The following is a 288,358-nucleotide window of genomic DNA, read 5'->3' as shown; positions in this document are numbered from 1 at the left end:
CACACCTTTTAACATACAGTGGTTTACAATTACATATTTGACATACATTTCATATGTTTACTCAGTGGTGGAAAAAGTACCCAATTGTCATACTTGAGTAAAAGTATAGATACCTTAATAGAAAGTTACTCAAGTATAAGTGAAAGTCAGCCAGTAAAATACTACTTGAGTAAAAGTCTAAAAGTATTTGGTTTTAAATATACTTAAGTATCAAAAGTAAATGTAATTGATAAAATGTACTTAAGTATCAAAAGTAAAAGTAAAAGTATAAATAATTTATAATTCCTATTATTTAGCAAAGCAGACGGCACAATTGTCTTGTTTTTGAAATTTTCGGATAGCCAGGGGCACACTCCAACACTGAGACATTATTTACAAAAGATGAATTTGTGTTTAGTGAGTCCGCCAGACCAGAGGCAGTAAGGATGACCATGTGTTCTCTTGATAAGTGTGTGAATTTGACCATTTTCCTGTCCTGCTAAGCATTCAAGAGTACTTCAGGGAAAATGTATGGAGTAAAAAGTACAATATTTTCTTTAGGAATGTAGTGAAGTAAAAGTAAAAGTTCTCAAAATATAAATAGTAAAGTAAAGTACAGATACCACAAAAAACTACTTAAATAGTACTTTCAAGTATTTTTACTTAAGTACCTCAGACCACTGTGTTTACTCATACAATAATTATTATTTCACACGTCTTCACCTGGGATTTGAACTCACAACTTCTTGGTTCACAGCGTTCCAATCTTCCTGCTATGCCACTATGTCTGTATGAATAACTGATTTGGCTAGAAGGGCACTCTAGAATGGACATTTAAACCAGATAACGGGACAGTTGTGAAAAGATATTGGGACAGTTGGAAAAGATATCGGGACACCTTGCAATCATGACTTAATAAGCGCTTACACATGCAGACTGTACTTGCTACAAAGTTACAGAAAGGTAAACCAACAACCACACAAACCGTAATTGGATACATTGTAAACACAGGTCCAACAAGGAAAAACTTAGCTAGTTGGCTAGCTAGCATTTATTTGTTTTTACACAGACATGTTTTTTTTGAGCATCTGATGACCTAGCGTGGTGAGTGATGAACATGAATTTCTCTGGTCCCTACTGTGGCAGTCATGATGCAAGTGGCACTATGCTGTCAAATCCTCCCACATTTCTAGTTTGACCAGCTGTTTTCAGCAACTGTTATTTTTGAATTCAGTTGTCATATTGGCAGGTTTGCGAGCAACAAACTATTTAGCTAGCTTCTAGGCTAGTGATTGATATGCAATGCAATCTCCTCGTAATGAACAGTGTTGAGTGTCCTGATGAGAAGGCAAACTTTTCTAGCTATTCCAGGCAAAATCTGGCATTATCAGCTCATTGTTATGGATGTATTCAAATAAATGTCAATAGAAAACAGCTACTTTGCTGTTATTCTTGATGCAGAGGTCATAACTGTGTTAGCCATAGCTAGCTAGCTAGCTAGCTAGCAAGGAAGGGAGAAGGACGTTGCCAGTGAGTATGTCAACGGAACTAATCAAACAACCAAAAGATGAGAAAGTATTAATTTGCTTATATGAATGACAATATTAACACTTTTTTTTATATATACCGGTAAATGTGTGCCTTAGTATTGTTATCTTTGACAACTGTGGTATAAGCAGGATAAATGTCTCCATTCTGTACATTACCTTGGAAAAATGAACTCTGGACATTTATCCCTTACATAATATGACCATGCAGTTCCTTTAAGTGATCATGTGAAATGTAATCATATTGTCATTGATTAAATATTTTTACAGTATTTTAGCTGAACCATGTAGTAGAACTAATTTAGGCAGCTATTTGAGATTTAGTTTTAGTCTTAGGTTTAGTCTTAAAATACCTTTTAGCCTCAGTCACATTTTAATCATTTCATCCTTTTAGTTATTATCAGTCGACTAAAACTCTGGACAATGTTTGTTTAGTTTTGGTCACAGACACTTCAGGGCATTTTTTTCTATTAAATATTAGGCTACCTCTAACTTCCATCACGTGCACATTTACAGTGCATTCGGAAAGTATTCAGACACCTTGACGTTTTCCACATTTTGTTACGTTGCAGCCTTACTCTAAAATTGATTAAATAGTTGTTTTCCCTCATCAATCTACACACAACACCCCATAATAACAAAGCAAAATACGTTTTTTAGACATTTTTGCAAATGTATTACAAATAAAAACCTGAAATATCACATTTACATAAGTATTCAGACCCTTTACTCAGTACTTTGTTGAAGCACCTTTGGCAGCGATTACAGCCTAGAGTCTTCTTGGGTATGACGCTACAAGCTTGGCACACCGCTCTGGAGCAGGTTTTTATCAAGGATCTCTCCGTACTTTGCTCCGTTCATCTTTCCCTCGATCCTGACTAGTTTCCCAGTCCCTGCCGCTGATAAACATCCCCACAGCATCATGCTGTCACCACCATGCTTCACCGTAGGGATGGTGCCATGTTTCCTCCAGACGTGACGCTTGGCATTCAGGCCATAGAGTTCAATCTTGGTTTCATCAGACCAGAGAATCTTGTTTCTCATGATCTAAGAGGTCCTTTAGGTGCCTTTTGGAAAACTCCAAGCCAGCTGTCATGTGCCTTTTACTGAGGAGTGGCTTCCATCTGGCCACTCTACCATAAAGGCCTTATTGGTGGAGTGCTGCAGAGATAGTTGTCCTTCTGGAAGATTCTCCCATCTCCACAGAGGAATGCTGGAGGTCTGTCAGAGTGACCATCGGGTTCTTGGTCACCTCCCTCACCAAGGCCCTTCTCCCCCGATTGCTCAGTTTGGTCGGGCGGCCAGCTCTAGGAAGAGTCTTGGTGGTTCTAAACTTCTTCCATTTAAGAATGATGGAAGCCACTGTGTTCTTGGGGACCTTCAATGCTGCAGAAATGTTTTGGTACCCTTCCCCAGATCTGTGCCTCGACACAGTCCTGTCTCAGAGCTCTACGGGATATTCCTTTCACCTCATGGCTTGGTTTTTGCTCTGACATGCACTGGCAACTGTGGGACCTTATATAGACAGATGTGTGCCTTTTAAAATCATGTCCAATCAATTGAATTTATACCAGTTGGACTTCAATAAAGTTGTATAATCATCTCAAGGATGATCAATGGAAACAGGATGCACCTCTCTTTTTTATTTTTAATACATTTGCAAACATTTCTAAAAACCTGTTTTCGCTTTGTCATTAAGGGGGATTGTGTGTAGATTGATTTAATCCATTGTAGAATAAGGCTGTAACGTAACAAAATTTGGAAAAAGTCATGGGGTCTGAATACTTTCCGAATGCACTGTAGATACCCTTGTCCAACTAGGCCTACTATGGCCTCAATGTACATTGATATGTGGCAGATTGTAACCAATGCCAGTCATAATTAACCATATAGGCTATATAAAGTCTTAGCTACAGGTTGAACAATTTACAGCTGTGATTTGATCCCCATAATTAACCATCAAGGGCTTGTCGTTGTGAGAGGTATTGACATGTTGAAATCACAGAGCTGTCTGTTTAAGCGACTAGCGCACAGCTCAGATACCCATACATACCCCACAAGACATGCCACCAGGGGTCTCCTCACAGTCCCAAAGTCCACCACAGACTACGGGAAATGCACAGTACTACATAGAGCCATGACTCCATTGAACTCTATTCCACATCATGTAACTCAGTCAAGCAGTAAAATCTGATTTAAAAACAGATAATAGAGGCCTCCCGAGTGGCGCAGCGGTCTAAGGCACTGTATCACAGTGCTAGAGGCGTCACTACAGACCCGGGTTCGATCCTGTGCTGTATCACAACCGGCTGTGATCAGGCTGTGCACGATTGACCCAGCGTCGTCTGGGTTAGGGGAGGGTTTTGCAGGGGGGGGGGGCTTTACTTGGCTCATTGTGCTCTAGCGACTCCTTGTGGCGGGCCGGGCACATGCAGGCTGACCTCAGTTATCAGGTGAATGGTGTTTCCTCCAACACATTGGTGCGGGTGTTAAGAAGCGTGGTTTGGCGGGTCATGTTTCGGAGCATGCATGACTTGACCTTCGCCTCCCGAGGGAGTTGCAGGGATGAGACAAGATTGAAAAAGGGGGTAAAATTAAACAAACAATACACCTTATGGAACAGCGCGGACTGTGAAGTGGCACACGCCCTCTAAACATACATTCTAATATTGTTAATTTGCTGTATTATTGATTTTGTATTGTAGATCTGTTATGGTAGAGTAGTGTGTGTAATAATGTATTGTGTTATGTATTGTTTTATTGTATGTAATTGTGATTGGACCTTGGCAGCAGCTAATGGAGATCCGGAATAAAATACAGAATACAAAAAAAGGGTGCAGTGCTTTCTTTGAAAATGGGAAAATGTGAGCTTTCCAAAAACATTACTGTACTCCTAATTTTCAACAAATAGCATTCGTTTTTCACATAGGGAAAAGCAGCCGCAACTCGTCTTTGCAGACCGTGGCGCGAGAGAGGCAAAACAGATTAAGGAATTACAGAGCACATGGGAAAATAGAGCTTCTGATATGATCAAAGCAAACATAACCTACATGACAGCAAGAGAGAGAGTAAACATTATTGTTTCTAGTTGAAGTACGTTACAAGTGAAGTGTCCTGGCTTCGCATCAGTTCAAAAGATTGACGAGTGACTGGAGCAAACGCCTGGGAGCTATGTGGGAGAGCCGAGCAGATCAGCTCAATCAGACCAGCAACTGAAAGATGTCAATTCTGCCAATGAGAGGATTGCATGAAAAATATTCTGCATGCATCCATTCTTGTGATTGGACAAAACAGATGAAAAGGATCTTCATGTCAAATTAAATGTCCATTAGTCTCATGTGGAATTCTCGTCTCGTCACATTTTCTTAGACTAAAATGAAAATATATTTGTAATAGTTATAGTTTTTTTTAAAGGGCGTCCTGTCATAATTTTAGTCAGGAAAAATAGGTTGCTAACAAATATTTTTCGTCATAGTTATTGTTGACGAAATTATCACTTCAGCGTACCACTAACCTTAAAACCCCCACACCATATCATTACTTTATTTAGAATGGTTTGGGCCACCTGGGACCATCATGTGACAAATACCTTCAAGAACTTCCAGGGGAGCTTTAGGGGACCGTGACACAACGCAGACAGAGGTCACCCAGAGAACGTTCCCTTGGGACCATCACGCAACGTTCTTAGAACGTTCTCAGAACATCAGAGGGATAATGTCGCGACGAAATCCTTAAGGGTTCCTACTGGGAACATTGCCGAATGTCCTTAGGACATTCACTGTTTGCTGGGTTACTGCTGTTAAATGTTCATCTCAATGAATGCATGTATGTATGTGTGTGTATTGTGTATTTTGCTGTTTATAGTGTGTGGAGTCGTAAATTCTTTGTCAATATATTCTGTCTCTATATTATCTTTATCGTCTATATTCACAATTTCACCGAATCAAATTCTGTGTATATGTAAATGTCCTTTGTGAATATAGGTGATTCTGATTCTGAATGTTACATGCTGTAGCTACCTCAATTGTTATTTCAAATAATTTCGGTGACTTCACAGCAATTGCTAGCTAGCTGGAATGTAGCTAGCTAGATCCAAATCCCCCTAGATACAGCCATGTCTCATAGTCATGAAATTTGTAAATGAAAGAGGAATATAATAATATGAATTGAATGGGCCCCGTGTAGCTCAGTTGGTAGAGCGTGGCGCATGCAACGCAAGGGTTGTGGGTTTGATTCCCACAGGGGCCAGTATGAATAAATAAAAAAATATTATGCACTAACTGTAAGTCGCTCTGGATAAGAGTGTCTGCTAAATGACTTTAAAAATATATATATTATCCAGATGGTGTGACAAAGGCATTTCCTAACAGACCTGCTAACTTTCTTTGTTGTTACTTTAAGGTTGGAACCAACATGCAGTACCTCCAGCAGGAAGACAGGCAATAACCATTATTCCGCCAGCTCAGGGAGAAGCTACACTAATCACAGCCCTGTGTAATGTTCAATGTAATGTATTTCTATTGTTTACATTTATTTTTTACAAATAAAAGGAAATGTATGGTTTAAACATGTCTTTAATGTTTTGTTTAGCTGTTAGTGATAATTCCCTAAGTGTTAATAAATTTGTGTTTACATCATTAAGCCTTTATGTATGTTATGAATGACCAAAGGTGTCTGACCTTATAGTAAATACAGCGTCATATGATACAAAGCATTTATGTATGTGATATAAATGACCAAATTGGCCCAGCATCATGCGGTATGGCTCGTTTTTGTTGTGTGCATGTTTGTGTACTGAGGAACATGTAACTTGGTTCCAGAAGAAATACACTTTCAATTTCTTTAGGTTGGGGGCTTTCATCAAGGTAAGTGTTTCTTGGTGTAACGTCGTCCCCAGGCTATTGCACACATAGCACATATAAGCCTGGGATATCAACCATTCAAGTTGGCCTTAGTGGGAGTGACCATAGAATTCTATAGGAGTGACTTTACTGAGTAAAGTATTTGCCATCTTCACTACTTAACAGTAAAAAAGTCATAATTATTGCTAAACCCTGCCCATTTCCACAATTTACCCTCTTAAAATGTTATTTTAAAACTAATCCTAACCCTTTAACCTAACTCCTAAACTTAACCCTAACCTTAACCCTAACCCCTAATGGTGATGGACATCCACAAAATAATACATACCATACGAAACGTAACATATCATACTAAATGAAATGTCTCGGATTTAATTACAGATAATACGAATTGCTCTGATACCAGGTTGTTGCACCACAAAGCCAATCAGTCTGTCTGTCAAGTTCTACTGTAGCCTTATAGTTTCCAATCTGAGAGGATTCTATACAGAACAAAGCATTCCACTAATATTATATCTGTTCTATCTGCCAGTCTAAGACAAAGCATTCCTCTCCCTTCTATCAGTTCTAGATCTAAGATTCTAAGACGTTTTGACATTCTGACGGCTCTGCAGTTGGTGCCATGAGTCACTGCGTACGTGCATGCACACGCACACACACACACACGCAATACAGACACACAGAGCTCTGAGGGAGGATTGACCCCTGTGGTCAGCCCCTCGTTAGAGGCAGCAGAAGGAGTCTTTGAGCTGGTGGTGGGTCACTGAGACACAGCCAATGGGGGAAAGACAGACGCTCCGGCCAAAGGAGCTAAGCATGCTTAAGCATTATGGAGCTAAGCATGCTGGGAACATCCAGGGAGGGCTAACCTTGCCAAGTTTAAAATGAGAGGAACCCCAGTACATCATCAGCAACATGAGAAGAAAGTGAATGCGCACAGCGGTCACAGTGTCCAGGCCTCAGCCTGGTCGTTGTTGAGGTGGTGGTGATACAGCCTTGCTGGCGTTCACATAGCAGGACCGTGCTGCTGCAACACAGAGATAAAAAACAAGAGAGCTCCTCAAGGCTCCTCAAGCCTGAGTAGCCTATTCACGCTGTAACAACTCTATAGCTAACATCTCAACTGGCGGATCACCAGGGCTCGCTCTTCTCACCACAATGCAACACTGTCACAGGCTCACAATGCCTAGATTATGGTTCTTCTGAGTGATAGAGAGAGGCCCATCTCTACTACCTCTATCCTTACCTCTCGGCCTTCCCAGTAAGTAGGCTACTATCACATCATCCTAACGTAGCAGGCGTAGAGAAGAAATGCCTGAGACTAGACCCCTCCACATTCTGGTCTTGATTTTATATTTTTTTTAACAGTTGGGGAGGTTATTTTCTGCACTTTTCAACCAATCCAGTAAATGTGAAGGAGGAGTTAAAATGGAGTGCCGCCTTGTTAACGTCCGAAAGTTGAAGTCAGGCTCTTTCTTCAATTTCCCTTGAAAACATGAACTTCCGGTTGTTGTTGGCAACTCCGCTAAGGTTACTATCACACCAACGCAAGCGTGGATGCTTCACTGTTTCTGCATTGAACAATCAACAATGCTACAGTGTTGCTTTGCCAAATAGAACAGAGCATAAAAAAAGCATAAACATGTACCTTCACCCTCCACTCACAACTTGCGTGTTTCTATTAAATAATTTTGAGTACTATGAATTTTATTAAAACTTACTTTAGAAGTGTTCTGTTGATGGTATGGAGACGCACTGACTTCTTATGCACTGACTGTGCTGTCGCTCCAGATAAAGAGAAAACCAAAAAGGCTATTATGTGAAAAGATTCATATTAACATACAACATGAACTGTCTGGAGTGTTGCTCTACCATCTGGGGGAAAGGCAGCGAGATACTGTATGTTCTGAATTCTGTATGTCCTTCAACATTATATTAGTCATTTGATATGTACAGTATTAATACATTGCATGTGCCCTTTCCCTTCAGCACTATCAGCCTACTGTCTTTCTCTCAATTCAATTCAATTTCAATTCAATTCAATTCAATTTAAGGGCTTAATTGGCATGGGAAACGTATGTTAACATTGCCAAAGCAAGTGAAGTAGATAGTAAACAAAAGTAAAATTAACTATAAAAATTAACAGTAAACATTACACTCAGAAGTTCCAAAAGAATAAAGACATTACAAATGTCATATTATGCATATATACAGTGTTGTAACAATGTGCAAATTGTTAAAGTACAAATGGGAAAATAAATCAACATAAATATGGGTTGTATTTACGATGGTGTTTGTTCTTCACTGGTTGCCCTTTTCTTGTGGCAACAGGTCACAAATCTTGCTGCTGTGATTGCACACTGTGGTATTTCAACCCGTAGATATGGGAGTTTATCAGAATTGGGTTTGTTTTCGAATTATTTGTGGATCTGTGTAATCTGAGGGAAATATGTGTCTCTAATATGGTCATACATTTGGCAGGAGGTTAGGAAGTGCAGCTCAGTTTCCACCTCATTTTGTGGGCAGTGTGCACATAGCCTGTCTTCTCTTGAGAGCCAGGTCTGCCTACGGCGGCCTTTCTCAATAGCAAGGCTATGCTCACTGAGTCTGTACATAGTCAAAGATTTCCTTAAGTTTGGGTCAGTCACAGTGGTCAGGTATTATGCCACTGTGTACTCTCTGTTTAGGGCCAAATAGCATTCTAGTTTGCTCTGTTTTTTTTGTTAATTCTTTCCAATGTGTCAAGTAATTCTCTTTTTGTTTTCTTATGATTTGGTTGGGTCTAAGTGTGTTGTTGTCCTGGGGCTCTGTGGGGTCTGTTTGTGTTTGTGAACAGAGCCCCAGGACCAGCTTGCTTATGGGACTCTTCTCCAAGTTCATCTCTCTGTAGGTGATGGCTTTGTTATGGAAGGTTTGGGAATCGCTTCCTTTTAAGTGGTTATAGAATTTAACAGCTCTCTTCTGGATTTTGATAATTAGCGGGTATCAACCTAATCTCTCTCTCGCTCTTTCTCTCGCTCTCTCTCTTAGCAGACCTTTAAAGGTACACATCACTGTCAAAAGGCAACGTATGCTTGATTGCGTTCATATGAACTGTGGACTGTATTCTTCTCATCATTTCCTCAGTCTACTCTAAATGACACGGCGGCGGGGTGTGTCTTATGTGTGTGTGCGCGCGCGTGCGCGACGGTGTGCGCCCGCGCGATGCACCTGCCCACGAGCCGTTCTCCTCAGCAGCGCATGATGAAGGTAAGCTGTGGGTATCCTATATGCCCCGGGAGCAGCCGCGGGGTTTCTCCACCTAGAGGTTGAACTAAGCTGAGCTTCCCGTCACTTTAGTGAGATGGGGGGGGTAACTCTAGACCTATAATCATGCTAAATGGCATATAAGTGCGTATCTCTATCCCATACACAGTTATTGCATCTAATGAGATAAAAACGGAAAACCAAACCTCAACAACCGCTGAAGTGACATCGTGCATTTTGAAGCCCATTCAACGACAGGTAAACACAACGTTTAATCGGCCAAATGTTAAGGTCAGAAAACAAACACATCTTATCTGATAGTGCGACAGATAAATATAAATGCGCATTTACCTACCTCAATTAATGGAGGAGAGCGAGTGTTTTTATTTATTTCTCTCTGCAGGCGGAGAGATGCTGAGATGCGTGTTCACTCCCGGCAGAAGGATGTGTAGACTGCTGATCATGCGCAAGACACACTGATGCAGCCCGCTCAGAACGCCCTGTAATAAAGGAGACCACACGGGATATTCAGATAATAGAAGCGTCTCTAGCCTCATCTGACAGATCTTTGTTGTCCCTCCCTCTCTCTCTCTCTCTCCCTCTCTCTCTCTCTCCCTCTCTCCGTTTGTCGTCGCTCACTCGCTGTTTCCTGTCTCCCCCCTTCTGCGCTACGCAATTTAGTCAAGCTGCAGCCCCTGTCGCATTAGGATGTCCTCTCTCTCTCTCTCTCTCTCTCTCTCTCTCTCTCTCTCTCGCGCGCGCGTTCTCATCCGCGAAAAGCCGCTTCTTTTTCTTTCGCTGCTGTACCCCCTTCCCACCTTTCTCCTCCCTTCTCTCACCTTCTGTTATCTTCTCCTCCTTTAAAATGAAACGAAAAAAAATGAAACGCGCCTGCCTCGCTTTTGTTGCCTGCCTCTCCTACGCAGCAGCTACTCATTTTAGAATAGGAGCATCGGTGATTCCCCTCCCTCCCCTCTTTCCCTTTCTCTCCCCCTCGCTGTTTCTCTGAACGTGTGACCTGCACACCCGCACCCCATCCCCCATCCCTCCCTTCACACCTCACTAATGAACATCTCATGCCCCAATATGCACACAATGTCATCACGGAGTGGGACCGGGCTGTCGCACTGTGTGCTCAAGTGCTCTCCTTAAAATGATTTCCTCCGACTTTATTACACCGGGGTCTCAACTAGGCCTACACACACCTGAGCCCCCGCTCCCAGCCTATAGGCCACATTAGGCCGCTGACACTCACAGCACTAATGACAAAAGAACAGGCACAATATGAATTAGAGCCATATATAGCCTAGGCTACATATGACTTCACAAGGAATACTAAGTACATGCAAAAATACAGTAATTAGACATGCAAGTTTGATTTGAGCACTTTGACAAAGCACATCCACACAGGCCTACTGTAGAGATTAGCCATGTGTTAGACAATTAGCACATGCAATACACTATTAGACATGCAAGACTAGACAAGAGAACTGCAACATAACACATACTGTATATCATCAAGGTTAGGTTACTCATAAAACACCCATGTAGATCAGTGGTAGGCAAATTACTTACATGAGTGACACTGTATATGGGACAATTCCTTCATAGGCAAGTAATGGGCCTATTACTATGATAACATTAAAATCACCATTGTTGCAGAAAGTCAACATCAAATAATGTGCCAAAGTGTGTGTAGTTGACATACAAATGTCAAAATACTTACTTTCACCTCATTAACTCTAATAAAAAGAGGTCACGCATTAAATGTAGTCTGAAATTAGAAATAAATTAATTCAACCCAATGTCTTTTGCAGAATAGAAAAGTGTTGTAGGCGGCAGTGGTAGCAAACATAGTGAGTGAAATGGAGTCAAACTAATTCAGTATGCAGACTCACAGAGTGTATCTACAGTATCAAACAGTGCAGGCCTTAGTCCACGACTGTCATCTTGGCTGCAATTGAATCTCAGGGAGTGTTCAGAGTGGTTGCTGCATTATTATGATACACTGGAGCTAAAAGAGAGAGACAGAGAGAGACAGACAGAGAGAGAGAGAGAGAGAGCGAGAGAGAGAGAGAGAAAACACTAGTGTGCTGGAGCTTCTTAAAAAAATATATTGAGTTTTTCAGTCTTTATACACATTAAACTACACAATGTGTGAACAATCCTCATTTCAATTGGATGCTGAGAAGATTACATAACAGACAATGTAGACACCTGGGCCAGGCTGTAAAACTCTGCATTATTTTTCAAACAAATTATTTATTAGTTATATGTTTTTACTGCATGGGGAAATTACTCAATAAATAAAAACAACTTGTACATATCCAAATTGTTTTAGTTGTAATATTTGGTCCACTCAAGGGGCCTTACGCATGAGTACTGTGCAACTATACAAGCCAATTCCTAACAACCCATTGGGATATAATCCATATGAATTAAATCAACACTCAACACAAAAACAGCAGACAATCATATTCATAACGTTGTAACTTTATTCAACTGAAAAAATAAAGAAGCATCGACCACATTTAAATCTACCCAAAATGTGTTTAGGTCATCTTACTTGCAGCGTATACACTACTGTATATATAAAAAAGTATGTGGACATGCCTTCAAATTAGTGGATTCCGCTTTTTCAGCCACACCCGTTGCTGACAGGTGTATAAAATCAGGCACACAGCCATCCAATCTCCATAGACATATATTGGCAGCGGAATGGCCTTACTGAAGAGCTCAGTGACTTTCAACATGGCACCGTCATAGGATGCCACCTTTCCAACAAGTCAGCTCGTCAAATTTCTGTCCTGCTAGATCTGCCCCGGTCAATTGTAAGTGCTGTTATTGTGAAATGGAAACGTCTAGGAGCAACAACGGCTCAGCCGCGAAGTGGTAGGCCACACAAGCTCACAGAACGGGACCTCAGAGTAAAGGAGCAAGTAGCGTGTAAAAATCGTCTGTCCTCGGTTGCAACACTCACTACCAAGTTCCAAACTGCCTCTGGAAGCAACGTCAGCACATTAACTGTTCGTCGGGAGCTTCATAAAATGGGTTTCCATGGCCGAGCAGCCGCACACAAGCCTAAGATCACCATGCGCAATGCCAAGAGTCGGCTGATGTGGTGTTAAACTCTCCGCCATTGGACTCTGGAGCAGTGGAAATGCATTCTCTGGAGTGATGAAACACGCTTCACCATCTCGCAGTCCGATGGAAGAATATGGGTTTGGCAGATGCCAGGAGAACACTACCTGCCCGAATGCATAGTGCTAACTGTAAAGTTTGGTGGAGGAGGAATAATGGTCTGGGGCTGTTTTTCATGGTTCGGGCTAGGTGCCTTAGTTCCAGTGAAGGGAAACCTTAATGCTACAGCATTCAATGACATTCTAGACGATTCTGTGCTTCCAACTTTGTGGCAATAGTTTGGGGGAGGCCCTTTCCTGTTTCAGCATGACAATGCCCCTGTGCACAAAGTGAGGTCCATACAGATATGGGTTGTCGAGATTGGTGTAGAAGAACTTGACTGGCTTGCACAGAGCCCTGACCTCAACCCCATCGAAAACCTTTGGGATGAATTGGAACGCCAACTGCGAGCCAGGCCTAATCGCCCAACATCAGTGCACGACCTCACTAATACTCTTGTGACTGAATGGATGCAAGAGCCTGCAGCAATGTTCCAACATCTAGTGGAAAGCCTTCCCAGAAGAGTGGAGGCTGTTACAGCAGCAAAAGGGGGACCTCCATATGAATTCCTGTGATTTTGGAATGAGATGTTCGACGAGCAGATGTCCACATACTTATGGTCATGTAGTGCGAATAATTTTGTATTCATCTGCTTTTTCTATTAAGCCATGGCTTGCTAAATGAAATGAGCAGTGCAACCATGTCAAATGACATGTGTGTTTCTGGTAAAAGGGTTTCAAATTCTTTATTTGGCCCTGTTCTGGGAAGTACATTTTTTCCCCCATCGTTCCCGTCTCTCTTTACATGGCTGATGGATGTGCTCATTTTTCAGACCTAATACCCCTGAGCCTCCCTTGTCACCCATCCCTCACCCGCTCCTCACCCCCTCTCTTTTCCCTCAGTGCTGAGCCTTCAAAGCTTCTCATCCCAAAACCTCTACCTCGTCCTGTCTCCCTTCACCCCCCCAAACACAACTTCACCCCCTCTCCTAAATCAATTTTGAGAGCTTAGCCCAAAAAACCTAACCCCCTCTCCCCTCCTTCTCCTCCCCACCCATCCCTCGATGTCCAAGCATTGAACCTTCAAAGATTTGCACAAAACCTCTCGTCGCGTCCTCTCTCCTTTCACACCCCCTTCACCCCCTCAAACCCAACCTCACCCCCTTTGCTCAGTCTTGATAGCTTGGACCAAAACCCCTCAGTCTGCTGCCTCACCCCTCCTGTTGAGAGTTCCCCCTATCCCCCCTATCCCACCTCCCCCCACCCCCTGCCTGTCTCCCTGCTGTCGTATTAATTTTCATTCTGACTGCTTGGGCCACGTGACCCTCCACAAATCACCTCCGGCCTGTCAGATGTCAGACGCTACCATGGTGTGTGTGTGTGCGTGCGTGTGTGTGAGTGCATGCGTGCGTGCGTGTGTGTGTGGGTGTGGGGGGGCTGTCTGGGCTAGGATGGGTTAGACTTGATGACGTGATACAGTAGCCTACATCGTATTTCAGTCATTTACCAAATGGAGCATACTGGGCTGGGATGAATGAGACAAGGTGACATGATGTAGGACATTCATGAGATTCACTACATTCATTTAGCAGATGCTCTTACTTAGAGTGATTTACATTAAGTGCAAATTAATTATAGGCTCTATCTTGCAGGGGTTCCAAAACGTTTTCACTCAGGCCCCCCTTCCAGCATTGGGGATCATCCGGCGCCCCCTCTTGCAATTCTATACATTTTTCCATGTCTAATGTGTATTCATTAATGTGATATTTGAGTGACTCTAACATTACTACAAAATCTATGGGCTAAAAAACTTGTTGATCTGGACATTTCTGACAAGTTATAAATAGCTCTCTAAGGTAGGCAATGACTGACATGACAAGAGGAAAACTGATGATGCACTACCCAATTTCGAAATTGCACCTTGTGCATTGTACTATTACAACTTTCAAGAGTAAGTTGAAAGCCGGAATGAGTTCCTTAAATAAAAATAAATAAAAAATAATTGGGAGAACAATGGATGTTAATTAGAAAAAACTGCCTTACTGTACTGAACAAAAATATAAATGCAACATGCAACAATTTCTAAGATTTAACTGAGTTACAGTTCATATAAGCAAATCAGTCAATTGAAATGAATTCATTAGGCCCTAATCTATGGATTTCACATGACTGGGAATACAGATATGCAACTGTTAGTCACAGATACACTACATGACCAAAAGTATGTGGACATCTGCTTGTCAAACATCTAATTCCAAAATCATGGGCATTAATATGGAGTTGGTCCCCCCTTTGCTGCTATAACAGCCTCCACTCTTCTGCGAAGGCTTTCCACTAGATGTTGGAACATTGCTGCGGGGACTTGTTTCCATTCAGCCACAAGAGCATTAGTGAGGTCGGCACTGATGTTGAGCGATTAGGCCTCACTCGCAGTCTGCGTTCCAAGTCATCTCAAAGGTGTTGGATGGGATTGAGGTCAGGGCTCTGTGCAGGCCAGTCAAGTTCTTCCACACCGATCTCGACAAACCATTTCTGTTGGACCTCCCTTTGTGCACGGGGACATTGTCATGCTGAAACGGGAAAGGGCCTTCCCCAAACTGTTGCCACAAAGTTGGAAGCACAGAATCGTCTAGAATGTCATTGTATGCTGTAGCGTTAAGATTTCCCATCACTGGAACTAAGGGGCCTAGCCCTAAAACAGCCCCAGACCATTATTCCTCCTCCACCAAACTTTACAGTTGGTACTATGCATTTAGGCAGGGAGCGTTCTCCTGGCATCTGCCAAACCCAGATTCGTCTGTCGGACTGCGAGATGGTAAAGCATGATTCATCACTCCAGAGAACACGTGTCCAGTGCTCCAGAGTCCAATGGCGGTGCGCTTTACACCACTTCAGTCAACGCTTGGCATTGCGCATGGTGATCTTAGGCTTGTGTGCGGCTGCTCGGCCATGGAAACTAATTTTATGAAACTCCCGACAAACAATTATTGTTCTGATGTTGCTTCCAGAGGCAGTTTGGAACTTGGTAGTGAGTTTTGCAACCGAGGACAGACGATTTTTACGCGGTACGTGCTTCAGCACTCTGCGGTCCTGTTCTGTAAGCTTGTGTTGCCTACCACTTCGCGGCTGAGTCGTTGTTGCTCCTAGACGTTTCCATTTCACAATAACAGCACTTACAGTTAACCGGGGCAGCTATAGCAGGGCTGAAATTTGATGAACTGACTTGTTGGAAAGGTGGCATCCTATGATGTTTCCATGTTGAAAGTCACTGAGCTCTTCATTAAGGCCATTCTACTGCCAATGTTTGTCTATGGAGATTGCATGGCTGTGTGCTCGATTTTATACTCCTGTCAGCAACAGTGTGTGGCTGAAATAGCTGAATCTACTAATATGAAGGGGTGACCACATACTTTTTTATATATAGTGTACCTTAAAAAAAAGTAGGGGTGTGGATCAGAAAAACAGTCAGTATCTGGTGTGACCACCATTTGCCTCAAGCAGATCTCCTTCGCATAGAGTTGATCAGGCCGATGATTGTGGCCTGTGGAATGTTGTCCCACTCCTCTTCAATGGCTGTGAGAAGTTGCTGGATATTGGCGGGAACATGTCATACATGTTGACCAGAGCATCCCAAACATGCTCAATGGGTGACATGTCTGGTGAGTATGCAGGCCATGGAAGAACTGGGACATTTTCAGCTTCCAGGAACTTTGTACAGATCCTTGCGACATGGGGCCGTACATTATCATGCTGAAACATGAGGTAATGGCAGCGGATGAATGGCACGACAATGGGCCTCAGGATCTCATCATGGTATCTCTGTGTATTCAAATTGCCATTGATAAAATGCAATTGTGTTCATTGTCTGTACCTTATGCCTACCCATACCATAACCCCACCGCCACCATGGGGCACTATGTTCACAAGGTTAACATCAGCAAACCGCTTGCACACACGATGCCATACACATGGTCTGCGGTTGTGAGGCCAGTTGGATGTACTGCCATATTCTCTAAAATGATGCTGGAGGCGACTTATGGTAGAGACATGAACATTCAATTCTCTGGCAACAGCTCTGGAGAACATTCCCGCAGTCAGCATGCCAATTGCACGTTCCCTCAAAACTTGAGACATCTGTGGCATTGTGTTGTGTGACAAAACTGCACATTAGAGTGGCCTTTTATTGCCCCCAGCACAAGGTGCACCTGTGTAATGGTCATGGTGTTTAATCAGCTTCTTGACATGCCACACCTGTCAGGTGGATGGATTATCTTGGCAAATGAGAAATGCTCACTAACAGGGATGTAAACAAATTTGTGCAAAAACTGTTAGCGAAATATGCTTTTTGTGTGTATGGAAATTTTCTGGGATCTTTTATTTCAGCCCATGAAACATGGGACCAACACTTTAGATGTTGCATTTATATTCTTGTTCAGTGTATTTGATTAGAAAAATATTGATTTATCATTTGACCAGAAAAATACATTTTTCATTGTAAAAGGTTTAATAATTGTCCTCATTGTGTGCCCATGCATGTGTCCTTGTTTTCGAAAGAAAAGCATTTTTTTTGTCCATTAAAAAAACATAAAATTGATCAGAAATACAGTGTAGACATTGTTAATGTTGTAAATGGCTATTGTAGCTGGAAACGGCTGATTTTTTATGGAATATCTACATAGGCATACAGAGGCCCATTATCAGCAACCATCAGTCCTGTGTTCCAATGGCACGTTATGTTTGCTAATCCAAGTTCATCATTTTAAAAGGCTAATTGATCATTAGAAAACCCTTTTTCAAATATGTTTGCACAGCTGAAAACTGTTGTGCTGATTAAAGAAGCAATAAAACTGGCCTTCTTGAGACTAGTTGAGTATCTGGAGCATCAGCAATTGTGGGTTCGATTACAGGCTCAAAATGGCCAGAAACAAATAACTTTCTTCTGAAACTCGTCAGTCTATTCTTGTTCTGAGAAATGAAGGCTATTCTATGCGAGAAATTGCCAAGAAACTGAAGATCTCGTACAACGCTGTGTACTACTCCCTTCACAGAACAGCGCAAACTGGCTCTAACCAGAATAGAAAGAGGAGTGGGAGGCCCCGGTGCACAACGTCAACAGTGAAGAGGCGACTCCGGGATGCTGACCTTCTAGGCAGAGTTGCAAAGAAAAAGCCATATCTGAGATATCAGTATCCCGGAGTTGCCTCTTCACTGTTGACGTTGAGACTGGGGTTTTGCAGGTACTTTTTAATGAAGCTGCCAGTTGAGGACCTGTGAGGCATCTGTTTCTCAAACTAGACACTCTAATGTATTTGTCCTCTTACTCAGTTGTGCACCGGGGCCTCCAACTCAACACAACATTAACAATGTCTACACTGTATTTCTGATCAATTTTATGTTATTTTAATGGACAAAAAAATTGCTTTTCTTTCGAAAACAAGGACATTTCTAAGTGACCCCAAACTTTTGAACGGTAGTGTACATATAGAATCACTAATTTATAGGATCTCTATGGCCTACACTTTGTCTATAGATGTCCTTTTAGTTGCTATTTCTGAAGATAGATTATTATTAATTTGGGTTTGGATCTCTTTAATCCTCATATCTCCTAATACGGTAGGGCCTAATTTGAGTGTGCCGTGTCCCTCTTCAGAATCCCTCTCCCCCTCCTTGGAGTATTGATCTTCTCAGTGAGTGTCATCATCATTCATTGCCTCCAGTATAGAAAGTCTATGAGTCAGCCTGTTGATAGACAGACAGACACACCCTCACTCTGGGCCCCAGTCACTCAGCTCTCCCCTAAGGCTGCTTGGGGCTATCTGTTGCTGTAGGGGATCAATAGTTTTGATTTCTAATGATGTCTAAAAGCCCAGTAGAAACCTGAGAGGTCTCTGATCCCATGGCCCAGGGCTACGCTGTCCTGTCATACACAAGGCTATCATTCAGTTTGATGACCACTGAACTGACCACCGCTGAGAGGGTCAGCCCAGCCGGATCAACCTTCAAACTGCTGTGGACCTAGTGGATAACCCTATGGCCCAACACGAACTTTGGCAGTGCGCAGTAGATCACCTACTGGTGATGCAATATGTAGAATTGTCTGGAAATCACAGCCGATTGTCACGTCTCCTCCCAGTGCTCCCTTCCGGCGCTCTGATTCGCCAGTCTACTGAGCCACCGGTCTGAGCACACCATCTCGGCAACACCGGAATGGAAACCCAACGCACCTAATCACCTCCAGCGCACCTGCACCTCATCATCTCATCACCACCCCTACATAGCCCTGGACTGTTCAGTGTTGTGTTGTGTGTGATTGTTAGTGTCTTGTCGTGTACTCGCTCTTTGTTGTTCTCTTGCTCAGTGTTAAGTAAACCTTTACATTGTTGATTCCTGCGTCTGCGTCCTGCCTCTTCATATCCTCAGTACTCATCACACCGATGTTCTGTGGTCAGAGGCAATAGGAGGGTCACCCAATGCGCACGGATGATGTTCGTGTTGGTCCGACCTACCCTTTAGGCTTTATTTGATCTGCTCCTCTGAGCTGATCACTGTCCTCGCTCAAGCCTGTCAATGTCCCAACCCGCCACTGTCTCACCCAACCTGCTGTAAACCAAACCTTGCTCTGCTCTGGTCATAACACTCATACCCTCCCTATCTATCACTGTTTCAACATACTATTGTATAAGTGAACATGTTTTCTTGCCGTTGTAGACCCAGTGGTGGAAAAGTACTAAATTGTCATACTTTAGTAAAAGTAAAGATACCTTCATAGAAAATTACTTAAGTGAAAGTGAAAGTATCCCAGTAAAATTCTTAATGTATCTGATTTTAAATGTACTTAAAGGAAAATTCCACCCAAAAACGGTAGTCCCAAAATGTTTTGCATGTCAGCAATCAAGTTTTCAAGATATATAACTTTAGAAATATAGAAATACAGCTGGTATGATGCATTTAGCATCATATGATGCAAAACGCAGCATCATATGATGCTAAGTGCATCATACTGGATTTATTTCTGTATTTTGAAATAAAAACATTTTGGGACTGTATCAACAATGGACTAATGAAACAATATTCATACCGTTGTCACGCCCTGGCCTTGAGAGCCCGGTTGTCTTTAGTTGGTTTGGTCAGGGTGTGAATTTCTATGTGTATATCTAGTTTTGTATATCTATGTTGGCCAGGTGTGGTTCCCAATCAGAGGCAGCTGTCGATCGTTGTCTCTGATTGGGGATCATACTTAGGCAGCCTGGTTGCCTACCTTAGTTGTGGGATCTTGTTTGTGTTCCTGTTAGACTTGTTGTGTGTATAGCCCATAGGACTTCACGTTTTCGTTGTGTTGTTATTTTGTCAAGTGTTTATTTGTCTTAATATATATGTACGCATATCACGCTGCACCTTGGTCTGACCCGTCTCTCAACGATCGTGACAGAAGATCCCACTAAACAAGGACCAAGCAGCGTGCCCAGGAGGAGCAGAAATCATGGACTTGGGAGGAGATATTAAATGGTAAGCGATCATGGAAATGGGAAGAGATCCAGACTGGGATGGATCGCCTTCCTTGGGAGCAGACAGAGGCAGCAAGGGAGGAGAAACGGCGACTTAAAAGGACTCGGTCACGAAGAAAGCCAGAGAAGCAGCCCCAAGAAAATGTTTTGGGGGGGGCACACAGTGTGGACGACGAGGCAGCAGGAGGCCATGAAAGGGCTGACTGTAGAGGAGGAGGCCGCTATTTTAGAGGTCCTCCAAGACCTGCGGATCTGCAGTTTAAGAGAGGAGGCCACCACATTACGGGGGCTGATAGCGAGAATAGAGCAGGAGAGCTCTCTTCAAGAGGAGGCGCTGCAGGAGGCCCGTAGGGAGAAGGAAGTTGTGGATGCACGGAGAGAGGAGCTGGTCAGGCAACAAAAGGAGCGTGTGTTCATTGGGGAACCAAGGTATGTGGAGATATGCACTGTCAGTGCGCATTCACAGCCCAGTGCGTCCTGTGCCAGCGCCCCGCACGTGTCGTGCGAAAGTGGGCATCTAGCCAGGACGGGTTGTGCCGGCTCAACGCTCCTGGTCTCCAGTACGCCTCCTCGGTCCAGCATATCCTGCGCCGGTTCTACGTACTGTGTCTCCAGTGCGCGTTCACAGCCCAGTGCGTCCTGTGCTAACGCCACGCACGTACCGTGCGGAAGTGGGCATCCAGCCAGGACGGGTTGTGCCAGCTCTACGCTCCAGACCTCCAGTGCGCCTCCACAGCCCGGTACGGCCTGTGCCAGCTCCTCGCACCAAACCAGTGGTGCCTGTTGCCAGCCCGGTACGCCCCGTACCTGCTCCCCGTACCAAACCAGTGGTGCGTGTATCCAGTCCAGTACGGCCCATACCTGCTCCTCGCACCAAACCAGTGGTGCGTGTCTCCAGTCCGGCACGACCCGTGCCTGCTCCTCGCACCAGACCAGTGGTGCGTGTTCCCAGTCCAGCTCCGGTCAGCGGCTCCACTCCGGAGCCAGAGCAGTCCGCTCCACCGGTGTCTAGTCCAGCTCCGGTCAGCGGCTCCACTCCGGAGCCAGAGCAGCCCGCTCCACCGGTGTCTAGTCCAGCTCCGGTCAGCGGCTCCACTCCGGAGCCAGAGTAGTCCACTCCACCTGTGCCCAGTCCAGCTCCGGTCAGCGGCTCCACTCCAGAGCCTGAGCAGTCCGCTCCACCAGTGCCCAGTCCAGCTCCGGTCAGCGGCTCCACTCCGGAGCCAGACTAGTCTGCTTCACCGGGGTCCAGTTCAGCTCCGGTCAGCGGCTCCCCTCCGGAGCCAGGGCAGTCCGCTCCACCAGGGTCCAGTTCAGCTCTGGTCAGCGGCTCCACTCCGGAGCCAGAGCAGTCCGCTCCACCGGTGCCCAGTCCAGCTTCGGTCAGCGGCTCTACTCCGGAGCCAGAGCAGTCCGCTCCACCGGTGCCAAGTCCAGCTCCGGTCAGCGACTCCACTCCAGAGCCAGAGTAGTCCGCTCCACCGGGGTCCAGTTCAGCTCCGGTCAGCGGCTCCACTCCAGGTCCAGACGTCAGCCCCTCTCCAGGGTCGGGGCCTCCCACACCAGGGTCCAGACAGGGCTTGGTGCATCGCGGGAGGATTGCCGATCCAGGCCCAGACGTCAGCCCCTCTCCAGGTTCGGGGTCTCCCACACCAGGGTCCAGACAGGGCTTGGTGCATCGTGGGAGTAAGGAGAGGGAAAGCATCGCACCGAGGTCCAGACCAGACCAGGGGCGCAATGGGGAGGCAGAGAGGGAGAGGTCGTCACGCCCGGAGCCGGAGCCGCCTCTGAGGCTGAATCCCCACCCGGACCCTCCCCTAATGAGTCAGGTTGGTGCGGCCAGAGTACACACCTTTGTGGGGGGGGTACTGTCACACCCTGGCCTTGAGAGCCCGATTGTCTTTAGTTGGTTTGGTCATGGTGTGAATTTCTATGTGTATATCTAGTTTTGTATATCTATGTTGGCCGGGTGTGGTTCCCAATCAGAGGCAGCTGTCGATCGTTGTCTCTGATTGGGGATCAAACTTAGGCAGCCTGGTTGCCTACCTTAGTTGTGGGATCTTGTTTGTGTTCCTGTTAGGCTTGTTGTGTGTATAACCCATAGGACGTCACGTTTTCGTTGTTATTTTGTCATGTGTTTATTCGTCTTAATAAATATGTACGCATATCACGCTGCACCTTGGTCTGACCCGTCTCTCAACGATCGTGACAACAGTGCTGAAGTTATCATACATGTACTACCTGGGAGTCCATACCATGCTGCTCACAGCAGCACTCAGTATTCTAAGCCAACCGTCGATACAAACCTCTAGTCTACAGCACTAGCATTGATCCAGTCTAGGCTACACTCTTAGAAAAATGGTTCCAAAAAGGTTATTTGGCTGTCCCCATAGGATAACCATTTTTTGTTCCCTTTTTTGTTCCAGGTAGAACCATGTTGGGTTCCATGTAGAACCCTTCCCACAGAGAGTTTTACATGGAACCCTAAACAGTTCTACTTGGAACCAAAAGGGTTCAACCTGGAACCAACAATGGTTCTTCAAAGGGTTTTCCTATGGGGACAGCTGAATAACCTTTTAGGTTCTAGATAGCACCTTTTTATCTAAGAGTGTACCCATCCCTCTGAACTAACCATCTCATTACTGAACTGATGAACACACAAACACACTCAGACAGACTGGCGCCAGACACATCAGAGATTTTCTCACACATTCACTATCCTCATCTGTTTGTTTTACATGACTTGAAAACTGCACGTTATGTTCAATGTCTTCCAATTCAAGGACTGAATTACCACTCACTTCCCGCCTGACTGTGTGAAGATTGAACTGACCCCAACCTCTGTCTCTCTACTCGCTTCCCTACTTCACAACAACAACAACAACAACAACAACAACAACAACAACAACAACAACAACCTAATCACCCAAAAAAGCCTATTTGACCCGCCACCCTCACACCACCAACACTACAGACTGACCAGCCCACTCAAGCCTTTCCAGGCCAGGAGATATGGACTCACTCTGGGCTTATCGAGAGACCAATTTGTCCCTGTTTGTTCTACAAACTGTTGTTGTTGTAGCGCTACAGTAGATTGCTCCTACGGCCTCCACCTGAGAGAGAGACAGAGAGACAGAGAGAGAGAGAGAGAGAGAGAGAGAGAGAGAGAGAGAGAGAGAGAGAGAGAGAGAGAGAGAGAGAGAGAGAGAGAGAGAGAGAGAAGAGAGAGAGAGAGAGAGAGAGAGAGAGAGAGAGAGAGAGAGAGAGAGAGAGAGAGAGAGAGAGAGAGAGAGAGAGAGAGAGAGAGAGAGAGAGAGAGAGAGAGAGAGAGAGAGAGAGAGAGAGAGAGAGAGAGAGAGAGAGAGAGAGAGAGAGAGAGAGAGAGAGAGAGAGAAGGCTATTCCATCAATGAGCCCTAGTAAAGCTGCTTCGCCTGGCTGCCAGATTGGAAAAAGAAAACATGTCATCTTCGCTGCAGGACAAAGACAGAGGCTGGGGAATTGTGTTGAGACTTGGAAAGGAGAGTAAGATCTGCGAGAAATTACCATAGTGTGGAGTACAAATGTAATATGATTATGGTGGAGGTGTGGGAGAAATAGATTTTGTTTGGTCACTTTCAAAGGATGTAATACTTGTAGCCAACACATGCTCACATGCACAAGCATGCACACAGGCACGCACACACACGTCACACCAACATGTTAGAAAATGCCTGAGGAAGAGAGTGTTCCTGGTACCTGAAACTTGAGCCATCCCTGGCCCTGTCACCCAGGGCGGTGTGTGTGTGTGTGTGTGTGTGTGTGTGTGTGTGTGTGTGTGTGTGTGTGGTGGGTTAGAGGTCTCCAGAGCTCCAGATGTTACCTTTCTAGCGAGGTCTCATCATCTCTCTCCTCCCCCATAGGGTTCTGTCTGCAATTGGATGTGAGACACAACACTGATTACAACCTGCCTGCCAGCGTCTCAAGTCTCATACCCACGTTCCCCGGGCATCACACCCTCATACCGTTTCAGCTGAGTAACCACTGTATCTTTTCTCCTCTCAAAACGAAAGCACTGTTCTTCATTTAACAATGGTGAGAAAGTTTCACATATACAGTGAGGGAAAAAAGTATTTGATCCCCTGCTGATTTTGTACGTTTGCCCACTGACAAAGAAATGATCAGTCTATAATTTTAATGGTAGGTTTATTTGAACAGTGAGAAACAGAATAACAACAAAAAAATCCAGGAAAACGCATGTCAAAATTTTTATAAATTGATTTGCATTTTAATGAGGGAAATAAGTATTTGATCCCCTCTCAATCAGAAAGATTTCTGGCTCCCAGGTGTCTTTTATACAGGTAACGAGCTGAGATTAGGAGCACACTCTTAAAGGGAGTGCTCCTAATCTCAGTTTGTTACCTGTATAAAAGACACCTGTCCACAGAAGCAATCAATCAATCAGATTCCAAACTCTCCACCATGGCCAAGACCAAAGAGCTCTCCAAGGATGTCAGGGACAAGATTGTAGACCTACACAAGGCTGGAATGGGCTACAAGACCATCGCCAAGCAGCTTGGTGAGAAAGTGACAAAAGTTGGTGCGATTATTCGCAAACGGAAGAAACACAAAATAGCTGTCAATCTCCCTCGGCCTGGGGCTCCATGCAAGATCTCACCTCGTGGAGTTGCAATGATCATGAGAACGGTGAGGAATCAGCCCAGAACTACACGGGAGGATCTTGTCAATGATCTCAAGGCAGCTGGGACCATAGTCACCAAGAAAACAATTGGTAACACACTACGCCGTGAAGGACTGAAATCCTGCAGCGCCCGCAAGGTCCCCCTGCTCAAGAAAGCACATATACAGGGCCGTCTGAAGTTTACCAATGAACATCGGAATGATTCAGAGGAGAACTGGGTGAAAGTGTTATGGTCAGATGAGACCAAAATCGAGCTCTTTGGCATCAACTCAACTCGCCATGTTTGGAGGAGGAGGAATGCTGCCTATGACCCCAAGAACACATTTTACATTACATTTTAGTCATTTAGCAGACGCTCTTATCCAGAGCGACTTACATTTAGTGAATACATTTTTTTTTTATACTGGCCCCCAGTGGGAATCGAACCCACAACCCTGGCGTTGCAAACGCCATGCTCTATCAACTGAGCTACATCCCTGCCGGCCATTCCCTCCCCTACCCTGGACGACGCTGGGCCAATTGTGCGCCGCCCATGAGTCTCCCGGTCACGGCCGGCTGCGACAGAGCCTGGATTCGAACCAGGATCTCTAGTGGCACAGTTAGCACTGCGATGCAGTGCCTTAGACCACTGCGCCACTCAGGAGTACTAAACACCATCCCCACCGTCAAACATGGAGGTGGAAACATTATGCTTTGGGGGTGTTTTACTGCTAAGGGGACAGGACAACTTCACCGCATCAAAGGGATGATGGACGGGGCCATGTACCGTCAAATCTTGGGTGAGAACCGTCTTCCCTCAGCCAGGGCATTAAAAATGGGTCGTGGATGGGTATTCCAGCATGACAATGACCCAAAACACACGGCCAAGGCAACAAAGGAGTGGCTCAAGAAAAAGGCACATTAAGGTCCTGGAGTGGCCTAGCCAGTCTCCAGACCTTAATCCCATAGAACATCTGTGGAGGGAGCTGATGGTTCGAGTTGCCAAACGTCAGCCTCGAAAACTTAATGACTTGGAGAAGGTCTGCAAAGAGGAGTGGAACCAAATCCCTCCTGAGATGTGTGCAAACCTGGTGGCCAACTACAAGAAACGTCTGACCTCTGTGATTGCCAACAAGGGTTTTGCCACCAAGTTTTGCAGAGGGGTCAAATACTTATTTCCCTCATTAAAATGCAAATCAATTGATAACATTTTTGACATGCGTTTTTCTGGATTTTTGTTGTTGTTATTCTGTGTCTCACTGTTCAAATAAACCTACCATTAAAATTATAGACTGATCATGTCTTTGTCAGTGGGCAAACGTACAAAATCAGCAGGGGATCAAATACTTTTTTCCCTCACTGTAGTGAAAGCACACATTGTGTTTAAGGTAAGAACGGCTCAGCATAGGTGTCAGACACACCACACACTATATGTCATAACAACACTTAAAGCAGTCTTCGTAACAAGGCCTATGGCAGAGAATCTTTTTCATTGTGTGTGCAGTTGAAACCTTCCTATAACTCTTGTTAACCAGACAGGAGGGCCAGTGGGGGTGGAACTAGAGTCCCAAGTCACACTCTCAGCATCCTTATCTTTAGAAACTGTCCAAGCAGTCAACCACAGCGGGATTCCTGAACCACCACGTTGGCACTGCCAACTTGCCATCTGCCTATGAGGCATATGGTGCCCGCGCACCGGGGAGTCTGTATGTGTGTGAGAGAGAGAGAGAGAGAGAGAGAGAGAGAGAGAGAGAGAGAGAGAGAGAGAGAGAGAGAGTGTGTGTGTGTGTGTGTGTGTGTGTGTGTGAGTGCATCAGGGGCGCATGATTGGTGTTATCGAGTCAGCACACACCTGTGCCAAGCCAGGCAGAACAACAACAATACCAACACCTCAGCTTCCCACTGTGATGACTGTCTAACTCACTTACAGATTCACACACATTTCACCCCCACCCACACATGGAGGCACACACACACACACACACACACACACACATGTAAAGGACGTCACGCTGCTTGCGTAGCAAGTACCACTTTCTCCTGATTCGACACACTGAAGCTCGAACCCAGGACCTCTGCCTTGCTAGCACACGTGACCGCCCTCCTGAAGCGTCTAACCAGTCGGCGACACGCGAAAAGCTAGCAATTCGGTGGCGCAAGTAGTGACATTTCAGGCTGAAGAGAAAGTTTCACACATCCCCATGTGCTACATACACCCCTCAATTGTTTTTTTAAAACCTTTATTTCGACAGGGAGTCATGCTGAGACCAAGGTCTCTTTCACAGATGAGCTCTAGATACACAACAATACACATCAATATACACGACACACATCACAATACACATCAATATACACTACACACATCACAATACACATCAATATACACTACACACATCACAATACACGTCAATATGCACATCAATATTCACATCAATGAAAAGCTAAACACAATCAGCCTTGGAGACCATTCCTCAAGCAAGGCGCAAAAAAACTAAAGGCAGATTTATCTAACTCAGTGGAGATTGAAGGGCTCTCTAGAGTGAGCCATCCCTGAAACCGGGTCTGGTATCTCGTACGTCTGTAAGTTAACAATGAGGTAAGGTACGGCGGAAGTTTATGCAGGAGGGCTTTATAAACAAAAAGGGTCCCACTTTAAATGAAGTACAACTTATAAAGGCTTCATAAGCCATAAATAAATGCTTCAGTAATCATCTTTAAGCAAATGTCATACTCGATAAATGCTGTGTAAAGGGTGACATAACAATTCCCACTGTAGGGTGAATTGCCACATGTGACATAACACACTGTATGTTTATACACCATTTATAGAGTATGGATGATTTGTGAAGCATTCATGTAGTGTGTATGAAGCCTTTATGTATACTATATAAAGCCGCTATAAATTGTACTTTGTTTAAAGTGGGACCACAAAAAGAGTGCATTGCATCAATCTTAAGAGAGGGCCAGCCTACTTTCTGATACAGAATGCAGTGATGTGTACTGAATAGGGTTGAATATTTTCCTGGTATTTTACAAATGTTCCATTCCTAGAATAAATCACTTTCTCCCGGGTAACCCGATATTTCCCGCCAAAACCGGAAGTGTAATTCAAAAGCATTATAAAGCATATAAATAGGCGTATGTCTGGATTTGATTAGAGCTTTGATCGAAGATTCAAGCCTGATGCTACCTGAGCCTGATGAACCATACATTCAATACAGTTTATGAGCCCTACATTAAATACATTTTATGAGCCCTACATTAAATACATTTTATGAGCCCTACATTAAAGACATTTAATGAGCCCAAGCCCAAAAAAGCCCAAATGATTGTGCCTTTATCCAATACACATATCATATAGACTGCATATTACGCACGACAGAAAAACTAAAACCCATAGATGTAGCTAGCTTACAGTGGGGGGAAAAAGTATTTAGTCAGCCACCAATTGTGCAAGTTCTCCCACTTAAAAAGATGAGAGAGGCCTGTAATTTTCATCATAGGTACACGTCAACTATGACAGACAAAAGGATGAAAAAAAATCCAGAAAATCACATTTTTAATGAATTTATTTGCAAATTATGGTGGAAAATAAGAATTTGGTCAATAACAAAAGTTTCTCAATACTTTGTTATATACCCTTTGTTGGCAATGACACAGGTCAAACGTTTTCTGTAAGTCTTCACAAGGTTTTCACACACTGTTGCTGGTATTTTGGCCCATTCCTCCATGCATATCTCCTCTAGAGCAGTGATGTTTTGGGGCTGTCGCTGGGCAACACGGACTTTCAAATCCCTCCAAACTTTTTCTATGGGGTTGAGATCTGGAGACTGGCTAGGCCACTCCAGGACCTTGAAATGCTTCTTACGAAGCCACTCCTTTGTTGCCCTGGCGGTGTGTTTGGGATCATTGTCATGCTGAAAGACCCAGCCACGTTTCATCTTCAATGCCCTTGCTGATGGAAGGAGGTTTTCACTCAAAATCTCACGATACATGGCCCCATTCATTCTTTCCTTTACGGATCAGTCGTCCTGGTCCCTTTGCAGAAAAACAGCCCCAAAGCATGATGTTTCACCCCCATGCTTCACAGTAGGTATGGTGTTCTTTGGATGCAACTCAGCATTCTTTGTCCTCCAAACACGACGAGTTGAGTTTTTACCAAAAAGTTATATTTTGGTTTCATCTGACCATATGACATTCTCCCAATCCTCTTCTGGATCATCCAAATGCACTCTAGCAAACTTCAGACGGGCCTGGACATGTACTGGCTTAAGCAGGGGGACACGTCTGGCACTGCAGGATTTGAGTCCCTGGCGGCGTAGTGTGTTACTGATGGTAGGCTTTGTTACTTTGGTCCCAGCTCTCTGCAGGTCATTCACTAGGTCCCCCCGTGTGGTTCTGGGATTTTTGCTCACCGTTCTTGTGATCATTTTGACCCCACGGGTGAGATCTTGCGTGGAGCCCCAGATCGAGGGAGATTATCAGTGGTCTTGTATGTCTTCCATTTCCTAATAATTGCTCCCACAGTTGATTTCTTCAAACCAAGCTGCTTACCTATTGCAGATTCAGTCTTCCCAGCCTGGTGCAGGTCTACAATTTTGTTTCTGGTGTCCTTTGACAGCTCTTTGGTCTTGGCCATAGTGGAGTTTGGAGTGTGACTGTTTGAGGTTGTGGACAGGTGTATTTTATACTGATAACAAGTTCAAACAGGTGCCATTAATACAGGTAACGAGTGGAGGACAGAGGAGCCTCTTAAAGAAGAAGTTACAGGTCTGTGAGAGCCAGAAATCTTGCTTGTTTGTAGGTGACCAAATACTTATTTTCCACCATAATTTGCAAATAAATTCATTAAAAATCCTACAATGTGATTTTCTGGGAAAAAAAATTCTGAATTTGTCTGTCATAGTTGACGTGTACCTACAGTGGGGAAAAAAAGTATTTAGTCAGTCACCAATTGTGCAAGTTCTCCCACTTAAAAAGATGAGAGAGGCCTGTAATTTGCATCATAGGTACACGTCAACTATGACAGACAAATTCAGAAAAGAAAATCCAGAAAATCACATTGTAGGATTTTTTATGAATTTATTTGCAAATTATGGTGGAAAATAAGTATTTGGTCACCTACAAACAAGCAAGATTTCTGGCTCTCACAGACCTGTAACTTCTTATTTAAGAGGCTCCTCTGTCCTCCACTCGTTACCTGTATTAATGGCACCTGCTTGAACTTGTTATCAGTATAAAAGACACCTGTCCACAACCTCAAACAGTCACACTCCAAACTCCACTATGGCCAAGACCAAAGAGCTGTCAAAGGACACCAGAAACAAAATTGTAGACCTGCACCAGGCTGGGAAGACTGAATCTGCAATAGGTAAGCAGCTTGGTTTGAAGAAATCAACTGTGGGAGTAATTATTAGGAAATGGAAGACATACAAGACCACTGATAATCTCCCTCGATCTGGGGCTCCACGCAAGATCTCACCCCGTGGGGTCAAAATGATCACAAGAACGGTGAGCAAAAATTCCAGAACCACACGGGGGAACCTAGTGAATGACCTGCAGAGAGCAGGGACCAAAGTAACAAAGCCTACCATCAGTAACACACTACGCCGCCAGGGACTCAAATCCTGCACTGCCAGACGTGTCCCCCTGCTTAAGCCAGTACATGTCCAGGCCCATCTGAAGTTTGCTAGAGTGCATTTGGATGATCCAGAAGAGGATTGGGAGAATGTCATATGGTCAGATGAAACCAAAATATAACTTTTTGGTAAAAACTCAACTCGTCGTGTTTGGAGGACAAAGAATACTGAGTTGCATCCAAAGAACACCATACCTACTGTGAAGCATGGGGTGGAAACATCATGCTTTGGGGCTGTTTTTTCTGCAAAGGGACCAGGACGACTGATCCGTGTAAAGGAAAGAATGAATGGGGCCATGTATCGTGGAGATTTTGAGTAAAAACCTCCTTCCATCAGCAAGGGCATTGAAGATGAAAGCGTGGCTGGGTCTTTCAGCATGACAATGATCCCAAACACACCGCCCGGCAACGAAGGAGTGGCTTCGAAGAAGCATTTCAAGGTCCTGGAGTGGCCTAGCCAGTCTCCAGATCTCAACCCCATAGAAAATCTTTGGAGGGAGTTGAAAGTCTGTGTTGCCCAGCGACAGCCCCAAAACATCATTGCTCTAGAGGAGATCTGCATGGAGGAATGGGCCAAAATACCAGCAACAGTGTGTGAAAACCTTGTGAAGACTTACAGAAAACGTTTGACCTGTGTCATTGTCAACAAAGGCTATATAACAAAGTATTGAGAAACTTTTGTTATTGACCAAATACTTATTATCCACCATAATTTGCAAATAAATTCATTACAAATCCTACAATGTGATTTTCTGGATTTTATTTTCTCATTTTGTCTGTCATAGTTGACGTGTACCTATGATGAAAATTACAGGCCTCTCTCATCTTTTTAAGTGGGAGAACTTGCACAATTGGTGGTTGACTAAATACTTTTTTTCCCCACTGTATGATGAAAATTACAGGCCTCTCTCATCTTTTTAAGTGGGAGAACTTGCACAATTTGTGGCTGACTAAATACTTTTTTCCCCCACTGTATATGTTCTGTGAAATGAAACTAGATCCAGTAGTCTAATCTTTTTGAGTGTTAACTGTATTACTGTACTGTATTGTATTATACTGTATTATATGGACTGGAATTATGCACATTGTTCAAACTATGAATAGTCTATTGGTATAAGAAATGCTAAAATAAAAAATGTCCAACAAGCTATTCTAGTCTAGCTTTTCCTGCATGGGACTTTTTTAAGGAGAGAGGCCTGCGGAGCACAGGTGCGTGCGTATTGCGTAAGTGTCACGGAATCAGCCGAGGCTGCCCCTCCTCCTTGCTCGGGCAGGCTTCTGCGTTCGTCGTCCCCGGAGTACTAGCTGCCACCGATCTATGTTTCGGTGTTTGTCTAGTTTGTCCTGATTGTTTGCACCTGTTTCCCATTATGTTATATTGTATTCCCTTTATAAACCCCTGTCTCTCATTGGTTATTGTGTGTGAACGTGTTCCGTTAGGTCGGCAGTGCTGGTTGTATGCGTTATTTGTTCCTCCCTGTTTGGAGGTTTGTTTTGTACTTTCTTTACTGTGTTAAGTAAAGTACGTTCTGCCAGTAGTTCGGTGTCCTGCGCTTGACTTCGTTTCCCGCATACACGTCACCTTGACAGTAAGAGACAGAGGATATAAGTTAGAAGCTTATTATGCATGGCCCATCATTAATTATCTAAATATAAGGCTAATAGTGCATTTAATATATTACCTGAAAGAGGTAGGCTAGGGCATACGTATATTCAGTGTATTCAGAAAGTATTCAGACCCCTTCCCTTTTTCCACATTTTGTTACGTTACAGCTTTATCCTAAAATGGATTAAACTGTTTTTTCCCCTCATCAATCTACACACAATAACCCATAATGACAAAGCAAAAAAAGGTTTTTATATATTTTTTGCAAATGTCTTAAAAACAAAAAACTGAAATACCTTATTTACATAAGTATTCAGACCCTTTGCTGTGAGACTCGAAATTGATCTCAGGTGCATCCTGTTTCCATTGATCATCCTTGAGATGTTACTACAACTTGATTGGAGTCCACCTGTGGTAAATTCAATTGATTGGACATGATTTGAAAAGGCACACACCTGTCCATATAAGAACACAGTGGCCTCCATCATTCTTACATGGAAGAAGTTTGTAACCACCAAGACTCTTCCTAGAGCTGGCCACCCGGCCAAACTGAGCAATCGGGGGAGAAGTGCCTTGGTCAGGGAGGTGACCAAGAACCTGATGGTCACTCTGACAGAGCTCCAGAATTCCTCTGTGGAGATGAGAGAAACTTCCAGAAGGACAACCATCGCTGCAGCACTCCACCAATCAGGCCTTTATGGTAGAGTGGCCAGACGGAAGCCACTCCTCAGTAAAAGGCAAATGACAGCCCACTTGGAGTTTGCCAAAAGGCACCTAAAGACTCTCAGACCATGAGAAACAAGCGTCACGTCTGGAGGAAACCTGGCACCATCTCTACGGTGAAGCATGGTTGTGGCACCATCATGCTGTGGAGATGTTTTTCAGCGGCAGGGACTGGAAGACTAGTTAGGATCGAGGGAAAGATGAATGGAGCAAAGTACAGAGAGATCCTTGATGAAACCTGCTCCAGAGCGCTCAGGACCTCAGACTGGGGCGAAGGTTTACCTTCCAACTGGACAACGACCATAAGCACACAGCCAAGACAACGTAGGAGTAGCTTTGGGACAAGTCTCTGAATGTCCTTGAGTGACCCAGCCAGAGCCCGGACTTGAACCGAATCAAACATCTCTGGAGAGACCTGAAAATAGCTGTGCAGCGATTCTCCCCATCTAACCTGACAGAGTTTGACAGGATCTTCAGAAAATAATGGGAGAAACTCCCCAAATACAGGTGTGCCAAGATTGTAGTATCATACCCAAGAAGACTCAACAAAGTACAGAGTAAAGGGTCTGAATACTTACGAAAATTAGATATTTCCGTGTTTTTTTTAAATACATTTGAAAAAGATGGAGATGGGTAAATGAAATGTGCTTTCACTCTATGCTGCAGCAAATGTAAGCCTACCTGTCACAAGAAAAAAAGTAACCATGATCAGATGATAACTCTACATTTTTTGTGAACTGCGCTCCATACTGAGATGGGCTGTCTGTTCCCACCCTGAGTGTTGATTCATCATGCGGAGGCCGTAGCGAAGCCATATTTAGAGATTGCATATAATATAACAGTTTCATTTCACGCCATGCTGTTCATATAAATAATGTATTATAATTTACCAGTTTCTCGCAGTTATTTATCCCAGGAAAAGGGAGTGGTTTTGGGCAGTAAATCCCAGTAAATCTCAGTAACCGGGTTCCCACCATTCAACCCTAGCACTGAACCTATCGCCCGTAATAAAGCATAGTGCGCTATGATAAACTGTGTCCAATGGCTTCAATAAAGTGTCAGCTGCATTCATTTAGATAATGTTGTCATAGTCTATAACCGGTATGAATGTCAACTGAATTATTTGTTATCTGCTATTTAATGAAAGGCATGACCTATTCCTATAAAAAAATTTTTATTGCTAATTTCTTCACTCATCAACATGCTTTTTGAAAGATAGCTTTTTATCAATCCAGATACCCAGATATAGCAACCCCAACGTTGAGTTGAGCGTAACTGTAGATCCGGGTCACAGCACTATTGTAAAAGACTTCACGCTGCTTGCTTAGCGAGGACCACTTCCTCATGATTTGGCTCCCACTGAGGCTCGAACCAAGAACCTCTGCCTTGCTAGCACACATCACTGCCCTCCTGAAACGTCTTATCAGTAGGCGCCACGCGAAAAGCTAATAATTGGGCAGCGCAAGTGGCAACACTTCAGGCTGAGGAGTGAGTTTCACACCTCCCAATGCGCTATACACGCACACACACACACACACCCACGAGCACTTAAGATAAACAGATATTTCACAAAACTTAGGAAAACATAGAGTTACTTGATTAGCAACTCAGAAAACCCACTCTACTCTCCATCACCCACTCAACTCTCCAGGAATTGCCTTACAATAGAGTTATTAATAAGGCCATGCATTTCCCAAGTTCTTCGATGTTAAAAATGAACTCTTGACTAACAATGAGACATCTCATTGTTAGTCAATGTAAAGATGTGGTGAGTCAAGTCTATTGAGACAGAGAGGAAAGGCAGACAGAAGTGTTACATCGAGTCAGACAGATCCCACTGGGCACATACTGGTTGAATCAACATTGTTTCCACGTCATTTCAATGAAATTACATTGAATCAATGTGGAATAGACGTTGAATTGACGTCTGTGCCAAGTGGGATATCTTCAGCGTGTGTCTGCATCCTTATTGCTTCTGTTCTTACCCTTGAACACCTTTGTTACGATATCAAACTATTATACATTCTGAAAGTACTTTTCCATCCTTCTCAAAAGCAACTCTTAGATCCAGCAGTGAGATTATTAGAAGTGAAGTGTTCATGTACATTGTCCTTATAGAAGAGATGGTCTTATAGAAGATATTGTCTTATAGAAGAGATGGTCTTATAGAAGAGATGGTCTTTCTCTTTCCATTGATCATGACTCCTATTGATCCACTGCACAGAGCGACTGAGACCTGGTTTGTTTTCTGTGATGCGCAGATGGTCGCACCCGTAACCCTACACTGATTAATACTTCAATACGGCCATGTCAATCAAACATGGTGATTCAATTATGATAGAGGAACAGGGGAGAGCTGTCTTAAGGAACACACAACAGATGAGGCCCCCTACAGTACCTCTCCATCTCAACTCCCCAAATCCCCCCTGTCTTATCTCCGAGTGGATGTGTCCCGTGGGACTGGACCCATTAAACTCCATTATCTGGACAGAGAGAATATGAGGGAACAGTACCATTGATTCAGTAAAGTAGGGGGGTGTGGAGGGCGGATAGGCATCCTCTTTTGTCAGATGAAGACAATGGCTCATGTCTCTGAAGGTCGGTCTAAGGGGTGGAGGAATTGAGGGGGTGAGTGGGTGAGAGGATGCTTTTGAGGATGCCATTGCTTTGTGTTTGGTTAGTTCAAGCCAACGGCTGTACAGTATATTGACTTCCAGTATGAAATAACCAACAAGTAAACAAGCGAATAAGTGCTTGTTTGTCCTCCACACACCCACAGCTTCCAAGGTGCCCCTTCCTTGATCTCAATAGACTGAGCCGCATCTTGCTTCTGGAAATTAGAAAAATAAACATCCCATCCTTTCCGTGTGGTTCGACTCGAATGAGCTCTGAGGAATGAAAGTGATGTGCCGACGAGGCAGGCCCTATGAGGAGAGATGAGGAGAGAAAAGAAGAAGAGGAGTCGGTGTCACTAAAGTCAAGTCTGATGGGAGGTCTGATACGGAGGGCAGTAATGGTAACTGGGGTTGATGGGGCGAGCTGTAGGCTGATCAGTGTCTCTTTAAAGAGAAGGAGGTTTCCCTTCCTTTGACAGACTGGCATATCACGTACATCAGTGGTTCCCAAACTGTGGTTAGTCAAATGCACAAGGTGCAATTTCCCCAATGCTGGAAGTGGGGGCCTGAATGAAAAAGTTTGGGAACCCCTGCCATAGATGAGAGAGACAGTAATGAATGGAGAGGTTGTATGAGGATACATGAGGGAGGGAATCAGGAATCACTAACACTGATTCAGTCTGTCATCTATGTGCTGAGAGAGAGAGAGATAGAGAGAGAGAGAGAGAGAGAGAGAGAGAGAGAGAGAGAGAGAGAGAGAGAGAGAGAGAGAGAGAGAGAGAGAGAGAGGAACATACAATTCAACATACCAATTAGGATCTGGCAAAAAATACTTGAATTATATAGAACCCATTGCCCTTTATGGTTGTGAGGTCTGGGGTCTGCTCACCAACCAAGAATTCACAAAATGGGACATATCCTCTGTGTACAACATAGAACACCAAATAATGCTTTTAGAGCAGAATTAGGCCGATACCTGCTAATTATAAAAATCCAGAAAAGAGCCGTTAACCACCTACAACCACCTAAATGGAAGTGTTTCGCAAACCTTCCATAACAAAGCCATCACCTACAGAGAAATTAACCTTGAGAAGAGCCCCCTAAGCAAGCTGGTCCTGGGGCTCTGTTCACAAACACAAACAGACCCCACAGAGCTCTAGGACAGCAATACACTTAGACCCAACCAAATCGTAAGAAGACAAAAAGAGAATTACTTGACACATTGGAAAGAATTAACAAAAAAACAGAGCAAACTAGAATGCTATTTGGCCCTAAACAGAGGGTACACAGTGGCAGAATACCTGACCACTGTGACTGACCCAAACTTAAGAACATCTTTGACTATGTACAGACTCAGTGAGCATAGCCTTGCTATTGAGAAAGGCCGCCGTAGGCAGACCCGGCTCTCAAGAGAAGACAGGCTTTGTGCACACTGCCCACAAAATGAGGTAGAAACCGAGGTGCACTTCCTAACCTCCTGCCAAATGTATGACCATATTAGAGAAACATATTTCTCTCAGATTACACAGACCCACAAAGAATTCGAAAAAACAAATCCAATTTTGATAAATTCCCATATCTATTGAGTGAAATACCACAGTGTGCAATCACAGCAGCAAGATTTGTGACCTGTTGCCACAAGAAAAGGGCAACCAGTGAAGAACAAACACCATTGTAAATACAACCTATGTTTATGTTTATTTATTTTCCCTTTTAAACTTTAACTATTTGCACATCATTACAACACTGTATATAGACATAATATGACAATTGAAATGTCTTTATTCTTTTGGAACTTACAGTGAGGGAAAAAATTATTTGATCCCCTGCTGATTTTGTACGTTTGACCACTGACAAAGAAATGATCAGTCTATAATTTTAATGGTAGGTTTATTTGAACAGTGAGAGACAGAATAACAACAAAAAAATTCAGAAAAACGCATGTCAAAAATGTTATAAATTGATTTGCATTTTAATGAGGGAAATAAGTATTTGACCCCCTCTCAATCAGAAAGATTTCTGGCTCCCAGGTGTCTTTTATACAGGTAACGAGCTGAGATTAGGAGCACACTCTTAAAGGGAGTGCTCCTAATCTCAGCTTGTTTCCTGTATAAAAGACAACTGTCCACAGAAGCAATCAATCAATCAGATTCCAAACTCTCCACCATGACCAAGACCAAAGAGCTCTCCAAGGATGTCAGGAACAAGATTGTAGACCTACACAAGGCTGGAATGGGCTACAAGACCATCGCCAAGCAGCTTGGTGAGAAGGTGACAACAGTTGGTGAGATTATTCGCAAATGGAAGAAACACAAAATAACTGTCAATCTCCCTCAGCCTGGGGCTCCATGCAAGATCTCACCTCGTGGAGTTGCAATGATCATGAGAACGGTGAGGAATCAGCCTAGAACTACACGGGAGGATCTTGTCAGTGATCTCAAGGCAGCTGGGACCATAGTCACCAAGAAAACAATTGGTAACACACTACACCGTGAAGGACTGAAATCCTGCAGCGCCCGCAAGGTCCCCCTGCTCAAGAGAGCACATATGCAGGCCCGTCTGAAGTTTGCCAATGAACATCTGGATGATTCAGAGGAGAACTGGGTGAAAGTGTTGTGGTCAGATGAGACCAAAATCGAGGTCTTTGGCATCAACTCAAATCGCCGTGTTTGGAGGAGGAGGAATGCTGCCTATGACCCCAAGAACACCATCCCCACCGTCAAACATGGAGGTGGAAACATTATGCTTTGGGGGTGTTTATCTGCTAAGGGGACAGTACAACTTCACCGCATCAAAGGGACGATGGACGGGGCCATGTACCGTCAAATCTTGGGTGAGAACCTCCTTCCCTCAACCAGGGCATTGAAAATGGGTCGTGTATGGGTATTCCAGCATGACAATGACCCAAAACACACGGCCAAGGCAACAAAGGAGTGGCCCAAGAAGAAGCACATTAAGGTCCTGGAGTGGCCTAGCCAGTCTCCAGACCTTAATCCCATAGAAAATCTGTGGAGGGAGCTGAAGGTTCGTTGCCAAACGTCAGCCTCGAAACCTTAATGACTTGGAGAAGATCTGCAAAGAGGAGTGGGACAAAATCCCTCCTGAGATGTGTGCAAACCTGGTGGCCAACTACAAGAAACTTCTGAACTCTGTGATTGCCAACAAGGGTTTTGCCACCAAGTACTAAGTCATGTTTTGCAGAGGGGTCAAATACTTATTTCCCTCATTAAAATGCAAATCAATTTATAACATTTTTTACATGTGTTTTTCTGGATTTGTTTGTTGTTATTCTGTCTCTCACCGTTCAAATAAACCTACCATTAAAATTATAGACTGATCATGTCTTTGTCAGTGGGCAAACGTACAAAATCAGCAGGGGATCAAATACTTTTTTCCCTCACTGTATGTGAGTGTAATGTTCACTGTTAATTTTTTATTGTTTATTTCACTTTTGTTTATTATCTATTTCACTTGCTTTGGCAATGTAAACATATGTTTCCCATGCCAATAAAGCCCCTTAAATTGAAATTGAATTGAGAGAGACAGAGAGCGAGCGAGAGCGAGAGCGAGAGCGAGAGAGAGAGAGAGAGAGAGAGAGAGAGAGAGAGAGAGAGAGAGAGACAGAGACAGAGACCAACATTCCATTGTTTAAAGAACCGGAACAATGACTCAGCTGGCAACAACCAGAACAGTAGTAGAAGAGTGATTGACGTCTACCAGTACAGAATTACCCCTCTCAAACCAAACAGGCCAGTCAATGAAAATAACTCTCTATTGGAATTAAAGAGGGGAACCAATACCAATCGCCACGATCAATCACCTGTTTAGCTTCCAATACGTCTAACATGTCAGAGTCCATCCACTCATTATCAGACTGACTGACCCTAACAACATGATAATCCTGTTAGTGTGTTGACCTTCCCTGGTCTGAGAAGCATGGCCTGTGCCTAGGGAGTCTAGCATCACACAGCTCTCATGGTCCTCCATAACTAGACTCATAACTCAACAAGGGGGGGGATTATAGGTTTCATTGTTTAATTCTTTACTCTTGCTGTTTTATTCTATTCTATTCTATACTGAAACTCTTTCTATTCTAGCACTGGGTTATGATTGAAGAAAGTTTTATTTGTGAGGCTCATACTATCTATCTCTGCAGTTATTCTAAGTTGCTCTGGACAACAGTATTTGCAAATTGGCCAACAAGTAAAATAAATCCCTCCCGCCACACGCCAAACTTTACAAGTGTTCAGTCTTAACTTATGTTAACTAATGACCTTGCAGATCCAGCAGCCATACAAATCATTTTGTTAATACAGTTTAATCAGTCTAAGTGAAGCTGGCATTTGTCTGAACTCCATTCTGCAACCACTGTGGCATGATACAGCCTGGTACGGCACCGTCCACAACCACAGGGCTCTTCAGAGGGTGGTGTGGTCAGCCCAACGCATCACCGGGGGCACACTGGCTGCCCTCCAGGACATCTACAGCACCCGGTGTCACAGGAAGGCCAAGAAAATCATCAAGGACTTCAGCTACCTGAGCCACGGCCTGTTCACCCGGCTGCTGTCTGGAAGGCGAAGACAGTACAGGTGCATCAAAGCTGGGACAGAGAGACTGAGAAACAGCTTCTATCTCCAGGCCATCAGAATGTTAAACAGTCACCACTAGCCGGCCTCTGCCCAGTACTCTGCCCTGAACTTTAGTAACTGTTACAAGCCAGCTACTCAACCCTGCACCTTAGAGACTGCTGCCCTATGTAAACTCAGCAAAAAAAGAAACGTCCTCCCACTGTCAACTGCGTTTATTTTCAGCAAACTTAACATGTGTAAATATTTGTATGAACATAACAAGATTCAACAACTGAGACATAAACTGAACAAGTTCCACAGACATGTGACTAACAGAAATGGAAAAATGTGTCTCTGAACAAAGGGGGGGTCAAAATCAAAAGTAACAGTCAGTATCTGGTGTGGCCACCATCTGCATTAAGTACTACAGTGCATCTCCTCCTCATGGACTGCACCAGATTTGCCAGTTCTTGCTGTGAGATGTTACCCCACTCTTCCACCAAGGCACCTGCAAGTTCCCGGACAGTTCTGGGGAAATGGCCCTAGCCCTCACCCTCCGATCCAACAGGTCCCAGATGTGCTCAATGGGATTGAGATCCGGGCTCCTCGCTGGCCATGGCAGAACACTGACATTCCTGTCATGCAGGAAATCACGCACAGAACGAGCAGTATGGCTGGTGGCATTGTCATGCTGGAGGGTCATGTCAGGATGAGCCTGCAGGAAGGGTACCACATGAGGGAGGAGGATGTCTTCCCTGTAACTCACAGCGTTGAGATTGCCTGCAATGACAACAAGCTTAGTCCGATGATGCTGTGACACACCGCCCCAGACCATGACGGACCCTCCACCTCCAAATCGATCCCGCTCCAGAGTACAGGCCTCATTCCTTCGACGATAAACGCGAATCTGACCATCATCCCTGGTGAGACAAAACCGCGACTCGTCAGGGAAGAGCACTTTTTGCCAGTTCTGTCTGGTTCAGTGACGGTGGGTTTGTGCCCATAGGCGACGTTGTTGCCGGTGATGTCTGGTGAGGACCTGCCTTACAACAGGCCTACAAGCCCTCAGTCCAGCCTCTCTCAGCCTATCGCGGACAGTCTGAGCACTGATGGAGGGATTGTGCATTCCTGGTGTAACTCGGGCAGTCGTTGTTGCCATCCTGTACCTGTCCCGCAGGTGTGATGTTCGGATGTACCGATCCTGTGCAGGTGTTGTTACATGTGGTCTGCCACTGCGAGGATGATCAGCTGTCCGTCCTGTCTCCCTGTAGCACTGTCTTAGGCGTCTCACAGTACGGACATTGCAATTTATTGCCCTGGCCACATCTGCAGTCTTCTTGCCTCCTTGCAGCATGCCTAAGGCACGTTCACGCAGATGAGCAGGGACCCTGGTCATCTTTCTTTTGGTGTTTTTCAGAGTCAGTAGAAAGGCCTCTTTAGTGTCCTAAGTTCTCATAACTGTGACCTTAATTGCCTACCGTCTGTAAGCTGTTAGTGACTTAACGACCGTTCCACAGGTGCATGTTCATTAATTGTTTATGGTTCATTGAACAAGCATGGGAAATAGTGTTTAAACCCTTTACAATGAAGATCTGTGAAGTTATTTGGATTTTTACGAAAGACAGGGTCCTGAAAAATTGACGTTTCTTTTTTTGCTGAGTTTACATAGTTATTGAACACTGGTCACTTTAATAATGTTTACATATTGTTTGATCCACTTCATATATATATACTGTATTCTAGTCAAGGCCTATCCTATATAGCTACTGCTGTACACACCTTTTCTATTCATATACTGTCCATACTGTCTGGACGGACCATTCACATACATATATATATTCCAGACTCTGACATTGCTCTTTCTAAAATATCTATATTTCTTAAGTTGCGTGTATTGTTTTGTTATGTCAGGTATTACTGCACTGTTGGAGCTCGGAACATAAGCATTTCGCTACACCCGCGATAACATCTGCTAAATATGTGTACACGACCAATACCTTTTTATTTTATTTGGCATGCAGACACTGGCAGATTGACAGCCAACACAAATATGTATTCAGCTGTGAGTGAAATATGAAGGCTCTTCACATCTAAAACACACTCACAATGCTGTCATTGACTTCAAATCTTCAAACCAGATTGAACTAATAACAGTAATTATAACTTTATAAAGCACATTTAATACATTTCGCTCAAAGTGCTAACATGTGTCAACAGTACTTGCAACAATCAGATATTAATCAAATGTATCAATATTGCAAGCTCCAATATGTTTTCAGCAGCGTTTAACTCTAGAGTTAACTACAGTATATAAGCCGACATGAACATGATATAAACCAAACTAAACTGTTAACAGTCTGACTGCATTTAATCCACTGGTTCAGATGAATCAGAGTGACAGTACATGTAATTAAATTATTATATGAATGATTAATAAAGATCACTTTAAGGGTTCACCTAATTAATAAAAGATGTGCTTCTTTAAACCCCCCCGCCCTCCCCCTCACCCCCTCTCACCCGTCTCCGTCCCGTCCCGTCAGGCTGACAGAAAGGGTCTGGTATTCCCAGTGGGAATGCTGTCTGTTGGCTATAGTGTCTGTCTCGGGCTAGCAACGCTAACCATGCGGCACCATGTTGGGGCTGGGGGAAGGAGAGTGGGGAGGGAGGGAAAAGAGGAGGGGGTGGGGGAGAATGGGGGGAAGACAGAGGCAAGGAAGGAGGGGGACCCAGTCTGTCATATGATCTAATGACTATCCGCTGGCATCTGCCCAGTGGGTTCACAAGCAGCTCATTACAAAGCCACTCTAATGTCACCCACAGGACCTGGAGAGAGAGGGAGGGATGGAGGGACTCAAGAAGGGAGAGGTGTAGGGAAGAAAAGACAGAGTGAAAAGATAGAGATAAAAGAGTAGGATGTTAATATAATTTTTGTTTTGCTTAATAATTCTTCATCTAATTATTTTTGATTATCATTGATAATGATATTGATGTTGTTATTGTTGTGATAATTTGCTTTTGCAATGTACGTTCATTCACTTTTCATGCCAAAATGTATTGAATTTAACTGGAGAGAGATGTGGTTAGAAAATAGAAAGGGATGGAGAGCGGGAGGGGCAGAGAGGAAGAGAAGGATAAAGGGAGTGAAGGATGGACAGAGCAAACAGATGAAGAATAGAAAGTAGGAACAAATGGCTAGAGAGGTGGAGAATATAGGATCATATATTTCCTGAGAAGCATGAAAATATGGAGAAAGGGAGAAAGTAGGTAGAGAGAAGGGATGAGAGGAGAGAGGCATAAAAAGGCAGGTGTGGAGAGAGATGGATTGGAATAAAATAAATCCGTCCAACGCTGTTCCTGGAGAGCTACCATCCTGTAGGTTCTCACTCCAACCCTAATCTAGCACACCTGATTCTAATAATTAGCTGGTTGATAAACTGAACCAGGTTAGTTACTGGGGTTGGAGCGAAAACTTACAGGAGGTTAGCTCTCCAGGAACAGGGTTGGAAACCCCTGGAATAAAACAACGAGGAAGAGGTGATGTAAGGATGACTGATGATGATGGAGGAAGAGAGTGTTTTCAAACGGCTGAAAATGACCCATTGTTTTTCTATGAGAGCCTTTCTCCACGTGCGTTGCTGGAACGCATATGTCAACACAAGTCAAGACAAGCTTCAAACTGTACTGTCCATCATAAAAGTTGGAGAAAATTAAACTTTTGACGTGATCAATCTCTTTCTCTGGTCCAGTCTCCCCCTCTCGGTCTCCCTCCCTCTGCTCCCAGTCTCCCCTCCTCCCTCTGGTCCAGTCTCCCCCTCTCTGTCTCCCTCCCTCTGCTCCCTGTCTCCCCTCTCCTCTCTCTAGTCCAGTCTCCCCCTCTCTATCTCCCTCCCTCTGCTCCCAGTCTCCTCCCTCCTCTCTCTGGTCCCTGTCTCTCCTCCTCTCTCTGGTCCAGTCTCCCCCTCTCTGTCTCCCTCCCTCTGCTCCCTGTCTCCCCTCCTCTCTCTGGTCCTGTTTCCCTCTCCTCTCTAGTCACATCTCTCTCCCTCTCTCTAAGGTCCTGTATTTCTCCCTCTCTGGTCCTCTCCCCTCTCTAAGATCCTGTCTCTCTCCCTCTTTAAGATCCTGTCTTTCTCTAGCCGCTACTCATTTATCTTTCCCTCTCTCTGGTCCTGTCTTTCTCCCTCTCTAAGGCCCTGTATCTCTCCCTCTCTGGTCCTGTCTCCTCTCCCCTCTTTAATATCCTGTCTCTCTCCCGCTTTAAGATCTTGTCTCTCTCCCTCTCTAAGATCCTGTCTTTCTCCCGCTCTAGTCCTGTCTTTCTCTGTATATAAGATCCTGTCTTGCTCACTCGCTAAGGTCCTGTCTTTCTCCTCTCTGGCCCTGTTCCGACTCTCCTATACCTTCTCCTTGGTCCTGTCTAGCTCTCCTAACCCTTCTTTCTGATCCTGTCCCCTCTCTCCTCTCTAAGATCCTGTGTTTCTCCCTCTCTAACATCCTGTCTCCTTCTATGGTCAGACGCTTTAAGTTACATTAATTATTCAGGCCTGACTGATAGAGGCTGTGGCTTAGTGGCTTTTAAGCTCTTGGAGGGAGCGGTGCAACGCTAAAACAGCTCTCCATGACAAATGAACAATAATGGCATTACACACCACATCACACCCAGTCTGACGCTTTATTATTCCCCCTCCTCTCAGACTAATGAACAACGGCCAACAAATAACCCAGATTAATTGGTAAAAGGTGGAAGGATGCATTTATAACAATGAGGGATGTGTACAATGTTCGGCATGGATAATCCTATTTTAAAACACAGGATGGACTGTCCTAATGAAGAAGGTTCATTTGGGTGGACAGAGATGGACTAGAGGGAACTATGAGGGAGCTTTAACTGTCTACTGACTGACAGGAAGAGAGATAGGCAGACATATGGCTGAGCTGAGCTGGACTGGCCTGTTTACACATCCTCAAGTACAGTGGGGGAAAAAAGTATTTTGTCAGCCACCAATTGTGCAAGTTCTCCCACTTAAAAAGATGAGAGAGGCCTGTAATTTTCATCATAGGTACACGTCAACTATGACAGACAAATTCAGAAATGTTTTTCTCCAGAAAATCACACTGTAGGATTTTTAATGAATTTATTTGCAAATTATGGTGGAAAATAAGTATTTGGTCACCTACAAACAAGCAAGATTTCTGGCTCTCACAGACCTGTAACTTCTTCTTTAAGAGGCTCCTCTGTCCTCCACTCGTTACCTGTATTAATGGCACCTGTTTGAACTTGTTATCAGTATAAAAGACATCTGTCCACAACCTCAAACAGTCACACTCCAAACTCCACTATGGCCAAGACCAAAGAGCTGTCAAAGGACACCAGAAACAAAATTGTAGACCTGCACCAGGCTGGGAAGACTGAATCTGCAATAGGTAAGCAGCTTGGTTTGAAGAAATCAACTGTGGGAGCAATTATTAGGAAATGGAAGACATACAAGACCACTGATAATCTCCCTCGATCTGGGGCTCCATGCAAGATCTCACCCCGTGGGGTCAAAATGATCACAAGAACGGTGAGCAAAAATCCCAGAACCACACGGGGGGACCTAGTGAATGACCTGCAGAGAGCTGGGACCAAACTAACAAAGCCTACCATCAGTAACACACTACGCCGCCAGGGACTCAAATCATGCAGTGCCAGACGTGTCCCCCTGCTTAAGCCAGTACATGTCCAGGCCCATCTGAAGTTTGCTAGAGTGCATTTGGATGATCCAGAAGAGGATTGGGAGAATGTCCTATGGTCAGATGAAACCAAAATAGAACCTTTTGGAAAAAACTCAACTCGTCGTGTTTGGAGGACAAAGAATGCTGAGTTGCATCCAAAGAACACCATACCTACTGTGAAGCATGGGGGTGGGAAAATCATGCTTTGGGGCTGTTTTTCTGCAAAGGGACCAGGACGACTGATCCGTGTAAAGGAAAGAATGAATGGGGCCATGTATCGTGAGATTTTGAGTGAAAACCTCCTTCCATCAGCAAGGGCATTGAAGATGAAACGTGGCTGGGTCTTTCAGCATGACAATGATCCCAAACACACCGCCAGGGCAACAAAGGAGTGGCTTCGTAAGAAGCATTTCAAGGTCCTGGAGTGGCCTAGCCAGTCTCCAGATCTCAACCCCATAGAAAATCTTTGGAGGGAGTTGAAAGTCCGTGTTGCCCAGCGACAGACCCAAAACATCATTGCTCTAGAGGAGATCTGCATGGAGGAATGGGCCAAAATACCAGCAACAGTGTGTGAAAACCTTGTGAAGACTTACAGAAAACGTTTGACCTGTGTCATTGCCAACAAAGGGTATATAACAAAGTATTGAGAAACTTTTGTTATTGACCAAATACTTATTTTCCACCATAATTTGCAAATAGATTCATTACAAATCCTACAATGTGATTTTCTGGATTTTTTTTCCTCATTTTGTCTGTCATAGTTGACGTGTACCTATGATGAAAATTACAGGCCTCTCTCATCTTTTTAAGTGGGAGAACTTGCACAATTGGTGGCTGACTAAATACTTTTTTCCCCCACTGTACGTGTCTCCTTCATTTATTTGCACAGTGCTGATGAAAGCATAAGGCTTAGCACCTTGCACTTTCACTCTTTGTATTCTTTCGAGCGTGGAATAAATTAAGTATATTATTTTAGCATCTCGGCTTCCTTGGGTTATTCCTTTTCATGGTTGTGAGTGTGAGTGCCTTTTGAACTCTACTGGTTACACATCCACCATAGTTGAACCTTGCCGGAAAGCATTATGTGGAAAGATAATATCAGAGGCAGCACAGCACGGTTCAGGTTAGCACAATATTGTGAAATGGGTAATACAGACAAACAGACAGAGCGATGGACAAGGCTATGGTCCAGGGGAAGGGCAGAAATATTAAAGATTAAGGACGTCTGCAGCCCTGGTAAGCTCCCGTGATAATTAATTCATATTGTCGCAAAAACAAACAGACAGTGTGTTTGTTTGTCAATGTAAATAAATCATTGTGCAAACCCAGTGTTGTAGAACTGATTTATTTTATCATCACGTTGATCTCTGTCTGGCCGGCAAGTGGGATGTGTGTTCGTGTTCATTCATTGATCTAATGTAAAACAGTAGGCCTAGCCATGAAACAAATGGAGAGGGAGTATACAGTACTAAGCACCAGTGGAGGCTGCTGAGGGGAGGACGGCTCATAATAATGTCTGGAACAGAGCAAATGGAATGGCATCAAACACATGGAAACCATGTGTTTGATGTATTTGATACCATTCCACTGATTCCGCTCCAGCCAGTACCACGAGCTCATCCTCCCCAATTAAGGTGCCACCAAACTCCTGTGCAAAGCACATTATTCCTGCCTATGATGCAGGCATGATGGATATACCTCAAGTTAGTATTCGGCCCACAATCTTGACAGTATACTCTTCTCTATATAATCTCCAATACAGCTCATCATAAAAATCCATAGTGTATACTAGCCTACCAGTTTAAGAGGCTCTGCTATGTGAGGAGGACTGTGCCGGGCTAAGACAGATCCTCCCCTGGATCAGCTGGCCGCTGAAGCTCTGAAGCTAGAGCGAACTAGTGAGTCATAATGGCCTGCTGTTCTGTTACCCATCACTGAGAAGAGCGAGAGCGAGAGCGAGAGCGAGAGCGAGAGCGAGAGCGAGAGCGAGAGGCGAGAGCGAGGCGAGAGCGAGAGCGAGAGAGCGAGAGCGAGCGAGAGCGAGAGAGAGCGAGAGAGAGCGAGAGAGAGCGAGAGAGAGCGAGAGAGAGAAAGAAAGTGAGAGAGAAATACAGAAAGAGAGAGAAAGAGAAGACACATCATTACCGTAACTCAACACAACCCCAGAACCAGCCTGGGCTCTGACAGACTCCAATCACAATGCTAAAACAAGCTGGGTGCTAGATTGACTTTATACTGCATGGTGATTTTTTTCTAGGTCTCAAAGAGGTTTACATTGTCAGCATGGTAACACATTAATATGGCCTGCCTCACCACACTCCTCTGAACTCAGCATGTACCGTATGCACTGAAGAGAGATAGAGAGAGAGAGAAAGAGAAAGAGAGAAAGATATTGAGAGACCACAAAAGCTTTCAATGCTTAACTGATATAATATGTCGTTTTCAAGGCTATGCAATACCTGCACCTAGCTTACGCAATAGTTGATACACTGTTTCAAGGTTATTCCAACCACGCTACCACTCCTGACTTCCAGCCTATCATACAAGTAGAGAACACATAATTCTCTACATGCATGAACATCTAGCCATTGTTATCCAAGATGGCGAAGTAGTGCAGTTCTGTTTTTGTCGTGTGTCTGTAAATAGCCTGTAAATACCCTGTTTTTTTGTATTTTCCGTACATATTTCCCTATCAGACTTTTCATCCTTCTACAAAATATACTTTCCTGCAACCCGCCTCACTCAATGTGGAACGGATTCTATTATTGACTTACCTTTTATATAGAATCTCAAGTTGAAACTAGCTAGCCAGCTAACTAGCTACTTGCTATTAGCCACAGTTAGCGGTATTTCACCCAGAACATTGGATTTTTTTTCTGCGGGATTAATTTAATCACCGGATATTAATCACCGGATATTCGGCCAGTCTGCACAGCGCGTTATCGACCCAGAACATATCAGTTTTTCTGCCGTAATCACTGAATCACTGGACCTTTAACTCCGGATTCATCGCTACCAGCTAGCTTCAACTAATTGGACGCTGTGGTCTGGCTAATCATCCTGAGCTAGGCCCATCTCCCGGCTATCTACCTCTCTGTCAACCGGACGGGACCACCTAGTGTTGACACGGAGCCCCGCCGATCCTACACGACTGGTCTGCCGACGAAATCGTCTGATGTGGTTACGACGACGTCGACCACGAAGATTCCATCTGCTAGCCCCGGCCCGCTAGCACACGCTAGCCGTGGCCTCTTACCTGCTAGTGCTTTAGCAGCCTCCGAACTATCCTATTGCTGTTCACCGGACCTTATGATAACTCAGCTATACAGCTGATGTCTGCTGGACTGTTCCTTTTTACGGTACTACATCCTGTTTATGTTTAGCCTCAGCCCAAACATGGTTAGCTTGTTGTTGTTTCGGTTATTTCTAATTGTACTATTTCACTGTAGATCCCCCAACCCAGCTAAACCTGCCTTAGATAGCTCCTTTGTCCCACCCCCCATACACGCAGAGACCGACTCAATTGATGCCTCTAGTGATACTATCTCTTTCATTGTTACCCAACGCTTAGGTTTACCCCCACTTTACTCATATCCTTCCATATCCTTGTCTGTACATAATGCCCTGAATCTTTTCTACAACACCCGGAAATCTGCCCCCTTTATTCTATGTACCCAACGCACTAGAAGACCAGTTCTTAAAGCCTTTAGCCGTATCCTATTCTAGTCCTCCTCTGTTCCTCTGGTGATGTAGAGGCTAACCCAGGCCCTGCAGCCCTCAGTATCACTCCTACTCCCCAGGCGCTATCATTTGCTGACTTCTGTAATCGCAAAAGTCTTGGTTTCTTGCACGTAAACATCAGAAGTCTACTTCCTAAGTTTGAGTTATTCACTGCGTTAGCACACCCTGATGTTCTAGCAGTGTCTGAATCCTGTCTCAGGAAGGCCACCAAAAATTCTGAAATTTCCATCCCCAACTATAACATTTTCCGTCTAGATAGAACTGCCAAAGGGGGTGGAGTTGCAATCTACTGTAGAGATAGCCTGCAGAGCTCTATCATACTATCCAGGTCTGTGCCCAAACAGTTTGAGCTTCTACTTCTAAAAATCCACCTTTCCAGAAATAAGTCTCTCACTGTTGCCGCTTGCTACAGACCCCCTCAGCCCCCCAGATGTGCCCTGGACACCATATGTGAATTGATTGCCCCCATTTATCCTCAGAGTTCGTACTGCTTGGTGACCTAAATTGGGATATGCTTAATACCCCGGCCATCCTACAATCCAAACTAGATGCCCTCAACCTCACGCAAATTATCAACGAACCTACCAGGTACAACCCTAAATCCGTAAACATGGGTACCCTCATAGATATCATCCTGACTAACATACCCTCTAAATACACCTCAGCTGTCTTCAACCAGGATCTCAGCGATCACTGCCTTATTGCCTGCGTCCGTAACCGGGTCCGCGGTCAAACGACCACCCCTCATCACTGTCAAACGCTCCCTAAAACACTTTAGCGAGCAGGCCTTCCTAATTGACCTGGCCCAGGTATCCTGGATGGATATAGATCTCATTCCGTCAGTAGAGGATGCCTGGTTGTTCCTTAAAAGTAATTTCCTCTCAATCTTAAATAAACATGCCCCATTCAAAAAATACAGAACTAAGAACCGATATAGCCCCTGGTTCTCCTCAGACTTGACTGCCCTTGACCAGCACAAAAACATCCTGTGGCGTACTGCATTAGCATCAAATAGCCCCCGCGATATGCAACTTTTCAGGGAAGTTAGGAACCAATATACACAAGCAGTCAGGAAAGCAAAGGCAAACTTTTTCAAACAGAAATTTGCATCCTGTAGCACTAACTCCAAAAAGTTTTGGGACACTGCAAAGTCCATGGAGAATAAGAGCACTTCCTCCCAGTTGCCCACTGCACTGAGGCTAGGAAACACTATCACCACCGATAAATCTACAATAATCGAGAATTTCAACAAGCATTTTGCTACAGCTGGCCATGCTTTCCATCTGGCTACCACTACCCCTAATGATCGGGAGATTGATCTGGTTGGGAGAGGTTGTGTTTTCTCTAGCAGGAGGTAAGCTTGGCTTCTTATATGGTGTTGAGTAAAGCTTAAACCATGTATTTAGATCGTAGGTAGGTAGTTGTAGTTAGGTATTGTAGGTAGTTTATTTAGGTAGTTATTTAGGTAGTTATTGTAGGTTTCCGTAGGTAATTATTGTAGGTAAGTATTGTTTACGGGGGAGCCCGTGAAGCACGAGGCTAGCTAGCTAGCGGGTAGCTACTGGTAACGTTTAGCAACGGTGAGAGTTGTTTCCAATGTTATTTCACGCTTAAGAGTACCTGTAATTATTAATTTTTGCTGCGTTATGAAAGGAACTAGACACGGACACGAATTATCTGTTTAGTGTGTTAACACACTATTGGTAGTTTGTTGTAACCAAGTATTGGTGCTAAACTGTGTGTTATTGGATGCTAGCATGCTAGTTAGCTATGGCGTCATAGTTAGGCATCGTGGGCTGTTGTGGGTAGTTATTGTAGGTTAGCATTGTTTTCGGCGGTGCCGGGTGTAGCACGAGCTAGCTAGCTAGCCGTTTTTTCAAACAAAGTCAACACAGTAGCCATTGCTAGCTAGCCAACACGACCAGCTAACTGTACTGTAGTAGCTAAATACAATATATTTGTGCTAGCTAGCCAACGTTTAATTATTGCTGCGTTATGAAAGGAACTAGACACGGACACGAATTATCTGTTTAGTGTGTTAACACACTATTGGTAGTTTGTTGTAACCAAGTATTGGTGCTAAACTGTGTGTTATTGGATGCTAGCATGCTAGTTAGCTATGGTGTCATAGTTAGGCATCGTGGGCTGTTGTGGGTAGTTATTGTAGGTTAGCATTGTTTTCGGCGGTGCCGGGTGTAGCACGAAGCTAGCTAGCTAGCCGTTTTTCAAACAAAGTCAACACAGTAGCCATTGCTAGCTAGCCAACACGACCAGCTAACTGTACTGTAGTAGCTAAATACAATATATTTGTGCTAGCTAGCCAACGTTTAATTATTGCTGCGTTATGAAAGGAACTAGACACGGACACGAATTATCTGTTTAGTGTGTTAACACACTATTGGTAGTTTGTTGTAACCAAGTATTGGTGCTAAACTGTGTGTTATTGGATGCTAGCATGCTAGTTAGCTATGGTGTCATAGTTAGGCATCGTGGGCTGTTGTGGGTAGTTATTGTAGGTTAGCATTGTTTTCGGCGGTGCCGGGTGTAGCACGAAGCTAGCTAGCTAGCCGTTTTTCGAACAGAGTCAACACAGTAGCCATTGTGTGCTGTACTGTGGCAGCTAAATACAATATATTTGTGCTAGCTAGCCAAATATTGTTCGGGTGGTTCAGTGAAACAATTATAGTTTCTGAGGTGGAAGTTTTTGTGAGGGAGGCCCTGCTCTCTCCTCTCCCAGATGTTTAGTTCATTTCATTCCGATCTCCTCTGCATTATTATAGCCATTTGCTACAGCCTGTGAACTATGCCTCTGCCTATCCCTGTTCTCTCCTCTCTGCACAGGCTACACAAACGCCTCACACCGCGTGGCTGCTGCCTCTCTAACCTGGTGGTCCCTGCACGCACCCCACACCTGGAGTTCCAGGTCTCAGGCAGCCTCTGGAACTGCCGTTTCTGCTGCCAACAAAGCTGACTTCATCCCAGCCTATGCTAACCTCCAGTCCCTCGACTTCCCTGGCGCTGACGGAAACATGGATTACCACTGAAAACACTGCTACTCCTACTGCTCTCTCCTCGTCTGACCATGTGTTCTCGCATACCCCGAGAGCATCTGGTCAGAGGGGTGGTGGCACAGGAATCCTCATCTCTCCCAAGTGGACATTCTCAATTTTTCCCCTAACCCATCTGTCTATCTCCTCATTTGAATTCCATGCTGTCACAGTCACTAGCCCATTTAAGCTTAATATCCTTGTCATCTATCGCCCTCCAGGTTCCCTTGGAGAGTTCATCAATGAGCTTGACGCCTTGATAAGTTCCTTTCCTGAGGATGGCTCACCCCTCACAGTTTTGGGGGATTTCAACCTCCCTACGTCCACATTTGACTCATTTCTCTCTGCCTCCTTCTTTCCACTCCTCTCCTCTTTTGACCTCACCCTCTCACCGTCCCCCCCTACTCACAAGGCAGGCAATACGCTTGACCTCATCTTTACTAGATGCTGCTCTTCTACTAATCTCACTGCAACTCCCCTCCATGTCTCCGACCACTTCTTTGTTTCCTTTTCTCTCTCGCTCTCCTCCAACACTACTCACTCTGCCCCTACACAGATGGTAATGCGCCGCCGCAACCTTCGCTCTCTCTCTCCCACTACTCTCTCCTCTTCCATCCTATCATCTCTTCCCTCTGCTCAATCCTTCTCCCTCCAATCTCCTGATTCTGCCTCCTCAACCCTCCTCTCCTCCCTTTCTGCATCCTTTGACTCTCTGTGTCCCCTATCCTCCCGGCCGGCTCGGTCCTCCCCTCCAGCTCCGTGGCTTGATGACTCATTGCGAGCTCACAGAACAGAGCTCCGGGCAGCGGAGCGGAAATGGAAGAAAACTAAACTCCCTGCAGACCTGGCATCTTTTCACTCCCTCCTCTCTACATTTTCTTCATCTGTTTCTGCTGCTAAGGCCACTTTCTACCACTCTAAATTCCAAGCATCTGCCTCTAACCCTAGGAAGCTCTTTGCCGCATTTTCCTCCCTGCTGAATCCCCCCCTCCTCTCTCTCTGTGGATGACTTCGTCAACCACTTTGAAAAGAAGGTTGACGACATCCGATCCTCGTTTGTTAAGTCTAATGACACTGCTGGTCTTACTCACACTGCCCTACCCTATGCTTTGACTTCTTTCTCCCCTCTCTCTCCAGATAAAATCCTGCGACTTGTGACTGCAGGCCGCCCAACAACCTGCCCACTTGACCCCATCCCCTCCTCTCTTCTCCAGACCATCTCCGGTGACCTTCTCCCCTACCTCACCTCGCTGATCAACTCATCCTTGACTGCTGGCCATGTCCCTTCCGTCTTCAAGAGAGCGAGAGTTGCACCCCTTCTCAAAAAAACCAACACTCGATCCCACTGATGTCAACAACTACAGACCAGTATCCCTTCTTTCTTTTCTTTCCAAAACTATTGAGCGTGCCGTCTTTAGCCAACTCTCTTGCTATCTCTCTCAGAATGACCTTCTTGATCCAAACCAGTCAGGTTTCAGGACTGGTCATTCAACTGAGACTGCTCTTCTCTGTGTCACGGAGGCTCTCCGCACTGCTAAAGCTAACTCTCTCTCCTCTGCTCTTGTCCTTCTAGACCTGTCTGCTGCCTTTGATACTGTGAACCATCAGATCCTCCTCTCCACCCTCTCCTTGCTGTGCATCTCCGGCGCGGCTCACTCCTGGATTGCGTCCTACCTGACCGGTCGCTCCTACCAATTGGCGTGGCGAGAAGCTGTCTCCGCACCACGTGCTCTCACCACTGGTGTCCCCCAGGGCTCAGTTCTAGGCCCTCTCCTATTCTCCCTATACACCAAGTCACTTGGCTCTGTCATATCCTCACATGGCCTCTCCTATCATTGCTACGCTGACGATACACAACTAATCTTCTCCTTTCCCCCTTCTGATAACCAGGTGGCGAATCGCATCTCTGCATGTCTGGCAGACATATCAGTATGGATGACGGATCACCACCTCAAGCTGAACCCTGGCAAGACGGAGCTGCTCTTCCTCCCCCGGGGAAGGACTGCCCGTTCCATGATCTCGCCATCACGGTTGACAACTCCGTTGTGTCCTCCTCCCAGAGTGCGAAGAGCCTTGGCGTGACCCTGGACAACACCCTGTCGTTCTCCGCTAACATCAAGGCGGTGACCCGATCCTGCAGGTTCATGCTCTACAACATTCGGAGAGTACGACCCTGCCTTACACAGGAAGCGGCACAGGTCCTAATCCAGGCACTTGTCATCTCCCGTCTGGATTACTGCAACTCGCTGTTGGCTGGCCTCCCTGCCTGTGCCATTAAACCCCTACAACTCATCCAGAATGCCGCAGCCCGTCTGGTGTTCAACCTTCCCAAGTTCTCTCACGTCACCCCCTCCTCCGCACACTCCACTGGCTTCCAGTTGAAGCTCGCATCCGTTACAAGACCATGGTGCTTGCCTATGGAGCAGTGAGGGGAACGGCACCTCCGTACCTTCGGGCTCTGATCAGTCCCTACACCCAAACGAGGGCATTGCGTTCATCCACCTCTGGCCTGCTGGCTCCCCTTCCTCTGCGGAAGCATAGTTCCCGCTCAGCCCAGTCAAAACTGTTCGCTGCTCTGGCACCCCAATGGTGGAACAAGCTCCCTCACGACGCCAGGACAGCGGAGTCACTCACCACCTTCCGGAGACATTTGAAACCCCACCTCTTTAAGGAATACCTGGGATAGGATAAAGTAATCCTTCTATCCCCCCCCCAAAAAAAAAAAAAAAAAAAAAAAAAAAGTGTAAAGTGGTTATCCCACTGGCTATAGGGTGAATGCACCAATTTGTAAGTCGCTCTGGATAAGAGCGTCTGCTAAATGACGTAAATGTGCCCTTGAGCAAGGCGCCGGAAGAAGATGGCTGCCGTTTTACAGCCCTCTAACCAATTGTACTATTATGTGTGTTTTTCCGCGTTATTTGTAATTTATTTTGTACATAATGTTTCTGCCATCGTCTCTTATAACCAAAGAGAGCTTCTGGATATCAGGACAGCGATTACTCACCTGGTATTGGACGAAGACTTTTTCTTCAACGAGGCGTTCGCGAAGGATATTCTACAGACTCCCGACAAGGCCCAGATCCCCGTCATTCGCGTGAGGAAGAGACGGAGATATCGTGGACGCAGATCCGGGTGCCTTGTAAGGATCCGACGGCGAACGAGTAAACTGCCTCTCCCATCAATCCTATTAGCCAACGTTCAAGCTTTTGAGAATAAAATGGACGATTTAAGATTACGGTTATCCTACCAACGGGACATTAAAAACTGTAATATCTTATGTTTCACGGAGTCGTGGCTGAACGACAACAATGACAACATTCAGCTAGCAGGCTATACGCTACATCGGCAGGACAGAACGGCAGACTCCGGTAAGACGAGGGGCGGCGGTCTGTGTATATTTGTAAACAACAGCTGGTGCACAAAATCAAATACTAAGGAAGTCTCAAGGTTTTGCTCGCCTGAGGTAGAGTATCTTATGATAAGCTGTAGACCACACTATTTACCAAGAGAGTTTTCATCTATATTTTTCATAGCTGTCTATTTACCACCACAAACCAATGCTGGCATTAAGATTGCACTGAATGAGTTGTACAAGGCCATTAATCAACAGGAAAACGCTCATCCAGATGCAGCGCTCCTAGTAGCTGGGGACTTTAATGCAGGGAAACTTAAATCCGTTCTACCTCATTTCTACCAGCATGTTAAATGTGCAACCAGAGGGGAAAAAACTCTAGACCACCTTTACTCCACACACAGAGACGCATACAAAGCTCTCCCTCGCCCTCCATTTGGCAAATCTGACCATAACTCTATCCTCCTGATTCCTGCTTATAAGCAAAAACTGAAGCAGGAAGCACCAGTGATTCGGCTAATAAAAAAGTGGTCAGATGACGCAGATGCTAAGCTACAGGACTGTTTTGCTAGCACAGACTGGAACATGTTCCGGGATTCTTCAGACAGCATTGAGGAGTACACCACATCAGTCACTGGCTTCATCAATAAGTGCATCGATGATGTCGTCCCCCACAGTGACCGTACGTACATACCCCAACCAGAAGCCATGGATTACAGGAAACATCCGCACTGAGCTAAAGGGTAGAGCTGCCGCTTTCAAGGAACGGGACTCTAACCCGGACGCTTATAAGAAATCCCGCTATGACCTCCGACGAACCATCAAACAGGCAAAGAGTCAATACAGGTCTAAGATTGAATCATACTACACTGGCTCTGACGCTCGTCGGATGTGGCAGGGCTTGAAAACTATTACAGACTACAAAGGGAAGCACAGCCGCGAGCTGCCCAGTGACACAAGCCTACCAGACGAGCTAAACCACTTCTATGCTCGCTTCGAGGCAAGCAACACTGAAGCATGCATGAGAGCACCAGCTGTTCCGGACGACTATGTGATCACGCTCTCCGTAGCCGATGTGAGTAAGACTTTTAAGCAGGTCAACATTCACAAGGCCGCAGGGCCAGACGGATTACCAGGACGTGTACTCCGAGCATGTGCTGACCAACTGGCAAGTGTCTTCACTGACATTTTCAACATGTCCCTGACTGAGTCTGTAATACCAACATGTTTCAAGCAGACCACCATAGTCCCCGTGCCCAAGAACTCTAAGATAACCTGCCTAAATGACTACCGACCCGTAGCACTGACGTCTGTAGCCATGAAGTGCTTTGAAAGACTGGTCATGGCTCACATCAACAGCATAATCCCAGAAACCCTAGACCCACTCCAATTTGCATACCGCCCCAACAGATCCACAGATGATGCAATCTCTATCGCACTCCACACTGCCCTTTCCCACCTGGACAAGAGGAACACCTACGTGAGAATGCTATTCATTGACTACAGCTCAGCATTCAACACCATAGTGCCCTCAAAGCTCATCACTAAGCTAAGGATCCTGGGACTAAACACCTCCCTCTGCAACTGGATCCTGGACTTCCTGACGGGCCGCCCCCAGGTGGTAAGGGTAGGTAACAACACATCTGCCACACTGATCCTCAACACGGGGGCCCCCTCAGGGGTGCGTGCTCAGTCCCCTCCTGTACTCTCTGTTCACCCATGACTGCATGGCCAGGCACGACTCCAACACCATCATTAAGTTTGCCGACGACACAACAGTGGTAGGCCTGATCACCGACAACGATGAGACAGCCTATAGGGAGGAGATCAGAGATCTGGCCGTGTGGTGCCAGGACAACAACCTCTCCCTCAACGTGACCAAGACAAAGGAGATGATTGTGGACTACAGGAAAAAAAGAGGACTGAGCACGCCCCCATTCTCATCGACGGGGCTGTAGTGGAACAGGTTGAGAGCTTCAAGTTCCTTGGTGTCCACATCACCAACGAACTATCATGGTCCAAACACACCAAGACAGTCGTGAAGAGGGCACGACAAAGCCTATTCCCCCTCAGGAGACTAAAAAGATTTGGCATGGGTCCTCAGATCCTCAAAAAATTCTACAGCTGCACCATCGAGAGCATCCTGACTGGTTGCATCACCGCCTGGTATGGCAACTGCTTGGCCTCTGACCGCAAGGCACTACAGAGGGTAGTGCGTACGGCCCAGTACATCACTGGGGCAAAGCTCCCTGCCATCCAGGACCTCTATACCAGGCGGTGTCAGAGGAAGGCCCTCAAAATTGTCAAAGACTCCAGTCACCCTAGTCATAGACTGTTCTCTCTGCTACCGCACGGCAAGCGGTACCGGAGTGCCAAGTCTAGGTCCAAAAGACTTCTCAACAGCTTCTACCCCCAAGCCATAAGACTCCTGAACAGCTAATCATGGCTACCCGGACTATTTGCACTGCCCCCCCCACCCCATCCTTTTTACGCTGCTGCTACTCTGTTAAGTATTTATGCATAGTCACTTTAACTCTACCCACATGTACATATTACCTCAACTACCTCAACTAGCCGGTGCCCCCGCACATTGACTATGCAACGGTACCCCCCTGTATATATAGCCTCCCTACTGTCACTTTATTTTATTGTATATATAGCCTCCCTACTGTCACTTTATTTTACTTCTGCTCTTTTTTTCTCAACACTTTTTTGTTGTTGTTTTATTCTTACTTTTTTTGTTTAAAATAAATGCACTGTTGGTTAAGGGCTGTAAGTAAGCATTTCACTGTAATGTCTGCACCTGTTGTATTCGGCGCATGTGACCAATAAAATTTGATTTGATTTGATTTGATTTGATTTAATTGCTCCTGTAAGTCGCTCTGGATAAGAGCGTCTGCTAAATGACTAAAATGTAAATGTCAATGTACCCCGGCCACCAACTCTGCACCCTCCGCTGAAACTTGCCCATGCCCCCCCCCCGCTTCTCCTTCACACAAATTCAGACAGCTGACGTTTTGAAAGAGCTGCAAAATCTGGACCCCTACAAATCAGCTGGGCTAGACAATCTGGACCCTTTCTTTCTAAAACTAGCCGCCAAATTGTCGGCAACCCCTATTACTAGTCTGTTCAACCTCTCTTTCATAACATCTGAGATCCCCAGAGATTGGAAAGCTGCCGCGGTCATCCCCCTCTTCAAAGGGGGTGACACTCTAGATCCAAACTGCTACAGACCTATATCCATCCTGCCCTGCCTTTCAAAGTATTTGAAAGCCAAGTTAACAAACAGATCACCGACCATTTCGAATACCACCGTACCTTCTCCGCTTTGCAATCCGGTTTCCGAGCTGGTCATGGGTGCACTTCAGCCACGCTCAAGGTCCTAAACGATATTATAACCGCGATTGATAATAGACAGTACTGTGCAGCCGTCTTCATCGACCTGGCCAAGGCTTTCGACTCTGTCAACCACCGCATTCTTATTGGCAGACTAAATAGCCTTGGTTTCTCAAATGACTGCCTCGTCTGGTTCACCAACTACTTCTCAGATAGAGTTCAGTGTGTCAAATCGGAGGGCCTGTTGTCTGGACCTATGGCAGTCTCTATGGGGGTGCCACAGGGTTCAATTCTTGGGCCGACACTTTTCTCCGTGTATATCAATGATGTCGCTCTTGCTGCTGGTGACTCTCAGATCCACCTCTACGCAGACGACACCATTTTGTATACATCTGGCCCTTCATTGGACACTGTGTTAACAAACCTCCAAACGAGCTTCAATGCCATACAACACTCCTTCAGTAGCCTCCAACTGCTCTTAAATACTAGTAAAACTAAATGCATGCTTTTCAATCGAACGCTGCTGGCACCCGCCCACCCGACTAGAATCACCACTCTTGACGGGTCTGACCTAGAGTATGTGGACAACTACAAATACCTAGGTGTCTGGTTAGACTGTAAACTCTCCTTCCAGACTCACATAAAGAATCTCCAATCCAAAGTTAAATCTAGAATCGGCTTCCTATTTCGCAACAAAGCCTCCTTCACTCATGCTGCCAAACATGCCCTCGTAAAACTGACTATCCTACCGATCCTTGACTTCGGCGATGTCATTTACAAAATAGCCTCCAACACTCTACTCAGCAAATTGGATGTAGTCTATCACAGTGCCATCCGTTTTGTCTCCAAAGCCCCATACGCTACCCACCACTGTGACCTGTACGCTCTTGTTGGCTGGTCCTCACTACATGTTCGTCGTCAAACCCACTGGCTCCAGGCCATCTATAAATCACTGCTAGGCAAATCCCCGCCTTATCTTAGCTCATTGGTCACCATAGCAGCACCCACCCGTAGTCTGCGCTCCAGCAGGTATATCTCACTGGTCATTCCCAAAGCCAACACCTCCTTTGGCCGCCATTCATTCCAGTTCTCTACTGCCAATGACTGGAACGAATTGCAAAAATCTCTGAAGCTGGAGACTCTTATCTCCCTCACTAACTTTAAGCATCAGTTGTCAGAGCACCTTACCGATCACTGCACCTGTACACAGCCCATCTGTAATTAGCCCACCCAACTACCTCATCCCTATATTGTTATTTATTTTGCTCTTTTGCACCCCAGTATCTCTATTTGCACATAATCTCTTGCACATCTAGCATTCCAGTGTTAATACTATTGTAATTATTTTGCACTATAGCCTATTTATTGCCTTACCTCCATAACTTGCTACATTTGCACACACTGTATATATATTTTCTGTTGTATTTTTGACTTTATGTTTTTTACCCCATATGTAACTCTGTGTTGTTTTTATCGCACTGCTTTGCTTTATCTTGGCCAGGTCGCAGTTGTAAATGAGAACTTGTTCTCAACTGGCTTACCTGGTTAAATAAAGGTGAAATAAAAATAAATAAAATTGTTCTATCCAGTATCCTCTGCCTACTATGTCTGAGTCTACAGCTCAGCTCCTAACCCCCACCAGGACCTTCTGTTCTCTTCATCTACACAGCTCCACATATTTAACACCACATAACACTGTTTTCTCTAAGCTCCTCTGCTTCTTTATGCATTCATTTTATGGCCCACATAAACCAGGGAACCTAGCTTGGCTGTTTGGGGTTGCTGAGTATGTACGATGAACCGGATGTGTGTTTTGATAAGTGTTGTGATAATCAATGGAATCGACCACAGACTCTACCCTCTTCTGCCTTTCAAATCTACTCCAGAAGGCACTAAAGAAGAGGATGGATGCATCCCAAATGGCACCCTATTCGTTATATAGTGCACTACCTTTGACAAAAGTAGTGCAAAAGTAATGCATTATAAAGGGAATGGGGTGCCATTTGGATGCTGAAGATGAATTCACTGTAGACAGTGACTACAGTCAAAGTCCACTTTGTATGGACAGCCCCTGGGTAGATGCATCATACAAGCCATGCGTATGGCGCACAGATAAATCAGGTTGTCAAAAATGCTTTGTGCTTTTTCATCATGTCATCTATCTTTTAATAGACTACTTGTCTGGCACTAGTGCAATGGCTGCGGAAAAGAAACTGTGATTTTAACCCCCTTGGAAAGGAATTCATTCAAGGCAACGGCAGCCATGTGTTCCAATTACTCTTAATTTGCTCCTCGGTGTGTGTGATACAAATGCCTACCAGTCGAGAAGAGTGCATTTGCAAAATGAACAGGTCAAGCTGACTTAACATAAATAATCATTCCAGTGGAGCGGTGGGTGGGGGTGTTTTTGGCAGTGATGTCATACCATGTGGATGGGCTCTCATTATTGATCGCTAAAGAATAATTTTGATTGTGTCAACCAAAACCTAAGACACAGCATAGTAGCCTACATGATGACAATATCAATCAATGACGATCTGTCACAATATGACCAAAATAAATACTCTGCCTAAATAACTTAGTTTAGTTTAAAGGAGATTAATGTCTCTATAGCTCAATCCACAGAGAGGGGCAATACAGTGAGGGAAAACAGTATTTGATCCCCTGCTGATTTTGTACGTTTGCCCACTGACAAAGAAATGATCAGTCTATAATTTTAATGGTAGTTTTATTTGAACAGTGAGAGACAGAATAACAATAAAAAAATCCAGAAAAACGCATGTCAAAAATTTTATAAATTGATTTGCATTTTAATGAGGGAAATAAGTATTTGACCCCCTCTCAATCAGAAAGATTTCTGGCTCCCAGGTGTCTTTTATACAGGTAATGAGCTGAGATTAGGAGCACACTCTTAAAGGGAGTGCTCCTAATCTCAGCTTGTTACCTGTATAAAAGACACCTGTCCACAGAAGCAATCAATCAATCAGATTCCAAACTCTCCACCATGGCCAAGACCAAAGAGCTCTCCAAGGATGTCAGGGACAAGATTGTAGACCTACACAAGGCTGGAATGGGCTACAAGACCATCGCCAAGCAGCTTGGTGAGAAGGTGACAACAGTTGGTGTGATTATATTAAATGGAAGAAACACAAAATAACTGTCAATCTCCCTCGGCCTGGGGCTCCATGCAAGATCTCACCTCGTGGAGTTGCAATGATCATGAGAACGGTGAGGAATCAGCCTAGAACTACACGGGAGGATCTTGTCAATGATCTCAAGGCAGCTGGGACCATAGTCACCAAGAAAACAATTGGTAACACACTACGCCGTGAAGGACTGAAATCCTGCAGCGCCCGCAAGGTCCCCCTGCTCAAGAAAACACATATACAGGGCCGTCTGAAGTTTGCCAATGAACATCTGAATGATTCAGAAGAGAACTGGGTGAAAGTGTTGTGGTCAGATGAGACCAAAATCGAGCTCTTTGGCATCAACTCAACTCGCCGTGTTTGGAGGAGGAGGAATGCTGCCTATGACCCCAAGAACACCATCCCCACCGTCAAACATGGAGGTGGAAACATTATGCTTTGTGGGTGTTTTTCTGCTAAGGGGACAGGACAACTTCACCGCATCAAAGGGACGATGGACGGGGCCATGTACCGTCAAATCTTGGGTGAGAACCTCCTTCCCTCAGCCAGGGCATTGAAAATTGGTCGTGGATGGGTATTCCAGCATGACAATGACCCAAAACACACGGCCAAGGCAACAAAGGAGTGGCTCAAGAAGAAGCACATTAAGGTCCTGGAGTGGCCTAGCCAGTCTCCAGACCTTAATCCCATAGAAAATCTGTGGAGGGAGCTGAAGGTTCGAGTTGCCAAACATCAGCCTCGAAACCTTAATGACTTGGAGAAGATCTGCAAAGAGGAGTGGGACAAAATCCCTCCTGAGATGTGTGCAAACCAGGTGGCCAACTACAAGAAACGTCTGACCTCCGTGATTGCCAACAAGGGTTTTGCCAGCAAGTACTAGGTCATGTTTTGCAGGGGTCAAATACTTATTCTCTCATTAAAATGCAACAATTGATAACATTTTTGACATGCGTCTTTCTGGATTTTTTTGTTGTTATTCTGTGTCTCACTGTTCAAATAAACCTACCATTAAAATTATAGACTGATCATGTCTTTGTCAGTGGGCAAACGTACATAATCAGCAGGGGATCAAATAAATGTTTCCCTACATCAGCACTATAGCACTCCAGCCTGGTCTCATAGACTAGCCGTAACATAGTAAATGTAAATCTGGGACACTCAAATTTGTATTTGTATTTGTATTTGTATTTTGAATGTATTATGGATCCCCATTAGCTGCTGCCAAGGCAGCAGCTACTCTTCCTGGGGTCCAGCAAAATTAAGGCAGTTCATACAATTTTTAAAACATTACAATACATTCACAGATATCAACACAATGTCTGCCCTCAGGCCCCTACTCCAACACTACCACATATCAACAGTACAAAATCCATGTGTATAGTGCGTATGTTATCGTTTGTGTTGCTTCACAGTCCCCGCTGTTACATAAGGTGTTTTTTTAGTCTGTTTTTTAAATCTAATTTTACTACTTGCATCAATTACTTGATGTGGAATAGAGTTCCATGTAGGCATGGCTCTATGTAGTACTGAGCATCTCTCATAGTCTGTTCTGGACTTGGGGACTGTGAAGAGACCTCTGGTGGCATGTCTTGTGGGGTATGCATGCGCCTCCCATAGTCTGTTCTGGACTTGGGGACTGTGAAGAGACCTCTGGTGGCATGTCTTGTGGTGTATGATAGGTTACGTTTGGTATGGTTACATAAGACAGATGGTTTAAAGCAAAAGTAGGTTGGATGGATGGGTGGGCATATATCGCGAACATCTAGCAACCCAAAGGTTGCGAGTTTGAATCTCATCACAGACAACTTTAGTATTTTAGCTAATTCGCAACTTTTCAACTACTTACCACTTTTTAGCTACTTTGCAACTACTTAACATGTTAGCTAACCCTTCCCCTAACCCTAACCTTAACCCTAACCTTAACCCTTTTAGCTAACCCTTCCCCTAACCTTAACTCTTTAATCTAACCCCTAAACTTAACCCTAACCTTAACCCTAACCCTAACCCCCTAGCCTAGCTAACGTTAGCCAGCTAGCTAACATTAGCCACCTGGGTAGAATTCGTAACATATCATACATTTAGCAAATTTCATTAACATATTAACATATTGTACATTTAGAAAATTCATAACATATAATACAAATTGGAATTCGTAACATATCATACGACATGGGTGATGGACATCCACAAATTAATACATACCATACAAAACGTAACATTTCATACTAATGGAGTGTTCTGGATTTACGTACAGAATAATATGAAATGCTCTGAGACCAGGTTGAGCACTCTGGTAGATGAAATCAGACATGGTGTGTGTTGAGTTGTCCCTGGACAGGTACAGTAGTAATGTGATGTGCTACCTGGTGTTGTGAACATCTGCCTCTGTTTTCCCCTGTGGAGCTCACAGAGCATCTGTTCTGAGGAGGTGGGAAATGTTGGCTGGTTAGGGTTGTCTTTAGGGTTGTCACATTGTGTAATGACTTCTATGTTAGACTGTGTGCCTGTGTGGAGACTTCTATGTTAGACTGTGTCCCTGTGTGGGGACTTCTGTGTTAGACTGTGTCCCTGTGTGGAAACGTGCGTATGTTAGACTGTATGCATGTATGGAGATGTATATGTTAGACTGTGGGAATGAGCTGGTGTACTAAAATTTGATTTAATTTAGGGTAGTTTCTTTCAGCACCAGCCATGGATACGTTCACTAATAGCTTTTATGGGTGACGTATGTGACAGTCGGGATGGAGAGAGGAAGAGATATGTCGCTCTCTTTAGGAAGCCGGCATGTCGGCGTGGTTAGGACTATAATATTTAGTAGCCTTGCGGGGGTCAAGGCAGGCATAATGTATTCAGCCCTATTTAATATAGCATGCCATCGGCCCACTCCAGCTGTCCCTCTCTCTTTCAGCCTGCCAGCTGATTTATTGTTGTGCTGCTTGTATTCATCTCGCCAGTGTTTTTGTGTTTGTCGTCAGTGTGGAGGGATAACAGTAGCCCTGCTAGTTTAATAGGAATGGTGAATAAAAGGGTGAACTGTATGAGTGATGAGGCATCCAGTAAGTGATATAAGGCAGGGACTGTATGAGTGACGAGGCACCCAGTAAGTGATATAAGGCAGGAACTGTATGATTGACGAGGCACCCAGTAAGTGATATAAGGCAGGAACTGTATGAGTGACGAGGCACCCAGTAAGTGATATAAGGCAGGAACTGTATGAGTGACGAGGCACCCAGTAAGTGATATAAGGCAGGAACTGTATGATTGACGAGGCACCCAGTAAGTGATATAAGGCAGGAACTGTATGAGTGACGAGGCACCCAGTAAGTGATATAAGGCAGGAACTGTATGAGTGACGAGGCACCCAGTAAGTGACATAAGGTAGGGACTGTATGAGTGACGAGGCACCCAATAAGTGATATAAGGCAGTAACTGTATGATTGACGAGGCACCCAGTAAGTGATATAAGGCAGGAACTGTATGATTGACGAGGCACCCAGTAAGTGATATAAGGCAGGAACTGTATGAGTGACTAGTCACCCAGTAAGTGATATAAGGCAGGAACTGTATGAGTGACGAGGCACCCAGTAAGTGATATAAGGCAGGAACTGTATGATTCACGAGGCACCCAGTAAGTGATATAATGCAGGAACTGTATGAGTGACGAGGCACCCAGTAAGTGATATAAGGCAGGAACTGTATGATTGACAAGGCACCCAGTAAGTGATATAAGGCAGGAACTGTATGAGTGACGAGGCACCCAGTAAGTGATATAAGGCAGGAACTGTATGAGTGACTAGTCACCCAGTAAGTGATATAATGCAGGAACTGTATGAGTGACGAGGCACCCAGTAAGTGATATAAGGCAGGGACTTTTCCACAAATTGTGTAAATCCACTGTAGGCCTACATCAGGACATAAGTCAGTAAATTAGACTTATGGTAGGGCTGTTTGGAGGGCTATAACTAAACTGGGCCAGGGTCCAATAGTGGTAAACCTTTGATGCTAAACCTGGACTGATCATAAAAATATATCAAGTTCCAAGTATTTACACATACCTGTATAGTATTAAAAACAATCTATACTGAACAAAAATATAAACGCAACATGCAACAATATCAATGATTTTACTGAGTTACAGTTCATATAAGGAAATCTGTCAATTGTAATAAATTAATTAGGCCCTAATCTATGGATTTCACATGACTGGGCAGAGGCGTGGCCATGGGTGGGCCTGGGAGGGCATAGGCCCACCCACTTGGGAGCCAGGCCCAGCCAATCAGAATGAGTTTTTCCCCACAAAAGGGCTTTATTACAGACAGAAATACTCCTCAGTTTCATCAGCTGTCTGGGTGGGTGGTCTCAGCCGATCCCGCAGGTGAAGAAGCCGGATGTGGAGGTCCTGGGCTGCCGTGGTTACACGTGGTCTGCGGTCGTGAGGCCGGTTGGACATATTCTCTAAAATGACGTTAGAGGCGGCTTATGGTAGAGAAATTAACATTAAATTATCTGGCAACAGCTCTGGTGGACATTCCTGCAGTAGGCATGCCAATTGCACGCTCCCTCAAAACTTGAGACATCTGTGGCATTGTGTTGTGTGACAAAACTGCACATTTTAGAGTGGCCTTTTATTGTTCCCAGCACAAGGTACACCTGTGTAATGTTAATGCTGTTTAATCATCTTCTTGATATGCCACACCTGTCAGGTGGATGGATTATCTTGGCAAAGGAGAAATGCTCACTAATAGGGATGTAAACACATTTGTGCCCAAAACTGGAGAGAAATAAGCTTTTTGTGCGTATGGAAAATTTCTGGGATCCTTTATTTCAGCTCATGAAACATGGGACCAACACTTTACAGGATGCGTTCATAGTTTTGTTCAGTATATTTGCACTCATTCTTTTTGGAGGTTGCGTTGAGTATTTGTAATAAAATGTAGGCTATTGACCGATGTACAAATATACTCAGTAAACATTGAGGGAATGTCAGTCAATACGTTTTTTTACAAATACTCAATGCAACCTCCAAAAGGAATTTGTACAAAAATAGTTTTTAATATGTTTAAAATGTACACTCAGGAAATATATTGCTATTTCTTTTCTGGATTTCTAAGTGTTCCATACTCCGGGAAGTGATTGAATAGTACCAGTAGTATTGACACAGCCAGAACAGTAGCCTAATATAATAAAAAAAGAGAAAGACAGAAGCCAGGAGTTAGAGAAAAAGAGATAGCTTTACTATAAAGAAGGCGTCTCTAGCAGAAGTTGCAACATCTCATCATACACGCATACATGGTGAATATATTAATATGCCATTTTCCTGTTAAGTAGATGTACCTTACAAAAAGCTGTTATTTCGTGTGTAGAAGCAAGACTGGCAAGCTGCTTTGATACACTTGTAATTGTAAAAGTAAACAGAGAAATACAAATTCACTAAAATAATTCCACATAACAAAAATATGAACAATTATAATAATCCAAGCTCCAATTTTATAATTGTTATGTGCGTCTCATCGTATGGATAAAATCCCAGTTTTGCAGAATCTCAAATCAACTGAACTCAAAGCTGTGAAAATGCACATAGATACTGTTACATGTTTGTAAACCCTTGTTAGTTGATTTGTTATTGTAGGAGTGGCGTATAGACGATGCAAACATTACAAACGGAATGAGAAGACACACTACTCCACACAGATGTAGAAACTTAATTTGAGCCAGTTTGCTATAACAGGAAAATAATCCTGCAGCAACAGGAAATATGAATTATTATGTGGATTACAATTAATGGACATTTTTGTAGGGGTTGATACATTTTTCATAATGGGAAAATCAAGTCTGACATTTCTAAGTGGAAATTACAAATTTCAGAAGCCTTTTTAAACCTCAAATACACTACAAGTTTAAAATGTGCTGCATTGCAGTAAGGTTCTCCTGCAACAAGGTGATCAAATTAAGATCATACATCTGTATGCACCTCCAATCATCGTGCACAAACAAACAATAAGACATAAGAAAGCACTGTGTATCAGCAAATATGCATAATTCTCTGTTTATTGTTTTCTAGCCAGTTCACTAATTCCCCCTTTAGGATCCACACAGGGAAAGGACAAAGGCTGTCAAGGGAAAGAGCTTGTACAGTATCGTGACCCGAACTCAAACAACGGTGAGATCAAGGCTAAAGTTCTGTCATCGAACATTCCGTGATTCAGCAGTCTTTAAGGTTTGTTGTCAAAACGGCCACCTGTCACTGGGCTGTCACCAGGAGGGGTGCAGCAGCAGGCATTTTAGGTGAAAGGCATGATGAGAGAATGAGTCTGTGCAGCCTTAAGAAAGTCTGGGTTTGCCTTAATATAAAAACAAACAAAGTAGGGGGGAATTGGCTATCGGTTACCTCAGCAAATGCCTTTTTTCCATATGCTCTGAACATGTGTGCAGAGAATGCTACAATGATACATTTCATGAGCACTTTTATTTACACCATAAAGAGGCTGACTAGGTCTACTGTATACCTGTTCCACAACATAGTGTTTATTCTCAACTGTTTCTTTTGAATTAGTGATGATCAGAAAAGTTACCGACAGAGAGACACAGGCCATATATTAACATTTCAAAGCAAGTTCTTCAGGACAATATCGGTTAAGTCATTTTGAGTCCCAATCATAAGATACACATGTCATCATTCTTGGGATGCACCAGGTACATTTGCTTGGTGGATACAGATTTGTAATTCTTTCTTTTACTCATAAAGCTGTTTTTCTGATAGATATTTACAAATAAATAAAAATTCAGGACCTACTTATAGCTACAGTATGTCAAATGCAATGTTACATTTCTGTATTATGTGAAAGTTATATTAAATAAATGATAATACGAACATGGAATACTAACATTAATATAACATGAATACTCAACATGAAGAGCAGCACCATGAATAGATCAACACAACCTCTTTAATGGTGACAGTCAATGTTGTTAGTTTACAGCAGAAATACCCTTCGCCACAAAAGATGTCATACAGTGAATTTTCTTCTTCCTGGTTCTGATGTGAGACCATCAAGTCAGTTGGTCAAAAAAGTGTATTCAATAATTAATAAGTGAATTACTAATATATTAATTAATTCTATAAACATAATGTAATAAACTAAAATATGAAATAAACACCTGAAATACAATGTGATGTCTGTTAGCTAATTGCCATTGATTAGCTAAGATCTATTTGATTTAACATGAAATACTTTAGTAGTGCCGTTGTAATACGTTGTACATGTGGGTACTGAGCTTTCTACCACTTTGAGAGGTGAAACATCAAGGTAGACTCATGAGTGAGTTCTACTATTGAAAAGATCAAATGGTAAAATGGCGGTCCACCACTGTATCAGTGGTAAAATGGTGGTCCACCACTGTATTGGTGCACCCCAACTTCTTCACACTTCCTTGACATAATGGCTACATGTCAATGATGACTAGGGCCAGGCAGAATCTGCAGGGATGTTCAATACCTTCACAGAGTTGTCTGTATCCTATATTCAAAGACATAAAATATGTTTTGTAGCAGTCTTTAGTTTTATTTTGAGTTGTTCAACAGTCAATTATGATTCCAAATAAGTTCTGAAGGGTTGAGAAGGAAGTCCTGCCTCTGCAGATTCAGCCTACCTCTAATGATAGTTATAAAAGAAGCAGACAAAAGGGGTGCAGATCAAGCCTAGCCTAAGGATCACAGCCATGCTAACCATGAAGTAAACAGGAAGTGAGTCACCTCCTCGGCGTGCCAGTCGCCATAGAGATATACAAACAGGTAGACAGAGAGTTTGTCAGTTGTTTAACAAGCAGAGCAAACATCCTCTCCAAGCTACTTGTCCTTGGTCTCTTGCACTAAAGTACTATCATGCTTGAAAATATATTTTTAATGTCATTTATAACTGACATAGTAGTGGCTTGTACTATAAAAAAGCTTGAGGCAGGAATGGCATTGCTATAGCTGTGGCCATTTTGAATATCTCCACACGACTTGAGTTTGGAGGTGAAACATAGGTACATTTACCACAGCGGGAAGGCAAGGGAACGATAGCATTTCATTAAGCAAGTTATTCTTCTTTAAACCTGTGAAAAAAACAACAACAATTGAATTAATAACCAGACTTTACCCAAAAACATGAGGTGGTGGTAGTGCATAGTTTTGCAGCACACTAGAAGGTGAGCTAGCACTGTTTACAGCATTCATATATTAAAATGACTAATCTGCTGTATCAGTTATGAACAAATAACTCTCTCTCTCTCTCTGGAAATATCAATGTGATAAACATATCTGCCGACATCCTGCTATGTTGGTGGTCCGTAGCTGATATGTTCACAGGACGAGTGTCTGTGTCTCCTTCCCTAGGGACGCTCGGTAAAGACACAGGTGGGCGTGAGGATGTGTGTGGAGAGAAAAAGAGAGGTTTGGGGGGAAAGCTGAGTATGTTGAAAACAAAAGAAAGCTCTAGAGCCACACAAAATGGTTGAAAACCTCAGCGTTTCCTCTAGTCCTCTATAACTGAGGCCAGCCCTTTAGGCACACTAAAGTCTGTGTGAGGGGCAGGAGGAGGAGCATAGAGAAACTGGTACTGTTCAAGAATCCCAAACTTCGCCTCGGCAAGCCATTTCTAGAGCCGAACGTCAAGGCTTGGCTCACTGTAACTTCAACTCCCTTCCATTCACCCCCCCTTAATTCTCAGAGGAATGGTTTCTCCCTCCGTTTTAAGAGGCCAAGCAGTCTCCAGGTAGGCGCTGTGTGTGTTTACATGTGTATACGTGTTTTTATATATTCATATATTCATAAGTGTGTGTGTTTGTGTATGTGTGTGTGGTAGTAGTAGTAGTGGTAATATCACCCTCCAACCGCTAGGATGAGTTCCTCAGATCCCCAGGCCGGGCTGGGGAGCTATGCCAGCGAGTAGATGGCGTTGACGGGTGAGGTTGCCTCGGAACTCTCGTTGCCTTCCGTCTCGTCCTTGTCCTTTTTGACGGTGTACTGGCCAATGAAGGAGCCGTCCTCGTTGAACTGGCCATCCCCTCCCTCGCCATAGTCCACCAGGCTGTCGTCACTCTCCTTCACACCGCCGTCCAGAGAGTTCTGGCTGCCCTGCAGAGGCTTGTTGTCCTCGTCGCTGCTGCAAAAGGTCAAGAGGTCAAAGGTTAGACTCCGCCTGTGATGTCATCGACACGGTCATCAACGCAGGTGAGTCCTTACCGTCCCAAAGGTTAGGGGAGAGAGAGAAGAGGGGTTAGGGGTAAGAAGAAAACTGGGGAAGGGAACAACTGTAAACAAGAAAAGTGTTGATTCTGTAGTTTTCCACTGTCGTCTCTCTTACAGTACAGACTGTAGCTGAGGTCATTCAATGCAGACTGGAGCACAAGCACTTTCACAAACTCATTTTGGAACGACATCGATTCTTGCCTTTAGCTATGATATATAAACACTGGCAATGGTCAACCTGAGTGCAATAATATAAGCTTGCTAAAATATAAAAAGCCCTGCAGTAAATATTGTAGTCTAGAAGAACTGCTACAGAGCCCCTGGGTCTTTGGGGAAGCTGTATGCTGGCCTTAAATGCTCAAACCAACACATTCTCATACACATGCTGCTCAGTCTGGGCTATGTTCTGATCTGAGATCTGTGCATAAACCTCAAACTCAGAACGTTGCAGGTGTTAGTGTATTTGTGTGAAAGCCCATGTTACAGTAGGTGTGCGTATCTCAGTTAAGAACATGTCCCTATGTCTTCTACCTCTGCAGTAGGGAGAGAGAAGTGTCATGCAGAAGGGATCAGGGGCTATCAACCAGCATTAGCTCTCTAGACTCTTACAACAGGCAGATAGCAAACAGCAGAAAGGCATTACCAGAGCAGAGGGAACAGAAAATAATGTTTAGCTCTTCAACAGTTTTTCCATCATATTTGGAGGTGTTGTCTATTTCTCTCCATTGTTGAGATGATCAATCTACACACCAGACCGTGTTGACATATTTTATTCGATGAAGTACTGGTGTGGTACTGTATGGCTGGCCAGTTAGTAGACAAACTACATGGCAATATAATCTGAATATAATCTGACAGAGATTACCTGAAGGCATGGCTCTGTGCATGCTCCATGCCGAGTCACCAAGCCAACTGGGCACACAAGGTCATCAACCGAGAATTACCAAGGCAACCATACCGAAGTATCAACAAGTCAACCCACAATCAAACCCCTCTGAACTCAAACAGACAAGTTACTCTATCAGGTGTTACGAGAGAGAGGGAGAGGGAGAGAGAGAGAGAGAGAGAGAGAGAGAGAGAGAGAGAACTCAAATCAAGAGAGGAATAGAGGAATCAGGTGCCTGACAAAAGTATGAGAGAGAGTTTAGAGAAGATACGTAGACCAAAGAAAAGAGAGAGTGAAATAGATGAGAAGAAACTGGATAACTGCGCAGGAGGTTTAAAAAAAATGTTTTAATCGATTAATATACTGAAAGAGGGATTGATCAGGAGTGTGAGAACATTGAGTTCACTGTCATACATTCATACAATAACGTATGTAGACTTTAGCCTTATACAGGCATGGAAAATGACAACCTTGATCTTTAGTAGACCTGAGTGTAATGTAGAAATGGGTTTATTAGATGTTCACAACCCTCAAATTCACTAGAATGTATCGAATTATAAGGTGATTAGCATAGCAGCTGGTAAATGCGAAACTATTGTCCATAGTAACTAAATCCACTCAAGTGGGAAGTATTACAGATAAATGATGAGCCTCAGAAGCAGTGAAATGTTTGTAGATTATTTCTCTATATGTAATTGAATAAATCTACTAGAGTGGCAAAGACGTTTTAAAAGCTTGGTTTTAGTCACGGGTTTTCCAGCTTTTGTTTGTTGACCTTATCGCTCGAGCAATTTTAGTGAGCAGAGGGTTTAGAGAGGGTATAAAAGCTTTCTTCGACTTTAAAACATCTTTAGAATGAGAGTGTAGAATGATTCAATTATCTGATTAGATGAACTTTTGAGAGAGGAGCAAAAGGTGGAAAAAGTAACTGGGAAGACTTTATTCTACTGAAATAACTGCAGCCTGAAACTACTTTCAAAACAAACTGCTCTTGATCTTTGATATTTGAGCATTGTTCTATAAAGACAAATCTTATGCAGCCTAATTAACATAACAATTGGTCTAGAGAAATCAATTGTGTAAATGTCAACATCAGTTGTTTGTTACTTTCCACCTCTGCTTACTTCGACATGACTGGAAGCATCAATATCATGGAAATGAAAGGAGGATTTTAGTTGGTTAAGCCTTCGTGAGAATATGTTGGAGGAAAGACGTTGATTCAATTGAAAACAGTATGGTCAATGTTTAGTCACTTCAGCGGGTTGACAAATCTGATTATGTGTGTGATTAGATATGAATCGATTAAAACCCAATGCAAGAATTCTGAGCGATCTCAAAAAGTAAATAATGCATATTATTTCGGGGTTATTCTGGTTGCAGTGTGCACTGTGCAGGATAGACTCCTGTCATACCTTTTGAGGGAACAACTTGATTCGGACCAATGGGAACAGAAACCAGAACAGAAAGACAAAGGAAAAAGACGTAAGGGGAGGAAGAACAAAAAACAGAGATGGCTAAAAACACACTGAACAGACACACACTGAACAGACACACACTGAACAGACACACACACTGTTCAAACACACACTGAACAGACACAGACTGAAATGAGATATTATAATATGTGTGTCTATGTGTGGGGATTGCTAATATACCTGAGTGATAAAATCATATTTACTAGTGGGTCAAAAACAGTTGGGTGCCCACACATAATTGCACCATACCACTACTATGATTTCAAACAAACAAAAACACATAAAAAACAACAATAATCATAGGGTACCAAACAATAAGCCCTAGAATCAGGCTTTACATGAAAGACCCGGAACAGCTCATAGGAGCAAGAGCCTATCTCCTGTTTCTGTAGCATGAGGCAGCTTGATGTACAAGTACACCCCCTGGACAGGACACTAGTCTATCACAGGTCTAACTCTGGTCCATGGTGTTACATGCGGATTGAATCCTCTTTGGAGAAATGAATGAAAAGATGTAGGGTGTTGAAGGAGGCTCAAGCCGCACGTAACGTCCGGGACCAGAGCTAAATCAAAGCATGCATCTGTGGGTTTGGCAATTGGCATAGAAAGGACCTCTAACAGGTGAGTTAATAACACCACAGAGAGTCAAACTGGAAACTCTATAGACCAGGGTGGCCATATCTAGTCCTGAAGAGCTGCAGTATGTACAAATCAAATCAAATGTTATTTGCCACATGCGCCAAATACAACAGGTGTAGACATTACAGTGAAATGCTTACTTACAAGCCCATAACCATCAATGCAGTTTAAGAAAAAAATAAAAATAGCAAATAATTAAAAAGCAGCAGTAAAATAAAATAACAGAAGGGAGGTTATATACAGGGGGTACCGGTACAGAGTCAATGTGCGGGGTCAACGGTTAGCCGAGGTAATTGAGGTAATATGTACATGTGGGTAGAGTTAAAGTGACTATGCATAAATAATAAACAGGTAGGGTGGGTTGGGGGGGGCAGTGCAAATAGTCCGGGTAGCCATGATTAGCTGTTCAGGAGTCTTATGGCTTGGGGGTTGAAGCTGTTAAGAAGCCTTTTGGACCTAGGCTTTTGCTCCAGCCCAGCTTGAAACAATCAACTAATCATGGTCTTTAATCTAGAACCATAGAATGTTAAATCAAGTGTGTTTAAGCTTGGCTGGAACGAAAGCTTGCACTCACTGCAGTGTTCCTGGATCAGGATTGGCCACCCCTGCCATAGAGTCACATGCATGCAGAGAATGAACTGTAAAATCATTGAACCTATGATACAGGGACCAAACATCATCAATTATGAAAATTACTCCAGAACATACGTTTACCCCTGCATGTTTATTTTATCGACATCTTTTGAAGGCTGAGGTCGATTTGACAGAAAAATTGACAGAAAATACATGCAGAGATGGACATGATCATTGATGACTAAGTTATGTAGGAAGGAAAAAGGAAAGAACATAGTGGTGTTGATATTTCATCTCCATACAAAGGCTTTATCGTCACATGATGCAAAGGTTCTCTGTTGCTTATTCCCCAAATCGGTTCCTCAAGGGTGTCAAACTCGAACGAAGACTTTCCAACCTTCCTCCCTAAACCCTCACTCCATCTACTCTGAAACCCTCACTCCAACCTCCCTCCCTCCCTCTCATATCAGCCAAATTGATTTCCGTCCTCAGCCTTCACCTTTGCACCTGGTGGTTGCTGCCTGTTAAATGTCAGCCGTCTGAAGAAAAACAAAGCAATTAACCTTAAGGGGGGAAAAACACAATCAAGCCCTCGACAGAGACAAACGGGTTCAGGACCTCTCAGAGTGTTCACGATCAGTTTCACGATCACTAAATCACCTACCTGATCCCTGAAACACTGGACGTCTCTCTGGGGAGAGATAAGAACTTCCTGCCTCCTCACTCTCTCTCTCTCAATTCAATTTCAATTTAAGGGCTTTATTGGCATGGGAAACGTGTGTTAACATTGCCAAAGCAAGTGAAGTAGATAGTAAACAAAAGTGAAATAAACAATAAATATTAACAGTAAAACATTACACTCAGAAGTTTCAAAAGAATAAAGACATTTCAAATGTCATATTATGTATATATACAGTGTTGTAACAATGTGCAAATAGTTAAAGTACAAATGGGAAAATAAATAAACATAAATATGGGTTGTATTTACAATGGTGTTTGTCTCTCTCTCTCTCTCTCTCTCTCTCTCTCTCTCTCTCGCTCTCTCTCTATCGATCTCTCTCCCCTAATCTGCAAATCACCTTGATTTATTTACCTGACAGTTTATTACCTGATTAAATTGACACTTCAGAAAAGCTGGTTTTCTAACTCTGTGATATTCTGCAGACTGGTAATGAGAATAGGTTTTCACAGTGCGGAGCCTTGGCTCACAGTCTGAACACCAGCTGAGCCTTCAACACTAATATGTTTTTCTCACTTGAATATCATGAGCCTGAGGCGATGCTTAAACCACAGCTGTGATTAGCCTCTCTTTCCCCATATTGAACACCCACTGCTCTTAACCCTGAACCACCCATGGATAGGATAGGTCCCTGCCAAGACAACTCTCCACCAGAGGCCTGTATTGAACAGGTCCAGAACAGTTCTGGGCTTAAGATATTCTGCCTATTGTAATGGCTGTTGTTCTGCTTGTGAGGTAGCAGGTGTGGAACATAGGTAGCAGATGTGGAACACAGGTAGCAGGTGTGGAACACAGCCATGGCCAGGCCAAAGATAGCCAGGTCAATTGATGACCTTTGCCTCAAGGCTAGACCAAGGTTAATGCATAGCTTTAGGCTAGGTTTAGCTCTAGTGTTTATGGATTGTAGCCTGGTGAAGCATACAGATGTTGGATCTTAATTAGAGCAGGTTTGCTACAGCAGGAAAATAATCCTGCAGTAACAACAATGTGAATTATTATGTGGATTATATTTAATGGACATTTTTGTAGGTGTTAATACAATTTTCGTAAGCGAAAATCAAGTCTGACATTTCAAAGTGGAAATTACAAATTTAAGAAACCTAAATACACTACAAGTTTAACATTTCCTGCATTGCAGGAAAGTTATCCTGCAACAGGGTGATCAAATTAAAATCCTACATCTGTAACATGGTTTAGTCCTAAAGTAGGATTGTCCTATTCACTAATCTGCATTGAAGTGATAGTTGACCCAGATTTACCCAATTTTATGGAAGTACACTATAGACCAAAAGAGTAAGCGACATATTATTTACGTTTTTGCTATTAACTCCCGTCAAGTGAGTTCTAGCTGTGTGTAGAAACAACACTCTTCTCAGTTCTCTCTGTGGGTTTACACTACCCAGAGAGTCTCAGCTGTGCCCTGATCACATGTTTAACACCCCCGGGAACCGAGATCTCTGATTGGCTGGTGTACCATGCCCACCTCGACCCTCCCCACCCCCCATCTCCCACCTTCCCCTTCCACCACAGAAACAGCAGTGCAAAGGGAGGAGGGTGAAGTAGTTCATAAACCATGATCTAGCATCACAGTCACTGCCTCGCTTCCTCATCCCCCAATCTCACCCCCAAACCCGCATGAGTCTGAAGGGGAGTTCAGTATCTGCCCCTGACATGCGCAGGCCGGGAGGTGGATGCCGAAACCAAAGTACCTGTTCTCGTTTTCCTTCTCATTTTCATTCCTGTCAGGGAGAGACGACCATTTCAGCATGGAGAAGAGGGAGGAGATAGGATAGGAGAGAGGGTAAAGAGAGGGAGGGAAGGAAGGAAGGAAGGAAGGAAGGAGAGACATCCTCCAGGTGACACACAAGCATATGAGAGCCAGAGAATACACACACACACGTACACACACACACACATGCACATACACGCGTGTATGCACTGACACACGAACACACACACAATCACACACTCACGCACACACTTACACAAACAGAAATGCCCAGACACGCACGCACACACACACACACACACAATCATAACGTGTGAGTTGGGTAGACAGAGGGATTAGTCCCAGTGCTATTGAGTGTGCCAGAGTGTGAGCTTAGCAATGACCTTCACTGTAGGAAAGAGGGTAATATTAATAAACATTGATTAGAGACGAGAGCAGACTTGCTTAGCTTTTCCATTGTGGACATGCCTCACACAGTTGTAAATATTTATGCAGAGCACTGCTCACACACGTGATAATTGTTGATAACACCTTTGAACATTACACTGCACGCAAGTACTTTAAAACACTAAACACTTTAAAACCACAGCACTGTGCTGTCAAGCAGAATAAACACCTAAAACAACACTGTTCAAAATATTTCCTCCATTTTTCATGGTCGGAATGCTTTTGACAGCCAAACGCAAAACTAATAGAATCTCTTCAAATTACTCTAAATATACAGTGCATTCGGAAAGTACTCAGACCCCTTGACCTTTTCCACATTTTGTTACATTACAGCCTTTTTCTAAAATGGATTAAATTGTTTTTTTTCCCTCATCAATCTACACACAATACTCCATAATGTCAAAGTGAAAACAGGTTTTCAGAAATGTTTGCAAATGTATAACAAATAAAAAACAAAAATACCTTATTTACATAAGTATTCAGACCCTTTGCTATGAGACTCGAAATTGAGCTCAGGTGCATCCTGTTTCCATTGATCATCCTGAGCTCAATTTCAAGTCTCATAGCAAAGGTTCTGAATACTTACAGTACCAGTCAAAAGTTTGGACACACCTACTCATTCAAGGGTTTTTCTTTATTTTTACTATTTTCAACATTGTAGAATAATATTGAAGTCATCAAAACTATGAAAGAACACATATGGATTCATGTAGTAACCAAAAAAGTGTTACACAAATCAAAAAATATTTTATATTTGATATTCTTCAAATAGCCACCCTTTGCCTTGATGACAGCTTTGCACACTGTTGGCATTCTCTCAACCAGCTTCACCTGGAATTATTTTTCCAAAAGTCTTGAAGGAGTTCCCACATATGCTTAGCACTTGTTGGATGCGCTGAGATGTGTCTGTGACTTGAACTCTGTGAAGCATTTTTTCACCACCACCTTTGAGCCAACACAACTGATTGGCTCAAACGCATTAAGAAGGAAATGTTTTTGCTTTGTCATTATGGGGTATTGTGTGTAGATTGATGAGGAAATTGTTTTATTTAATCTATTTTAGAATAAGGTTGTAACGTAACAAAATGTGGAAAAAGTAAAGGGGTCTGAATACTTTCCGAATGCGCTGTACATTCCTAATCCATTGTAACTGGTCTGGGTAGAACCTGCTCAGTTTGGGTAAATTAAGGTGCCATGTTTCATTTGTGGTTTATAAGAACAGTTAGGGGTTTGGGTTACTGGTTGTGTGGTGTTACAGGGGGTAGAGTACAGGGGCACTTCATCTTGCTGTATCACATTAGTGGAAAGCAAGACTGTTTTCATGGCAAGTCTGCCAGTTTTGACTAGCATTAGTGACTTTTCATAGCAGGTCAGGAGAACTTACTCAGCAGGTTAGGAGAATTAACGTGTCAGGTTAGGATAATTCGGTTAAGGTTAGGAAAAGGGTAAGGGTTAGGGCATCCCCGACGTGACTCGAACATATCTAGTTACAACCAGGCCTGCCCTGAGAACAGTCTTGGTTTCCACTAATGCGATGCTGCCTTCCTCTTCTTCTGAAGTTCTAAAGTTCTGAAGACTCCCTGCAGAGTGTAATACAATAATCACCATGGCAAACAGTTGCTACACTTTTAAGTGTGTACATACACTGTGTCTGCCTATGTAACTACTGTACCATGTAAGGACATTGGTTTTTAGCACCATTTCAATATAAAGTAGGACCACAATGATTAGAGTGAGTAATCGGTTGGAGTGTGTTACTGCTGACTTGACGGTTAAGTTAGAGGGATAATTAAACAGTAAAGGTGGACAGATGGAGAGATTCTCATTCCCCACAGAAGAATGAGTGGAGACAGATCAGTGGGACCTGGAATGAGCAAAAGACAATCACTAGCCAACAAATACATACTGAAAACATGCATTACCAGACCTAAGACATACTAACTCCTACAGTGAGGGAAAAAGGTATTTGATCCCCTACTGATTTTGTAAGTTTGCCCACTGACAAAGAAATGATAATTCTATAATTTTAATGGTAGGTTTATTTGAACAGTGAGAGACAGAATAACAACAAAAAAATCCAGAAAATGTTATAAATTAATTTGCACTTTAATGAGGGAAATACAGTGGGGAAAAAAAGTATTTAGTCAGCCACCAATTGTGCAAGTTCTCCCACTTAAAAAGATGAGAGAGGCCTGTAATTTTCATCATAGGTACATGTCAACTATGACAGACAAAATGAGAAAAAAAAATCCAGAAAATCACATTGTAGGATTTTTAATGAATTTATTTGCAAATTATGGTGGAAAATAAGTATTTGGTCAATAACAAAAGTTTCTCAATACTTTGTTATATACCCTTTGTTGGCAATGACACAGGTCAAACGTTTTCTTGTCAGTCTTCACAAGGTTTTCACACACTGTTGCTGGTATTTTGGCCCATTCCTCCATGCAGATCTCCTCTAGAGCAGTGATGTTTTGGGGCTGTCGCTGGGCAACACGGACTTTCAACTCCCTCCAAAGATTTTCTATGGGGTTGAGATCTGGAGACTGGCTAGGCCACTCCAGGACCTTGAAATGCTTCTTACGAAGCCACGCCTTCGTTGCCCGGGCGGTGTGTTTGGGATCATTGTCATGCTGAAAGACCCAGCCACGTTTCATCTTCAATGCCCTTGCTGATGGAAGGAGGTTTTCACTAAAAATCTCACGATACATGGCCCCATTCATTCTTTCCTTTACACGGATCAGTCGTCCTGGTCCCTTTGCAGAAAAACAGCCCCAAAGCATGATGTTTCCACCCCCATGCTTCACAGTAGGTATGGTGTTCTTTGGATGCAACTCAGCATTCTTTGTCCTCCAAACACGACGAGTTGAGTTTTTACCAAAAAGTTCTATTTTGGTTTCATCTGACCATATGACATTCTCCCAATCCTCTTCTGGATCATCCAAATGCACTCTAGCAAACTTCAGACGGGCCTGGACATGTACTGGCTTAAGCAGGGGGACACGTCTGGCACTGCAGGATTTGAGTCCCTGGCAGCGTAGTGTGTTACTGATGGTAGGCTTTGTTACTTTGGTCCCAGCTCTCTGCAGGTCATTCACTAGGTCCCCCATGTGGTTCTGGGATTTTTGCTCACTGTTCTTGTGATCATTTTGACCCCACAGGGTGAGATCTTGCGTGGAGCCCCAGATTGAGGGAGATTATCAGTGGTCTTGTATGTCTTCCATTTCCTAATAATTGCTCCCACAGTTGATTTCTTCAAACCAAGCTGCTTACCTATTGCAGATCCAGTCTTCCCAGCCTGGTGCAGGTCTACAATTTTGTTTCTGGTGTCCTTTGACAGCTCTTTGGTCTTGGCCATAGCGGAGTTTGGAGTGTGACTGTTTGAGGTTGTGGACAGGTGTCTTTTATACTGATAACAAGTTCGAACAGGTGCCATTAATACAGGTAACGAGTGGAGGACAAAGGAGCCTCTTAAAGAAGAAGTTACAGGTCTGTGAGAGCCAGAAATCTTGCTTGTTTGTAGATGACCAAATACTTATTTTCCACCATAATTTGCAAATAAATTCATAAAAAATCCTACAATGTGATTTTCTGGATTTTTTCCCCCAATTTGTCTGTCATAGTTGACGTGTACCTATGATGAAAATTACAGGCCTCTCTCATCTTTTTAAGTGGGAGAACTTGCACAATTGGTGGCTGACTAAATACTTTTTTCCCCCACTGTAAGTATTTGACCCCCTCTCAATCAGAAAGATTTCTGGCTCCCAGGTGTCTTTTATACAGGTAACGAGCTGAGATTAGGAGCACACTCTTAAAGGGAGTGCTCCTAAAAAGACACCTGTCCAGAGAAGCAATCAATCAATCAGATTCCAAACTCTCCACCATGGCCAAGACCAAAGAGCTCTCCAAGGATGTCAGGGACAAGATTGTAGACCTACACAAGGCTGGAATGGGCTACAAGACCATCGCCAAGCAGCTAGAAGGATTACTTTATCCTATCCCAGGTATTCCTTAAAGAGGTGGGGTTTCAAATGTCTCCGGAAGGTGGTGAGTGACTCCGCTGTCCTGGCGTCGTGAGTGAGCTTGTTCCACCATTGGGGTGCCAGAGCAGCGAACAGTTTTGACTGGGCTGAGCGGGAACTATGCTTCCGCAGAGGTAGGGGAGCCAGCAGGCCAGAGGTGGATGAACGCAGTGCCCTCGTTTGGGTGTAGGGACTGATCAGAGCCTGAGGGTACGGAGGTGCCGTTCCCCTCACAGCTCCGTAGGCAAGCACCATGGTCTTGTAGCAGATGCGAGCTTCAACTGGAAGCCAGTGGAGTGTGCGGAGGAGCGGGGTGACGTGAGAGAACTTGGGAAGGTTGAACACCAGACGGGCTGCGGCATTCTGGATGAGTTGTAGGGGTTTAATGGCACAGGCAGGGAGCCCAGCCAACAGCGAGTTGCAGTAATCCAGACGGGAGATGACAAGTGCCTGGATTAGGACCTGTGCCGCTTCCTGTGTAAGGCAGGGTCGTACTCTCCGAATGTTGTAGAGCATGAACCTACAGGATCGGGTCACCGCCTTGATGTTAGCGGAGAACGACAGGGTGTTGTCCAGGGTCACGCCAAGGCTCTTCGCACTCTGGGAGGAGGACACAACGGAGTTGTCAACTGTGATGGCGAGATCATGGAACGGGCAGTCCTTCCCCGAGAGGAAGAGCAGCTCTGTCTTGCCGAGGTTCAGCTTGAGGTGGTGATCCGTCATCCATACTGATATGTCTGCCAGACATGCAGAGATGCGATTCGCCACCTGGTTATCAGAAGGGGGAAAGGAGAAGATTAGTTGTGTGTCACCAGCGTAGCAATGATAGGAGAGGCCATGTGAGGATATGACAGAGCCAAGTGACTTGGTGTATAGCGAGAATAGGAGAGGGCCTAGAACTGAGCCCTGGGGGACACCAGTGGTGAGAGCACGTGGTGCGGAGACAGCTTCTCGCCACGCCACTTGGTAGGAGCGACCGGTCAGGTAGGACGCAATCCAAGAGTGAGCTGCGCCGGAGATGCCCAGCTCGGAGAGGGTGGAGAGGAGGATCTGATGGTTCACAGTATCAAAGGCAGCAGACAGGTCTAGAAGGACAAGAGCAGAGGAGAGAGAGTTAGCTTTAGCAGTGCGGAGAGCCTCTGTGACACAGGGAAGAGCAGTCTCAGTTGAATGACCAGTCTTGAAACCTGACTGGTTTGGATCAAGAAGGTCATTCTGAGAGAGATAGCAAGAGAGTTGGCTAAAGACGGCACGCTCAATAGTTTTGGAGAGAAAAGAAAGAAGGGATACTGGTCTGTAGTTGTTGACTTCGGAGGGATCGAGTGTTGGTTTTTTGAGAAGGGGTGCAACTCTCGCTATCTTGAAGACGGAAGGGACATAGCCAGCGGTCAAGGATGAGTTGATCAGCGAGGTGAGGTAAGGGAGAAGGTCACCGGAGATGGTCTGGAGAAGAGAGGAGGGGATAGGGTCAAGCGGGCAGGTTGTTGGGCGGCCTGCCGTCACAAGTCGCAAGATTTTATCTGGAGAGAGAGGGGAGAAAGAAGTCAAAGCATAGGGTAGGGCAGTGTGAGCAGGACCAGCAGTGTCATTTGACTTAACAAACGAGGATCGGATGTCGTCAACCTTCTTTTCAAAATGGTTGAAGAAGTCATCCACAGAGAGGGAGGAGGGGGGGGGGGGATTCAGCAGGGAGGAGAATGTGGCAAAGAGCTTCCTAGGGTTAGAGGCGGATGTTTGGAATTTAGAGTGGTAGAAAGTGGCCTTAGCAGCAGAAACAGATGAAGAAAATGTAGAGAGGAGGGAGTGAAAAGATGCCAGGTCTGCAGGGAGTCTAGTTTTCTTCTATTTCCGCTCAGCTGCCCGGAGCTCTGTTCTGTGAGCTCGCAATGAGTCATCAAGCCACGGAGCTGGAGGGGAGGACCGAGCCGGCCGGGAGGATAGGGGACATAGAGAGTCAAAGGATGCAGAAAGGGAGGAGAGGAGGGTTGAGGAGGCAGAATCAGGAGATTGGAGGGAGAAGGATTGAGTAGAGGGATTAGATGATAGGATGGAAGAGGAGAGTAGCGGGAGAGAGAGAGCGAAGGTTGCATTACCATCTGTGTAGGGGCAGAGTGAGTAGTGTTGGAGGAGAGGGAGAGAGAAAAGGATACAAAGTAGTGGTCGGAGACTTGGAGGGGAGTTGCAGTGAGATTAGTAGAAGAACAGCATCTAGTAAAGATGAGGTCAAGCGTATTGCCTGCCTTGTGAGTAGGGGGGGACGGTGAGAGGGTGAGGTGAAAAGAGGAGAGGAGTGGAAAGAAGTAGGCAGAGAGAAATGAGTCAAATGTAGACGTAGGGAGGTTGAAATCCCCCATAACTGTGAGGGGTGAGCCATCCTCAGGAAAGGAACTTATCAAGGCGTCAAGCTCATTGATGAACTCTCCAAGGGAAACTGGAGGGCGATAGATTACAAGGATATTAAGCTTAAATGGGCTAGTGACTGTGACAGCATGGAATTCAAATGAGGAGATAGACAGATGGGTCAGGGGAAAAATGGAGAATGTCCACTTGGGAGAGATGAGGATTCCTGTGCCACCACCCCGCTGACCAGATGCTCTCGGGGTATGCGAGAACACATGGTCAGACGAGGAGAGAGCAGCAGGAGTAGCAGTGTTTTCAGTGGTAATCCATGTTTCCGTCAGCGCCAAGAAGTCGAGGGACTGGAGGGTAGCATAGGCTGGGATGAAGTCTGCCTTGTTGGTAGCAGAACGGCAGTTCCAGAGGCTGCCTGAGACCTGGAACTCCACGTGGGTCGTGCGTGCAGGGACTACCAGGTTAGAGAGGCAGCAGCCACGCGGTGTGAGGCGTTTGTGTAGCCTGTGCGGAGAGGAGAGAACAGGGATAGGCAGAGGCATAGTTGACAGGCTGCAGCAGATGGCTACAATAATGCAGAGGAGATCGGAATAAAATGAACTAAACATCTGGGAAAGGAGAGAGCGGGGCCTCCCTCACCACAACTCCCAAATATAACTCTCCCAACTTCCACCTCAGAAACTATAATTGTTGTAAACTACAGCGGTTCAATGTTTTCTAGGAATAGACTAACCTAGTTTATTCAGCTAGCTAACTAGGTGCAGTATTATTCTGTGAAAAACGTCCGGGCACCTCGTCATAAGACGCCACAGCCAGCTAGCATGCCGGTCTCCAGCAGCAGGGTTTAGCGCCAATACTCAGCCACAACAACCACCAGTGTATCAACACACAAGCAGATCGTTCGTGTCCGTGTCTAACATTGTGGGTTAGTCCCGACAGCTTGAGCGAGTCCGTCGTCAACTTATTCAGCCAGTTAGTTAGCTAGAATAGTTAGCAAACTAGCTAGCCATTGCTTTCAGACAAAGAAGAACCCCTCCTTTCACGGCACGAACACACAGAGAGAGCCAAACTAACGTTAACTAGTCACCCATGTCCCGAATTCCTTGAGCGACTCGGGCTATCAATATGTAAAAAAACAAAACACAAGTGTAGGTTATGACTTACCCCTAGCAGCTACTGTTAGCTAGCCAAGTGCAAAGCTAGCCACTGAATTGACTCAGCCAGTTCGCGTCTGTTCGCTCGGTCGTTCCAGCTATTGTTTACAAGTAGATATCCAGGTTGCAACAAGCTTGCTAATTTTCAAGCACAGTAGCCACTTGCTACCTAACGTTAACGGTTCAGACAATGAGGTTAGAAAACAGCTGAATGGTAGGCAGTTATTGTATGTAATCATTGTAGGCAGCCAGCTGGCGTAATTACAGGCACTCGCAGGCGTGAAACAACTATACCGTTGCTAATAGCTACTCGCCAGCTAGTCCAGGTGGTGAGTTAGCTAGCTACCTAGCTTCGTGCTACACCCGGCACCGCCGAATAAAATACTAACCTACAATAATTACATACAACAACTACCTACAACAACCCACGATACCTACCTACAATACCTAACTACAATCTAAATACATAGTTTAAGCCTTACTCGACAAAGCCCAAGCTATGTATAAAGCCAAACTTACCCGACGCCAAGCTTACCCGACGACCTCCTCCCAGCTCAGCTCAGCTAGTGCAATGATAATAATAATAATAATAATATGCCATTTAGCAGACGCTTTTATCCAAAGCGACTTACAGTCATGCGTGCATACATTTTTGTGTATGGGTGGTCCCGGGGATCGAACCCACTACCTTGGCGTTACAAGCGCCATGCTCTACCATGAGAATGGTGAGGAATCAGCCCAGAACTACACGGGAGGATCTTGTCAATGATCTCAATGCAGCTGGGACCATAGTCACCAAGAAAACAATTGGTAACACACTACGCCGTGAAGGACTGAAATCCTGCAGCGCCCGCAAGGTCCCCCAGCTCAAGAAAGGACATATACAGGCCCGTCTGAAGTTTGCCAATGAACATCTGAATGATTCAGAGGAGAACTGGGTGAAAGTGTTGTGGTCAGATGAGACCAAAATCGAGCTCTTTGGCATCAACTCAACTCGCCGTGTTTGGAGGAGGAGGAATGCTGCCTATGACCCCAAGAACACCATCCCCACCGTCAAACATGGAGGTGGAAACATTATGCTTTGGGGGGGGTTTTCTGCTAAGGGGACAGGACAGCTTCACCGCATCAAAGGGACGATGGACGGGGCCATGCACCGTCAAATCTTGGGTGAGAACCTTCTTCCCTCAGCCAGGGCATTGAAAATGGGTCGTGGATGGGTATTCCAGCATGACAATGACCCAGAACACACGGCCAAGGCGACAAAGGAGTGGCTCAAGAAGAAGCACATTAAGGTCCTGGGGTGGCCTAGCCAGTCTCCAGACCTTAATCCCATAGAAAATCTGTGGAGGGAGCTGATGGTTTGAGTTGCCAAATGTCAGCCTTGAAACCTTAATGACTTGGAGAAGATCTGCAAAGAGGAGTGGGACATAATACCTCTTGAGATGTGTGCAAACCTGGTGGCCAACTACAAGAAACGTCTGACCTCTGTGATTGCCAACAAGGGTTTTGCCACCAAGTACAAAGTCATGTTATGCAGAGGGGTCAAATACTTATTTTCCTCATTAAAATGCAAATCTATTTATAACATTTTTGACATGCGTTTTTCTGGATTTTGTTGTTGTTATTCTGTCTCTCACTGTTCAAATAAACCTACCATTAAAATTATAGACTGATCATTTCTTTGTCAGTGGGCAAACGTACAAAATCAGCAGGGGATCAAATACTGTTTTCCCTCACTGTATATACTGTAACTCCTGTCTTGAACATCTTAATAACATTCACAAACATTTCAAGGCCAACGTAATAGTCCCTGTCCCTTATTCCTGATGCCTAAATAGATGCAAATAAACACTACTATGCATAATCCTAAACCTGAATACCATACATATTCATATTCACAATTACATCACTAATATACACTTCCATAAGAAAACAAACCAGACATAGGCCTACTAAATCCTCCTCTGTATAATCCTGGATGATACACAGTCAGATCTAGTCATAATTACTACAGTGTTGCAATAGATCATTCACTGACTGGCAGTGGCAACACACAAAATAGTTCCAGAGATGTGTAGGCCAGAGATATGTAATATTTAAGAGAAATACTTACTGGTAGTCAAATGATCCGTCCTCTCCCTTCTGATCCACTCCCTCCAGAGGGAGATCTTTTTTGTCTCGTACTAAAAAGAGATCAAACAGATAGATACATGATTATACTGAACATGCCACCATCTTGTGACTTAACTGGACACATGCCCTCCTACTAACCCCTACCAGGGTATTTCAACCCACCCTCGTGTTAACCCTTAACCTAATACTTAACCCTCTCTAGTAACCCTTACCTGGTTACTGGTTACTAGATTTGATTTGATTTTAACCCCCTGTGTTAACCCTTACTTGGATACTGGACCACCCTGTGTTAAATTTGTGCTGTTGTCTGTGCACAATAATGTTTGTACCATGTTTTGTGCTGCTACCATGTTGTGCTGCTGCCATGTTGTGTTGCTACCATGTTGTTGTCATGTGGTGTTGCTACCATGCTGTGTTGTCATGTGTTGCTGCCATGCTATGTTGTTCTCTTAGGTCTCTCTTTATGTAGTGTTGTAGTGTCTCTCTTGTCGTGATGTGTGTTTTATCCTATATTTTTATTTTTTATCCCAGCCCCCGTCCCAGCAGGAGGCCTTTTGCCTTTTGGTAGGCCGTCATTGTAAATAAGAATCTGTTCTTAACTGACTTGCCTAGTTAAATAAAGGTTGAATTAAAAATACATTTTTTTTAAAAATCCAATGCAGCTGTTTTTATCTCAATATCAAATAATTTCTGGCTAACAATTAAGTACCTTTGTATGATTGTTTTCAATTAAAATGGTCAAAAATAAACAAAAATAGCTTCTTAGCAAAGATCAATTTCTCAAGCAAGAATTTTGCTAGGACTGTCTGGGAGTGGTCTGAGTGGGGAGGGGAAAACTGAAAACTAACTGTTATTGGCAGAGAGGTTTGGAACTGTCTTTCTTATAGATGGTTTAGCTAATAACTTCACAAAAACGATGCACACGCTTCAATGGGGTTCAAGAGTTGTTGTGATTCTAGATGGCCAGATAGCTACCAACAATGACAAGAAACTGCCATGTGGGGAATCATAGGTGACTCGTTTCAGCTAGTTTCATCTTCTTCTTGATACCCTGTCTTGTTTTGAGGTGTTTTGACTGATTTTAAGTCAATGCTAATATGGCTAAACTCGCTAGCTAGCTAGCCAACAACTGTGACAATGTATTTAAAATCAAATCAAATGTTATTTGTCACATACACGTGGTTAGCAGATGTTATTGCGAGTGTAGCGAAATGCTTGTGCTTCTAGCTCCGACAGTGCAGTAATATCTAACAAGTAATATCTAACAATTTCACAACATATACCCAACACACACAAATCTAGTAAGGCATGGAGTTTAAGAATACATATATGGACAAGCAATGACAGAGCGGCATGGACTAAGATACAGTAGAATATTATAGAAAATAATACAGTATATACATATGAGATGAGTAGTGCAAGATATGTAAACATAATTAAAGTGACTAGTGTTCCATTTCTTAAAGTGGCCAGTGATTTCAATAGGCAACAGCAGCCTCTAATGTGCTAGTGATGGCTATTTAACAGTCTGATGGCCTTGAGATAGAAGCTGTTTTTCATTCTCTCGGTCCCAGCTTTGATGCACCTGTACTGACATCGCCTTCTGGATTTAGCAGGTAGCTTAGTGGTTAAGAGCGTTGTGCCAGTAACCGAAAGGTTGCTGGTTCTAATCCCCGAGCCGACTAGGTGAAAAATCTGTCGATATGCCCTTGAGCAAGGCACTTAACCCTAATTGCTCCTGTAAGTCGCTCTGGAGAAGAGCGTCTGCTAAATGACTAAAATGTAAATGGATGATGGCAGGGTGAACAGGCAGTGGCTCGTGTGGTTGATGTCCTTGATGATCTTTTTGGCCTTCCTGTGACATCGGGTGCTGTAGGTGTCTTGGAGGGCGGGTAGTTTGCCCCTGGTAATGCGTTCAGCAGACCACACCACCCACTGGAGAGCCTTGTGGTTGCGGGCGGTGCAGTTGCCGTACCAGGCGGTGATACAGCCCGACAGGATGCTCTCAATTGTGCATCTGTAAAAGATTGTGAGGATTTTAGGTGCCAAGCCATATTTCTTCAGCCTCCGGAGGTTGAAGAGGCTCTGTTGCGCCTTCTTCACCACACTGTCTGCGTGGGTGGACCATTTCAGTTTGTCAGTGATGTGTACGCCAAGGAACTTGAAGCTTTCCACCTTCTCCACTGTGGTCCCGTCAATGTGGATAGGGGGGTTTCCTGAAGTCCACAATCATCTCTTTTGTTTTGTTGACGCTGAGTGAGAGGTTATTTTCCTGGCACCACACTCCCAGGGCCCTCACCTCCTCCCTGTAGGCAGTCTCGTCATTGTTGGTAATCAAGCCATTTATGTTTTATATAAATATTGGAGAATAAATATTTTATTTTACCTTTATTTAACCAGGTAAGCCAGTTGAGAACAAGTTCTCATTTACAACTGCGACCTGGCCAAGATAAAGCAAAGCAGTGCGATAAAAACAACAACACAGAGTTACATATGGGATAAACAAAACATACAGTCAATAACACAATAGGAAATCTATATACAGTGTGTGCAAATGTAGTAGTTATGGATGTAAGGCAATAAATAGGCCATAGTGCAAAATAATTACAATTTAGTATTAACACTGGAGTGAACGATGTGCAGAAGATGATGTGTAAATAGACATACTGGGGTGCAAATGAGCAAAATAAATAACAATATGGGGATGAGGTAGTTGGGTGGGCTAATTACAGATGGGCTGTGTACAGGTGCAGTGATCGGTAAGCTGCTCTGACAACTGATGCTTAAAGTTAGTGAGGGAGATAAGAGTCTCCAGCTTCAGAGATTTTTTGCAGTTCGTTCCAGTCATTGGCAGCAGAGAACTGGAAGGAATGGCGGCCAAAGGAGGTGTTGGCTTTGGGGATGACCAGTGAGATATACCTGCTGGAGCGCAGACTACGGGTGGGTGTTGCTACGGTGACCAATGAGCTAAGATAAGGCGGGGATTTGCCTAGCAGTGATTTATAGATGACCTGGAGCCAGTGGGTTTGGTGACGAATATGTAGTGAGGGCCAGCCAACGAGAGCGTACAGGTCACAATGGTGGGTAGTATATGGGGCTTTGGTGACAAAACGGATGGCACTGTGATAGACTACATCCAATTTGCTGAGTAGAGTGTTGGAGGCTATTTTGTAAATGACATCGCCGAAGTCAAGGATCGGTAGGATAGTCAGTTTTACGAGGGCATGTTTGGCTGCATGAGCATGAGTTTACATTTAGTCAACAATCTAAGTCAACCCCGTCTGTTTTGCCCCATAGTTGCGCACGCATCGGTTGTGTGGCTAAAAAACCAACCCGTGTATTGGTCTATTAATTAATTTACTGCCTGAAATTTCAGCCGTTCTTTTCAAACAGCTCTTACAGTATAAGAGCATTATCATAATTTTCACAATTTCACAGTATTATTCCAACCTCATAGTGTAGAAATATATATACACTATAAACGCAACATGCAACAATTTCAAAGATTTTACTGAGTTACAGTTCATATAAGGAAATCAGTCAATTGAAATGAATTCATTAGACCCTAATCTATGGATTTCACATGACTGGGAATACAGATATGCATCTGTTGATCACAGATACCTTTAAAAAAAGGTAGGGGCATGGATCAGTTTCTGGTGTGACCACCATTTGCCTCATGCTGCACGACACATCTCCTTCGCATAGAGTTGATCAGGCTGTTGATTGTGGCCTGTGGAATGTTGTCACACTCCTCTTCAATGGCTGTGCGAAGTTGCTGGATATTGACGGTAACGTGAACACGCTATCATACACGTCGATCCAGTACATCCCTAACTTGCTCAGTGGGTGACATGTCTGGTGAGTATGCAGGCCATGGAAGAACTGACACATTTTCAGCTGCCAGGAATTGTGTACAGATCCTTGCGACATGGTTCTGTGCATTATCATGCTGAAGCATGTGGCGGCGGATGAATGGAACGACAATTGGCCTCAGGATCTCGTCACGGTATCTTTGTGCATTCAAATGTCTATCGATAAAATGCAATTGTGTTCGTTGTCTGTAGCTTATGCCTGCCCATACCATAACCCCACAGCCACCATGGGGCACTCTGATGGCAGCTTGTCTGGGCTGGCGTGGTTACACGTGGTCTGCGGTTGTGAGGCCGGTTGGACGTACTGGCAAATTCCCTGAATCGACGTTGGAGATGGCTTATGGTAGAGAAATGAACATTCAATTATCTGGCAACAGCTCTGGTGGACATTCCTGCAGTCAGCAAAACTTGAGACATCTGTGGCATTGTGTTGTGTGACCAAACCGCACATTTTAGAGTGGCCTTTTATTGTCCCCAGCACAAGGTGCACCTGTTTTGATGATCATGCTGTTTAATCAGCTTCTTGACATGCCACACCTGTCAGGTGGATGGATTATTTTAGCAAAGGAGAAATGCTCACTAACAGGGATGTAAACACATTTGCGCACAACATTTGAGAGAAATAAGCTTTTTGTGCATATGGAACATTTCTGGGATCTTTTATTTCAGCTTATTAAACATGGGACCAACACTTTACTTGTTGCGTTTATATTTTTGTTCAGTGTATAAAACACAGGAAAATCATGTTTTTGACTGCCTTGTGTTAACCCTTACCTGGATATTCAACTCCCTTGTGTTAACCCTTACCTGGATATTTGCCTCCGCGACTCCTCTTGATGAAGCAGACAATGAGAAGGATGAGGATGATGAGAGCGATGGCACACATCAGCCCGATGAACCAGCCTTGGGTAGCAATGTCCACCTGGTCTTTAATGTAGGCTGTCAGCAGGCAAACACATTGACACACACACACACACACACACACACACACACACACACACACACACACAGGTGGGAGAGATGAGACACACAGAGAGAGGGAGAAAAATAATAAGAGACTGTTTTGCCCCAAATGAGTCACTGGCAATACATCCGACAATCTGACCTCATCCAAGGCAGTTCAAAACATCCGACAATCTGACCTCATCCAAGGCTGTTCAAATCAAGATACAGCAACCACAGAATGTATGACAACCCAAACCATCATCACAGCATTCTAGTATTCCCTCAACACAGAGCTACAACTCTAGATGGTATCCCAGTAAATCTATCAGAATAATACATTATTTATCTTCATTTCCCCACACCTTGACAATGACATTAGTAGAGAAAAAGTGGATTTTTCATTTCAAAATAAAGCAGAATATGCAACTCTACAATATGCGTTGGGTCAATTTGTCAATTGGAACACAAAACCTAGGTATTTTAACAGAAGGAACATAATATCATGCACAGCAAATTTTCAAAGCAACCAACCACAAAAAAAGTATTGTTATTTGACACCAGTCTTCTATCTAACTCTAAAATAAACCAACCACATAAAGGTACTTCATTACAGGTTGGAAAACACTTCTGTAACACAATGCAGGCCTAAATATATGTTTTAAAAATGACATTAATAGCTTATAATTACTAACCAATTAACCAAGTGTGAAATTGGCAAAGTGAATTTGCTCAGAACAAAGCAAAGATAGAAAGATAAAGTATAGGTATATATAAGATCCATTGTATATGACTTGTTTACACATGAACCTATCATACATTACATTTCATTGGATTATTCTTACCACATGGAATACACTCCTACGGAAAATCAAGACATCACAAAGAGCTAAATTGATATTCCCCGAAATTCAGAACTACCCATTCTAAAGAACAGAGACAAAACAGTCCCTCTACACTACAGTTGAATAATTGGTTGATGGACGGGGGAAGTCATGCCAACACTTCAATACCAACTCCTTGGAGCTATATCAACTTCTAGCCTTCTTTCACCCGGCAGGAGCACCACAGTGATCTAATCTGACCCAACAGACCTCATTGTTAGGGAACTGGGGTATCCATGGGGTCTCTGTAGCCTGGGTGCTGTCATGTCTCTGCATTTGCCTGCTATAGTCTCCTAGACTGGGCTGATGCAGACAGACTGGCCCCCAGGCTATCTGACATGACCTGATCTGGCCATGTACCATCCCTCCTCACCTGGCAGGTGGAGTCTCACCTGCGCTGGTCTCAAAGGTGACAACATTGCTGGAGATGCTGTGGTATTCATTGGAGTACACCCTCAGGCGGTACTTGGCCCCTTCGATCAGCCCCGCCAGCTTAATGGGCGGCTGGTTCACCGGTACGCTTGACACACTGCCGTTGCCTTGGAACACAAGAGAAGCGCCAATCATACTCCGTCGTGGGGCGGGGCCAGGCTACCATGGTAATGAGGTAAATAGGAAGGGTAAGACGCAGTAATGCGACATGGGTGGGACTGTTTCTCCCGCTATGAGATGGTGGGCTACTGGAGTAAATTGAGACTGACCCAATGCAGCACACACACCCTCCCTCCAACATCCACCACTCATTAACAACCTCGTTGAAATTAATAGCTACATTTCTAAGCCAATGTCACGTATACAGCTATGTTAATAGAATTAATAGAGATTGAAAGTGAATAGAAGAGCTGCAGCTCTTTAAGAAAGCTTTTAAAAGATGGCTTTTAGAGGATTATTTTTTGTTCATTTTCTTCTCAGTGGAAGTGAAACCACATTTTTCTCCTGGGGGATAATTCTCCTGAGAAATCTAATCTAAAAAGGGGACATTTTGTGGAGCAGGAGAAAAGAGGTAGAGCTAGAGAGCAGGTGTTCCTTCAGGCTACTATAATACTGTGGACATCAAAGTTTTACGAAACTAAACTCCCGCTGAATTGGCAGCAGTAAGTTAGTTGTATTACCCGGACTGGTGGAATTTAAATTGACCATTATGGAACACTCAGTATTCTGGAATAGCAAAGGGCGGGAGGGTAGAGAAGCTCTATGTCTCAATTACCCATAGTCCTCCACTCATCTCAATAAAAAAAACACACCAATGGTGAAAACAAAACGGAGCATCTTTCCAATGGAAAGACGTGCCCCTTCTGACATCACCAAGCTGTGGGCATGGGACGGTGATGGCTGGAGGAGCACGCAAACTGGTGACATCATGCACCATGCTATGACCTTTGACCCCCTGAAAGGGTGACATCATCATATAGCAATCATCATACAGCAATCACCCAAAATCATTCCAAAGCTTGGTACATCCACTGCAGCCTCTGAAGCAACTAAACCAAATAATATGAAAAAAATGCAACCTTGACTAGGCAACAAACAGACCTGAAGCGCTGCGAAAATCAATAACTGGGAAGAATATCTGACTAATATAAAAACACATTCCTTACAACCATTAAAAGATTAAGCTAAAGCGGAATATCTAAAACATATCTATGCTATTTGACTCAGTGTACAGCCTTGAATCCAAAACATGTGTGTGTGTGAAAAGTATGAACATTTATGCACTCACTACTGTAAGCTGCTCTGGATAAGAGCGTCTGCTAAATGACTAAAATGTCAATGTAAAATGTGTATGTCTGTCTGTGTGTGTGAATAAAGACATCATCCTCCCTCCCCCTGACTCTTACTCTAAACAGTCAATAGAAAAACAAGCCACACAACCAATCATACAGCCTGACAGCGAGCCAGATAGCCAGACATGCAGACAGCCAGGTGATGCAGCAGCGTGATACTGGGTAGTAGCCATGAAGGATGCACACAGCATAGTATAGGGAGTTAGGACATCATAATACACTATGGACATGAACAATACAAAGACACATTTCCAAATAGAGAGATAGACAAAGAGCAGTAGAGAGGGACAGAGTTAGGTATCTTGTGTGTTATAACTATGTAATTGATATAGAGCAAATACAGAGCAATGTGTGCACATGCTCGGCCCATGTGAACATCACCCTAACAGCTTCTCTTTTGCAATCAGGATGATTGAACACACACATATACTGACATCACTGTACCATCACTTTACTGTAGTAGGTAGCATAGTTTTAAGGAATGTTTTTCATTAAACAGTGTATTTCCCCCTAGTAAAATAAAACATAATTCTAGAGGGTCTCTCTCTCTCTCTACTGACTAAGATCTTTCTTCATTTCTCCCTCAGCCTCACAAAACACTTTCTGAAAGGAACATCTGTTACAACCAGAGAGAGAAAATGAACATGGGCACAATGAAAGACAAATTCAACAAAGCCTTTGGTAGGGAAAGAAACAAAATCTCCAATCAAAGTGCAATAGAAACTGGGGGTGCTATAAAATAACACATTCATTATTCAAATAGAAATGCCACAGAATATATTATATGTTTCACCCTATCTACAGCTATACAGATCATAATCTGACTTATATAGGTAACTGAACTCAGCTCTGCTGACGCAAAATGAAATGAGAGTTGAGTTTCTCCTCAGAAATTACCTTTCTGCCCGACAGGGAGTTTTATGAATAGAAATGAGAATGTTGCATGACTCGCCTCCGAATAAAAGCCTAATTTCTCTACTAGAGTGAAGGGCTGTCATGAATTGAACTGGATTTCTTTAATAAAGCCAGGTTGGTGTATGTCCCTGTCCCAGGAATGCCTCACAGTTCCTTTCAGAAATCCCAGTATCTCTACAGAGATAGACCGTCTGAAGACTGACTTCACTATTGACATTTCTGCCTAGGATGGATTTTGAACTGTAGGTTTGATACGATCAGACTTGGGTTAAATACGTATGTCAAATCCTTTCAAATACTTGAGCTGGGCTTCATTCAGTTTGCCTGTTGCAAACTCTGGGTCTTTTCTTATTGTCCAGAAGCTCTGGCACAAACTCTGGGTCTTTTCTTATTGTCCAGAAGCTCTGGCACAAACTCTGGGTCTTTTCTTATTGTCCAGAAGCTCTGGCACAAACTCTGGGTCTTTTCTTATCGTCCAGAAGCTCTGACACAAACTCTGGGTCTTTTCTTATTGTCCAGCCTAAGATCTGACACAAACTCTGGGTGTGGATCTTACTGTCCAGTGTGAACTCTAGCTGGAACTCGCTGCTGCTGGCCGGGAAGTTGTGGTTCCAGCTGACGTTAGCGTAGTTACTGTTAGGCTCCACCGTCAGGTTCCAGATCACCCTCCCAGGAGCCATGCCTACTAGAGGGCAGGGCGGGGTCAGGGGTCAGGGCAGGGTCAGGGGCAAGGTGGAGCAGAGAGGGGCGTGTTACAACAGCCACACACGCAAGGTTGCAATCACACAATGGTTCTAGTGTTAGGTTTAGATTTAGGGTTGCCCTATAAACAGTGTTATATTTGAACACTTTTAAGGAGTGTCAACATTGATGTCTTAACACTTCTGGTGGTGTCCACTCCACAGTTAATGTCTTAACAATTATAGGGGTGTCTTGATTTGTAATGGAGGTGCCCAGTAGCCCATGTATCCCCTTAATAGGAACACTGTATTGAACAGAGTTATAATGGCCCACAAACACCCTCTAACTGTTATTATTTATACGTTGGATTCTCACAGCCCGACCGAACAGTGTTGAGTTAATGGTTACGTTCCAATACTTTAAAGTGACTTAATTTCCTGTATCCTATCTCCAAGGAGATATGACAAGGTAATGAAGTGGTATATTGGAATGCAGCCAGTTCCTCCAAATGCTTCCTTCCTGGTCAGGAGAGAGTAGCCAATCAAAATGCTTCAAATTAAAGCTTATTAATTTATCACTTGAATCTTGGGGAAGATATACAAATAACACAACACAGCTTTAAAATGCCTCTTTAAAAGTGTCATCCATTGTCAATCTATTTCATCTATACTGCCATGGAAGAGAATGACTGAACTAAAGGTACCCTAAAGTTAACAGTAGGCCTACTGTATGTACCCAACACATTCTTATCTGCTTGCTTGGTGACGGTAACCAACACAGGAGTGGTAGTAGTAGTCGCAGCAGTAGCAGCTGTGGTAGTAGTAGTAGTAGTGCTAGGAGTTGTAATAGTAGTAGTAGTAATAGTAGTAGTAGTAGTAGTAGTACTACTGGTTGTAGTAGCAGCGGTAGTAGTGGGAGGAGGAGGAGGAGGAGGAGGGACAGTTGTAGACACGGAGACGTCTGTAGGCTCGACTACAGGGCAGGGGGAAGAGAGCACAGGGTTAAAGACAAAAGCAGGAAATCACAGGTAATCACACACACTAATAGAGACACAGAGAGAAAGTCAATGAACCAATGAGCAGAAAGGTGATATGGAATTTCCCAGAACCAGCACTGTTGACTGGTGCAGAAATAAGGAAAAGGCAACTGTCCAATTAGCCAAAAGAGGTCAACAGAAATATACTTTTTTATAGATAATTTACTCATCACACAACCCACGATGAGGGCCTTAAAGTGGAATATCAGTGCCCCCAAGTGGCCAACTGCTGCTATGACACTCCTCAACCCCCATCCTGGCCCATATCAACAAACAGAGCAGCTCTATCTTGTGTGGAGTTTATTTAGAATAAACAGGAAGTTATGGGAAATCCATATTTAGATACCCTACTGTTATTACAAAGGAGCCTTGTTTTCGTCGGACGCCATTTTGAGCATCATCATCACAGTATCTACAGTGAACATACAGGGGCATATGTACAGTGAGGGAAAAAAGTATTTGATCCCCTGCTGATTTTGTACGTTTGCCCACTGACAAAGGCATGTGGTAGGTTTATTTGAACAGTGAGAGACAGAATAACAACAACAAAATCCAGAAAAACGCATGTCAAAAATGTTATAAATTGATTTGCATTTTAATGAGGGAAATAAGTATTTGACCCCCTCTCAATCAGAAAGATTTCTGGCTCCCAGGTGTCTTTTATACAGGTAACGAGCTGAGATTAGGAGCACATTCTTAAAGGGAGTGCTCCTAATCTCAGCTTGTTACCTGTATAAAAGACACCTGTCCACAGAAGCAATCAAAATCAGATTCCAAACTCTCCACCATGGCCAAGACCAAAGAGCTCTCCAAGGATGTCAGGGACAAGATTGTAGACCTACCCAAGGCTGGAATGGGCTACAAGACCATCGCCAAGCAGCTTGGTGAGAAGGTGACAACAGTTGGTGTGATTATTCGCAAATGGAAGAAACACAAAATAACTGTCAATCTCCCTCGGCCTGGGGCTCCATGCAAGATCTCACCTCGTGGAGTTGCAATGATCATGAGAACGGTGAGGAATCAGCCCAGAACTACACGGGAGGATCTTGTCAATGATCTCAAGGCAGCTTTGACCATAGTCACCAAGAAAACAATTGGTAACACACTATGCCGTGAAGGACTGAAATCCTGCAGCGCCCGCAAGGTCCCCCTGCTCAAGAAACCACATATACAGGCCCGTCTGAAGTTTGCCAATGAACATCTGAATGATTCAGAGGAGAACTGGGTGAAAGTGTTGTGGTCAGATGAGACCAAAATCGAGCTCTTTGGCATCAACTCAACTCGCCGTGTTTGGAGGAGGAGGAATGCTGCCTATGACCCCAAGAACACCATCCCCACCGTCAAACATGGAGGTGGAAACATTACGCTTTGGGGGTGTTTTTCTGCTAAGGGGACAGGACAACTTCACCACATCAAAGGGACGATGGACAGGGCCATGTACCGTCAAATCTTGGGTGAGAACCTCCTTCCCTAAGCCAGGGCATTGAAAATGGGTCGTGGATGGGTATTCTAGCATGACAATGACCCAAAACACACGGCCAAGGCAACAAAGGAGTGGCTCAAGAGGTCCAGGAGTGGCCTAGCCAGTCTCCCATAGAAAATCTGTGGAGGGAGCTGAAGGTTTGAGTTGCCAAACGTCAGCCTCGAAACCTTAATGACTTGGAGAAGATCTGCAAAGAGGAGTGGGACAAAATCCCTCCTGAGATGTGTGCAAACCTGGTGGCCAACTACAAGAAACGTCTGACCTCTGTGATTGCCAACAAGGGGTTTGCCACCAAGTACTAAGTCATGTTTTGCAGAGGGGTCAAATACTTATTTCCCTCATTAAAATGCAAATCAATTTATAAAATTTTTGAGATGCGTTTTTCTGGATTTTTTTGTTGTTATTCTGTCTCTCACTGTTCAAACAAACCTACCATTAAAATTATAGACTGATCATGTCTTTGTCATTGGGCAAACGTACAAAATCAGCAGGGGATCAAATACTTTTTTCCCTCACTCTATGACCTTCTTTGTAGGACCTATGTAGGATCTTCGTGTTACGCTTCTTTTTACCTTGAAGTTGATGAACATCTCCATTTGGAGGATCCCACTAGAGAGCAGATTAACTCATGCTTGTTGAACTGCATCCCTCCCTCCTCCCTCCCCCATGCATACTTCCCAAACTCCCTCAGATCAGCCATGACACGCAGCATGCTAGAGAGAGCCAACCATGAGAGAAGAAGAGGAAGAGGAGGAAAAGCAGGCATAAGTACAGGCAGGTGCTTAAGAACCCTTGTTGCCCAGGTAACGCTAAACAGCCAGCCAAAGATCACATTGGCCGCAAGCCATGTCAATCTAAAATCTGCACCAATCCCAGGCTGTATCAGTCAAAAGGCAGAGACCAGAAGCATTGCCTTTCAGAAGGGTTGAACCCCAAGCTCAGGGACATCTTACCTGTGACCCCCCACCCGACAGCTGAAGTGCAAGCAGCGGTGAGCGAGAATGCGAATTAATGAGAAGCAGAGAACGTTTGATGATGGAGATTCATTCCAGGAAGAGCAGTATAAACTTAATTCACCCCCTCACCCCACCCCCGGAAATGTACTCACATCTCCACTTAAAAATGAAAGCAAGTCTCTCCCACACCCCACAGTGCATCCATGTCAATATGGGACGACTTCTTTGTTGGCTCAGTCAGTACACAAGATCCAAGGCTTGTGACAGACCGGAAATTATGTCTTGATTCGAGTTGAAAATGTGCCATCAGGGATTGGGTTCAAAGTTCAAACCTCAGAAAGATCAGGAAGTTGACACTGACTATGCTACAGGTGATCCTGACCTAGACTTTTATTAATTTCTTATTTTTATTTTAGATCAGCTATAATATTGCATCAACGTAATTGTCTGCATCACCTCCAATCCCCCATATATTTATTTGCAAATATATATATATATATATATATATATATATATATATATATATATATACACACACACACACACATATGTACATACATACACACACATACATACAGTTGAAGTCGGAAGTTTACATACACTCAGGATGGAGTCATTAAAACTAGTTTTTCAACCACTCCACAAATTTCTTGTTAACAAACTATAGTTTTGGCAAGTCGGCATGACAAGTAATTTTTCCAACAATTGTTTACAGACAGATTATTTCACTTATAATTCACTGTATTACAATTCCAGTGGGTAAGAAGTTTACATACACTAAGTTGACTGTGCCTTTAAACAGCTTGGAAAATTCCAGAAAATGATGTCATGGCTTTAGAAGCTTCTGATAGGCTAATTGACATAATTTGAGTCAATTGGAGGAGTACCTGTGGATGTATTTCAAGGCCTACCTTCAAACTCAGTGCCTCTTTGCTTGACATCATGGGAAAATCAAAAGAAATCAGCCATGACCTCAGAAAATAAATTGTAGACCTCCACAAGTCTGGTTCATCCTTGGGAGCAATTTCCAAACGCCTGAAGGTACCACGTTCATCCTTACAAACAATAGTACGCAAGTATAAACACCATGGGACCACGCAGCCGTCATACCGCTCAGGAAGGAGACGCGTTCTGTCTCCTAGAGATGCACGTACTTTGGTGCGAAAAGTGTAAACCAATCCCAGAACAACAGCAAAGGACCTTGTGAAGATGCTGGAGGAAACAGGTACAAAAGTATCTATATCCACAGTAAAACGAGTCCTATTTCGACATAACCTGAAAGGCCGCTCAGCAAGGAAGAAGCCACTGCTCCAAAACCGCCATAAAAAAGCCAGACTACGGTTTGCAACTGCATATGGGGACAAAGATCGTACTTTTTGGAGAAATGTCCTCTGGTCTGATGAAACAAAAATAGAACTGTTTGGCCATAATGACCATCGTTATGTTTGGAGGAAAAAGGGGGATGTTTGCAAGCCGAAGAACACCATCCCAACCGTGAAGCACGGGGGTGGCAGCATCATGCTGTGGGGGTGCTTTGCTGCATGAGTGACTGGTGCACTTCACGAAATAGATGGCATCATGAGGAAGGAAAATTATGTGGATATATTGAAGCAACATCTCAAGACATCAGTCAGGAAGTTAAAGCTTGGTCGCAAATGGGTCTTCCAACTGGACAATGACCCCATGCATACTTCCAAAGTTGTGGCAAAATGGCTTAAGGACAACAAAGTCAAGGTATTGGAGTGGCCATCACAAAGCCCTGACCTCAATCCTATAGAACATTTGTGGGCAGAACTGAAAAAACGTGTGCAAGCAAGGAGGCATACAAACCTGACATCAGCTCTGTCAGGAGGAATGGGCCAAAATTCACCCAACTTTTTGTGGGAAGCTTGTGGAAGGCTACCTGAAACATTTGACCCAAGTTAAACAATTTAAAGGCAATACTACCAAATACTAATTGAGTATGTAAACTATTGACCCACTGGGTTTGTGATGAAATAAATAAAAGCTTAAATAAATCATTTACTCTAATATTATTCTGACATTTCACATTCTTAAAATAAAGTGGTGATCCTAACTGACAGGGACTTTTTACTAGGATTAAATGTCAGGAATTGTGAAAAACTGAGTTTAAATGTATTTGGCTAAGGTGTATGTAAACTTCCGACTTCAAGTTGGAAGTTTACATAAACCTTAGCCAAATACATTTAAACTCAGTTGAAGTCCTTAACAGTTGAAGTCCTTGACTCAGTTTTTTACCTTGACTTTGTAGTCCTTAAGCCATTTTGCCACAACTTTGGAAGTATGCTTCCATTTGGAAGACCCATTTGTGACCAAGCTTTAACTTCCTGACTAATGTCTTGAGATGATGCTTCAATATATCCACATAATTTTCCTTCCTCATGGTGCCATCTATTCTGTGAAGTGCACCAGTCCCTCCTGCAGCAAAGTACCCCCACAGCATGATGCTGCCACCCCCGTGCTTCACGGTTGGGATGGTGTTCTTCGGCTTGCAAGCCTTCCCCCTTTTCCTTCAAATATAACGATGGTCATTATTGCCAAACAGTTCTATTTTTGTTTCATCAGACCAGAGGATATTTCTCCAAAAAGTACGATCTTTGTCCCCATGTGCAGTTGCAAACCGTAGTTTGGCTTTTTTTATGGCGGTATTGGAGCAGTGGCTTCTTCCTTGCTGAGTGGCCTTTCAGGTTATGACGATATAGGACTCGTTTTACTGTGGATATAGATACTTTTGTACCTGTTTCCTCACCAAACGCACCAAAGTACGTTCATCTCTAGGAGACAGAACGCGTCTCCTTCCTGAGCGGTATGACGGCTGCGTGGTCCCATGGTATTTATACTTGCGTAATATTGCTTGTACAGATGAACGTGGTACCTTCAGGCGTTTGGAAATTGCTCCCAAGGATGAACCAGATGTGTGTTCTACAAAATAAATTCTGTGGTCTTGGCTGATTTCTTTTGATTTTCCCATGATGTCAAGGAAAGAGGCACTGAGTTTGAAGGTAGGCCTTGAAATACATCCACAGGTACACCTCCAATTGACTCAAATGATGTCAATTATCCTATCAGAAGCTTCTAAAGCCATGACATCATTTTCTGGAATTTTCCAAGCTGTTTAAAGGTACCGTCAACTTAGTGTATGTGAACTTCTGACCCACTGGAATTGTGATACAGTGAATTATAAGTGAAATAATCTGTCTGTAAACAATTGTTGGAAAAATGACTTGTGTCATACACAAAGTAGATGTCCTAACCGACTTGCCAAAACTATAGTTTGTTAACAAGAAATTTGTGGAGTGGTTGAAAAACGAGTTTTAATGAATCCAACCTAAGTGTATGTAAACTTCCGACTTCAACTGTACATACATACACACATATAAATACATATATAAACACATACATATGCACATACATACATACATACAAACATATACATACATATATATACAGTGGGGGAAAAAAGTATTTAGTCAGCCACCAATTGTGCAAGTTCTCCCACTTAAAAAGATGAGAGAGGCCTGTAATCTTCATCATAGGTACACGTCAACTATGACAGACAAATTTTGATTTTCTTTTCCAGAAAATCACATTGTAGGATTTTTAATGAATTTATTTGCAAATTATGGTGGAAAATAAGTATTTGGTCACCTACAAACAAGCAAGATTTCTGGCTCTCACAGATCTGTAACTTCTTCTTTAAGAGGCTCCTCTGTCCTCCACTTGTTACCTGTATTAATGGCACCTGTTTGAACTTGTTATCAGTATAAAAGACACCTGTCCACAACCTCAAACAGTCACACTCCAAACTCCACTATGGCCAAGACCAAACAGCTGTCAAAGGACACCAGAAACAAAATTGTAGACCTGCACCAGGCTGGGAAGACTGAATCTGCAATAGGTAAGCAGCTTGGTTTGAAGAAATCAACTGTGGGAGCAATTATTAGGAAATGAAAGACATACAAGACCACTGATAATCTCCCTCGATCTGGGGCTCCACGCAAGATCTCACCCCGTGGGGTCAAAATGATCACAAGAACGGTGAGCAAAAATCCCAGAACCACACGGAGGGACCTAGTGAATGACCTGCAGAGAGCTGGGACCAAAGTAACAAAGCCTACCATCAGTAACACACTACGCCGCCAGGGACTCAAATCCTGCAGTGCCAGATGTGTCCCCCTGCTTAAGCCAGTACATGTCCAGGCCCATCTGAAGTTTGCTAGAGTGCATTTGGATGATCCAGAAGAGGATTGGGAGAATGTCATATGGTCAGATGAAACCAAAATAGAACTTTTTGGTAAAAACTCAACTCGTCGTGTTTGGAGGACAAAGAATGCTGAGTTGCATCCAAAGAACACCATACCTACTGTGAAGCATGGGGGTGGAAACATCATGCTTTGGGGCTGTTTTTCTGCAAAGGGACCAGGGACGACTGATCCGTGTAAAGGAAAGAATGAATGGGGCCATGTATCGTGAGATTTTGAGTGAAAACCTCCTTCCATCAGCAAGGGCATTGAAGATGAACGTGGCTGGGTCTTTCAGCATGACAATGATCCCAAACACACCGCCCGGGCAACGAAGGAGTGGCTTCGTAAGAAGCATTTCAAGGTCCTGGAGTGGCCTAGCCAGTCTCCAGATCTCAACCCCATAGAAAATCTTTGGAGGGAGTTTAAAGTCTGTGTTGCCCAGCGACAGCCCCAAAACATCACTGCTCTAGAGGAGATCTGCATGGAGGAATGGGCCAAAATACCAGCAACAGTGTGTGAAAACCTTGTGAAGACTTACAGAAAACGTTTGACCTGTGTCATTGCCTACAAAGGGTATATAACAAAGTATTGAGAAACTTTTGTTATTGACCAAATACTTATTTTCCACCATAATTTGCAAATAAATTCATAAAAAATCCTACAATGTGATTTTCTGGAGAAAAAAATTCTCATTTTGTCTGTCATAGTTGACGTGTACCTATGATGAAAATTACAGGCCTCTCTCATCTTTTTAAGTGGGAGAACTTGCACAATTGGTGGCTGACTAAATACTTTTTTCCCCCACTGTACATATCCTTTAAAAAATAAATATTTTCCTTTATTACTTTCTAACCCTACCACCCCTCCCTTAATTGGAGTAAACTAGTGAACAACAATGCTTAGGCCTCTACTTCCAGCGTATACATACTATTTACATTTTATGGACACAGTCTATTTTACAATAGTTCTATTTGGTTTGTTTTTACTCCTGTCCTTCCTCTACCCTCAACCTCTCCCATCTATTTCTGATGTCCATATCTTTCAAACTGTGCTCTTTCACAACAGTTCTAAATGTATAACCTATATACGTTTTATGGACACAGTATGTTTTACATTAGTTATCTTGTTGTTATTGGTTGTTATTAATCCCAACCTTCAGCTCCATTCAACCCCTTCCATCTATCTCTTAACACCACCCATATCGGATTTCTATTTGCCATATATTTTTCAACTGTGCTGTGATGCTTTGCAAAACTTCTGAACCTTTCTATTCTCATTGTTTCTACAGATTGTAAATTGTAAATAAACATTATTGCTAAAAGTATTATTATATTATTGATCGATTGACTATGACTTTTCAGGTCACCCAGTAGTGCTATCTGCAGGGTTAGCTCCAGGTAAATATTGCAATTCTTCAGCCATTCCTGGACCTGTGACCAAAAACTAGCTACATATGGACAGTACCAAAACAAATGATCTAACGATTCTGTCTCTTCGCAGCAAAATCTGCAGAGCTGGGAAGGTTGTATCCCCCATATAAATAACATTCTATTGGATACAATAATTTTTTATAATAATTTCAATTGAAAAATTATACGTTTTGAATCCGGCGTCGTTTTGCGTATCAGTTCATAAACCATGTGCCATGGAATCGGTACGTCAAAAATCTCTTCCCAACAATTTTGTAATCTATATGGCACGGCTATCAATTTTTTTGGTCCTTAAATGAAACTGGTATACTTTTTTATTTATCACACTTTTCTTTAACCAATTATGGTCTTTAATGCAGGGCCGACAGACAAGTTCCTTACTTTTTCTCTTCCACTTTCCTCTTCCATTTTTGCGGTAATGCTGCAATTAGTTGGTTGTAATTTTGGGGAGAGCAGACATTTCCATATGTTTTTGTTAGCTGCATGTGCAACATAACTCCACTAGTCCTACCTATGATATAATTTCCGAAGATTATACCTTTTTTTTTTTTCTAAACATGTTTTTTTTGTATCAATTAGTATATTTGAGATTAACCACAATATTTGTTGTATTATTTGTTCTGTCGTTTCTGGTGGATGAAATTGAAATTGCAACCAACTTTCTATGGCTTGTTTTAGAAATAGTGATATTTGGGAGATTATTTCCTTTTCAAATAACTGAAAGAGAGAGGTTGAAATTTGAATAATGGGAAAAAGGCCATTCTTGAACATAGGGTGAGACATTCTTACTAATCTGCTAGAGAACCAGTTCGGATTTAAATATAACTTTTGTATGACTGTGTCACGGTTTCGGCCGAGGCTGCTCCTCCTCCTGGTTCGGGCAGGCTTCGGCGGTCGTCGTCCCCGGAGTACTAGCTGCCACCGATCTATGTTTCATGTTCGTTTGGTTTTGTCTTGATGTTGTACACCTGTGTCTTGTTAGTCCTCGTTAGTGTCCTATTTAGTTCTCGTTGGTTGTGTTTGTCTTTGTGTGTGTTTGCTCTTCTGTTTCGTGTTGGAGCTACTTATTTCCCTCCAGTGTTTTGGAGAGGTTCTTTTTGCACATGTTAGTGCGCCGTTTATTTGACGCCTGTGTGCGCCGTGTATTCGCCTTCGGGCTTATTGTGCTTATTTATTTTCGTGAATATTGCACTAAAGTCTTTTGGACTGAGCCTCTGCGTCCTGCGCCTGATTCATACACCACACCCACCTTCAGCACCCATTGACAGACGGAAGCCTTTAGTGAGAGGTCTAATGCTTTAATATTTAATAATTTCTGCCCTCCGAATTCATATTCATTATATAAATAGGCCCGTTTAATTTTGTCTGGCTTGCTGTTACAAATAAAATGGAATATTTTTTTCTCATATATTTTACTAATCTGTTCGCTAGGTGTAGGCAAGACCATAAGCAAATAGGTAAAATGGGATATTACTAAAGAGTTAATCAGGGAGATTTTTCCACAAATAGATAGGTATTTAACTTGCCATGGTAGCAAGATCTTATTTATTTTTGCTAACTTTCTATTAAAATGTATTGGAGTGAGATCATTTCTTTCATTTGGGATATGTATACCGAGTATATCCACATCACCATCAGACCATTTTATTGGTAAGCTACACAGTAATGTAAAAGTTGTATTTTTTAGTGATCCAATACGTAATATATTACACTTATTATAATTTGGTTGTAATCCAGAGAGGTTAGAAAAGTTATCTAGATCCTCTATGAGGCTGTGGAGGGATCCAAGTTGTGGATTTATGAGAATACATTAATCATCAGCGTACAATGACACCTTTGTTTTTAAGCCCTGGATTTCTAATCCCTTGATATTATTGTTGGATCTGATTTTAATAGCTAACATTTCGATGGCCATAATAAATAGATATGCCGATAGTGGACAACCTTGTTTTACTCCTCTTAACAGTTAAAAACCTAAAGAGAAATAGCCATTATGTACTATTTTACACCTAGGGTTACTATACATGATTTTTACCCATTTTATAAGAGATTCTCCAAAATTGAAATGTTCCAGGCATTTATATATAAACTCCAGTCGTACTTTATCAAAAGCCTTTTCAAAGTCTGCTATGAATACAAGGCCTGGTTTCCCAGATTTTTCATAGTGTTCTATTGTTTCCAGTACTTGCTTTATATTATCTCCAATGTATCGTCCATGTAAAAAACCTGTCTGATTAGGATGAATAATGTCCGACAATACCTTTTTAATTCTATGCGCTATACAGTTTGCTAGAATTTTTGCATCACAAGGGGCCTACAATTTTTTTAATGGACTGGATCTTTATATGTCCCACTTGTATCCTGTTTCAGTAATAATGAAATCAGACCTTGTCAAGTGTCTGATAATCTACCATTTACATAGGAGTGGTTAAAACATGCTAATAACGGTCCTCTGAGTATATCAAAAAAGGTTTGGTATACCTCAACTGGTATGCCACCAGCCCTGGAGTTTTCCCGGACTTAAAGGGTTTAATTACATCAAGAAGTTCCTCCTCTGTCATTTCGCCTTCATATGAGTCTTTCTGTACGGCTGTTCATTTTACATTATCAATACAAAAATAAAATCCATACAATTAGCTTCGGTTAGAGGAGATGAATGAGATTGAAACGAAAACATATGCTTAAAGTACTTTGCTTCCTCCTTCAAAAAATAATTTGGTGAATCATGGGTGACTCCGTCATTTGTAACCAATTTCAGTAAATTATTTTTGGTAGCATTTCAATGTTGAAGATTAAACAAGGAATTTGGTGCATTTTTCGCCATATTCCATCCAGTTTTCTTTATTTTTTATAATATATTACACTTCATCTTTCTTGAATAAGTTCCTCCATTTCTTTTTGTTTTTCCTCTAACTTATTCTGAGCCTCTATGGTAAATTTTTTTTTATTGCTATCTATCTGTTCTGTTAGACCTTCTATTTCCTTTGTTAGTATGGACTCTTTTAACCTAAATTGTTTTTGTTTTCGTGATGAGTACTGAATTGCATGGCCTCTAAAGGCACATTTAAATGTGTCCCATACAATAAGGGGATTTGCTGTACCTATGTTATGTCGGAAAAATTAAGTTATAAATTCCTCTGTCCTAGTTAAAAACAAGTTATCATCCAATAGGCTTTGATTCAATATCCAATATCCTCGCCCACGTGGAAATTCAGTAAGAGTAATTTATATGCCTATTATCTGATGGTCTGACCGCATTCTGTCCCTTATCAACACTTTTTAAACTTTTGGTGCTAACGAGAATGACATAAGAAAGAAGTCAAGATGACTAGCTTGATTGAGCCTCCGCCATGTATATCTCACTAGGTCAGGATATGTAAGCCTCCATATCCATGACATTCACGATTTCCGTAAGTGCATGAGGGTGATACAGTACATCAGGACCACACACAACTAGGATAGAAATACAATTCCATTCATGTTCAACTTTGCTATATACAAGTGACTGAAAATAAAACTGAAGGTTGAGGCAGAGACATTAGTTCTTTCTAAACTCATTCCTTTACCTTTACAGTGCATTCGGAAAGTATTCAGACCCCTTCCCTTTTTACACTTTGTTACTTTACAGCCTTATTCTAAAATGGATTTTAAAATAATAATCCTCATCAATCTACACACAATACCCCATAATGACAAAGCGAAAACTTTTTGTACATTTATAAAAAAACAACAACAGAAAAAGTATTCAGACCCTTTGCTATGAGACTCGAAATTGAGCTCAGGTGCATCCTGTTTCCACTGATCATCTTTGAGATGTTTCTACAACTTGATTGGAGTCCACTTATGGTAAATTCAATTGATTGGACATGATTTGGACACATCTGTCTATATAAGGTCCCACAGTTGACAGTGCATTTCAGAGCAAAAACCAAGCCATGAGTCGAAGGAATTGTGCGTAGAGCTCCGAGACAGGATTGTGTCGAGGTACAGATCTGGGGAAGGGTACCAAAACATTTCTGCAGCATTGAAGATCCCCAAGAACACAGTGGCCACCATCATTCTTAAATGGAAGAAGTTTGGAACCACCAAGACTCATCCTAGAGCTGGCCGCCCGGCCAAACTGAGCAATTGGGGGAGAAGGGCCTTGGTCACGGAGGTGACCAAGAACCCAATGGTCACTCTGACAGAGCTCCAGAGTTCCTCTGTGGAGATGGGAGAACCTTCCAGAAGGACAATCATCTCTGCAGCACTCTACCAATCAGGCCTTTATGGTAGAGTGGCCAGACGGAAGCCACTCCTCAGTAAAAGGCACATGACAGTCTGCTTGGAGTTGCCAAAAGGCACCTGAAGGACTCTCAGACCATGAGAAACAAGATGCTCTGCTCTGATGAATCCAAGATTGAACTATTTGGCCTGAATGCCAAGTGTCACGTCTGGAGGAAACCTGGCACCATCCCTATGGCTAAAAATGGTGGTGGCGGCATCATGCTGAGGGGATGTTTTTCAGCGGCAGGGACTGGGAGACTAGTCAGAATCGAGGGAAAGATGAACGGAGCAAAGTACAGAGAGATCCTTGATGAAAACCTGCTCCAGAGCGCTCAGGACCTCAGACTGGGGCGACGGTTCACCTTCCAACAGGACAACGACCGTAAGCACACAGCCAAAACAACGCAGGAGTGGCTTCGAGACAAGTCTCTGAATGTCCTTGAGAGGCCCAGCCAGAGCCCTGACTTGAACCCGATCTAACATCTTTGGAGAGACCTGAAAAAAGCTGTGCAGTGACGCTCCCCATCCAACTTGACAGAGCTTGAGAGGATCTGCAGAGAAGAATGGGAGAAACTCCCCAAATACAGATGTGCCAAGAAAACTCAAAGCTTTAATCGCTGCCAAAGGTGCTTCAACAAATTACTGAGTAAAGGGTCTGAATACTTATGTAAATGTGATATTTCCGTTTTTTATTTTGAATAGATTTACAAAAAATGTTGCTTTGTCATTATGGGGTATTGTGTGTAGATTGATTTAATCCATTTTAGAATAAGGCTGTAACGTAACAAAATGTTGAAAAAGTGAAGGGGTCTGAATACTTTCTGAATGCACTGTAAGAGCGTTTTAACTGACCACATACTGTAGGTTCTATGATCAAGGTCAAATAGGACCCTGTGAGTTCTATGGGTTTGTTCAATCCCTGAAAGCACACAGCGACTCACCTATAGACCGAAAGATATAGTGACAGATAGAGAGACATCATAGACAGACAGACAGCTGGAGGACAGAGGGGAAGCCAGTGTTTGTTAGAGTGCAGTTCAGTCCAGTACAGAGAACTTTGTCTGATCACAGTACAAGGCTCTCTGTCAAGATGAATTGCTAATTTATTTAGATGACAATGTCAACCCTTATGGCTGTTTACTAATTGTTCTATTAAATAAATCTACTGATTGACATTTTGAATAGCTTAGTTAGTAATGAATGTAATTGTTCGATGATAACTCATACATATTCAAAAGTTGTTTCGCTCAGGGTTTTACCCTTGACAGACCTCAAAGTTACCCCCTAATTTGTTTTGTTTGTTTCCACACCTTTTTGAGAATAGAAAGTGCCTGGGTCTGTACTTCTGTCATCAGAAGGGGGGTAGAAACATATGATATGATCACCAGGCAAAGTAGTATGGAAATGCAAAGATGACATGGTCACTAATTTGAGCTGGTCACCATTGCTCAAAAATTGAGTGAGACAGAGTCGGAGAGGAGTAAGACAGATAGACAGACAGACGGGCTGTGCAATTCCCGTTACCTACACCTGAGTGGTCAGTACCTGAGCTGAAAAAGTATTCTGTTAACACCCAGGGAGAGACAGACAGAGAGGAGGGAGAGGGAGAGGGAGAGGGAGAGGGAGAGGGAGAGGGAGAGGGAGAGGGAGAGGGAGAGGGAGAGGGAGAGGGAGAGGGAGAGGGAGAGGGAGTCAGGTGAGAGAGAGGGGGAGACAGGGGAGGGGGGAGACAGATGAGAGAGAGGGGGAGGGGGAGGAGGGGGACACAGGTGAGAGAGGGGGGAGACAGGTGAGAGAGAGGGGAAGACAGGTGAGAGAGAGGGAGCGACAGGTGAGAGAGTAGGGGAGACAGGTGAGAGAGAGGGGGAGACAGGGGAGGGGGAGGGGGAGACAGACAGAGAAGAGGGGAAGAAAAGTGAGAGACAGCAAGTGGAGGAGGGAAAACAAGAGCGGAAATCGGAGAGGCTGAGAGAGAAAGACACAGCGTTAAAAGACACTACAGAGGGTCAGCCAGTGGAGAGGAAGAGAGACAAAGAGAGAGAAAATAACATTCTGACAAAAGAGCACAACGACAGACAGACAGACAGACAGGAGACATGCCAAGAAGGAGAACACTGGGTGATTCTGCACTCAGGGAGACTGACTGACCTATTGATCGCTACTAACACCAGTGTGTGTGTGTGTGTGTGTGTGTGTGATGTGCGTTCATGCACATCACAAACATCTAACCCAGTCCCCAGAAAGAGCTAAGACTAACTCAGAAATCCCACCTTCTTTTTTTTAAATCACACTTTTTTTGTGTCTACATAGTATAGATGGTTTCATTTTTGGATTCAGTCTTTGTGAAGTTTGTCACTCTAAACTCACAGTGAATTAACGATCATCTGTATAGATACATTCTGGTTATCTGTTTGATTGCTCCTCTACAATGACCCCCAAATCTTTCATTACCCAGCATACTACATCACTGAAGAAGAAAAACAAACACATATGTGCCCCATGACCATGCAAGCTGGTGACTTACTGCATATCAGCCTTAAACAACTTACCTGTAAAATCACAGTAAACGTCCCCCACGAATGATGCAGCGCCCCCCTTGGGCCAAGTGAGATATCGCGTGTGACTAACACATTTCAGTTCATTACTATAGCTCCCGCCTTGGGCCAATCAGTGTCATTTTGTAAATGCCGAATCTCTATGGCAAGACACATCCTTGAGGCCCAGTGCTGTCTGAGATATCGCGTGTGACTAAGGTACAAACGCACATACTGACAGACGGAGACAGATCCACAGTCCCCTCCCCGATTTCATCGTTGGGGACAACAATGTGTCTACATATGTGAGTGTGTGTAATAGCAAAAAGGTCTGAGTTGAGTGTGTCTGTATGTGTGTGTGTGTGTGTGTGTATGAGCCAGAGTGTGTGTATGTGCATGCAGTGGCGAGGCGACTTACCTTCGTTGGTGAAGTGAGGAGACTCCTCAGCGTAGACCTCCCCTGCTCCCACCTGTGTGAGGGCTGCCAGGTAGAACTTGTAGCGGATAGCTCGGTCTGGCAAGCGGAGTCTGTAGGCTGTCACGTTAGGGAGGAAACTCTCCATCTGCATACGGCCCACACGTGACCCGTTCACTACAGGGACACACACACAACACAACATACACAGACAGCTAGTCAGCTAATGCAGTGTGTCATCTATCGACATAACCTTATGTTAAAAAGAGATGATGGAATCTCTGTTATGAGCTTAGATTTGTATCATTATTAGAAAGACCTTTCTGACCTGCTAACAAAACGTATTGTTCAGTGTATACCACTGTGTCCAGAACTGATCACCTGTCATCTATCCAATCAGAAGTGCTCACCTCACTGTCATTTGACTGTGTAACCAATCAGAAGTCCTCACTTGTCTGGTACTTTACTGTTTATCCAATCAGAAGGGCTCACCTGCTTGATAGTTGAGTGTGTATCCAATCAGAATGCCGTTAGGCTCCAGGGGTTTGTCCCACTCCAGGTGGATAGAGTCTGGACTCCTCTGGACGATTTTAAAGAACTGAGGAAGGTCTGGCACTACACACACAGGAGAGAGAGAGAGAGAGAGAGAGAGAGAGAGAGAGAGAGAGAGAGAGAGAGAGAGAGAGAGAGAGAGAGAGGGAGAGAGAGCGAGACAGAGAGAGAGAGACGAGAGAGAGAGGAGAGAGAGAGAGAGAGAGAGAGAGAGAGAGAGAGAGAGAGAGGGGGGGGGAGAGAGCAAGACAGAGAGAGAGAGAGCGAGAGAGCGAGAGAGAGAGGGGGGAGAGAGAGAGAGAGAGAGAGAGAGGAAGTGATGGAGGGTGTGAGAGAGACAAAGAGGGAGAGAGTTGAAGGGTGTAGGAGCGAGTCTGCTACAATGTAAAAACACAATTCATTTGTCTGATGCCCTCTATGATAGTTGGAGTTGTCCTTCCCTCTCCAAGTCTCACCTCCTTCCTTGGTATGGAACTCCACATGGTTGCTATGCGGCCCCTCATAACGACTGTTGGCGACCACCATAAACATGCGGTAGTGACTGTATGGCTGTAGGTCTGACAGTACGCCTGTAGGCTGGGCCACGGTACTGTAGAACCCTTTAGTCTTCTTCTCTTTATTCACATGCAGATCCTTCACCATGCTGCCCTCACGCCAGTAGTACAGCTGGGAGAGAGGGCCACACACACTGTCATCACAGGGTGTGTGTGTGTGTGTGTGTCTGTGTGTGTGCATGTCTGTAGTCAGGAGGTCCTGTTCTCACCCTGTACTCCTTGAACTCTCCCAGTACAGTGCTGGGGTCTACCGGGGTCCAGTGGACGTTGACCTTGGTGCTGTCAATCTTAGACACACGCAGGTCCGTGGGAGGGGCTGTAGGCTCTGGGGGAAAACACACAGGTAGGAGACCATCAGCATGATGAGAGAACATGATGAGTGAGTGAGTGAGTGAGTGAGTGAGTGAGTGAGTGAGTGAGTGAGTGAGTGAGTGAGTGAGTGAGTGAGTGGAGAAGTGAGTGAGTGAGAGAGAGAGAGAGAGAGAGAGAGAGAGAGAGAGAGAGAGAGAGAGAGAGAGAGAGAGAGAGATAGATAGATAGATAGATAGATAGATAGATAGATAGATAGATAGATAGATAGATAGATAGATAGATAGATAGATAGATAGATAGATAGATAGATAGATAGATAGATAGATAGATAGATAGATAGATAGATAGATAGATAGATAGATAGATAGATAGATAGAGAATGAGCGAGAGAGAAAGAGAGAGAAGAGAGCAAACATTTGGGAAAAAACATTATGAATAGAAAATAAACATTGCTTCACTTGTATATAGGTTTGTGAGTGTACGTACTGTCCTCCCCAGAATATCCTATGATGATGTTAGACTCAGGTCCTGGTCCAAAGTCATTCCTGGCCTGCAGTTTGATCTCATAGGGAACGTAGGTCTCTGTGTCATGGACAATGTGCTTCGCCCCCACCGTAGTCACATTACTCCATTCCTCCCCCGTATCCTTCCGCCTCCACCCTACCAAGTAGTGCAGGTTAGGGCCGTTTCGCTCTGTGTCCAACAAGGGCTGGAGAGCACAAAAAGACAAACACAAAGTAGTGTAATAATTATTTGGACTAGCTGAAACAACATTGTCTTTGAGGGTATCATGACTGTTTATGAAGGGTAAAGGCTGAAACAACCAGCTCGCTCTCTCTCTCTCTCTCTGGTCGCCGTAGGAGAGAAGGTAGGATATGAGAATGTTGCTTATGTGTCACGGATGAATAAAGCGGTGGTGGTATTTCTTAAAGAAGAGCGCCTTGTTGATCGTATGGTTGAGCATGGCGTACTTCTTAAAGGAATGTTTATTCAAGTTACGCCGCTTTTTTCTCCGTCAACAAGGGTAACGATTTCAAATGTACCGCCGTTCATTCCAAATGAGCTATTGGAGCGCGAGTTATTGCACTTTGGGAAGTTTGCAAGTTCAATTAAGGTTGTCCCATTGGGTTGCAAACACCCGGCGTTGAAACAGGTAATGTCGTTTCGGCGACAGGTGTTTATGTTTTTGGACTCACCGGAGCAGACTTTGGAGTTATCGTTTAAAGTCAAGTATGACAATAGACTGTATATGGCTTATGCTAGTACGGGTAGTCAACAGTGTTTTGAGTGTGGGGATGTTGGTCATAAGCGACATGCTTGCCCGAAAAGGGAGAAGGCAGAGGGAGGGGCGCAGGTGGTCCTCGTAACGCCTGGGCCCACTGATGTAGGAAGAGGTGGGCTGAGAGTGGTAGAGCAGCCACACGCATCTGTTGCTGAGGAACAAGTTGTCCATGTTGAGGGCACAGAGGTGCAACTTGTACCAGAGGGAAATGTTATGCAGCAGAAAAAAATTGTTGTAGAAGGTAAGGATGGATCTGAAGGGCCATTTCCTCAGACTGGTGAGGAGGTGCCCAGTACGAGTGCTGTGGTACAGGAGGGGGTACATGTGGAGCTAATCTCCCAGGTAGTGGAGGAGATGCCCACTACAAGTAATGGGTTACAGGAGAGGGTTCATGTGGAGCTAATCTCCCAGGTAGTGGAGGAGATGCCCACTATGAGTGCTGGGGGTACAGGGGGGGGTTCATGTGGAGCTAGGTTCCCAGGTAGTGGAGGAGATGCCCACTACGAGTAATGGGGTTCAGGTGGGGCTAGTCTCCCAGGTAGTGGAGGAGATGCCTGGTACGAGTGATGGGGTGCAAGTGGGGAGTGTTGAAAGGGATGTGGTAGAGGGGAGTCAGTGGTCTGTGGCCTCAGTTGAGGAGGATCAGGAGAAGGATATGGATATCTCTCTTTTTTATTTATTTTATTTTTTATTTCACCTTTATTTAACCAGGTAAACCAGTTGAGAACAAGTTCTCATTTACAACTGCGACCTGGCCAAGATAAAGCAAAGCAGTGCGATAAAAACAACAACACAGTTACATATGGGGTAAAACAAAACAAAGTCAAAAATACAACAGAAATACAATTAATATACAGTGTGCAAATTTAGCAAGTTATGGAGGTAAGGCAATAAAATAGGCTATAGTGCAAAATAATTACAATTTAGTATTAACACTGGAATGATGTGCAAGAGATGATGTGCAAATAGAGATACTGGGTACAAATGAGCAAAATAAATAACAATATAGGGATGAGGTAGTTGGGCGGGCTAATTTCAGATGGGCTGTGTACAGGTGCAGTGATCGGTAAGGTGCTCTGACAACTGATGCTTAAAGTTAGTGAGGGAGATAAGTGTCTCCAGCTTCAGAGATTTTTGCAATTTGTTCCAGTCATTGGCAGCAGAGAACTGGAAGGAATTGCGGCCAAAGGAGGTGTTGGCTTTGGGGATGACCAGTGAGATATACCTGCTGGAGCGCAGACTACGGGTGGGTGTTGCTATGGTGACCAATGAGCTAAGATAAGGCGGGGATTTGCCTAGCAGTGATTTATAGATGGCCTGGAGCCAGTGGGTTTGGCGACGAATATGTAGTGAGGACCAGCCAACAAGAGCGTACAGGTCACAGTGGTGGGTATTATATGGGGCTTTGGAGACAAAACGGATGGCACTGTGATAGACAACATCCAATTTGCTGAGTAGAGTGTTGGAGGCTATTTTGTAAATGACATCGCCGAAGTCAAGGATCGGTAGGATAGTCAGTTTTACGAGGGCATGTTTGGCAGCATGAGTGAAGGAGGCTTTGTTGCGAAATAGGAAACCGATTCTAGATTTAACTTTGGATTGGAGATTCTTAATGTGAGTCTGGAAGGAGAGTTTACAGTCTAACCAGACACCTAGATATTTGTAGTTGTCCACATACTCTAGGTCAGAACCGTCTAGAGTAGTGATTCTAGTCGGGTGGGCGGGTGCAAGCAGCGTTCGGTTGAAGAGCATGCATTTAGTTTTACTAGTGTTTAAGAGCAGTTGGAGGCTACTGAAGGAGTGTTGTATGGAATTGAAGCTTGTTTGGAGGTTTGTTAACACAGTATCCAATGAAGGGCCAGATGTATACAAAATGGTGTCGTCTGCGTAGAGGTGGATCTGAGAGTCACCAGCAGCAAGAGCGACGTCATTGATATACACAGAGAAAAGAGTTGGCCCAAGAATTGAACCCTGTGGCACCCCCATAGAGACTGCCATAGGTCCAGACAACAGGCCCTCCGATTTGACACATTGAACTCTATCTGAGAAGTAGTTGGTGAACCAGGCGAGGCAGTCATTTGAGAAACCAAGGCTATTTAGTCTGCCAATAAGAATGCGGTGGTTGACAGAGTCGAAAGCCTTGGCCAGGTCAATGAAAACGGCTGCACAGTACTGTCTATTATCGATCGCGGTTATAATATCATTTAGGACCTTGAGCGTGGCTGAAGTGCACCCATGGTCCAGCTCGGAAACCGGATTGCATAGCGGAGAAGGTACGGTGGGATTCGTAATGGTCGGTGATCTGTTTGTTGACTTGGCTTTCAAAAACTTTTGAAAGGCAGGGCAGGATGGATATGGGTCTGTAACAGTTTGGATCTAGAGTGTCACCCCCTTTGAAGAGGGGGATGACCGCGGCAGCTTTCCAATCTCTGGGGATCTCAGACGTTACGAAAGAGAGGTTGAACAGGCTAGTAATAGGGGTTGCGACAATTTCGGCGGCTAGTTTTAGAAAGAAAGGGTCCAGATTGTCTAGCCCAGATGATTTGTAGGGGTCCAGATTTTGCAACTCTTTTAGAACATCAGCTGTCTGGATTTGTGTGAAGGAGAAGCGGGGGGGCATGGGCAAGTTGCAGCGGAGGGTGCAGAGCTGGTGGCCGGGGTAGTGGTAGCCAGGTGGAAAGCATGGCCAGCCGTAGCAAAATGCTTGTTGAAATTCTCGATTATTGTAGATTTATCGGTGGTGATAGTGTTTCCTAGCCTCAGTGCAGTGGGCAGCTGGGAGGAAGTGCTCTTATTTTCCATGGATTTTACAGTGTCCCAAAACTTTTTGGAGTTAGTGCTACAGGATGCAAATTTCTGTTTGAAAAAGTTAGCCTTTGCTTTCCTAACTGCTTGTGTATATTGGTTCCTAACTTCCCTGAAAAGTTGCATATCACGGGGGCTATTTGATGCTAATGCAGTACGCCACAGGATGTTTTTGTGCTGGTCAAGGGCAGTCAAGTCTGAGGAGAACCAGGGGCTATATCTGTTCTTAGTTCTGTATTTTTGAATGGGGCATGTCTATTTAAGATTGAGAGGAAATTACTTTTAAAGAACAACCAGGCATCCTCTACTGACGGAATGAGATCTATATCCATCCAGGATACCTGGGCCAGGTCAATTAGGAAGGCCTGCTCGCTGAAGTGTTTTTGGGAGCGTTTGACAGTGATGAGGGGTGGTCGTTTGACCGCGGACCCGTTACGGACGCAGGCAATAAGGCAGTGATCGCTGAGATCCTGGTTGAAGACAGCGGAGGTGTATTTAGAGGGTAAGTTAGTCAGGATGATATCTGTGAGGGTACCCATGTTTACGGATTTAGGGTTGTACCTGGTAGGTTCGTTGATAATTTGTGTGAGATTGAGGGCATCTAGTTTAGATTGTAGGATGGCCGGGGTGTTAAGCATATCCCAATTTAGGTCACCAAGCAGTACGAACTCTGAGAATAGATGGGGGGCAATCAATTCACATATGGTGTCCAGGGCACAGCTGGGGGCTGAGGGGGGTCTGTAGCAAGCGGCAACAGTGAGAGATTTATTTCTGGAAACGATATCAGCTGGTGAGGACTCAATTTACGATCTAGAGGAGGTAAATGGGTTTCTGGATCAGACTTTTGGGAAATCTGTCAAATTGGCAGATTATTTTGATGTTGATAAGTTTGTGAGGTCAGCTGTGATGTTACAGAAGACGGTGGGGTTAGACCAGTTGAGTGAGAAGAAGCGGTTTCGCTTGAGGAAATTTGTTACTGCTGTTGCAGCAGCAAAAGGTGGTGGGAAACATGGTCAGGTTAAGAGAACATTTAAATAATGATGATGATTATGCCTCATAGGGTGTTCTATTCTCTTTGTCTGGTTTCTCTGTGGTATCTTCTGCTTTTCCTTTTTCTTTTCTATATGGAGGTACTAAGGGTAGGTTCTCTCAATAGTAATGGAGGAAGGGACAGGAATAAGAGGGCTTGGGTATTAGAAGTAATAAAACAGAAAAGGCTTAATGTAGTTTTCCTACAGGAGACACATAGTGATGAGGAAAATGAGGTTGACTGGGGTATGTGGTGGGAGGGGCAGCATGTACTCAGTCATGGTACTAATTTCAGTGCTGGGGTGGCAATCTTGTTTTCTTCAGGCTTAGGGGTGACTGTGGTATCTACAACAGAGATTGTCAAGGGTCGGGTTTTGTTGGTCAAGGTGGATGTTATGTTTTTTTTTGTTTTTTTTGAATGTTTATGCTCCTAATGAGGGTACAGAGCGTATTGTTGGTTTTGATAAAATAAAGGAAACCTTAAGACAGTGTGACCAAGAGGGGTGTATGGTTTTAGGGGGGGGACTGGAACTGTACAGTGGATTTTACTGTTGATCGCACCGCTGAAGAACCTCACCTGCGGTCAGCAATTTGTCTGTCTGGTCTATTAACTGAGTTTGAGCTTTCTGATGTGTGGAGAGTAAGGAATGCAAAAGTTAGGCAGTACACATGGCTAAAAGTTAAGGAAGGTCATGTCAGTGCAGCAAGGTTAGACAGGTTGTATGTATCTGAGCAATACTGTAGTAGGGTTGGAAGGTGTGACATTACTCCTGTGGGTTTCTCTGATCACCATATTGTCACTGTTGATATTCACTTGTCCTGTCCACGAAGGTCATCATCTTATTGGTATTTTAATGTTAAATTGTTACATGATGTCATGTTTTGTGAAAGGTTTTTGTTGTTTTGGGAAAAATTGAGGGTTACAAAAGGGAATTTTGAGTCCTTGAGACAATGGTGGGAGGTTGGGAAGGCCCAAATACGATTATTTTGTCAACAGTATACTGCTCTGTCTCGAATTGAAGTTAAAGAGACTACCAGGGCCCTTGAACAGGACATTAAATCTATTGAATTGAAGTTGCTCACTCAGAATGACCCCGGACTAGTCATGAACTTACAGGACAAGAAACATGAATTGAGGTCGTTTCTGCATGAAAGAGTGAAGGGTGCCTTGATTAGGTCTCGTTTCGCTTCCCTCAAGGATATGGATGCTCCTAGTGCTTTTTTAAAAAAACCTAGGACAGTCGACATTGCAACGTAAACAGATGGTCTGCCTTCGTCTCCCTGATGGGAAGGTGACCACGGATGACAGTGAAATGGGTCAACATGCCGTGGATTTCTATTCTGCCCTCTATAAGGCGGAGGATTGTGACTCTCTGTGTACTGAACAGTTGTTACACAGTCTTCCTCAATTGGGACCTGAGCAAAGAGTCGCATTGGAGAGCAAGAGCTGTCCACAGCAGTTATGCAGCTCTCAACAGGCCGAGCCCCTGGCATTGATGGTTTACCATCTCAGTTTTATAAGCACTTTTGGGGGTCTATTGGGGAGGATTTTTATGAAGTGGTGTGTGAATCTTTTCATGAGGGCTCTCTTCCTGTATCTTGTCAACGTGCGGTACTTTCACTGTTGCCAAAAAAGGGGGATTTGGCTCTCATAAAAAATTGGAGACCTGTTGCTTTGCTGTGTGCAGAATATAAAATTGTTTCTAAATGTCTCTCAAACAGGTTGAAAGAGTATCTGGGATTGTTGGTCCACAAGGACCAGTCCTACTGTGTACCTGATCGCTCTATTGTTGACCACTTGTTTCTAATAAGAGATGTTTTAGACATTTGTAAACTGTCTGATGTAAATGTGGGTTTACTTTCTTTGGATCAGGAGAAGGCTTTTGATCGTGTGGACCACCAGTACTTGTTTAAAACAATGAAAGCCTTTGGGTTTGGGGATGTTTTTTTGTCATGGATGAATTTACTGTATGCTGGGGCCTCGTGTATGGTGAAGGTGGGGGGTGGTTTGAGTTGTCCCATCCCTGTCCAAAGGGGCATCAGGCAGGGATGCCCAATTTCAGGGCAGTTATACAGTCTGGCGATTGAACCAATGCTTTGTTTTTTAAGAGCGAAGCTTACTGGTTTCTCTGTGCCAGGTGTAATGAAGGGTCCCACGATAGCACTGTCTGCGTATGCAGATGACGTGACAGTTTTTATTACAGGGGGTGAGGATGTTAAGGTTCTCTCAGACGCTTTAAAGGTGTATGAGGGGGCCTCCTCAGCTAGAGTCAATTGGGGAAAGAGTCAAGCGCTGTGGGCAGGCCAGCTTCAGATGGGGTCCGCTCCACGGTTACCAGGGGGGCTTCAGTGGGGCAGAGATGGGATGAAGACTTTGGGGGGTTTTCTAGGCTCCGATGTCTTTCAGAAAAAGAACTGGGAGGGTGTAGTGGAGAAAGTGTGTGCCAGATTGTCTAGGTGGAAATGGGTGCTGCCCCAGCTGTCTTATAGGGGAAGGGTACTGGTAGCTAATAATCTTGCTGCCTCTACTCTGTGGCACAGACTAATGATTTTACAGCCACCAAAGGGTCTGATACAAGAGCTTCAGAGGACCCTTGTCAATTTCTTCTGGTCTGGACAACATTGGATTAAAGCTTCAGCCCTGTACCTGCCACTGCACGAGGGTGGGTAAGGCCTGGTGGACATTTCTTCCAGGATCATGGCTTTCCGGCTTCAAGCAGCCCAGAGACTGTTGTACAGTGACGGTTCTAGCTGGGTTGACACAGCCTACACATTGATGAGGAGAGCGGGCTGTTTGGGCTTAGACATGCACCTTTTCCTCTTAAAGCTGGAGGGGGGTGAGTTGCCTGGCCTGACTCCATTTTATGAGTCTGTTATGCAGGCTTGGAGAGTTCTGGTCAAGTCCCGTAAGGCCTGCACGCCATCAGGGATGTGGCTTTTTGAAGAGCCTCTTTTTCACAACACTGCCATCCAGTCCCGTGTTCTGGGTTCAGCTAGCCTACGTTCATGCCTGTTAGGCGTGGGGTGTACTAAGCTGGGTCATCTGATGTGGAACAGGAATAGGTCGTTGGAGGAGCTGGGAGAAAGAGCGGGGATCCGATCGTCTCGCCTACTGAGGAAGGTCGTCGCTGAGGTCTGTGACTCCTTGCCAGTACTTCATCTGCAGTATGTGACTGACACTTCCAATTCTGATCGGTGGAAGGAGGGTCTGGATTATGTGTTCCCTGCACTGATTGTTAGTGCTGCGGCGGGGGCATTCGAGGAGGACGTGGGGATGCTGCTTTCCTTCGATACCCCGGAGCTGGGGGAGTTCAAGGAGGTGGGAAAGAAGGCCATGTACAGAATATGTGTAAAGGTGTCCCATGCCTCTTCCCTGGAAGGGGTAAAATCGACGAGGTGGGCGGGTGTGCTTGGTCCAGGTGCCTCCCCAAAAGGCTGTTGGCGATCATTATACAAACTGCCTATTGATAAGAGGACAGCTGACCTCCAATGGAGGATAATACATGGAGCCATTGCCACCAACATGTATCTGGTACACCTGGATCCTACTGTTGGGGAGGGGTGTCCATTCTGTGCTGAGTCTGAAACTCTGGCACATCTGTTTTTACAGTGTCCCAGGTTGGTCGGGATGATTGACCTGATCACTAATTGGTTCTCAATGTTGGGAGAGGTTTTCTCTTCCCAACTGTATATATTTGGGCCAAAGTACAGGTTTAGTCAGAAAGATGTAGTTGTGTTGCTTAATTTTGTGTTAGGGGCAGCAAAATTGGCGATATGGAAGACCCGAAAGAACAGTATTCGGGGACAGGGGTCTGTGGATGTGGTGGGAATGCTGGAGGGAATGTTGGCAGCGAGACTAAGGGTTGAGTTTGCCTATTATAAACTTGTCAACAATATTGATCTGTTTATGAGTATATGGGGTATTCAGAGGCTGTTGTATTCAGTTACTGTGGAGGAGGAATTGGAGTTGTGTTTTTAATTGGTTTTGTATGAGTATTTATTGTGTGGTGGGCTCCCAGACCCAATAAAGATTATTTAAAACTCTCTCTCTCTCTCTCTCTCTCTCTCTCTCTCTCTCTCTCTCTCTCTCTCTCTCTCTCTCTCTCTCTCTCTCTCTCTCTCTCTCTCTCTCTCTCTCTCTCTCTCTCTCTCTCTCTCTCTCTCTCTCTCTCTCTCTCTCTCTCTCTCTCTCTCTCTCTCTCTCTCTCTCTCACCTCCCAGCTGATCTCCATGTTTGTGTTCTTGGTGCCCCAGCCTTTCAGGCCACTAGGGATAGCATCAGGAGCTGAAACACACAGTGACATAGAGGAGAATGTGATCTCTCTGGCTATAACATCAGGGAGAGGGACGGCTGGAGAAAGGTCTGACCCAACATCCTCCTAACACCTCCATACCCCCATCCCTACCCCCATCCTCTCTCTCCCTCCCTCCCGGTGAGTGACTCACAGGCTCCGCTGGTCTGGTATCTTTGCGAGGGGCTGCTGGGGCGGCTCTTGCCCACAGAGTTGACAGCGATGACTCTGAACTGGTAGTTGACGAAGGGAGAGAGCTGCAGGATGACAGAGTTGAGATCTCCGGGGTAACTAGACAGGTTCTGCCACTGGCCAGGCTCCCAGCGGTCCTCCTCAAACTGAACCAGGAACTCTGCAGAGAGAGGGGGGGGGAGGGATAGAGAAAGAGAAAGAGAGAAAAAGAGAGAGAGAGATGTGACACAGGCCCTGGAACGGTTGAACGTATGTATTGTGTAGTTTCGTGTGTGTGTATTTACGTGTGACGGGGCTGTTGTGGTCATCTCCAGGTATCCAGGTCAGTCGTACGCTGCGCGCTGCAGGGTCAGACACCTCCAGGTCAATGGGAGAGTCAGGACGGTCTACACAAAGGAGGGCCATGGAGTTAGGTGGTACACACACACACACACACACACTGACACACACACAAACATGAGTGCGTGCACACACACTTACACGCACACACAAGCACGTGCATGCACACACACACACACTGATAAGCACACACACGGATATGAACACGCGCACGCACACACGCTCAAATATCCCTCCCATAGACACATTTACACTAATATCTCACACACTGCATTCATTCCTTTGGAATGTTGAAGCATTAGTCGAAACTAACCATTATTATTAATAATATTATATTCTTATTCTTATTAGAGTGAAAAGAGAGAAAGACAAAAATATAGAAAGACAGAAACAGAGAACAGCAGAGAGAGAGAGAGAGAGAGAGAGAGAGAGAGAGAGAGAGAGAGAGAGAGAGAGAGAGAGAGAGAGAGGTAGAAAAGGCCACGGATGTTACCTGCAGGCAAGGCACTAGACTGTGAGGGATACAGGGAGGCATCCTCTGTGAGGGGGGCAGGGGGGTGAAGGACAGAGGTTAAAGGTTAGAGGTTAGTCAGAGCATTAGTACAGTGGAGCAACCCCCATCCACTACAGTACTACAACTGGTGCAGGGTGACGTTGCCCCTAGACACTGATCTTGGGTCAGTTTAGCATTTTCCACACTAATGGTTAAGGTTAGGATTGGGAGAGGGGAAGCTGATCCTAGATCTGTACCTAGGGGAACCTTAACTCTGGAGCACTACAACTAAACAACCAGGAAACTATGCAGTACGCTCCACCACGGTCTACATACACAACTATTAGTAACAGAAGTCTGATAGTAGTCAATAGTGATAGTAAATACAGTGACAGTCAGACATGCAACAATTTCAAGGCACATTCATTCAATCTTTAAAAACATCAAGAATAGTTATCTATGAGGGCTCACAACAATGTTAAGAAGATGAGGGTTGGTGAGAAGATGATTTGTACAATGAAAGTAGAATATTTTCACATCCATGTTGAAGACTTTGACAGTTTGTGTAGCTGGGTTCAAAGGTCAAATAGGGGGTGCTTATATTTGTCCTGTTTCACTGAATGTACAAATGGGTAACCTGTACGAGTGTGAGGTGTGAAATTGAAATGTTTCTTTGCATATCCCAACTCCCCCTGAGACACCCTCAAAGAGTGGGGTCATGGCCAGGGATCAGCCATTATTGACAGCGAACCTGGAGCAATTAGGGTTAAGTGCTAAGAGAGTCTGCTAAATTACAAAAATGTTGTACATAATGACTACTAGGGCGGCAGGTAGCCTAGCGGTAAGAGCGTTACCGAAAGGTCACTGGTTTGAAACCCAGAGCCGACTAGGTGAAGAATCTGTTGATGTGCCCTTGAGCAAGGCACTTAACCCTAATTGTTCCTGTAAGTCTCTCTGGATAAGAGTGTCTGCTAAATGACAAAAATGTAAATGCCTTGCTCAAGGGCAGACCGACAGATTTTCTTGGGATTCAAACTAGGAACCTTTTGGTTGCCCAACGCTCTAACCGCTAGGCTACCTGCCACCTACATATCCTACCTGCTGGGTTTGTGTAGTGTGTGTGTGTGTGTAGTGTTTGTGTGTGTGTGTGTGTGCTTTCGTGCGTGCGTGCGTGCGTGTGTGTGTGTGCGTGTACGTGTGTACCTAACACAGTAAGGCGTGCTGAGGCAGTGTCTTGGTCGATCTCTGTTTTAACAGTACAGGTGTATGTTCCCTCATCCTGCTCGTGGACATTAGGGATGGACAGGGAATCCTCATCCTTCTTCAACCTACAGACCAGCCATGGGAGGAAACATGGTATCACTATAACGTGACACTACAGAACATCACTATTACATGTTATTACACTTTAACTATCGCTATGCCCTTTCAACACCATTGTTTTTGTGTGTTTTTGTTGCATGGATTGCTTGTGCATTTCATCCCATGGACACAGGAATCAATCAAGTTACAGTTCGAGCCTTTAAAGGCTGATGGTAGAGAAAACTGTTGTTGAGTTGTTTGTGTTTTGAGTCTTTCACCTCCATCCCAGAGAGAGGGGCTTGTCATCCTTCAGCCAGGTAACAGTGATGGGCAGGGTGAGGTCTGATTTGACCCGGCAGTCAAAACGAGCCATGGTGCCTCTGATTGCCGACTGGTGCTCTGGAGCCCTGACGATACGGGTTGGCTCTGAAACGAACCGTGAACATCACACACACAGGATACACACAGGACACACACACACACAGGACAGACACACAGGACACACACGCATGCATATCCGGAAAGTTTAGGGAGAGAGATAGGGAAGCCAAATGCCTTACATGGAATTCCTGAACAGCTGGAGCTCAACCAATTAGATTAAGAGTAGTTTTTCTCATGATATGGGATGACATTAAGGCCACTTTCTTTTGAAATGGGATGAATGAGAATAATAAACAGACTACAGAATATGAATGTCTAATGTGAATCTCTAAGTAATGTCGTCTGCTCTGAGAAAGGAGAGGTGTTAGCTGTGATAAAAGTGTTCAGAAAGGATGGATGATCCAATCCAAAACACCATAGGTTGATAAGGCACTAGGAACTGTTCGGCATCAACACAGGGGCTATTTGGCACTGAGAAGGAAACAGAAAAACAGAAGGATGAAGTGGTGCTGTGATGTGATTGGTTGCGCTCTAACCTTTGACCTCGAGGCGGACCTGGTTCTCCTCCTTGCCCAGGATGTTGCTGGCCACACAGGTGTATGTCCCCTGGTCCTCAGCCCGCGCACGCTTGATCTCTAGGCTCCCATTGATGTAGACCCGGTATTGACCACCGTCCAGACCACTGCCCTGACCATTCTTAAACCTACACACACACACACACACAGAGGGGAAAATACTCAGGGTAAGACACACACACACACAAATGCACATCCCCACACGTAGCCACTGTGAAGGAACATTTTATGTTTGTGCTTTTCTAATAACCAATTCGACTGGGTTCATGCAAGTGACTGATTAATCGTGCCTGGGAGGAATCCTCACTATCAGTATAAGCAATTTCACATTATGTCCAGAACATTGCTTTTAGAACCGAAAGGGATATATCTCAGTTTCAAGGTCTCAGCTTGGAGAGAAGAAGCCTCGTGAGGTATTGGTCAGTCACATGCAGGAACCAAACATTAATTGTCAGCTTCCTGCCTCCTGTTTGTCTCCGGGCCTCTAGAGGTCATCTGTGTTCCCCTCTGCCTTAGTTCTTCCTCGTGTGTCCTTATTAGCTTTATCCAGGTCACCTGTGCCTTGTTTCCCCTAGAGTATTTTAGCTGTGTTTTTTCCCCTTGTTCCTCACTTGGTTTTTGAGTCCTGGCTATGTGTCTCCTGCTGTGTCCCACAGAGTCTTTCCGAGTAAGCTTTTCTAAGTTATCTTTATTTTGTTTTTCTCCCCTCGTGGAGTTATTTTGTTTTGTCCTCCTGTTTTGTTTACTGTACCTCTGTTAGTATACCTCTTTCTGAGAAGAACTTTTGTTGGATTATTTTTGAAGTGCAAAGAAATACCTTTTTTTTATATTAAACCTACTTTGCCTGGAGTATTGCCTTGGGTGTTTCGTTTGGGTCCTACTATACCTCCTCTGTGGCTAAGGGGTAGAACACCCAACTCTCCACATCTGGGACCTGAGTTCAAGCCTAGCTTGTGACAGAAAAACCAAGTCAATCATGGACCCAGAAACACTCAGTTCCAAGGACCTGTTGGCGGTGATCGCTCGACATGAGGCATCTTTCCAGCGCCATGAAGCCGTTCTCAGCCGACAGGAAGAGCTGATGGCTAGTCATTCTCAACTCCTGGCCGATATGATGAGTTCCCTCCGCCAGCTCTTTGAACGCCTCCCTGGTCCTTCCCCTTACTCCAGGTCACCCCCAGTGACGACAGGCCTTCTCCATCGGCGGAGCCCCGACTACCACCTCCCAAGCCCTTTTCTGGGGATCCAAGCTCTTGCCAGGGTTTCCTCACCCAATGCTCCCCTCACCTTCGAGCTCCAACCCTCAAGTTTTCCCACCGACCGTTCCAAGATTGCCTACATCGTTACCCTTCTTTCAGACAAGGCGCTCTCCTGGGCCTCTGCGGTGTGGCAGTCCCAGGAGGCCTGTTGTGACTCCTACGCTGCATTTGTAGAAGAGTTCAAGCGGGTGTTCGATCATCCTGTCAGTGGGCGGGAAGCTTCCAAGCGCCTACTGTCTCTCCGTCAGGGTCCCCAGAGCACGGCAGATTTTGCCATTGAATTCCGGACCATAGCAGCAAGGAGCGGATGGAATGATGAAGCGCTGAGGGTCTGTTTTCAGGGAGGGTTGTCTGAGCCCCTTCAAGATGAGTTAGCCACCCGAGAACCAGCTGGGGATCTCGAGTCCCTCATAGCCTTGGCCATCCGCCTGGACAATCGCCTAAGAGAGCGGAGAACGGCTCGCCGCCAGGGGTCTCAGTCCCAAGTTCCTCTGAGCAGCTCTGTTTCTCCTGTTTGGGCTCCGTCATTCAGAGCTTCCCGGCTCCTGAACTGCTCCAGGATTCCCGGAGAACATGCAGTTAGGCCGTTCAGGCTTTCTCCCAACGAAAGGGAACGTCGCATGAGGGAGCGTCGGTGCCTCTACTGCGGGGTTGCCGGCCACTTCCGCTCCACTTGCCCCGAGCTTTCGGGAAACGCCTGTCCCCGCCTAGCTACAGGAGGGCTGTGATGGGGAAAAATTAGAGCTCCTCCTACTAACGCTGTCTTAGCTATCCCAGCCACTCTGTCCTGGAAGGGCCACCAGCATCGGGTCCAGGCTATGATTGATTCCGGTGCCGCAGGTGATTTCCTGGATTTAACCTTGGCTAAGGAACTTGAGATCCCTACCCAACTACTTCCTCAACCCCAGGCAGTTACAGCCTTAGATGGCAGACCTCTGGAACCAGGAAAGGTTACAGAGGCGACTCAGTCCCTGCGACTTACCATCTTTCAACACCAGCAGGAGGAGACCTTCTATCTCATTGACTCCCCGAGTATCCTATTATCCTGGGTCACCCTTGGCTATGCAGACATAATCCCCAGATCGACTGGCCTACTGGCACCATTCTAAGCTGGGGTCCCACTTGCCAACTCACCTGCATGCTTCAGAGTCCCTCAGCCCCTAGTACCCAGTTTCAAGAGTCTGTTGGCGTCTCCCGAGTCCCCAGTGTTTACCATCGGTTCAAGGCAGTGTTCAGCAAGTCCCGGGCTACTTCCTTACCGCCTCACCGCACGTATGACTGTGCCATTGATCTACTCCTGGTTGCTGCCCTCCTAGAGGTCGGATCTTTTCCTTATCCTCCCCCGAGCACTCAGCTATGGACACCTACATTAAGGAGTCCTTGGCAGCCGGCCTCATCTGTGCCTCTACTTCGGCTGGGGCGGGCTTCTTTTTTGTTGAAAAGAAAGACGGGGGTCTTAGGCCTTGTATTGATTACCGGGACTCAACAAGATCACGGTTCGGAATCGATACCCCCCTTCCTCTCATGGCCACTGCTTTTGAGCGGCTTCAAGGGGGCTTCCATTTTTACTAAACTGGATCTCCGCAATGCTTACCATCTCGTGCGGATCCGGCCAGGAGACGAATGGAAGACGGCCTTCAACACGCCCACGGGGCACTATGAATATCGGGTGATGCCGTTCGGGCTCACCAATGCCCCCGCAGTATTCCAAGCCCTGATTAATGATGTTCTCCGGGATATGCTTAATCTGTTCGTCTTCGTGTACCTGGACGATATCCTCATCTTCTCGAGGTCACTGAAGGAGCATGAGGGGCATGTTAGCAGGGGTTCTCCAGAGGCTCCTTGACAATCACCTCTACGTTAAACCTGAGAAGTGTGAGTTTCATGTTTCCCAGACTCAGTTTCTCGGGTTTATTGTCACTCCCGGCCACCTAGAGATGGATCCCAAGAAGGTCAAAGCGGTCCACAGCTGGCCCACACCTGCCACGGTCAAGGAGGTTCAACGGTTCATTGGCTTTTCTAACTTCTATCGGAAGTTCATTAAGAATTTCAGCTCTGTGGTAGCCCCCTTGACGACGCTTACCAAGGGAGGAGGGACCAAGATTCACTGGGGTCCGGAAGCAGCAGGGGGCCTTCGAGGATCTCAAGCGCCGCTTCACTTCTGCTCCGATTCTGGTGATCCCTGACCCAGAAAGACCTTTCGTGGTGGAGGTGGACGCCTCAGAGGTGGGGGTGGGAGCCGTCCTGTCACAGAGGGGTGAGGATGGGAGATTACACCCTTGTGCCTTCATGTCTCGCCGCCTGTCTGAGGCCGAGCGCAACTACCACGTGGGGGGATCGAGAGTTGCTTGCGGTAAAACTGGCCTTGGAAGAGTGGCGCCATTGGCTTGAGGGCTCAGCATCCTTTCCAGGTTCTCACAGACCACAAGAACCTGGAATATCTCCAACAGGCAAGCGGATGAACCCTCGGCAAGCACGATGGTCCCTTTTTTTTAATCGATTCCAGTTTCTCCTGTCTTACAGACCTGGCACCAAGAACGTCAAGCCGGATGCCCTGTCTCGAGCCTATTCTCCCGAGATACAAGAGAAGCCCTTGGCATCGATTATTCCGAGGTCTAGGATCGTCGCACCTCTTCAGTGGGAACTAGAAAGAGGGGTACGAGAGGCCCTTGTCCATGAGCCCGATCCAGGCGGTGGTCCTGCCGGACGCCTGTACGTTCCCTCTCTCTGTTCGGGCCCGCGTCTTGCAGTGGGGGTCATGAGTCGCCCTTGACATGCCATCCGGGTAGTGCTCGCACACTGGAATTCCTCCAGCGGCGGTTTTGGTGGCCGTCCATCAAGAAGGACGTGCAGGTCTATGTTGGGGCCTGCCCTGTGTGCAACCAGGGAAAGTCGACACGTCAGCGACCCCAGGGACTGCTCCATCCCTTACCTGTTCCTCGCAGGCCATGGTCACACCTTTCTCTGGATTTTGTTACGGGACTTCCTCCATCCCAGGGCAACACAGTCATCCTAGTGGTTGTTGACCGGTTCTCTAAGGCTGCCCGGTTTATTCCCCTGCCCAAGCTGCCCTCGGCCAAGGAGACTGCTGAGCTCCTCATGAACCATGTCTTCCGGATATTTGGTATTCCCCTGGACGTTGTCTCCGACCGAGGTCCCCAATTCGTCCCGGTTTTGGGGGCCTTCTGCAGGCTTATTGGGGCCACAGCCAGCCTATCGTCTGGGTTCCATCCAGAGTCTAATGGCCAAACGGAACGGATTAATCAGGATCTGGAGACCACCCTGCGGTGTATGGCGGCCAGTAATCCCACGTCTTGGGCCACCTATATCATTTGGGCTGAATATGCCCACAACACCCTCCAGTCCTCAGCCACCGGACTGTCCCCCTTCGAATGCCAGTTCGGATACACCCCTCCATTATTTCCAGAGGAAGAGGCGCAGGTTGGTGTTCCCTCGGCCCAGCGCTTTGTCCAACGCTGTAGGCGGACCTGGAAGAAGGCCAGGCGTACCCTCCTTCGGACCTCCCAGAGATACCAAAGTCAGGCTAATCGCCGCCGCCGGACGGCCCCTAGTTTCCGAGCTGGTCAGAGAGTTTGGTTGGCCACCAAGAACCTGCCCCTCCGGGTCGAATCCAAGAAGCTTTCCCAGAAGTACATCGGCCCTTTCCGCATAGCAAGAAAAGTTAACCCTGTTTCTTATCGTTTGGTTCTCCCTCGCTCCCTTAGAAGCTTAACCCCACTTTCCATGTTTCACTACTAAAACCTGTCTTGTCTTCTCCCTTTGCCCCCCCACGCAGGCCCCCGCCACCTCCCAGGATCATTGACGGCCAGCCAGCCTACACAGTGCGCCGGATACTGGACTCCCGGAGGGTCCAGAACTCTCTGCAGTATCTGGTGGACTGGGAGGGCTACGGGCCAGAGGGAAAGCGCTCCTGGGTTCCAGCCAAGGACATCCTGGACCCAGGTTTGATCCGAGAGTTTCGCACCCTGAGGCCAGGGTGTTCTGGAAGGAACGTCAGGAGTCGTTCCTAGAGGAGGGGGTCCTGTCAGCTTCCTGCCTCCTGTTTGTCTCCGGGCCTCTAGAGGTCATCTGTGTTCCCCTCTGCCTTAGTTCTTCCTCGTGTGTCCTTATTAGCTTTATCCAGGTCACCTGTGTCTTGTTTCCCCTAGAGTATTTTAGCTGTGTTTTTTCCCCTTGTTCCTCACTTGGTTTTTGAGTCCTGGCTATGTGTCTCCTGCTGTGTCCCACAGAGTCTTTCCGAGTAAGCTTTTCTAAGTTATCTTTATTTTGTTTTCTCCCCTCGTGGAGTTATTTTGTTTTGTCCTCCTGTTTTGTTTACTGTACCTCTGTTAGTATACCTCTTTCTGAGAAGAACTTTTGTTGGATTATTTTTGAAGTGCAAAGAAATACCTTTTTTTATATTAAACCTACTTTGCCTGGAGTATTGCCTTGGGTGTTTCGTTTGGGTCCTACTATACCTCCTCTGTGGCTAAGGGGTAGAACACCCAACTCTCCACATCTGGGACCTGAGTTCAAGCCTAGCTTGTGACATTAATAATGAATTAATAATGAATAATGAATAATGTAAATCATGCAAATATAACTTGTCTGTGTAAGCAGTATATAAGATAACTAATGGGATTGTCCCGGCGGAGCTCCCGACCGACGTGTACAGTCGTGGTCAAAAGTTTTGAGAATGACACACGTATTGGTCTTCACAAAGTTCGCTGCTTCAGTGTTATGAGATATTTTTGTCAGATGTTACAATGGTATACTAAAGTATAATTACAAGCATTCCATAAGTGTCAAAGGCTTTTATTGACAATTACATTAAGTTTATGCAAAGAGTCAATATTTGCAGTGTTGACCCTTCTTTTTCAAGACCTCTGCAATCCGCTCTGGCATGCTGTTAATCAACTTCTTGGCCACATCCTGACTGATGGCAGCCCATTCTTGCATAATCAATGCTTGGAGTTTGTCAGAATTTGTGGGTTTTTGTTTGTCCACCCGCCTCTTGAGGATCGACCACAAGTTCTCAATGGGATTAAGGTCTGGGGAGTTTCCTGGCCATGGACCCAAAATGTTGATGTTTTGTTCCCCAAGCCACTTAGTTATCACTTTTGCCTTATGGCAAGGTGCTCCATCATGCATTGGTCATCACCAAACTGTTCTTGGATGGTTGGGAGAAGTTGCTCTCGGAGGATGTGTTAGTACCATACTTAATTCATGGCTGTGTTCTTAGGCAAAATTGTGAGTGAGCCCACTCCCTTGGCTGAGAAGCAACCCCACACATGAATGGTCTCAGGATGCTTTACTGTTGGCATGACACAGGACTGATGGTAACGCTCACCTTGTCTTCTAAGGACAAGATGTTTTCCGGATGCCCCAAACAATCGGAAAGGGGATTCATCAGAGAAAATGACTTTACCCCAGTCCTCAGCAGTCCAATCCCTGTACCTTTTGCAGAATATCAGTCTGCCCCTGATGTTTTTCCTGGAGAGAAGTGGCTTCTTTGCTGCCCTTCTTGACACCAGGCCATCCTCCAAAAGTCTTCATCTCACTGTGCGTGCAGATGCACTCACACCTGCCTGCTGCCATTCCTGAGCAAGCTCTGCACTGGTGGTGCCCCGATCCCGCAGCTGAATCAACTTCAGGAGACGGTCCTGGCGCTTGCTGGACTTTCTTGGGCGCCCTGACACCTTCTTCACAACAATTGAACCTCTCTCCTTGATCCGATAAATGGTTGATTTAGGTGCAATCTTACTAGCAGCAATATCCTTGCCTGTGAAGCCCTTTTTGTGCAAAGCAATGATGACGGCACGTGTTTCCTTTCAGGTAACCATGGTTAACAGAGGAAGAACAATGATTTCAAGCATCACTCTCCTTTTAAAGCTTCCAGTCTGTTATTCTAACTCAATCAGCATGACAGAGTGATCTCCAGCCTTGTCCTCGTCAACACTCTCACCTGTGTTAATGAGATAATCACTGTCATGATGGCAGCTTGTCCTTTTGTGGCAGGGCTGAAATGTAGTGGAAATGTTTTTTTGGGGGATTTAGTTCAATTTCATGGCAAAGAGGGACTTTGCAATTAATTGCAATTCATCTGATCACTCTTCATGACATTCTGGAGTATATGCAAATTGTCATCATCAAAACTGAGGCAGCAGACTTTGTGAAAATTAGTATTTGAGTCATTCTCAACACTTTTGACCACGACTGTACTATGGTGCATTAAGTTTGTTGGAACCTCTCCAGTTAACTGACGATAAAGAATGAGTCATTTAAGTTTGACTTTGAGTCCCTGGTGGTAATTTCCACGACACCACACAACTTTGACAGTTTTTGCACGGTTAAATCGTATCTCCTCAGAAGGTAATGTCTATCCTCTATCTGGGTCTATCTTTCCATACTCACTAGCATATGTAGTTTGGGTTTTGTGTGGACCACAGGAAGAGTAGCTGTTGCACGACAGCTAATGGGGATCCTAATAAAGTAAACTCACCAACGTAGCTCAGGAAATGGCGAGCCAAAGAAGGGACAGTCCAGGAAGGTTCTGTTGTTCTCTATCACCTTTATCAGCTGGTTCTTAGGACCAAGCATCCTGGGAGCCATGTCTATAGAGAGAGAGAGAGAGAGAGAGAGAGAGAGAGAGAGAGAGAGAGAGAGAGAGAGAGAGAGAGAGAGAGAGAGAGAGAGAGAGAGAGAGAGAGAGAGAGAGAGAGAGAGAGAGAGAGAGAAGAGAGAGAGAGAGGGAGAGCGAGAGGAGGGCAGAGAGAATGAGAGAGAATGAATTTATATATTTAGTCCTATTTAATTATAGCTTAATCACTCAACATCATCATCTTCATCACCACCAACACCACTCCCTCTCTTTACCCAGTATGCTGACGAATGCGTTGGCCAGCAGGTAACCATGGTGATTGGAGGCGTTACATTGGTACACAGCGCTGCTGCCTATCTGAACCGAGCGGAAGATGATGGTGTCACCTACCACCGATCTGCTGGGGTTGGGCAGGGAGCCTGGGAGAGGGGGAGAGAGGTAGAGGGCAGAGGGAGAGAAAGGGGGGAGAGAAGAGAGAAGATAGAAGAGAAAGAGATGAGGGAGATAAATGTAAATAGTGAAAACTGGTTGGCAATAGACATGCTGATTTGAGTTGGTTTATAATGATGGTACTCTATGTCCATTAGAACACAGCAGGGTGATGATGAATGACTCACTATCGCTCTCCATAGGCTCTCCGTTGACCAGCCACTGGATGAGTGGTTTGGGGTTCCCATTGGCCCGACACACCAGACGACCGTTCTCATCCGGCGCTAACACCAGATTGGACGGCTTGTCCAGCCAATAGGGAGCCGCTGTTGGGTACAAGAGATGCCATTGGTCGAGATGGTCAACCCCAAATATCAACACACACACACGCGCGCACGCGCGCGCACACACACACACACGCGCACACACAAAACACCCCGTCCGTGTATACCTTTAACCTGGACGTAGATGGAGTGTCGGATGCTTCCTATCTGATTGTTGGCCATGCACATGTACTCCCCTGCATCCTCCTCTGACACACTGTCAATACGCAGAGTCTTATTGTAGTTGTCTAGCTTCACCTTCTGGTTCAGGTCTCCTCCCTTCTTAAACCACTTTATAATGGGGGTGGGACTGAGAGGGGGATAGGGATAGAGTGGGTGAGGGGGAAAAGGTAAAGGGGGGAGTGAGATTGGGTGTTATTTTTCCTGAGAAAAGATACAGTATGTGTGCGTGTATGTGTGTGTGTGTGTGTGTATGTGTGTGTGTGTGCGTCTGCGTGCGTGGGCGTGTGTATTTCAGCCACTCACACTCCGGCAGCGATACACTCCAGCTGTAGCTTTTGTCCTCTCAGCACCATCATCCTTGAGCTGTCAGTCCCCGTGGGGGAGAGGAAGGTAGGGGTGGTCTCTGCTACCTTACGACCTTGGGACAGGAGAGGAAGGGGTTAATACACACACAACCATGATCACACCCACACTAAATATTCAACACATTCACCTTCATCCAAATTCTAATCAAACATAATCATTGGAGTTTATGTTTAATCCAAAACTCACTTCCGACACCATAAGTGTACAAGCTCCTTATAAGGATAAGAGACAGAGGAAAACTAATCGGTAGATTCTTTTCATGCTTCTATGTCAGCGTCTCTGCCAAGCAAATGGAATAAATGGTTAATCTACATCCATAGAATGTCCTCATCCTTCTCTTCATGTCGCCCCATGTAGCTTTGGCTTGTTTTCCTGTTTGTTCCGCAGCCAGATCAACCTGTTAGCTGTTCCTTTGTCTGTCAACCCCCCTGGCGTGCCATTTAAACCAGAGAACAAAGAAAAACAACTACGTTGATCTCCAACTTTCAGTCCGCCAGAGAAAAGAGACCAGAAACTGTTAATAAAACAGAGTGACAAGCCTGATGAAACAGAAAACATACTGTTTTTTCTTTTCTTTTCTTTCTTCTTCTAAGGAAATCATTTGATCTAATTTAAAGAGCATATTTTCGGGTCGCTGAGTTCAGATATTTCAGTGACATGCTTCATGTAACAACACCACTGCAGGGTGATGTTAAATCACTAATGTTTCCCCCTGCCAACGTTTGGATCCTTTCCAGAACCTTATGCGCTCTGTCGGGTTCAGGGTTCGGCATTAAAGGATTTATCCTCTTAAAGATAATGTATCAGAAATGTTGTGTTGCGTCATGAAGGAAGTTTAGACATAGATCAGTGGCAACACTCGTGGCTGTGAGCTGCTTATTTGTTTGTTGCATTTTAAGGACAGAAAAGTGTGTGCTATTGACGGGATAATTCACCAAAATCAACATAATTTCAACTAATGATACATTTCATAACACAGTACTTACCCTTTACCTCAAAATTCTAAATAATACACATATAAATGAATACAGCATTTCATCAGACAGTAAGACATATATGGCAAAAGTGAGTGTTACCAAACTTTAAAGACATTAGGTCGAGTTAGAAGGTTAACCCACATTAAACGGAACTAGCCTCAAAAGTAATGGCGCTATAATAAACCAGCCACAATTAGCGTTAGCTTCTTCTGTGATGCAGATCTGATCTGTAGGCCTATGGGATTAAATAATGTGTTAACGGTTAGCATCTCCAGTGCCCTGCAAACAGAGAGCGTGGCAGTGTTGTTAGTGTCACTTGGAGAGAGAGGATCTCAGGGATTAGTACAGACAACTGGCACAGGACATAACTGCCAGAATAATGGAAACACATGAGGAAATGAGGGATACAAAGTATATTGAAAGCAGGTGCTTCCACACAGGTGTGGTTCCTGAGTTAATTAAACAATCAACATCCCATCATGCTTAAGGTCATGTATAAAAATGCCAGACAGGCCATTAGTTTGGCCATTATTTTGGCTACCATGGTTATGCACCCATAGGATGACAATGCCCCCATTCACATGGCACGAGTGGTCACTGAATGGTTTGATGAGCATGAAAATGATGTAAACCATATGCCATGGCTGTCTCAGTCACAGGACAACCTTACTACCACTCTGTGTGTGTGTGTGTGTGTGTGTGTGTGTGTGTGTGTGTGTGTGTGTGTGTGTGTGTGTGTGTGTGTGTGTGTGTGTGTGTGTGTGTGTGTGTGTGTGTGTGTGTGTGTGTGTGTGTGTGTGTGTGTGTGTGTGTGTGTGTGTAAGAGATACTCATTATGACAGGTGGTGCAGCTCTATCCCTCTCCTATGCTCTCTCTCCGTGTGTGAACACGCATGTGACTACATGCTTATAACAATGAATGAACATATCATCAATACAAATGCTTTTATTTGTATGCATGATTGTATGCATGATTTAGGATCATCCCTGTTTACTCAGCCTATCTTTTATACCTCCGCCACACAACCTTCACATAGGGGTTAGTTGGGGGCAGTCCCCATTCTGTTCCTATGACAGTCCCCTCACAAAGGTACACATACCATCACTCCCAGGCCTACTCCCCAAGGCCAGGGTAGTAATAACATTGACCACTGGTTCCCCCTCTGGCTATGGGCTGACTGTGAAATGGGCTTGGGTTAAGGGCTTTATGATAAGCAGTAGGAGAGGAGAAGCTTTACTCTGTCCATTCCTCTAAGTGATGGGCAATTAATTAGATACAGGGGTGGAGTGTGTGTGTGTGTGTGTGTGTGTGTGTGTGTGTGTGTGTGTGTGTGTGTGTGTGTGTGTGTGTGTGTGTGTGTGTTGTGGGGGAGGGCGAGGGGGGGAGAGACCAAGGAGAGATGTATTTTAGGAAGAGGAGACCTTTCTAACCCCCTCTTGGACTGCTACAGTACCCAGGGAGATTCCACAAAGCTCTACTGTCACATCTAACTTAGTTTGGAGAGGCTCTAAGGGCATGCTTGACATTGGTTGAGTTAAGGGACAACCTCAATTGGCCTATTGTCAGCTGCTGAGTTACTGCATATGCAATGAGTCAGCTTGTGAGAGAGAAGGATATGCAAGGATAAAGGACCTTATGGGCAATCAACCCAGTGTTATATTTTGCCTGTGAGAGGGGTGAGTCTCATTGAAAACAGAAGGGTGTGTAAATAAAACACGCAACACTTGAATTAAATTCAGTTTAGTAAGGCTGAGCTGGCTGGTTAGCAGGCCATGGTTAAGGTTAAGGTGCTTGCTATTGCAGGACAATATCAGTCTGGAAATAATGTTAACAGTATTGAAAGAAAATCCATTGAGTGGACAGATTAGCAGGCTAGACTATGATGCTAGCTGTGTTAGCTAGCTGTGTTGTTAACAGATCCATTGCACTGACTGGTTAGTATTAGCAGGCTAGGCTACATGGCTAGCTGTATTAGGATGATGACCGGGTACTGCTATGGGTGAAGAGTAGGGGGTAACAGGAAGAGTGTGTGTCTGGACTGGACTCACCGCCATATGGGTCAGTGGAGTTGACAGAGGAAGTGTCGTTATACGGCTCCTCTGAAAAAACACACACCACACACACACACAGGGCTGACAGCATGCAGAACACACACGCACAGAGACACTCCTGTACATACACACTCACATGCACAAAATGTAAATTAATGTATCAACAAAAAAAATGACATTAGGGGCTGATTTCCAGTTCCAAGAGAGCTGTAAGAATGGATGAGCACTGAGCAGCTTTCTCCCCTGCGTCAGAAAAAGAGAAATGTCAACTTCTTACAGACAGATGGGCACTGTGGAGAAATCCTCTGTCAGGAACAATTGTGGCAGAGCCGTAGGAGAGAACACAGGCACAACACACACTGAGGAACAAAGGAGAATGTCCTTGTAAAATAACATACTGTACATGTCATGGCCTCAGGCCACCTCTAGAGGGAGACATCTCATATTTCATATTTCATGTGAGGCACACTGGTTGACCATACAATAGATGATGCTATTCACACACAACAATAGAACACGGCTACATTCAAATACTTTTGGTTGGTGTAGGGATACGTGTGTGTGTGTGTGTAGCCTACTTACTGGTCTGCACTTTGAGTGTGAAGGGGTTCTTCTGCTGGATGGTATGTGTGAAGAGGAAGCGGGCGTTGCAGCTGTAGTCTGTGTGTGAGTCTTTAGCCAGAACGTTAGAGAAATACAGATCTCCATTCAGACCCATGGACACACGCCTGTCCTGGGTTATAGACATCATGGCTGTGGAGGGAGAGAAGGAGGGAGAGAGAAGGAGGAAGGGAGAAGGAGGGAGGGAGGGAAGGAAGGAAAGGAGAGAGAAAGAGATGGGAGACGGTGGAGAGAGAGGAAGGAGGGAGGGAGAGAGAGAAAGAGAAGGAAGGCAGTTGAGAGAGAGGAAGGAGGGAGGGAGAGAGAGAAAGAGAAGGGAGGCAGTAGAGAGAGGAAGGAGGGAGGGAGAGAGAGAGAAAGAGAAGGGAGGCGGTAGAGAGAGAGGAAGGAGGGAGGGAGAGATGTAGCGAGGGAGAGGTAAGGATGGGGGGAGGAGGGAGAGGGAGAGAGAGAGGTAAGTATGGGGGAAAAAGAAGGGAGAGAGAGTGAGTGAGTGAGAAAGATACTAAATCATTTAGACTGTATGCTTCATAATGAACCATAACATGATCTAATTTCAGAGGCATTCACGAAACTGGCCAAGCTGAGTAGCCTACATCTCAAAAACAGAGTCAGTCCCAACCAGATAGATAAAGATCAAATAGACGTTACCCTTTAAACACTGTAATTTGGTCTCATTGGTTTAACCTCCTAACTAGACTGGCCCTGGGCTGAGTGTATGTAACGTGTAATAGAGTACCATGTCTGTTCTCTCTAGCAGTGTTTGGACATACAGTGGTAGCCAGTGGGGCCAGCCATAGACAATATATCCTATCTAGGATTCTATATCTATGGTGCCAGCTAGTTCAGCTCTAGTGGTCATCCTCTGTGATGATGTGGCACTGGGACTTGTCGCTCTGGGGCTCTGTGTTAACGTTAACTCCTAACACACACAGACGCTCCCGACAGATGATCACACACTCTGTAACCAAGACGAGCGACAGGGCCAATCTGGTTGTCTTGACGGTGCCCGAGGTCACCCAGCCGGTGGTCTAATGTAGTGGTGGTGTGTAATTGGGCAATGTGCCATAATGCTATGATCACTGTATGTTCTAATCTACTGTATGTATTATGTTCATAGCGGCCCCAGGGCTATTATTAGCATGGCTAATAAAGATGTAGTGAAGTGAGAGTAGTGGAGTACAGTCCAGAGAGTATAGCGACACCATTAGCTGTGAAGGACTACTTCAGTCTGGGCTCTATAAATGGCTTCTGCCTGCTCTTGGGTTCTGCTTTCTCAGCTCTTTACCCAGCAGAGTCAGAGAATCACACACTCACACACAGACACACACACACACACAGATTTACAGTGGGTCAGCAATAACACACACCACTAGAGAAGAGGACAGAGCGATAGTAAGGAGGGAGAGAGAGTGAACGAATGAGAAAGTGAGAGAGAGCAAGAGAGAGAGAGTGAGAGAGAGAGAGAGAGAGAGAGAGAGAGAGAGAGAGAGAGAGAGAGAGAGAGAGAGAGAGAGAGAAAGAGAGATAGAGAGAGAGGGGGAGAGAGAGAGAGGAGAGAGGGGGAGAGAGAGAGAGAGAGAGAGAGAGAGAGAGAGAGAGAGAGAGAGAGAGAGAGAGAGAGAGAGAGAGAGAGAGAGAGAGAGAGAGAGAGAGAGAACGCGATAGCGATAGCATAAAAGAGAAAGTGACAGAAGAGCTGAGAGGTCACCTATGAGGACAAACGACTGGGATAAAGAGGGACAGAAGGACACAGAGGGAGAGGGGGACAGACAAACATACAAACATACAGAGAGAGAGCTAGACTCACCGCTGTTCATCCAGAAGGTGTGTGGAGGGGGCAGGCCTGGAGGAGGGTTACAGGCCAAGACTAGGGAAGAACCCTCACCCACTACCACTGGCTCCAACACCTCCTTAGGCCACAGAGGGGACTCTGACAGAGGGAGCAACAGATGGAGAGAGATATTTAGATGACATGAGATCACAGGAGACTGCTGAGGGGAGAACGGCTCATAATAATGGCCAGAACGGAGCAAATGGAATGGCATCAAACACCTGGGAACCATGTGTTCGATATATTTGATACCATTCCACTGATTCCACTTCAGTCATTACCACAAGCCCTGTCCTCCCCAATTAAGGTGCCACCAACCTCCTGTGCATTAGATACTTATTACAAGTCATATTCACAGTCTACAGATTTCTAGTGTCAGAGGGTGTGTGTGTGTGTGTGTGTGTGTGTGTGAGTGTGTGCTTGTGTGTGTGCGTGTGTGCGTGGATGTGTATTAACAGACTCCTCACTCGACACTCGCAGTAGGATCTTGCTGGTCAGCGCCGTTCCAAAGTCGTTAGAAGCGAAACACTGGTATTCTCCCTCATAGTCCTCTGGCCTCCCTCCGCTCCGGAAGCCAATCTCCAGAGTTCCCGAGCGCTTCCGCATCGTCACCCGTGGATCCTTCCCCACGTTGAAGAACTTCCCGTTCCGTCGCCATGAGAACCTGAGTTGCCATGGAAACAACAGAACACAACAGAACAGGGTCAGAACCATCTACAGGATTAGTCAGTGATGTCAGAAATCTCAACATCCTTCTTCAACAATTCTTCCTAGTCTGGTTGATGACATCACTGACTAATACTTCTTCATCTCAACCACCAAGGGGTTTTGAGCGACTTCAATAGGACCCAGATTAAGCCTAAATCTGAGAAGATTCTCCATTTAGAAATGCTTTTACGGCCAGGAGAAAAGGCTTAATCTGTATCTGTGCAACCACACAAAATGTTTTTGGTGTTTTTCAGAAGCTCTTCTGATTGGTTAACCAATGAATACAGCATGTGGTTGCATAACTGCTAGGGCTGCTATTTTGGAAGGGGATTATAGAGTGTGTTTACTGTCATATTTACATAACATACTGTACAGTAGAGGAAAGGTGCGGAGAGGAGGGGAGAGAAGAGGTGAAGAGTGGAGAGAAGAGGAGGGGAGGGGGAGGACAGGATAGGATAGGATAGGATAGGAGAGGAGAGGAGAGGAGAGGAGAGGAGAGGAGAGGAGAGGAGAGGAGAGGAGAGGAGAGGAGAGGAGAGGAGAGGAGAGGAGAGGAGAGGAGAGGAGAGGAGAGGAGAGGAGCCCCATAGCTCTGTCTGTGGCAGACTGTAGAACCAAGGCCGTAGGCCCAGAGCTACAGCAGGACAATGGCTCTCTCTCTATGAGGCTGTATGGAAGCCAACAGGACTGTTTGGGACTGAATGAGTGATTGATCCCTCTTTGAGTGATCCATGAGCATGAATAGTCAACTGGGCACATTATTCTAGTACAATTACTTTCCTGGGAAGTGTGTTCATGTGTAACAGTGTGTGTATGTGTATGTGTAACAGTGTGTGTGTAACAGTGTGTGTGTTGTGAGTGTGTGTAATGTAAACCTTCACTGTGCCTCAAAACAAACAAAAAGCACCCCTGAATGAGATCACTGTGCTCAGCTGGTCAGAGCCACGTTACACATCCACAGGAGAACTAAGGGTTTGTGTGTGTCTATGTGTGTGTATGTGTGTGTATGTGTGTGTGTATCTGTGTGTTTCTGTCTGTGTAACCCTAATTGCTCCTGTAAGTCGCTCTGGATAACAGCGTCTGCTAAATGACTAAAATGTACATTTAAATGTGTGTGTGTGTGCATGCCTTGTCGTGTATTATGCCATCTACTGGCATGATGGGAGAGGAGGGGGATTGAGTAGAGGGGAGATGAGGGGGTGGATGGATGGGAGAGGATGGAGAGTGAGGGGAGAGGAGGGGAGTGAGGGGAGAGGAGGGGGAGTGAGGGGAGAGGAGGGAGAGTGAGGGAGAGAGGGAGAGTGAGGGGAGAGGAGGGGGTGGATGGGAGAGGAGGGGGAGGGAGGGGAGAGGAGGGGGAGTGAGGGGAGATGAGGGGGTGGATGGGAGAGGAGGGGAGTGAGGGAGAGGAGGGGGAGTGAGGGGAGAGGAGGAAGAGTGAGGGGAGAGGAGGGGGGAGTGAGGGGAGAGGAGGGAGAGTGAGGGAGAGGAGGGAGAGTGAGGGGAGAGGAGGGGGTGGATGGGAGAGGAGGGAGTGAGGGGGAGAGGAGGGGGGAGTGAGGGGAGAGGAGGGAGAGTGAGGGGAGAGGAGGGGGAGTGAGGGGAGAGGAGGGGGAGTGAGGGGAGAGGAGGGAGAGTGAGGGAGAGGAGGGAGAGTGAGGGAGAGGAGGGGGTGGATGGGAGAGGAGGGGGAGTGAGGGGAGAGGAGGGGGAGTGAAGGCAGAGGAGGGAGAGTGAGGGGAGAGGAGGGGGAGTGAGGGGGAGAGGAAGGAAAGTGAGGGGAGAGGAGGGGGAGTGAGGGGAGAGGAGGGGGAGTGAGGGGAGAGGAGGGAGAGTGAGGGAGAGGAGGGAGAGTGAGGGAGAGGAGGGAGAGTGAGGGGAGAGGAGGGGGGTGGATGGGAGAGGAGGGGGGAGTGAGGGGGGAGTGAGGGGAGATGAGGGGGTGGATGGGAGAGGAGGGGAGTGAGGGGAGAGGAGGGAGTGAGGGGAGAGGAGGGAGAGTGAGGGAGAGGAGGGGAGTGAGGGGAGAGGAGGGAGAGTGAGGGAGAGGAGGAGAGTGAGGGGAGAGGAAGGGGTGGATGGGAGAGGAGGCAGAGTGAGGGGGAGAGGAGGGGGAGTGAGGGGGAGAGGAGGAGAGTGAGGGGAGCGGAGGGGGTGGATGGGAGAGGAGGGGGAGTGAGGGGAGAGGAGGGGGAGTGAAGGCAGAGGAGGGAGAGTGAGGGGAGAGGAGGGGGAGTGAGGGGAGAGGAGGGAGAGTGAGGGGAGAGGAGGGGTGGATGGGAGAGGAGGGGGAGTGAGGGGAGAGGAGGGGGGTGGATGGGAGAGGAGGGGGGAGTGAGGGGAGAGGAGGGGGAGTGAGGGGTAGAGGAGGGGGAGTGAGGGGAGAGGAGGGGGAGTGAGGGGAGAGGAGGGAGAGTGAGGGGAGAGGAGGGGGAGTGAGGGGAGAGGAGGGGGAGTGAGGGGAGAGGAGGGAGAGTGAGGGAGAGGAGGGAGAGTGAGGGAGAGGAGGGAGAGTGAGGGGAGAGGAGGGGGTGGATGGGAGAGGAGGGGGGGAGTGAGGGGGGGAGTGAGGGGAGATGAGGGGTGGATGGGAGAGGAGGAGTGAGGGGAGAGGAGGGGGGAGTGAGGGGAGAGGAGGGAGAGTGAGGGGAGAGGAGGGGGAGTGAGGGGAGAGGAGGGAGAGTGCGGGAGAGGAGGGAGAGTGAGGGGAGAGGAGGGGGTGGATGGGAGAGGAGGCGGAGTGAGGGGAGAGGAGGGGGAGTGAGGGGAGAGGAGGGAGAGTGAGGGGAGCGGAGGGGGTGGATGGGAGAGGAGGGGGAGTGAGGGGGAGAGGAGGGGGAGTGAAGGCAGAGGAGGGAGAGTGAGGGGAGAGGAGGGGGAGTGAGGGGAGAGGAGGGAGAGTGAGGGGAGAGGAGGGGTGGATGGGAGAGGAGGGGGAGTGAGGGGAGAGGAGGGGGTGGATGGGAGAGGAGGGGGAGTGAGGGGAGAGGTAGGGTAGAGGAGGGGAGAGGAGGGAGTGAGGGGAGAGGAGGGGGAGTGAGGGGAGAGGAGGGGGAGTGAGGGGAGAGGAGAGGGAGTGAGGGGAGAGGAGAGGGAGTGAGGGGAGAGGAGGGGGGAGTGAGGGGAGAGGAGGAGTGAGGGGAGAGGAGGGAGTGAGGGGAGAGGAGGGGTTGAGGGAGAGGAGGGGGAGTGAGGGAGAGGAGGGGGTGGATGGGAGAGGAGGGGGAGTGAGGGGAGAGGAGGGGGGTGGATGGGAGAGGAGGGGGAGTGAGGGGAGAGGAGGGGGTGTGAGGGGAGAGGAGGGGGAGTGAGGGGAGAGGAGGGGAGTGAGGGGAGAGGAGGGGAGTGGAGGGGGAGTGAGGGGAGAGGTTCAGGTTTTTAGGGGCGGCAGGTAGCCTAGTGGTTAAGAGTGTTGGGCCAGTAACCGAAAGCTAGTTCGAATCCCCGAGCAGGCAAGGTGGTTAACCCAAACAAAAACTACTCCCCGGGTGCCGATGATGTGGACATCGATTAAGGCAGCCCCCTGCACCTCTCTGATTCAGAGGGGTTGTGTTAAATGCAGAAGACACATTTCAGTTGAAAGCATTCAGTTGTGCAACTGGATAGGTATCCCCTTTCCCTAGGTGGAAGAAAAAGGAGAAGGAGGAGGATCATATTGTAATGTCAGGAGAGCTGGATGGCGCTGTCATGTGGTTGCTGGATGGCTGTCATGTGGAGGCTGGATAGCTGTCATGGGGTGGCTGGATGGCTGTCATGGGGTGGCTGGGTGGCTGTCATGGGGTGGCTGGATGGCTGTCATGGGGTGGCTGGTTGGCTGTCATGGGGTGGCTGTCATGTGGTGGCTTGGTGGTTTGGAATCGAGGAATAGAAGTGGAGGTGGGTTTACGGGGTTAGGGGTGTCATGACTCTCATGTGATGGTCCCACGTGAGAAGCCCAAGATCAGAATACAGAGAAGCAACAATCTACAGATCTCACTCTCTCTCTCCCGTGGTCATTCTTATTAATATGCCATTTAGCAGACGCTTTTATCCAAAGCGACTTACAGTCATGCGTGCATACATTTTTGTGTATGGGTGGTCCCGGGGATCGAACCCACTACCTTGGCGTTACAAGCGCCGTGCTCTACCAGCTGAGCTACAGAGGACCACAATGAGCAAAGTAAGGATTGATGTGGGGGTTTTATGACCCCTCGCGCCAATCCTAAATATTGGTGATCAGAATGTCTCTGTGTTACAGGGATAGATTGCCGCCTAAAAACTCTAACATCAAAAGATTGGACATTGGAACATTGTTGTTAAGATCCAATCTGTTTGGAATGGTCGGTGGGGATCTAATAATCATGTCATATTGTTTATTGTTGTTTTGTGATGTCATTAAGGATGATATTACTAAATAACTGTATCGCTGAAAGTGTACACATTTCAGTTATCAGGTTTGCATCTAAAAGTTGTATAAAATATATGATTAAGTATGAAAATACGTTTGTGAAGATAGCAATGTGATATTAGCCTTTTAAATGAGATAAATGTTTTTCATAGAAACTTTTGCCAGTCAGTAGCCACACCCCAAGTGACATTAGAGATCGTGTTGGCGTGATGGAATGCCCCTTTTTACCAGAGCATAAAGGCTTGAAAGACAAATCAACCTTTAGACCAGGAAGCCCCACGGCTTAAAATGGTTGACACTTTACAGACCAGAAAACATGAGACGGTAGTCCATACGTTTGAAATGGTGATACTCTCAACCTCTCCACGAGGTGAAGAAGCAGATAAACGCACTAGACCTTATCATATCAGCTGGCATGTATAGTCGTCTAGAGAACTTTCACTAAAGACACGAGTTGGGAAGGACAACCCTCTCAGACAACCGTTGGTACATCTGAAGTATCTATTCTAACGAACACTCGATTCGAAGAAAAGCAGAGTCTCACCGAAGTGACACTCAAACCCTTTTTGAGAAAGCGGTTCAACAGAGACGACAATCAAGGAAAGATACGCGTAAATATATACAGTTGAAGTCGGAAGTTTACATACACCTTAGCCAAATACATTTAAACTCAGTTTTTCACAATTCCTGACATTTAATCCTAGTAAAAATGTACATACACTCAATTAGTATTTGGTAGCATTGCCTTTCAATTGTTTAACTTGGGTCAAACGTTTCGGGTAGCCTTCCACAAGCTTCCCACAATAAGTTGGGTGAATTCTGGCCAATTCCTCCTGACAGAGCTGGTGTAACTGAGTCTGGTTTGTAGGCCTCCTTGCTCGCACACGTGATTTCAATTCTGCCCACATATTTTCTATAGGATTGAGGTCAGGGTTTTGTGATGGCCACTCCAATACCTTGACTTTGTTGTCCTTAAGCCATTTTGCCACAACTTTGGAAGTATGCATGGGGTCATTGTCCATTTGGAAGACCCATTTGCGACCAAGCTTTAACTTCCTGACTGATGTCTTGAGATGTTACTTCAATATATCCACATAATTTTCCTTCCTCATGATGCCATCTATTTTGTGAAGTGCACCAGTCCTTCCTGCAGCAAAGCACCCCCACAGCATGATGCTGCCACCCCCGTGCTTCACGGTTGGGATGGTGTTCTTCGGCTTGCAAGCGACCCCCTTTTTCCTCCAAACATAACGATGGTCATTATGGCCAAACAGTTCTATTTTTGTTTCATCAGACCAGAGGACATTTCTCCAAAAAGTACAATCTTTGTCCCCATGTGCAGTTGCAAACCGTAGTCTGGCTTTTTTTATGCCGGTTTTGGAGCAGTGGCTTCTTCCTTGCTGAGTGGCCTTTCAGGTTATGTTGATATAGGACTCGTTTTACTGTGGATATAGATACTTTTGTACCTGTTTCATCCAGCATCTTCACAAGGTCCTTTGCTGTTGTTCTGGGATTGATTTGCACTTTTCGCACCAAAGTACGTTCATCTCTAGGAGACATTGCATTTCATATCCGAATGAGCGTTGGTTAGGGTGCTAAGTATTATGATTACTGTGAGCATAGTTTCCAAATGTAACAAAGATAGTTTGAATCTCTGTCTCTCCCTTTCACTCTCTTTCTACTGACCCCTCCTTCCTCTAACCAATAAGTCATGCTATTGTTAGTCCAGTCCACTAGGGACCTGTTTTCATTGTATTACGTTAGCAATCAGTAACCTATACCGTGTGTGTGTGTTTTTATTCTGTGTTATTATTTAGTTAGTTAGTAAATAAATAATTAAGCCAATTTGTGTATTGCTGATTCATCAATAAGGTTAGGGTTCTTGCAGGTTCAAGGATTATGCGACATTCAGAATGAGACTGAGGTAATGATTTAATAAGTGACTGTTATCGATATATAACATACATATCTTCTAAGAGTTTAATTCGGGAGATGATAACACATTCCGTGGTGCCCCAAATTCCTAATGAATTAATTGTTACATGATTAATTTAATCGAGTGACAATTAAACATAGTTAGTTGATTCGATAAATAACAGTCATCACATTAATGTAAGTCACGTCACGACAGGGGGTTGGGGCAAAGTGTGCCAATGAGTATGGGGTGGCGGTTTGGTGGGGTTCAGGTAGGGGTTGGAATGGGGTTCAGGTGGAGGGTAGGGGGGTAGGGGGGGTGAAATGTGGTGAAGGATGGCAGAGCAGTGCTGAGCTGGCCTATTCATGCTCACAACCATGACTGTCACCCAGTATAACTGTCACAGTCAGTCAGTCAGAGGAAGACAGAGAGAGCAGAGTGACATGGTAGGTTGACAGTAGGGCAGGGGGAGTTAAAGAGGGAGACAACGGGGAGAGAGGACTCAAGAGAAACAAGAATAAAATAAGGAGCTGGAGAGTAAATATGAGAGAGGGAGAACAAGTGGAGACAGCTTCAGTAGGGAGAAAGGGAGGGATAGAGTGAGAGAACGACGGCGTAGGAAAGTATGCAGGATGAAGAGAGAACGAAACAATCACTAACAAAAAGACAATATAAATAATCAGAGAGAGAGAGAAAAAGCGGGCGAGAGGGTGTGAGAAATGAGAGACGACAAGCTGAGTGGAGGAGGGAGGCGATGGATGAGGGAAGGACAGAGAGAGGGATGGAGCGATGAGAGGAGGTATTTGTGTGTAACTCACGTTGGCACGGGGTTCCCCTTGGCCTCACATTCAATGATGATGTTATCTCTGGGATCAACAATGTAGTCCTTCAACGACTGTTTCCCTATGGTGGGAGGCTGCTTCACTGGAGAGAGAGAGAGAGAGAGAGAGAGAGAGAGAGAGAGAGAGAGAGAGAGAGAGAGAGAGAGAGAGAGAGAGAGAGAGAGAGAGAGAGAGAGAGAGAGAGAGAGAGAGAGAGAATGCAAACAGAGAGAGAGAGAGAAAAGGAGTTAGAGAGAGCAAGATTCAGCCCATATTCTAATTAAGCAATAAGGCCAGAGGAGGTGTGGTATACGGCCAATATACCACGGCTAAGGACTGTTCTTATGCACAATGCAATGGGGAGTGCCTGGATACAGCCATTAGCTATGGTATATTGGCCATATACACCGCAAACCCCCGAGATGGGTTATTGCTATTAACCAACGTAACTTTTTTGTCATACCCGTGGTACATGTATACGTCTGATATACCACGGCTTTCAGCCAATCAGCATTCAGGGCTCAAACCAGCCAGTTTATGATATATTCTATATTGTGTTCAGTACTGGATTTTCCAAAGCAACCTCTAGGCACTAGCCCTGGTAGGCATGTACTGTACATCTAAAAAGATTAAGACATCGCAACAGACAGGACACATCACCAGACATCACACAACCCCCAAGCACACACACACACAAACACACAAACACACTCACACACACAGACATCAGCCATATCCAGGAGAAGTGAAGTGAGGAGGAGAGGAGAGCATTGGGCTATGGTGTAGATGATTGGGTTCCATTGACTCTGTGTATTCTCCCCTCCCTCTGGCCTTAACACAGCTGTGCTCACTCTTGTATACATATTTAATTGCTCACTTAAGCCAGATGATTCCCCACTGTTTCTCTGCCCTTGTCCACTTCTAGATCACTGAGCACTGGGGGTCATTCTGCTCTGCTCTGTACTGTCACTACACATCTATCAGACCCAGCCTCATCTATCAGACCCAGCCTCATCTATCAGACCCAGCCTCATCTATCAGACCCAGGCTCATCTATCAGACCCAGCCTCATCTATCAGACCCAGCCTCATCTATCAGACCCAGGCTCATCTATCAGACCCAGCCTCATCTATCAGACCCAGGCTCATCTATCAGACCCAGGCTCAACTGTAAGGCCCAGCCTTAAAGAAAACATATTATTCTGCCTCTACAGATCTTAATTTGATCACCCTGTTGCAGGAGAACTTTCCTGATGACAAGCAGTCTGTTTCTTTCTTCCTGTTGTTATTATAACCGTGTCTTTCTACTTCCTACCCTGCCTATAGAATAATACACTAATACACTATCGCAAAAGAGGACGTGATGGGGTGAGGTTGTGTTTCTCTAAGCGGGAGGTAAGCTTGGCTACTTATATGGTGTCGAGTAAAGCTTAAACCATATATTTAGATTGTAGGTAGGTATTGTAGTTAGGTATTGAAAGTTGTTTATCTAGGTAGTTATTGTAGGTTATTGTAGGTAAGTATTGTATTCGGCTGAGCCCGGTGAAGCACGAGGCTAGCTAACCCACTACCTGGACAAATAAAGCTAGCTAGCTAGCGGGTAGCTACTGGTAATTATTAGCAACTGTGGATAGTTGTTTCCAATGTTATTTCACGCGTAAGAGTACCTGCAATTATGCCAGCTAGCTACCTACCATTCAGCTGTTTTTCTAACCTCATTATCTGAAGCGTTAACGTTAGGTAGTTAGTAGCTACTGTACTCGAAATGTAGCTAGCATGTTGCTACCTGGATAGCTAACTAAACAATAGCTGGAACGACCTAGCTATAATGTTTGGAGACGCTTTCTCTCCGTTGGGACATACGCGAACTGGCTGAATCGATTCAGTGGCTAGCTTTGCACTTAACTGGCTAACAGTAGCTACTAAGGGTAAGTTATAACCTACATTTATTTTTGTTTTGTTTTTACATACTGGTAACCAGAGTCGTTCAAGGGAATTCGGGACATGGGTGACTTGTTAACGTTAGCTTGGCTCTCTCTGTGTGTTTCGTGCCGTGGTAGGAGGGGTTGGTTTGTTGGCTGAGAGCAATGGCTAGCTAGTATGTTAACTATTCTAGCTAGCTAACTAACTGGCTGAATAAGTTGACAACGTACTCACTCAAACTGTCAAAACTAACCCAAAACTTTACACAACGTTAGACACGGACATGAATGATCTGTTTGGCGTGTTAACACACTGTTAGTGGTTTGTTGTAACCGAGTATTGGTGCTAAACCGTGTTATTGGAGGCTGGCATGCTAGTTGGCTATGACGTCATAGGATTCGGTGCCCTGTGTGGTTTTCACAGAAGAATACTGTACCAAGTTAGCTAGCTGAATAAACTAAGTTGGAGTCTGTTCCTAGAAAACATTGAACCGCTGTAGTTTACAACAATTATAATTTCTTATGTGGAAGTTGGGAGAGGCCCCGCTCTCTCGCTTTCCCAGATGTTTAGTTAATTTCATTCCGATCTCCTTTGCATTATTGTAGCCTTTTCTGTAGCCTGTCAACTATGTGTCTGTCTATCCCTGTTCTCTCCTCTCTGCACAGGCCATACAAACGCTTCACACCGCTTGGCTGCTGCTACTCTAATCTGGTGGTCCCTGCGCGCACAACCCACGTGGAGTTCCAGGTCTCCGGCAGTCTCTGGAACTGCCGTTCTGCGGCCAACAAGGCAGAGTTCATCTCAGCCTATGCTACCCTCCAGTACCTCGACTTCTTGGCGCTGACGGAAACATGGATTACCACAGAAAACACTGCTACTCCTACTGCTCTTTCCTCGTCTGATCATGTGTTCTCGCATACCCCGAAAGCATCTGGTCAGTGCGGTGGTGGCACAGGAATCCTCATCTCTCCCACGTGGACATTCTCTCTTTTTCCCCTGACCCATCTGTCTCTCTCCTCATTTGAATTCCATGCTGTCACAGTCACTAGCCCATTCAAGCTTAACATCCTTGTCATTTATCGCCCTCCAGGTTTCCTTGGAGAGTTCATCAATGAGCTTGAAGCCTTGATAAGTTCCTTTCCTGAGGATGGCTCACCCCTCACAGTTCTGGGTGACTTTAACCTCCCTACGTCTGCCTTTGACTCATTTCTCTCTGCCTCCTTCTTTCCACTCCTTTCCTCTTTTGACCTCACCCTCTCACCGTCCCCCCCTACTCACAAGGCAGGCAATACGCTTGACCTCATCTTTACTAGATGCTGTTCTTCTACTAATCTCACTGCAACTCCCCTCCAAGTTTCCGACCACTACTTTGTATCCTTTTCTCTCTCGCTCTCCTCCAACACTACCCACTCTGCCCCTACTCAGATGGTAATGCGCCGTCGCAACCGTCGCTCTCTCTCTCCCGCTACTCTCTCCTCTTCCATCCTATCATCTCTTCCCTCTGCTAAATCCTTCTCCCTCCGATCTCCTGATTCTGCTTCCTCAACCCTCCTCTCCTCCCTTTCTGCATCTTTTGACTCTCTATGTCCCCTATCCTCCCGGCCGGCTCGGTCCTCCCCTCCTGCTCCGTGGCTTAACGACTCATTGCGAGCTCACAGAAGAGGGCACCGGAAAGCCGAGCGGAAAAGGAGGAAAACTAGACTCCCTGCGGACCTGTCATCTTTTCACTCCCTCCTCTCTACATTCTCTTCCTCTGTTTCCGCTGCTACAGCCACTTTCTACCACTCTACATTTCAAGCCTCTGCCTCTAACCCTAGGAAGCTCTTTGCCACCTTCTCCTCCCTGCTGAATCCTCTTCCTCCTCCCCCTCTCTCCTCCCTCTCTGTGGAAGACTTCGTCAACCATTTTGAAAAGAAGGTTGACGACATCCGATCCTCATTTATTAAGTCAAATGACACCACTGGTCCTGCTCACACTGCCCTACCCTATGCTTTGACATCTTTCTCCCCTCTCTCTCCAGATGAAATCTTGCGACTTGTGACGGCCGGCCGCCCAACAACCTGCCCACTTGACCCTATCCCCTCCTCTCTTCTCCAGACCATTTCCGGAGACCTTCTCCCTTACCTCACATCGCTCATCAACTCATCCTTGACCGCTGGCCATGTCCCTTCCGTCTTCAAGAGAGCGAGAGTTGCACCCCTCCTCAAAAAACCTACACTCGATCCCTCCGATGTCAACAACTACAGACCAGTATCCCTTCTTTCTTTTCTCTCCAAAACTCTTGAGCGTGCCGTCTCTAGCCTACTCTCCTGATATCTCTCTCAGAATTACCTTCTTGATCCAAACCAGTCAGGTTTCAAGACTGGTCATTCAACTGAGACTGCTCTTCTCTGCGTCACAGAGGCTCTCCGCACTGCTAAAGCTAACTCTCTCTCCTCTGCTCTTGTCCTTCTAGACCTATCCGCTGCCTTTGATACTGTGAACCATCAGATCCTCCTCTCCACCCTCTCCGAGTTGGGCATCTCCGGCGCTGCTCACTCTTGGATTGCGTCCTACCTGATAGGTCGCTCCTACCAGGTGGCGTGGCGAGAATCTGTCTCCGCACCACGTGCTCTCACCACTGGTGTCCCCCAGGTCTCAGTTCTAGGCCCTCTCCTATTCTCTCTATACACCAAGTCACTTGGCTCTGTCATATGCTCACATGGTCTCTCCTATCATTGCTACGCAGACGACACACAATTAATTTTCTCCTTTCCCCCTTCTGATAACCAGGTGGCGAATCGCATCTCTGCATGTCTGGCAGACATATCAGTGTGGATGTCGGATCACCACCTCAAGCTGAACCTCGGCAAGACGGAGCTGCTCTTCCTCCCGGGGAAGGACTGCCCACTCCATGATCTCGCCATCACAGTTGACAACTCCATTGTGTCCTCCTCCCAGAGTGCAAATAACCTTGGCGTGACGCTGGACAACACCCTGTCGTTCTCCGCTAACAGCAAAGCGGTGACCCGATCCTGCAGGTTCATGTTCTACAACATACGACCCTACCTTACACAGAAAGCAGCACGGGTCCTAATCCAGGCACTTGTCATCTCCCGTCTGGGTTACTGTAACTCACTGTTGGCTGGGCTCCCTGCCTGTTCCATTAAACCCCTACAACTTATCCAGAACGCTGCAGCCCGTCTGGTGTTCAACCTTCCCAAGTTCTCTCATGTCACCCCGCTCCTCCACACACTCCAATGGCTTCCAGTTGAGGCTCACATCTACTACAAGACCATGGTGCTTGCCTATGGAGCTGTGAAGGGAACGGCACCTCCTTACCTTCAGGCTCTGATCAGACCCTACACCCAAACGAGGGCACTACGTTCATCCACCTCTGGCCTGCTAGACCCCCTACCTCTACGGAAGCACAGTTCCCGCTCAGCCCAGTCAAAGCTATTCGCTGCTCTGGCACCCCAATGGTGGAACAAGCTCCCCCACGACGCCAGGACAGCGGAGTCACTCACCACCTTCCGGAGATACTTGAATCCCTACCTCTTTCAGGAATACCTGGAATAGTATAAAAGTAATCCTTCTACCCACCCCCTCCCCCAACCCCCCATAAAAAAAAAAAAAAAAAAGTGGTTGTCCCACTTGCTATCATATGTTGAATGCACCAATTTGTAAGTGGCTCTGGATAAGAGCGTCTGCTAAATGATGTAAATGTAAATGTAAAGGTGTAATATCTTAATTTTCCTGAAATGCAGGACATTTTAACACTTGATTTTCCCTTATGAAAAATGCATCAACCCCTACAAAAAATTTCCATAAATTTTTATCCACATAATAATTCACATTTCCTTTGCTGCAGGATTATTTTCCTGCTGTAGCAAACTGGCTCAAATTAAGATTCTACATCTGTACACTATCAAGCCCAACCTCAAATAAAATTGCTTGCCTCCCCTACCACAGTACAAAATAGCCCCATTTGAAAGGGATACTTCCTTGCCATGATGTGCCAACATGGGAGAGAGGAACAACCGGTGTGTGTGTGTGTGTGTATGTGTGTGTCCCATAAATCTTCTCCAGAGTAACTACATTTTAAAGGGAATAGCCCAAGTCTGATGGAAGTCCCCTTGCCAAGATAGAGAGCTTTCCGTTAGAGAGAAAGAGGGAATTCCATCACCCATTACTATTCTCTGTTAGTCCTCCGTTTGGGGTTGCCGCCGGTTACCCAACTGTTCTTATGCACTACTGTAAACAATAGGTAACAACCAGAGTCATCCATCCGTTTGTGTTTCTATGGCAACCATACAAACACAGAGCTAGTTAACATGTTGCTTCGGAATGGAAAATAAAACCTGCTCCTAGTAGGGCTGTGGCGGTAATTACATTTTGTCAGCCGGTGATTGCCAAGCAAATAACTGCCGATCTCACCGTAATTGACTGTTACTTAACATGTCACACTCCCTAGGAGAGGGGGTGACCTCGACAACTTATTGTTAAAATGAGAGGCTGCCTGGATCTTTAATTTAAAGACCCTTGCGCCCTTCGGTCTCAACGTAGACTTTGATTTGAAGCCATTCTTGTGATTATTGTGATTTTGCTATTCATTGTAAATGTTTGTGGGCCGATGTAGCCATGTTGTATCTATGATCGTATGCTATCTATTCATGTTTTTTGTATGTTCTGTGTATCTGTGAATTAACTAATGATATCAGGCCACACCTGGCCATGATTACAGACACCTGTGTGTGTCCTTTGACACTATATAAACTAGTGACCCGCAGAGTTTGTCATTATACCCTGATGAAGACAGCTTGTCTGTCGAAACGTTGGTTATTAGGTTATTAAATTATTGCATCTGAGCTCCTAGAGTGTGCGGCTCTCCTTTTCTTTTTCAACCGTTACTTAACATAAACACATTTAGCATCTCCTGGCTTCCATGCATAGCCTACAAGTCACTGATGCTGACCTTTGGAACATGTCCATTTTAAAAAGTCGAATAAATCCAAGTAATATAGCCTACACCATCACAATAAATCCATTATTTATTTTAGACAGGTCTAAAGGTACATGATATGAAGAAAATGTAGTCTATTTTGGAAGAACAGAATAGCATACTCTGAGTTGTCCTCATATTAGGTCCTGATCTGGCTATTCCATATGGCTGTGGGCTACACTAGTTCATTTAGCAGACAAGATTTGCTTAGAATTCCATGGCATTAGTTTATATTATTTTATAGTATGAAGAATACAATTGAACATAGCTGAATAAACTAGAAAGGATATTTTCTCCAAACGAATTGAGGGAGTGCGCACATGCGGCTATTCTGTGTTGAGCAGTTAACAAATAAACAGGTACTCCTATATGCTTAATTTAGAGTTATTTACGTAACTTTAGTTGTGATACAAATGTTGGGCTATATGTTTTGATTTTTAATACATTATAAGGCTTCATGATGCGACTAATGATGATTTGAAAAAAGTTGCATGAAAGACATGAGCTCTGCTTTGTTTTTTGCGCAGGCTGTACACACTTCATCAGTCTCTCATTCTCGAATTTCCTGGCTGCATCCCCTTTGTGTGGCCGTAATGCCCCCTAAAAAAATCCATGCCTTTTGCGGCCAGTGGCCGTTGTGCCCTTGGGCTGAATATAATCATTAGAATTCCCTTCTTAGCTGTGCGCCGGAGCACCTCTCACTCACATGACTCTCAGTCACATGATCGGGTCTTTCTCACAGGCTACAAGTGAAGACCGACACATCTGGGACGCAACTGTACGTGTCCTTATCCAATTCCGAGGAGCATGTTGGAAGAACTATCCACATTTACTTTTCGTCAGCCATCAAGATGAGCAAGCCTAATGAACAGCAAAAGCAATAGCCTATGTTAATCTACTATCCCCCATAGTACAAAAGTTGACCTATTCTGTGCGAGAAATAAATATTCCAAACATAGTCTGGGACAGTTGTGGGATGCGATAGATCCCAAATTAATACAACCACTAGCATCAAAAAACCTGTTTTAAGAAATGAGGCTGACGCAACAGATGAGAACGTTTAGCTTAAAATGTTGATAAACTATAAGGCAATTTCTTCCCATTATAAGCGCAGCAATGTGCACACGGCATTAGGCCATAAGCGTGTACGTTCCACTGCAGGATAACCCCATTCTCAAAAGTGACCACAAATGTGATTATGCATTTAATGCTTTTATTATAAAGGTGCATTTTAATGGTGAAAATTATCTTCCCCAAACTTGAAACTCACTCGCTGCGTATGTATGCCAGTTAGGCTCTACACCCGTTGTAAAGCGGATTAATGTGCTTAATTTTATTTGGCCACTTTAGTTGTGATCAAAACATATAGGCCTATGGGCTAGGCTACATTGGGTGTGCGACTATGATTTGAAAAATTAGCACACAAAAAAGCATGCGCTGTTTGCCTTAAGCTGGGCATCATTCACAAGTGATAATATATAATTCACAAGTGATAGGCTAATATTGTCACCCATCACAATATTCTTGATTTAATCTTGTCTTTACATATGCTAAATAATATATGTGTGAAATTTGTTTTGATTTAGAATTGACCATTATCATGCACCTGTCTCGAAACAGGGGCAGCTGATAAAAATACATGTAATCTATGCACTTAAATAGCGAATGGAGGACGCTTTTCCGTGGTTCATTTTCATGCCAGCCAGGTAAGCTATACTCCTGTTTTAAAGAGAATCAATGTGCTTAATTTTAGGAAAGTTGAGAAATAAATATAGTAGGCCTAGCCTATAAAAAGCTGATGGGATCCTCCTCTTTTTGATAGAGGCCATCACTCTGTTTTCTCATGCAATTGCATAGCCTATAGAAATGTTGCGCAACATCAGCTCATGGGCTCTCATTAAGTGCTTAATTAGATTTTCAATAACATTTGCATTGATGTCAGAGTGATTAGAGGGACAATAGAGTGCAGGGTACCAGGCAGTTAGCACGTTTGGTAGGCTACTCATGACCATCAGCAGCATCAGAACTTGGAGAAGCCTAATTACCGTGACTAAACGGTTACGTGGAATGTGACTGACATCATGACTCGTGACCGCCGATGTGGTGGTAATACGGTCACCGTAACAGCCCTAGCTCCTAGTACTACTGCAAGTAGACCATTACATCATTTACTGCTGTAAATGTGGGTTCATATTTTGTATTTTCATCACCCATATAGACAACGTAGAAGCATTATTGAGTATTACAGCAGACACAATACACTCTTAGAAAAAAAAGGTGTTATCTAGAACCTAAAAGGGTTCTTCGGCTGTCCCCATAGGAGAACCCTTTGAATAACCCTTTTTTTAAGAGTGAAGACAATAGACACAACAGAAAACAGACACAGTAGACACAGTACAAAATATTACTGTGTTAATAAAGAATACTTACAGTCCTGCTGGATCTTTGCTGTTTGTCCCAAAGAGAGTGAGTGAGAGAGAAGGGCAGAGACAGAGAGAGAGAGAGATGTTGCAGGTGTTGTTAGTGATATTAGGGTGTCCATTGCAACACAGGCCTATAGCTAGAGCATTGTCTACAGCATTAAACAATGTTAAAGTCACATACTGTAGTTACAGTTCTATTGTTATGGAGCAGGCATGTCATAGAAGTCAATACATTTATGTAGTAACAATGTTATTCTACAAAACAAAGTTCTTCTACTGTTTTATCCATGTTTTGTATCTAGAGTACATTTATTTTAGAGTAGCATAATACGTTTATTAAGTACAATGACAGTGAATATATCCTGAAATAAGCTGAAACAATGAGATGTAAACTTACCTGTTGATGATTCCACATCGGGTAAAGGTTGATTTTAAAGGAGGGAGCAGCGGAGAGAGGGAAAGAGAGATGATATGATTTTCAAAGTCTGCTAGAATCAGCATGGTAAGTTGAGTAACATCAACAAGCTCATGAGGCTCCAGGCAATTGGGACAATCTGTGAAAGCATTTGTTTAGGAGAGAATAGTACAGATGAACATAAAATACACATATATTTATATTCCACTGCATGAACAATCTATCACAAAACAGTACATTTACATTTCTAATATATTTCCATATTGTCTTCATGGCACTCTTTAACTACCCTGTAAATGGCCATGACTGACATACTGTAGTTGACATAGTGGTCCATTGCTGTGTGTCTGATTGACAGGAGTCATTCCTCTCATGACTTTCTGTCTTTATATCAAATCAAATCACATTTTATTTGTCACATACACATGTTTAGCAGATGTTATTGCGGGTGCAGCAAAATGCTTGTGCTTCTAGCTCCGACAGTGCAGTAATATCTAACAAGTAATATCTAACAATTTCACAACATATACCGAATACACACAAATCTAAGTAAGGAATGGAATTAAGAATATATACATATATGGACGAGCAATGACAGAGCGGCATGGACTAAGATACAGTAGAATATTATAGAATATAGTATATACATATGAGATGAGTAATGCAAGATATGTAAACATTATTAAAGTGACTAGTGTTCAATTTCTTAAAGTGGCCAGTGATTTCAATAGGCAGCAGCAGCCTCTAATGTGCTAGTGATGGCTATTTAACAGTCTGATGGCCTTGAGATAGAAGCTGTTTTTCAGTCTCTCAGTACCAGCTTTGATGCACCTGAACTGACCTCGCCTTCTGGATGATAGCGGGGTGAACAGGCAGTGGCTCAGGTGGTTGATGTCCTTGATGATCTTTCTGATCTTCCTGTGACATCGGGTGCTGTAGGTGTCCTGGAGGGCAGGTAGTTTGCCCCCGGTAATGCGTTCGGCAGACCGCACCACCCTCTGGAGAGCCCTGTGGTTGCGGGTGTGCAGTTGCCGTACCAGGTGGTAATACAGCCTGACAGGATGCTCTCAATTGTGCATTTATAAAAGTTTGTGAGGGTGAGGAAGTCCAGGACCCAGTTGCACAGGACGGGGTTCAGACCCAGGGCCTCAAGCTTAATGATGAAATTGGAGGGTACTATGGTGTTGAATGCTGAGCTATAGTCAATGAACAGCATTCTTACATAGGTATTCCTCTTGTCCAGATGGGATAGGGCAGTGTGCAGTGTGATGGCGATTGCATCGACTGTGGATCTATTGGGGCGGTAAGCAAATTGAAGTGGGTCTAGGGTGACAGGTAAGGTAGAGGTGATATGATCCTTGACTAGTCTCTCAAAGCACTTCATGATGACAGAGGTGAGTGCTACGGGGCGATAGTCATTTAGTTCAGTTACCTTTGCTTTCTTGGGTACAGGAACAATGGTGGCCATCTTTAATCATGTGGGGACAGCAGACTGGGATAGGGAGAGATTGAATATGTCCGTAAACACACCAGCTAGCTGGTCTGCGCATGCTCTAAGGACGCGGCTGGGGATGCCGTCTGGGCCGGCAGCCTTGCGGGGGTTAACATGCTTAAACGTCTTACTCACGTCGGCCACGAAGAAGGAGAGCCCACACTCCTTGGTAGTGGGCCGCGTCGGTGGCACTGTGCTATCCTCAAAGCGGGCGATGAAGGTGTTTATCTTGTCCGGAAGCAAGACGTTGGTGTCGGCGACGTGGCTGGTTTTCCTTTTGTAGTCCGTGATTGTCTGTAGACTCTGCCACATACGTCTCGTGTCTGAGCCGTTGAATTGCGACTCCACTTTGTCTTTATACTGATGTTTTGCCTGTTTAATTGCCTTGCGGAGTGAGTAGCTACACTGTTTGTATTCTGCCATATTCACAGTCACCTTGCCATGGTTAAATGCAGTGGTTCGCGCTTTCAGTTTTGCGCGAATACTGCCATCTATCCACGGTTTCTGGTTAGGGTAGGTTTTAATAGTCACAGTGGGCACAACATCTCCTATACACATCCTTATAAACTCAGTCACCGTTTCAGTGTATTAGTATAAATTATTTTTGCAAGCTACCTGGAACATATCCCATTCCGAGTGATCAAAACAATATTGAAGCGTGGATTCTGATTGGTCAGACCAGCGTTGAATAGTCCTTAGCACAGGTACTTCCTGTTTGAGTTTCTGCCTATAGGAAGGGAGGAGCAAAATGGAGTCGTGGTCAAATTTGACGAAAGGAGGGCGGGGGAGGGCCTTATAACCATCCCGGAAGTTCGAATAGCAATGGTCGATTATTTTAGCAGCCCGAGTACAACAGTCGATATGTTGATTGAACTTGGGCAGCCTAGTCCCCAAATTTGCTTAGATAAAATCCCCGGCTACAATAATAATAATAAATAATATGCCATTTAGCAGACGCTTTTATCCAAAGTGACTTACAGTCATGCGTGCATAAATTTTTACGTATGGGTGGTCCGGGGATCGAACCCACTACCCTGGCGTTACAAGCGCCATGTTCTACCAATTGAGATACAGAGGACCAATAAATGCAGCCTCAGGATATGTGGTTTCCAGTTTGCATAAAGTCCAGTGAAGTTCTTTGAGGGCCGTCGTGGTATCAGCTTGAGGGGGGATATACACGGCCGTGACTATAACCGAATAAAATTATCTTGGGAGATAATACGGTCTGCATTTGATTGTTAGGTATTCTAGGTCGGGTGAACAAAAGGACTTGAGTTCCTGTATGTTACTACAATTACACCATGAGTCGTTAATCATGAAACACACACCTCTGCCCTTCTGCTTCCCAGAGAGATATTTATTTCTGTCTGCGCGATGAACTGAGAACCCATCTGCCTGGACCGATTTCGACAGAATATCCAGAGAGAGCCATGTTTCCATGAAACAAAGTATGTTACAGGCCCTGATGTCTCTCTGGAAAGAAATCCTTGCCCTGAGCTCGTCGACTTTGTTATCCAAAGACTGAACATTAGCGAGTAATATACTTGGAAGCGGTGGGTGGTGTGCGGGCCTCTTAAGTCGAACCAGCAGGCCGCTCCGAGTGCCTCTCCTCTGCCGGCGATGTTTTGGGTCAGCCGCTGGAATCAGTTCAATTGCCCTGGGGAGAGCAAACAAAGGATCTGCTTCGGGAAAGTCGTATTCCTGGTCGCAACGCAAACTTTCCTAAGAGCTAGTCGCGAGGCCGCCATCTTCGTCGGCGCCAGGTACACTACAGTGTGTGTGTGCATGTGCGTGCACGCGTGTGTGTGTGCGTGCGTGTCCAAGGCTATAGGGGGACAGCTGCCTATAGACAGGTGGAATACCCAACCCCCCAGTTATTTTATTTACTCAGAATGATATTCATTATGCCATATAGCCATGGCCATGCAGGAGGGGAAAGGGAAGGGGGACAGAAAGAACATAAGAGGCTAACAAGGACATGACAACCCTCATCAATAGAGGTCACCACTGGAAGCTGGGGGATGTAGGATGGAGGGATAGGGGATGGAGGGATGGGGGGAGGGAGGGAAGGGGGGATGGAGGGATGGGGGATGGAGGGTGGAGGGATGGGGGATGGGGGAGGGAAGGGGGGATGGAGGGATGAGTGAGGGAGGGATGGGGGATGGGGGATGGGGATGGAGGGATGGGGGATGGAGGGAAGGGGGATGAGGGATGGGGGATGGAGGGAAGGGGGATGGAGGATGGGGAATGGAGGGAAGGGGGATGGAGGATGGGGAATGGAGGGAAGGGGATGGAGGATGGGGAATGGAGGGAAGGGGGATGGAGGTATGCGAACAGAGATAAATCCATCTCTCCTCACCTCACATTAGATACATTCAGTCCTATAGACAGCCCATGGTACCATTCAGTCCTATAGACAGCCCATGGTACCATTCAGTTCTATAGACTGCACATGGTACCATTCAGTCCTATAGACAGCCCATGGTACCATTAAGTCCTCTCAGGTATAGCATTAAATGCACTGGGAGCACCAGAGGATTTGGGATAACCTCCCTGTGGTCTCTACAGGGCTGATTCTCTTTCACTCTCTCTCTCTCTCTCTCTCTCTCTCTCTCTCTCTCTCTCTCTCTCTCTCTCTCTCTCTGAGAGGTCGGAGGGTTATGAGGGTATTATGTATTTTACTCTGTGGGGGGGGCTTCTCTTTCTCTGTCCCCCTCTCTCTCTCTCCCTGATGTGTGTATATGTATGTTTGTGTGTGTGTGTGCGTGTGCGTGTGTGTGTCCTCGGTCTGACACTAATCAATAGAGCTTTCTGAGGCCAGCGGTGAAAGGCTGTGGAGTATAAAGAGTGTGGGAGAAAAATCACGTATTTACCAGATTTGTTTAATATTAATAGTTAACAATTAATATACGTTACAATAGTAGAGACATATATTTAGTGCCAATGCTGTGCTTCTGAGAAAGGATGGTTCATCTCTTCCACGTTCACGCCCCACAGCTGGTCTGGGCGTGTAGTCAAGGACATGGGATAGAGATAAACTTGAGGAACAGATAGACCTGTATTGTTTCAATTTCTCTTGGCTTCTGAGTAACCTGGTCACACGGCATAAGACAAAGAGCCTCAGAGTGACCACAGTTTTTCAGTTCATCCTGTCTTTTACTATCTTCCAAGGGCACAGCTGTGTGGAGATATGAGCAGTAACGGAACTAACATTATCACTTGTTTGTACGCTATGACCCGATACACATAGCCACAAGAAGAAAACAAGGTAGCTCCTGATCTGCCGGGGAGGGGTGGAACCAGCCATGACTAAGCATTTTTAGGTTCACTATATAAGACATCAGCATTTCCTGTTCGTTGGGCTCTCACTCTATTCACTTTGGTGTTGGTATTGTGACCAGCTCCCTTATCGATAAGTTATTTTAATAAAGTTAATATCTTGATTGGTGGTTGACCTTGTCTCTCCTCATTATTGATTAAAATATCCACCACAAGAGACATTGAGGGTGCCGTAGGGGGTAGATGAGGTGCAGACTACAGAGGTGATGAGAGCTGATGGCCGTGTGTGTGTGTGTGTGCATGTGTGTCCATTACGCATGTGTGTGTGAGGTTGAGAATAAGTAGTGTGCATGTGTGTTTGACCGCCGCATAGCAGGTGTCCATGGCACTTTATCCCTATCAAATCCTTTTTCACAACACCACTGTGAGACATTCCCAGATATTATTCTCCTTTATGAAAAAAACGACAGTGAAAGGAGAGAGAAAAGACTAGTTGTAATTTCCTTTGTCTCTTAGTTTCATATTCCCACTGGAGTTAGTCCGATTGGAGGCAGGAGCTTTCATACAGTGAGGGAAAAAAAGTATTTGATCCCCTGCTGATTTTGTACGTTTGCCCACTGACAAAGACATGATCAGTCTATCATTTTAATGGTAGGTTTATTTAAACAGTGAGAGACAGAATAACAACAAAATAATCCAGAAAACCGCATGTCAAAAATGTTATAAATTGATTTGCATTTTAATGAGGGAAATAAGTATTTGACCCCTCTGCAAAACATGACTTAGTACCTGGTGGCAAAACCCTTGTTGGCAATCACAGAGGTCAGACGTTTCTTGTAGATGGCCACCAGGTTTGCACACATCTCAGGAGGGATTTTGTCCCACTCCTCTTTGCAGATCTTCTCCAAGTCATTAAGGTTTCGAGGCTGACGTTTGGCAACTCAAACCTTCAGCTCCCTCCACAGATTTTCTATGGGATTAAGGTCTGGAGACTGGCTAGGCCACTCCAGGACCTTAATGTGCTTCTTCTTGAGCCACTCCTTTGTTGCCTTGGCCGTGTGTTTTGGGTCATTATCATGCTGGAATACCCATCCACAACCCATTTTCTATGCCCTGGCTGAGGGAAGGAGGTTCTCACCCAAGATTTGACGGTACATGGCCCCGTCCATCGTCCCTTTGATGCGGTGAAGTTGTCCTGGGGATGGTGTTCTTGGGGTCATAGGCAGCATTCCTCCTCCTCCAAACACGGCGAGTTGAGTTGATGGCAAAGAGCTCCATTTTGGTCTCATCTGACCACAACACTTTCCCCCAGTTCTCCTCTGAATCATTCAGATGTTCATAGGCAAACTTCAGATGGGCCTGTATATGTGCTTTCTTGAGCAGGGGGACCTTGCGGGCGCTGCAGGATTTCAGTCCTTCACGGCGTATTGTGTTACCAATTGTTTATTGGTGACTATGGTCCCAGCTGCCTTGAGATCATTGACAAGATCCTCCCGTGTAGTTCTGGGCTGATTCCTCACCGTTCTCATGATCATTGCAACTCCATGAGGTGAGATCTTGCATGGAGCCCCAGGCAGAGGGAGATTGACAGTTCTTTTGTGTTTCTTCCATTTGCAAATAATCACACCAACTGTTTTCACCTTCTCACCAAGCTGCTTGGCGATTGTCTTGTAGCCCATTCCATCCTTGTGTAGGTCTACAATCTTGGCCCTGACATCCTTGGAGAGCTCTTTGGTCTTGGCCATGGTGGAGAGTTTGGAATCTGATCGATTGATTGCTTCTGTGGACAGGTGTCTTTTATACAGGTAACAAACTGAGATTAGGAGCACTCCCTTTAAGAGTGTGCTCCTAATCTCAGCTCGTTACCCGTATAAAAGACACCTGGGAGCCAGAAATCTTTCTGATTGAGAGGGGGTCAAATACTTATTTCCCTCATTAAAATGCAAATCAATTTATAACATTTTTGACATGCGTTTTTCTGGATTTTGTTGTTGTTATTCTGTCTCTCACTGTTCAAATAAACCTACCATTAAAATGATATACTGATCATTTCTTTGTCAGTGGGCAAACATACAAAATCAGGGTGTGTGTGTGTGTGTGTGTTGATGTTTTGGCTGAAATCAATGACTGGCAATCAGAGGTGAATGGTTATGAGAAGTCAGCCATTTGTGAGAAACTGTCACATTTGATTCCACAGCACTATGGAACAACCTACTCTCTATGCTAATCAAATGTTAATGTTAAGTTCTATAGTTCAATTGTAGATTTGAATATCGGTTACTGCTAAATTGATTTCATAATTCAGTTGGTAGAATATACACTCGACTATAGTTAAACCATGCAGAAATATCTTTAGATCTTATGGATGGATTGAACAGATTCACTGGGTAACACATCAATATGTGTGAGTGTGTGAGTGTGTGTGTGTGTAAGTGTGTGTGTGTGTGTGTGTGTGTGCGCGTGCGTGCGTGCGTGCATGTGAGCTCAGCTCTATTGTTAGAGATATCACTGTATATGAAGCTGGATCTGCAGATGCAAAGACAGGATAACTGTTGTGTTTTACATAGAGTATACACCGTACATGTATCATCTCGCATTTGTGGCATGTCTTAAGCATGCTTATTTTCCTGAAAGTCCATCTGTCACAGTAAACACCAATAGATTAGAAAGAGATGTGGCATGAAACTTTGTTTTCTTTCTTTTTTGTTCACTGTCCTTCAATTCCAAAACCATTGGGTGGTTCACCGGTATCTAAATTGCATGAAAACCACTGGTTTACGATAAACAATATAATAAAACAATGTTTTGATTGATTTCATGTGTTTGCGATTTGATTGATGGACTTACGATCAAGAGGAACCTCGATAGCAGGCACTTCTTGCCACAGCAGCAGGAGCAATGACATGACAGACAGGGCCCAAGGCCCGCCCTGCACCAACATCTCTCTCCTCTGATTGGCGTTCCTCTCCCGTCACGACTCCTGGTTGGGTCCTGATACGTCTCTGACCTATGAGAGAGAGAGAGAGACAGAGAGCAGGAGAGAGAGAGAGAGAGAGAGAGAGATGTGTTTTCAGTGTGTGTGGCTGGCCTACATCAGCAGCTGAGGTCCTGACTCCCCAGAGAGAGCTACCCAGAGACAAGCTCCTGAGAGGAGGGATGAAGACATCACACAGAAAGGTTCCACCTCTCCTCTAGTCATCCACTCCCCCATTACTCCAAACCAGTACCAGTATCAGCACCCCAGGCCCCAGGCCCAGCACTACTCCTCTCCCTCCTTTGAAAGGAAACACTTTGAAGTTTGTGGAAATGTGAAATTAATGTAGGAGAATATAACACAAAAAAACATGTGTTTTCTATTTATTTTGTTGTTCCATCATCTTTGAAATGAAAGAGAAAGGCCACAATATAATATTGCAGTTTAGGTGCAATTTAGCACTGTGTGTGCAAAGTTTCAGATCGATCCAGTGAAGCATTGCAATTCTGGACTATTTTGTATCAAGTCTGCCCAAATGTGCCGAATTGGTCAATTGATACATTTTCAAGTACATAACTATAGAGAACATACAAAAATTATATGGTAATACAAAATGTAAGTTTACACACTCCCAGGAATGTCATACATGATGGATCATTAGCTTATACACTAACTTTCACACATCTAGATGGCCGGGCGGGGTGGGTGTGGAGCCAGAGACAGCAGGGGTTCAAACTGTAGAACCCAGTTCCTACATGTGAATATAAAAATGGATTTTATCAAACAAAACTATGCTACATTTTATCTCTGGGACCCTTAGGATGACAAATCCGAGCAAGATTACTGAATGAAGTACATTATTTACCTTCAGAGGTGAATGTATCAAACCAGTTGCCTTGATACATTTTTTGTTGTTGTGCACTCTCCTCAAACAATAGCATGGTATTTTTTCACTGTAATAGCTACTGTAAATTGGACAGTGCAGTTAGATTAACAAGAATTTAAGCTTTCTGCCCATATAAGACATGTCTATGTCCTTGAAAGTTTGCTGTTACTTACAACAGTCATGCTAATCGCATTAGCGCACGTTAGCTCAACCGTCCCGTATACGGGACACCGATCCCGTAGAGGTTAACAGAGATATTAGAGAAAGGAGGAGATAAGAATCCCATTGGTCAATGAATGGAGGAACGTATAACACTCCAGACTGTCGACCAATCGCGTTCATATTGTTATGCTACATCTCAAAGTCAGGGTATGAATCGAGAAACGTGCCTATTTTCTTCGAAAGTACGTATTGTCACGATTCCAAAGCTTTTTGATATTACAAAGAACAAGTTAATTATCTCACATCTCAGAAAATATTTGTAATATTGGGTTTTTGAGCTAGCGCCCAATTGACTCCCATTCACTCCTTGAAGGAGAGCTCTCCTTGTCCCAGAATTGCCCAGAATGAACCGCATATATGTTGCATAGGCAACATACACAATCAGTGTTAATACAATTCCAAAGGAGTTTCCATCTCCTCAAAAGTATCTCTGTTGTTAACTTATCTCTCTTTTTCCATTTTCCTTGAAAACTGGAACATCCGGTTGTTGGGGACTCGGCAGAGGCTATCCCAACCCAGACCCTTAACCAGAGCTGCAGACTGAGATAAAGAACATCCCACTCAATCAAACAGCAGCTGAAGACACTGACCATTCAACATTCACCTCCACTTCAACAAACTAAATACATGGAAAAATACCAAAAACATCAATGTCTTGTTTTGTTGCTTCTCCGACATCAAAGGTACATTAAAAACACACAGAGTGCAAACTGGAAAATAATAGATTCATTTTCTGATGTTAGTCTACAACAGCTTGATACCCCTGGGGTAATACCCAATTCTCATACAACACCTGTGCGTGCCAAACACACACACACACGTACACAAACACACACACACACACATATGTCAACCCAACACCATGCTACAAAATACCTAATCTGACCCTGGGGAGGAGGACACAGATATCCCAGCATTCCTTTGGCTTCATGCACACACAAATATAGAGAGAGAGCTGGGTGAGAAAATGGATGGATGGATGACTGAAAGAGTGGAGACAGAACAAAGGAAAGACATGAGGCTCTGTACAGACCCAGAGACTGACTCACTCTCTCTCTTAATAATAAAATGCCATTTAGCAGACGCTTTTATCCAAAGCGACTTACAGTCATGCGTGCATACATTTTTTTGTGTATGGGGTGGTCCCGGGGATCGAACCCACTACCTTAGCGTTACAAGCGCTGTGCTCTACCAGCTGAGCTGCAGAGGATCTCTCTCTCTCTCTCTCTCTCTCTCTCTCTCTCTCTCTCTCTCTCTCTCTCTCTCTCTCTCTCTCTCTCTCTCTCTCTCTCTCTCTCTCTCTCTCTCTCTCTCTCTCATAGTAGCACAAACTAAATAAAGTGAAAGAAAACACACGCACGCATGCGCATGCACACGCACGCACACACACACACACACACACACACACACACACAGAGTCAGCGTGAGTCCCTAGGACTGCGTTGGCAGGAGGTTTTGCTTGGCTCAGCTGGGGCTGCATTGCGGATACAGGTTATTGGCATAACGGTGACCTAGCATAAACACAAACACATGTGACCTAGTAGATATCCAGGAGTTTAAAGAGGCTTCACAACAATCAGGTCAGAACTAGCTCTATCACTGGGGCCTCAGGGTTGAAACCTGGGGTACTGCTATCCTGCTCTCTGCCCTACTGTGGTGTGTGTTTGTGTGTGTGTGTGTGTGTGTGTGTGTGTGTGTTTGTGTGTGTGTTTGTGTGTGTGAATAAGAACAAACAGAATGCCATACGTGGCATAGGGCAGACACACACCTGGGCAACACTCAGGCTCTTCTGCTCTTCTGTGTCCAAACACTTCCAAGCAGAATGCAGAATCAACCCATACAACTAGTGTAGCTATGTTTATGTCTTTCCTTCTGTCCTGCACACCAAACGGGTAAAGACCCATCTTGACAAGAGTCGACTTCACTAATGTGGGATCACAGGAGAAGGTCTTGAATCAGTTGAACTTCTAGAGAGCAGAAGGGTTAGTGTATCTCCCTGTTGTTCAGACAAGTGTTCCAAAACTGTAGGTAGGACATGGCTCGTTCTTCCTAACCTGGTTAACCAGTGGTTCCAGATCTGTTTCTGCTCTCTTGCCAACTCCATTTCTTCCACTGTTGAGCCAAACATGTTTTTTTAACTCAATTCCATAAGGAGGTGTCAAGAGAGCAGAAACAGACTGAGTTCTGCCTGGGTTGTGGTTCAGAAAGCTAGCACAGGAACTGCTATTGTCTGCTATCTGATCTGCTGACAGGAAAGTATATGCAGTAGATTCTGTTCATGTGTGCACTCCATTGTGTGTGTGTCTGTGGTCTTTAGTGTGTGAGTTCCATAGTGTGTGTGCGTGTGTGCGTGCATGTGTGTGTGTGTGTGTGTGTGTGTGTGTGTGTGTGTGTGTGTGTGTGTGTGTGTGTGTGTGTGTGTGTGTGTGTGCTCAGAACTTTTCAAAAGGCGTTGGATGCGGATTTGAGAAAGCCGGTCTTCTTTTTGTCACCATGAACATCATAACTTACACAGATAACGACGTTAGCATACATTAAGCGAAAACCTAACATGCTACCGTAAATGAGACTATTACACAGAATGACTCTCTAAATTATGCATATTTTCTTCCATTATTTAAACCAAGGCAATTTGTTAAAGAAACCCCATGTTACTTATCCCAATTGAAATACTGTACTTTATCATAAGTACTGTTTAAAATAAGCCTCTGCCAATTACATATAGCTGATATTCAGGTTAGTTTCCTTATAATTTCTCTTGGCAGGAGGATTTGGCGTGATTTATTTGAAATGATTCTACAGGTATTTCTACCTTCCAGATTCCATGCGACCCTGGTTACAGCATTGTGTCAATGTTTGATGTGGTGAGACTATCTTTCAAAATGGATCCACATCTCATCCACTGCTCTTAGAGTCTATGTCCCAAATGGCACCCTACTCCCTATATAATGCACTACATTTGACCAGATATAGTGCACTACATAGGGTTGCCATTTGGGACATACCCTTTGTCTCCGTTTATTTATATACAGAGCATTTACCAGTTCCAGACAAATATGTTTTCCACCCCCCTTTGCTGCTCGCCCCATGTCAATGTTATCTAATCCTGTTGTGTGACAGTAGTGGATTGTTCCATTAAGCCATTCTGGGGGTACGTGATGAAGGCTAATGGAGCTCTTGTGGGACAATAAACTGCAGAGGAGGTGAAATGAATAAGCTTTGCTGTAGCGAAAGGGTGTGTGTGTGTTTCTGTGTGCGTGTGTTCCAGTGTGTGCATGTGTTCCAGTGTGTGTGTTCCAGTGTGTGTGTGTGTGTATATTGTGTAAGTGCATGCATATGAGTTTGAGAGAGCGAGTGCGTGCCTAATGCACTGATGGCACTTCAACCCCTCTCTTCCCTCCCATCCCCAAATAGATCCTTCAAAAGAGAATGTTTTGGAGAGGCCTTTTTCCCTGCTGAGAGCTGAAATAAAAAAGGTCCATCTGTGGATGACAGTACAGACAGAGTACAGTCCTGTATGCTTTGTCCATTGATTGGAAACCAGTGGAAGTGTTTTAGTGTGTATGTGTTGCCTAGTGTGTAAACACACAGCATAGCAGTGTGAGTGTGAATCTGATGCCCAAGGTGGCACCCAGGAGGTATGCCCCCTTCTCTCACTTTCTCTCTCTATTACCCTTCTCCCCCTTTCTCTCCATCTCTCTCATTCTATAATCTCCCTCCCTGACTCTTTTTCACTCTCTCTACCCCCTTCTCTCTCTCTCTCCCCCCTTCTCTCTCTCTCTCTCACTCTCTCTCTCTCTCTCTCTCTCTCTACCCCCCCTCTCTCTCTCTTTGCCTCCTTCTCTCTCTCTCTCTCTGCCCCATCTCGCTCTCTCTCTACCCCTTCTCGCTCTGCCTCCTTAATTCTCTCTCTGCTATCTCTCTGTCTCCTTCTCTCTCTCTGCCCCCTTCTCTCTCTCTACCCCTTCTCTCTCTCTCTGCCTCCTTCTCTCTCTCTCTCTCTGCCCCCTTCTCGCTCTCTCTCTACCCCTTCTCTCTCTCTCTGCCTCCTTCTCTCTCTCTCTCTCTCTCTCTCTCTCTCTCTGCCCCCTTCTCTCTCTCTCGCTGCCTCCTTCTCTCTCTCTGCCTCCTTCTCTCTCGATTCAATTCAATTTCAATTTCAATTCAATTTGAGGGCTTTATTGGTTATAAACAATAACTATTAACAGTAAACATTACACTTAAAAGTTAAAAAAGAATAAAGACATTTCAAATGTCATATTATGTATAAATGCAGCGTTGTAACAATGTGCAAATAGTTAAAGTACAAATGGGAAAATAAATAAACATAAATATGGGTTGTATTTACAATGGTATTTGTTCTTCACTGGTTGCATTTTTCTTGTGGCAACAGGTCACAAATCTTACTGCTGTGATTGCACACTGTGCAATTTCACCCAGTAGATAATGGAGTTTATCAAAATTGGGTTTGTTTTCAAATTCTTTGTGGATCTGTGTAATCTGAGGAAACTATGTGTCTCTAATACGGTCATACATTTGGCAGGAGGTTAGGAAGTGCAGCTCAGTTTCCACCTCATTTTGTGGGCAGTGTGCACATAGCCGGTCTTCTCTTGAGAGAAAGGTCTGCCTATGGCGGCCTTTCTCAATAGCAAGGCTATGCTCACTGAGTCTGTACATAGTCAAAGCTTTCCTTAAGTTTGGGTCAGTCACAGTGGTCAGGTATTCTGCCACTGTGTACTCTCTGTTTAGGGCCAAATAGCATTCTAGTTTGCTCTGTTTTTTTGTTAATTCTTTCCAATGTGTCAAGTAATTCTCATGATTTGGTTGGGTCTAATTGTGTTGTTGTTGTTGTCCTGGCGCTCTCTGTGGGGTCTGTTTGTGTTTGTGAACAGAGACCCAGGACCAGCTTACTTAGGGGACTCTTCTCCAAGTTCATCTCTCTGTAGGTGATGGCTTTGTTATGGAAGGTTTGGGAATCGCTTCCTTTTAAGTGGTTATAGAATTTAACAGCTCTTTTCTGGATTTGGATAATTAGCAGGTATCGGCCTAATTCTGCTCTGCATGCATTATTTGGTGTTTTTTGTTGTACACTGAGGATATTTTTGCTGAATTCTGCATGCAGTCTCAATTTGGTGTTTGTCCCATTTTGTGAATTCTTGGTTGGTGAGCGGACCCCAGACCTCACAACCATAAAGGGCAATGGGTTCTATAACTGATTCAAGTATTTTTTAGCCAGATTCTAATTGGTATGTCGAATTTGATGTTCCTTTTGATGGCATAGAAGGCCCTTCTTTTTTTTTACCCTTATTTAACCAGGTAAGCCAGTTGAGAACAAGTTCTCATTTACAACTGCGACCTGGCCAAGATAAAGCAAAGCAGGCGATAAAAACAACAACACAGAGTTACACATGGGATAAAACAAAACATACAGTCAATAACAAAATAGAAAATCTATATACAGTGTGTGCAAATGGAGGTAAGGCACAGTGGTCTAAGGCACTGCATCTCAGTGCTTGAGGCGTCATTACAGACCCCCTGGTTCGATTCCAGGCTGTATCACAGCCGGCCGTGATTGGGAGTCCCATAGGGCAGCGCACAATTGGCCCAGCGTCGTCCGGGTTTGGCCGGTGTAGGCAGTCATTGTAAATAAAAATGTGTTCTTAACTGACTTGCCTAGTTAAATAAAGGTAAAATAAAAAAATAAAAAATAAAAAATAAAAAATAGTGCAAAATAATTACAATTTAGTATTAACACTGGATAGATGTGCAGAAGATGATGTGCAAATAGAGATACTGGAGTGCAAATGAGCAAAATAAATAACAATATGGGGATGAGGTAGTTGGGTGGGATAATTACAGATGGGCTGTTACAGTTAGTGAATACATATTTTTTTATACTGGCCCCCCGTGGGAATCGAACCCACAAACCTGGCGTTGCAAACGCCATGCTCTATCAACTGAGCTACATCCCTGCCGGCCATTCCCTCCCCTACCCTGGACAACGCTGGGCCAATTGTGCGTCGCCCATGAGTCTCCCGGTCGCGGCCGGCTGCGACAGAGCCTGGATTCGAACCAGGATCTCTAGTGGCACAGTTAGCACTGCGATGCAGTGCCTTAGACCACTGCACCACTCAGGCATAACACAGCAGTTGAGACTATCAAACAGTCACAACACCGAGTGCTCAAATACTACGACCTGAATGATGAAGCCACACTGCAGTGTGATGCCAGTGAGACAGGTTTGGGCGCAGCCCTTCTACAGAAACGACAACCTGTTGCATTTGACTCCAGAACATTGACTCAGACAGAACAAAGATATGCACAGATTAAGAAAGATCGTCTCTCCATTATTTTTTGCATGTGACAAGTTAAACAACAATCTGAATGGCAGAGAGTTCATGACAATACACAGCGAACACAAACCGCTCGAGACGATCTCCAAGAAATCCCTACTCACAGCACCCAAGCGACCGCAGAGAATGTTGCTAAGGCTACAAAGATACCAACTCCACGTACAAACAAGGCAAAGAACTACACGTAGCTTACTTCCTGTCCAGAACAGCTGACTTCCTGTCCAGAACAACTCAATCAACCACAGAGCACAGACAAATGCTAACACAAGCCACGGTCTTCGCTATGGGCCTGGCCACAACTGACCTGGAACTGGTGTATGTCACCAGTGATGTCAACATCTCAACTAACTAAACTAAATATATTCTAAGCTTTGTGGAAGTTACCTGTGGCGTTTAGGCCGAGGTATGTATCGTTTTTTGTGTGCTCTAGGGCAACGGTGTCTAGATGGAATTTGTATTTGTGGTCCTGGACATGGACCTATTTTGGAACACCATTATTTGTGTCTTACTGAGATTTACTGGTCTGACAGAATCTGTGCAGAAGATCTAGGTGCTCCTTGGTTGGTGACAGAAGCACCAGATCATCAGCAAACAGTAGACATTTGACTTCAGATTCTAGTAGGATGAGGCCTCTCTCTGCCCCCTTCTCTCTCTCTCTCTGCCCCCTTCTCTCTCTCTCTCTCTCTCTCTCTCTCTCTCTGCCCCCTTCTCTCTCTCTCTCTCTCTCTCTCTCTCTGTCCCCGTCTCTCTCTGTCCCCTTCTCTCTCTCTCTGTCCCCTTCTCTCTCTCTCTGTCCCCTTCTCTCTCTCTGCCCACTTCTCTCTCGCTCTCAGACAGAGGCAGTGCCCTAGGCATTAACACATTAACTGTCCCAGCCTCCCTCCCTCCCTCTCTCTTTTTCTTCCCCCAGTCAGACCAGTGTGCACATAGCCAGCCCCCCCATGTTCCAGCTCTATAAATACATCACACACAATTACCCTCAGCACCCACACCCCACCCCACCCACCCACCCACACCCCACCCCACCCCACCACACAGACACACAGTACAGCCTGGTCTCAGACACAGGTCCCTCCACCTCTACACCCCCCAAGCTGAAACCAACTGAATTAAAACATTCGGCTGCTCCTTTCACCTTATCAGCTACTCAGCTGTTACAGTATAGACACACACTCATACACACGTGCAAACACACACAGAGTTGCATTGAGGTGAAGCAGACAGCAGCAGCTGACAGACAAACAGACAGACAGTAGACAGGCCTGTCAGTGAGGCATCAAGGAGCAACAAGGTCTCGACAAAGACCAGTGAAAATCAACACGCACACACACACACAATTATAACGCTTCTGAAACTTACGTAAATGTGTCAACGATATCCTCTGTGTCCTCACTGATTAAAACAGCAACTACTCAGACCTGTGAAGAGAGAGAGAGAGAGAGAGAGAGAGAGAGAGAGAGAGAGAGAGAGAGAGAGAGAGAGAGAGAAGAGAGAGAGAGAGAAAGAGAGAGACAGAGAGAGAGAGAGAGAGAAATAAACAGTCTCAGAAGCGCTCTTTCTATCCAGTTCTGCTGACGGTTCATTTATCTCTTTGTTTTCCTCAACGCAAGAAGACAATAAGGGAGGAGACGAATACCTCACTAACACACCTATCAGGAGTCTACCACAGAGATACAGTGTGTGTGTGTTAGTGTGTGTGTGTGTGTGTGTGTGTCTGACACTGAGCCAAACACACTCATCACATGCCTCTGTTGATTCATGGAGTGTGTTTAAAGAAGTGTGTTGTCTGTGAGCCAGGCAGTCACGGTCCCAGGGTTTACAACATGCTTACCAGGGGAGAAACAACTGGAAAAGAAAAATCAGAGAGAGTAGAGAGAGAGTAGAGAGAGTAGAGAGAACAGAGAGTGTAGAGAGAACAGAGAGAGGCCTGTCAGTGAGTAAAGAGAACAGAGAGAGATAGTAGAGAGAACAGGAAGAGAAGAGAGAACAGAGAGATTAGAGAGAGTAGAGAGAACAGAGAGAGTAGAGAGAACAGAGAGAGTAGAGAGAGTAAAGAGAACAGAGAGAGTAAAGAGAACAGAGACAGTAGAGAGAACAGAGAGAGTATAGAGAAAAGAAAGAGTAGAGAGAACAGAGAGAGTAAAGAGAACAGAGAGAGTAGAGAGAACAGAGAGAGTAGAGAGAGTAGAGAGAACAGAGGGAGGCCTGTCAGTAAGTAGAGAGAACAGAGAGAGAGAGTAGAGAGAAGAGAGAGAGAGAGAGTAGAGAGAACAGAGAGAGTAGAAGGAGTATAGAGATGAGAGAACAGAGAGAATAGAGAGAACAGAGAGAGTAGAGAGAGTAGAGAGAACAGAGAGAGTAGAGAGAACCGAGAGAGGCCTGTCAGTAAGTAGAGAGAACAGAGAGAGAGAGTAGAGAGAAGAGAGAGAGTAGAGAGAACAGAGAGAGTAGAGGGAGTATAGAGATGAGAGAACAGAGAGAGTAGAGAGAACTGAGAAAGTAGAGGGAGTAGAGAGTAAAGAGAGAGTAGAGAGAGTAAAGAGTAGAGAGAGTAAATAGAGTAGAGATAGTACAGAGAACAGAGAGAACAGAGAGAGTAGAGAGAGTAAAGAAAGTAGAGAGAGTAAAGAGAGTAGAGATAGTACAGAGAACAGAGAGAACAGAGAGAGTAGAGAGAACAGAGAGAACAGAGAGTAGAGAGAACAGAGAGAGTAGAGGGAGTAGAGAGTAAAGAGAGAGTAGAGAGAATAAAGAGAGTAGAGATAGTACAGAGAACAGAGAGAACAGAGAGAGTAGAGAGAACAGAGAGAGTAGAGAGAACAGAGAGAGTAGAGAGAACCGAGAGAACAGAGAGTAGAGAGAGTAGAGAGAGTAGAGAGAGTAGAGATGGGAGGGAAGAGAGGGGTGGGGTGTGTTGAAGTGCCATCATTGCATTAGGCATGCACACAATACACACAAACACTGGAACACATAGACTGGAACACACACACACACACACGAACACACAAACACACCCTTTCACTACACCAAAGCTTATTACTTTCACCTCCTCTGCAGTTTATTGTCCCACAAGAGCTCCATTAGCCTTCATCACGTACCCCCAGAATGGCTTAATGGAACAATCCACTACTGTCACACAACAGGATTAGATAACATTGACATGGGGCGAGCAGCAAAGGGGGGGGGGAAACATATTTGCCTGGGACTGGTAAATGCTCTGTATATAAATGAATGGAGACAAAGGTTGTGTCCCAAATGGCAACCCATTCCCTATGTAGATTAGAGAGAACAGAGGGAGTAGAGCACACAGACACGGAGGAAAATGCAAAAGTCTCTTCAACATCCCTTCTCTCTATTTCTCCTGCCTTCGTTGCTGTTTATGCATAGAACACTGAGCATACTGCACAGAACCCACTATGGGATGCACACACACACACACACACACACACACACACACACACACACACACACACACACACACACACACACACACACACACACACCATGCCTTGACTTGAAAAAATGCATTATCTGCAAGGGCCATAGTGAGCACACACACCCACACACACACTTCGGCAATACTAGAGAGAGAGGGGGGGAGAGAGTCAGAGGTGGGGAGAGAGAGACAGGGGGGGGAGAGGGGGGAGAGAGAGACAGAGATAGAGACAGAAGGGGAGAGAAAGAGGGAGAGGGGGAGAAGAGAGAGACAGAGAGAGAAAGAGAGAGACTGAGGGGGAGAGAGAGAGAGAGAGAGAGAGAGAGAGAGAGAGAGAGAGAGAGAGAGAGAGAGAGAGAGAGAGACTGAGGAGACAGATTCCTAAAAGGTTGACAGCATGGCTACCTGCGCTCCTTTTACTGCACTTCTAGAGGGACATCCTCTACAAGTGTGTGTGAATGAATCAAAGCTCAGTCTAACAGGCCAGGGGATAGCTACGTGATCACTGACAGATTGTCTGACTCCCTCACCACATCCAGCCATCCATCCTGTCATTCATCCATCCTCCATCACTCATCACTCTTCCACTCTACCTCCTTCCTCCATCCATCCTTCATAAATGTCTACCCTTCCTCCTCCCTTCCCTCCACTCAGGTCTCTGTCCATATGGTCACAGGGGTGACAGGGAGTGTCATCCACATGGCCAATGACATAACCTAGATATGTATAGTATTTGTCTATATACTGTACATCTGATTTAAATACATGTTATACACACATTTACACATGTATGACCAGAAAGCAAAACCTTTACCATTTACATGTATGGACATCAATGGGAAAATGTGTTTTTAAATATTATGCACCAGTTCAGACATAGAGAATTGTAACTTCTGATTAGCTACAACGGCCATCCCTGTCCCTCCATTCAATTAATTAACCCATAATAGTAAACAAACAATGAATCAACCGCGGTCATCTTCAGTTAACTTTTAATGGGTAATAATGAAGCTTAATAAGCCAAACTAACACAGTGTAGTGAAGTGTTAAAAACAGTCTAAGAGGGAGAAATGTTTGTTCTTAATCAGGATCTTACTCAGACTTACAGTAATTACTAGGCTGTACTATATTAGACACGCCTCAGAAGTCAACCAGCAAAGCCTCTAAAGGAACCCCTGTGTGTGTGTCTGTGTGTGTCTCTGTATGTGTGTGTCTGTGTGTGTGTGTGTGTGTGTGTGTGTGTGTGTGTGTGTCTGTGAGTGTCTGTGTATGTGTGTGTCTGTGTGTGTGTGTCTGTGTCTGTGTCTGTGTGTGTCTGTGTCTGTGTGTCTGTGTGTGTGTGTGTGTCTGTGTGTGTGTGTGTGTGTGTGTGTGTGTGTGTATGTGTGTGTGTGTGTGTGTGTGTGTGAGTGTGTGTGTTAGACAGGCACCATAGGGCCATGCTGTTGGAGAGAGTGGAGCAGGGTCTCTATAGTGATGTATACTCTAAGATATAGACAGAGGGGAATAGATGTGCATTGTCCTCCATGTATTCACATTTACATCCACCTGGGACTCCTACCCAGAGTTACAGGGACATGAATAAACACTCACAGCCAGCTAAACATGAGCAACACACACTGTGTGGCATGTGTATGGGGACGGAACCACTACTGTTGTTTACAAACCAACAAACCCAGAGACAAAATCCCCCAAATCCCCCCATCACCTTTCATGATGCCCCACAGTCCACAGTTTAAAGAGGCTCTTCCCCTTGGCTGAGTGGTGTCTGAGTGTGTGTGTTAGACAAGGAGACGGTGGTCCGGTCTATCACCTACTATTCCCCATGCTTGTTTCTCTCACTCTCCAACCCCCATCCACCCTCCAGTATAGAGAGAGTGTAAGAGGAAGTGTATGAGACTGTTCTCTCATCCCTCTCGATTGGTATCCTGACCTAACCTTTGACCCTGTCCATTACTCTTTGGTTAGCACAAACACTTCCCCCCCCAATACACACACACACACACACACACACACACACACACACACACGGTTGCAGGGAAGGTGTGGCCGTAACAGCTGAAACACACACTAGAAGTCAGAGGTCACACAGTAACGGGTCAAGGATCAAACAGTGTACCTCGATGACATGGCACTCCTGTTACCATAGTGATGGTTCTAAGTGGAGCATATAGGGTAGCACGGCGTGTGATGTATATAAGTGTATGTGTGTGCATGCTTGCCGGCATGTATGTGTGTCTGAAGTCTGTCTCCCTTACAGAGTCCCTAGCCCAGTCCCTAGCCCAGTCCCATGGCTACGGCAAGATCCAGGTGCAAAACAGCACAGTACCAAGTCCAACTACAAACTGAGCAGTAATAGTCATTGTAGCTCAGTTGGTAGAGCATGGTGCTTGTGACGCCAGGGTAGTGGGTTCAATTCCTGGGGCCTCCCATACGTAAAATGTATGCACGCATGACTGTAAGTAGCTTTGGATGAAAGTGTCTGCTAAATGGCACTGATTATATAACCTGAAGGGAGGAGAGGATAAATGAGTGGTTGCCAGGCGCAGGGTGTGGAGATGTCATGCTTGGCAGGAGCAATGGTTCTATGTTGCAGAATGACCTAGTTTTAATGGAGGAGAGGGGGAGGAGGGAAGAGAGCAGGAGATGAAAGGTGTGTGTGTGTGTGTCTCTCCAGCCCTGAGGGGGACATGATGAAGCATCGAGCCACTCCATCCCAGATAAATCAATCCCAAGGCTCCTGGAGTGATGCAAAGCTATAGCACTTCCTGTGTTCAAATGGTTGGCTGTATGAGCCCTGTTAATAAATCATGACTCGGCCACCGGCGCACATACACACCTGCATGCAAGTGGAGGCACACAGAGGCAGGCACACACACACATATACAGTTGAAGTCGGAAGTTTACATACACCTTAGCCAAATACATTTAAACGCAGTTTTTCACAATTCCTGATATTTAATCCTAGTAAAAATTCCCTGTCTTAGGTCAGTTAGGATCACCACTTTATTTTAAGAATGTGAAATGTCAGAATAATAGTAGAGAAAATGATTTATTTCAGCTTTTATTTCTTTCATCACATTCCCAGTGGGTCAGAAGTTTACATACACTAAATTAGTATTTGGTAGCATTGCCTTTAAATTGTTTAACTTGGGTCAAACGTTTCGGGTAGCCTTCCACAAGCTTCCCACAATAAGTTGGGTGAATTTTGGCCCATTCCTCCTGACAGAGCTGGCGTAACTGAGTCAGGTTTGTAGGCCTCCTTGCTTGCACAAGCTTTTTCAGTTCTGCCCACACATTTTCTATAGGATTGAGGTCAGGGTTTTGTGATGGCCACTCCAATACCTTGACTTTGTTGTCCTTAAGCCATTTTGCCACAACTTTGGAAGTATGCTTGGGGTCATTGTCCATTTGGAAGACCCATTTGCGACCAAGCTTTAACTTCCTGACTGATGTCTTGAGATGTTGCTTCAATATATCCACATAATTTTCCTTCCTCATGATGCCATCTATTTTGTGAAGTGCACCAGTCCCTCCTGCAGCAAAGCACCCCCACAGCATGTTGCTGCCACCCCCGTGCTTCACGGTTAGGATGGTGTTCTTCGGCTTGCAAGCTTTCCCCTTTTTCCTTCAAATATAACGATGGTCATTATGGCCAAACAGTTCTATTTTTGTTTCATCAGACCAGAGGACATTTCTCAAAAAAGTACGATCTTTGTCCCCATGTGCAGTTGCAAACCGTAGTTTGGCTTTTTTATGGCGGTATTGGAGAAGTGGCTTCTTCCTTGCTGAGCGGCCTTTCAGGTTATGTCAATATAGGACTTGTTTTACTGTGGATATAGATACTTTTGTACCCGTTTCCTCCAGCATCTTCACAAGGTCCTTTGCTGTTGTTCTGGGATTGATTTTCACTTTTCGCACCAAAGTACGTTCATCTCTAGGAGACAGAACGCGTCTCCTTCCTGAGCGGTATGACGGCTGCATGGTCCCATGGTGTTTATACTTGCGTACTATTGTTTGTACAGATGAACGTGGTACTTTCAGGCGTTTGGAAATTGCTCCCAAGGATGAACCAGACTTGTGGAAGTCTACAGTTTTTTTTATGAGGTCTTGGCTGATTTCTTTTGATTTTCCCATGATGTCAAGGAAAGAGGCACTGAGTTTGAAGGTAGGCCTTGAAATACATCCACAGGTACACCTCCAATTGACTCAAATTATGTCAATTAGCCTATCAGAAGCTTCTAAAGCCATGACATCATTTTCTGGAATTTTCCAAGCTGTTTAAAGGCACAGTAAACTTAGTGTATGTAAACTTCTGATCCACTGGAATTGTGATACAGTGAATTATAAGTGAAATAATCTGTCTGTAAACAATTGTTGGAAAAATTACTTGTGTCATGCATAAAGTAGATGTCCTAACCGACTTGCCAAAACTATAGTTTGTTAACAAAACATTTGTGGAGTGGTTGAAAAACGAATTTTAATGACTCCAACCTAAGTGTATGTAAACTTCCGACTTCAACTGTATGTTAAATCTATTTCAAACTGGCAGCCAAACCAAGCTGCAACAGGATGGCTCCTCAGTCAGAAGTGAACCAGAGACAGTGTGTGTCTTTCGGAGAAGTCATGAGAGTCAGTTCACTGAAGGATGTGTAATAAAAACCTTGGAAAGAGGAGGATTTGGTCTCTGAAATGTGATCTACATCACAGTCACACGGTTGGTAGAGACAGCGCAGAACAACTCACATATTTTTGTTAACGCCTGTCAACTTCTGCCCATCACACAAATTAAGTAAGAATGATAGAAAGACAGTAGGAGAAAAGGATGGAGACAGCCACAGAGAGAGAGAGAGAGAGAGAGAGAGAGAGAGAGAGAGAGAGAGAGAGAGAGAGAGAGAGAGAGAGAGAGAGAGAGAGAGAGCGAGATGGCGAGAGCAATACAGATAGATGGAGAGAGAGAGAGAGAGAGATGGCGAGAGCAATACAGATAGATGGAGAGTAGAGAGAGAGAGAGAGAGAGAGAGAGAGAGAGAGAGAGAGAGAGAGAGAGAGAGAGATGGAGAGAGCAATACAGATAGATGGAGAGAGAGAGAGCAATACAGATAGATGAGAGAGAGCGATGGAGAGAGAGCGATGGAGAGAGAGCGATGGCGAGAGCAATACAGATAGATGGAGAGAGAGAGAGAGGGCGAGATGAAGAGAGCGAGATGGAGAGAGAGAGAGCAATGGAGAGGTTAGTGACTAGGCTACAGGGTTCAAGCAGATGCTGAACATGAATATGCTGTGGCCTTTCTTTCAGCATTGTTATTTGATGAGCTTTCGTCATCCGTCATTGTCAGCGACTCCTGTGAATAGCTCATGCAAAATTACAGGCTCATTACTTATTTACTAACAGCTTCTGACAGTAATCAGAACGGGGTTATGAAAACTAGGGAAATACACACACACACTCTTAATTGACACATGGAATCATATAGTAACCAAAAAAGTGTTAAACAAATCAAAATATATTTTTATATTTGAGATTCTTCAAAGTAGACACCCTTTGCCTTGATGACAGCTTTGCACACTCTTGGCAATCTCTCAACCAGCTTCATGAGGTAGTCACCTGGAATGCATTTAAATTAACAGGTGTGCCTTCTTAAAAGTTAATTTGTGGAATTTATTTCCATAATGCGTTTGAGCCAATCAGTTGTGTTGTGACAAGGTAGGGTTGGTATACAGAAGATAGCCCTATTTGGTAAAAGACTAAGTCCATATTATGGCAAGAACATCTAAAATAAGCAAAGAGAAACAACAGTTCATCATTACTTTAAGACATGAAGGTCAGTCAATCCGGAACATTTCAAGTGCAGTCGCAGAAACCATCAAGCGCTACGATGAAACTTGCTCTCATGAGTACCGCCACAGGAAAGGAAGACCAAGCGTTACCTCTGCTGCAGAGGATAAGTTCATTAGAGTTACCAGCCTCAGAAATTGCAGCCCAAATAAATGCTTCACAGTTCAAGTAACAGACACATCTCAACATCAACTGTTCAGAGGAGACTACGTGAATCAGGCCTTCATGCTCGAATTGCTGCAAAGAAATCACTACTAAAGGACACCAATAAGAAGAAGAAGAAGAGACTTGCTTGGGCCAAGAAACACGAGCAATGGACATTAGACCGGTGGAAATCTGTCCTTTGGTCTGATGAGTCCAAATTTGAGATTTTGGGTTCCAACCGCCGTGTCTTTGTGAGACGCAGAGTAGGTAAACGGATGATGTGGTTCCCACCGTGAAGCATGGAGGAGCAGGTGTGGTGGTGTGGGTGACACTGTCTGTGATTTATTTAGAATTCAAAGCACACTTAACCAGCATGGCTACCACAGCATTCTGCAGCGAGATGCCGTCCCATCTGGTTTGCGCTTAGTGGGACTCTCATTTGTTTTTCAACAGGACAATGACCTAAAACACACCTCCAAGCTGTGTAAGGGCTATTTGACCAAGAAGGAGAGTGATGGAGTGCTGCATCAGATGACCTGGCCTCCACAATCACCCGACCTCAACCCAGTTGAGATGGTTTGGGATGAGTTGGACCCCAGAGTGAAGGAAAAGCAGCCAACAAGTGCTCAGCATATGTGGGAACTCCTTCAAGACTGTCGGAAAAGCATTCCTCATGAAGCTGGTTGAGAGAATGCCAAGAGAGTGCAAAGCTGTCATCAAGACAAATGGTGGCTTCTTTGAAGAATCTAAAATATAAAATATATTTTGATTTGTTTAAAACCTTTACGGGATCGGTGTCCCTATACCGAGACAGTTGCTGCTCAATATGCGATATGTGACAAGAATGGCGTTGTAAACAACAGGTCCTGAGCTACAGGCAGTAAGATTTGGGTACGTCATTTTAGGCGAAAATTTTAAAAAAGGGTCCGATCCTTAAGAGGATGTATTAACACTTTTATGGTTACTACATGATTCCATATGTGTTATTTCATAGTTTTGATGTCTTCACTATTATTCTACAATGTAGAAAATAGTAAAAATAAAGAAAAACCCTTAAATGAGTAGGTGTGTCCAAACTTTTGACTGGTACTGTACATCTAAATTGTATGAATAATGACAGTGACATCAATTAAGTTTGAGTGGTGGTTGCTTTGCGAACACACACACCCTAATAGATGTAGAAACAAAACAGCTAGTATACACACACACACACACAGACACACGTTTCCAGAGATGCTAAGTGACAGACAGTTGTTTAGTCTACTTCAGCTACATGACTTGATAAACATCTCCCCTCTCTGAAATATTAAACACCCCCCTTACCCCGACCCCTCTCACCTTTAGCATGAAGCTAATGTGTGTTATGAAGCAATTGTGCATACTGTACATAAAACACACACATAGGTGCGCACACACTCACAGAACAAGAGAGAGAGAGAGAGCAACAAAGGACAATAAAGACAAAGTCACACTGGAGAGGACAACCCTGCATGCAAATAAAGACAGCCACTCAGGACCTATCATCGCATGACACAGACTGGTTTAGTAAACTCTACAATAGAAGAGGCCTACAGCTATACACTGACCAAGATACAGAGGGATGAAGGTTAAATAAACTGATCTAATATGGAGATCTGCTACAGTATATAAACACATACAGTGGGGAAAAAAAGTATTTAGTCAGCCACCAATTGTGCATGTTCTCCCACTTAAAAAGATGAGAGAGGCCTGTAATTTTTATCATAGGTACACGTCAACTATGACAGACAAATTGAGGAAAAAAAATCCAGAAAATCACATTGTAGGATTTTTAATGAATTTATTTACAAATTATGGTGGAAAATAAGTATTTGGTCACCTACAAACAAGCAAGATTTCTGGCTCTCACAGACCTGTAACTTCTTCTTTAAGAGGCTCCTCTGTCCTCCACTCGTTACCTGTATCAATGGCACCTGTTTGAACTTGTTATCAGTATAAAAGACACCTGTCCACAACCTCAAACAGTCAACCTCAAACTCCACTATGGCCAAGACCAAAAAGCTGTCAAAGGACACCAGAAACAAAATCGTAGACCTGCACCAGGCTGGGAAGACTGAATCTGCAATAGGTAAGCAGCTTGGTTTGAAGAAATCAACTGTGGAAGCAATTATTAGGAAATGGAAGACATACAAGACCACTGATAATCTCCCTCGATCTGGGGCTCCACGCAAGATCTCACCCGGTGGGGTCAAAATGATCACAAGAACGGTGAGCAAAAATCCCAGAACCACACGGGGGGACCTAGTGAATGACCTGCAGAGAGCTGGGACCAAAGTAACAAAGCCTACCATCAGTAACACACTACGCCGCCAGGGACTCAAATCCTGCAGTGCCAGATGTGTCCCCCTGCTTAAGCCAGTACATGTCCAGGCCCGTCTGAAGTTTGCTAGAGTGCATTTGGATGATCCAGAAGAGGATTGGGAGAATGTCATATGGTCAGATGAAACCAAAATAGAACTTTTTGGTTGCATTCAAAGAACACCATCCCTACTGTGAAGCATGGGGGTGGAAACATCATGCTTTGGGGCTGTTTTTCTGCAAAGGGACCAGGACGACTGATCCGTGTAAAGGAAAGAATGAATGGGGCCATGTATCGTGAGATTTTGAGTGAAAACCTCCTTCCATCAGCAAGGGCATTGAAGATGAAACGTGGCTGGGTCTTTCAGCATGACAATGATCCCAAACACACCACCCGGGCAACGAAGGAGTGGCTTCGTAAGAAGCATTTCAAGGTCCTGGAGTGGCCTAGCCAGTCTCCAGATCTCAACCCCATAGAAAATCTTTGGAGGGAGTTGAAAGTCCGTGTTGCCCAGTGACAGCCCCAAAACATCACTGCTCTAGAGGAGATCTGCATGGAGGAATGGGCCAAAATACCAGCAACATTGTGTGAAAAGACTTACTCTCTCTCTCTCTCATGTAAAAACAGCAAACCAGCTCATTATCACATCTAGGTCTCACTTCCCCCCCTCCCCTCTCCTCCACTCTTCCTCCCCCCAATCCCACCTCACCCAATAGAGAGCCCTGGTCACCAAGGCTCCTTAGCAACAGCCCCACCAGGGGGAGGCACCCTGAGCAGAGTGAGGCTGGAGATGTGTTTCCCATTATCAAACCCCTGCATCTCAGACACGTACATGTTCGTGTGTGCCCATAAGAGAGGGAAAGATAAATATTCAGTGTGTATATGTCCTCCTATGTATATGTGTCTTTATAACGTGTCCTTAACCAGCACAACTTCACAGAAAGCCTCACAAAAGCTTTTTCCAGGGGGCAAGGTTTGTGTGTGTGTGTGTGTGTGTGTGTGTGTGTGTGTGTGTGTGTGTGTGTGTGTGTGTGTGTGTGTGTGTGTGTGTGTGTGTGTGTGTGTGTGTGTGTGTGTGTGTGTGTGTGTGTGTGCGTGCGTGTGTGCGTGCGTGCGTGCGTGCTTGCATGGTACTGAGAAAACATCACCTGCTCCTGACTCAGAGAGAAGGTACACTAAACAAAGATGGCCTCCGGTCATGTTTGGTTGCCAGGGTTACGACTGAGGAAAGATCCAACAAGTAGCAAATCCTTTCCTTTGTTTCCCAGACGGACTAAATGCTCTGCCTGAAACAGTCAATATCTTTTACTGTTACTGAACAGACTAAAAACCAGGCAGAGATAACAACATTGATAATTGTGTTCACCAGAAAAAAAGAAGACTGTGATATACAGTACAGTAGAGATCTACAGTAGTGCTCCCTAGTGTGTTGATAATTTATATTGAATGAATGAAAACACACAGAAGTATATCATGCAAAGTGCAGTTCTCCTTTTTTGATGAACACAACTATAATGTAGTTCAATATCCAGCACCTGCTCAAAGCCAACTGAATGATGTGTATGTTCTATACCCTTCCTCTTACAGTGATTATTAAGGAGGATAATGGTACTTTAGGCTATGACCACACAGAGTGTCTATGTGAGTGTTCTCTGTGTGGAATATTGAGGTCAAGAATAGGCCAGTCATAAATATGTACTGAACCTCCCTCTGATGCTGCTGACCATACAGTACGTAACACAGACACTTGGAGGGACCATACAGTACGTAACACAGACACTTGGTGGGACCATACAGTACGTAACAAAGAAACTTGGAGGGACCATACAGTACGTAACACACACACTTGGAGGGACCATAGAGTACGTAACACAGACACTTGGTGGGACCATACAGTACGTAACACAGACACTTGGTGGGACCATACAGTACGTAACAAAGAAACTTGGAGGGACCATACAGTACGTAACACACACACTTGGAGGGACCATAGAGTACGTAACACAGACACTTGGAGGGACCATACAGTACGTAACACAGACACTTGGAAGGAACATACAGTACATAACACAGACACTTGGAGGGACCATACAGTACGTAACAAAGAAACTTGGAGGGACCATAGAGTACGTAACACAGACACTTGGTGGGACCATACAGTACGTAACAAAGAAACTTGGAGGGACCATAGAGTACGTAACACAGACACTTGGAGGGACCATACAGTATGTAACACAGACACTTAGAGGGACCATACAGTACGTAACACAGGACCTCCACCAGCCAAAGTAGTAACATTAACACTATGCCATCTAATTGCGGTCGCTGTACTCATAATATACAGGAGAACTATCGCCTTATTGTGAGGATAGCCGTGCTGCAAGCACAGCTTCAGACGCAATCGTTAGGCAAGGGCAATGTAAGTGTAGGAAAGGATGAAACAGCGTCTGTGCCACCGGTAAGTACAGATAGTAGTATAAATCCCCTCGCACAGTCCCCGGAGCCGGACAATTTTCTCAAGGCTTCTGGAAAGAAATGCTGTCGGCATGCTCAACCGGTGTCGCTCATTCAGCCGACAGAAACGTTCAACCGATTCTCCCCATTCAGCAACGAGTCGGAGTCAGATGCCGAGCAGGTCTTTCCTCCACCTGTTACGGAGTCTGAGCCACCGAAGCCTACCACCATTAGCTCTGACAAATTGAAAACCCTAGTCACTGGCAACTCCATTACCCACAATATTAGACTAAAAAATTATAATCCAGCGATCATTCACTGTTTACCAGGGGGCAGGGCTACCGACGTAAAGGTTAATCTGAAGATGGTGCTGGCTAAGGCAAAAACTGGTGAGTGTAGAGAGTATAGGGATATTGTTATCCACGTCGGCACCAACGATGTTAGGATGAAACAGTCAGAGGTCACCAAGAGCAACATAGCTTCAGCGTGTAAATTAGCTAGAAAGATGTGTTGGCATCGAGTAATTGTCTCTGGCCCCCTCCCATTTAGGGCGAGTGATGAGCTCTACAGCAGAGTCTCACAACTCAATCGCTGGTTGAAAACTGTTTTCTGCCCCTCCCAAAAGATAGAATTTGTAGATAATTGGCCCTCTTTCTGGGAAACCAACAAACAGGACCAAGCCTGGCCTGCTGAGGAGTGACAGACTCCATCCTAGCTGGAGGGGTGCTCTCATCTTATCTACCAACATAGACAGGGCTCTAACTCTAGCTCCACAATGAGACAGGGTGCAGGCCAGGCAGCAGGCTTTTAGCCAGCCTGCCAGCTTAGTGGAGTCTGCCACTAGCACAGTCAGTGTAGTCAGCTCAGCTATCCCCATTGAGACCGTGTCTGTGCCTCAATCTAGGTTGAGCAAAACTAAACATGGCGGTGTTTGCCTTAGCAATCTCACTGGAATAAAGACCTACTCCATTCCTGTCATTATTGAAAAAGATTGTGATATCTCACATCTCAAAATAGGGCTACTTAATGTTAGATCCCTCACTTCCAAGGCAGTTATGGTCAATGAACTAATAACTGATCTTTATCTTGATGTGATTGGCCTGACTGAAACATGGCTTAAGCCATGTTGAGGCCTCTCCTCCTGGTTACACTAGTGACCATATCCCCCGCAAATCCCACAAAGGCAGAGGTGTTGCTAACATTTACGATTGCAAATGTCAATTTAACCCCCCAAAATGACTGCGTTTTCATCTTTTGAGCTTCTAGTCATGAAATCTATGCAGCCTACTCAATCACTTTTTATAGCTACTGTTTACAGGCCTCCTGGGCCGTATACAGAGTTCCTCACAGTTCCCTGAATTCCTATCGGACCAGTCATGGCAGATAATATTAAAATTTTTGGTGACTTTAATATTCACATGTAAAAGTCCACAGACCCACTCCAAAAGGCTTTCGGAGCCATCATCGACTCAGTGGGTTTTGTCAAACATGTCTCCGGACCTACTCATTGCTACAGTCATACCCTGGATCTAGTTTTGTCCCGTGGAATAAATATTGTGGATCTAAATGTTTTTCCTCATAACCCTGGACTATCGGACGACCATTTTATTACGTTTGCAATCGCAATAAATAATCTGCTCAGACTCCAACCAAGGACCATCAAAAGCCGTGCTATAAATTCTCGGACAACCCAAAGATTCCTAGAGGTCCTTCCAGACTCCCTCCACTTATTCAAGGACGTCGTAGTACAAAAATCAGTTAACGACCTAACTGAGGATCTAAATTTAACCTTGCGTAATACCCTAGATGCAGTCACACCCCTTAAAACAAAAAACATTTGTCACAAGAAACTAGCTCCCTGGTATACAGAAATACCCGAGCCCTGAAGCAAGCCTCCAGAAAATTGGAAAGGAAATGGCGCTCCACCAAACTGGAAGTCTTCCTACTAGCTTGGAAAGAAAGTACAGAGCAATACTGAAGAGCCCTCACTGCTGCTCGATCATCCTATTTTTCCAACCTAATTGAGGAGAATAAGACAATCCAAAATGTATATTTGATACTGTTGCAAAGCTAACTAAAAAGCAGCATTCCCCAAGAGAGGATGCCTTTCACTTCAGCAGTGATGAATTCATGAACTTCTTCGACGAAAAGATCATGATCATTAGAAAGCAAATTACGGACTCCTCTTTGAATCTGCGTATTTCTCCAAAGCTCAGCTGTCCTAAGTCTTAAAAAACTGCCAGGACCTAGGATCAATGGAGACACAAGTTTTTTTAATGCTATATCTCTTGACACATTCATGAAAATAGTCATGGCCTCTAAACCTTCAAGCTGCATACTGGACCCTATTCCAACTAAACTACTGAAAGAGCTACTTCCTGTGCTTGGCCCTCCTATGTTGAACATAATAAATGGCTCCCTATCCACTGGATGTGTACCAAACTCACTAAAAGTGGCAGTAATAAAACCTCTCTTGAAAAAGCCAAACCTTGACCCAGTTAATGTAAAAAACAATCGGCCTATATCGAATCTCCCATTCCTCTCAAACATTTTAGAAAAAGCTTTTGTGCAGCAACTCACTGCCTTCCTGAAGACAAAAAAATTATCGAAACGCTTCAGTCTGGTTTTAGACCCCATCATAGCACTGAGACCGCACTCATGAAGGTGGTAAATCACCTTTTAATGGCGTCAGACCAAGGCTCTGCATCCGTCCTCGTGCTCCTAGACCTTAGTGCTGCTTTTGACACCATCACTCACTACATTATTTTGGAGAGATTGGAAACCTTAATTGGTCTACATGGACAAGTTCTTGCCTGGTTTAGATCTTATCTGTCGGAAAGATATCAATTTGTCTCTGTGGATGGTTTGTCCTCTGACAAATCAGTTGTAAGTTCCGGTGTTCCTCAAGGTTCCGTTTTAGGACCACTATTGTTTTCACTATATATTTTACCTCTTGGTGATGTCATTCGGAAACACAATGTTAACTTTCATTGCTATGCAGACGACACACAGCTCTACATTTCGATGAAACATGGTGAAGCCCCAAAATTGCCTACCCTGGAAGCATGTGTTTCAGACATAAGGAAGTGGATGGCGGATCTTTTAAAACTTTAGAACTCGGACAAAACAGAGATGCTAGTTCTAGGTCCCAAGAAACAAAGAGATCTTCTGTTGGATCTGACAATTAATCTTGATGGTTGTACAGTCTAAAAAAAAAAAAAAACTGTGAAGGACCTCGGCGTTACTCTGGACCCTGATCTCTCTTTTGACGAACATATCAAGAATATTTCAAGGACAGCTTTTTTCCATCTTCGTAACATTGCAAAAATCAGAAATGTTTTGTCCAAAAATGATGCAGAAAAGCTAATCCATGCTTTTGTCACTTCTAGATTTAGACTACTGCAATGCTCTACTCTCTGGCTACTCGGATAAAGCACTAAATAAACTTCAGTTAGTGCTTAACACGGCTGCTAGAATCTTGACTAGAACCAGTGCTAGCCTCTCTACACTGGCTTCCTGTTAAGGCTAGGGCTGATTTCAAGGTTTTACTGCTAACCTACAAAGCATTACATGGGCTTGCTCCTACCAAACTCTCCGATTTGGTCCTGCCGTACATACCTACACGGTACGGTCACAAGATGCAGGCCTCCTTATTGTCCCTAGAATTTCTAAGCAAACAGCTGGAGGCAGGGCTTTCTCCTATAGAGCTCAATATTTATTTATGTACTGACCTGTTGCAACCTCTACAACCACTGTGATTATTATTTGACCCTGCTGGTCATCTACAGTGGGGAAAAAAAGTATTTAGTCAGCCACCAATTGTGCAAGTTCTCCCACTTAAAAAGATGAGAGAGGCCTGTAATTTTCATCATAGGTACACGTCAACTATGACAGACAAAATGAGAAAAAGAATTCCAGAAAATCACATTGTAGGATTTTTTATGAATTTATTTGCAAATTATGGTGGAAAATAAGTATTTGGTCAATAACAAAAGTTTCTCAATACTTTGTTATATACCCTTTGTTGGCAATGACACAGGTCAAACGTTTTCTGTAAGTCTTCACAAGGTTTTCACACACTGTTGCTGGTATTTTGGCCCATTCCTCCATGCAGATCTCCTCTAGAGCAGTGATGTTTTGGGGCTGTCGCTGGGCAACACGGACTTTCAACTCCCTCTAAAGATTTTCTATGGGGTTGAGATCTGGAGACTGGCTAGGCCACTCCAGGACCTTGAAATGCTTCTTACGAAGCCACTCCTTCGTTGCCCGGGCGGTGTGTTTGGGATCATTGTCATGCTGAAAGACCCAGCCACGTTTCATCTTCAATGCCCTTGCTGATGGAAGGAGGTTTTCACTCAAAATCTCACGATACATGGCCCCATTCATTCTTTCCTTTACACGGATCAGTCGTCCTGGTCCCTTTGCAGAAAAACAGCCCCAAAGCATGATGTTTCCACCCCCCATGCTTCACAGTAGGTATGGTGTTCTTTGGATGCAACTCCGCATTCTTTGTCCTCCAAACACGACGAGTTGAGTTTTTACCAAAAAGTTATATTTTGGTTTCATCTGACCATATGACATTCTCCCAATCCTCTTCTGGATCATCCAAATGCACTCTAGCAAACTTCAGACGGGCCTGGACATGTACTGGCTTAAGCAGGGGGACACGTCTTGCACTGCAGGATTTGAGTCCCTGGCGGCGTAGTGTGTTACTGATGGTAGGCTTTGTTACTTTGGTCCCAGCTCTCTGCAGGTCATTCACTAGGTCCCCCCGTGTGGTTCTGGGATTTTGCTCACCGTTCTTGTGATCATTTTGACCCCACTGGGTGAGATCTTGCGTGGAGCCCCAGATCGAGGGAGATTATCAATGGTCTTGTATGTCTTCCATTTCCTAATAATTGCTCCCACAGTTGATTTTTTTCAAACCAAGCTTCTTACCTATTGCAGATTCAGTCTTCCCAGCCTGGTGCAGGTCTACAATTTTGTTTCTGTTGTCCTTTGACAGCTCTTTGGTGGAGTTTGGAGTGTGACTGTTTGAGGTTGTGGACAGGTGTCTTTTATACTGATAACAAGTTCAAACAGGTGCCATTAATACAGGTAACGATTGGAGGACAGAGGAGCCTCTTAAAGAAGTTGTTACAGGTCTGTGAGAGCCAGAAATCTTGCTTGTTTGTAGGTGACCAAATACTTATTTTCCACCATAATTTGCAAATAAATTTATAAAAAATCCTACAATGTGATTTTCTGGATTTTTTTTCTCAATTTGTCTGTCATAGTTGACGTGTACCTATGATGAAAATTACAGGCCTCTCTCATATTTTTAAGTGGGAGAACTTGCACAATTGGTGGCTGACTAAATACTTTTTTCCCCCACTGTATGAACGTTTGAACATCTTGGAGAAAAATCTAGCCTTAATGGCCATGTACTGTTATAATCTCCACCCGGCACAGCCAGAAGGGGACTGGCCACCCCTCAGAGCCTGGTTCCTCTCTTACTAGGTTTCTGCCTTTCTAGGGAGTTTTTCCTAGCCACCGTGCTTCTACATCTGCATTGCTTGCTGTTTGGGATTTTAGGCTGGGTTTCTGTATAGCAATTTGTGACATCAGCTGATGTAAAAACGGCTTTATAAATACAATTTGATTGATTGAATTGATTGAAGCCTGATTGGGGCTGCTACAGTTAGTCAGGGGGACGGCAGGGGATAATATATGTGCATGCTGATGAGCTGGTCTTTCTTAATACCAACTGTCTTTTTGGTTTAAATATAATCTGAAGACTTCAGTCTTCCCTCAGCCCATCCTAACAGACAGACGGAGGCCAGAGAAGCTAAACATTGGCTGTGGTTCCTCTCAGACACAATAACATATGCCCACTAAGAAAAGCTCTCATTATGGTCACAATGTCACAATCAACTCAAACAGCATCCTCACTCAGACTCAAATGTTTGGTGGAGAATAGAGGGAGAGAAGAGAAGAGAAGAGAAGAGAAGAGAAGAGAAGAGAAGAGAAGAGAAGAGAAGAGAAGAGAAGAGAAGAGAAGAGAAGAGAAGAGAAGAGAAGAGAAGAGAAGAGAAGAGAAGAGAAGAGAAGAGAAGAGAAGACATGAGAGGACAGCAGAGGAGAGGAGAGGAGAGGAGAGGAGATGAGATGACAGCAAAGGAGAGATGAGATGACAGCAGAGGAGAGGAGATGACAGCAGAGGAGAGGAGATGAGATGACAGCAGAGGAGAGGACATGAGAGGACAGCAGAGGAGAGGAGATGAGATGACAGCAGAGGAGAGGAGATGAGATGACAGCAGAGGAGAGGAGATGAGATGACAGCAGAGGAGAGGAGATGAGATGACAGCAGAGGAGAGGAGAGGACAGCAGAGGAGAGGGCAGCAGAGGGTAGGCTAGGGGTGTTGGTAGATTGAGATTTAGACAGACAAATTTTGTCTTTGAAATGTATGTGTGTTTGTGTTATACAGTAGCCCTGATGGTAAAGGAGATGGTAAGTTAACCATAGCAGTCACTCACAGAGACATGAGTAGCGACTCAATTCTCTCTCTCTCTCTCTCTCTCTCTCTCTCTCTCTCTCTCTCTCTCTCTCTCTCTCTCTCATGAGTAGAAAGAGACAGAAAGAGAGAGAGAGAGCAAAAGAGAGTTGTTCTTTGACTTAGAGTAGCAGACAGTCTTATCCTGCAGGCCTTACAGTAGAGATATACTCCACAAACACATCTGGACAGGCAGTGAAGTTATGTAGGTTATCACCATGCTGTCTGGGCCTTTTAGCACGTGTTACAGTAGGCTATGCTACAGAGTGTAAATGTTTGATAGTGTGTCTTACAGTAGCAGGCATATCCTAGGGGGCTTTGGGTACAGATAACACACACATAAGGACAACACACACACAAATGACACACACAAAGATGGAGTAATGTAGGTTAAGTGCCTGGCTCACGGGCACAACATCTGCATCCCCACCTGGGAACAAAATACTTTGACTTCCTGCTCTCCTCCCTCACCCCCCTCTTCTCTCTTCCTCTCCTCATCAATTCCCTTCTCCTCTCATCTTTTCTGTTGTTGCGGGTTACGTGGCTTTGTCAGAGGGTTGCCAGGTAATCAGGGAAACCTTCCTGTGTTCCCCTGTGACACACAGAATAGTTCTCTAGAAGAGTCTAGACCATTCACTGCTGAACACTAAACTCAGAAGGTGATGTTCAGTCAAAGCTCTAACACGTGGGCTAAAACATGGCCTTTTCTCTGACTGGCCTTTTTGCTGTATATGGTGTTTTTTATTCTACTGATTGGTTTATCTGACGACACACATATACATACACAGCGACCAGCGTGATGGGACAGAAATGCTTAGCAGGCGTTGTGACAAGACACGTGGTGAAAAGATTAACTTTACATGACAGAGGAGGAGAGTCATCAGTGGCAAATCTCTGTTACATAAAACACTGGGCTTAGAATGGCAGGGATGGAGGGATGGAGACGGAGGAAGAGAGAGGGGGAGAGATGGAGGGAAAGAGAGGGGGAGGGAGATACGATGAGAGAAAGGGATGGAGAGAGAAGGATAGAGAGGGGGAAGGATAGATGGAGAGTGGAGGATGGAGAGGTGGATGAGTGAATAAAGTGTTAGAGGAAGCAAAAATATGCCTACAATATTCTGCTGCCTTACAATACATTTACATCATTTAGCAGACGCTCTTATCCAGAGCGACTTACAAATTGGTGCATTCAACTTATGATAGCCAGTGGGACAACCACCTTTTTTCTTGTCTTTTTTTTTATGGGGGGTGGGGGAAGAAGGATTACTTTATACTATTCCAGGTATTCCTTAAAGAGGTAGGGTTTCAAGTGTCTCCAGAAGGTGGCCAGTGACTCTGCTGTCCTGGCGTCGTGGGGGAGCATGTTCCACCATTGGGGTGCCAGAGCAGCGAATAGCTTTGACTGGGCTGAGCGGGAACTGTGCTTCCGTAGAGGTAGGGGAGCTAGCAGGACAGAGGTGGATGAACGTAGTGCCCTCGTTTGGGTGTAGGGTCTGATCAGAGCCTGAAGGTAAGGAGGTGCCATTCCCCTCACAGCTCCGTAGGCAAACACCATGGTCTTATAGTAGATGCGAGCCTCAACTGGAAGCCAGTGGAGTGTGCGGAGGAGCGGGGTGACATAAGAGAACTTGGTAAGGTTGAACACCAGACGGGCTGCAGCATTCTGGATAAGTTGAAGGGCTTTAATGGCACAGGCAGGAAGCCCAGCCAACAGCGAGTTGCAGTAATCCAGACGGGAGATGACAAGTGCCTGGATTAGGACCTGTGCCGCTTTCTGTGTAAGGTAGGGTCGTACTCTGCGAATGTTGTAGAGCATAACCTGCAGGATCGGGTCACCGCTTTGATGTTAGCGGAGAACGACAGGGTATTGTCCAGGGTCACGCCAAGGTTCTTCACTCTGGGAGGAGGACACAATGGAGTTCTCAACCGTGATGGCAAGATCATGGAGCGGGCAGTCCTTCCCCGGGAGGAAGAGCATATCACTGTGTCTTCTGCTGCCTTACAATACATTATATCACTGTCTTCTGCTGCCTTACAATACATCACATCACATCACTGTGTCTTCTGCTGCCTTACAATACATCACATCACTGTGTCTTCTACTGCCTTAATATCACTGTGACAGATTGACTATGAGTCCCAATTTACTACCTCAGTACTCACTATGCATCCTGGTCTGACATCTACAGTCTCTCCCCCCTGTCTATCTGAGAGAACATGTCCAGTCCTATAGTGAGAATATGTTCTGATCTGCCCCCAAGGGTAGTCGAGAAGGGCGATGGAGAGGGGGATGAGGGGATGAGAGGAACGGGGGATGGTGAGGTTGATTTGAAGGCTCCAATATTAACAGTGAAAGGCCATCTGTATCCATTAGGCCTCTGTCCTCTGCTCTGTCCTCTGCTCTGTCCTCTGCTCTGTCCTCTGCTCTGTCCAGTCATCTGTCCTCTGCTCTGTCCCCCCATCTGTCCTCTCCTCTGTCATCTCACACACACACAAACACACACTTTCTAAGAGGCCCTGTATAACACTACCCCTCTCTTAAGTCCTTTGTTGTTGTTGTTGTTGTAATTCATTCTTTACAGTCATGTTTTTTTCCATCATTTTAAATAACCATCATAATCATATATGCCAGATAGGCTATCATGTACATGCCCTTATGTCAGTCATCAGTTAAAAAGGGTGTCTTGTCCTGCTCCGGAAATCTGCTTCTGCATTAAAATCAGCAACAGAGCATTGGGGTAGGTGCATGTCTGACAACAATGTGTGCATAATTACAATGATAATTGAATATGGTAAAATTCAGAAAATTTTGTATAACAAACATTCTGTTGACAAGCAGGCTATGGTGTAATGGAATGGTTTGCCTTGTGTGGAAGGTTTTGTGGGTTTTGACAGTCTTAAGTAGGTGTCATAACCAACCATAAAATAACGCAATATATGTAACAACAGGTCTAAATATATGTGTCATGACAGTGTTATGACCATATTATAAAAGGTTATGACACGTTATGTCAGCTGTAATGACATATTATGACATGGTTATGATGGCAAAAATAGACGAAACAAGATATACACAAAGCAAACGTTTTACTGCAGAATTATCAGCTAAATATGTGAATCGTAAAAATCTAGCTAGCCAGCTAGTTTACCAGGCAAAAATGACCTAAAACTAATGTTATGCAAAGTAGATGTACATTTTTCATGGGTAGCTACCAATTATTCGTGGCTAGCTAGCTAGCCAGTTAGCCCAATTGACTTACTATGGACTTACGGTACCCATTCACTGAACCGTCTTCCAGCCAGGACAACAATGGCAATAGAGACGAAACAAGATATACACAAAGCAAACGTTTTACTGCAGAATTATCAGCTAAATATGTGAATCGTAAAAATATAGCTAGCCAGCTAGTTTACCAGGCAAAAATGACCTAAAACTAATGTTATGCAAGGTAGATGTACATTTTTCATTGGTAGCTACCAATTATTCGTGGCTAGCTAGCTAGCCAGTTAGCCCAATTGACTTACTATGTTCTTACGGTACCCATTCACTGAACCGTCTTCCAGCCAGGACAACAATGGCAATAGAGACGAAACAAGATATACACAAAGCAAACATTTTAATTCAGAACTATCAGCGGGCTATATGTGAATCATTATAATGTAGCTAGCCAGATAGTTTAACAGGCAAAAATGACTTAAAACTAATATTATGGAAGATAGATGGCAATTCTTCATGGGTAGCTAGCTAACAATTCTTTGTGGCTATCTGGCTAGCTAACAGTACTAGCCAGTTAGCCCTATTGACTTATTGTGGGCTTGCTATCTATGGTACGTAGGCAGGTAAACATGCCAAAATTAACACAGCATGTATTTATTAACATATCAAGATAAAATATTGTAGTCAGGCAACATATAAGAAGTGAATAGGCAACATTCCATTCTGAAGTCGGAGTGTATTTTCTCTACTTTCCGTTGAATCTTGCATCGATGCATGCTTCAAAATATGTACAAACGGAGTACGCATTCAAGAAGTGCCCTCAGTGCTCCGTTTCGAATACTTTGATATGGACTCATACTCCGACCCTCCCGTGCTCCAATTTGCAGCTCGGAGCACGGTAGTATGCATTTTGAGAAACACCCTAGGATTTTGAATAGGAATAAATTGTTTGGTCCCCACAAAGATACTAAAACAAACATGTGTGTGTGTGACTGACTGACTAATGGTCAGCTAAGGTGTGTTCTGACACAAAGAACTACCATTTGTCTGACAGCAGCTCAAAACTGGAACACTGCTGACAACACAGAACACACACACACTTGCATCAATACTGACAGGAGACAGCAGCATGACCAGGTTACCAAACACACTGGGAGAGACAAGAATCCATCAGCAGGTAAATGAGCTTACACGCACATGCGCACACACACACGCACACACGCATTGGAGAGTAATGACAATGGCATCACCAGAGAGGCAGAGGGAGTAGCCATTGTAGCCAGACACAGTACACACCGATACACCAGACACTCAGTACAGACACAGTACACACCGATACACCAGACACTCAGTACAGACACAGTACACACCCATACACCAGACACTCAGTACAGACACAGTACACACCGATACACCAGACACTCAGTACAGACACAGTACACACCGATACATCAGACACTCAGTACAGACACAGTACACACCGATACACAAGACACTCAGTACAGACACAGTACACAACAGACACTCAGTACAGACACAGTACACACCGATACACCAGACACTCAGTACAGACACAGTACACAACAGACACTCAGTACAGACACAGTACACACCGATACACCAGACACTCAGTACAGACACAATACACACCCATACACCAGACACTCAGTACAGACACAGTACACACCGATACACCAGACACTCAGTACAGACACAGTACACAACAGACACTCAGTACAGACACAGTACACACCGATACACCAGACACTCAGTACAGACACAGTACACACCGATACACCAGACACTCAGTACAGACACAGTACACAACATACACTCAGTACAGGCACAGTACACACCGATACACCAGACACTCAGTACAGACACAGTACACAACATACACTCAGTACAGACACAGTACACACCGATACACCAGACACTCAGTACAGACACAGTACACAACAGACACTCAGTACAGACACAGTACACAACAGACACTCAGTACAGACACAGTACACACCCATACACCAGACACTCAGTACACAGTACAGACAGACAGAGTATGGATGACCACTGATAAATGGCATATTATTAAATGGGCAATCTGCAGTTGCTACATCCATTTAACTTATAAATGAATTATATATACCAATTTATTCTTGAAGAATATAACTTATAAATGCCTCTGAGCTTAGTTCAACTGTCAAACCCCATCAGAACCCAAAATATAAGCTTGTTTTATTCTAATGTTTGTAAACATTGTAAATGTAAACAAACACTGTATAGCTTCAAAACGCTTAAAACTATCATTTTGATACCTTGGATGGTCAGCCCTTGCTTCCATAGCTCGGTCTATCAATTTGAGAGTGGTTACATTTCTCTAGGCCCATCCCTCAGCTTTTTACCAAAACAGAGGTGGGGGATTTTGTTATTGTTTCAAATGCGGATTGCCCCTTTAAAGAGACAGAGTATGATGGGCAATGGGCAGAAGTGACATGTACACTTGACTACACTGGTTTGTCAATACCAGCAATCAACTGTGTCAGACAGATTTAGAGAGTGTGTGTGTGTGTGTGTGTGTGTGTGTGTGTGTGTGTGTGTGTGTGTGTGTGTTTTGTTTGTGTATCTGGTAGTATTGACACTGCTACACACACTGTTAATAAATTATAAAAATGTCCTTTCTGGCTTACAAAGCTTACAATATAGCAAACCACCATACAATTATGTGACAGACAAATGACAGAATACACTAACTAGATAGACAAACTAACCACCTCATAGCTTTGATGATTGATTACATGATGATTCCAAAAAAATGAAATAAAACAGCTTTTGTGTGGGACAATGAATACCACAGACAAATGGAACAGTTTGATGAGAACAATTTCAATATTCCTCAAGAGGATTGGAAGGATTTTTCATGTTCATGAATGACAACATTACTGTATGATAATATCAACAATAGGACGATCAGAAACAGTTTTTACAAATAAAACGTATATTTTAAAATCCTACAAAGCACGGTAGAGTGAACATGTGCAGCCACAAGAAAAATATGAATGAAACTTCCATATGCAAACAAAAACACAGCAGTAAACGCTCGCTCTGCAAATGAGAGCACACACACACAATTACCATCCTCATGTCTGTCTTTGAATCAGACAGAGCAGAGCTCTCTAACAAAAGCCTCTTTCTGCCTGGCACAGACAGCGCAACACACACACACACAGACACACACACACACAGATACACTCACATCTCTAAAGAGAGACAAGTTACCTCTCCGTGGAGACGGTTTCCTGATCAGGTGAAATTGTGCTCCCCTTGAGAATACTGCTTCTCTCTCTCTCTCTCTCTCTCTCTGTCCTCCTCGCTCTGACTCGTTCCACATCCACACACTCCCACTCCCACATGCAGATCCTCCATCTGCCGCTGCCCCCTTGCCTTCTCCCTGCCCATCTCATGAATTATTAATTAGCCCCAGGGCATACACCATCCACTGCTTGATCGGAAACACACGCACCCATGCACGCTCGCTCACACACACACACACACACACACACACACACACACACACACACACACACACACACACACACACACACACACACAGCTCGCACACACACACACACACACACACGCAGCCAAACCCAGCCAAAGACACACAAATGCATCTACACACAAGCGCGCTCAAGCACACATACGTACATACATGAACACAAGAGAGTCCAAACACACACGTCATCCATGTGTGAAAACACATGCAGAGCACATTCACACGCATTTATAAGACACAGTCAATCATGCATGAACACACACCAAGAACAAACACACACACACATATTAACACATGTCCATACACACACACACCCACGCTCGTCCATGCATGCTGTTCCATCCTCCTAGACATAGCTGGAGATGTAGCCCACCGAGGTAGAACCTCAGCTGGGAGGGATTACAGCATTGTCATGGCCGACACTACCATGGCTGGAGGGTTCAGGCAGGCCAGAGATAGAGAGATCGTGTGGGTGGGTGTATGTTTATCAGATCGTGTGGGTGGGTGTATGTTTATCAGATCACGCCTCCATCCTGCTCCTCCCTTCCTATAGGAAGAAACTCAAATCGGGAAGTACCTGTGGTAAGGACTGTTAAATGCTGGTCTGACCAATCGGAATCCATGCTTTAAGATTGTTTTGATCACGCGGACTGGGATATGTTCCGGGTTGCCTCTGAGAATAACATTGACGTATACACGGACACGGTGACTGAGTTCATCAGGAAGTGTATAGGGGATGTTGTTCCCACTGTGACTATTAAAACCTACCCAAACCAAAAACCATGGATAGATGGCAGCATTCGCGCAAAACTGAAAGTGCGGACCACCGCATTTAACCATGGCAAGGTGGCTGGGAATATGGCAGAATACAAACAGTCCAGTTATGCCCTTCATAAGGCAATCACACAGGCAAAATGTTAATACAGAGAACAAGTGGAGCTGCAATTCAACGGCTCAGACACGAGAAGTATATGGCAGGGACTCCAGACAATCACCGATTATTAAGGGAAAACAATGACGTCTTGCTCCCGGACAAGCTAAACACCTTCTTCGCCCACTTTGAGGAAAACACAGTGCTGCCAATGCAGGCCACCACCGCTCCCATGGACTGTGAGCTCTCGTTCTCCGTGGCTGACATGAGTAAGACATTTAAGCGCGTTAACCCTCGCAAGGCTGCCAGCCCAGACGGCATCCCTAGCCGTGTCCTCAGAGGATGTGCAGACCAGCTGGCTGGAGTTAATATGGACATTTTCAATCTCTCCCTAGCCCAGTCTGTTGTCCCCACTTGCTTCAAGATGTCCACCATTGTTCCTGTACCCAAGAAAGCGACGATAACTGAACTAAATGACTATCGCCCCATAGCACTCACTTCTGTCATCATGAAGTGCTTTGAAAGGCTAGTTAAGGACCATATCACCTCCACCTTACCCTAGACCCACTGCAATTTGCAAACCGCACCAATAGATCCACAGATGATGCAATCGCCATCGCACTGCACACCACCCTATCCCATCTGGACAAGAGGAATACCTATGTAAGAATGCTGTTCATTGACTACAGCTCAGCCTTCAACACCATAGTAACCTCCAAGCTCATAATTCATCTTGGGGTCCTGGATCTGAACCCCGGCCTGTGCAACTGGGTCCTGGACGGGCCGCCCCCCCAGGTGGTGATGGTAGGCAACAACACCTCCACTACGCTGATCCTCAACAAGGGTGCGTGCTCAGCCCCCTCCTGTACTCTCCAACTCAACCATCAAGTTTGCAAACAACACAACAGTGGTAGGCCTGATTGCCAACGATGATGAGACAGCCTACAGGGAGGAGGTGAGGGCCATGGTAGAGTGGTGCCAGGACAATAACCTCTCCCTCAACGTCAACAAAACAAAAGAGCTGATCGTGTATTTCAGGAGACAGCAGAGGGAGCTCGCCCCCCATCCACATACGACAGTGCTGCGGTGGAGAAGGTGAAAAACTTCAAGTTCCTCAGTGTACACATCACTGACAATCTGAAATGGCCCACCCACACAGACAGTATGGTGAAGAAGGTGCAACAGCGCCTCTTCAACCTCAGGAGACTGAAGAAATTCGGCTTGGCCACTAAGACCCTCACAAACTTTTATAGTACGGCAACTGCACCGTCCGCAAACGCAGGGCTCTACAGAGGGTGGAGCGGTCTACCCAACGCATCACTGGGGACACACTGCCTGCCCTCCAGGACATCTACAGCTCCCGGTATCAAAGGAAGGCCAAGAAGATCATCAAGGACCTCAGCCACCTGAGCCACGGCCTGTTCACCCCGCTACCATCCAGAAAGCGAGGTCAGTACAGGTGCATCAAAGCTGGGACTGAGAGACTGAAAAACATATTCTATCTCAAGGCCATCAGACTGTTAAATAGTCACCACTAGCCAGCCTCCGCCCAGTACACTGCCCTGAACTTAGTCACTGTCACTAGCTGGCTACCACCCGGTTACTCTACCATGCTCATTAGAGGCTGCTGCCATATGTACATAGTCATGGAACACTGGTCACTATAATAATGTTTACATACTGTTTTACCAACTTCATATGTACAGTTGAAGTCGGAAGTTTACATACACCTTAGCCAAATACATTTAATCTCAGTTTTTCACAATTCCTGACATTTAATCCTAGTAAGAATTATCTGTCTTAGGTCAGTTAGGATCACCACTTTATTTTAAGAATGTGAAATGTCAGAATATTAGTTGAGAGAATTATGTATTTCAGCTTTTATTTCTTTCATCACATTCCCAGTGGGTCAGAAGTTTACATACACTCAATTAGTATTTGGTAGCATTGCCTTTAAATTGTTTAACTTGGGTCAAACGTTTCGGGTAGCCTTCCACAAGCTTCCCACAATAAGTTGGGTGAATTTTGGCCCATTCCTCCTGACAGAGCTGGTGTAACTGAGTCAGGTTTGTAGGCCTCCTTGCTCACACACGCTTTTTCAGTTCTGCCCACAATTTTTCTATAGGATTGAGGTCAGGGCTTTGTGATGGCCACTCCAACACCTTGACTTTGTTGTCCTTAAGCCATTTTGCCACAACTTTGGAAGTATGCTTGGGGTCATTGTCCATTTGGCAGACCCATTTGCGACCAAGCTTTAACTTCCTGACTGATGTCTTGAGATGTTGCTTCAATATATCCACATAATTTTCCTTCCTCATGATGCCATCTATTTTGTGAAGTGCACCAGTCCCTCCTGCAGCAAAGCACTCCCACAGCATGATGCTGCCACCCCCGTGCTTCACGGTTGGGATGGTGTTCTTCGGCTTGGAAGCCACCCCCTTTGTCCTTCAAACATAACTATGGTCATTATGGCCAAACGGTTATATTTTTGTTTCATCAGACCAGAGGACATTTCTCCAAAAAGTACGATCTTTGCAGTTGCAAACCATAGTCTGGATTTTTTATGGTGGTTTTAGAGCAGTGGCTTCTTCCTTGATGAGCAGCCTTTCAGGTTATGTCGATATAGGACTCGTTTTACTGTGGATATAGATACTTTTGTACCTGTTTCCTCCAGCATCTTCACAGGGTCCTTTGCTGTTGTTCTGGGACTGATTTGCACTTTTCGCACCAAAGTACGTTAATCTCTAGGAGACAGAACGTGTCTCCTTCCTGAGCGGTATGACGGCTGCATGGTCCCATGGTGTTTATACTTGCGTACTATTGTTTGTACAGATGAACGTGGTACCTTCAGGCGTTTGGAAATTGCTCCCAAGGATTAACCAGACTTGTGGAGGTCTACAATTTTTTTTCTGAGGTCTTGGCTGATTTCTTTTGATTTTCCCATGATGTCAAGCAAAGAGGCACTGAGTTTGAAGGTAGGCCTGGAAATACATCCACAGGTACACCTCCAATTGACTCAAATGATGTCAATTAGCCTATCAGAAGCTTCTAAAGCCATGACATTATTTTCTGGAATTTTCCAAGCTGTTTAAAGGCACAGTCAACTTAGTGTATGTAAACTTCTGACCCACTGGAATTGTGATACAGTGAATTATAAGTGAAATATTCTGTCTGTAAACAATTGTTGGAAAAATTACTTGTGTCATGCACAAAGTAGATGTCCTAACCGACTTGCCAAAACTATAGTTCGTTAACAAGAAATTAGTGGAGAGGTTGAAAAACGAGTTTTAATGACTCCAACCTAAGTATATGTAAATTTCCGACTTCAACTATATAGTGTATTCTGGTCAAGGCCTATCCTATTTAACTATTCTATCCATATACTGTCCATTTTGTCTATATATCCCATCACATATACAGTGCCTTGTAAAAGTTTTTTTTTTGTCATTTAGCAGACGCTCTTATCCAGAGCGACTTACAGTTAGTGAGTGCATACATTTTCATACTTTTTTTATACTGTCCCCCTGTGGGAATTGAACCCACAACCCTAGCGTTGCAAACGCCATGCCCTACCAACTGAGATACACGGGGCCTGAGCTACACTACCTCTGGTAGTAGTTCTCATCCCCCTTGGCGTAATTCCTATTTTGTTGCATTACAAACTGTAATTTAAATGGTTTTTTATTTGGATTTCATGTAATAATAAGAATATGCCATTTAGCAGACGCTTTTATCCAAAGCGACTTACAGTCATGCGTGCATACATTTTTGTGTATGGGTGGTCCCGGGGATCGAACCCACTACCTTGGCGTTACAAGCGCTGTGCTCTACCAGCTGAGCTACATACACAAAATAGTCCAAATTGGTGAAGTGAAATGAAAAAAATGACTTGTTAAAAAAATTTAAAACAATAAATAACGGAAAAGTGGTGCGTGCATATGTATTCACCCCCTTTGCTATGAAGCCCCTAAATAAGACCTGGTGCAACCAATTACCTTCAGAAGTCACATAATTAGTTAAATAAAGTCCACCTGTGTGCTATCTAAGTTTCACATGATCTGTCACATGATCTCAGTATAAATACACCTGTTCTGAAAGGCCCCAGAGTCTGCAACACTACTAAGCAAGGGGCAACACAAAACGAGCGGCACCATGAAGACCAAGAAGCTCTCCAAACAGGTCAGGGACAAAGTTGTGGAGAAGTACAGATCAGGGTTGGGTTATAAAATAATATCTGAAACTTTGAACATCCCACGGAGCACCATTAAATCCATTATTAAAAAATTGAAAGAATATGGCACCACAACAAACCTGCCAAGAAAGGGCCACCCACCAAAACTCACGGACCAGGCAAGGAGGGCATTAATCAGAGAGGCAACAAAGAGCCCAAAAATAACCCTGAAGGAGCTGCAAAGCTCCACAGCGGAGATTGGAGTATCTGTCTATAGGGCCACTTTAAGCCGCACGCTCCAAAGAGCTGGGCTTTACGGAAGAGTGGCCAGAAAAAAACCATTGCTTAAAGAAAAAAATAAGCAAACACGTTTGGTGTTCGCCAAAACGCATGTGGGAGACTCCCCAAACATATGGAAGAAGGTACTCTGGTCAGATGAGACAAAAATTGAGCTTTTTGGCCATCAAGGAAAACGCTATGTCTGGCACAAACCCAACACATCTCATCACCCTGGGAACACCATCCCCACAGTGAAGCATGGTGGTGGCAGCATCATGCTGTGGGGATGTTTTTCCTGGGAAACTGGTCAGAATTGAATGAATTATAGATGGCGCTAAATACAGGGAAATTCTTGAGGGAAACCTGTTTCAGTCTTCCAGAGATTTGAGACTGGGACGGAGGTTCACCTTCCAGCAGGACAATGACCCTAAGCATACTGCTAAAGCAACACTTGAGTGGTTTAAGGGGAAACATTTAAATGTCTTGGAATGGCCTCGTCCAAAGCCCAGACCTCAATCCAATTGAGAATCTGTGGTATGACTTAAAGATTGCTGTACACCAGCGGAACCCATCCAACTTGAAGAAGCTGGAGCAGTTTTGCCTTGAAGAATGGGCAATACTCCCAGTGGCTACATGTGCCAAGCTTATAGAGACATACCCCAAGAGACTTGCAGCTGTAATTGCTGCAAAATGTGGCTCTACAAAGTATTGACTTTGGGGGGGTGAATAGTTATGGACGCTCACATTTTCAGTTTTTTGGTCTTATTTCTTGTTTGTTTCACAATAAAAAATATTTTGCATCTTCAAAGTGGTAGGCATGTTGTGTAAATCAAATGATACAAACCCCCAAAAAATCCATTTTAATTCTAGGTTGTAAGGCAACAAAATAGGAAAAATGCCAAGGGGGGTGAATACTTTTGCAAGACACTGTATCCTGTATATAGTTATAATCCGGACTCCGACAATGCTCGTCCTAATATTTCTATACTTCTTAATTCGATTATTTTACTTTTTTGATTTGTGTGTATTGTTGTGTACAGTCGTGGTCAAAAGTTTTGTGAATGACACAAGTATTGGTCTTCACAAAGTTTGCTGCTTCAGTGTTATGAGATATTTTTGTCAGATGTTACTATGGTATATTGAAGTATAATTACAAGCATTCCATAAGTGTCAAAGGCTTTTATTGACAATTACATTAAGTTTATGCAAAGAGTCAATATTTGCAGTGTTGACCCTTCTTTTTCAATACCTCTGCAATCCGCCCTGGCATGCTGTCAATTAACTTCTGGGCCACATCCTGACTGATGGCAGCCCATTCTTGCATAATCAATGCTTGGAGTTTGTCAGAATTTGTGGGTTTTTGTTTGTCCACCCGCCTCTTGAGGATCGACCACAAGTTCTCAATGGGATTAAGGTCTGGGGAGTTTCCTGGCCATGGACCCAAAATGTCGATGTTTTGTTCCCCGAGCCACTTAGTTATCACTTTTGCCTTATGGCAAGGTGTTCCATCATGCTGGAAAAGGCATTGGTCGCCTCCAAACTGTTCTTGGATGGTTGGGAGAAGTTGCTCTCGGAGGATGTGTTGGTACCATTCTTTATTCATGGCTGTGTTCTTAGGCAAAATTGTGAGTGAGCCTACTCCCTTGGCTGAGAAGCAACCCCACACATGAATGGTCTCAGGATGCTTTACTGTTGGCATGACACAGGACTGATGGTAGCGCTCACCTTGTCTTCTCCGGACAAGGTGTTTTCCGGATGCCCCAAACAATCGGAAAGGGGATTCATCAGAGAAAATGACTTTACCCCAGTCCTCAGCAGTCCAATCCCTGTACCTTTTGCAGAATATCAGTCTGTCCCTGATGTTTTTCCTAGAGGGAAGTGGCTTCTTTGCTGCCCTTCTTGACACCAGGCCATCCTCCAAAACTCTTCACCTCACTGTGCGTGCAGATGCACTCACACCTGCCTGCTGGTGGTGCCCCGATCCCGCAGCTGAATCAACTTTAGGAGACGGGCCTGGCGCTTGCTGGACTTTCTTGGGCGACCTGACGCCTTCTTCATAACAATTGAACCTCTCTCCTTGAAGTTCTTGATGATCCAATAAATGGTTGATTTAGGTGCAATCTTACTAGCAGCAATATCCTTGCCTGTGAAGCCCTTTTTGTGCAAAGCAATGATGACGGCACGTGTTTCCTTGCAGGTAACCATGGTTAACAGAGGAAGAACAATGATTTCAAGCACCACCCTCCTTTTAAAGCTTCCAGTCTGTTATTCTAACTCAATCAGCATGACAGAGTGACCTGTGTTAACGAGAGAATCACTGACATGATGGCAGCTGGTCCTTTTGTGGCAGGGCTGAAAGGCAGTGGAAATGTTTTTTGGGGATTAAGTAAATTTTCATGGCAAAGAGGGACTTTGCAATTAATTGCAATTCATCTGATCACTCTTCATGACATTCTGGAGTATATGCAAATTGCCATCATCAAAACTGAGGCAGCAGACTTTGTGAATATTAGTATTTGTGTCATTCTCAAAACTTTTTACTGCACTGTTGGAGCTAGGAACACAAGCATTTCGCTACACCCGCAATAATCTGCTAAATATGTGTATGCGACCAATACAATTTGATTAGATTTTGATTTGATTTGCATCCGTGAGTGATCAGGAGGGCGCATGCATGTGCGTGGAGGGGGGCAGTTAGGGCGGAGAAATGAGTGTGTAGAGGGAGCGAGGGTGTGTGTGTGTGGGGGGAGGTGTATCTAAGAGAGTATAGAGAGGCTTCAGGGTCATGTTACATATCCCCAACAGCATCTTGAGTAGGCTGGGGGTCACAGAGGAGCATCTAGAGGAGAGGGGGACAGGAAGGGGGACAGGGGGGATTATTGACCTCCTCACCCCGTCCGGCAATTCACCTCCCGTCTGTCTACCCACTCTCATCTCCGTTTATCCTCACCCAATCACCCTTACCCAACCAATCAATAACCCACTCCCCTTCCCACCAGTAACATGCTAATGACCCTCCTCGCATATGATTAAACCATATGCTAACCTAATCGACTGCTTGGAGAGAGAGTGAGAGAGAGAGAGAGAGAGAGAGAGAGAGAGAGAGAGAGAGAGAGAGAGAGAGAGAGAGAGAGAGAGAGAGAGAGAGAGAGAGAGAGAGAGAGAGAGAGAGAGAGAGAGAGATAGAGAATGTATACACACTATAGAGGACAGATCTAACTGGGCTCACTTTATTCCAGGGGCCAAGCGTCTCACACACACACACACGTACACACGTACACACGTTACCCCATCCCATGAACTCTAGCATATCTTCGGTTATTAAACACTGTTTGAGGTATTTCACACTGGGCTGTTTATACTGCTTTACACAGCACACACACACACACACACACACACACACACTCACACACACACACACTCACACATAGGCCTCTGAAAGTAAACCTTTGAATGTATAAATAAATAGATGTTCAGATCAGATGGTGTAATAATTATAATGATTTTCTGGGTCAGAAGACTTCTTCCTGCTCTCAGATGACTCAGCTTTTGATTTGGTTTAGGGGCCAAATAAAAGGAGAGATACTGTATATAAAACAACCTCATTATTTATCTGGCTAATAGAACAGAAAGGCTATTAAAGGTTCACTCTGCAAGTCCCATTGCCCTATGCTCTCTCTCTCTCTCTCTGTCTGGGTCAACAACAGTTAAATAGAGAAACCGTAATGAACAGCAGTGGTATACAGTAGATACAGCTCCAGTCCTGTCTAGAGGCCTGTAGCAGTCTGTAGCAAGATGTAGCAGGCTGTAGCAAGATGTGGCAGGCTGTAGCAGTGGCTGTCTACTACTGTTGCTCTCACTTCTCATTAACACTTCATGGGAGTAATGTAAAGTGCTTTGAGCATCTGGAAAAGCTATATATCCCATCCATGATCATGAAGTTATATATATTTTTTATTTTTTTACCTTTATTTAACCAGGTAACCCAGTTGAGAACAAGTTCTCATTTACAACTGCGACTTGGCCAAGATAAAGCAAAGCAGTGCGATAAAAACAACAACAGAGAGTTACATATAGGGTAAAACAAAACATAAAGTCAAAAATATAACCGAAAATATATATACAGTGTGTGCAAATGTAGCAAGTTATGAAGGTAAGGCAATAAATAGGCTATAGTGCAAAATAATTACAATTAGTATTAACACTGGAATGATAGATGTGCAAGAGATGATGTGCAAATAGAGATACTGGGGTGCAAATGAGCAAAATAAATAACAATATGGGGATGAGGTAGTTGGGTGGGCTAATTTCAGATGGGCTGTGTACAGGTGCATTGATCGGTAAGGTGCTCTGACAACTGATGCTTAAAGTTAGTGAGGGAGATAAGAGTCTCCAGCTTCAGATATTTTTGCAATTCGTTCCAGTCATTGGCAGCAGAGAACTGGAAGGAATGGCAGCCAAAGGAGGTGTTGGCTTTGGGGATGACCAGTGAGATATACCTGCTGGAGCGCAGACTACGGGTGGGTGTTGCTATGGTGACCAATGAGCTAAGATAAGGCGGGGATTTGCCTAGCAGTGATTTATAGATGGCCTGGAGCCAGTGGGTTTGGCGACGAATATGTAGTGAGAACCAGCCAACAAGAGCGTACAGGTCACAATGGTGGGTAGTATATGGGGCTTTGGTGACAAAACGGATGGCACTGTGATAGACTACATCCAATTTGCTGAGTAGAGTGTTGGAGGCTATTTTGTAAATGACATCGCCGAAGTCAAGGATCGGTAGGATAGTCAGTTTTACGAGGGCATGTTTGGCAGCATGAGTGAAGGAGGCTTTGTTGCGAAATAGGAAGCCGATTCTAGATTTATCTTTGGATTGGAGATTCTTAATGTGAGTCTGGAAGGAGAGTTTACAGTCTAACCAGACACCTAGGTATTTGTAGTTGTCCACATACTCTAGGTCAGACCCGTCGAGAGTAGTGATTCTAGTCGGGTGGGCGGGTGCCAGCAGCGTTCGATTGAAGAGCATGCATTTAGTTTTACTAGTGTTTAAGAGCAGTTGGAGGCTACTGAAGGAGTGTTGTATGGCATTGAAGCTCGTTTGGAGGTTTATTAACACAGTGTCCAATGAAGGTCCAGATGTATACAAAATGGTGTTGTCTGCATAGAGGTGGATCTGAGAGTCACCAGCAGCAAGAGCGACATCATTGATATACACAGAGAAAAGAGTCGGCCCAAGAATTGAACCCTGTGGCACCCCCATAGAGACTGCCATAGGTCCAGACAACAGGCCTTCCGATTTGACACATTGAACTCTATCTGAGAAGTAGTTGGTGAACCAGGCGAGGCAGTCATTTGAGAAACCAAGGCTATTTAGTCTGCCAATAAGAATGTGGTGGTTGACAGAGTCGAAAGCCTTGGCCAGGTCGATGAAGACGGCTGCACAGTACTGTCTATTATCGATCATGGTTATAATATCATTTAGGACCTTGAGCGTGGCTGAGGTGCACCCATGACCAGCTCGGAAACCGGATTGCATAGCGGAGAAGGTACGGTGGGATTCGAAATGGTCGGTGATCTGTTTGTTAACTTGGCTTTCAAAAACTTTCGAAAGGCAGGGCAGGATGGATATAGGTCTGTAACAGTTTGGATCTAGAGTGTCACCCCCTTTGAAGAGGGGGATGACCGCGGCAGCTATCCAATCTCTGGGGATCTCAGACGTTACGAAAGAGAGGTTGAACAGGCTAGTAATAGGGGTTGCGACAATTTCGGCGGCTAGTTTTAGAAAGAAAGGGTCCAGATTGTCTAGCCCAGATGATTTGTAGGGGTCCAGATTTTGCAGCTCTTTCAGAACATCAACTGTCTGAATTTGTGTGAAGGAGAAGCGGGGGGGCATGGGCAAGTTGCAGCGGAGGGTGCAGAGCTGATGGCCGGGGTAGTGGTATCCAGGTGGAAAGCATGGCCAGCCCTAGCAAAATGCTTGTTGAAATTCTCGATTATTGTAGATTTATCGGTGGTGATAGTATTTCCTAGCCTCAGTGCAGTGGGCAGCTGGGATAGTTACTGTAGGTCTAGACATCCATTAGCTTCAGGTATCCCACTGGACCGTGTAACCCCTTGGGAGATCATACTAATATTGACCGATAGGAGTGTGTATCGGAATTCATTGTTAAAATTGTTATAAAGTACAGTAGTGTATTGGAGTCTTCAAAAGAAACAAAGCAAAACATGCTTTAGCCCAGCACAAAAATACACGCACACTGTTAGCTGGTTGTGTTCTCTCTATGGGTCTGTCTAAAGGACACAGTGGGTTTTCCCTAATAATGGAGGGAGAATGTATCACATTCCTTCCTCTGCTGTCATCTGTAGTGTGGGCTCCTGTATTAACCAGTCCAGATGTTATTGGGGTGGTCAATGGGGGCTCTGTGTTAACCAGTCCAGAGGTTATTGGGGTGGTCAATGGGGGCTCTGTGTTAACCAGTCCAGAGGTTATTGGGGTGGTCAATGGGGGCTCTGTGTTAACCAGTCCAGAGGTTATTGGGGTGGTCAATGGGGGCTCTGTGTTAACCAGTCCAGAGGTTATTGGGGTGGTCAATGGGGGCTCTATGTTAACCAGTCCAGAGGTTATTGGGGTGGTCAATGGGAGCTCTGTGTTAACCAGTCCAGAGGTTATTGGGGTGGTCAATGGGGGCACTGTGTGAAGGTTTGCATACAGAGAATAGAGAAGTAAAAACATGAGTGGAAAAGAGACTGACCACTAGAGTGTCCAAGCAGTATGTAGGGGCTAGCAGAGAGGCTACACACACGCACGTGAATACTTACACTACCAGTCAAAAGTTTTACAACACCAACTCATTCAAGGGTTGTTCTTTATTTTTTTACTATTTTCTACATTGTAGAATAATAGTGAAGAAATCAAAACTATTAAATAACACATATTGAATCATGTAGTAACCAAAAAAGTGTTAAACAAATCAAAATATATTTTATATTTGAGATTTTTCAAATAGCCACCCTTTGCCTTTGTCACGATCGTCATAAGGAGTGGACCAAGGTGCAGCGTGATACGAGTACATACTTTTAATGAGTACACACACGAACAAAACAATAAAACGATACGTGAAGTCCTCGGTTATACAATACAAACCAACACGGAACAAGATCCCACGAATAACAAGTACACACGGCTGCCTAAGTATGGTTCCCAATCAGAGACAACAGGCAACAGCTGATTCTCGTTGCCTCTGATTGAGAACCACCCCGGCCAACACAGAAACACATAACCTAGAACATACCATAGAAACACGAAACATAGACTCTACACAACGAAACTAACACCCTGGCTCAACATACAAGAGTCCCCAGAGCCAGGGCGTGACAGCCTTGATGACAGCTTTGCACACTCTTGGCATTCTCTAAACCAGCTTCACCAGGAATGCTTTCCCAACAGTCTTGAAGGAGTTCCCACATAGGCTGAGCACTTGTTGGCTGCTTTTCCTTCACTCTGCTGTCCAACTCATCCCAAACCATCTCAATTTGGTTGAGGTCGGGGGATTGTGGAGGCCAGGTCATCTGATGCAGCACTCCATCACTCTCCTTATTGGTAAAATAGCACTTACACAGCCTGGTGTTGTGTTGGGTCATTGTCCTGTTGAAAAACAAATGATAGTCCCACTAAGCCCAAACCAGATGGGATGGTGTATCACTGCAGAAAGCTGTGGTAGCCATGCTGGTTAAGTGTGCCATGAATTCTAAATAAATCACAGACAGTGTCACCAGCAAAGCACCCCCACACCATAACACCTCCTCCTCCATGCTTTACGGTGGAAAATACACATGCGGAGGTCATCCGTTCACCCACACCTTGTCTCACAAATACACAACGGTTGGAACCAAAAATCTGAAATTTGGACTCCAGACCAAAGGACAAATTTCCACCGGTCTAATGTCCATTGCTCGTGTTTCTTGGCCCAAGCAAGTCTCTTCTTATTATTGGTGTCCTTTAGTAGTGGTTTCTTTGCAGCAATTCGACCATGAAGGCCTGATTCACACAGTCTCCTCTGAACAGTTGATGTTGAGATGTGTCTGTTACTTGAACTCTGTGAAGCATTTATTTGGGCTGCAATTTCTGAGGCTGGTAACTCTAATTAAGTTATCCTCTGCAGCAGAGGTAACTCTGGGTCTTCCATTCCTGTGGCAGTCCTCATGAGAGCCAGTTTCATCATAGCGCTTGATGGTTTTTGCGGCTGCACTTGAAGAACCTTTAAAAGCTCTTGTAATTTTCCGTATTGACTGACCATCATGTCTTAAAGTAATGATGGACTGTCGTTTCTCTTTGCTTATTTGAGCTGTTCTTGACATAATATGGACTTGGTCTTTTACCAAATAGGCTATCTTCTGTATACCCCCTTACCTTGTCACAACACAACTGATTGGCTCAAACGCATTAAGAAGGAAAGCAATTCCGCAAATTAACTTTTAATAAGGCACACCTGTTGATTGAAATGCATTCCCGGTGACTACCTCATGAAGCTGGTTCAGAGAATGCCAAGAGTGTGCAAAGCTGTCATCAAGGCAAAGGGTGGCTATTTGAAGAATCTCAAATATAAAATATATTTTGATTTGTTTAACACTTTTTTGGTTACAACATGATTCCATATGTGTTATTTCATAGTTTTGATGTCTTCACTATTATTTTACAATGTAGAAAATAGTAAAAATAAAGAAAAACCCTAGAATGAGTAGGTGTTCTAAAACCTTTGACCGGTAGTGTATGTAAATGTGATATTTCAGTTTTGATATTTTTTAGACATTTGCAATAATAAAAAAAAAAACTGTTTTTGCTTTGTCATTAGTACTGTGTGTAGATTGATGAGGAAAATGTTTTAACAAAAAATAACAAATATATGGCTGTAATGTAATAACATGTCGAACAAGTCAAGGGGTCTGAATACTTTCCGAAGACATTTACATTTACATCATTTAGCAGACGCTCTTATCCAGAGCGACTTACAAATTGGTGCATTCACCTTATAGCCAGTGGGATAACCACTCAGAGCCTGAAGGTACGGAGGTGCCGTTCCCCTCACAGCTCCGTAGGCAAGCACCATGGTCTTGTAGCAGATGCGAGCTTCAACTGGAAGCCAGTGGAGTGTGCGGAGGAGCGGGGTGACGTGAGAGAACTTGGGAAGGTTGAACACCAGACGGGCTGCTGCATTCTGGATGAGTTGTAGGGGTATAATGGCACAGGCAGGGAGCCCAGCCAACAGCGAGTTGCAGTAATCCAGAAGGGAGATGACAAGTGCCTGGATTAGGACCTGTGCCGCTTCCTGTGTAAGGCAGGGTCGTACTCTCCGAATGTTGTAGAGCATGAACCTACAGGATCGGGTCACCGCCTTGATGTTAGACCTTGACAGGGTCTTGTCCAGGGTCACGCCAAGGCTCTTCGCACTCTGGGAGGAGGACACAACGGAGTTGTCAACCGTGATGGCGAGATCATGGAACGGGCAGTCCTTCCCTGGGAGGAAGAGCAGCTCCATCTTGCCAAGGTTCAGCTTGAGATGGTGATCTGTCATCCATACTGATATGTCTGCAAGACATGCAGAGATGCGATTCGCCACCTGGTTATCAGAAGGGGGAAAGGAGAAGATTAGTTGTGTGTCATCTGCGTAGCAATGATAGGAGAGGCCATGTGAGGATATGACAGAGCCAAGTGCCTTGGTGTATAGCGAGAATAGGAGAGGGCCTACAACTGAGCCCTGGGGGACACCAGTGGTGAGAGCACGTGGTGCGGAGACAGCTTCTCGCCACGCCACTTGGTAGGAGCGACCGGTCAGGTAGGACGCAATCCAAGAGTGAGCCGCGCCGGAGATGCCCAGCTCGGAGAGGGTGGAGAGGAGGATCTGATGGTTCACAGTATCAAAGGCAGCAGACAGGTCTAGAAGGACAAGAGCAGAGGAGAGAGAGTTAGCTTTAGCAGTGCGGAGAGCCTCCGTGACACAGAGAAGAGCAGTCTCAAATGAATGACCAGTCTTGAAACCTGACTGGTTTGGATCAAGAAGGTAATTCTGAGAGAGATAGCAAGAGAGTTGGCTAAAGACGGCACGCTCAATAGTTTTGGAGAGAAAAGAAAGAAGGGATACTGGTCTGTAGTTGTTGACATCAGAGGGATCGAGTGTTGGTTTTTTGAGAAGGGGTGCAACTCACGCTCTCTTGAAGACAGAAGGGACATAGCCAGCGGTCAAGGATGAGTTGATCAGCGAGGTGAGGTAAGGGAGAAGGTCACCGGAGATGGTCTGGAGAAGAGAGGAGGGGATAGGGTCAAGCGGGCAGGTTGTTGGGTGGCCGGCCGTCACAAGTCTCAAGATTTTATCTGGAGAGAGAGGGGAGAAAGAAGTTAAAGCATAGGGTAGGACAGTGTGAGCAGGACCAGCAGTGTCATTTGACTTAACAAACGAGGATCGGATGTCGTCAACCTTCTTTTCAAAATGGTTGACGAAGTCATCCACAGAGAGGGAGGAGGGGGGGAGGGGAGGAGGATTCAGCAGGGAGGAGAAGGTGGCAAAGAGCTTCCTAGGGTTAGAGGCAGATGCTTGGAATTTAGAGTGGTAGAAAGTGGCCTTAGCAGCAGAAACAGATGAAGAAAATGTGGAGAGGAGGGAGTGAAAAGATGCCAGGTCCGCAGGGAGTCTAGTTTTCCTCCATTTCCGCTCGGCTGCCCGGAGCCTTGTTTTGTGATCTCGCAATGAGTCATCAAGCCACGGAGCTGGAGGGGAGGACCGAGCCGGCCGGGAGGATAGGGGACATAGAGTCAAATGATGCAGAAAGGGAGGAGAGGAGGGTTGAGGAGGCAGAATCAGGAGATTGGAGGGAGAAGGATTGAGCAGAGGGAAGAGATGATAGGATGGAAGAGGAGAGAGTAGCGGGAGAGAGAGAGCGAAGGTTGCGACGGCGCATTACCATCTGAGTAGGGGCAGAGTGAGTAGTGTTGGAGGAGAGCGAGAGAGAAAAGGATACAAAGTAGTGGTCGGAGACATGGAGGGGAGTTTAGTGAGATTAGTAGAAGAACAGCATCTAGTAAAGATGAGGTCAAGCGTATTGCCTGCCTTGTGAGTAGGGTGGACGGTGAGAGGGTGAGGTCAAAAGAGGAGAGGAGTGGAAAGAAGGAGGCAGAGAGAAATAAGTCAAAGGTAGACGTAGGGAGGTTGAAGTCCCCCAGAACTGTGAGGGGTGAGCCATCCTCAGGAAAGGAACTTATCAAGGCGTCAAGCTCATTGATGAACTCTCCAAGGGAACCTTGAGGGCGATAAATGACAAGGATATTAAGCTTAAATGGGCTAGTGACTGTGACAGCATGGAATTCAAATGAGGAGATAGACAGATGGGTCAGGGGAAAAATTGAGAATGTCCACTTGGGAGAGATGAGGATTCCTGTGCCATCAACCCGCTGACCAGATGCTCTCGGGGTATGCGAGAACACATGGTCAGACGAGAAGAGAGCAGTAGGAGTAGCAGTGTTTTCAGTGGTAATCCATGTTTCCGTCAGCGCCAAGAAGTCGAGGGACTGGAGGGTAGCATAGGCTGAGATGAACTCTGCCTTGTTGGCAGCAGAACGGCAGTTCCAGAGGCTGCCTGAGACCTGGAACTCCACGTGGGTGGTGCGTGCAGGGACCACCAGGTTATAGAGACAGCAGCCACGCGGTGTGAGGCGTTTGTATAGCCTGTGCGGAGAGGAGAGAACAGGGATAGACAGAGGCATAGTTGACAGGCTGCAGAAAATGGCTACAATAATGCAAAGGATATCGGAATGAAATCTAGGAAAGTAAACATCTAGGAAAGGAGAGAGCGGGGCCTCCCTCACCACAACACCCAAATATAACTCTCCCAACTTCCACCTCAGAAACTATAATTGTTGTAAACTACAGCGGTTCAGTGTTTTCTAGGAATAGACTAACTTAGTTTATTCAGCTAGCTAACTAGGTACAGTATTCTTTCGTGAAAATCGTCCAGGGCACCTAATCATAAGACGCCACAGCCAGCTAGCATGCCGGACTCCAACAACACGGTTTAGCACCAATACTCGGTCACAACAAACCACCAGTGTGTCAACACGCAAAGCAGATCGTTCGTGTCCGTGTCTAACGTTGTGGGTTAGTCCCGACAGCTTGAGCGAGTCCGTCGTCAACTTATTCAGCCAGTTAGTTAGCTAGAATAGTTAGCATACTAGCTAGCCATTGCTTTCAGACAAAGAAGAAACCCCTCCTTTCACGGCACGAACACACAGAGAGAGCCAAGCTAACGTTAACTAGTCACCCATGTCCTGAATTCCTTGAACGACTCTGGCTACCAATATGTAAAAACAAAACACAAATGTAGGTTATGACTTACCCCTAGCAGCTACTGTTAGCTAGCCAAGTGCAAAGCTAGCCACTGAATTGACTCAGCCAGTTCTCGTCTGTTCGCTAGGTCGTTCCAGCTATTGTTTACTAGTAGCTATCCAGGTAGCAACAATTATTGTATGTCATTATTGTAGGCAGCCAGCTGGCGTAATTACAGGCACTCTCAGACGTGAAACTATACCATTGCTAATAGTTGCCAGTAGCTACCCGCCAGCTAGTCCAGTTAGTGGGTTAGCTAGCTAGCTTCGTGCTTCACCGGGCTCAGCCGAATACAATACTAACCTACAATAATTACATACAACAACCCACGATAACTACCTACAATACCTAACTACAATCTAAATACATAGTTTAAGCCTTACTCGACAAAGCCCAAACTATGTATAAAGCCAAGCTTACCCGACGACCTCACCCGACAACCTCCTCATCATCCACCACCAGTGCTCCCCCTGTTCCCCCCGAAGACACTGTATACCTTCAAAAAAGGTAGGGGCATGGATTAGAAAACCAGTCAGAATCTGGTTTGACCACCATTTGCCTAATGCAGCGTGACACATCTCCTTCGAATAGAGTTAATCAGGCTGTTGATTGTGGCCTGTGGAATGTTGTCCTACTCCTCTTCAATGGCTGGCGTGGTTACACGTGGTCTGCGGTTGTCATGCCGGTTGGACGTCCTGCCAAACTCTCTAAAACGATGTTGGAGGTGGCTTATGGTAGAGAAATTAACATTCAGTTTTCTTCCAACAGCTCTGGTGGACATTCCTGCAGTCAGCATGCCAATTCTACGCTTCCTCACAACTTGAGACATCTGTGGCATTGTGTTGTGTGACAAAACAGCACACTTTAGAGTGGCCTTTTATTGTCCCCAGCACAAGGTTCACCTGTGTAATGATCATGCTGTTTAATCAGCTTCTTGATATGCCACACCTGTCAGCTGGATGGATTATCTTGGCAAAGGAGAAATGCTTACTAACAGGGATGTAAACACATTTGTGCACAAAATTTGAGAGAAATACGCTTTTTGTACATATGGAACATTTCTGGGATCTTCTATTTCAGCTCATGAAACATTGGACCAACACTTTACATGCATTTATATGTTTGTTCAGTATAAAATGGCCCTTCTCTCATCGGCATCAGGTACCACACCAATTGAGCTGTTTAAATATTTAGCGCAACAGAGATAGGGAGGGAATGAAAGAACAGAGGGAGGGAGTAGAAAAGAGGGGGGTGAGAGCTGGAGGGGGATAGAGGGACACGGAACCCAGAGAGACAGACGAGTCCGACATCAGAGTTTTAGAGGAAAATAGAGAGCCTGTTGTGTTTTTCGAGCAGAGAAAAAGATAAATAAAAAAAGAGAGTTGTGATCAAGGAAAACAAGCGCTAAAGAGAGCAGAGAGAGAGAAAGAGAAAAACAAAGACTTCGAGCGCTAGTTACCAGCATTAACCTGGTGTAGACCCCTGGAGCAGAACACTGACAACAAACAGGATGGCCCTTTGTTTCAAATGTCTCCCAGAGAGAAGTATGTCTCCCAGTAATCAACTGGCCAGAGAGGAGCTTCATTAGCAACTAACAACAGGGTTAGGAGAGACGCCGCGTGCGTGTGCTTGTGTGTGTGTGTGTGTCTGTGACCGCATGTGTGTGTGTGCGCGTGCAAGTGCGCGTGTGTGTATAAACACAGGTTACTAATGATGACGCTTGAAAATCAGACATAAAGTTCAACCACAAAATCACCAGAATCAAAATTATGTTTCTACAGTCAGCATCTGTGTGGCGTATGAAACCTGCTCAAGGCTACTGTGACGGACTGTCAAAACATTTACACAACATCAGTGGTTTAAATAAACATAAACTATCAGGCATTTTGCCCAGACTCAGTGACACACTTAATGTGTGTGATGGCTTGTCATGTATCCATCCAGGAAAACTGCTACTATTTAGATGGCTGGGTATGTGGTTGTATATAATGTTAAAGGAATGGTCCTTTGTTCAGTTGTATTATCCTAATATGGCTGGTACTCCAGTAAGACTAACTTCAGACCTTTATTGCATGTAGGCCAAGCCAAATATCTAGCACACAGCCAGAGATAAAACAGCATCACTAACTAGCGTGCAGCACTATCACCCCAGGACACAGACCTCCAGGGCAGCAGGGAACAGGTCAGCAGGCTAGGCCCAAAGTGGAGAGCCCTGGGTGGGGCTGTTAGGCTAGGCAGCTGGGTGCTCTGCTGGAGGGCCTGGAGGTCTGCCCTCTCTCCATTCATCTCCAGGGCGTTCTATGAAGCACCACACTAGGCAGGAGGACAGCCAAGGGACACATGAATCATACACACACACACACACACACACACACAGACAGACACACAGACACACACACTTCCATGTGATGAATGAGGCCATAACACCTGTGGACATGGTGACTGTCCAATCCACTATTAGGAGTTAAAACAGGCCTTGGCTAGAGAAAGAGCATTCGGTCCAGGCTTCTTAGATCAATGCTACAGTCACATGTCTCTGGGCAACGACCACTACCTCTTCAGAACCAGGACGTTCTGATCTGACTGACCAGGTTGTCTGACTCTGTGACCGAGACATGACCACTCCTTCTGACTGACCAGGTTGTCTGACTCTGTGACCGAGACATGACCACTCCTTCTGACTGACCAGGTTGTCTGACTCTGTGAACGAGACATGACCACTCCTTCTGACTGACCAGGTTGTCTGACTCTGTGACCGAGACATGACCACTCCTTCTGACTGACCAGGTTGTCTGACTCTGTGACCGAGACATGACCACTCCTTCTGACTGACCAGGTTGTCTGACTCTGTGACCGAGACATGACCACTCCTTCTGACTGACCAGGTTGTCTGACTCTGTGACCGAGACCTGACCGCTCCTTCTGACTGACCAGGTTGTCTGACTCTGTGACCGAGACATGACCGCTCACCAAACAACATAGTGTGCTCAGCTGGCTCTGAGGTGTTATCACACTACACAACAACCCTCCCAACTCCTGTTACATGAAAGTCACAGAACGGTTAGTAAAGAATGAAAGCACAGACAGAGACAAAAAATAATCTAGTCCAGACAAAGAGAGAGAGAGAGAGAGAGAGAGAGAGAGAGAGAGAGAGAGAGAGAGAGAGAGAGACAAAGAGAGAGAGCGAGAGAGAGAGAGAGAGAGATGAAGGGGGAGAGCAAGCCTAGCCGATAATTGGGTAAGCGTTGTCATGACTACAGTGATGCTCCACACTCCTCTCCACCCCTAGCCTCGCAAGCCGCCTGATCTTGCGAGCTTACATGAATGTTCACTGCAGCAGTAATCAGTAGTGTGGTAATTACAAGGCTACTCCACCCCCTTCTCACAAAAAGCTTCCTGTTGATCTGTCAGCAGCAGCAGAAGGTCCACACACAGGCCTGACACACAAACACATACACACACACACACACACACACACACACACACACACACACACACACACACACACACACACACACACACACACACACACACACACACACACACACAGGCCTGACACACACACACACACACACACACAGGCCTGACACACACACACACAGGCCTGAAACACACACACACAGGCCTGACACACACACACACACAGGCCTGACACACACACACACAGGCCTGACACACACACACACACACACACACACACACACACACACAGGCCTGACACACACACACACACACACACAGGCCTGACACACACACACACACACACACAGGCCTGACACACACACACACAGGCCTGACACACACACACACAGGCCTGACACACACACCACACAGACACACACAGACCTGACAGACACAGGACAGATTCATGTGGAGGAGATGACACTCTCTGGACTCTGTTGAACCATGAAAGAAATGCGCGTTATTATTTGCCGACTATCAGGGTTAATGAATGTGGTGTACGTCTAATTAATTGTCAACAGCCATTTTAAATGTGATAATAACGTCATTTAGATAAACCACAAAACAATCACCTGACCCATTACTATAGACTGAAAAACACACTGAGTGAATTGAGCAGTGAAACACAATAACACTCCTGTAACACAATGAGACCACAATGACCATGACATCATCAGGCAGACTATGAGGAGAGAGAGAGAGGGAGAGAGAGAGAGAGAGAGAGAGAGAGAGAGAGAGAGAGAGAGAGAGAGAGAGAGAGAGAGAGAGAGAGAGAGAGAGAGAGAGAGAGAGAGAGAGAGAGAGAGAGAGGGAGGGGAGTGAGAGAGAGAGAGAGAGAGAGAGAGAGAGAGAGAGAGAGAGAGAGAGAGAGAAAGGGAGGGAGAGAGAGAGAAAGGGAGCGAGAGAGAGAGAAGGGGAGAGAGAGAGAGAGAGAGAGAGAGAGAGAGAGAGAAAGAGGGAGTGAGAAAGAGGGAGAGAGAGAGAGAGAGAGAGAGAGAGAGAGAGAGAGAGAGAGAGAGAGAGAGAGAGAGAGAGAGAGAGAGAGAGAGAGAGAGAGGGAGGGAGAGAGGGAGGGAGAGAGAAAGAGAGACTGCAATGAGGGGAAAAAGGAGAGGCTAGAAGAGAAAGGGAGTGAGGCAGAGAGTGGGCGAGAGAGACAGCGGCACAGCAGACATGTTTTACACACTCACTCAGTGACAGCAGGCCATGTCGGCTGGCGTGTCTGTTTGTCTTGACACTAACAATAGCACTTCCCTGACTGTCAGTCAAACACAAGCCGTCCTATTGTCTGACCCTTGGACCCCATCTTAAGAAGCAGTCCTCACCACACAGGGACACACACACATATACACACACATTCACACGGCGTGTCTTAAGATGCCCCAGAGCAACAGGAGGTGCTGTCGTTTCGCCAGTTAATGAGTGTTGGGGCCAGAATGCCAGGAGGAGGGCAGGGTCAGAACGGAAGGCCAGGACTCCAACACCATCATTAAGTTTGCCGACGACACAACAGTGGTAGGCCTGATCACCGACAACGATGAGACAGCCTATAGGGAGGAGGTCAGAGATCTGGCCGTGTGGTGCCAGGACAACAACCTCTCCCTCAACGTGACCAAGACAAAGGAGATGATTGTGGACTACAGGAAAAAAAAGAGGACTGAGCACGCCCCCATTCTCATCGACGGGGCTGTAGTGGAACAGGTTGAGAGCTTCAAGTTCCTTGGTGTCCACATCACCAACGAACTATCATGGTCCAAACACACCAAGACAGTCGTGAAGAGGGCACGACAAAGCCTATTCCCCCTCAGGAGACTAAAAAGATTTGGCATGGGTCCTCAGATCCTCAAAAAAATTCTACAGCTGCACCATCGAGAGCATCCTGACTGGTTGCATCACCGCCTGGTATGGCAACTGCTTGGCCTCTGACCGCAAGGCACTACAGAGGGTAGTGCGTACGGCCCAGTACATCACTGGGGCAAAGCTCCCTGCCATCCAGGACCTCTATACCAGGCGGTGTCAGAGGAAGGCCCTCAAAATTGTCAAAGACTCCAGCCACCCTAGTCATAGACTGTTCTCTCTGCTACCGCACGGCAAGCGGTACCGGAGTGCCAAGTCTAGGTCCAAAAGACTTCTCAACAGCTTCTACCCCCAAGCCATAAGACTCCTGAACAGCTAATCATGGCTACCCGGACTATTTGCACTGCCCCCCCACCCCATCCTTTTTACGCTGCTGCTACTCTGTTAAGTATTTATGCATAGTCACTTTAACTCTACCCACATGTACATATTACCTCAACTACCTCAACTAGCCGGTGCCCCCGCACATTGACTATGCAACGGTACCCCCCTGTATATATAGCCTCCCTACTGTCACTTTATTTTACTGTATATATAGCCTCCCTACTGTCACTTTATTTTACTTCTGCTCTTTTTTTCTCAACACTTTTTTGTTGTTGTTTTATTCTTACTTTTTTGTTTAAAATAAATGCACTGTTGGTTAAGGGCTGTAAGTAAGCATTTCACTGTAATGTCTGCACCTGTTGTATTCGGCGCATGTGACCAATAAAATTTGATTTGATTTGAGTTGACACCTGCCTGCATAACTAGAATAGCCCTCCTCACGCCTCCTCCTTGCTGCCGTCTGACATATGGATCATACACACTTAGAACAAAAAGTGCTATCTAGAACCATAAAAGGTTATTTGGCTGTCCCCATAGGAGAACCCATTGAACAACCCTTTTTGGTTGCAGGTAGAACCCTTTTGGGTTCCATGTAGAACCCTCTAGGGTTCTACATGGAACCCAAAAGGTTCTACCTGCAACCAAAAAGGTTTCTCCTATGGGGACAGCCAAATAACCCTTTTTGTGTAAGGATCATGTGAACATACTGTCACGCCCTGGCTCTGGGGACTCTTATATGTTGAGCCAGGGTGTGTAGGTTTCATTGTTTAGTTTTCTAGGTTTGTGTTCTAGTTTGTGTATTTCTATGTTGGCCAGGGTGGTTCCCAATCAGAGACAGCTGTAGCTTGTTGTCTCTGATTGGGGACCATACTTAGGCAGCCTGTTTGGCACTGTTATTTTGTGGGATCTTGTTCCAGAAGGTTTGTGTTCAACCCAGGACTTCACGTATCGTTTGTTTTGTTGTTTTTGTTCGGTTGTGTCCTGCAATAAAAGAATGTACGCATATCACGCTGCGCCTTGGTCCGTATCATCTTATAACAATCGTGACACATACACAGTATTGAAAAGTAGGCTGTCTTTGAATTTGTCGTCTCAGTAGAGGTGTGAATATAGCAACAGATGAACATCGAGCCAGCAAGCTGGCAATACAAGCGAGCAAAAAAACAGCAGTAACGAAAATACCAAATATGTCTAAAGAATCCTGAATCATTCCGTTTTTTTTTATATGCACATAAACCAACACTAATGTGATATTTCTTATTAAACTCAGACTGAGTGACTCAGACTTGAGTCCAGGCTCTGTCGTAGCCGGCCGTGACCGGGAGACCCATGGGGCGGCGCGCAATTGGCCCAGCGTCGTCCAGGGTAGGGGAGGGAATGGCCGTTAGGGATGTAGCTCAGTTGATAGAGCATGGTGTTTGCAACGCCAGGGTTGTGGGTTCGATTCCCACAGGGGGTATGAAAAAAATAAAAATTAATGTAAGTCGCTCTGGATAAGAGCGTCTGCTAAATGACGTAAATGTAAATGTAAATGTTGAGCACTGGGACTCGGACTTCAGCCATAGGGACTTGTGACTCAAGCCGTGAATCGACCATTAGTGACTCGGACTTGGACTCGGACTCGGACTCGAGCACAGGGGACTTCGGGCTCGACTCAGACTTGAGGTTTAGTGACTTGACTACAACACTGCTTTTCTATACCAGTTTTTATAAACGGTTCACATTTTGTGGCTCCCTTTCACCCTATATTGGTATCAGAAGTCTGATGGCACTATGGTGTGATAAGAGTGTCTGCTGAATTAACTAAATATAAATGTATATGTAAAAATGAACAATTGCAAAGCATGCTGAATATTATTCTAATGAGCTCTGCCCCGAAACAAGGTGAATAATAATACCCAGTGTGCTTTGCAATTCATTTTGGTATGTCAGTTTTCACATATACATTTACATTTTGGTCATTTAGCAGACACTCCTATCCAGAGTGACTTACAGTGCATTCAACTAAAGTAGACAAACAACAACATATTACAGTCAAGTAAAATGTTTCTGTAACCATTACTGAGAATGTTGTTGCGGTTCAGGCCGGTTACTTGCAAATGTATTTCTGTATTTTTAAATACAAAATACATGTATTTTATTTTTGATACATTGAACTTGATGGTATTTTGTAATTGTATTTAGTCATTTTTGCCCATCCCTGAACATAAGGTCATACATATAACACCACTGGTTTGGTGCGAGGGACAGGAACAGGCCGGACCGGGCTGACGATGCGCACCACTGGCTTGGTGCGGGGAGCAGGAACAGGCCGGACCGGGCTGACGACGCGCACCACTGGCTTGGTGCGGGGAGTAGGAACAGGCCGGACCGGGCTGACGACGCGCACCACTGGCTTGTTGCCTAGGCTGTGTTTTTCGGGTCATTGTCATGCTGGAATACCCATCCACGACCCATTTTCAATGCCCTGGCTGAGGGAAGGAGGTTCTCACCCAAGATTTGATGGTACATGGCCCCGTCCATTGTCCCTTTGATGCGGTGAAGTTGTCCTGTCCCCTTAGCAGAAAAACACCCCCAAAGCATAATGTTTCTACCTCCATGTTTGACGGTGGGGATGGTGTTCTTGGGGTCATAGGCAGCATTCCTCCTCCTCCAAACACGGCGAGTTGAGTTGATGCCAAAGAGCTCGATTTTGGTCTCATCTGACCACAACACTTTCACCCAGTTCTCCTCTGGATCATTCAGATGTTCATTGGCAAACTTCAGACGGGCCTGTATATGTGCTTTCTTGAGCAGGGGGACCTTGCGGGCGCTGCAGGATTTCAGTCCTTCACGGCGTAGTGTGTTACCAATTGTTTTCTTGGTGACTATGGTCCCAGCTGCCTTGAGATCATTGACAAGATCCTCCCGTGTAGTTCTGGGCTGATTCCTCACCGTTCTCATGATCATTGCAACTCCACGAGGTGAGATCTTGCATGGAGCCCCAGGCCGAGGGAGATTGACAGTTATTTTGTGTTTCTTACATTTGTGAATAATCGCACCAACTGTTGTCACCTTCTCACCAAGCTGCTTGACGATGGTCTTGTAGCCCATTCCAGCCTTGTGTAGGTCTACAATCTTGTCCCTGACATCCTTGGAGAGCTCTTTGGTCTTGGCCATGGTTGAGAGTTTGGAATCTGATTGATTGATTGCTTCTGTGGACAGGTGTCTTTTATACAGGTAACAAACTGAGATTAGGAGCACTCCCTTTAAGAGTGTGCTCCTAATCTCAGCTCATTACCTATATAAAAGACACATGGGAGCCAGAAACCTTTCTGATTGAGAGGGGGTCAAATACTTATTTCCCTCATTAAAATGCAAATCAATTTATAACATTTTTGACATGCGTTTTTCTGGATTTTGTTGTTGTTATTCTGTCTCTCACTGTTCAAATAAACCTACCATTAAAATTATAGACTGATCATTTCTTTGTCAGTGGGCAAACGTACAAAATCAGCAGGGGATCAAATACTTTTCCCCCCTCACTGTATGCTCATATAAACACTGGCTTAGTTACATCCACAAAGACTCACAAACACACCTGCTAGAGCTTTCTCAAACATACACATATGTGCACACACATGCATGCACAAACACACACACCCAGACACACACACACACACACACACACACACACACACACACACACAAAGCATGAAGGAACAATGGCGGCAGTAGCAGCAAGAGAGCAGGAGCCTGAAGAAAGGAGAGGACAGAGAGAGGCCTGCATTTCTAATGACCAGCCAGCACAGGACTGACTGACTGGCCATCTGTAGCATTGGGCATCTGCAACATCTACCCCAATCAATTTCACATTTACACACACACACACATGCACACACGGACACGCACATACCACACTTGCGCATGCGCACGGACAGACCTATGTACATTTTGCACACACAAAGTGTGAAAGTACAGCAGATAAGGGTCATATCTGTACAATATCTGATCACAAACATTATATTGGAAAGACATGGAGATAACACTAGTCTATGCCTGTGTCTGTGTTTGTGATCATTACCCTAATTGTGTGAGGCCAGATGGGACCACAGAGAAGTAAACAGAACACTGTAACTGAAGACTGCTACTCCTGGGCTAGAGAATATGGTCTGGGCTACAAACTATCTATCATATTTACAATAACAGCTTGTCTATATGTTGAGCCAGGGTGTGTTCTTTCTGTTGTGTTTATTTCTATGTTGGCCAGAGTGACTCCCAATCAGAGGCAACGAGTGTCAGCTGTCGTTGGTTGTCTCTGATTGGGAGCCATATTTAAACTGTCTGTGTTCCCTTGGTGTTTGTGGGTTTTTGTTCCGTGTTGGTCATTGTTACCGTGGACTTCACGAGTCGTTTCTTGTTTTGGTTATTGTTGTCTATTATCACTAAAGATAATAAAGTTTAAACATGTTCGTTCATCACGCTGCTCCTTGGTCTATTCCCTACGACGATCGTGACAGAAAAACCCACCATACCAGGACCAAGCAGCGTGTCCAGGAGAAGGCAGCCTGGACGTGGGAGCAGATTTTGGACGGGCAGGGGTCCTGGACCTGGGAGGAAATCCTGGCCGGGATGGATCGCCGGCCCTGGAGTGAGACTGTAGAGAGGCGACGGAGAGAGGAGCAACGGCGTGATCAGGGTCGTCGTCGGACGGTCGAGAGGCAACCCCAAATAATTTTTAGGGGGGGGGCACAGGGCATGGACGACGGGGCTGACGGAGGCAGAAAAGGGGCGTATTCAGAAGGCCACCAGGTTACGGGGGCCACTGGTCAAAGTAGAGCCAGTGGTGTGTGTCCCCAGTGACGGTCCGGCCTGTTACGGCCCCTCGCACCAAATGGACGGTGTGCGTCGCCAGCCCGGTCCGGCCTGTCCCTGCTCCACGCACCAAGCCTACGGTGTGCGTCGCCAGCCCAGTCCGGCCTGTCCCTGCTCCACGCACCAAGCCTACGGTGTGCGTCGCCAGCCCGGTCCGGCCTGTCCCTGCTCCTCGCACCAAGCCTACGGTGTGCATCGCCAGCCCGGTCCGGCCTGTCCCTGCTCCTCGCACCAAGCCTACGGTGTGCGTCGCCAGCCCGGTCCGGCCTGTCCCTGCTCCACGCACCAAGCCTACGGTGTGCGTCGCCAGCCCAGTCCGGCCTGTTCCTGCTCCTCGCACCAAGCCAGGGGTGCGCATCGTCAGCCCGGACCGGCTTGTTCCTGCCACTCGCACCAAGTCTACGGTGCGCGTCGCCAGCCCGGCCCGGCCTGCTCCTGCCACTCGCACCAAGCCAGGGGTGCGAGTCGTCAGCCTGGTCCGGCCCGTTCCTACTCCACGCACCAAGCCAGGGGTGCGAGTCGTCAGCCTGGTAAGGCCCGTTCCTCCTCCACGCACCAAGCCAGGGGTGCGCGTCGTCAGCCTGGTAAGGCCCGTTCCTCCTCCACGCACCAAGCCAGGGGTGCGCGTCGTCAGTCCAGCACAACCCGTGCCTGGGTCACCGGTGCCTGGTAAGGTACCGGTCCACTGCTCCACTACGGAGCTGAAGCTAACCGCTCCTGCTGCGTCCAGTTCCGCTCCAGCCAGCGGGGCCAGACTGGACCAGGGGCGCTATGGGGGGTTTATTGGAGGGTGGTGGGCAAGGCCGGAGCCAGAACCGCCGCCGAGGAGGAATGCCAACCCAGCCCTCCCCTGTTTTGTTCAAGTTGAGGCGCGGTCACAGTCCGCGCCTTTAGGGGGGGGTACTGTCACACCCTGGCTCTGGGACTCTATATGTTGAGCCAGGGTGTGTTCTTTCTGTTGTGTTTATTTCTATGTTGGCCAGAGTGACTCCCAATCAGAGGCAACGAGTGTCAGCTGTCGTTGGTTGTCTCTGATTGGGAGCCATATTTAAACTGTCTGTGTTCCCTTGGTGTTTGTGGGTTTTTGTTCCGTGTTGGTCATTGTTACCGTGGACTTCACGAGTCGTTTCTTGTTTTGGTTATTGTTGTCTATTATCACTAAAGATAATAAAGTGTAAACATGTTCGTTCATCACGCTGCGCCTTGGTCTATTCCCTACGACGATCGTGACACAGCTAGATTATTGTAAAATTGCTTACATATTCACATACAGTACCAGTCAAAAGTTTGGACACACCTACTCATTCCAGGGTTTTTCTTTATTTTTACTATTTTTTACATTGTATAATAATAGTGAACACATTAAAACTATGAAATAACATATATGGAATCATGTAGTAACCAAAAAAGTGTTATAAAATATATTTTGATTTGAGATTCTTCAAAGTAGCCACCCTTTGCCTTGATGACAGCTTTGCACACTATGGTGGTCTGCTTGAAACATGTGGGTATTACAGACTCGGTCAGGGAGAGGTTGAAAATGTCAGTGAAGACACTTGCCAGTTGGTCCGCGCATGCTATGAGTACATGCCCTGGTAATCCATCTGGCCCCACAGCCTTGTGAATGTTCACCTGTTTAAAGGTCTTGCTCACATCGGCTACGGAAAGCGTGATCACAAAGTCGTCCGGAATAGCTGGTGCTCTCATGCATGCTTCAGTGTTGCTTCATCTCTCTCTTCAGCCCTCTCTTAATCTCTTTATCTCTCTCTCTTCATCTCTCCCTGCATCTCTTCATCTCTCTTTCATCTCTCTCTCATCCCTCTCTTCATCTCTCTCTTCACCAGGAGACCCATGAGGCGGCACAAAATTGTCGTCCGGATTAGGGGAGGGTTTGGCTGGCTGGGATGTCCTTGTCCCATCGCGCTCTAGCGACTCCTTGTGACAGCCGGGCGCATGCACACTGACTTTTGTCACCAGCTGTAAGGTGTTTCCTCCAACACATTGATGCGGCTTGCTTCCAGGTTAAGTGAGCAGTGTGTCATGAAGCAGTGCGGCTTGGCGGGATCGTGTTTCGCCTCTCCCCAGTCCGTACGGGAGTTGCAGTGATGGGACAAGACTGTAACTACCAATTGGATATCACGAAATTGGGGAGAAAAAGGGGTAAAAAGTACCACCCCAAAAAATGAACTCTCTCTTAATCTCTTTCTTCATCCCTCTCTTCATCACTCTATTAATCTCCCTCTTCATCACTCTATTAATCTCTCTCTCTTTATCACTCTATTAATCTCTCTCTTCATCACTCTATTAATCTCTCTCTTCATCACTCTATTAATCTCTAACTTCATCTAGAACTGGAGGTCACCCCCATAGAATTAGAATACTAGAATGGACTTGAACCTTCTTATGATGGGCTAAAGGTCAGCCATTTTGGTCAGTGAGTTGGTCAACCATGGTTTGCCAGTGCTATAATAAGATAGTGTAAAATAATGAATTTGAAGAATTTAATTGCACTGTATGTTTGTTAGCTAGCTAGCCAGACAGTTTTAGAATAATGATTACATAAATGTAACAAATTAACTGCCAATATGCCAACATTACATTCAATGCAGTCAATCCACAGCCATACACTGGCTGAAATCAGTTGATGATAGGACTTAGACAAGTTGTAAATGCAACAAGTACTGACATTGTATCATATAATAGCACTCTCAGCATTCCAAGAAAATGTTGACCCGGGGATCGAACCCACTACCTTGGCGTTACAAGCGCCGTGCTCTACCAGCTGAGCTACAGAGGACCACAACATACAGGAGATGCGTTTAAGAGTTAGGGCCCCCTGCCTCTCTTGGCTTAGCATTGGAGCCATGCTCAGCTGTACAGAGAAATACAGAGCAAACGTCCTTCCCTAGTCAGATATGAGGAAACACAACAACATACACGCTGGCAGGCACACTGTAAACTCATAAGCTACAGCATCACTCTCAGGATTGGCAGTGTAACTCATTGTCTTGTAGAAGGGTGACGCACACAGACTAGTCTCTCTCACATATGGCATACCCTGTGCCAGTGACGCGCCACAGCTGTGCTTCACTGAGGGCACTTTTCCACAGAGCAGTGCCCTCACACTAGTGTCATCAAGAACCAGGCTTCCCTAAAACTGGAATCCAGGGGAAGTTCATGGCAGAAAAATAGCTAAATGAGGTAGACACCCGGTGTAAATCAGTGACGCCGCGCAACACATCAAACCAATCAAACGCCTTGCTTGGGCGGAACTCCAATAGTTCTCACTAGATTAGTGTCGTAGGTGCTACAGTGCGTGAGGATGGCCGGGAAATCGCCAATTTTTAAAACCCCATCGATATGTCCATTTTGTGTATAGAGCACACTTCTGGCAAAACAGAATTACGTTTTTCCTCCAGGTTTTCTTCCATTTTCTGCAATGTTGCAAACTAGCATACGGAACAACTCTGCAAAATGTGTCCTTCCCGGTCTGAAAACGGTGACGAATATAACACGTAGCACCAATGGGTATGTGGGGGAGGGTTCTTGAAATGTAGCATCCAATTAAAATCTTACAGACCATTCAAACAATTTTTGTAATTCAAAATTCTCCAGACCTCTAAGGGAGGCGTGACGGCGACGTGATTTTGGCGGTATGACAACACAAGACTACCCTCACAAACAGCTAATTGTGTGCGCACGAATGTGCTTATGTGTGTGTGAAGGTTACACTTTCTGTTTGCCATCACTGCCCACTCAGTTAGCTAGGGGCAGTAATGCCAACCTCACCCACAGTACTACCCCTTCTAGAAATGTGGGCATACTTTTCCAGCGCAAAATACATCTCTGAGATAAATGAAGCCCATTGGTTGATGAATTTGAAATTAAACTGGAAAGTGTAAAGGAGGGATTAGAGAATTGAATTGTAAAACAGGCTTAGTTTTGCAAGGGTTGTGACGAGGGGAAACGACACAGGACTGATTTCCAGCGGGGCAGATAGGTTTCTACTACTATAGAATGCCTCGCCTCACTCACTTTAAGGCTTAGCTGGAAAGCCATTCACAAAAAAAAGAGGATCAATTATTTCTGCAGTTGAGTGTAAAAAATGTCCCCACAGGCACACACACACGCTCACACAATTTGGCAGGGTGTCTGTATCCTCTGTCTTTTTGAGCTCATTCTAAGTCTCTGTCCTCTCCTCTCTCTCCCCTTCCCCACCCTTCCCCACCCTTCCTCTGTGCTGGCATTGTGGAGAGAGAGAGAGAGAGAGCGGGAGAGAGGAGAGGGAGAATCTGGTTGGAGGCAACTGCGACGGCACTGCCGCCACACTCTCGCGCTCTCTTGTGCATATCAATTTCCCCGGCCCCCCAAGAGCCTCGCACAATCCCTCACTGTGCTATCCCGTAAATCACACGCTTTCTTTTCCACTGCACACCCAGGGCCCAGGCTAGCGTGTGTAGTGTGATGGAGGTCTGGTCCGTCCTGGCGCTCTCTCTCTCAGCTTCCACCATGGAGCTCAGCCCCTGGCCTCTATCTATGTTTTGGTGTGGAAATTACAAAGTCATGTTAACATGACATTTTAGCTATCGGTGGCTAAAGTTAGCTGAAATTTGTAGTGGCTGTTTAAAGAAAACCGAACCATGGATTAGTTTCTCCTGGTTCATAAGACTACTTTCAGGGTGAGGAACCATCTAACATCAAGTTCTATAATACTTTCTCTCTCTCTGTTCCTCTTCTGTAGACGGAACCTGACCAAGTTGTCTCTGATCTTCAGTCACATGCTGGCCGAGCTCAAAGCCATCTTCCCCAATGGCCTGTTCCAGGGGGATAACTTCAGAATCACCAAGGCTGACGCCACCGAGTTCTGGAGAAGATCGTTTGGGGACAAGTGAGTCCACCTCTGCTCTCTACAAAAAGTAGACATTTACTGCACGCTAGCCAGTCATAGTGGAAGTATTTACATCTAAGTGGTTAGATTGGATATATTGATGCACCACATGATGGAAACAGGAAGAAAGAAATGCCTTTTCAAGCTACGTGAGGTAGCCTAGGTAAGCAGATAGAAAGTAGTTAATTGAGTCTCTTTTTATTAGTCACATTTTTGTCAATCACCATAAACACCCAGAACCAGGAAAAGCAACTGGCAAAATTAAGCCCACAAGATTTCATATGGCCTGACGAAAATGTCTCCATAAAAATAACAAAATCATCCCGTGGCATAATGTCGCTGCTGACCCCTGCCCTAAACACTATTGTTGCACTGTAGCGAATAACATGTTTGGAACGTCCATATTCAGGGTAGAATCAGAAGTGGGATCGGACATCGTAAGTGCAATAACAGGGAAGGTTTAATACAATACATCAATGTTGCTTGTTCTACTCGATGGGTATAGTAAACATGTTGTCCTGATGTGTTTTCAGGACTATAGTGCCTTGGAAGGTGTTCCGGCAGGCACTGCACGAGTTCCACCCAATCAGCTCAGGCCTGGAAGCCATGGCCCTCAAGTCCACCATCGACCTCGCCTGCAACGACTACATCTCAGTCTTCGAGTTTGACATCTTCACCAGGCTCTTCCAGGTTGGGCCTACACTCACACGCACATGCACACTCACACACACACACGGACGCATTCAAACACACACGTACATGCGCATGGACACACAAAAACAGGCACACAAGTGCATGGATGCACACACACTCGCATGCATGGTCGCATGCACTCAAACACACACACACACACACACACACACACACACACACACTCTCACACACAGCCCCCCTCGTACTACACACCACTGCACCAATGTACACAATTTCTCTTGAGAGATGAGTTGAGAAAAGAGTCTAACAATGGCCATTATTATGAGTGTCTGTATTTGTGTTGTGTATCCCAGGTATAGTCCTCCATAGTTCCACCACACATCGTTGCACCATCACTAACTCCTTTCTACAGTTTAAAAGTCGGGGGTAATGGGCCAAACAATGGTCATTATTGTAGCCAATAGCCTCTCACCATAGCCGCACTTTCTAATTACACACGAGTTTGGCAAAGTGAGACTATTGTGGCCATGTGTGTTTCTCTGCTATGTGGAATTGGGTGGCAGTGCCTGCTGAGAGAGAGGGGGCCAGTGTTTTGAGTTGAGTTGCTGCGTTGCGTGTCTCCAGGCTGAATAGAGGCTTCTTGTCCTGTCCCCTTAGCAGAAAAACACCCCCAAAGCATAATGTTTCTACCTCCATGTTTGACGGTGGGGATGGTGTTCTTGGGGTCATAGGCAGCATTCCTCCTCCTCCAAACACGGCGAGTTGAGTTGATGCCAAAGAGCTCGATTTTGGTCTCATCTGACCACAACACTTTCACCCAGTTCTCCTCTGGATCATTCAGATGTTCATTGGCAAACTTCAGACGGGCCTGTATATGTGCTTTCTTGAGCAGGGGGACCTTGCGGGCGCTGCAGGATTTCAGTCCTTCACGGCGTAGTGTGTTACCAATTGTTTTCTTGGTGACTATGGTCCCAGCTGCCTTGAGATCATTGACAAGATCCTCCCGTGTAGTTCTGGGCTGATTCCTCACCGTTCTCATGATCATTGCAACTCCACGAGGTGAGATCTTGCATGGAGCCCCAGGCCGAGGGAGATTGACAGTTATTTTGTGTTTCTTACATTTGCGAATAATCGCACCAACTGTTGTCACCTTCTCACCAAGCTGCTTGACGATGGTCTTGTAGCCCATTCCAGCCTTGTGTAGGTCTACAATCTTGTCCCTGACATCCTTGGAGAGCTCTTTGGTCTTGGCCATGGTGGAGAGTTTGGAATCTGATTGATTGATTGCTTCTGTGGACAGGTGTCTTTTATACAGGTAACAAACTGAGATTAGGAGCACTCCCTTTAAGAGTGTGCTCCTAATCTCAGCTCGTTACCTATATAAAAGACACATGGGAGCCAGAAACCTTTCTGATTGAGAGGGGGTCAAATACTTATTTCCCTCATTAAAATGCAAATCAATTTATAACATTTTTGACATGCGTTTTTCTGGATTTTGTTGTTGTTATTCTGTCTCTCACTGTTCAAATAAACCTACCATTAAAATTATAGACTGATCATTTCTTTGTCAGTGGGCAAACTTACAAAATCAGCAGGGGATCAAATACTTTTCCCCCCTCACTGTATGCTCATATAAACACTGGCTTAGTTACATCCACAAAGACTCACAAACACACCTGCTAGAGCTTTCTCAAACATACACATATGTGCACACACATGCATGCACAAACACACACACACACCCAGACACACACACACACACACACACACACACACACACATACTCACACACACACACAAGCATGAAGGAACAATGGCGGCAGTAGCAGCAAGAGAGCAGGAGCCTGAAGAAAGGAGAGGACAGAGAGCGGCCTGCATTTCTAATGACCAGCCAGCACAGGACTGACTGACTGGCCATCTGTAGCATTGGGCATCTGCAACATCTACCCCAATCAATTTCACATTTACACACACACACACATGCACACACGGACACGCACATACCACACTTGCGCATGCGCACGGACAGACCTATGTACATGTTGCACACACAAAGTGTGAAAGTACAGCAGATAAGGGTCATATCTGTACAATATCTGATCACAAACATTCTATTGGAAAGACATGGAGATAACACTAGTCTATGCCTTGTGATGTCACGAGAGGCTACACAGCTTTCAGCGGGATTGCTCAAGTAGTGCAAGGAGACCAGGTTCAACCAAAACAAGGATTTTATTAAAGGTCTTGGGAAACTAACGAAAGTATAACACAATTCTGTTCTCTTGTGGCTCTTAAGGGTTAACAGTTCAGGGATGTCTCTTCCACATCCAAAATCATAACTCTCCCCTCGCTCAAATAACTTTTCCCCAGTCTTACTGTATTCCACGTTGCAGCTAGTGGCCAACCCAGCAAAACGTCCTTCCAAATGTCCCACACGTATTTCCACAGGTGCATATATCCAAAGGTGAGTATTTCCCAAAGGTAAGTATCTCCAAATCCTTATATTCCTCATGGAAGTGGACGTGCAGCACTCTTGTCCTCCAGAGAGCCCAGGTTGGAGACTGTGTCTCTTCACTTCCCAAACCTTCAGCTCATCAGCTCCTGATTGGTTTCAGCTGCGTGGGAAGATTGGCCATAGAGGGTTGGAGTTCCCGACCATACCAGCAGATGGAGCCATAGCTGTCTGGGTTTGCAGCCACCTCAGGGGGATGTAACGTCCCTCCAGGACACAGCCTCTCGTGACATCACAGCCTGTGTCTGTGTTTGTGATCATTACCCTAATTGTGTGAGGCCAGATGGGACCACAGAGAAGTAAACAGAACACTGTAACTGAAGACTGCTACTCCTGGGCTAGAGAATATGGTCTGGGCTACAAACTATCTATCATATTTACAATAACAGCTAGATTATTGTAAAATTGCTTACATATTCACATACAGTACCAGTCAAAAGTTTGGACACACCTACTCATTCCAGGGTTTTTCTTTATTTTTACAATTTTTTACATTGTATAATAATAGTGAAGACATTAAAACTATGAAATAACATATATGGAATCATGTAGTAACCAAAAAAGTGTTATAAAATATATTTTGATTTGTTTATTTGAGATTCTTCAAAGTAGCCACCCTTTGCCTTGATGACAGCTTTGCACACTATGGTGGTCTGCTTGAAACATGTGGGTATTACAGACTCGGTCAGGGAGAGGTTGAAAATGTCAGTGAAGACACTTGCCAGTTGGTCCGCGCATGCTATGAGTACATGCCCTGGTTATCCATCTGGCCCCACAGCCTTGTGAATGTTCACCTGTTTAAAGGTCTTGCTCACATCGGCTACGGAAAGCGTGATCACAATGTCGTCCGGAACAGCTGGTGCTCTCATGCATGCTTCAGTGTTGCTTCATCTCTCTCTTCAGCCCTCTCTTAATCTCTTTATCTCTCTCTCTTCATCTCTCCCTGCATCTCTTCATCTATCTTTCATCTCTCTCTCTCTCTCTCTCTCTCATCCCTCTCTCATCTCTCGCTCTCTCATCCCTCTCTTCATCAGACATCTCTTTCGTAATGTCTGAGATCCCCAGAGATTGGAAAGCTGCCGCGGTCATCCCCCTCTTCAAAGGGGGTGACACTCTAGATCCAAACTGTTACAGACCCATATCCATCCTGCCCTGCCTTTCAAAAGTTTTTGAAAGCCAAGTCAACAAACAGATCACCGACCATTTCGAATCCCACCGTACCTTCTCCGCTATGCAATCCGGTTTCCGAGCTGGTCATGGGTGCACTTCAGCCACGCTCAAGGTCCTAAACGATATTATAACCGCGATCGATAATAGACAGTACTGTGCAGCCGTTTTCATTGACCTGGCCAAGGCTTTCGACTCTGTCAACCACCGCATTCTTATTGGCAGACTAAATAGCCTTGGTTTCTCAAATGACTGCCTCGCCTGGTTCACCAACTACTTCTCAGATAGAGTTCAATGTGTCAAATCGGAGGGCCTGTTGTCTGGACCTATGGCAGTCTCTATGGGGGTGCCACAGGGTTCAATTCTTGGGCCGACTCTTTTCTCTGTGTATATCAATGACGTCGCTCTTGCTGCTGGTGACTCTCAGATCCACCTCTACGCAGACGACACCATTTTGTATACATCTGGCCCTTCATTGGACACTGTGTTAACAAACCTCCAAACGAGCTTCAATTCCATACAACACTCCTTCAGTAGCCTCCAACTGCTCTTAAACACTAGTAAAACTAAATGCATGCTCTTCAACCGAACGCTGCTTGCACCCGCCCACCCGACTAGAATCACTACTCTCGTAGAGTATGTGGACAACTACAAATATCTAGGTGTCTGGTTAGACTGTAAACTCTCCTTCCAGACTCACATTAAGAATCTCCAATCCAAAGTTAAATCTAGAATCGGTTTCCTATTTCGCAACAAAGCCTCCTTCACTCATGCTGCCAAACATGCCCTCGTAAAACTGACTATCCTACCGATCCTTGACTTCGGCGATGTCATTTACAAAATAGCCTCCAACACTCTACTCAGCAAATTGGATGTAGTCTATCACAGTGCCATCCGTTTTGTCTCCAAAGCCCCATATAATACCCACCACTGTGACCTGTACGCTCTTGTTGGCTGGTCCTCACTACATATTCGTCGCCAAACCCACTGGCTCCAGGCCATCTATAAATCACTGCTAGGCAAATCCCCGCCTTATCTTAGCTCATTGGTCACCATAGCAACACCCACCCGTAGTCTGCGCTCCAGCGGGTATATCTCACTGGTCATCCCCAAAGCCAACACCTCCTTTGGCCGCAATTCCTTCCAGTTCTCTGCTGCCAATGACTGGAACAAATTGCAAAAATCTCTGAAGCTGGAGACACTTATCTCCCTCACTAACTTTAAGCATCAGTTGTCAGAGCACCTTACCGATCACTGCACCTGTACACAGCCCATCTGAAATTAGCCCGCCCAACTACCTCATCCCTATATTGTTATTTATTTTGCTCATTTGTACCCCAGTATCTCTATTTGCACATCATCTCTTGCACATCTATCATTCCAGTGTTAATACTAATTGTAATTATTTTGCACTATAGCCTATTTTATTGCCTTACCTCCATAACTTGCTAAATTTGCACACACTGTATATTATATGTATTTCTGTTGTATTTTTGACTTTGTTTTGTTTTACCCCATATGTAACTCTGTGTTGTTGTTTTTATCGCACTGCTTTGCTTTATCTTGGCCAGGTCGCAGTTGTAAATGAGAACTTGTTCTCAACTGGTTTACCTGGTTAAATAAAGGTGAAATAAAATAAAAATAAAAAATCTCTCTCTTCACCAGGAGACCCATGAGGCGGCGCAAAATTGTCGTCCGGATTAGGGGAGGGTTTGGCTGGCTGGGATGTCCTTGTCCCATCGCGCTCTAGCGACTCCTTGTGACAGCCGGGCGCATGCACACTGACTTTTGTCGCCAGCTGTAAGGTGTTTCCTCCGACACATTGATGCGGCTTGCTTCCAGGTTAAGTGAGCAGTGTGTCATGAAGCAGTGCGGCTTGGCGGGATCGTGTTTCGCCTCTCCCGAGTCCGTACGGGAGTTGCAGCGATGGGACAAGACTGTAACTACCAATTGGATATCACGAAATTGGGGAGAAAAAGGGGTAAAAAGTACCACCCCAAAAAATGAACTCTCTCTTAATCTCTTTCTTCATCCCTCTCTTCATCACTCTATTAATCTCCCTCTTCATCACTCTATTAATCTCTCTCTTCATCACTCTATTAATCTCTCTCTTCATCACTCTATTAATCTCTCTCTTCATCACTCTATTAATCTCTTAATCTCTAACTTCATCTAGAACTGGAGGTCACCCCCATAGAATTAGAATACTAGAATGGACTTGAACCTTCTTATGATGGGCTAAAGGTCAGCCATTTTGGTCAGTGAGTTGGTCAACCATGGTTTGCCAGTGCTATAATAAGATAGTGTAAAATAATGAATTTGAAGAATTTAATTGCACTGTATGTTTGTTAGCTAGCTAGCCAGACAGTTTTAGAATAATGATTACATAAATGTAACAAATTAACTGCCAATATGCCAACATTACATTCAATGCAGTCAATCCGCAGCCATACACTGGCTGAAATCAGTTGATGATAGGACTTAGACAAGTTGTAAATTCAACAAGTACTGAAATTGTATCATATAATAGCACTCTCAGCATTCCAAGAAAATGTTGGCATTTATGGTCTGTTTATATATATTTTAGAGGCTATTTATAGAGAAAATTCATATAAGCGTCATGATTATATGACAATATTTTAGGTTGACAATAATTATATTACACAATATCTGATATATCACATGCCTTTGTTTTATTTTCCTGCAGGATTATGCCTCTACTGCCATTCATTCCAATTAGACTGGTTTGGATTTCTCCCTGACCAATAAGGCTGCCATTTTCACTCCATTCTGGAACTTCAGGGGTTTATGACATAGCCACTCTAGTAATTTAATAGGATCTCTATGCACCCCGCCCCCCTCCCCCTCCCCCTCCATGATTAGTCTCCTGGGAAGGGTGTGTGTGTGTGTGTGTGTGTGTGTGTGTGTGTGTGTGTGTGTGTGTGTGTGTGTGTGTGTGTGTGTGTGTGTGTGTGTGTGTGTGTGTGTGTGTGCGTATGCATGCGTATGGGTACACGACTACAAGGGTGTGTATATTTCCCCATACATGATGTCTTGTCCCATTGGGATGTTGTATACCGTTTAGCTGCATCCCTGGTGTATTACCTCGTACGACAACATGTCGTGACGTTACCCCAAATGACATATTACTAATCCAGTCTCAGATTAAGGGGTGAACCTATTCCTGATTAGCTCTATAGTAACCACTCTATATTGCACCAGGTTCATTTGTAATTAAGCATAGGGTCTTGGAGTTGGAGGTTGGATTAAAGGATTCATGTATCATTGACATATAGCTGATTTGGGTCATATGATATGAGTTTGATCAATCAGTTGATGTCCTGTTTCCACCCCCAGTGATTATACTATATTGTACATATCAGTTTGTGGTTTAATGTAATGTGGAATGTTAATTCCTCTGAATCCTTGCAGACAGGCCTTGTCGCATTGTATAGTTTATTAGACGTCTTGTGTAGTCTGACACGCACGCACACACACACACACACACACACACACACACACACACACACACACACACACACACACATACACACTCTTCTCTCCCTGGTCCTCATTATGTCTCATTGTGTTTTCTGGAGCTGAGTGCTTTTCTCCACAGGCCTGATTTGTCTGGATGATTTCCCTTTGTGTGGACTTCTAGCACCATACCGAAGAGATGGGAGTGCGTGTGTGTCCCAAAAAAAATCAACGTTTATTGGTTGCCTACACAGATTTGCAGATGTTATCACAGGTGCAGTGAAATGCTTGTGTTTCTAGTTCCAACAGTGCAGTAATATCTAGCAATAATAATAATACAAACACAATACAAATAATCCAGAAAGAAAGAAAAATTATAATCAGAACGAGAATATAAATATAGAGTTTGGACACACCTACTCATTCCAGGGGTTGTCTTTATTTTTACTATTTTCTACATTGTAGAATAATAGTGAGACATCAAAACAATGAAATAACACATAATCAGAAGTGGGTTATGAAAACTAGGGAAATACACACTCTTAATTGACATATGGAATCATGTAGTAACCAAAAAAGTATTAAACAAATCAAAATATATTTTATATTTGAGATTCTTCAAAGTAGCCACTCTTTGCCTTGATGACAGCTTTGCACACTCCTGGCATTCTCTCAACCAGCTTCATGAGGTAGTCACCTGGAATGCATTTCAATTAACAGGTGTGCCTTGTTAAAAGTTAATTTGTGGAATTCCTTTCCTTCTTAATACGTTTGAGCCAATCAGTTGTGTTGGGACAAGGTAGGGTTGGTATACAGAAGATAGCCCTCTTTGGTAAAATACCAAGTCCATATTATGGCATGAACAGCTCAAATAAGCAAAGAGAAACAACAGTCCATCATTACTCTAAGACATGAAGGTCAGTCAATCCGGAAAATTCTACAATGTAGAATAGAAACCCTTGAATGAGTATGTGTGTCCAAACTTTTGACTGGTACTGTATATATACATATAATGGTGTGTATAGACAGTATATGAATAGAGGGTTCAGGGCAGGGTCCTCGTGTGTGTGTGTGTGCATTCTCTCCCTCTCTCCCTCTCTCCCTCCCAAACCACTGAGGTGGGGACAGACTACAATACATGGGGAGAGACTACAATACATGGGGAGAGACTACAATACATGGGGAGACACTACAATACATGGGGAGAGACTACAATACATGGGGAGACACTACAATACATGGGGAGAGACTACAATACATGGTGAGAGACTACAATACATGGGGAGAGACTACAATAAATGGGGAGAGACTACAATACATGGGGAGAGACTACAATACATGGGGAGAGACTACAATACATGGGAAGAGACTACAATACATGGGGAGATACTACAATACATGGGGAGAGACTACAATACATGGGGAGAGACTACAATACATGGTGAGAGACTACAATACATGGGGAGAGACTACAATACATGGGAAGAGACTACAATACATTGACGAGAGACTACAATACATGGGGGGATGGGGAGAGACTACAATACATGGGGAGAGACTACAATACATGGGGAAAGACTACAATACATGGGGAGAGACTACAATACATGGGGAGAGACTACAATACATGGGGAGAGACTACAATACATGGGAAGAGACTACAATACATGGGGAGAGACTACAATACATGGGGAGAGACTACAATACATGGGGAGACACTACAATACATGGGGAGAGACTACAATACATGGTGAGAGACTACAATACATGGTGAGAGACTACAATACATGGGGAGAGACTACAATACATGGGGAGAGACTACAATACATGGTGAGAGACTACAATACATGGGGAGAGACTACAATACATGGGAAGAGACTACAATACATGGGGAGAGACTACAATACATGGGGAGAGACTACAATACATGGGGAGAGACTACAATACATGGGGAGAGACTACAATACATGGGGAGATACTACAATACATGGGAAGAGACTACAATACATTGACGAGAGACTACAGTACATGGGGGATGGGGAGAGACTACAATACATGGGGAGAGACTACAATACATGGGGAAAGACTACAATACATGGGGAGAGACTACAATACCTGGGGAGAGACTACAATACATGGGGAGAGACTACAATACATGGGGAGAGACTACAATACATGGGGAGAGACTACAATACATGGGGAGAGACTACAATACATGGTGAGAGACTACAATACATGGGAAGAGACTACAATGCATGGGAGGGACTACAATACATTGACGAGAGACTACAATACATGGGGGATGGGGAGAGACTACAATACATGGGGAGATACTACAATACATGGGAAGAGACTACAATACATTGGCGAGAGACTACAGTACATGGGGGGATGGGGAGAGACTACAATACATGGGGAGAGACTACAATACATGGGGAAAGACTACAATACATGGGGAGAGACTACAATACCTGGGGAGAGACTACAATACATGGGGAGAGACTACAATACATGGGGAGAGACTACAATACATGGGGAGAGACTACAATACATGGGGAGAGACTACAATACATGGTGAGAGACTACAATACATGGGGAGAGACTACAATACATGGGGAGAGAGACAAAATGAAGGAAAGAGACACAGGAGACAGAATGAAAGCGAGACGGGAGAGAAGGAAAGAGAGACGGGTAGAGACCAAGGCCCTTCTCCCCCGAGGCCACTGTGTTCTTGGGGACCTTCAATGCTGCAGAAACGTTTTGGTACCCTTCCCCAGATCTGTGCCTCAACACAATCCTGTCTCGGAGCTCTACAGACAATTCCTTCGACCTCATGGCTTGTTTTTTTCTCTGACATGCACTGTCAACTGTGGGACCTTATATAGACAGGTGTGTGCTGTTCCAAATCATGTCCAATCAATAGATTTTACCACAAGTGGACTCCAATCAAGTTCTAGAAATATCTCAAAGACGATCAATGGAAACAGGATGCACCTGAGCTCAATTTCGAATCTCATAGCAAAGGGTCTGAATACTTATGTAAATAAGGTATTTCTGTTTTTTATAATGTTTTCGCTTTGTCATTATGGGGTATTGTGTGTAGATTGATGAGGATTTTATTTTATTTAATCTATTTTAGAATAAGGCTGTAACGTAACAAAATGTGGAAAAAGTCAAGCGGTCTGAATACTTTCCGAATGCACTATATAATGGATGAAATACAGCATTGACATTTAAAGTACATTTGACCCTCTATGGTCCTTCTAGCACCGTCAGGTAACCTCAAGGTTTGAGGGTTGGGCCAGTAACCGAAAGGTTGCTGGTTCGAATACCGGAGCCAACAAGGTAAAAATATATATATATATATATATATATATATATATATATATATATATATATATATATATATATCTGTCGCTGTGCCCTTGGGTAAGCCACTTAACCCTAATTGCTCCAGGGGTGCTGTATAATGTCGACCCTGGCTGTGACCCCACTCCCTGCAGGTGTCTCAGGGGGAGTTTGTCACACCCTGGCTCTGGGACTCATTATGTTGAGCCAGGGTGTGTTCATTCTATGTGTTCTGTTTCTATGTTGGGTGTTCTAGGTTGTTTATTTCTATGTTTGACTGAGTGACTCCCAATCAGAGGCAACGAGTGTCAGCTGTGTGCTGGTTGTCTCTGATTGGGAGCCATATTTAACTGTCTGTGTTTCACTTTGTGTTTGTGGGTTTTTGTTCCGTGTTCGGTCTTTGTCACTGAGGACTTCACGAGTCGTTTATTGTTTTGTTATTTCGTGTGTATGCTTTAATTAAATAAAGCAAGTATGTTCGCAACTAACGCTGCGCTTTGGTCCACTCCTTCATACGACGTTCGTGACAGAAAAACCCACCATAAAAGGACCAAGCAGCGTGTCCAGGAGCAGGCAGACTGGACATGGGAGGAAGCGCCAGGAAAGGAGATGGAGAGGCTGGCGATGGCCCAGGTGGGCAAATCGTGGTCCTGGGAGGACATGCTCGGGGGCAAGGGACCTTGGGGTAGGATTAAGGCCCTGGCGAGAGAGGAGCAGCGGCGTCAGCAGTGCCATCGTCGGACGGACGAGAGGCACCCCCAAGAATTTTTTAGAGGGGGGGCACACGGCATGGGCGACTGGGCAGCAGGAGGCTGCCACAGGGCGAAATGGGAGACGAGGAGAGAAGGCCACCGGGTTACGGGAGCCATTGGCAAGAGGAGGGAAGGAAGTTGTAGAGGCACGGCGAGAGGTACTGAGGTGTATTGCCAGTCCGGTCCGGCCCGTTCCTGATCCCCGTTTAAGGCCAGTGGTGTGTGTTCCCAGTACGGTCCGGCCTGTTCCTGCTCCACGCACCAAGCCTACGGTGTGCGTCGCCAGCCCAGTCCGGCCTGTCCCTGCTCCACGCACCAAGCCTACGGTGTGCGTCGCCAGCCCAGTCCGGCCTGTCCCTGCTCCACGCACCAAGCCTACGGTGTGCGTCGACAGCCCAGCCCGGCCTGTTCCTGCTCCACGCACCAAGCCTACGGTGTGCGTCGCCAGCCCTGTCCGGCCTGTCCCTGCTCCACGCACCAAGCCTACGGTGTGCGTCGCCAGCCCAGCCCGGCCTGTCCCTGCTCCACGCACCAAGCCTACGGTGTGCGTCGCCAGCCCAGCCCGGCCTGTCCCTGCTCCACGCACCAAGCCTACGGTGTGCGTCGCCAGCCCAGCCCGGCCTGTCCCTGCTCCACGCACCAAGCCTACGGTGTGCGTCGCCAGCCCAGCCCGGCCTGTCCCTGCTCCACGCACCAAGCCTACGGTGCGCGTCGCCAGCCCGGCCCGGCCTGTTCCTGCCACTCGCAACAAGTCAGGGGTGCGAGTCGTCAGCCTGGTCCAGCCCGTTCCTGCTACTCGCACCAAGCCAGGGGTGCGAGTCGTCAGCCTGGCAAGGCCCGTCGCTGCTCCACGCACCAAGCCAGGGGTGCGAGTCGTCAGCCCGGTGAGGCCCGTTCCGGCTCCACGCACCAAGCCAGGGGTGCACATCGTCAGCCCGGTCCGGCCCGTTGCTGCTCCACGCATCAAGCTAGGAGTGCGCATCGACAGCCAGGTCCGGTCCTTTCCTGCCTCACGCACCAAGCCTGGGGTGCGCGTCGTCAGTCCGGCACAACCCGTGCCTGGGTCATCGGTGCCAGATCAGGTACCGCTTTATTGCTCCCCAACGGAGCTGAAGCTAGCCGCTCCTGCTACGTCCAGGTCAGCTCCAGCCAGCGGAGCCAGACTGGACCAGGGGGCGCTATGGGGGGTTTCATTGGAGGGTGGTGGTCAAGGCCGGAGGCAGAACCGCCGCCGAGGAGGTATGCCCGCCCAGCCCTCCCCTGTTTTGCTTTAGTTGAGGCGCGGTCGCAGTCCGCGCCTTTGGAGGTACTGTCACACCCTGGCTCTGGGACTCATTATGTTGAGCCAGGGTGTGTTCATTCTATGTGTTCTGTTTCTATGTTGGGTGTTCTAGGTTTTTATTTCTATGTTTGACTGAGTGACTCCCAATCAGAGGCAACGAGTGTCAGCTGTGTGCTGGTTGTCTCTGATTGGGAGCCATATTTAACTGTCTGTGTTTCACTTTGTGTTTGTGGGTTTTTGTTCCGTGTTCGGTCTTTGTCACTGAGGACTTCACGAGTCGTTTATTGTTTTGTTATTTCGTGTGTATGCTTTAATTAAATAAAGCAAGTATGTTCGCCACTAACGCTGCGCTTTGGTCCACTCCTTCATACGACGTTCGTGACAGAGTTGGGATATGCAAAAAATATATATAATAATTACACATTTGTATGTAACAGGACAAATATAAGCATCCCCACCCCGTCCATGAGTCCAAATCACAATATGGTCACTATAACGTACCATCCCAAAAAACACTTCATCCAGTCAAATAAATAGAACATCACTTCCCCATCTTTCTCTCATTGATGCATCCCCATTTTCATTTTTCTCTTTCTTTCTTACCAATCAATCTTTCCATATTTTTCCCATCCCTAACCCCCCTCCCATGTTCATTTTTCTCTTTCTTGACCCATTTTCAGGAGAACAATGGAGACAATAGTATGTCCCCTGAGGGCAGCAGAGGGCCAGTTTGAATATCAAAAGACTACAGTCTCTCTATCTCTCTCGTTCCTCTTTAGTTTCTCTCATTGTTACACAGGAGTCTGTCACGCTTGTCCCTGTCAGCTGGAGAGTGATGGTTACACACACACAAACACACACACACACACACACACACAAACATCAAAATATACAGTATATATACAGATATACAGTAGTCTAAGTATATAAAAGTGTTTATTCTTATTTTACATGTATGTAGTGCTGTCCTTGAGTTGTTATTGTCTATTGATGTTTTGTATCATGTCATGTTTTGTGTGGACCCCATGAAGAGTAGCTGCTGTGTTAGTAGCAGCTAATGGGGATCCTAATAAAACACTAAACACACACAATCTCCTGAAAAATATAAAAAATAATATACTGTGTAATGCCATTTAGCAGAAGCTTTAATCAAAAGCTACTTACAGTCATGCGTGCATACATTTTATGTAAGGGTGGCCCCGGGAATCAAACACACAACCCTGGCGGTGCAAGCGCCATGCTCTACCAACTCCATGGGGATCCATAATGAATACAAAACTCCATCTACGACTATGCTCATGGCTTCTGAAAGAATCTGATTCATTCTCAATAAAAAAAAAATTATAATTTCACATCAGTACTGTGAGATAAATGCATTGTGAATTGTGTTCATTGTGGGGAGAGAGTCGCAACTCGCACACACATACTGGGTAAAATGACACAGTCCTGCTGAGATTCAGAGCAGATGTTGTGTGTGTGTGTGTGTGTGTACATTTCAGTAGAATCTTAATGCATCTATAAAGACATTACACAGCCACTCTCTCTATAGCAATTAGCCCTATTTCAGTACAGGAAAACAGACCATCGTCATTAGTTACAATTAGACTTTACGGCTGTCCTCGACTAAAAAATATTGGTTGACCGAGAGCCGTCTGTTCTTTCGACCAATGGATTGGTCAACATTTTAAAACGTGTATTTTTTCATATATAAACACAAAATATGTTTTAATAAAATCAACTACATTTACAGTTGAAGTCAGAAGTTTATATACACCTTAGCCAAATACATTTAAACTCAGTTTTTCACAATTCCTGACATTTAATCCTAGTAAATATTCCCTGTCTTAGGTCAGTTAGGATCACCACTTTATTTTAAGAATGTGAAATTTCAGAATAATAGTAGAGAGAATGATTTATTTCAGCTTTTATTTCTTTCATCACATTCCCAGTGGGTCAGAAGTTTACATACACTCAATTAGTATTTGGTAGCATTGCCTTTAAATTGTTTAACTTGGGTCAAACGTTTTGGGTAGCCTTCCACAAGCTTCCCACAATTAGTTGGGTGAATTTTGGCCCATTCCTCCTGACAGAGCTGGTGTAACTGAGTCAGGTTTGTAGGCCTCCATGCTCGCACACACTTTTTCAGTTCTTCCCACAAATGTTCTATAGGATTGAGGTCAGGGCTTTGTGATGGCCACTCCAATACCTTGACTTTGTTGTCCTTAAGCCATTTTGCCACAACTTTTGAAGTATGCTTGGGGTCAGTGTCAATTTGGAAGATCCATTTGCGACCAAGCTTTAATTTCCTGACTGATGTCTTGAGATGTTGCTTCAATATATCCACATAATTTTCCTTCCTCATGATGCCATCTATTTTGTGAAGTGCACCAGTCCCTCCTGCAGCAAAGCACCCCCACGGCATGATGCTGCCACCCCCGTGCTTCAAGGTTGGGATGGTGTTCTTCGGCTTTTTCCTCCAAACATAATGATGGTCATTATGGCCAAACAGTTCTATTTTTGTTTCATCAGACCAGAGGACATTTCGCCCAAAAGTACGATCTTTGTCCCCCTGTAGCTCAGTTGGTAGAGCATGGCGCTTGCAACGCCAGGGTTGTGGGTTCGTTTCCCACAGGGTGCCAGTGTGAAAATGTATGCACTCACTAAATGTAAGTCGCTCTGGATAAGAGTGTCTGCTAAATGACTAAAATGTAAAATGTAATGTACAGTTGCAAACCGTAGTCTGGCTTTTTATGGCGGTTTTGGAGCATTGGCTTCTTCCTTGCTGAGTGGCCTTTCAGGTTATGTCGATATAGGACTCGTTTTACTGTGGATATAGATACTTTTGTACCTGTTTCATCATCTTCACAAGGTCCTTTGCTGTTGTTCTGGGATTGATTTGCACTTTTCGCACCAAAGTACGTTCATCTCTAGGAGACAGAACGCGTCTCCTTCCTGAGCGGTATGGCGGCTGCGTGGTCCCATGGGTGTTTATACTTGCATACTATTGTTTGTACGGATGAACGTGGTACATTCAGGCATTTGGAAATTGCTCCCAAGGATGAACCAGACTTGTGGAGTCTACTTTTTTTTTCTGAGGTCCTGGCTGATTTCTTTTGATTTTCCCATGATGTCAAGCAAAGAGGCATTGAGTTTGAAGGTAGGCATTGAAATACATCCACAGGTACACCTCCAATTGACTCAAATGATGTCAATTAGCCTATCGGAAGCTTCTAAAGCCATGACATCATTTTCTGGAATTTTCCAAGCTGTTTAAAGGCACAGTCAACTTAGTGTATGTAAACTTCTGACCCACTGGAATTGTGATACAGTGAATTATAATAATAATATGAAATTATAATATGAAATAATCTGTCTAAACAATTGTTGGAAAAATTACTTGTGTCATGCACAAAGTAGATGTCCTAACCGACTTGCCAAAACCATAGTTTGTTAACAAGAAATTTGTGGAGTGGTTGAAAAACTAGTTTTAATGACTCCAACCTAAGTGTATGTAAACTTCCGACTTCAACTGTAGGCTACTGTCACGGATTCGGCCGAGGCTGCTCCTCCTCCTTGCTCGGGCAGGCTTCGGCGTTCGTCGTCTCCGGAGTACTAGCTGCCACCGTTGAATGTTATCGATGTTTGTTTGGTTTTGTCTTCCTTGTACACCTGTTTCCATTTAGTGTTCATTATGTCCCCTATACGTTTCTCGTTTTGTTTGTAGTTAGTTGTGTGTAATTGTTCCGCCTGTCCGTTGGTGCTTTGTATTTTGCTCTTGTATTTAGAGTACGGACGCACTATTTGCGTATCCTTTTGTATTTTGTGTATTTGCGCACTGTTTGCGTAATCGCTCGCCTCCGTTGGTTTTGAGGCCCGTTACTTTGTATTGACGTGTTTCTCCAAGTAAAGTCTGTTGGACTAAGCCTCTGTGTCCTGCGCCTGACTCCAACACCACATCCACATCAGCCCCTGACAGCTACTGAGCTTGTCTGATGCTTTAAGCACCGCGATTAAAAATGAAGACACACCAATTACTAAAGAGAGAGCCAGAGATCAATATAGCCTACCCAGAATAAATAAACCTGTTCCCGATCCTGCTGCCAGCTGCTGCTGGCCTTCGCAGATTCTGTGGTTATGCTCCTGAAGTTGCCGGTAATAGGCTACACCAGCGGTCGCAACCTTTTCCATTTGGAATGCCAAGTTATCGTACCATTTCTACTGATCTGCATGCCAGTTATGATTTTCATATTTTCGTGGAACAGTTTAATTTAGTTTGCAAAGTCTTCATATCTCAAAATCAATGTCATGTGGTTAATCAAAATTATTTCTAAATGAAAATGATACAAATCTAAAAGTAACTTCTATTGCCATTGCCAATATGTAAAAATAGCCTACATAAAGCCAACAAATAAAAACATTGCAGCCTGCAGGTAGAAAATATCCTGATAAATATAAATATTGTATAAATCATATTGGCTACACGTGGCCTGTCTGCAAGGAACTTGAAACATTGTATCAACTATTAACTTGGTCAGTCCTGAACCTTGCGCAAGCGAACTTGCAACATTGTATAAAATATTCTGGGTACTCAGAGTTTCCCGAGCGAGTGAGCAGTAATCAAGTAGGCCTATTTTATGACGTTTCCACCAGATCAGAGCATGACATTTGAAATTTAGCAAGTTGAGGTGACTAAATTGCTTGGAGTAACCCTGGATTGTGAACTGTCATGGTCAAAACATATTGATACAACAGTAGCTAAGATGGGGAGAAGTCTGTCCATAATAAAGCGCTGTTCTGCCTTCTTAACAGCACATTCAACAAGGCAGGTCCTAGAGGCCCTAGTTTTGTCGCACCAGGACTACTGTTCAGTCGTGTGGTCAGGTGAAAATTGCAATTGGCTCAGAACAGGGCAGCACAGCTGGCCCTTATATGTACACAGAGAGCAAACATTAATAATATGCATGTCAATCTTTCCTGGCTCAAAGTGGAGGAGAGATTGACTTCATTACTACTTGTACTTGTGAGAGGTATTGACATGTTGAATGCACCAAACTGTCTGTTTGAACTACTGGCACACAGCTCAGACACCTATGCATACCCCACAAGACATGCCACCAGAGGTCTCTTCACAGTCTCCAAATCCAGAACAGACAATAGAGCCATGACTACATGGAACTCAATTCCACATCAAGTAACTCATGCAAGCACTAAAACTAGATTTAAAAACAGATTAAAATACACCTTATGGAACAGCGGGGACTGTGAAGCAACACAAACATAGGCACAGACACATGCATACAAGCACACGATAACATACGCACTATACACACACGTACAAATGGCTTTTGTGTTATAAATATGTGGTAGCAGAGTAGTGGCCTGAGGGCACACACTTAATGTGTTATGAAATCTGTTATGAATGTATTGTAATGTTTTTAAAATTGTATAACTGCCTTAATTTTACCGGACCTCAGGAAGAGTAGCTGCGGCCTTGGCAGGAACTAATGGGGATCCATAATAAATGCAAAAATAAATACAAAAGACAACTAATAAATTGACAACTCGTAAATGGAATGAAATAAACTAAAACGTGTTTCTCACAACTGTAGCCTAGGTTGTGCGCTCTGCAAACAACGTGTCCACTCCTACAATGAGAACGGTAAGACTGTAATAATAATATATTGAATGCATTAACAGAAATTACCATAACCAAACAAACATTGTAGATTAGAAATTATGGGAATTAACGGTACATGTACTACTGCTGATTGTCACGATCGCTGAAGGAAGTGGACCAATGCGCAGCACGATAAGTGAACATACTTTATTTATTTCACCACACGAAACAAAACAACAAAACGATAACGTGAAGTCCTTGGTTACCTACACAAACCAACACGGAACAAGATCCCACAATACACTACTGCCAAACGGCTGCCTAAGTATGGTGCCCAATCAGAGACAACGAGCAACAGCTGATTCACGTTGCCTCTGATTAAGAACCACCCCGGCCAATATAGATACACATGAACTAGAACTTAAACACAGAACACAAACACATAGAAACTACACACCCTGGCTCAACATAACAGAGTCCCAGAGCCAGGGCGTGACACTGATACTGGTGTGGCATCCCCATGGACACAATGGATTAGTCCACTGAGACAGGCGTGAATCAGACGGATGTCTTGTGTGCCATAATATATATATTATGGCACACACACACATATACAGTGAGGGAAAAAAGTATTTGATCCCCTGCTGATTTTGTACGTTTGCCCACTGACAATGAAATGATCAGTCTATAATTTTAATGGTAGGTTTATTTGAACAGTGAGAGACAGAATAACAACAACAAAATCCAGAAAAACGCATGTCAAAAATGTTATAAATTGATTTGCATTTTAATGAAGGAAATAAGTATTTGACCCCCTCTCAATCAGAAAGATTTCTGGCTCCCAGGTGTCTTTTATACAGGTAACGAGCTGAGATTAGGAGCACACTCTTAAAGGGAATGCTCCTAATCTCAGCTTGTTACCTGTATAAAAGACACCTGTCCACAGAACCAATCAATCAATCAGATTCCAAACTCTCCACCATGGCCAAGACCAAAGAGCTCTCCAAGGATGTCAGGGACAAGATTGTAGACCTACACAATGCTGGAATGGGCTACAAGACCATCGCCAAGCAGCTTGGTGAGAAGGTGACAACAGTTGGTGCGATTATTCGCAAATGGAAGAAACACAAAAGAACTGTCAATCTCCCTCGGCCTGGGGCTCCAAGCAAGATATCACATTGTGGAGTTGCAATGATCATGAGAACGGTGAGGAATCAGCCCAGAACTACACGGGAGGATCTTGTCAATGATCTCAAGGCAGCTGGGACCATAGTCACCAAGAAAACAATTGGACTGAAGGACTGAAATCCTGCAGCGCCCACAAGGTCCCCCTGCTAAAGAAAGCACATATACATGCCTGTCTGAAGTTTGCCAATGAACATCTGAATGATTCAGAGGAGAACTGGGTGAAAGTGTTGTGGTCAGATGAGACCAAAATGGAGACGTTTGGCATCAACTCAACTCGCCATGTTTGGAGGAGGAGGAATGATGCCTATCACCCCAAGTGTTTTTCTGCTAAGGGGACAGGACAACTTCACCGCATCAAAGGTACGATGGACGATGGACGGGGCCATGTACCGTCACATCTTGGGTGAGAACCTCCTTCCCTCAGCCAGGGCATTGAAAATGGCTCGTGGATGGGTATTCCAGCATGACAATGACCCAAAACATACGGCCAAGGCAACAAAGGAGTGGCTCAAGAAGAAGCACATTAAGGTCCTGGAGTGGCCTAGCCAGTCTCCAGACCTTAATCCCATAGAAAATCTGTGGAGGGAGCTGAAGGTTCGAGTTGCCAAACGTCATCCTCGAAACCTTAATGACTTGGAGAAGATCTGCAAAGAGGAGATGTGTGCAAACCTGGTGGCCAACTACAAGAAACGTCTGACCTCTGTGATTGCCAACAAGGGTTTTGCCACCAAGTACTAAGTCATGTTTTGCAGAAGGGTCAAATACTTATTTCCCTCATTAAAATGCAAATCAATTGATAACATTTTTGACATGTGTTTTTCTGGATTTTTTTATTGTTATTCTGTCTCTCACTGTTCAAATAAACCTACCATTAAAATTACAGACTGATCATTTCTTTGTCAGTGGGCAAACGTACAAAATCAGCAGGGGATCAAATACTTATTTCCCTCACTGTACACACTACCAGTCAAAAGTTTGGACACACCTGCTCATTCAAGGGTTTTTCTTTATTTGTCCTATTTTTTACATTGTAGAATAATAGTAAAGACATCAACACTATCAAATAACACATATGGAATCATTTAGTAACCAAAAAAGTGTTAAACAAATCAAAATATATTTGAGATTTGAGAATCTTCAAATAGCCACCCTTTGTAAGCAGATAAGAACAAAACACCGACAGCGTCTGGACAATGGAAACGAAACAACATGAATGCAGACTCGGGGATCAAACTGAGGAACATACAGATATAGGGGAGGTAACCAAGCAGTGATGAAGTTCAGGTGGTGACAGGTTTGCGTAATGATGGGCAGCCTGGCGCCCTCAAACGCCAGGGAGAGGGAGCAGGAGCAGGCATGACACCCTTTGACTTGATGACAGCTATGCATACTCTTGGCATTCTCTCAACCAGCTTCAGGAGGTAGTCACCTGGAATGCATTTCAATTAACAGGTGTGCCTTGTTAAAAGTTAATTTGTGGAATTTCTTTCCTTCTTAATGAGTTTTAGCCAATCGGTTGTGTTGTGACAAGGTAGTGGGGGTATACAGAAGATAGCCCTATTTGGTAAAAGACCAAGTCCATATTATGGCAAGAACAGCTCAAATAAGCAAAGAGAAACGACAGTCCATCATTACTTTAAGACACGAAGGTCAGTCAATACAGAACATTTCAAGAACTTTTAACCTTTCTTCAAGTGCAGTCGCAAAAACCATCAAGCGCTATGATGAAACTGGCTCTCATGAGTACCGCCACAGGATAGGAAGACCAAGCGTTACCTCTGCTGCAGAGGATAAGTTCATTAGAGTTAACTGCACATCAGATTGCAGCCCAAATAAATGCTTCACAGTTCAAGTAACAGACACATCTCAACATCAACTGTTCAGAGGAGACTACGTGAATCAGGCCTTCATGCTCGAATTGCTGCAAAGAAACCACTACTAAAGGACACCAATAAGAAGAAGAAGAAGAGACTTGCTTGGGCCAAGAAACACGAGCAATGGACATTAGACCGGTGGAAATGTGTTCTTTGGTCTGGAGTCCAAATGGGAGAGTTTTGGTTCCAACCGCTGTGTCTTTGTGAGACGCGGTGTGGGTGAACGGATGATCTCCGCATGTGTAGATCCCACCGTAAAGCATGGAGGAGGAGGTGTGATGGTGTGGGGGTGCTTTGCTGGTGACACTGTCTGTGATTTATTTAGAATTCAAGGCACACTTAACCAGCATGGCTACGACAGCATTCTGCAGCGATACGCCATCCCATCTAGTTTGCGCTTAATGGGACTATCATTTGTTTTTCAACAGGACAATGACCCAACACACCTCCAGGCTGTGTAAGGGCTATTTTACCAATAAGGAGAGTGATGGAGTGCTGCATCAGATGACCTGGCCTCCACAATCCCCCGATCTCAACCCAATTGAGATGGTTTGGGATGAGTCAGATGGCAAAGTGAAGGAAAAGCAGCCAACAAGTGCTCAGCATATGTGGGAATTCCTTCAAGACTGTTGGAAAAGCATTCCAGGTGAAGCTGGTTGAGAGAATGCCAAGAGTGTGCAAAGCTGTCAATAAGGCAAAGGGTGGCTATTTGAAGAATCTCAAATATAAAATATATTTGGATTTGTTTAACACTTTTTTGGTTACTACATGATTCCATATGTGTTATTTCATAGTTTTGATGTCTTCACTATTATTTTAGAATGTAGAAAATAGTAAAAATAAAGTTTGTCCAAACTTTTGACTGGTACTGTATATATTGCCACTGCGCGACAAAAAAAATCTTGGTCGACCAACAGCCTATCGACCAAACAATTGACCAGGTGACAAAACTGGTAATGAATTAGACCTGCTTTATATAGCTGCAACAACCACCTGGAGACCATACAAACACACACACACACACACACACACACACACACACACCCTCCCTGCAGTTCACCTCCCCCTCTGTAAAATCCGGCCCACAGACACACACCTGTCTGAGGAGCAGGAGGGGGTTAAAATAATGCCGGAAGTAATTATTGACGACAACAACTGGGGATGATGTGGTGGACTAAGAACTCACCAAATGAGATTCCAATCCTTTCACTTGTTTCTTTCCCTGTAGGCCTTGTTAACTCCCCCTAGTGGATCTGAAAGGACTGATGATAGCTAACACCTACACAGGCCTTCTGGATGCATGGGAGGAGGTAACGACTTGAGGATCTGGTGAAGGGAGGAATTGATCCAAATGGAATCAGATTTAAAACTCCCTCTTTTTCCCCCTCAGCTCAATCACTCAACTGGAGCCGTGACATGTGCCGTGACCTTTCAGCTTTTGGTGTCCCATTCCTCTAACCCCCCACCCATACAGTACACCTCTCCACACACCCCGTCCCTCTCCCAACACCAAGGTCACAATACCGTTCATATCAGGTGATACCCCCAGTCACACTCTCATTGATCCACTGATGGGTTAACGTAATCAATACACTACTGACAGCTAACAGGACACACGCACGCAAACATACACACACATACACAGCTTGGGAAAACACTATGTGGTTAATGAGAAATTCAGACAAAGGGGAGGGCAGGTTTGTTGGCAGGTTTGGGACGTTCAGACTAAGAACAAACGTATATTGTGGTGTCTGCTCCTCACCTGTCCTCTCTACCAGTCAGTCATCAATACTGGGAACACTGCTATGGGATAATATTTCAACAGCTGCTAGACAGGGTGGGAAGGAAGGTAGGTTTAGGACTTTATGTGTCTGATGAACCCAGAAGTCCCTGGAAAATAGTGTCAATTGTTGCTGAGTGGACTACCCTGGCTAAATGAATGCAATGAAATGAATGATCACTCTCATTCAAATGCCCTACCCAGACTAAATAAATAATGCTTTGGCACAAAATAGTATAATATTTTAGAACATCTGATAAGATGAATGAACATCACCAAAGTGTAAGGAAAGTGGTCAATGTCTTTATACCAAAACTACCTAACACAAAAAGCAGGTATTTCTTTCATTGATTGATTGATTGATTTGACATGACAATCAAGACTATTAAACAGTGCTTTTAGGGTAACAGCATCATAAAAACATAACTTTTCATTGTTTTCCAAATATGTTCTAAACTCAATAAAAAATGGAGTCTATAAATTGGAGTAGTAGTAGCTAGAGTAGCAGATTTCCTGCACTCACCAAGAGGCTCCAGGCAGACTAGTATTGATTAACTATAAAGGATTCACTATAGGCTCATTTCCTCTCTGAAGAACACCAGATGCTACCTACAGATGTGCCTAATGAAACAAACCAGCACACAGACACTCACAGAGCCATACACACATACAGGCACACACAGAGCCATACACACACAGGCACACACAAAATATGTGTCTCCTAATATGTTGAAATAGGATAAAAGAAAATAGAATAGAATGCTATAATTTAGTGGTGCACACTTAGTAATATTTCGTTTAAGAATAGAACATAATAGAATAGGTAAAACCGTAAGTTAAACCCAGTATCTAAAAGCAAGATCTATTTGGCATTCATGTAATGTGTTAGTAACTTATCTGAACAGAGTTTTCCTGCTCTGCTTTTGTCCTTATCAAAACGGAAGAATCCTCTGTTGGATTTGTCCTTGATAAATATGCATGCCCTAATGTTGCAGTGCTACGTGCAGAGATGTGAAGCAGCAGAGAGCACACACACACACACACACACACACACACACACACACACACACACACACAATGCTTCTCTCTCTCTTTCTCTGGGGAGGGAAGGAAGAGAAAGACACGTTTCTCATGATAGGATGACTGATCCTGTGAAAATATACATTTTGGTGTGTGTGTATGTGTGTGTGTGTATTTGTATTTGTGTGTGTGTGTGTGTGTATGTGTGTGTGTGTATGTGTGTGTGTATTTGTGTGTATGTGTGTATGTGTATTTGTGTGTGTGTGTGTGTGGGTGTGTGTGTGGGTGTATTTGTGTGTGTGTGTGTGTATGTGTATTTGTGTGTGGGTGTATGTGTGTGGGTGTGTGTGTGGGTGTATGTGTGTGTGTGTGTGTGTGTGTGTGTGTGTGTGTGTTTGCTTGCTTGCATGCTTTCTGGTATAAACAACTCATTGTGTGTCTGGATAAGATTGTATCCTCCTGACCTACAGAATGAGACTTGAGTGCCAAGGTCTGAATTAAAACCTGCAGTTCGTCTAGCTGTCTGGCTCAGTTCAATGCCAGCTGAGCTATGGAGAGGAAAGCAACACACATTAACACAAACACACACACACACAGAGAGACACACACACACATACAGAGACACACACACACATACACAGTGCCAGGTAAGCCACTGAGAGGACAGCAGGGTACTCTAATGCAGATTTAATTGACCTATCGCTGCACCCTCCGCGGGTCTACCCAAAACCACCTGGCCAGGCCAGGACTGACCACAATGCAGTGCTCCAATCAGCTAACAGCACGCCATCATACCAGGGGATCACTGGGAAAGAGGCCATACGGCCCAAAAACATTGTGAGAGACTGGGATAGGATGGTTGGGTGGACAGGCGTATGTGCAACACACACAGAAACTCACAGAAACAAAGAAACACATATACAGCCAGTGTGCTACTGGGGTTTTGTCACCTGCTTGTATAAGTGCTAAACACACACACAGTTTCTGGATTTGACTCTCAGATTGGAATCAAACACAAAGGATATGTGAGGTAATGGTGGAGAAACATCTAGGATGTCCTTACACACTACCCTGGGGAGCAGGGTCAATCGGAGCAAAGCTGTAATGCTTGACTTGCTCCAGTTCAGATGTCAGCCATCAACATCCAAAAGCCATTCATCACTGAGAGACTAGAGAAGTTCTGATACCAGTCACGTCAGTAGAGAACAACAGTGTTTTAGAAGATGAAACAGCAGCACTTGGTGATGAAACATGTGTACTGCAACAGAGCGAAATCCCCATCCACAATCAGATCACAAGTCCTCCAACAACCACTCGACTCTGGTAGTTGCCTAATTCCAAATGAACTCCTAGTCCCTACTCACTATGCACCTGTGTAGTTCTGAATGGATTTGGTAGGTGTTAGCAATATGGGATTAGCTCCACCTTGCCCTCTGACAAACCAGGTGGAGCTACTGTTGCTACAGAGTTTATATACTGACATGACATTTCTGGGGTTATAGGAACTTGTGATTGATTTGGACTCTTACATGTCTTTAAAGCCTGACAGCACACCTGTCACTGTCTCCAAATCTTCACATGCATCTCTCCTTCTGTTGTTAATCAGAGGAAACCCACAGCCCGCAGCCAAACAGACGACATCCGACTCCAGGTGTCCGATTTCCCTTCATTACGAGGCATTGTTTGTGTGCGTGTGTCCTTTGTGTGTGTGTGTGTGTGTGCACGTGTGTGTGTGTGTGCATGTGTGTGTTTGTGTACGTGTGTGCACGTGTGTGTGTGTGTGTATGCATTCATATGTGCATGTGTCCTTTTGACCTATAGGCTAAGAGAAGGACTGACACAATGTATCCATAAAGGGGTTGATGACAGATCCATCTCCCCACACCAGCCCACCCTAAAGACGGTCTCCACAGCTAGAAGAGAGCCCAGCTCCAGTTCACATAGTACTGGCTGGCTACCATTCAAACCTCGCATCTTTAATAATTAACGTAAATAATATGGCAGCAGATCAGTTGAGTTGAGAAGCTTATTCTGAGGGATCTTTATCTCCCAGAGCAGTAGATTAGAAATGGAAACAGTTCCGTGTAGATCAGTAGCAGTTATACTATACAGATGATTTATCCTGTATATACAAATAAAAATAAAAACTTAAAGAGTTGAGGAGTTTGATGTATGTTTACACAAAACTAGAAGCTATGTATGTGGTCAGATGAAATGAGTGGGGACAGAATATCCTCTAGCCTACAGATATAATGTTGAAATCAAATTTCTTCTTGACTTTTTTACTGGTAATTAAGTTAATTCAGACCTTGATCCTTCCTTCCTTCCGTTCTGACTCCCAATTCAGACCAGGATCCTTCCTTAATAGACCAAAAGGAAAATGTTGGCATTTTATTAGATAAAGAAAGATATGATCATGTGTATTCTGTCTGTCTGTCATAAGGGCTATAGAGGGAAACATCTGTCCATCTGTCTCCTAATGTTGTTATCTCCATTGTGATCTAAATCCATGTTCCTCTAGTAATTCTATTCAACAGGAATTTGTCAGTCTGCCAGTCAGTCAGTCAGTGAGTGGGAAGGGGGTCTTAGTTATAGTTCCAGATGACATCTGCCCAGTGTTGCTGCGGTGTATAAGCTGTCCCAGAGACTGCCTGCTGGGGGTTTAGTTTATTAGGATCCCCATTAGCTACTGCACAGGCAGCAGCTACTCTTCCTGGGGTCCACATGAAACGTACAAATACATGACAAAGTACAGAAAAAAATTGAACAAAGGCTCCAAAAACACCCAAATACATCCTTTTAGAAACGGCAAAGCTCTCAGTATAGTGATGCAGGTCTTTAGATGTTGTACACATGAAAATGTGTCATTCCGAACTTTATCCGCAATGGTATATTCCGTTTTGCGCGACTCAAACCGTTTCCCCTATCCAGCTGCTCTATTGTGTAGCCTGCTGCTACAGGTCACTGCCAAAATAAAGGAAACACCACCATAGCTCTCACAGACTCACGTCAGAATTAGAAGTTCATCCATGGTTCTCAAACATCAAATTTCGAAGTTGTTGGAATATTTTACGGTTAGGGTTAAGTTTAGGCATTAACTCCAAATCTTATGGGGAGGCATTAACTCTGAATGGTTAAGGTAAGGGTTAAGGTTTGGGAAAGGCAAAAACCTAAAATCACAAAAACAAATGTATATTGCTGGATTCAAACATGCAACCTTTGGCACTTGAGGCAGATGCTTACGCCCAACTGCCATCCCCAACGCACTAGCAAAACCAAAACCTACTTGAAGGTAACAGCACTCACTGTTGCCCTTAGTGGCCGCTTTCCACGTCATCTCCTGACGGCCACAGACATGGATGGACGTCGAATACTGACTTACATCACAGGTGACCTGGCTGACTACACAAGGAGGATGAGGAAATGATTTGCTTTTTGGGGTAAGTTTCTCAAAAACATGTGAAATCACAAAAAAGGTGTCTGGACCCTTCTATAACATGCCATTTTCATCAAAAAATGTGATTTGGTTGTAAAAAAAGAAAACCTCCTTTATATTCACAATAAAACTATATAATAGTTATATATAGGAAAGACACCAAGAGACAACAAAAATACTATTTACAACCTATCCATATATACATATTCATATTTTTATATACAGTACAGTTAAATTAAATCTTTAGAAAGAGGAGAGGCGCTGTGATATCTGTTTTTTTAATAAAGCTCAATTTTATTTATTTTTAATTTTTTTTGGGGGGGGGGGTGGATCAGCTTAATATTGCAGATAGATTGTATCTTCTATCAATGTAATTGTCTGCATCACTTCCAATTCCCCATGTTTTTTTTTATATATATACTCCCCTTTATTACTTTTCAACCCCACCATCCTTTCCCTACTTGGAGTAAATTAGTGAACAACAATGCCCAGGCTTCTATAAAGCTAAACTTGCTTTTTGCCTGAGTAACCTCCATGAGCATTCCCCCATGACATGGCTCTATACATAACTGAGCGACGCATTCAATCTGTTTTTGGTTTGGGTACAGTGAAGAAACCTATAGTGGTGTGTCTGGTGGGGTATGTATGTCTGTTTGAAGTGTATGCAAATAGATTATACAAGTGGTTAGGCATTTTCCACACACAAATGTTTCTTAAAAGACTAGGAGAAGTAGTCAAATTCTCCTCAACCCTCAACCATGAAAGACTATAATGCATGTTGTTGATGTTATACTGAACAAAAATATAAACGCAACATGTAAAGTGTTTTTTATTTAATTTTTTTATTTAAATGTATTGTTTTTGGTTTGTTTTTTTACGGGGTGTATCAGCTTTAATATTTCAGATAGATTGTAACTTCCATCAATGTAATTGTCTGCATCACTTCCAATCCCCCATATGTTTTTTTCCCCTCGCATATATATATATATATATATACTAGGGCTGTCAAAAATAGCGCGTTAACGACGTTAATTAGTTGTTTGCTGTTAATTGCGTCAATTTTTTTAACGCATTTCACGCATGCGCAGTGTGACAAATTATTCAGGTCAGGAAAGTGGTTGGGAGCTAGAGGCGAGATGGAGCAAGGTGAGCAAAGTGGGCCTATTGACGGATTCAAATATAAAAAGAATGATGATGGTACAGTTAACAAGTACAAGGTTATTTGCAAGATTTGTAAGAAGGAGTTTCAATTTCACCGGAGCTGTTCAAGCTTGAAGTACCATGTCAACGCCAAACATGCGTTTGCTGGGCCGTCAGATTCAGCAAGTGGTTTGCGCCAGACCACGCTGAATGTTTGCAGGCAATTAACAAAATCAACCTCAGATAATTTGACCAACACAATAGCAAAATGGATTGCAAAGGATTGTAGACCCATTAGCATTGTAGAAGACTCAGGTTTCCTTGATGTTTTGCAAGTGGCGTCTCAAGACTCATTCTATAAGCCACCGTCAAGAGCCACAGCCAAAGACAAATATTATGGTGTGTAGTATGTTTCAGCTTGATTTAAAACACCATTATTTGGCTGTGTTAATAAACAGACATAATATGAAAATTATGTATCTGTGTCCTGTTATTTATCTTTTGGTATGCATTTCAGAAAAAAAATGGTTAGGATTCAGGTGTAATTGCAAATAGTGATTAATCATGATTAATCCACTGAAAATTCTGATTAATTTGATTAAAAATTTTAATCATTTGACAGCCCTAATATATACATATATACATATATATACACTGCTCAAAAAAATTAAGGGAACACTAAAATAATACATCCTAGATCTGAATGAATGAAATAACCTTATTAAATACTTTTTTCTTTACATAGTTGAATGTGCTGACAACAAAATCACACAAAAATTATCAATGGAAATCAAATGTATCAACCCATGGAGGTCTGGATTTGGAGTCACACTCAAAATGTGGAAAACCACACTACAGGCTGATCCAACTTTGATGTAATGTCCTTAGAACAAGTCAAAATGAGGCTCAGTAGTGTGTGTGGCCTCCACGTGCCTGTATGACCTTCCTACAACGCCTGGGCATGCTCCTGATGAGGTGGCGGATGGTCTCCTGAGGGATCTCCTCCCAGACCTGGACTAAAGCATCCGCCAACTCCTGGACAGTCTGTGGTGCAACGTGGCGTTGGTGGATGGAGCGAGACATGATGTCCCAGATGTGCTCAATTGGATTCAGGTCTGGGGAATGGGCGGGCCAGTCCATAGCATCAATGCCTTCCTCTTGCAGGAACTGCTGACACACTCCACATGAGGTCTAGCATTGTCTTGCATTAGGAGGAACCCAGGGCCAACCGCACCAGCATATGGTCTTACAAGGGGTCTGAGGATCTAATCTCGGTACCTAATGGCAGTCAGGCTACCTCTGGCGAGCACATGGAGGGCTGTGCGGCCCCCCAAAGAAATGCCACCCCACACCATGACTGACCTACCGCCAAACCGGTCATGCTGGAGGATGTTGCAGGCAGCAGAACGTTCTCCACGGCGTCTCCAGACTCTGTCACGTCTGTCACATGTGCTCAGTGTGAACCTGCTTTCATCTGTGAAGAGCACAGTGCGCCAGTGGCGAATTTGCCAATCTTGGTGTTCTCTGGCAAATGCCAAACGTCCTGCACGGTGTTGGGCTGTAAGCACAACCCCCACCTGTGGACGTCGGGCCCTCATACCACCCTCATGGAGTCTGTTTCTGACCGTTTGAGCAGACACATGCACATTTGTGGCCTGCTGGAGGTCATTTTGCAGGGCTCTGAAAGTGCTCCTCCTGCTCCTCCTTGCACAAAGGCGGAGGTAGCGGTCCTGCTGCTGGGTTGTTGCCCTCCTACGGCCTCCTCCATGTCTCCTGATGTACTGGCCTGTCTCCTGGTAGCGCCTCCATGCTCTGGACACTACGCTGACAGACACAGCAAACCTTCTTGCCACAGCTCGCATTGATGTGCCATCCTGGATGAGCTGCACTACCTGAGCCACTTGTGTGGGTTGTAGACTCCGTCTCATGCTACCACTAGAGTGAAAGCACCGCCAGCATTCAAAAGTGACCAAAACAACAGCCAGGAAGCATAGGAACTGAGAAGTGGTCTGTGGTCACCACCTGCAGAACCACTCCTTTATTGGGGGTGTCTTACTAATTGCCTATAATTTCCACCTGTTGTCTATTCCATTTGCACAACAGCATGTGACATTTATTGTCAATCAGTGTTGCTTCCTAAGTGGACAGTTTGATTTCACAGAAGTGTGATTGACTTGGAGTTACATTGTGTTGTTTAAGTGTTCCCTTTATTTTTTTAGCAGTATATATATATATATATATATATATATATATATATATATATATATATACACATACACACATACATACATACATACATACACACACATACACACACACACACACACACACACATATATATATACACATACATACATACATACACACACACATACACACACATATCCTTTTTAAAATTATATTTCCCTTCATTACTTTCCAACCCCACCACCCCTTCCCCAATTGGAGTAAACTAGTGAACCACAACGCTTAGGCCTCTACTTCCAGCCCATACATACTATATACATTTTATGGACAGTCAAATTCTACAATAATTATATTTTGTTTAATTTTACTCCTGAACTTCCTCCGATCATTTTCATGATGTCCATCTGGTTTGCTTCTATATGCCATATTTTTCTAACTGTGCTCTTTCACAAAAGCTCTCAACCTATAACCTATATACTTGTTATGGACACAGTATGCTTTACATTAGTTATCTTGTTGTTATTAGTTGTTGTTATTAGTCCCATCCTTCAGCTCCATTCAACACCTCCCATCTATCTCTTAACACCATCCATATTGGATTTCTATTTGCCATATATTTTTTAACTGTACTCTGGTGTTTTACAAAAGTTCTGAACCTTTCTATTCTCATTGTTTCTACAGATCATTTTTGCTAAAAGTATTATTATGTAAACATGTCAAGTGTTGTCCCATGTTTCATGAGCAGAAATAAAATATCCCTGAAATGTTTGTTTACATCCCTGTTAGTGAGCATTTCCCCTTTGCCAAGATAATCCATCCACCTGACAGGTGTGGCATATCAAGAAGCTGATTAAGCAGCATCATCATTACACAGGTGCACCTTGTGCTGGGGACAATAAAAGGCCACTCTAAAATGTGCAGTTTTGTCACACAACACAATGCCACAGGTGTCTCAAGTTCTGATGGAGTGTGCAATTGACATGCTGACAGCAGGAATGTGCACCGGAGCTGTTGCCAGAGAATGTAATGTTCATTTCTCTACCATAAGTAGCCTCCAACGTCGTTTTAGTGATTTTTGGCAATACGTCCAACTGGCCTCACAACCGCAGACCCCGTGTAACCACGCCAGCCCAAGACCTCCACATCTGGCTTCTTCACCTGCAGAATCGTCTGAGACCAGCCACCCGGACAGCTGATGAAACTGAGGAGTATTTCCGTCTGTAATAAAGCCCTTTTGTGGGAAAAAACTCATTCTGATTGGCTGGGCCTGGCTCCCCAGTGGGTGGGCCTGGCACGCAAGTGTGTGGGCCTATGCCCTCCCAGGTCCACCCATGGCTGCTCCCCTGCCCAGTCATGTGAAATCCATAGATTAGGGCCTAATGAATTCATTTCAATTGACTGATTTCCTTATATGAACTGTAACTCAATAAAATTGTTGAAATTGTTGCATGTTGCGTTCATATTTTTGTTCAGTATAGTTCTGTGTGTGCAGTTAAAGCAGCAATTAGCAGTAGAAACAATAACAAAGCCCTACTCCCCGCCCCTGGTTCGGTAAAAAGCTGAGGGATGGAGCTGGAGAAATGTAATCACTCTCAAATTCATAGACAGAGCTATGGATGCAAGGACTGACCATCCATGACATCAAATGTATAGTTTTAACCATGTTTTGAGGCTATATAGTGTTTGTTTACATTTTCTTTGTTTACAAACATTGCTGTAAACAAGCATATATTTTGGGTTCTGATGGGGTACGACAGTTGAACTAAGCCCATGAGGCATTTCTAAGTTATATTCTTCAAGAATCAATGGGTACATATCATTAATTTAAGTCCAAAAAGGGATGTAGCAACTGCTGATTGCCCCTTTAAGGGCAAGGCATGCTGCTTTGTGTTGTCTTTCTTTGTTGCACCTGAACATATTACTGGACAGTAATCAAGATGGGACAAGTTCAGAGCCTGAACAACTAGTAGAGTTGATCTTTGTGTAAAAAACGTAGAACATATTTTTATAACAGACATACAGTACCTCTCCTCATCTTCACAACAACAACTTTGTCAATATGACTTGACCATGATAACTAAATGTTCAGCTTGTTCAACTTATTCAATGGTCACACCCTTTATGCACAACTCCAGTTGAGGTTTAGGTCTAAGAGAATGCTTTGAACCAAATACAATGCTTTTGGCTTTAGATGTATTTAAGACCTGTTTATTGTTAATGACCCATTCTGACCCCGACTGTAACTCCTTGCTAAGAGTCTCAGTGCTGATGTGTAGAGTGTGCAATCATCCTAGTCATTTTAATCATTTGTGAAAAAAGAGAAGTGTGTTTGTGAGTGTATCACTACCTGGGCTGTGGCCTGTTGATAGCCTTACGTAACATCTGTCCCTTTCCTTCCCTCTCCTCTCCCTCCTTCAGAGGACAGATGTTCCCCACTATAGCCCTTGCATAAGGCCACAGCCCAGGTAGTGATATAGTCACACACACATGCACACACACACACACACACACACACACACACATGCATGTACAGTGAGGGAAAAAAGTATTTGATCCCCTGCTGATTTTGTACGTTTGCCCACTGACAAAGAAATGATCAGTCTACAATTTTAATGGTAGGTTTATTTGAACAGTGAGAGACAGAATAACAACAAAAAAATCCAGAAAAACGCATGTCAAATTTTTTTGAAATTGATTTGCATTTTAATGAGGGAAATAAGTATTTGACCCCCTCTCAATCAGAAAGGTTTCTGGCTCCCAGGTGTCTTTTATATAGGTAACGAGCTGAGATTAGGAGCACACTCTTAAAGGGAGTGCTCCTAATCTCAGCTTGTTACCTGTATAAAAGACACCTGTCCACAAGCAATCAATCAATCAGATTCCAAACTCTCCACCATGGCCAAGACCAAAGAGCTCTCCAAGGATGTCAGGGACAAGATTGTAGACCTACACAAGGCTGGAATGGGCTACAAGACCATCGCCAAGCAGCTTGGTGAGAAGGTGACAACAGTTGGTGCGATTATTCGCAAATGGAAGAAACACAAAAGAACTGTCAATCTCCCTCTGCCTGGGGCTCCATGCAAGATCTCACCTCGTGGAGTTGCAATGATCATGAGAACGGTGAGGAATCAGCCCAGAACTACACGGGAGGATCTTGTCAATGATCTCAAGGCAGCTGGGACCATAGTCACCAAGAAACAATTGGTAACACACTACGCCGTGAAGGACTGAAATCCTGCAGCGCCCGCAAGGTCCCCCTGCTCAAGAAAGCACATATACAGGCCCGTCTGAAGTTTGCCAATGAACATCTGAATGATTCAGAGGAGAACTGGGTGAAAGTGTTGTGGTCAGATGAGACCAAAATCGAGCTCTTTGGCATCAACTCAACTCGCCGTGTTTGGAGGAGGAGGAATGCTGCCTATGACCCCAAGAACACCATCCCCACCGTCAAACATGGAGGTGGAAACATTATGCTTTGGGGGTGTTTTTCTGCTAAGGGGACAGGACAACTTCACCACATCAAAGGGACGATGGACGGGGCCATGTACCGTCAAATCTTGGGTGAGAACCTCCTTCCCTCAGCCAGGGCATTGAAAACGGGTCGTGGATGGGTATTCCAGCATGACAATGACCCAAAACACACGGCCAGGGCAACAAAGGAGTGGCTCAAGAAGAAGCACATTAAGGTCCTGGAGTGGCCTAGCCAGTCTCGACCTTAATCCCATAGGAAGTCTGTGGAGGGAGTTGAAGGTTTTAGTTGCCAAATGTCAGCCTCGAAACCTTAATGACTTGGAGAAGATCTGCAAAGAGGAGTGGGACAAAATCCCTCCTGAGATGTGTGCAAACCTAGTGGCCAACTACAAGAAACGTCTGACCTCTGTGATTGCCAACAAGGCTTTTGCCACCAAGTACTAAATCATGTTTTGCAGAGGGGTCAAATACTTATTTCCCTCATTAAAATGCAAATCAATTTATAACATTTTTGACATGCGTTTTTTTTTCTGGATTTTTTTGTTGTTATTCTGTCTCTCACTGTTCAAATAATTAAAATTATAGACTGATCATGTCTTTGTCCGTGGGCAAATGTACAAAATCAGCAGGGGATCAAATACTTATTTCCCTCACTGTATACACATGCACATACCCAAAGCATGTTGGGCCTACAATATGACACTGTGTCCTCCCTATATGCAGGTGCACCAACACGCATGCACAGACCCAAGACCAGACAGGAGATGAAGCCTATTTGTTTTCTTCACTTCTAACAGACACCAGGTGAATGAAACTCGGCTAAAACTATGTTGACTTCTACCCAAATGTAGCCTATAACAAGTAAATATGTAGCCCTAGCTAATTTGTCCTTAAAGAGAGGCCTAGCGGATGGATGAATCAGAATGCTGAACAAAATAGGAGAGCTAAATGCCGCGCGTAACTCGTTTGGTGACATGACGTGATTCAAATAACCAAACGGGTCCCCTGAATTATCTCTGCATGACTAGCCTCCTCAAAGACTCTCTGTGGCGTCAACACTCACATTCACTTCGAGGAGTGCAATCATCCTCCCTCTCTCTAGCATAATATACAGTATCAGCCATCTCGCCCGCAGCAACCGGCCAAACAAAACAACCATGCTGACAACCATTAAATAGCTAGTTTGTCTCCTTCACACTTCGATATTTTGTCAAACATCACAACTACCTATAAAGACATAACTGTGACTGGTGTGTGGGAATAAACGACTGTATACTTTCCACAGATTCTGACCCTGTCTATAATTTGCGCAGAGCAGCAAAAAATAACCCACCGCAGCATCATCCATCGATGCGCAGTGCATTAGGCTCCGCTCCGCAACGTGAGAAGAATGCTGCACCCGGTCAGGAACGACTGCAGATTACTGGCAGGGCCAGGGCTTTACCGAAAACATCTACTTTACCGAAGTGACGGCATCCCTTCACAGCATAATTTAATCTCGCCATCTTCAAATATTCATAAACCCGCTAGCCAATATGACACCACCCGATGCAGCAGTATGACCTATTATTAGAAGCCTGTTAGAGGAATGCTGTTGCTTACTTACCTGTGTTGCCTGTAACGTGACCGCAGAGATTTCGCTGTTCAATCTCTTCTCTCCGCGGTGTGTGTCAGCTCTGCAGTAGCATGTGCTGTGTGTGTGAAAGTGTGTGCCTGTGCTCGTTATTTCGTGTAATGCGGTACAGGTCTCTCATGGATTCTCCTCCTCGCTCTCTTTCTTTTTCACTCACTCTCTCTCTCTCTCCCTGTTCCTCCTCTCTCGCTATCAGTGAAGCCGCACTTACGTATTCGGCTGATGCGCGCTCCCGGTCCGTGGGTCGACGTGAGTAGTACCACTGGACAGGTGTTATGGGGCGGGAAAGGGGGGTTGACTGGAGACAGTAAAAACTGCTGGTGTGGTGCTATTTATTTAAGGAGAGGTGGAAGTTACAGAGGAGTTATTGTTTTCTTTCATTTGATTGTTTTCAGGAATAACTCATATTTATTGAGTTACAGACAGAGAGCTGTGGATTACTCCATGCAGCCGTATCTATTCCCTCATTTGCCCAAGCCCATTCTATCTCCCACAAAGCTCTTCTGTCAAAAAGACAGTGTGGTCTTTGACAGCTAGAGGAATCCATATATCAGCCACACACTGGCACATCTCAGTGTGTGTGTGTGTGTGTGTGCGTGGGTGAGTGTGTGCGTGCATGCGTGTTTGCGTTCGAGAGAGGGAGAATGAGCGAGAAAACCCCAGATATGACTAGTATCAAACTTGGGTCATCTACTCAGCTCAGGACCACGTTAGCCCACTGACCTAAAGCCAAGCTGTTAGCTCTGAGAGTGGGAACTAACACAATTCTTCATGCCTCAGGCAAGGTTAGTACTCATCACATGGACACAGTTCCCTGAACCAACTCCAGTACATAGAATACAGTTGAATTCGGAAGTTTACATACACTTAGGTTGGAGTCATTAAAACTTGTTTTTCAACCACTCCATACATTTCTTGTTAACAAACTATAGTTTTGGCAAGTCAGTTAGGACATCTACTCTATGCATGACACAATACATTTTTCCAACAATTGTTTACAGACAGATTATTTCACTTTTAATTCACTGTATCACAATTCTAGTGGGTCAGAAGTTTACATACACTAAGTTGACTGTGCCTTTAAACAGCTTGGAAAACTCCAAAAAATGATGTAATGGCTTTAGAAGCTTCTGATAGGCTAATTGACATAATTTGAGTCAATTGGAGGCGCACATGTGGATGTATTTCAAGGCCTATCTTCAAACTCAGTGCCTCTTTGCTTGACATCATGGGAAAATCAAAAGAAATCAGCCAAGACCTCAGAAAATAAATTGTAGACCTCCACAAGTCTGGTTCATCCTTGGGAGCAATTTCCAAACGCCTGAAGGTACCACGTTCATCTGTACAAGCAATAGTACTCAAGTGTAAACACCATGGGACCACGCAGCTGTCATACCGCTCAGGAAGGAGACTCATTCTGACTTTGGTGCGAAAAGTGCAAATCAATCCCAAAACAACAGCAAAGGACCTTGTGAAGATGCTGGAGGAAACAGGTACAAAAGTATCTATATCCACAGTAAAACGAGTCCTATATCGACATAACCTGAAAGGCCGCTCAGCAAGTAAGAAGCCACTGCTCCAAAACCGCCATAAAAAAGCCAGACTACGGTTTATCACTGCACATGGGGACAAAGATCGTACTTTTTGGAGAAATGTCCTCTGGTCTGATGAAACAAATATAGAACTGTTTGGCCATAATGACCATCGTTATGTTTGGAGGATAAAGGGGATGCTTGCAAGCCGAAGAACACCATCCCAACCGTGAAGCACGGGGGTGGCAGCATCATGCTGTGGGGGTGCTTTGCTGCAGGAGGGACTGGTGCACTTCACAAAATAGATGGCATCATGAGGAAGGAAAATTATGTGGATATATTGAAGCAACATCTCAGGAAGTTAAAGCTTGGTCGCAAATGGGTCTTCCAACTGGACAATGACCCCATGCATACTTCCAAAGTTGTGGCAAAATGGCTTAAGGACAACAAAGTCAAGGTATTGGAGTGGCCATCACAAAGCCCTGACCTCAATCCTATAGAAAATGTGTGGGCAGAACTGAAAAAGCGTGTGCGAGCATGGAGGCCTACAAACCTGACTCAGTTACACCAGCTCTGTCAGGAGGAATGGGCCAAAATTCACCCAACTTATTGTGGGAAGCTTGTGGAAGGCTACCCGAAACGTTTGACCCAAGTTAAACAATTTAAAGGCAATGTATTTGGCTAAGGTGTATGTAAACTTCCGACTTCAACTGTATATTTACATTCAGTACCAGTCAAATGTTTGGACACACCTACTCATTCCAGGGTTTTTCTTGATTTTTACTATTTTCTACATTGTAGAATAATAGTGAAGACATCAAAACTATGAAATAACACATATGGAATCATGTAGTAACCAAAAAAGTTTTAAACAAATATAAATATATTTTATATTTGAGATTCTTCAAAGTAGCCACGCTTTGCCTTCATGACAGCTTTGCACACTCTTGGCATTCCCTCAACCAGCTTCATGAGGTAGTTACCTGGAAAGTTAATTTGTGGAATTTATTTCCTTCTTAATGCGTTTGAGCCTATCAGTTGTGTTGTGACAAGGTTGGGTGGTATACAGAAGATAGCCCTATTTGGTAAAAGATCAAGTCCATATTATGTCAAGAACAGCTCAAATAAACAAAGAGAAACGACAGTCCATCATTACTTTGAGACATGAAGGTCAGTCAATCCGGAACATTTCAAGAACTTTGAAAGTTTCTTCAAGTGCAGTCACAAAAACCATCAAGCGCAATGATGAAACTGTCTCTCATGAGGACTGCAACAGGAAAGGAAGACCCATAGTTACCTCTGCTGCAGAAGATAAGTTCATTAGAGTTAACTACACCTCAGATTGCAGCCCAAATGAATGCTTCACAGAGTTCAAGTAACAGACACCTCTCAACATCAACTGTTCAGAGGAGACTTCGTGAATCAGGCCTTCATGGTCAGATTGCTGCAAAGAAACCATTACTAAAAGACACCAATAAGAAGAAGATACCTCCCAAGTTGGGCAGTGGTCTAAGGCCACTGTGCCACTAGAGATCCTGGTTCGAATCCAGGCTCTGTCGTAGCCGGCCGCGACCGGGAGACCCATGGGTGGCGCACCATTGGCCCAGCGGCAGGGGAGGGGAGGGAATGGCCGGCAGGGATGTAGCTCAGTTGGTAGAGCATGGCGTTTGCAACGCCAGGGTTGTGGGTTCGATTCCCATGGGTGGCCAGTATGAAAATAAATATATATATTTAAAAAAAATCATGCACTAACTGTAAGTCGCTCTGGATAAGAGCGTCTGCTAAATGACAAAAATGTAAAAATGTAAATGTACTTGCTTGGGCCAAGAAACATGAGCAATGGACATTAGACCAGTGGAAATCTGTCCTTTGGTCTGATTAGTCCAAATTTGAGATTTTGGGTTCCAACCACTGTGTCTTTGTGAGACGCAGAGTAAGTGAACAGATGATCTCTGCATGTGTGGTGCCCACCATGAAGCATGGAGGAGGAGGTGTGATGGTGTGGGGATGCTTTGCTGGTGACACTGTCAGTGATTTATTTAGAATTGAAGGCACACTTAACCAGCATGGCTACCACAGCATTCTACAGCTATACGCCATCCCATCTGGTTTGCGCTTAATGGGACTATGATTTGTTTTTCAACAGGACAATGACCCAATTCACACCTCCATGCTGTGTAAGGGCTATTTGACCAAGGAGAGTGATGGAGTGCTGCATCAGATGACCTGGCCTCCACAATCACCCGACCTCAACCCAGTTGAGATGGTTTGGGATGAGTTGGACCGCAGAGTGACGCAAAAGCATCCAACAAGTGCTCAGCATATGTGGGAACTCCTTCAAGACTGTTGGAAAAACATTCCTCATGAAGCTGGTTGAGAGAATGCAAAGCTGTCACCAAGGCAAAGGGTGGCTACTTTGAAGAATCTCAAATATAAACTATATTTTGATTTGTTTAACACTGTGGCAAGTGATTTGAAAGGAGTCAGGCGCAGGAGGGTAAATCACAGAATAAAGGGGTTTATTCCGAAGAAACAGCGGTACGCAGCAATGTGTCAAACACTCCAGTGCATAATCAGACGCACTGGGAAACAACAAGGCACATGGGTGGAATATCCTGGCGATAAAAAAAAACAAGGCGCTCCACCGAGCTAAACTAACCTCCACAAATAAACAATCACACACACAAAGACATGGGGGCAGAGGGAACACATACAGGTACTGATGAGGGGATATGAACCAGGTGTGTGTAATAAACAAGACAAAACAAATGGAATGATGAGATGAGGAGCGGCAGTGGCTAGAAGGCCGTTGACGACGAACGCCGAAGCCTGCCCGAACAAGGAGAGGAGGCAGCTTCGGAGGAAGTCGTGACAGTACCCCCCCTTGACGCGCAACTCCAGCAGCGCACCAACACCGGCTTGGGGACAGCCAGTAGGACGCGGAGCAGGGCGAGCCGGATGGCGACGGTGGATATCCCGCAACAGGGAGGGATCGAGGATATCCCTCACCGGGACCCAGCACCGCTCCTCCGGACCGTACCCCTCCCACTCCACGAGGTACTGAAGGCTCCCCACCCGAACCTCGAATCCAGGATGAAACGGACGGAGTACACCAGGGCCCCCTCTATGTCCAGAGGGGGCGGAGGTACCTCCCGCACCTCAGACTCCTGGAGCGGACCAGCCACCACCGGCCTGAGGAGAGACACATGGAACGAGGGGTTAATACGATAATCTGGCGGGAGTAGTAACCTATAGGTAACCTCATTTATTCTCTTCAGGACTTTGAATGACCCCACAATCTGCAGGCTCAGATTCCGGCAGGGCAGGCGGCGGGGCAGATTCCGGGTCGAGAGCCAGACCCAATCACCCGGTACAAAGACCGGGGCCTCTGGCGATGCACGGCGCGCTGGAGATGGACGTGAGCAGCATTCCACGTCTCCTCCGCGCACTGAAACCAGTCATCCACTGCAGGAGTTTCAGTCTTGCTCTGATGCCATGGTGCCAGAACCGGCTGATAACCTAAAACCCATTGAAATGGCGTTAGGATAGTGTAGGAGTGGCGGAGAGAGTTCTGGGCATATTCGGCCCATGGCAAGAACACCGACCACTCCCCCGGCCAATCCTGGCAGTAGGACCGCAGGAACCTACCCACATCTTGATTCACCCATTCCACCTGCCCATTAGACTTGGGGTGAAACCCAGAGGTCAGGCTGACCGAGACCACCAGACGTTCCATGAACGCCATCCAGACCCTGGATGTAAACTGGGGACCCCGGTCAGACACTATGTCCTCTGGCACCCCGTAGTGCCGGAAGACGTGAGTAAACAGGGCCTCCGCAGTCTGCAGCAGACCGTGGGGAGACCAGGCAGAGGAAGGAGACGGCAGGCTTTTGAAAAGCAGTCCACAACGACCAGGATGGTGGTGTTACCCTGAGAGAGGGGAAGATCAGTATGAAAGTCAATACACAAGTGGGACCATGGCCGTTGTGGAACTGGTAAGGGATGTAACTTACCCGCTGGGAGGTGCCTAGGTGCCTTACTCTGGGCGCACACCGAGCAGGAGGAGACATACACCCTCACAGGTGTACGGCCGATACCTGGGTGACCAGAGGAGGGGGACGTGTGTGCCCAATAGATCAGACGGTCATGGGCAAGAGACGGCATGTACTGCAGCCCAGCTGGGTGGAGATGGCTCTGTGCGTAATGCCCGCTCTATGTCCGCGTCCATCGACCTCACTACCGGCGCCACAATGCAGGAGGCCGGGAGTATGGGTGTGTTGTCTGTGGGCCTCTCCTCTGTGTCATACAGCGGTGACAGTGTGTCTGCCTTCACGTTCTTCGTACCCGGGATGTAAGACAGTGTAAAATCAAACCGGGTGAAGAATAGGGCCCACCTGGCCTGGCAAGGGTTCAGCCTCCTCGCTGCCCGAATGTACTCCAGATTACAGTGGTCCGTCCAGACGAGAAAAGGGTGTCTCGCCCCCTCGAGCCAGTGCCTCCATACGGTCAGGTCTCGGACAACAGCCAACAGTTCCCGATCACCAACGTCGTAGTTCTGCTCCGCCGGCTGCAGATAGTAGTTGACAAAGCCAATAAAGCGCTGCACCTCCTTTACCGTGATTGGAGTCGGCCAATTACGCACGGCTGAAATGTGATCTCCCTCCATCTCCACACCTGAGGTGGTAATGCGGTATCCGAGGAAGGAGACGGACTGTTGGAAAAACAGACACTTTTCTGCCTTGGCATAAAGGTGATGTTCCAACAGTCGGCCCAGCACTTTGCGAACCAGGGACACATGCTCGGCACGTGTAGCGGAAAACACCAGAATGTCATTGATGTAGACCACTACACTGCGACCAAGCATTTCCCGAAACACCTAGTTCACAAAGGACTGGAAGACGGATGGAGCATTCATCAAACCGTACTGCATCACCAGGTATTCGTAATGCACCGTGGTTGTGCTGAATGCTCTCTTCCACTCGTCCCCCTCTCGGACACGCACCAGGTTGTACGTACTCCGGAGATCAAATTTTGTGAAGAAGCACGCCCCATGCATTGACTTGATTACAGATAGAATGAGGGGTAGAGGATAACTATAATGTATTGTCCCCTTGTTCAGTGCTCGGTAATCAATGCAGGGGCGCAGACCTCCGTCTTTCTTCTTCACAAAAAAGAAACTTGAGGATGCGGGCGAAGTGGAGGGACATATGAACCCCTGGCGCAGGGACTCGGAGATGTATGTCTCCATCGCCTCCGTTTCAGCCTGCAACAGGGCATGTACATGACTCCTGGGAGGCACAGCATCTACCCAGAGGTTTATCGCGCAATCCCCCACCTGATGAGGTGGTAATTTGGTCGCCTGCGTTTTGGGAAACGCGTGCGCCAAATTGAGGTATTCGGGGGTAATGCGCACGGTGGAGGTAGTGTCTGGACTTTCCACCGTGGTTGCACCAACGAAAACAGCTAGACACCTACCCTGACACTCTCGCGACCACCCCGTGAGAACCCTCTGCGGCCATGAAAAGGTGGGGCTGTGTAGTGCTAACCAGGGAAGACCCAACACAACAGGGAAAATCAGGGGACAAAATAATAAAAAAGGTAACTTGCTCTCCATGGGTCTCGTGCGTAACCATCGTGACTGGTGCTATAACTTCCCTAATAAACCCTGACCCTAATGGTCGACTGTCAAGTGCTTTGATGGGCAGTGGAATGGATATGGGAACCAATGGAATACCTAGACTATGCGCTAACGACCTGTCCATAAAGTTCCAGCTGCGCCTGAATCGACCAGCGCCTTACAATGGGAAACTACTGTGTAATCAGGGAAGGTGACGTGTATGGTGCAGTGCACAGCAGAGGGCTCTGAACGAGTGTGGGTTTGCGCTACTTGGGGTGACGCGAGAGTGCACTGCCTGCCGCCTCCAGACCCGGAAGAACCCTGACGACAGCGTGCAGCCGAATGTCCTCTCCTGCCACAAGAGTGACACTGGAGCTGTCATCCTCCGTTCTCCCGGATCGCTGCACCACACAGCTCCATCGGAACTGAATCCAGGTTGAGGGGGGGTGAAACGGGAAGGCCCCCTCCAGGACATCCTCTTGCAGCTAGCAGGTTGTCCAACCGGATGGCCATGTCCACCAGCTGGTCGACAGTCAATATCGTATCTCGGCAGGCTAGCTCCCTTTGGACGTCGTCTCGCAGGCTGCACCGGAAACAGTCGATCCACCCGGACCCAGCCACTAGAGTACAAAACTCCAGGGCAAAGTCCTGCGCGGTCCTCGTCCCCTGCCTCAGTTGGACCAGCCGTAGTTGTCCAACGCGGCTCCTCCTTCAAGCCAGACCGCGTTGACCCACTCCAGGGCTTTCCCAAGAGGCAGGAGACAAGGGCAGACACCTTCTCCCGCTCCGATGGAGCCGGGCTGATGGACGAGAAGTAGATCTCCAGCTGCACGAGGAATCCCTGGCAGCAGGCAGCTGTCCTGTCATGATCCCTCGATCGGGAGAGATGAATCCCTGTGGAAGCTGGGGTGTGGGTGGCTGGATCCGGTCGCTCAGCTGGTCCCGACGGGTCGGGTCCTCTCCTCTCCAGGTGTTGGACGACCTGGAGAACCCGATCTATCGCTTCTCTCAAGTTGGCTAACATCGCAGAATGCTCCCGGACCCGTGCCACGACTCCAGGCATGTGCTCTTCTCCTACTGACTCCATGTTTGGTGTGTGATTCTGTGGCGAGTGATTTGAAAGGAGTCAGGCGCAGGAAGGTAAATCATAGAATAAAAGGGTTCATTCCGATGGCACAGCAGTACGCAGCAATGCGTCAAACACTCCACTGCGTAATCAGGTGCACTGGGAAATAACAATGCACATGGGTGAAATATCCCGGCAATACAAAATACAAGGAGCTCATGGTTACTACATGATTTCATGTGTTATTTCATAGTTTTGATGTCTTCACTATTATTCTACAATGTAGAAAGTAGTAAAAATAAAGAAAAACCCTGGAATGAGTAGGTGTGTCCAAACTTTTGGCTGGTACTGTATGTATTTATATATTTAGATTTTTACACTAAGGACATACAACGTTGATTCACTGTTTAACGGATTCCATTTTTTAAAAGTGAGACGAGTGAGCTGATAAAAATAAAATATATAGAAAAAATGTATTTGATTTGAACCCCTTGCAAAAGTACTAAACAACCTTAGTACAACACCTAGCGACCTTACCTAGAGATTTGGGACTAGTATAATGGTTAATACAGTTTGATTCCTGGTCAGGGAGGCATAGTTCTGCCATTTTTAATAATTTATGTGCTAGCTGAAATATATAGCAGTCTACTACAGTAATCAGACCTATTCTCACTATAGCTTATATTCAGCTTGAATTCTACAGTTAACACATATCACACTAAAATACAAATCATTTTTGACAGGAAATGTACCTTTTCTAGTTTAGCCATATTTATCTTACCTTAGAAGTGTTTACTTTGCAGGCTAACTAGCATCTATTGAGTTGCAATGTCCGATAAATTGACTACCCAAATCAACTTGAAGTATCTATAAAACAAGTTATGCTGCCACATAATCCAAAAGGAAGGCTACTGCTTATCTTTTTTCCTAAAATTACTGTTCGCAATTTAAAAATGATTGTTTTGATTCACATGATTCAATTCACCGTGATTAAACCAAATCCCAGTTACTACAATGGCAAAGTGAATCGTTCGTTTCATCGAAAATAATACTTTTTTTTAATTTAAAAAACGTGTGGGGGGGATGTGAAGCGGGGCATCCGTTAAACAGTAAATTAACTTTGTATGGCCTAACCGACATTGACACAACATGTAAGTGGTGGCTGGGGGCAGACAGAGAATTACCCCTCCCCTCCATCCTCCCCCCATCTTTCAAGAATTCCAAATCTGCCTTTCTTGATTATGGTGGCAGCCATGGGGGGCTGTGGTGGGTGGTGGGGGTTCCTGGTGGAGCTTTAAGCCCTAAAAGCTTTCGCTACTGGAGGCCTTTGGCATGTCATTAATTTGATACCCCTCACAAAGGATGGGTCTCTCTCTCTCTCTCTCTCTCTCACTCTCTCGCTCTCAATTCAATTTCAATTTAAGGGGCTTTATTGACATGGGAAACATATATTTACATTGCCAAAGCAAGTGAAATAGATAATAAACAAAAGTGAAATAAACAATAAAAAAAGTAACAGTAAACATTACACTCACAAAAGTTCCAAAATACATTTCTCTCTGTCTCTCTCACTTTCATCTCCCTCTATTTCTCTCTCTCTCTCATCTATCTCCCGCTTTCGCTCTCTCCCTCTCTTGCTCTCTTTCTCGCTCTTTCTCTTTTACTTTCTATCTTTTAATACCTTATATATGAAAATCCACACGTGGAGAAATCCAGCTGAACGCAGATGAAAAAAGTGAGGCACAGAAGAACGAGTCTTTTATTATCTGAGCTTTATGTTGGTGTTGAACTGGTAATGAGAGAGAGACAGAAGGGGAGAAATAGAGAGGGGGAGGTGAGGGAGAGATAGAGAGGGAGAGGAGAGGGAGCGATAGAGAGAGGGAGCAATAGAGAGAGGGATTGATAGAGAGAGGGAGGAGAGGGAGAGATAGAGAGGGTGGGTCGTGGGTGGGCTACATTGAGAGTGAAAGGAAAAGCTGGCAGATAGGAGTTTTGTTGGATCAGAATTTTAAGACATCATTAACCGGTTAACCTACTTTTACTCACTGGTTTCCCCAACATCTGTACAGTAGCTATAGAACAGTATGTGGTCTCCTTATCTCCCCATAAGTGATGTGGTTTACAACCCCCCCCATGCTTCTCGAAATATAAATATTTGCAAATGTCTCTCTCTCTCTGTGTGTGTGTGTGTGTGTGTGTGTGTGTGTGTGTGTGTGTGTGTGTGTGTGTGTGTGTGTGTGTGTGTGTGTGTGTGTGTGTGTGTGCGCGCATTTGGGGGTCTTATTGTAATCTTCGAACGTGAACTCTACATGTTGAAAAAGGGAGCTCAACTAAATGAAGATGTTACCATAGGCTTTGCTCTACACACCCAGTTCTGTCTTTCAGATGCATGTGTAGAGGACTAAGAAGACACATACATAAAAGTATACTGTATCTACTGTACATGTTTCCTTTTGAAGATTTGACTCCTTTTGGTTACCATTTTACTGCTCAATGGAAGTTCTTACAGTACCTCTGCTTTCAAATGGTTAGTACTGTAGCTAAAGGACATTCTACATGCTGAACGGCCATAACGCTGACATAGTGGTGATGCCCTATGTGATAAATATAGAAATATTATAGAAATGCGCTAAATATGTGATGAAAGTTCAAAAATACAAACAGAGATTAATATGCACAAATCCTAATCTAGAAGTGATTGGTAGATGGGTAACAATAACAAATCAGACATTGAATATCTCTTTAAGCATGGTCAAGCTAATAATTATGCTGTGGATTACTGTATGTATTAAAACACCCAGACACAACAAAGATACAGTTTTTCTTCTAAACGTAGCTGCAGGACAGGAATGAACTGCTCAGGGATGTTACCATGAGAACATTGGTGATGTTAAAACAGCTACGGAGTTCGATGGCTGTGATGGGTGAAAACTGAGGATGGATCAACAACATTGTAGTGACTCCTAAATGACAGAATTTCAAAACATGCATCTTGTATGCAAAAAGGCACTAAAGTAATAATGTCAGAGGAAGGCTCCAAAAATGGTCAAAGACTCCCGACACCCAAGTCATACTGTTCTCTCTGCTACTGCACGGCAAGTGGTACCGATGCACCAAGTCTGGAACCAACAGGACCCTGAACAGCTTCTACCCCCAAGCCATAAGACTGCTAAATAGTTAGTTAAATAGTCAACCAAATAGCTATCCGGACTATATGCATTGACCCTTTTTGCAGTAACTATTTTGACTCATCACATAAACTGCTGGTACTGTTTACTATTTGTCACTTTATTCCTAGTTATATGTACATATGTACCTCAATTACCTCGTACCCCTGCACATAGACTCGGTACTGGTACCCCGTGTATATAGCCAAGTTATCGTTACTCATTGTGTATCTATTATTACTTTTATTATTAGCTGTTCAACAGTCTGATGGTCTGGTAATAGAAGCTGTTCAACAGTCTGATGGTCTGGTAATAGAAGCTGTTCAACAGTCTGATGGTCTGGTAATAGAAGCTGTTTAACAGTCTGATGGTCTGGTAATAGAAGCTGTTCAACAGTCTGATGGCCTGGTAATAGAAGCTGTTTAACAGTCTGATGGTCTGGTAATAGAAGCTGTTCAACAGTCTGATGGTCTGGTAATAGAAGCTGTTCAACAGTCTGATGGTCTGGTAATAGAAGCTGTTCAACAGTCTGATGGTCTGGTAATAGAAGCTGTTTAACAGTCTGATGGTCTGGTAATAGAAGCTGTTTAACAGTCTGATGGTCTGGTAATAGAAGCTGTTCAACAGTCTGATGGTCTGGTAATAGAAGCTGTTCAACAGTCTGATGGTCTGGTAATAGAAGCTGTTTTTTAGTTTCTCGGTCTTAGCTTTGATGCACCTGTACTGTCTCCGTCTGTCGGACTGTAGCCGAGTGAACAGTCCGTGGCATGGGTGACGGAGGTCCTTAATGATCTTTTTGGCCTTCCTTTGACACCGAGGGCTGTAAATGTCCTGGAGAGCAGGCAGCATGCCACCGGTGATGCTATGAGCAGACCGCACCATCCTCTGGAGAGCCATGCAGGGCGGTGCAGTTGCCGTACCACGCAGTGATTTAAACCGACAGAATGCTCAAAATGATGTTGACGGAGAGTTTATTTTCCTGGCACCACTCCGCAAGGGCTCTAACCTCCTCCCTGTAGGCTGTCTCATCATTGTTGGTAATCAAGCCTACCACTGTGGTGTCGTCAGCAAACTTGATGATTGAGTTGGAGTCGTGCGTGGCCACACATTCATGGGTGAATAGGGAGTATAGGAGGGGGCTGAACACACCCCCCTGGGGGGCCCCTGTGTTGAGGAGATGTTGTTGCCTACAAATCTAGGACCCAGTTGCACAGGGAGGAGTTCAGACCCAAGGCTCTAATCTTAGTGACGAGCTTGGAGGGCACTATGGTGTTGAAAGCTGAGCTGTAGTCGATAAACAGCATTCTCACATAGCTATTCCTCTTGTCCAGGTGGGATAGGGTGTAACAGCGATTTTGTCGTCTGTGGATCTGTTGGGGCAGTATGCAAATTGTAGTCTATGGTACATACAGTAAGTCTCCAGATAACAGTCACTGTTTGCAGCTGTGTGATTATTATCCACTAGTCAGCCTTGGGCTTGGTCATCAGCCAAGGAACGCCATGGATACAGCAGGTCAGAAGACCTCTAACTGCAGAGAGGAGAAACAGCGCACTGCCTTTGTGTGAGGGAAAGAGGAACTATCCTCTTCTGCCACCTACTGGTCCTAAAGTGTAAATGCAGGAAATAATTTGCCAACCATTAATGATGTCATACATTTTAGGCCAGGGTTCCCCAACTGGCGACCCGCTGGCTGTGTGGTTTTATGAGCATAAAAATCTAATAACAAAGTTTAAAAATACATTTGTGTATAATTTTCATTGTTTCAATCAAATCAAATCAAATTGTATTGGTCACATACACATATTTAGCAGATGTTCTTGCGGGTGTAGCGAAATGCTTGTGTTCCTATCTCCAGCAGTACAGTAGTATCTAACAATTCACAACAATACACACAAATCTCAATGTAAAAGAATGTTGGGCATAAAAGACAGTAAAAAATAAACACCAGGAAATCAGCTCCAAGTTATTTTAATTTAAGAAATCTGTTCACAAGTATTCCCGCGCATAATAGAGGTTTGAAATGATTATGTTTTAGTCACACATTATATCTGTTTGGGCTTCTTGCGGTCAATTTGCAGTCTACAAATTACATCCGCTCAAGAAAAAATCGGCCCGCGGCTGAATCTAGTTGATGATCCCTGTTTTAGGCAGTACTCAGCTGTCTGTGTCTACCATTCTCTTATGTGTCATAGATAATTGTTTGTTATAAAAGTAATTAGCCACATAATGTATTGACAAGGAGACAACAAATATGCCTTTTTTAGAAAAACATATTTCTTGTCAAATCCATAATAACCAAGCTTTTATTGCGTGATTTGATGTAATGTCAGAATGAGACAACATCAGCTCTGCTAACCACAGCTGCACACATGGCCATAGGCCAGAATCAGGACCAGTGATGTGTACAGTGAGGGAAAAAAGTATTTGATCCCCTGCTGATTTTGTACGTTTGCCCACTGACAAAGAAATGATCCGTCTATAATTTTAATGGTAGGCTTATTTGAACAGTGAGAGACAGAATAACAACAAAAAAATTCAGAAAACGCATGTCAAAAATGTTATAAATTGATTTGCATTTTAATAAGGGAAATAAGTATTTGACCCTGTCTCAATCAGAAAGATTTCTGGCTCCCAGGTGTCTTTTATACAGGTCACGAGCTGAGATTAGGAGCACACTCTTAAAGGGAGTGCTCCTAATCTCAGTTTGTTACCTGTATAAAAGACACCTGTCCACAGAAGCAATCAATCAATCAGATTCCAAACTCTCCACCATGGCCAAGACCAAAGAGCTCTCCAAGGATGTCAGGGACAAGATTGTAGACCTACACAAGGCTGGAATGGGCTACAAGACCATCGCCAAGCAGCTTGGTGAGAAGGTGACAACAGTTGGTGCGATTATTCGCAAATGGAAGAAACACAAAAGAACTGTCAATCTCCCTCGGCCTGGGGCTCCATGCAAGATCTCACCTCGTGGAGTTGCAATGATCATGAGAACGGTGAGGAATCAGCCCAGAACTACACGGGAGGATCTTGTCAATGATCTCAAGGCAGCTGGGACCATAGTCACCAAGAAAACAATTGGTAACACTACGCTGTGAAGGACTGAAATCCTGCAGCGCCCGCAAGGTCCCCCTGCTCAAGAAAGCACATATACAGGCCCGTCTGAAGTTTGCCAATGAACATCTGAATGATTCAGAGGAGAACTGGGTGAAAGTGTTGTGGTCGGATGAGACTCAACTCGCCGTGTTTGGAGGAGGAGGAATGCTGCCTATGACCCCAAGAACACCATCCCCACCGTCAAACATGGAGGTGGAAACATTATGCTTTGGGGGTGTTTTTCTGCTAAGGGGACAGGACAACTTCACCGCAACAAAGGGACGATGGACGGGGCCATGTACCATCAAATCTTGGGTGAGAACCTCCTTCCCTCAGCCAGGGCATTGAAAACGGGTCGTGGATGGGTATTCCAGCATGACAATGACCCAAAACACACGGCCAAGGCAACAAAGGAGTGGCTCAAGAAGAAGCACATTAAGGTCCTGGAGTGGCCTAGCCAGTCTCCAGACCTTAATCCCATAGAAAATCTGTGGAAGGAGCTGAAGGTTTGAGTTGCCAAACGTCAGCCTCGAAACCTTAATGACTTGGAGAAGATCTGCAAAGAGGAGTGGGACAAAATCCCTCCTGAGATGTGTGCAAACCTGGTGGCCAACTACAAGAAACGTCTGACCTCTATGATTGCCAACAAGGGTTTTGCCACCAAGTACTAAGTCATGTTTTGCAGAGGGGTGAAATACTTATTTCCCTCATTAAAATGCAAATCAATTGATAACATTTTTGACATGTGTTTTTCTGGATTTTTGTTGTTGTTATTCTGTCTCTCACTGTTCAAATAAACCTACCATTAAAATGATACACTGATCATTTCTTTGTCAGTGGGCAAACGTACAACATCAGCAGGGGATCAAATACCTTTTTCCCTCACTGTATAAACCTTGGATGACTGACAGTGGGCGCTGTATTGAAGCCATCTCGGAGCTCTCTTGGAACTCCTCCTCCATTGTAAATGCATTTATTAATTTCTACATTCGTTTTATACACATTTATTCTATTACAGACACCTTAATGCATACTTTTAAATTATATAATTTGAGCTAAACATAAAAATAAAAAAGGAAAAAATATATATACACATTTTCCTTCAAGTATTTTTTGGAGACTACTAATGTTACTGTCCCCACTACAACATCAAAATACTTAAATACATGTTAATTTGTCCTTGAAACATTTTATTGAAATACTGTAGGTTTATTTGATCGAATAAAAGTTTCGTAATGCTTAAGTTGTTACCAGTGTACTGATATAAGTAGGACACGTGACATCCCGGCAATTTTGAGAAAAAACACTTAATATCGGAGTTGTCTCGAGATGGCTATGCATTTTCATGGCATGAGGCTAGTAGCTAGCATAGCTTCTCTCCGCAATGAGTATAGGCGGTTTACGTCAACAACCATCATCAAATATTCAAAAATGGATTACAATAATGTGATGTGCCACCAATCCAAACAAAGGACAGCCGGGAGCTAGCTGGGAGCTAGACGTTGTTTTGTGGACAACGACTCCCCATTGTTAGGGCGGAGAGACATGTATCTTGCCAGTATATCCATAATCTTTGCCAATACATAGCATCAGCAATCCAGGGTTTATATTCATCATTGATCAGGACCCCTAGTGAAAGGTCAGCACATGTACTAACAAACATGACCACACAGTGTTACTGCTGTCCTCCTGTTTAAAACCATGGTGACTCCCTATCAGCACTGGCTGACAACAGTACTGCACAGCCAGCTGAGAGAGGGGGAGGGAGGAGATAGGGAGGGAGGAGATAGGGAGGGAGAGAGACTGAGAGAGAGAGAGAGAGAGAGAGAGAGAGAGAGAGAGAGAGAGAGAGAGAGAGAGAGAGAGAGAGAGAGAGAGATAGAGAGAGATTCCCTGTGGACTCAT

General features: G+C 44.9%; 2 protein-coding genes across 16 annotated transcripts in view; both read right to left on the bottom strand.

Annotated features, from left to right (window-relative positions):
• LOC121578146 (contactin-2) overlaps positions 1 to 10,486 on the bottom strand; it is an 87,316-nt gene extending 76,830 nt beyond the window's left edge. Inside the window, exons 1-3 of one of the 5 annotated variants that reach the window (XM_041892294.2) lie at positions 9,990 to 10,486; positions 8,110 to 8,167; positions 7,258 to 7,415 (exon numbers count right to left, since the gene is read on the bottom strand). The gene's annotated coding sequence lies outside the window, so the exon portion shown is untranslated. Of the gene's footprint in view, positions 1 to 7,257; positions 7,416 to 8,109; positions 8,174 to 9,989 lie in introns of all 5 variants that reach the window. The other 4 variants (XM_041892292.2, XM_041892291.2, XM_041892295.2 and 1 more) reach the window with 4 other exon arrangements.
• A 57,991-nt stretch (positions 10,487 to 68,477) lies between these two features.
• On the bottom strand, positions 68,478 to 272,170 carry LOC121578145 (neurofascin). 11 transcript variants are annotated; one of them, XM_041892280.2, is made up of 32 exons: positions 271,948 to 272,170; positions 176,202 to 176,260; positions 167,255 to 167,414; positions 159,229 to 159,246; positions 149,893 to 149,998; positions 142,532 to 142,728; positions 142,041 to 142,163; positions 140,192 to 140,362; positions 139,607 to 139,657; positions 136,518 to 136,632; positions 136,160 to 136,341; positions 135,897 to 136,034; positions 135,555 to 135,698; positions 135,181 to 135,292; positions 127,381 to 127,547; positions 126,742 to 126,889; positions 126,365 to 126,489; positions 125,162 to 125,206; positions 124,614 to 124,715; positions 124,292 to 124,489; positions 124,060 to 124,130; positions 115,216 to 115,438; positions 114,627 to 114,742; positions 114,319 to 114,529; positions 113,804 to 113,926; positions 113,315 to 113,488; positions 97,662 to 97,898; positions 96,802 to 96,930; positions 93,939 to 94,085; positions 92,528 to 92,659; positions 87,826 to 87,895; positions 68,478 to 71,610 (listed from the first exon to the last, which is right to left on the bottom strand). In XM_041892280.2, the coding sequence occupies exons 3-32, from the start codon at positions 167,346 to 167,348 to the stop codon at positions 71,382 to 71,384; spliced, it is 4,098 nt and encodes a 1,365-aa protein (XP_041748214.1). In that variant the 5' UTR covers positions 167,349 to 167,414; positions 176,202 to 176,260; positions 271,948 to 272,170; the 3' UTR covers positions 68,478 to 71,381. The 11 variants fall into 11 exon arrangements, with proteins under 11 accessions (XP_041748214.1, XP_041748213.1, XP_041748215.1 ...); XM_041892279.2 differs by lacking the exon at positions 271,948 to 272,170 and adding an exon at positions 202,080 to 202,190; XM_041892281.2 differs by lacking the exon at positions 271,948 to 272,170 and adding an exon at positions 202,080 to 202,190 and having other exon boundaries at positions 96,802 to 96,927.
• Between the last annotated feature and the right edge of the window lie 16,188 nt (positions 272,171 to 288,358).

The sequence above is a fragment of the Coregonus clupeaformis genome, chromosome 12 (assembly GCF_020615455.1).
Source record: "Coregonus clupeaformis isolate EN_2021a chromosome 12, ASM2061545v1, whole genome shotgun sequence".
NCBI classification, from domain to species: Eukaryota; Metazoa; Chordata; class Actinopteri; order Salmoniformes; family Salmonidae; genus Coregonus; species Coregonus clupeaformis.
Note: the sequence above shows the minus strand (reverse complement) of the source record. Positions and strands in the feature narration are given on the sequence as shown.

Bases quoted from the DNA above. Each gene is read 5' to 3' on its own strand.
- LOC121578145 (XM_041892280.2), bottom strand. From the start codon at position 167,348: ATGTTGGTGCAGGGCGGGCCTTGGGCCCTGTCTGTCATGTCATTGCTC. The intron at 125,207-126,364 runs GTACACACGTAC...CCCCCCTCACAG, and splicing joins AGCACGCCTTACTGTGTTAG to AGGATGCCTCCCTGTATCCC. The intron at 124,490-124,613 runs GTAAATACACAC...CTCTCTCTGCAG, and splicing joins CCACAACAGCCCCGTCACAC to AGTTCCTGGTTCAGTTTGAG.